This window comes from Pseudopipra pipra, chromosome 5, assembly GCF_036250125.1.
Source record: "Pseudopipra pipra isolate bDixPip1 chromosome 5, bDixPip1.hap1, whole genome shotgun sequence".
Classification (NCBI taxonomy): Eukaryota; Metazoa; Chordata; class Aves; order Passeriformes; family Pipridae; genus Pseudopipra; species Pseudopipra pipra.
This window is the reverse complement of record NC_087553.1, coordinates 2543009-2767732: the sequence shown is the minus strand read 5'-3', so window position 1 is coordinate 2767732 and position 224724 is coordinate 2543009. Positions and strand designations below refer to the sequence as shown.

General features: G+C 41.0%; 1 protein-coding gene across 4 annotated transcripts; it reads right to left on the bottom strand.

Annotated features, from left to right (window-relative positions):
* Positions 1–615: 615 nt before the first annotated feature.
* SCUBE1 (signal peptide, CUB domain and EGF like domain containing 1) lies at positions 616–175884 on the bottom strand. 4 transcript variants are annotated; one of them, XM_064654100.1, is made up of 23 exons: positions 175653–175802; positions 172856–172978; positions 148324–148452; positions 131408–131542; positions 87429–87554; positions 81047–81163; positions 78470–78559; positions 65260–65376; positions 46490–46612; positions 27100–27216; positions 24616–24738; positions 21422–21541; positions 20219–20311; positions 18206–18322; positions 16443–16601; positions 14443–14646; positions 12892–13053; positions 10741–10908; positions 9750–9911; positions 8152–8349; positions 7058–7210; positions 6484–6563; positions 616–5775 (listed from the first exon to the last, which is right to left on the bottom strand). In XM_064654100.1, the coding sequence occupies exons 1-23, from the start codon at positions 175738–175740 to the stop codon at positions 5623–5625; spliced, it is 3057 nt and encodes a 1018-aa protein (XP_064510170.1). In that variant the 5' UTR covers positions 175741–175802; the 3' UTR covers positions 616–5622. The 4 variants fall into 4 exon arrangements, with proteins under 4 accessions (XP_064510170.1, XP_064510172.1, XP_064510171.1 ...); XM_064654102.1 differs by lacking the exon at positions 14443–14646 and having other exon boundaries at positions 175653–175884; XM_064654101.1 differs by lacking the exon at positions 78470–78559 and having other exon boundaries at positions 175653–175884.
* Between the last annotated feature and the right edge of the window lie 48840 nt (positions 175885–224724).

Here is a 224724-nt window from a genome sequence, read left to right as displayed (position 1 = left end):
CTTGCTTTGTAATCTCAGACTGCCCAAGGGTACAACCATAGTAAAATTCAGCAGCAAATACACTTTTTCTACAGGAGAGCTGGAGGGGGAACTCACACTTTTCATCTCTTCAAATCACTGTTCTGGGTGCAAGGGTAGTTTCCTCTCATTCTAGTCCTCAGTAGGACAAGCAGCAGCTGTGTTTGGAGACACAGGTCTCCTTGGCAGCTTGTGGTGGGAACAGCCCATCAGGCCACCAGTGGAAGAGAATTTCCTTCCTCTTTTTTTGAGACTGCTTCTCAATAGAGGCATGTGGGAAAGGGCATCTGCATGGTAACATCAGAGTTAAAGAAACAGTTAAAGGTCTTGGAGGGATGTTGGTGATGTGGTGCTTCGCTGTGGCCAGGATTTCTTCTTGCTCTGAAAAACTCTCCTTGAAGCCTGTTTGGAAGGAAATTAATTCAGTGGCCCAGCACCCACAAACTCCAGCTGTTTGATGAGAAAGAAAAGGCTCTCTGTTGCTTAGGGATGAAAACTAGACCAAGATACGTAAATGCTATCAAAAAAGGGAAGTTCTTTTCTGATTCTTGTCCACATTACACTTGTCCATGTACACAAATAAACAGCAGGCAGGGGTTATCCATTCCATTTTATGTTTATTATGAAAGTGATTTTAACAAAAGTTTTATTACATGCTTCATTTTGAGCTCTGACGTAGCAAATCAAAGCTATTAATATACAGAGGCAAAAGGAAATGTATTTTCTTATAAGGTACATTTACAACAACATCTTCTACTATAAATCTGACAGAATTGTTAAAATATTGGTAAAGCTCAGCACTGTATTTTATTTTCTAAGTATCAAATTTTGTACAGTTATTCGCTATCCTTGCTCTAAACTATTATCGTACATTTCATATGGAAATACTGTTTGTACACAATTTACATTGGTAATAAAGCTTAGAAGTCCCAGCAGCATCTACAACGGTTTAGTTCAAAATGTCACCCTTGTGCAGTGATTTACAAGGAGCAAATTGGGGCAGAAACTAATATTACACTCCGTGTGTTTTGCCCCAAAATCTATTCTACCAGAAATTCCCGCTTAAACTGGTGATGGACATGATGATAATGAGCTTTTTGCCTAAAAAATGCTCTATGAGCTGATCCAATATGAGGTTTTATCTCTTCCAGTAGGAGCAAAGAGATAACTTCCCTTGTCTTTTTACTATACTTGGGTGTCATCTATTGAATTCCCTTTTATTTTATTTCTGAGCTTTGTGTAGCACTAGCTTTAAAACACATATTCTTTATATATTATGAAAATGGTAAACACTTCAGAATGACACTTGATAGTCAGTTCTGTGGAACTGAACACGTTAAATTGCCCCAGAAAACTCTTCCTATGATGCCAGTGAGACTGAAGGAATAACAGGATCTATAATCTGGAAGGATAACCACCCCAGTCTCCTAAAGTACCTTTATAATCATCATGTTGAGTCTCTGCTGCTTTCAATGCAAATTAATGGCCTTTCTAAGTTATAAAACATAGAAAACAATATTTACAAAATAATTTTAATTAAAAAAAAGTAACAAAAACAAACTCTAAAAAAAGATATTTTCACAATCATTAAAATAAAGTTTAATTATCAAAGCCACTTCTTTTTCTAGATATTGAGAAGTTCAGCTAAAATTGAATTGCAATTGTTGGTATAACTTGTTATCTCCACTTTCTGAATACAGATGGTTTAAATTATTACATCTAAAGGTACTTCTGTACATTTTACTCTTGTATATTACATATTAATTTTATAGATTAAAAGCTTTATGATGAAACAGAATAAATAAATGAAACAACAAACTGGAATTGTATATATTCAGATACTTAGAGAACAGTTTTTTGACACTGTTTATTTCCCAGTCTGTTTCTGTTCAGATGAGAGATGTTCTGATAAAACCTGAGACTTGTCTCTGAACCCAAGTCTCACTCTGAGTTGAATAAGCCCATAGTACCTTACAGAAATTTCACTTCTTCCATAAATTCTTATGGAAGACAAAAGTATTTTTTTTCCCAAGTGCTTACAACAGTCTCTCGTTCTAGAAACCTATTTCATTAAAGTCTCAAAGTATTGAGAGTCTACAAGAAACTCCTCCAGTTACTACCATTCCTGTCAATCAGTGGTTTTAAACTAGGAAAAAATGCAACTAGGTGAACTCATGACACAGATCCAGGGAACTGCGTGTGTCACTCATTCCCATCATCAGAAAATCACCGAGACCCCTAAGGTGGCTGACAAATTTGGCTTCAGCTGCTGAAGATTTCACTCCAGCTTCTTTTTGAAGAGCCCCAAAGGTATTTAGAGTCCCAGACATGGGAACTGTCACAGAGCAGGGAGGTTTTGCTGTCAAAGACCTGTCAGCAGATCCTGCAGAACAATCATCCCCCTGCTTTTTGCTCCTGAAGTTCCCAGCCTGTTTTCTGCAAGATGAAAACTGGGTTGTTTATCGTTAAGACTGACCTGAGAAATCTGAATCTGTTGGACAGGCTTACAAAGGGCCGTGGGGTGGGGTTTGACTGTCCTTTTTGAATGCTGAACACACATAAAGGATGTTTCTTGTTCGTGTGGCGTCATCCTCGTGTTCTGCTCACAGACAGAGGGCCACAGGTGAGCTCTGCTCTTTCCAAACCAGCTGACAGCTCAAGAATGTGGGCTCTGAAAATGTTGTGACCAGTCCAGTATTTATTTAAGCTAGTCTAAAACTAAACTAAACCTGGCTTTTTAAAGCTAGTTTTAAGGAAGCTTACTTACTTTTAAGTGAGCTTACCCTGGAATGAAGCCGATGTGTAGGAAAGATTAGTCTAACTCTTAAGTAGTCCTAACTTTATTCTGTGTGGGAGGCACAAAGAGGAAATAAATTCCTTTTGAAAAATCTGTCTTTAGGTCAAAATCTGATGTGTGATGGAGCTGAACGAAGACTTCAGCAGTTTTAAATCCACTTACAGGGAGCTAAATCTTCAGGCAGAATAAATCTTGCTATTGCAGGCAAGACGCAGGTGGCAACGTATTGAACACCAAATCCTGATGTTCCCTGCACTCAAATGACACACACAGACCTTGCCCTAAGTGCTTTCAAGGCACGACTCTGGCCTTGATTAGCAACCTCGGATTGTTGCAGGCTCCTGGACTGTGGCAGGAGGTGATTTGGTGGCCTGTGAGAATGTTTAGGGATGATTCACCACCACCTCACTAGAAATAAGTGCAGTGTTTAAAGCAGAGGAGGCTTAAAATGGTAAGTGCTGCGGGTGCAGCTTTTAAGCACACAAGGCATTTGCAAATGGAAAACAAGGAGCTCTGTTTGTGCCACAGAATTGGGCAATCACAAATGGGCACTTGTCCAGCCTTCCTGCAATAACACAAAAACATGTTGTTGCACCTCTCCTGCATACAGTGTGTAATTCCATAAGAGCAGATGCAGGGCTGTATTTATTATGTTTAAATGCTCAAATTCTGTGCTGCACTGATTCTATCATTTCACAAAGCTGGTTTTCTTAAAGGCAGCCACATTTCTCCTCGTGTGGTTTTTGATTCCCAAATGTTCCTAAGTCTTCTCCATAGAAGACTTTCCTTGTTGTTGTACTGCTGTTGTGTGACAATGAAGGCATCCTACACCAATGCTAACAAATGAAGAGCTGAACTCACCTTCTATTTGGTGACTGCCAGTCTCTGTAACTGTAAATCTACTATGGAATTCAAAGCATTTTTAACTTTATATACCACTTGTCATTACTTTTTTCACTAGAAATTGGCACATCCAGGAGCATTTCTAAGTAGAGCCGCAAACATTCAAACCTGACTCATTTTTCTAATTATGTCCAAACATGTTGGTCATTGAGCTTTAAAAAGTTTTAGGAAGTATTTTACTAAACTCACCGTACAGCAACAGGTTCCAGAGTTTGCTCACTGGAGTCTGAAATTCTAAAGGCCACTGTAAATAATTCATCAAATGAGGGAGTTAATTTTCTCCATATTTTTCGTATTTTTCCTTCATATCTTTCTGTAGAATGGCTGCAATCCTGACCCATTCTAATGTATATCTTGATAATACTCTGAATAACCTGTCAGCCTTTGAAGCACTGATTGGCTAAAGTAGTTTTTTTAGCTATACACTCCTACATAATTCGAGTACCTAAAAACTTTTTGCTTTTTATTTTTTTTTTTCCCTAAAAATAATTACTGAGAAGGGAAAAAATACACGAAACTTTTTTTCTTGTTGTTCCAGACACACAGTGAATGTAGGGCTGATAAGAATGTCTTCTTGGAAAGTCCCCTTTTCGTAACTCGGGGTGAATAATAAATAAAAGTAGTTACAACATCCTCACAAAAAGTTTAGGTTTAACAGCCTTTAACAAAGGATTTTTATGGAGAAATTATATTTGGAAATGAGGGTTAATGTAGGTATTAAAGAGAAAGCCCATCAAAGACCTAAGATCCACGAGTGGAAAGAAATGAGTTGTCAGACCCTAAGTTCAGGCTGTCTCTGAAGACTCCAACTCCTCTGCATACTGAAAGAGATTGTCCCAGAGGAAACCATTATCCAGTATTATAAAACTCCAAAAGGCTTCAGGTCGGTGTCAATAGAAGTGACAAGCACTTGGAGAAGTCATTTAATCATCTACACAAAGTTACATATAGATATGAGTAAATAGGGTGTGTGGGAGTAAAGATTTAAGCATGAATAATATTTACAGTAACTAGAGATAACATTACTAATGTACCCACAAATAGAAGTATATATTTATATATTTATATATTGTACTTAATTAGATGCTCTCTTAATGGAAAGAAAAACAAGACTGCTAGCGTGGTTGCTGTTCATTTCTCACATATCCTATTGTAAATGCCTTTAAAGGGACCAACTGGTGCATGGAAATCCAGAGCTAAATCTGTTTCAATCAAATAACTGACAGTGGCAAACCTCTGAAGAAGATTAGAAGAGGACAGATAAAAACATTAGGACATTAGGGCATGGGACTCAATCTCATGTAGTTCATAAAACAAAATTATACATATGTTTCTTTTTTTTTTTCTCTTTTTTTCCCTTTTTGATTCCTACTTGGACAGAGGTTCCACCAAGCCACAACTGAGAAATAACAAAATTTAGATTTTTTTTTTTGTTTTCATCTAAAGATTCAAATATAAACTTCAAGTGCAATTCAAAAATCCAAATATTATTTATACTACATACTTCTCTCTACAACAGAACTTATCTGCAGGTAGTTTAATCACATTTGAATAGATTCCTCCTTTCTTTGACAAAAGTTATTGTTGATGGAAAAATAAAAAGCTCGAAAGAATATTTTCTACATCATGAAATTTCAGATGGGGAGTGAGGATACACTAGTGCAGACACAAATTCAGATCTTCAACAAGATGCACTCAGGGATGCACTTTTTTTTTTTTGGTAGTAAAAATCCCATTCAAAACACTGACTTTTAACAATTATAAAACATTGTAGGCGTTCTTCCATATACAACTGAGAACAAAGACTGCAAAAAAGAGCCTTCAAGTTAGCAAATGCTTCTACTGTGGAGGAAAGACGATATTTGACAGGAATGCAAAGTAACCAAAAATTGAGTACCACTGGACTACTTGTATGGTCGTAGAAATCTGGACACTTTGGATCGCAGCAGCTTTATAAATGATCTTGGGAACATTTCTTTTGACTCCTGTGCTGTGTACTTGAAATAGTTTTGTGGGTGTGCCAGTACATCAAAGAGAGCTTTAATCAGTTTCTTGTCCTGTGGAAGACAAAATATATATATATATGTATTAGGTAAAAGCAGAGTTTGGATTTAGTGTCTACACAGGTTTCAAAACTAAAGAACAACAATCAGATTTATCTTGCAACACTTGAGTCTGGGTGAAGCAGAGTAAGGAAACTGCTCCATGTTGGTTTTGTGTTTTATACTGATTAGTCTGTCTACCATTAGCCTTCCTGGCAGGTCTTGTATCAAGAGAGACAAAGTTAATCACAACCTTGCTGCAGTACCTTTGGAAAGCTGGACAGCTCGCAATGCTCCATATTATGTCTTGTTGAGGCAGGACAGGGATTTAGGTAAACACATTTTTTAATGCATGGAAAACTTAATGACTCATTTCAACATTTAAATGCCAGGCTGAGGCTGGCAAAGGCTCTTCAAACGATGGGCTCTTCATTCCTGGCTGACTAATTTTTCTAACATACAATCTTATTAATCACATTAGCACACATTTAATTCAGTTCCCGATTCCACAAAGGACTGAGCTGAGCTACTGGTTTTGTGCTGCTTCAAATACCAGCATAAACCTCAGAAGACAGAGAATTGAATTTGGGGTCACACTTCAGCTTTAAATATAATGACCCTCTCAATGTAATAAGACCCTATCGAGGTAATAAGGACTATTTTGGGAAAATACTCAGTGGAAGGAATTATTGGTTGGCCTCAGATAAAGCAGAAATTTCTCACCTTTAGAATTTCCTGATGATTTTCTGACGCATATAATCGGCCGTCTCGAACAATGTCTTCTATTAGTTGTTGGTAATCCTCTGGAAAATAAAGATCACTTGAATGACTGTTTGGGACATCCTTTGGGAGGATAATAGCCAGAAATTAGACCTCCTCTTGAAGACAGTGCTGAGAAATTTCATATCTAGTAAATTATTCACTGTCTCTCAGGTTGCTTTAGTCTAAATTAAAAAAAAAAACCTTAAAATTCTCTACTGCTTTAGAACAGTAATTTTGAATTATTCCTATAAATACTAACATCCTCAAAATCCTACTCCATCCCGATAATTATCTGTATTCTGGAGATGAAGAAACAGGACCAGGGATAAAAAATAACTGACAAAGGTTATATATAATAATACATATATTATTTCAGTAAGTCTTTGCGACTAGAAGTAATTAAATGGACTAAAAATGAGTTACATCAAGTTCTTCCTCATTCTTCTCTCCCTGTAAGCAGTGTAAGAAGGATTCTTGAGGACAATTTTCTGTAATTCAGATGTAACAAAAAGATGGAAAACAATTCCATTCTCACCATCATAAGTCACATAGGGGACCTGAAATCCTTTGCCACTGTTTCCTTCATTTGACTTGAACTGAATCCAGAGCTTCCTTGATCTTGAGGTAAATGCAATAGGTCTCTCATAAGTCTGACATGTTTCATATGTGGTAATTGAAGTAGGAGAAGCTGGAAATAAATGATGTTCTTTATAAAATGATTTTTTTTTGCACCCTTCCTCATCTAGGGGGCAGAAATGTCAAACTGACAGGACACTTCTCAAGCTGACAAGTTTTTTGTGATAGAATGGGTGTAGTCTTTATCTGCCTATAAGGAGAAGTAGGTTTTTCCACAAAGGTAATGGGAGTCCCACAGCAAGAAGCTTAAGTAGATGGTTAGGGATAATTTCTGACATTTATAAAGTTACTATGGATATTAGTTATTTTGTTTACTACTCTAGCATTGAATTCCAGAGCTCCCATATGCTTGTCCCAGACAGGTAAGAACAAGTGTGCTGCACACAGACACACAAGGATAAAAAGTTATGAAAACATCATTTTAGTGAGTAAAATACACTGCTTTGAACAAAGCTCCATAGAAACAATTGCCACTGAGGTTTGGTGCTTCTTGCAGATTCAGCAACAGATCACCAGAAGGAAGCCTGCATCCTCCATGTGAAAGAGGAGAGAATCTCACTGGTGTCTTAACTCCACATAAAACTGAGAAAACTTTGGATTTCTTGAGGGTGTCAGTGGTACCAAGCCACCGCCTGGATTTAGCAATAACTTCAGTGTATGTGTATTTACAGAGGGTGAGAGGACAAGCTGTACAGATTACAGAAGATGGCTCTCCCAGTATAACTTAGCATGGCTTTGTTGGCTTCTGGAGGGGCAGGGATTTACCCCTTGTGATAACTGGGCCAGACAGAAGCCCATTACCTGCTCTGTGATTCAGACAAGAAACCTGAATAATTAGTATCAATCACTCTGTTAACTGTTACTGGTGGTGTTCTGTTCTAACTTGCTGTGCCCCTTCATTCCACAATCCTACATGAAGACAGTCACCCTTTCAAATATGAACTTTCCACTCCAATCAGGTGCAATAAATACAACCCATGTCTGGCAACTCACCACTTTTCCTCATTACTAAAACATCACCACATTCATCTTCGATTGGGAGGAATATCTCAGGTACTACAATGAGTATCCTCCTCTTTGGAGGTGGGTTTATATTCCAAATGCATTCGACATTAGCTGGGTAGTCTCCAGGATAATTGGGTGATTCAATGTAGCCAGTATAGTCCCCAAGTTCTCCTCCACAGTGCTGGTCTGTGGAGAAACAGAAATAATCAGCATTTGTGTTAGCTCATCAGCTAATTTGAGGTGTTTTTCTAGATCTGTCAAGAGCAAGTCTAAACTCCTCCTTGTGGCTTTAGAAAGACGGGAGGAAAAGCCTTTAGGGAAGGCCTGTAAAGGATTTCTAATTGATTTGCAAAAGCTTAGGTGCATAAGCTGATTTAATAGTTCATTCAGGCTGCTTTAATAGTTCATTCAGGCTGCTTTAGCATTTCATTGAGAAGCACAGGTAGGTAACCATGATCCAGCTGTGGAGTTACTCACACAGTGGTCACCATGGAGACTGTGCTGACATGCACCTGGTTTAACTTCACTTCTTTTTTAACCTGATTTAGCTGAATGAGCGTGACCTTGATCACAGATGTGCCTTGTTTCATCTCAGATTAAACCAGTCAATAAAGAAACTCCATTAATGGATCAGTTTTTCTTCCTAAGTTTTCAAAACTCCTCTTGAATTTGGCACAAGTCACTTAAGATTGATCTCTCCAGGCCTACTCATCCACATAAAACTAGATATATGTTTAAATATTTTGCTTAATCCAACCCTCAAAGATTATGCAAGGTCAGAAACCAGCTTGAAAACAGGGAGTATCTAAGACAGCAAAGTAACAAGGATGGTTTTATTTTACAGGAGAATCATCAAACTTCTTCAAATTTCTTACAAATATATAATTTACTCCAATTTCATTAGGAATTATGAAGGGTTAGACACATCTCACATATTCAGAATAAAAACATAATAGATTTGTACATGAACAGTTAGTTTAGATGACATTGCTTAATTATTATAGAGACATTGTCTTAAAATTAGCATGGTAGAGATGGAAACAAAAGCTTGCCTAAAAGAATCAGTCATTCACAAAAGAGCAAATAAAACTGCACTGAAATCCTTGGGGAGATTTAAAATGGTAATTGAAGGTAGGAGGCCGAGTACTGCAAAAAGGCCTGCAGGATCTCACAGTCATAAGTGATTACCTGGCAGCTGCAGTATGCAGGACCATCTCTGCTAATATTTTATAATTATTATAAAATGGCAGTAACTCTGAGAGAAGATCTTGTGCTCTGCAGTCACACAGAAATATGCATCACTGGTAGACAACCTCCAGGATCGGGGAAACTAAAGGCTCTGTAGGTTTAACTTGTAGCTGGCACTCTGTGAAATCACATTAAACCTAAAGCACTCCCATGGATCAAAGGGTACTTTTCCTATTTTTTTCTCCTCGTTTTCCCAATTCTTACTATTCCCTCTGGCAGTAGATACATGCTAACTAGGAAATACAGAATTGAAGTCCAGCCTGTGAGATGGAGCCTTCAAGCTGCAGTTCAGAGCCAAAGCCATGCTTTATGTCACAACCAATATCCATGTGACTTACTTTTGCAGTGTGTAACATTAGTGGAGCCATCAAAATCCGTGCTGGTGTTCCCAGGGCAGGTGATGCAGTAGTTCTGCCCAAACTCAGGCTGGTAGGTCCCCGCAGGGCATCGGATGCATCTGTGTGTGGTGGAGTTGTAGTAGTGCCCAGGAGAACAGTGAACTGCAGGGTAGGAGGTGTATTATTTTCAGAAAGGAGCAATTTCAGTGCAAAGAGAACTTTCTACCCTGGACATACCTCAGGATCCCTGTTCTGCAATATTTATTAGGCTGTAAAAGGCAGAAGAGACATCAGCTCCCTGCACTTTCCAGTACAAAGGATCTTCCAACTACAATCCCAAGACTAGAGCTAAGCCCTGATGAACTAGTAGTGTGTGCTACACATCTCTCACTGTTTCCTATGAATTTATAATAAATGGAAGCTGATGCAGACCCACCTCAACAAGAAAAATGACTTTCACAGTAGCAGGAGAGAGGTTTCCATTTGTGTCTGCATGTCATTCCAGTAACTAAACCAAAATGCATTTGGGCAGATTCCTCCTTTAGCAGTGGCACTGGAAGTTGACATTATAGAACACAGAACGTGTTGCACCTTCACAGTTTCTGCCTGGCCCATTAATAACCAATCCTTAACTTCATATAACTTCTGTAGTGTTTAGTTTTTCTGATAAAAATATACAAGATATGGAAGCTAAAGCATTGTCTAATGCAAGTTTATTTCTTGCCATACAGTGGGGCTGATTCACTTAGCAGTTTCAGTGCTGACCCTGCACCTGCCTGTGGTAAATCCCAAAGAAAACCATAAAGCCTGCTCAGCCTGTGCAGTCTCAGGAGATCACTCCTACTTTACAGATTTCTTGATTTAATTTAGTCATATGCCCGTGCAGCGACAATGTTTGTTCTGGAGCCTTCAAAAACCCCTTGGCACTGAAGATTATAAACCAGAGGGCAAGAAAGGGAGAACATGAATTGTGGAAAAAACTTAAATTCACCTTTGGTTTCACAGTCTTGGAAGGAAACAGCACCTTCATATTTGGTCACAAGCCCACCGCCACATGGAAAGCAGAGGGTCCTCCCTGGCTCAGGCTGGTAGGTACCCAGAGGACACACTGTGCAAGGTTTAAAACCATCTGAGGAGTAGTGCCCAGGAGAACACTGCCCTAGAAAGTGAAAATGGACACCTGTATTAGTGTGTTGACTTTTCTGGACAAAGTATAAAACCCACTAGCAGTCAGCAAGGCTTCCTTCAACTTAAACATGTGACATCAAGGCAGCTGCACATTAAATTCTAATCTTACCTGCTGGTTTTGTATTGTTCCTGTAACTGCTTCCTAAAAACACCACCAGGAAACACAATTAGCTTCTTAATATGCTTTTTGGCAAATATGTCTCTGTTTGGTTTTGTTTTGTTTTTTTTTTTTAAATTAAGATTTTGTTAGAATACGTAGTACTTTCACCAGGTCTTTTGTCTGAGTATTTCAAAGCACTTTGTCAGCTGTTGTGACACAGACCTCAGAGAAATATCATGATGTTACCAGTTTGAAGACAATTTTCCTGTTGTTTTTAGGAGCAAAACTGATCTACGTGCTCTGGTCCAGCTGATTACTGGACTTTAACATGAAGGCAGATAAAGAAGAGTGGATTTGGATCTGGATTTTGGTCTGAAAATTAAGTACTTGTGAAGGCTTACAGACATCTTGTAAAAGAAGAGGTACAGTTTGACTTTAATAGTGCTTTCAGCACCAATACATCTCACTCCTTACCTGTATCTAAGAATGAAGTAACTTGCATTGAAATTCTGGATTGAAATTGCCAGCAAAACAGATCCGAGGTGATTTCCCCGAGGAATGCCCCAAAATGACTAGGTTGACTAAATCATGTTTTGGCCTCATATCTACACGGATCTCATGAAAATTAAGTATCACAACGTGTGTACTGGGTTTGAGTGGCCAGGATTTGGTAGCAAGGGGGCTACAGGGTGGCTTCTGTGAGAAGGTGCCAGCCTTCTTTTTGTTGTGCAGAACAATAATTCAAATGCAAGCCTTGAAACAAAAGTCTTTTTCCTCTAGTCGTTGTGCTGCTTTTGTCAGTATTCTATAATCAACCTTTATAAATTCAGATTTTGATAAGTTATTCTTGTGGGATTTTGGATAAATACATATCAACAGAGCAAAAATGCAGAGGCATTTCAAGATTTTTCCTTTGATAGTTCCTTCATACAGTAAATCAGCAAAATCCATCATATGTTTGGACTGGAGACACCAGTTATTTTTTATTCAGTAGGAAAACCCAGCAGTTTCTCAAGTGACATTCATCATGTGTTCACTTTAGATATCCTGGGAGAAAGCATTAATGTAAATTACATGGATGAGTTTTAAAGTAGCAGATAGGACAGATTCATTTCAAAGTCAGATAACGTATCTGCTATAAACTAGATTTTGCTCATCTGTAATGAAATAAGGTAAAGAAAATAAATTAACAGTCGTGTCTTAAAACCTTATGTTGAACAAGTTACAGTAGGAGCACCAGGTATTAGCATCATTGTAATTTAGTTTATATCTCATGAAGTTGAGTCAGAGATGCTACATCACTTGCCAAAAGCTGCAGTGCCTTCAAGCAGCGCTGAAACTTTGCAGTCATGAGTTCTGAGTCTGGGTCACAGATCCCTGCAGCACAACTATCTCAAAATTGTAACTGCTGCTAATTAGAGCAGGTAAACTGCATCTCATGTAAAACAGCAGGTTCATTAGACTCACCAATACCAGTCCAAAGCAATCCATCCCTTTGGCTCCCAATAGACCTGACGAGTCCTTACAAGCTGAGGTATGTCCAGATTCCATACCTGACTCTAAGCAAAGTGCCCTGCTTGGGCATTGCTCATTTCCATACCACAGATCCATACCACCCTTGGCTTGCTCACTTCCATACCACAGCTCACACTGCTGTGGCAGGTCCCATCTTCTTGTCAGCAATGTCAGAGGACGGAACAAGCCCAAACATTCTTTGCAGTGCTTGTAAGTGCACAGAGGTGTCTTCTGTTACCTTCACAAGACAGGAGCGTGGAAGGCTCCCCCCTCGTTTAGCCCCCACGCCTCAAGGAGCTGTGGCAACACCTAATCCCTTTAGAATCAAATGAAACTTGCCTCCACATTCTGACACATTCCGGGCTCCTGCTACTCCCTGTCCATCGTTACTTGGGCAAGGCTCACAGGTGAGTTGACCTTCTGTGTCCTGGTAAGTTCCTGGGGAGCAGGGAACGCACTGATTGTGTTCTCCGCTATAAAAGGTGCCCGTGCTGCAGGTAACTGAGGAGACAAAAGGGGGATCTACATAAGGACTTTCATTGTCATCACATTACTTGCCTTTATATCAAAACATTTTAGAGAAGACAGATCTCTTTGGCCCAAGTATTATAGTGGGGTATGTTCTGCATATGTTAGTGCAGGATGCTCACTTAGTGCAAGCAGACCCATCCCCACTGGGGTCGATTTACATCAGGACAAGGTCCTTCTTCTGCTGTTTAAACTATTAAATGGCACTGTGCTGCCCTGAAGTGTTCATCACACAGATGTTAATAAAGCTGATGCAGTCTTAAAACAGTATATTGCAGTTTATTAAAACAGTTGCACAATGTGTGGGAAGCAATTTTGTTTTTTTTACTTTTACTTTACACCAGGTGCATTTATGTGCTGGTTTTATGTCTCCTGAGATCAGTTCTAGAGATTTCTCCTAGGGCAATGTATCCCATGTAATAATTTATGTCTCTTGACACTCAAATACCCCAACTGTAAAGTGTTTTAGACACAGATATGAACACAGATGCTTTTCTTGCTGCAACAGGGCACATAACTGCATGACACATTTTGCTCTGCTGGACAGAGGTGGTTGAAATGCAGGGGTTTCTAGACACTAACAGCAACAGTCTTTCAAATACAGCTTCTAAATCACTGTTCCCATATGATGAAAACAACCTCACTGGCAGCACCTATCAGATCTTCACTTCTTTCTGCCTATAAATCACTTGGTGATTTAAAAAGCTGGAAAAAGAGATATGCTGATAAAAAGCTGGAAAAATATATATGCTGATTTTGAAAAGATGTCTGTAAGTGATTAGAAAGCCTGCAGTGCTGAGAACTGCCCTTAGTAAGTTTGCACTAGCACACTGCCCCCAGCAAAGCACTAGAGCCTGGTAACATGGGAAAAGGCTTAAAGACATCAGGTACTGTATGTAAAGTTAAAACAGGTTTCTATAGTTTATTTTTTAATGGACCTCTTGGGCATTAAATATAAATATATCCATGGGTCACGGATTATTTGGTGGTGAGGAGAGAGAGGAGATATAAAAGTAAATAAATAGCACCTAGGCAAACACCATCTTATTGTTTTACAGCATTGTAATTGTGTTTTCATAAGATGCTGGGAGCAACTGGGAACTAACTGCCAACACTGCCTTGTGGCAGGTTTTGATACCTGCCATGGGAATGTATCCATATATATGCTTTTGTTTTCCTGCAACCCTCCAATGAATTCCCTTCAAAGCCTTATGAACCATCAGTGGTCCATGCACATATGCTGAGTTAGATTGATCTAAATCGTTATCTCAGAGATTTCCCCCCTGCTTCACCATGGAAAAGGTAATTTTGGGTGGCTTGTTTTGGGGGATATGGCTGAATATTCGAGTTGTCTGCACTTACCACATTTTCCATCCTGCAGTACTTGCCCTGTACTGCAAGCCTCGTGCCCCTCAGTAGCTTTAGCTGGCTTCTGAGCCACTTCATACTCTGTCCCAGAAAACTGAATGTAAAATTGCTGTTTATTAATAGATTTCCTCAATGTTTTGATTGCAGTTTGCAGCTTCTGCTCCATCCTTTTCCGAACACAGTCAATGTTACAGGTGTCTAGATGGGAAATGATAACAAAACTAGAAGCAATTGAGATTCATGTTTAAAAGAGGTGCTTAACAAAGAGCTCAGCCTGCGTTGCACTGGGACACCTCTGTCTGCTTCACTGTCTTCTCCATATAAACTGAAGCAGCAGCTCACTGGATTCAAGATCAGGCCTCTCAGAGGGACAAGGCAGTGCACTGAGGTCCATCACACAGTTTCATGACCTGCCAAGTGCACTCTGAGTGCTCATAGCTTGTCTCTAGCATTGAGGTTATACTGAGTGCACAGGGAGAGGGCTGCAGGAAGCATTCAGACCCCCCTGAGAATTCTGGTGCAGTCCAGGATTCCAGTTTGCTTCTAAGTTTGTGTTCCATCATTACTAATGACATAAAGCAGTTTGTAACGTTTGCAAGCACTATTTTACTTTCCAAAAACCTTCCTTGGTAAAGGTTAATTAAGATGTCTGGTAGAGTTAAGCATACATAAAACACACTTACTTAAATACACATATGAACACAACACAGAGGATACATGGAGTTACACAGTCCCCAGGGCTTGAACATGCTTGAACCAGATGCTATAACAAGATGCCATTAACATGCTCAGCTGACCCTTCCAGCCCACACCTCCCCTCAGCACTGCTTTGCCACCATCCTATCTATGAATTCAGCAAGGCTGCCACTGGTAATTTACTTCCCAACCTGGTAATTTACTTTCCAACCTGCTCTTGTTTTGCTGGTTTGGCCACAGCTTTGTCTCCCAGCCATGATACTGGCTGTCCCTGAGCTCCTGATAAGTTGAAGATAATAAAACACATGTGATGGCAAGCCAAGTGGGAGGACGAGGAGCATCAGAAGAGATGCAGATTAAAGCTGGGTGTGAATAATTCAGTAGGCATTTGAAGAAGAAATCAGAGCAAGACTTCTACTATCAATACAGAAGTGTTTGCTCCTCCAGTGCTGGCCTTCCTTCAAACTTCCCTTCTGCAAACACTGCAGGAAGCTTCCTGCCAGTGATCCCTCACCTTCTGCCTCCTGTGGACTTTGCCCATGGGGGCAAATTTGCAACCCCACTGTGTTGTACTTCCAGTCTGCCACCACTAATGTTTCTGAATTTTCTCTGCCCATGCTTTCCTTAGTTGAACAGGAGTTCTTGCCACTTCCCTGACCAAAATACCTCAGTGGCAAAAAGAAAGGTGCTTTCAGGCACATTTACTGCTTGAATCACTTTGGCTAGTGAGGTGCCCCCTCAAGGCTGAGGAATCTGCCTTTGAGGGCTGACATATTTACAGAATTCAGTCCACATTTTCTTTGGCTGGAATTTGTAACATAATATTCCATCTCAGTAACGTGAAACAATTATTTTTCTTCCTGAAGATTGTTATGAAAACATGATTTTTCCAGCGGTGTGATAGAAGTGTTTGAACCTCAGACTGAAGTTTCAGCAACTTACATTTTGGAGGATATTTTTATCATGGTTGTTGCAGAACTTCTACCTAATCTTTACATTCCCTGTGCATCCATTAGCACTTCTGCTGTTCAAGGAAATCAGACTGAATTAAAGTACACGACTTGACTCAAGGCTTTGAAGGAATTTTGCTGCAGGTTTAATCTTTGTTCCTTTGGCTTAATTTCATACCTGATTCTTTTCAATTAAATCTCTGAACCTCTGAGTTAGGAAAGGCTGTGGAATGAGCCCTGTGCTGAAAGATTTGCACGGAAGCTTGGTGAAACAGCATCAAAGAGATTTTAACAACATGCTGAGGAACTCAATACTGATTTCTCTCCACAGAGAGATCTTTCACAAACCTGAGACTTCTTCTGACTTCATCTCCACTTCAAACTCTGCAGTGATGTGGGACACTTCTTTGGACGGGGACTTGCGGCCTCGGCGTTTTTTCTTGGAGGAATCGCACTTGAGGTTCACAAAGGTCACCTGGCAGTTGTCTGTGCAAGGGAATTGGCCTCCTTTGCAGGAGAGAAGCAACACAGAGAAGAAATCAAGTGGCAAAGCAGCAAGTGACAGGCTAGCAAGCAATATCTGGGTTATCATGAATGTAGTGATTTCACACGTGTGGTGAGACCCCTCCTCCTCTGTGCAGAATGAAAGGTTATGAAAATATATTGGAAGGTTTCATCTGAGCAGCAATCACAGATTGTTGTAGGTGATGGACCTTCCAGGTCAGGGAGGAATCTGCAGTGCTCAAGCCACCAGAAGGAATTCATTCCCAGAGTGTGGCTGTATGATACCATCTTCCTCTTACACCCTGAAGTTCAGGTGACATAACAAACACAAGGCAAAGCAAGCAAATGCATCCAAGAAATCCATTCCCGTGGTGACTGTATGGACCAAAAAAACCCAACTTCTGTGACTTCAAACATGAGTCTGGTAATCACATCTTATGAAGAGAAAGGAACACATAAAGACAGCATAATACATAAGCATCTTGATGACTGAGACTTTTTTTAAGTCAATACTTGCAAAATTAGGGACATAAGTGTCTGGATTTCAGGGTAAAGAGAAAATGAGTCTAAATTTTAAAAGTAAAATATTTAAACCATTGACTTTGTTTTAAATAGCTATTTTTTCTCTGTTCGTGGCTCATATATGACTGCTCACTGACTGGCAAAAGTGGTGGTAAGCCAAATTCACAACAGAAAATATATCACCAACAGGTGTTTGGTGTAAGCTGCTAAGTTGCTTTAACAATATAAGCTGTTGCAATTACACAAATATAATGTATTAAAATCCAAAAAACATTCAGCATTAATATTAAATTTAAATGAACTCCAAACACTTGAAGCTGTGGAAATGCACAGCAATGACACCCAAACACTCTTTATTTGTCCCTGTCATGGCATCAATGGGATGTAGGGCAAGAAGTAAATGTCTCAAGGATCTGTTAAATATATAACTTCTAAAACCTCTTTTTTTTCCCACCTTAAAGTGCTGTTCAATAAAACACATACCTAGTCAGACAAGTTTTGAAAACATTTGATTACTTGGATTCATTGTGACACAAACTTCTTAAATGTCACATTTTTTTATAATTGCACCTAAATCTTCTAAATATTTTTCTAACATCATAAGTACTCAATGCATCACAACAAAAGATTAAGGCTGTGTAACATCAGATTCTGGTAGTAATTTTCCTGCTTAGGGGTTATCTTTGCTGCTACAATAGGACACTATCCAGCATAGAGCAAATAAATAATAGCTTTTGTTTCATTTTAGAAACTTCATTTGGGAAAACTAAATCACACCAAACTCACATTGTTTCATGTAATTTTGCATTAGTTATAGCTTTTTGTCTCAGGATATTTGTGCCACTATCAAGGCCAGAAGAAGGATCAGCTCAATTCCAAACTCGTGGACTTCTGAACAAAGATTTTTCAGAGCAATTGGTGATGTTTTCAGCACTGTTAGATCCAAACCCAAGGCACTGAGAATCTTGGCCTGAGCTTAAAAATTCAGATCCAAATATGAAAACCATTCCTTTTTTTTCTGTCACAGAGTGAAAACAAAATATGCAAACAAACAAAAAGATTTACATGTTGAAGAAACCACACACCTGAAACAGGCTGCTTCCCAGAATCTTTTGGTTTTTCTTTGCTGCGAGGCCGTAAATGGCATTTTGCATCTTTGATTTTAAAACGAGCTTTCTGCTTGATTGGAGGGGCTAATGAATCTGTTGATGTAAAGTGGAAAAAAAAAAAAAGCTATCATTTGGGATGCAGAGGAAATGAAGTCTGGAACTTGCTTTTAAAAACAGGCTCAAAAGCCTTCCTGTGACATGGAAAAGAGACAGCCCAAGAGTTACACACCTTGTACAAAGGGATGCATCTCCACAAGTTCATTTTTTCACAGAAGCACATACCCTTAAGCCCAGAGAGATCAAGGAATCTGCTGGTATCACACATGCTCTGAACATACACCTCCCCTCCAGCAGGCCTGCACAGCTTGTTGGATTTTGAGTGAATTTATTTTACTGTGAAAAAGATTAATTCCTACCTTCCCAACTCTCTGTCTGTGACTTGCCATGTCACTTGGCTGCAGTTCTGTTAATGCCAACCAGGAATAAGATTAATTTAGTGGCAGTTGAAAACCATCCAAAGGAAACACCTTTATCTGACTGCAGTCTATGGCTTGCAACCTTGATTTTTCAGCTTTAAATCCAAGCCTTGTTTTAAAGGCTGTTAGAACCAGGACTGTAGAGGCAGCCTGCCCCTGTGCCACATGTTACCTCCCTCTACAGTATTGTACCTCCTAACACATTCCAAATACTTGGTTAGAGAACTGGCAGAATTGGAGAGAAGCACAGCAGGTATATATGTAAAGTGGGCTGACACTTCCCACTGCTGGATGTTGTTTCAGCTGCTTCTAATTTTGCCAGACTTCAACTTTTTTTTCTTTAAAATGCTGAGTATCAGCTTTCATAAACAATTTGAGATCACAGAGTGGAATATGCTGAGTTGGAAGGGACCTCCAAGGAATCATCGAGGCCAACTCTTAGGCCTGCACAGGACCATCCCAAATGTCTCTGCAAAAATAATCCTGCCATTTCTGAGGAAAAGATGAATGAAACACAGTGTTTTGTCATACAAGTCTCATAACCTTTTTATTGGTAATCCCTAGCAGGAGGATCTGTGGTCCTATGGAAGGGCTTTGCAGGTGAGGGACAGGACCCACCCTGGCCTTCTGCTCTTGAGCTCCTGATGGGTCCCTCTGGCTCACTTCCCAGTGAAGAAATCCCATTTTGATATGCTTGCTGTTGCCTGGCTGGACTATGGAAAGCCAATGATTCTAAATATTTCTCCTTACTGGATATATCTCAAACCTCCACCACTCCTACACTGCCCTCCCAACACAACACTGCACTGGAGGGCACCTCAGCACCCTCCAGCCCTCAGGGAGAGCTGCAGAAAAGTGAGTGTGTGCTCACTGATATTGTGGCAGTTTTGGTCACCACAGTATAAAAAGGATATTAAACTCTCAGAGAGTGTCCAAAGGAGGGCAGTGAAGATGGGGAAGGGCCTTGATGGGAAGCTGTGTGAGGACACTGAGGGCACTTGGTGTGTTCAGCTGGAGCAGAGGAGGCTGAGGGGAGACCTCAGTGCAGTTCCAACTGCCTGGGCAGGGGCAGAGGAGGGGCAGGGACTGAGCTCTGCTCTGGGGGGACCAGGGACAGCAGCCAGGGAATAGCTGGAGCTGTGTCAGGGCAGGCTCAGGTTGGATCTCAGGAAAAGGTTCTTCCCCCAGAGGGTGGTTGGCACTGCCCAGGCTCCCCAGGGCAGTGGGCACAGCCCCAAGGCTGCCAGAGCTCCAGGAGGGTTTGAAATATACTCGGGGCACAGGGTGGAACTCCTGGGAATGGTCCTGTGCAGGGCTGAGGGTCGGACTGGATGATCCTTGTGGGTCCCTTCCAACTCGGAATATTCTGTGATTCTGTGATGAAACACCAGCCACCTTAATCCTGGCCTTGTGTAAGTGAGAGCTCTATGTCCTGCAACTCCCAAGCGGTCTGGGGGACATCCATCACCTTCCTCTGAGGCTCCAAGGCCCAGGAGAGCAGGACAGCACCTACCTGGGCAGCTGGGCAGGGTGGTGTTGCGCTTTGGCTGAGCCTTGCCTTGCTGGACGGGGACTCCACAGCTCAGGGTGTAGCTGTTCTCCGAGTCTGAGGGGCAGAACACACAGTCAGCACAGGGGGCAACAGCCTCACAGAGCATCCTCTCCTATTAACATTTAGTGCCTGAAAAAACTTCCCAATGCCACCAAATGAAGAGACATTTTAAGTGCTGAACTCGGATTTTGAAAGGCTGAAATAATTTGCCAAAGGCTGCTGCTTCACAGCGTTGACTGCAAGTTTTGCTTCTTCCAGCACTGAAATGTTACGTTTTATAAATGATTTGGCACGAGGTTAACTGTACATAATTCCACAGTGCACAAGTAGAAAATATGTCGTGTTTGTCCATGGCAGAGTCTTTCTGCTTTGATCATCCCTATAATTTAGAAAATAAACCACGTATTTTCACAATAATTTTAGCTTCAGGCTCTGACAGAATTTATTGGCAGAAACAAAAATAATACACTTAGAACCATAATAGGGTTTACATATTGCACAGATCAAACTGTGTACTGCTGCTTACAAATTAGATGAATGCACAGCTCCAGTAATCTCTGCTAAACTGTAAATAAAGAGTGAACAGCTCTACTGCATATCATGCCAGGACTAACATGAAAAGTAGAGACATTCAAAAATAATCCTGTGCCAGAATATCTATGAAAAAGCAATAGCAACACCCCCCACCCCTCCTGCCCTGCTCTAAAAAACTGTGTAGATGCAAACTACCTGTAGCAAATGATTAAAAAAAAGAAAATGGGGGGGGAAGACTCTATTCAAGTTGAAAAATACGGTACTAAAATGCAGCAGGAATTCACTGAAATCCATTTTTTCCTTCCCTTTTGACATAGGAATTCAATATGTTGCAATTTTTCGTGTGCAGCATCCTGGTTAAGGTGGATGTGTCTCTCAGGTTTTTGTTAGAAATTTCCCACCCCCGCAAATGACACCTCAAGTTAAACAATGAAGGACCAAACCTCTAATGGAACTGACAATCAGCTCTTCTTGTATTTACTGATGTGCGTATCTGGCCCAATTTAATTTATAATGATGTTTTGCTTATTTACTAACAAAAACTGAATGCAAGAATCATGAATGCAATAACAGAGAAAAATCATCAGGTCGCAATTCTAGACTCAAAGAGGACAAATGCTTTGTACAAACCTGGAACAAAAAGAGTGTTGGATGGGCATGACAGGAAGCAGCTCTCTATGCCTCCTGTCTTACTACACACCAGCTGAGCCTTGGGAGCTGGTTTGGCATTTGGGAGACATTTCACCATCTCTGAGGAGAAAAAAATAAAGAGAAATATAAAAAAAAAAAAATCAGACACTGCCCAACCCAGAACCTCGTGCTTACACTTGGTTACAGTGGTGAGGAAAGGCAGAAGTGCTAAAAAACCCCAAATGACAGGTTCAGGCATTTCTGAAATAAGAAAATATTAGGGAGAGAGGATCTGGATTTGGATCTCGAGCTTGTACTTGCAAGTGAAACTCCTCCACGTTTTTAGACCTGAACTTTAGATCAGTCTTTCCCTCCTGCCCTCTGCTTTGGGACCACCCAACCACGGCTCCAGGTCTCACTCTGGAAGGCAGGAGTCTGTGAGCACAGTTCTGTGTGCACATCTTGATCTCAGAAGCAACAGGCAACACTGATGACCTGAGATGTCCTCTCCCCCCTTTTGGAGGCACAGGCCAACTACCACACCATCACAAAGATTTATTTATTTAGATGAACCACTAAAATCGTATTTTTCACTTCTTAAACTCTCACAGACTTTTCAACTTTAGCCCAATGCTCTAGCTTCTGGAACTAGAAAAGACAGCCAAGCAGAGGAGATGCTGGGATGGAGATGGACAGTCCCACTGGTCCTTTCAGCCACTGCTGACATGCCCCAAGCAGTGCTAGAAGGGACAGTGTGACACACAGAGAGATCTCAGCCATTTCTCATCTGTGCCCACCACATGGGGCACGTTGCAGCTCACATGAAGGAAATACAGAGCTTCTCCTCTTGGCTCCATGGCAGGATGAAGACAAAGAGTATCTTGCAGGTCTCACAAGCTACTCCTCACGTTTGGGTAAGGGACTGTTTGTGTTGTAGCTGAAAACACATAAAGTTGTTATGAATCGTTGCAGCAGTCTCTGAGCTTCACACCCTGAGGTGATGACACTGATAATCACAAGCCTGCACTCACTTTAATTTATCGCTTTTTTGGACTGAAGTATTGCTTAAGTACATCCTTTTTCACACGCAAATGACAAGGTTCATTCCCGGCTGCAGCCGGCAGGTGCCATCACTGAGGCAGCTTCACTGCTTCCCTCCTTTTTCCCAGAGATTTCACCTCTGCACAGAGTGCAGCTGGGCACCTCTTCAAGCATCAGCTGGTTAAATCTCAGCCAGGTGTCTGCTTCAGCCCCACAAAAATGCTGTTTCAGGGACGTGATTCTTCTCCAGCTGCTTCTTGCTACTTCTTCCAACCACGCTCCCCTTACAAGGTGGGCTTGGCTGACTCTTTGTTCTCTCATGGCTCACTGGGCTACTGCAAATGTCATTTTTCCTCCCTGAACAACACCAAGGCAGGCATTGCTTCTGAGATCAGACTGGTTTGGCTCTACCAGGGTTTGGGAAAAGTCCAGTAAAGCTGGCATGATACAGAGCAATTCAAATGCTGGAGCTGGCTTGGCCTGAGTGCAGAGAAGGGTCCCAGCAGCCACCAGCTGGTTCATATTCCTGGCCTCACTGCTCGTTAAATATAAATACATACAAGTCCCATAAACATGCCTGATGTTCACATCTCAAGCATGGGAATAATCATCCTCCACTTATCTCCCTCCTAAGGTCTTTCATATTGCTCTGGTGATGTCTTTAAAGACACTGTTTCTTTGGACTGAGGAGACAACAAAGCACAGAGTGCCACTGCTGAGCAAAAGAGGGTTTTATTACTGCAAATGGCTCCAAATTGTGGCATTCAGGATCACTGAATATAATTCACCTGCTTTTTATTGTGCTTTTATAACAATGTAGAATGTAGTTTCCTCTCAACAATGTTGGGAATAAAGGCAGGCGATCAACAGGGAGATGACACTCATTTTAAGCCTCATTAAAGTAATCAAGCACAATGGTGTGTATCAATAGAGAAGGGTGTTCTATTTTCCATCTTCCAGCAGAGTATTACAAATAATGAGGAGAAATTTACAACAAGGAAAATGTTCTCAATGGGAAATGGGAACAGCATTCTTAGGAGGTTGAGAGGAAATATGGCACAAAACTTCTGCAGTCTGACTTTATACCACACCTCCAAAAATTTGAGTCCCTGCTGCTAATTTACAAACTCCTTTCCAGAGGAATAACTGGCACATTGCAAGGGAGAACTGGTGAGTAACTAAGGAACAGAGTTATCTATTTCTCATTGTTACAACACTTAGCCCTCTATACAGCAGGGAAGGCATATGTAAAGGTAAGCAATATATAATTCTCTGAAGTAAGGTCCCCCCCTTTCTTGTTCTGTCTTGCTCCCAGTGAGGTATTAGGCATCAGCCCCAAATGTATCTGTGAGAAGTTATTTGTGGTTAAAACAAAACCAACCAAAACCAAAACAAGCAAACAAAACCCTCGGAACCAAAATTTGCCTGTGACAAACCTAAGCTATGCCCTTCCCATTAAAAATGGACAAAGAGCATTAAAATCCCACAGAAAATACTCTGAATGGCTGCAGCCATGACCAAGATTTGCTGTGCTTCAAATAATATCTCAGGATAAAAGTAATCTATTTAAAAAGGATACAGAAATTCAGGTCAAGGGCCATAATTTTAGTGGTCTCAGGATTTGTGCTCATTGTGATTAATACTTTTGACACAGCTTGTGTCAGTACTTTATATTAGGCAGGATACCTTTGGAGATAACTTGAAACACTGGGGTATGGTGCTGTGAATGTAGATATTAATCTTAATATCTACCTGTTCTACTTGTAAACAGGTAAATATTTTGAATATTCTAAATTCGTCTTAAAGGGAAATAGAGTTATAGCTGACATTATAGAGATGGAAAAAGGACAAATTAAGGACAGAAGTATAAAACACAGAAGATAATAATAATAAGCCTACTTAGATTTCTGTGAATGGACTTGTAACCTTAAAAAAAATCCACACAAATAAAATCCAACATACTGTCCTTTCTCTAAACCATCTGCAGTTTTATCCTAGCCCACGGACCCCCATAGGGCCAGGTATTATCTGAGTTTATAAAATTAATTTGGGGCTCTATGCTGTGAAAATGCAGCATCTCTCAGACGAAACCAAGGGCTTTTCCACTCTCTTGAGAACAGGAGCATCACCACAGTTCAAGCTTCCCCACTTACCAACACAGTCCTTTTTATTCCAGTGCAGTTTCTTTCCAGGTGGGCAGACACACTCATAGCTCCCCATGGTATTAAGACACCCATAGTCACAGCTACCATTGCTGATGCTGCATTCATCAATATCTGAAAATATAAACAAAGTTGCAAGGAGTGTTAACCATATGTGCAAACATACACTGTGCATTGAGATAAAATGTGCATAAGGAAACCTCTTTCTACCACATCTTTCATATCTGAGTCTCTGTCAACACGGATAAAGGCAGGCAATGCTCATGCCAACCAACTTTAATGCATATTGCATGTCTTTGTCATGTATAGCTCCTACTCTCTCAGGGATTTATGCATAGGATCCAATTTACTTGCCAGGAGTAGTTACACTGAAATTCTTAGAAGTACTCACAAGATACAAAACATGCTCCAAAGTCTCTGCAGCATCTGGACAAAAATGCATATTGCATTATAGAGAAAAATGTCAGAGGCACAAACATCTGTGAGATTAGGTCACTTCTGCAAAACAGGGAGATAAATTCTCCAGTGATTCCCAGATTTTGCTTTTATGATTCAGGTGAAGGAGGAAATGATGTATTCAATAAAAACCTAGCAGCTCCAGTGTAGTTTAGACTTCTACTCTCTGAATAAAAATAAAAGGTAAAAGCTTGGAAGAAGGCAAAGAAGTTACTGTATATGTCATCACTGATCTCCCACATAAAATCTTTCAACTTTTGGTGCTTCAGGAAAGTATCCAGCCAGTATGAGGTGTATCCTTTTAAAGTCTATTCATTCAGCATTTATATACTCGTGCCAACAAGGCAAATCTCTCCTCTGGTGAGAGGAGGTTAATCACACCAAGGTTGTGGGTTCAATCCCCATATGGACCATTAAGGGTTGGACTTGATGATCCCTGTGGAATCCAGAACTTCTGATGCAAGATTTTAGCCTGTGTGATTAAGCAAAAATCTAGAAAACATGGACTACACGCATTGAAGGAACTGGGAAAGACACCTTCATACAACAGGAATGTTTCTAGACAACATTATGATTTTTAAGTCAGAGTCTGGAGGTCCTGGGTCAGCAGTCCCAAAAACTGACAAGTCCCAGAAAAAATCCTTACTTAAACAGGTAGTGGAAGCACCAGCATTGCCCTTCTAAAAAAACCCCCTTATGACACACAATTTCTGTTACAAGAGATACCATGAGAAGAGTTTTAGAGAGAGCAACAAGAGCTGCCCTTCAGCATTACAGGCCCAGAACAAGGACATTTCCATGTGGCTTATTAATTTCTACTAGAGGGGAAGCAAGATGGAGAGAAAACTTAGGAAGAGGTGAGCTTGCACCACATCCTTTGGAAGGTTCTCATTTTTTCTCCCTGGTTTTCACTTCTGCTCAGTGCCAAGGGGAAGTTATTTGTTCCACTGTAAACACCTCTCTCAAGGGGCTGACTAAAAGTAATGACAGGCCTGAGTGGCACAGCTCAGGGTCTGCACAAGTCTGGATTCTGAGCTGTGATTTTGGATTTGCTCATTATGGAAAAAAGCAGGAGGTTTGGATCTCGTTATGTTTTTGCCTGAAGTTCAGCACTGAGTATTTCCAGTTAAGAGTTCTGGTCCTATTTCAATCTTATTTAAAAGGCTGAAGCTGAACTGAGGCTGAAGGTACTTAAAGACTGAGGCCAAACCCCAAACTTTGAGGCTTTCCCTGAGTTATGACACCAAGGAATTAACAGTGAAACTGCAGACCAGTCTCTCCACACCACACACAGCACAGGTCCCCAAACTTTCACACTGTTTTTGCTTTCAGAACTGCCCTCAAGTGGAGTCTTTTCCCAAACTGTTTCCTTAGATGGACTCCTATTTCTCTTCCTACCTGCCTCTACTATACAGTGAATTCATTGGATACTTACATCTCCTATGCCTTTCTCCCAAAAAAGCAGCAGCCAGGCAGAGACATCATTAGCAGTGGCCTCAATAAATGGCTTTTCTGGATTTAAAGCCAGGGCTTTGTTAACAGTATGATGTAAGCTTTACTTAGATTGTATATCGAATAATTTGAATAATTAACTAATTATCTATTAACCACTGTTAAACTAAACTAAACCTTTTAGTTTTACATTTAAAAATAGCATGGAGACCCTTTTGGGAAATGTGTAATTTAGATTCAGGGATTTCAGGTTTTATTACAGTTTTCTCTTTTCACCTTTGTTTGTGTAATGCTGACCTGATTGGTTAAAATCCACAATTTGGACTTGATACACTTAACAAATCCCTCAAAAAACCCCTTTGGTCTCCTCTGACCAGTGTGTTGAACACAATCAAAACCTGCCTCAGCAAATTTTAGTCATGCCCAGCTCATGCTCTTTTAGCTCTATTTTAACTTTATTGCTTTATCATCTTGGGTTCTAAAACCTTGACCTGAAAGAACTTGTGGTTCAGTAAACATTCACAGAGCAAACAAACACACACATGAGCAAAACTCAAGTTTCCAAACCTCCACAGTGTGTCAGTCCATACAGGGTGTAGCCTTTGTGGCAGAGACACTCAAAGCTTCCAGGGTAGTTGATACAGGTGTGATCACAGGTCCTCTCAAATGAACACTCATCTATATCTGAATTAACAGAAAAAGCAGCAAGAAATTAGACTTTAGTTAAACATACAGTTGCAACACCTTGTTACTGATAAAGTAGCAAGGTATTACCTTACTCCCATGTCAAACCTGAATAAAATAATTCCTTTAGTGCCTGATAAAGAAAATACTTACAGGTACAGGGAGAAAGAAAAGAAAAGACAGTTTGGGAGAACCCCACGCAGACTGTTTTATGTATGTTCACCATTAGATGGCAACCTTTAACTTCTGATCGTACTGACCGGCAGGGCTGGGGGACTGGTAAAGTTTTGGGGGGTTAGTGGCACAATGGGAAAAAGTTTTGGGTTGAATCGAGTCATTCCCTCTTCCACTGACCATTCCTCTGACACCTGGGCCACCAGGAACGGGAGTTGCTCCCAGACTTCTGCTCTGCCTACACAAGACTGGACAGACTTGCAACAGCTACAGAGGTTTATCTGACAGCAGTCATGACAGAACAGACTTACTGAAAATGGCTAAATTAAACAGCAATCTGCGCAAAATAACACTTTGGAGTTAATTTTATCCTTAAACAATTGGGTTTTTTTTTAAAAAATTCTCTTCAGTGTTTAATTTTCCTGTGTTTAAGCCAGAGAAATTAATACAATGGCATTATTTGAAAGTGGTAGTTTCAACAGATCTCATTCCTCCAGTGTTCCTGAGATATAAATGAATGGAATAATATTCCTATAACACTTTACACACTTTCTAGAGTTACTTATTAAGAGCATAACCTGAGCAACACCATTACAATATATGACTTGGACTTTCATATTGTACATGCTTGGAAAGCTGTGGGTGCCTGTAAAAACTCGACAACTCACCATATTCCTATATCCAAGTATTATTTACACAGTTTTGATGTTTAATGAAACATTCTGGGTCTCATCTTGCTATTATAAATGCAGACACTTAACTCCAAGAACTATAAAACCAAGATTTTCTGTATGTGTACACAAACCCAAAATCTGTGTGAGAGCTTATAGGCACAAATTTAGAATGTCATAAACAGCTCTATTTTTATACAATCTCCAATTTTAAATGTTTCAAAACATTCACACAAAAGATAATTCACAACGTGGGAAGCAACTGTTTAGGCAAATGCATAACACAAAATAAAATAAACATGATGAACAAAAATCTGTCCTACCCAGTTTTATGTGTACATCACAATCACTTGCTATAATCAAGTCAGAAAAACGACAACTGAGATTTTCTCCTTCTTTCATCCATTTAATTTTTAATGCATTTTCCTATGCCTTTTAAAATATCATTACTTGAGTTCTGAAAGCAATTTCTTTTTAAGGTTTCCTTTATAGTCTTGGTAATGCTCAGCTTTTGAATACACATAAATGGCAAACTGTTTCAGTTTTCTCTAAATAAATACACCAAGTAAAATCATGGGGGAATGAACAGTGCAGTTATAAAGGATTTTTAATGCCTAAGAAGCCAAATCATACATCATGGTTTCATTCATGTGTGACCTCGGGAAATTCACAACAGCAGTTCATTTTCTGGCCTCTGACTTACCTCGGAAGGGCTCTTTTTCAAAAATACAATTTCATACTTCTCAGTAGTGACCTTGCCCTGGGCTAGTTCAGTCCATGGGGTTTACGAGCTGCTTTCACACACACGGCACTTTGTGCTGCTGCACGTTGTGGCTCAGGCCCTTTTTTTTATTTCACATTAAGAAGGATGCAAATCCCTCTGCCCAATAACATGACCAGTCAGTCATCTGCCTGCTGAGGAACAGGCACTCAGGATGGACAAATGCATTTCTATGACAAAGATGTAGCAGAAAAAAAAGGGTGAAAAGCCTTTTAAAGCCCTCATCCCACCTCTGCTGAATTCAGCACCTTGCTCCGGCTGATGGAACGTGGGAAGGCTCCATGAAGATTTCCCTTGCTGGCCCCCAGCTCCTTCTCCTCCTGGCTGTGGAAGGCAGGGCTGGGCACTGCCCGAGGGTCCCAGCAGAGGTCTGCACAATCACCAGTCCCCTGAGGAATTCAGCACTTGGCATAGAAAAGGGAAAAATATGCACCACGTACTCCTCACTACAAGAAACCGGTGCTGTGATACAGGATGCTGAAACCCTGGAAATCCTCTTTTTTTTTTTAAATTTTCTTTTTACACTCTGATATCTGTGCTCTGGACGCTGTTATCCCCTGGCTCCCAGAAACTTTGAAGCTGGCCCTCACACCTCTGCGGTGCTTCATAATACTTCTCCAAACTGAGCCTGAAGGGATGTGCTTGTTTCCCACCACCCTCGTGATACCCTTATCATGAGGTGCTAATGACACCAGTTGTGGGTTTGATCCCTGTATGGGTCACTCACTTCAGAGTGGACTGGATGATCCTTGTGGGTCCCTTCCAACTCAGAATATTCTGTATATCTCTTAAGATATACAGGAAGGCAGGGATTATCCCTTCACAGCCCCTGCTTACCACACCAACTGGGAACAAATGTAGGGATCTAAACCCTGTCTCCTTTGTGCAAACAACACTACAAAATCTGGTAGCCTCACCTACTGAAGAGGAGTCAAAAAAAGCCAAAAGCAGAGATGTGGCAGGTTACAGCTGGAGCACTGAGAACAAAAAATTTATCTTTCAGCTTTCTGGTCAAATCAGCCCCCCTCCCCTCCATGAACACACATATTTTTGTATTGTGTTGCTCTGAATTTCCCCCCTCCCACAAACCAGAATAAATACTAATAAATTATCTTTCTGGGTCTGAGGGGCTCTTAAAACAACTTAAAGTTATTTAAATGAAAGTTTTTTAACTGTTTTAACACTAAAAGTCAAAGTGTTGTGTTTTCAAGGAACTAAGGGGGAAAAGTTCAACTTGAGTTTGAAGTTTGTATTCTATTTTTAGTTGAATTTGGCATAAATTCAGAAACAGTCCAAGCTCTGTCAGAACATTTCAGATTTGCTAATGCACTTATCTGACATCAAGTCAAAAATTCCTATCACACTCACCACTGCAGGTGAATTCATATCACACCCATCACTGCACAGGCCCTTGTGCCATTCCAGCACATAAAGAAACGTCTTCACAGCTTTGCTGCCTGAAGTTTACAGGGACCATGGGGCTAAGTTCATTGCTTCTAGTACATGATTAGTTTCCTGCCAGCTTTTTTTTTTTTAGGATTACTAATGGTACATATAAAATCTAAGAGCAGGACCTCCCTGTTTCACAGCAGATGGCCAAGTTCAGGGCTTGGAGCAGATGAGTTCCAAAGGTCCCTTCCAAGCTCCACCACTGATCCATGGGCAATCCCAGACCTCTCCCCATGGTGTCCTGTGCTGCTGACAGCCCAGCTTCCAGCCCCTGTTTCCATGACATCAAGGCATCATCTCAGGCTGAATAAAGTCCAACATCTCTTCTAGCAATCCCCCTTCCCATCTCCAAAGAGAATGTCTGAACAGTGGAAGCACTCTTTGGTTTTTGCACAGAAGGGATTCAACTTGAAGAGATTGTTCAATGGTTTAATAAAAGAGCAGGATTTCCCTGGGTTTTTGAGGGAAGCAATTTTTGGCAACACTGGCCATGCTTGATAATATTAGTTTGGCTGGGTTCCTATTATTTCAAGTCAGCATTTGGATTTTATCGTTGGTTTTTCAATCATACTTAGCTTCTTTTTTCCCCTGCTTTCACATGTTAAACGATCCCTTAATGATCTTTATTTTTCTTGAATGCAAAGTTAGTAAGTGGGTGTCAGGTTGTCAGTACTGGAAAGTCAAGTCTTCTATCTCCAGAAGGGAGCTACCACAGATCAAATTTCTTCTACAGTTTCCTCACACAGATGTGTCTCAAAGGTGACCTGAGGGAGCAGGGAATAAAGCAGCTTATTTTCCATGCCCATTCAAGTCCCTTATTTTCCATGCTCATTCAAGTCCCTTCCCTTTCCACTGGCCCTGCCCCTGGACATTTCCATAAAGCACTGGCATTACAAGCAAGCAGCTCAACACCCAACATGTGCACGTGAGACTGGAAAACAGTGGCTGATTTAGAGATGGCTTTAGAAACTCCAAACTGGTGTAGGAACCTCTATGACAGAACCCTGGCAGAACATACACGTGCAAAACCCACTCACACAGAGGTGTGATGTGGGGGTTGTGGTTACAGAACTGAACAACCCAACACCCAGTTTGCCCAATTTCACCTTAAAAATCTACTGCAGAAATAAGGGTTGTCCCCTCTCTTTCTTCCTCAATGTAATTTTGTTTGTTCATATTAAGAACATTTGTTTTCAGAAAACCAATGATCATCTCAACAGCTTTTCTCTGACACATACATTAAGTAACTAGGTCAATTTAGGAAACTGGGAACCTCCTCCCAAAACACAGGCCACATATCGTGACTGAATAAGAGTTTGGTCTTGCTGTTTGGAGTACTTTTCCTGTGATTTGAAAATAAACGTGGCAAGGAGAGATCCCTGTTATTTGACGGCGCTATTTGTGCTACAGAGAACGAGACAGGAGGGGCTCAAAGACAATCAATAAAAGCTATAAAAGGGATTTGTGATTGTAATGATATATTTGATTTGTGTGACACATACTTGATTTATCTGTGTCTGGTGAGGCAAGACAAGAAGTATGCACTAGATTGCTGCATATATGCAAAATACATAAATTTAAATATACTATTTCAAATAGAAGTGAAATAGAAAAATTAATATTTTTTACTAAGAAATGGAATGTAGAACAAAAAGAAAAGGAAATCTCTGTCTCTGCTAGCAACTCCTTCATCAGCAAAAGTGACTCATGACACATCATGGTCAAGATATTACAGCAATACTTCGAGGTGCTGTTACAGTCATGACTCCACACACTCCCAATACATAGTTCTGTTTTGTCCATCTCACGCAGCCCTGGTTTATTTTTAACCCCCAGGCCAAATGTGGACTCATTTGTCCCCCGGATCATGCACACAAGCCAAGCTCAAGGTTAGTCAGAACGTTTCGCGTTCACCTTTCTCGGCTTCCAAGTTATCGGCTCCTCTGAGAAACAGAGCCTTTCCTTGTTCCCATTCATTAAGCACACATACATAGAAACTCTAAAGAAGTGTTACATGATGTTTTTAAAATAAACACTAATGCTTTTTTGTATGTATTTTGGCTGAAAGTTATATTCTGTCTTCTCATCCCCCCCCCTCCAATTTCTGCAGGGAACTGATACCACCCATGTAATGTTGTTCACCTCAGAGCCCCGCCAGCCTGCTTTCCAACAATATTTGACAGACATGAGGGAAACCACATATCTTAATCTGAGTGGTTGCTGGGCCATAGGGAGTCATGATTCGAGCTCTGTTCTCCAACAAATGGTGGTTTAATCTCAGTGTTGGGAAAGGCATTATTTTGCCCTGTGATGGGGTTTCCACCACATCTCACGTTTTTTGATCCTCAGTGACCTGCCCCTGTTCACAGTTAGTAAAAATGCATCCTCCATCTGAGAGCTCTCTAATACACATCCAACCCTGACCAGAAGGAATGGCTTATAGCTGACTTCTCCTTATGTTTCAAAGTCTACAATAATAAAACCAATGAAAAGGAAGCATGGAAAGATGTAGTAATGTACAAATCCTCTACTTCATTACCTTCCCACTGAGTGCTTCTGGAGCAGGCTAACACAAAGAGAAAGAAAAAAAAAAAAGCCATAACCCCAAGCCTTTAAAAGTAATTGAAAACCCACACCCATTTAGACTTCCCACTGCATTACTGACTTGCAATCAAGGCAACTTGTTGCTGAGACTTAATTGTTAATAACATACTAATGACCTGCAGGAAAAAAACAGATCTGGCATTAATGGCTATACTTTTAATGTGAATGTAAGTGCCTAAGTAGCACAGTCCCATCTTGTATTTCAGAAATTTAAGTGGGAAACTGTCCATTATGGCTAAGGTTGACTTGGACCAGAGCATTTATTTATTTAAGAACTTTATTGCTCACAGTTAACTATGTGATTAGTGAAGACCAAATGTAACCCACTAATCAGGGACTGAAAGACTTCTGAAGGAAATGGATTCTGCTTGCAAGGAAATGTGCTTTTTATTAGAGATGATTTGTTAGAATGCAAGGAGGTAGTAAAACAAATAAATGTATATAAACAGCAAAAAGAAACCTGCAAAATATACTTGAGACAGAGGCAATAAATAATTAGAAACCTGTGACTTATTCTGCAAGCATCCCACTGAGGAGATATTTCAAGGGTTTAGCAGTGCACAACGAAATGACTATTGCTCAGCTTCAGGGACAGGCACACAGCAGCAGAGAGGGACAAGTCCAAGGCCATGTCCTTCTGTCTTCATAGAGTACTAAATGCAATATTAACACTCTGTATAGCTCTGCTGCAAGTGCAGTTTAGGGAGCCACAGTAGTCTGTTGTTTTGTCATTTTGGTCTGATCACTTCAGATACTCTGATTTGCTCTATGGAGTACCTGGGCATCCCTGATTTCTCCTTTTACTGTGTGTTCTCACATGTCTGAAATGGAATAATGTCTTCCAAGACATAATCCACAAACTGGATATTTATTCTGATAGAATGACTGTATTTTAATACCAACAGGATGACCATACTCATTTAGTTTGACCCCCTGCACTTCAGCAGCCTCTGGCATTTTGCTTGGTTAACCTCCAAAAACATCCCTGCTCCAGAAAGGGTTCTCTAGATGTTTGCCTGGACTGACCCCTTGGTCTTTTCCATCAGTTTAATTTTTAAGAGTTCAAACTGGTCTGCTCCTTTTTAATTGCTACATTTGGTAGAGGCTGAATATTTTCTCTTAAGAGTGTAGTGCACACCTCATCCTTTCAGCAATCAGCAGGTACCTCTTGGCAGATGCTGTTTCCTCGGGTCTGAGGTTACACACAAGAAAGCAGGATTCCAAATAAGTATTTCCCTGGCTGCCCCCATTAATTCCCATCAGCTCACCTCAATTCAAAAGACACTGATCTTTCACTGGCCCCTTCAGTGGCTGGAGGAACTGCAGCAGTAGATGCTGAGCACCAAGGGGACAACTCTTCACCCAGCAAACTCATCCCCCCCATCAACATCAGAGCAACTGTTTACCCAGCAGTTACAGCAAAGGGAACTGCCCTTGGGAAGAACAAGGCAGTACATTTGGGAGAGTCTTTAAAGGCAAATGGCAGCTTGTTTTCTTTATCTCTGGTATCAGACCTTATCAAAAGAGACCAGTTGCACTTTCTGTGAACCACTCTGCTATCTCTGGGGCCTGAAAACAGAAGGAAAGCAGGTTAAAAAATGAGACTTGGCAATAAAATTGTAGGCCTAAATTGTTTGCTCCCTCTCCAGAGTAAATACAATCTTTTCTTCAGGAACTCTTCCAAGGGAGTTTTATGTGATCTCACGTATCAACAAATTAATTTTCCTTTCTCTTTTCATTTTTTTTTTTTTTCAAAAATTCCATATTTAGTTTTTCTTCCACACGGAGTCCACAAGCATATTCTCTTCCACAAACCTCCCTCAGGGCTTCCCCTGAGTCTACAGAAACGGGGCTGGGGGAACATCTTACTGCAGTAAAGGCCTATTCCCTGGGTGTTCCCCTTGTGACCCCCACACATCCCTCCTCCTGTCAGCACTGCAGGGCCAGCTCTGCTCCCAGTCACTCTGGGTTTGTTCTGCCTCGTGCACCAGCCATGCAATTATTGGCTCGCTTTTGGGTCACCGAAGGCTTTGCCCAAGGGGGCTGGGAAGATTTATGGTTTGGGATGGAAAAACTGCAGGATTTGGCAACTTCAGCCGGGCAAAAATTGGCAGTGAACTTTGGGGTCTTTGGGAGGTTTCTTTGACTGTAGATGGTGGGGTTTGGTCCAAGGCTTTTTTACATTTCTATAATGAAATACATCAAAATTATCACCACCATTATTACTGCATTATTATTTCTCTGCTGTTGGGTGGATTTCTGATATTTTTCCCTGCAGCAGCATGAAAGACCCCACCACCCACTTTTTTTTTTTTGTATGCAGCACCAAACTAAAAAACAATAATGGTAGAGGATTACCTGATAAATGCCAATTTGGCAGACAATAATCTCTTCTAGTATTTCAAACATGGTTGTGCAAAACTGCTTGCTAAATCTCAGTACTGCAAGGGGAGTTAAGCTTAGCCAACCTGATGTTCAATTTAAGGACCAGCAGCACAGGATGCTGGAGCTTCTGGAGGCAGGGACAGACCACAGCCTTGTGCTGCAGCTGAGCACAGGTCACCTCCTGTGAGACTGCACCCCAAGGTGCCTGTACATCTGGCCATGAGTCACTCTCTGTACAGACACACTCCAGGGACCCTCAGACTGACAATTCACATCCTCCAAGATAAGAAACTTCAGGGTTCACCCACCTGCTGAAGGGGGAGAGAGGGCAGAAGAACCCTCAGCTAAGGTAGTCTCTCTCCCCAGAGGCTTTGCAGAGAGACCCCAATCACCAGAGACAGTTCTGTGGAGACTTTCAAACAGAGGAGTTAAAAAAAGAAAGGGATTTTTTTTTTTTTTTGCAGGTAAGAAAGTTTGCCTGGTCTCTTATGGAACAGGGAAAAAAACCTACTAATAACTAGACACAATGGTATAAAATTAGTGAGCCTGCCCAAGGTCACAGGCACAAAGTGAGCCAGGGGAGGTGTTCTATTAAGGCATTTGGAAAGGAAGATTTCAAGTTGTTATTGGTTTTCTCTGTCGAGCGTATCACATTTAACCTCACCATAAGCTCATGGCAGCTCTCTCATCCTTACTGTTATCTGTGTGAATAACAATTTTTAAAGGGATTTCTAAAGGATTTAAAAAATATATATACAAAAAAATAAAATACATATATAAAAATATAAAATCTATAAAAATGCACTATAGGGATCTAAACCTGAGTAAAGCACCATTATCTTCTAAATACAACCAAAGCTAATAGTATCAATAACAGTATAAAATATGCTCTGGTACATTTAACAGTATTGTTCACTTTTATAACCTATTTCAAATCAATACAAAGTGAGTTAAGCCAAGCACGAGAGCTGCAAAATCTACCCACTCTGGGATCAGGTTGGGATGGAACAGCTTGGTGAAAGGCCAAAGAAAGTCCAAGTACATTTGCAACTTTTCAGTGATGGCAAATCAGAGAAAGGTGAAGAGAGCTGCCACAAATGACCCTGACTTAAAACTGTACCTCCGAATGTTTAGCCTGGGGATTGAAATGGCAGCTACAGCCAGTGGTGTTTGGGATGGGACCAACACCTTCAGTGCATCTCTGACACTGAATTTATTTGCTTCACAGCTTCCCCACATTACCTACAGCTTGTCTCTGACGTGAAATTCTGAAACAAAATTATTTATGGTGTGAAAATAAAGACCCTCCTGAGCCAGTTTGTTTGCTGTATGTGACAACTGGACACAGTCACCACCCAGCTGCACAAGGGCTTCCAGGGCTGAATCTGCTGTGACATGAGGGGAAGGACAAAGAGAGATGGTGACAAGAAAGGCAAAAGGCTAAGTTTCTGTGTGAGGAACATCTTGAAATCGGAGACAAAGCTGTGTTTATGCTTAGACTTCCCTTGCTCTTGGGCCTAGGCTTACCTGTCCCAGACCTTCCCCACCCCTTCCCCATGACATGAGGGCTTTGTTGTGCTCAGGTTCCCCTGCTAATCTGAGGAACCCAGCAGGAGGCAGCTGGCTTTGGCTCCTATTACGTTTGTGCTCTCACCATTGTTCTGCCAGGGCAATCTAAAATGCAATTAAATGCTATTTCCAATGGTTTTTTTAAAGAAAACAAAGTACTTTCATCAAAACATTGCCAAGATTTTATAAGCAAACATGTATCATTTTCCAATATCAATCATTTCCCAAGGCAAAGGCAAGCTGAGTTATCTACTGCTATTACAGCAATAAACTGTGCTACTACTTCAAGGGCTTGGGGTAGGAGAAGCCATATATCAAGAGAAGTGCATTAAAAAAAACTTCAGGCACATTAAAAGAAACTTTATTTGTTTTCCTACAAACATAAACATGTTTACTAGTCTGCACTCTGCTCAAGCCACTATTTACACAGCAACTCTGTAAGAGCAGCTTAACAGCCTGATGAGACAACATAATAAAGGCTTCACCCTCTCTGTGCCAAGGAAGGAATATTCCCTCTATCCTGCAATACACTGGATTTCTGAAAAGAGGAAACTGTTCTCTTTGCTAAGGTGCTTGTCTCCATCACCCTTCAGCAGGAGCTGCTAGTGAGACTTCTTGAAGGAGCAGGGGACTAGTGTGGGTGAAAACGTGCCTGGTGTTATTTGACGGTGCTGAAAGAGCAAGTACAACAACACAGTTTCAGTTTTCAGCTGAGAACTCAAACACAGCACTTCCCTTCACCTCCCGTGGACCTCACCGTGAATTCCCAGCTCCCTTGCTCCTGCTGAAGTCAGTGACCACTGAATATACACAGGAATTGCTGTTTTCTGCTTCAAAAGCTTGCTTAAAAACTCTGCCCAGAAAGGCAGGTATCCCTCCAAAAACACTAACACTGTGCTTTGCAAAATGCATCAAAACCCCCCCACCCAGCAAAATCCCAGGAGACACTCCCCCCATTCCACTGACTGTTAATATTTGAGCTTAGATTTTTGGTTTTATCTCACCTGTCCTGACTAAGGCCTCATCTCCAAGTGAGCAAAACAAAGAGTAGCAGTTTGTAACGTGGCTACTGGAAGAAAATCACATCCCTTCGTTTCAATGAGTTTGGCTTTTATTCTCATCAGAACAAAATAAACAAACCAGGGCACTTTTAAAAGGCTCAGGAGTGGAGCTGCAAGCACAAGAAAATGAATATTTGGGACAGAGTTGTCATTTTAATGCAATTCTGTATAGCAGAAGGCTATCTGACCTTAATCAATGTGATTATATCTATACATATAGTCTTTCTCTGATTCCCTTTAAAAACAATTCCTATTGAATTACAGCTTTCAGCATTATTTATCAACAGATTATTGTTTGTGGAAGAATGCTACCTTCCTGCTCTGACTATTCCAAGGCTGACTCATATCCTGGTAATTCATTAATACATAACATGATTCTAGTCCAGTGAAGTCATTTCTGCACTATACACATCATAAATCCTACAGCATCAACTGAAAATTGTATCTCAAATTCTCTTTCTAAACACTAATGGAACGTTTTGCTTGGCTTCCCACACACATCAGCAAGGAGAGGGGGCCAGGCAGAGCTGTAAAAAGCAATTTGATAGCAGTATACTTTTATAGAGTTTAAGAGTGTAAGAGCTACCATACTGAACGAGACCTGAGGTCAAACTAATCTACTGTCTTACTTCCAACAGTAGCCTGTGTCAGGAGCTTCATGGGAAAATGGAAGTGGAATAATCTGTCCCATCTGCCCTCCCCACATTAGGTCTCATCCCATTAGAAACTGATTTAAAGCCTAGATTGTGAGGTTTAATATTCCTTCCAAAGAACATTCCCCTTTAACTTATGAAAACACTGTGCTGCAGAGGGGAGAGCTGGAGGTGGGGGGGGATGTATTTGTTTTCATGTTTCAGCAGACTTAATTGCTACAACCAGCACGGCAGATACTATCACTTGGCAAACAAAACTTGTACTGGCTAGAGCTGTTTTTACTTCATGCCTGGGGCATTTATTGTTTCTGGGTATGATCCTGCAACCCTTTTTTTCTCACAGAGGCAGAAAACGCACCACTATTCACAGTCTCACTGACACCAAGTGTAACAGAGAGGATTTTGAAAAGTATTCCTTTCATTGACAGTGTAACATGTTGCTTCCCAGCAGAGTATTTTTTTAATCTGATGCAAGGAGCAATATGGTGCTTGTCAGAAGCACGATATTTTTGCAAGGCTCAGTGGCACAGAATGCCTTAGAGAAAATCTGCACGGGGAGAGAACATCATCAGTGACAGGGAAATCATCCTGAATTTTCTTTCTGTGAAGCCAGTCTGGTTTCCATAAGCAGCTCCCAGTATCTCCTCCAGCACACCACTGATTCTCACTGGTTTTTGAGCTACATTAGCAACTGAACCAGCACTGCTGTTCATACACCAAGAGTCCACACAATTAAATACCCTGGGTCAGACTCAGCTGGACTGGGTGAAAATCAGCCTCTGTCAAGTCAATGTATTTTATAACTGAGAGCACAGCCATCTGGTCACAGAATCACAGAATATGCCCAGTTGGAAGGGACCCACAAGGATCATCCAGTCCAACCCTCAGCCCTGCACAGGACCATTCCCAGAGTCACACCCTGTGCCCCAGAGGATCATCCAAACCCTCCCGGAGCTCTGGCAGCCTTGGGGCTGTGCCCACTGCCCTGGGGAGCCTGGTCAGTGCCCAACCAGCCTCTGGGGGAAGAACCTTTCCCTGAGATCCAACCTGAGCCTGCCCTGACACAGCTCCAGCCATTCCCTGGGTGCTGTGGATGAGTGGATGAGTGCATCAAGGCAAAATCACTCTCCCTCACGTGTATTACACAAAGGAGTGTTGACAGGGGAATGGCTTGAGTCTCCTCATCCCTCTCTCCCATTAATCACCCCCACAGTGGCACTGACACCCCATTCAAGTGGTGCAAGGCAATAAGGACCAGCAGGTTCCTTTACTGTGGTAGCACTGCAGCTCTGCTGAGTACAACAGCCTTCTCCTTGATATAAACGAGAGCAAAATGAGTTCTGCATGTTTTTTCTGACTGCTGAAGACCTCAAACTTACAGCACATGCACATGAAGACTCGGGCAAAAGTCCATGAGGGGACTTTAAAGTCTGCTTGCTCCTCACCCCAGACAGCAAACGTGCTCTCTGGGATCCACTTCCCTCACAAGGACACAGGCAGCAGCAGCCTCATGGCCTTATAATGCTCTCCACACTCTACAGTTCAGTCCTGACCATGAAGGTGACAACCTCAGCGAGAGATTTGTGTGGGTTCAGCTAAAAATGTATTTTAAATATTAAGACAAAAACCCACACCAGGCAGTAAAATTTCTGCTGGTGCCCATCTCATCTGGCTGTGAAACTGTATGTTACTGCCCCTCCAGAAGGGAGAGGAAGGCTAAATAATGTTATTTTTATTAAACATTTGCGTTCTTTTCCATATATTTAATGGAAGGAGAAAAGGGAAGAGAGGGGGTAGACCAACAATGAAACTTTCCAAAACTCTTCCCTGGAAAGTTGGCCAAACTGCACTGAATTTGAGGGGCCCATTGTCTTTTAAAATGACTCATGTGAAAGCTCAGTTCTAGCACTGATCTGGATTAGCTGGAGTCTTGAATCAGCTCCTTCCCATTTAATGTTCCTCACAGCCTCTGGGATGGCACCAGGGCACACTCAGCTACAACTCAGGGCAAGAAGAGCTGGGGCAACAGAAGTGAGGTCAAAATATAGCTTGGCTTGGCTGGCAGAACGATGACATAAAAGTCCTCTGTCCTGCCATTCCTAGCAAGTTCCTCAGGATTTTAAAGCTGAATACTCCTGTCCTTCGTTTCCACAGTGCAGATGCTCCAGCTCTGACCTCTGTGCATGTGTTTTGTTAAGTCATCTTGGATGGGTGGCTGTGTCTTACACAAATCAAAGCAAGGGGTGTATCCTTATCCTGAGACCTCCATCAGGTTCTGTGACTGGGACCAGGCCAGTTGCTTCACTGGGTTACATGATCAAATGTGAGTGGCAGGTCACTGTCATGTAGCCCAAGGTGCAAACCTCTTTCCCATTTTTCCTTTTTAATTTGGTTACTCTGTGTCAAAGATGTCTAGTGATTCAGTGCTGCCAGTGTGGATGCACTGATTTATTTGGGATTAGACTGGTCCTATACATCCATATTTACCATCAATGGTTCCATACAGAAGAGTATAGTGAGATCTTTGTAGCTAATCTTTATATGGGCTTCTGGAGGCCAAAAATAATTCCCACAAACACTTTCTATCTGTCCCTCCCTGTATGATTAATCCCTCATTTCATACCCATTTTCAAAATGGAGATACCATGCTGGGAGATTCAAATCTTACCCCTGGAAGGCTAATAGGGCATATTTCACACAAATAAGTGAAAAGGTGGATGTTATGGCACTGTTTCAAGACCAGGCCTGCAGGATCCTTGGATCATAGAGAGTTACTGTGTTTTTCAAGGTGCTGTGTTTCTTTCTCTCATTCTGGAATGAAATAAGGCTTCTCTTGACAATTATGCATTGGGAGCCCTATGTAAAGCATCCCTCTACCAACAGATCAATCATAGAGTCAGCTAGGTCTAATCACCTCAAATTCCCTGGAACTAAGGGCTATTTGGCAGTAAAGAATGGCCAGTCTCTCATTTAACAGTGTTATTTTAGGACTGAATGGATTACAGTTCTGTAGTGCAGCAGGTTAACACAGAAGGCCTGAGGCTGGGTTTGAATAATATTCCACATCATAAGTGAAAACCAGGTGTGGATGGCTAGAGATAATAAGTATATCCTGTAACCTGTCTCTTGTAATTAGAGAGAAAAACACCTCAAATCAGCTGTACCTGGACTTCTACTGGATACCTTTGTAGTATTAAATAACAGAATGTGCCCACAGAAAATCACTGGAGGGAAAATTCAATATCCACAAAGCAAGGGGGCAAATGCTCTTTGGGATTTCCTGCTCTACAAACATGCATCACTGAATTTCCCTTGGGCAGGCACCAGCACTACCCAGAGCAGACTGTGAGACCCTGTGTTCCAGTGCCTACCTACAGAAGAGTCAATGCATTTGTTTAAAATCTGGTAGGAAGGGAACAAAGAATAACCAACAGTCAAACAGGCAATACCTCAAAGCATATAAAAAACGTCTCCTGTGGCCTTAGGGAAGCCCCAAAAATGCCATGCAGGTATTCCACATGCCCCAGAGGACAGTCATGTCCTTTTATTACAGTGTCTGTATCAATTCAAATGGTTGGTGAAAAGGCTCCTTCGTGTCTGAACATCACGTCTGGGAGCTCTTGCAATCACCAAGCCCCACTTCAGCCTTCTGTGGAAGCTGTAAGTGGACTAGAATGATTCAAAAAATGCCTTGAACTGCCCCCTGCAAAAGTTTAAACTCCTCAGTGTAGAAGGATTTGTCTCTGTTTTGGACAGAGGTGGTGAGAGGCAGAGGGTGAGTGTGGGCTGAGCAGACTCAAGCATTACATGTTGATCACTGGATGTTCCCACTAAAAGGACACTTTTTTTCCCTCAAGGTAATACATCTTTCCATCTCTACCACTCCCTGGAGAAATTTATGACAAATGTGTGTGCTGTCTGTCACTGTCTTGCTTTGCAAAAAGCAATTCCTAGAGCAGGAAGAGAAAATTATTTATGATAGAATTTCACACATTTTTCTGGGTGCTTAATGAAGCTTGAACTTGAGTGGAGCAGAGAGGCTGCTTATTGTTGATCTTTTTTCGAGATCACTGCACAACAAACAGGAACTGAATAAGCAATTAAGTTAACTGGCTTTAAAACTCATATTGGCTGAGGATTAAGGTAATTATGTCTGAGCTTACACACATTCATTGCAGCTTCATTTCACTGCAGCGAGTCTCGCCTGTTTGCTTGTTGCTGATGTCATTCTAAAAGTGATCTGAGTTGTTGTCCTTCTATTAATTACCAAAAAGGTTACAAAGACAAGTTCTCCTTGCTATAAATGTAGCTATGTTATTTTTATTACTTGTTCAAAGGAGAGGCAGACCAGTTTTGCTAAGTTTATATAAACAGATCCAACTATTTCTTCCTGCGTCCTAGAATTTACAATACCTTAGACTTAAGGGATCAATTAAAATAAAGCTGCATTGTCATATGGTGATTTCACTGTCAAAAGAGGAAAAAAAAAATCTATTTTTAAGTCTAGGTTAAAAAAGAGACTCTGGGAAAGCAGCATCAGTCTCCACAATATTACTGGCAGGGCAATGTGGATTCTTCACCTTCTGGGTTAGAAATAAGTTTCCTTTTAAATGGCTGGAATGCAGGGGAGGGGAAAGGAAGGGAACCCCCCACATTCTCCTTGTCTAACAAGGAGCCACAGCGTGAGAACCACTCCCTAGTGGGAGTGATCTGTGATTGACAATGGTTTTCTTTGCAGCCAGGGCTAAAAATGGTTTGGCTGTAAACAGACAAATGCAGGACATTTTAAGGCCCTTTGCAAAAGCAAGGGCTTCTTACACAAGCACTCTACATTCAGGGTGGCACCAAGTAAGCAGAGTTCCTGAAAAATCAGTGGATTTTCATATAGGGATATGAGCAACAACAGAAAAGAAAAAAAAAAAACACCTTCTAATGGGCAAATTCACAGAAGGCAGATTCACAAAACCTGGAGGTTTCTTCCCCGGGCAGCCCAGGCACTCACACGTGTGATCTTAGGCAAGCTGCTATATTTGGCTTCACCCTTCCTGCCTAAAAACCGAGAGAGAAATACCTTCCTCTTCACAGAGAGGATGAATGTGTGTAAGGCATTTGGTATGATGGGGTGGGGGCTCTGCAAACAACCAGAACAAAGTCTGAGACTGATACAATTTCCCTGTAACCTCCAAGTCAGCTCTGAGGTCTACAATGAAAGGACATCAAGGAAATTAGGTGAGGTGGGACAACTTCAGAATTTCACAGGGTGTATGGAGGAGCTTTTTTACTGAAACATGTAAAATTGCCTTGTGCTGAAGTTAATAATGATGATACAAATAAAGTCATGCAGCAACAGCTTGCTTGTATTTTCCAACATACTGTTTGAAAAATGTTGCTAACGTGAACTATATCTCTGTGGCTTTGCTCTTCACTGATTACTTCCTGTGAATAATGTTCAAAGCCTTATCCAGGGGTTCTGCAGGTTGTAAAAGGGTAAGCTTACCAGCTGTTTCCATGGGCATTTTGCCTGAGGTTAGTAGAATCTGTTCCTTGCTGTTAATATTGAGCACATTTGGAGATGAATGTTCTATACACAAGAGGGACCATCTGAACTAAAGAGGACTCAGTCCCCAACAATGCACACTTCTACAGTCCTAAGTGACTGTTTTGTAAACATGTTGATTAGTAACGGAAAGAAATCTTTATTTAAAAAAAAAAAAAGAAAAAGAAAACCAGAGGAGAAAGGCAATGTAGACAGAAAGACCATAAATCATAGAAAATCTATTATGAATCAAAACAACAGATGTAACATGAACAACAGCATCTTTTATAAACACAAATTAGACTTTTCTATTTCAAGCACTGGAAAGGCTAATATGCCTAAAATAAATTTCCCTGAATCTCTCATTAATGTTCTATGGTCAGTGTTGACTGGCTGTTAAAAAAACCCGTGCATGATTTATATCCCAAAAGAGTCACTAACCCCAAAACACAGTTTTCCGTCAGACCTGTCATTAATAACCACAACCACTTCCCCTAACTATACTCTTTTTGCAGCAGAAGCAGCAAAGTACAGGTGATTCACACATCAGTGATTTCTTGCTCTATATTCACTTCCCTTCTCTCTTTATTAGCACTGACTGCATGAGTCACCAATTATCACCTTAAGCACCACGCAGGAACTGAATTATCACAGTGCTCCCTCCACAAAGCAGGCATCACACCATGGCTGCTGTAATCAGTCTCTGGGGCCCAAATACCTCAGACTTCAAACAGGAAACGACTTTGTCCTCCCCTGTGAAGAACCAGCCTTTCTGGGACTGGAAGAACTTGCCCAGCCCCAAAATTCTCTGGGCTTGCACTAATCTGTTACAGCAACAGATAAACTGCAGTTTACCAATCAGTCAGAGTATCATGTAGAGGCCAGACAGAGTGCCTGCCCTTCCTCATGGACAACGGGAACAGCAGGATGGCCAGACCATGTTGATACTTCCATGTCTGATCACATGAGGGAGAGAAGAAGACCAGCCACTGCTTTAGTCCTTGCAGGGTATTTGTTGTTCCAAGAGACTCACTCATTCCGTAGCCCAGGCACAGGAGGAAACAAAACTCACTGGAACAACATTTACAGAGCTGCTTCCAGATTTCCATTGTCATGACAGAAACCTGCTTGTTTACAGGGAGCTTTCAAAGCCTATTACTACTAACTTTTCTCTTTGAGTTTTTCACTGGTGTAATTGCAACTAGTTCAGTGGTGAAACCTCCGACTGACACCACAGTGAGAGCATGTCACGACACGTGAAATTCATGGACCAGAAGGTATTCCTGACTATCTCTAAATACATCAAGAAGTTTCTTTTTAACATTTTGTTCCCCTTTTTAGCAGGTAAAACAAAACCTGACAACTTACCCTTGTCTGACATGATCCTACCATGTTATTTTTCTGCCCAACCTGTGCTACTCTGAGCTCTTCCCATCCTGTCCAGCTTGAAATCAACCTTTCCCTGACTCCTTTGTGCCTAATCCCACAGCCAGGGTGGAGAAGCATTCCCAGATGGTGGATGGAAGTACCAATGAAAAGCAATGGAAAAATTTCTGAATGGCATATGTATCTTCAGACCTTGGTTTCTCTTTTGTGGATGAACAAAGAAACTCTAAAATACTAACGCTGTTTTGGACTTCTGCATGTTCAAAACCCCCTGCAAATAATCATGGATTAATAAAATTTTAATTGAATATATCCTGCTTCCTCTTCTCTCTCTGTTGATGCTCATCTTCATAGCCTTTTCCAGGGTTTTTTTAAAGAGCTCAAATGCTTCAAGCATCATTACTCCAAAGGTACATGGTTAGTACCTGGAAATAGTTGTGCACTTAATTAGTCATAGAATAAATAACATCATATTACTTAGATAACAAATCACGACACGCACAGCAGAGGATATAAGCCACACTTCATTTGAATTCCCACAAAACACCACCATTATCCCCCCACAAACAGTTTCTGCTCTAATTTGTGAGCTCACAAATTAGACTCTTTTTTTTTCAGTTTAAACCTTGCAAATGCTCTATTCCAGTTTGTTACTCTAAACAACTCTGGTCTAAGTAAGATAAGCCTCTGTCCCATTAAGATCATAGCAAATTAGAGGATTTGAACATAAGGCTCTTTGCCTGAGGCTATTCCATGATGCCACTTGGATTTTTACACTTCAACAGGACACTGGCATTTCTGCTACTAAAAACATTGAAACAAGACACTTCCAGCAATCTTCTAATCCCACCTCAGAAAATGGAAATCTCGTAGGTCTTTCCTAACCCTACTTCCTGTGACAGCATCATGAAAACCTATAGTACAAATGAATTAATTACAAAAAAAAGAAATCCACTGGAAACGACATCCTCATTACACAAAGAGCAAAGTAAATGAAGCATTACCTTGGCAGGTCCTTTCGTCTGTGAGCAGTTTGTAGCCTTTCTGGCAGCTGCACTCGAAGCTGCCAACTGTGTTTCTGCAGAAATGGTCACAGCCCCCGTTGTTCACCAAGCACTCATCGATATCTGCCAAGAACCAACAGCAAAAATTCAGCTCTCGACAGCAATCCAGGGCAGGAGTACAGGGATTTACTCAGATCCCCAAAGAGGCTGTCCCTGTTAGGAACCAGGCTGGTCAGGTGTGTCCCTTCCCAAACCTGTCTCACAAGGCTCACAGGAGAGCCACGAGCTGAGTTGTTCAGGAGACACAGGTATGTCCCCCAGAGCTGAAACTCAACAAAGTTGAGGTATTTTGATGTTAAGGAGCTTTCAGAGAAGCTCCTTTGCAGATGTAGTGGGTCTGCCTGACAGAAGACTTCAACCTGTGTACGACATATAAGTCCTTTACTTTCTCCAGGAACTATCAAAACCCAAGAACACAAGGAAAAAAACTGAAATAATAACAAACACAAAATAAGCCATATTTGAATTTTGAAAAAATGCCTACATAAACAAATGTAAGGATTTTTTCAGAATTAGCATTATGTGCTAGTTTGTCCATTATTCAGTGACACCCATTTTTGTGTGTCTAACTTTTCTCACTTGGTATAACAGAAGAGCAACTAACATGTCAAATGTTGCTTCTGAAGGCAGAGCACCTACTGCCTTTATTTGAAAGCCACATATATATATATAAATATACATATATTTATATGTATGAAGGACAGGATCAATGGCTCTGACTTTAAATAATGATTATGAAGTGCACTGATGACCTTGAAAAGACCTTTGTTCTTAATTTCATATGGGCAATTCTACTTCTTGCACCTTTTAACTTCTCCCAAAGGTGCTGAAGAACTGGAATGATCAGACCCTTTTCCAACCCATAAAAGGTTGTGCAGTAAGAATATGAGAGGCCACAAAACCTCATTTGAAATACAGAGCATCTTTCCAATCACAAAGCCATGGATTCATGTTTATTTGAAAAAGAAAAAAGGTACTCTTATTTTTTTTTTTCAAGAGAAGAACAGTGCCAAAAAATAGCTCTTTTGATGAATGCATACAATGAAGAAGTAACAAGACATCAAGCCTTGGCTGCCTACTTCTGGAAGTGAAAACAAGATGTGGAGAGTGATGTTTCCTCTGGAAAAGCCTCTTGCTGTAAGAGCTTTGAAATTTTCAGGTAACAGCTGGCCGTCTAAAAAGCCAATCTTGCAAAGTGCAAATCTAGATGCCAAAAGATCCAATATGTGGAGGTGGAAATTTATCAAAACCAGCATGATGATGGTGAATGAAGGGCGTGTTTTAAAAATTATTTGAATTCAGGGCGACTCTTAGTGGAAGTCGTTAGCTAATTATTGGAAACACATGATTACCAACATGGGAGAATGGCATGGCTCTTATCACCTCCCTGCACGTAAAATATAAACAGCAGCAAGAGGAGTGGGGTTGTAAGCCTGAAAATTCTAACAGCAAATCCAGAGAGGCAAATTCAGCCCACAATTCTGAAGAGCCCTTTGCTGCAAGCACATTGACACAAATATGCTCAGCACTCAGACAAGCAAGAACAACTGTATGTTGTTATAAAGGTTTTCTTAAAAGAGTTGCATTTGTGGTGAAGAGGAAACTTGCTCTGAGACCCTCTGAACTGATACTGCTGCTTATTACTTTTGTGTCTGCTTGTGCAGAGGAGAGGGTTTGGCACTGAATCCTGTTAAAAGAATGAGTGTAAATTGTAGGCAGCAGCTGTGGGGATATCACACCCTGAGAGCTTTGCACAAGCCTGACCAGATCTTTATGTCTCAGGCAACAAAGTTCTCAAAGTGATCAGACATCAGGAGTCATGTTTGTTGTCTGTGGTCCTCCAGCTTTGGGGATTCGGTCAGCCAAGAACAGACAGCCCTGGGCTCCCAACCTGATACATCTGCAAAGAACAGGCTGAGGGTGTCTCTACATAATCCTGTGAGACTGGAGGCAGAAACCCACTTGTTTTCAGCTGTGATCACCTGCACAGCTCAAGATCAGCAGTGAAAAAGCACTGAAACCAGGACTTTTTGGCCCAATTCCTGCACGTTGGCATTTCCACTTGTAGGAGTGATTTGAAAGGAGCTCCAGCTTGTGCAACTTGGGACTGTGTTGAGGGTCTTATGATGGATTACCACAAAAGGTCCCATCCTTTTGCACAGCACAGGTGTAACCTAACCACAGTTTAGCTTGCCCTGACAAAACTGTTGGACAAATGGAATTGTGAATTAAAATTACTAATATGTTATGCATCATATGCACACAGAGCAGTCATCCATCATGAAGAAGATATCTTTTACCCTGTGATAAGAACAACATGACCTTTGGGCTACTCTGCTGCCTGAGCCTGCTTGAAGCAGAAATTACTTGCAGCCTGTCAAACATCATTCTGGAGTAACGACTGATGTTTTAAATGATGGCCCCTGCATTTCACATGTTAAATTCCAAATTCCAGTCTCACTGACTTTCTTTTCAGGGTCTCTGAAGACCAGAAGGGGCAAAAATGAAACCCTGCTGGCATGAGAGGGTAGATTTTAGGCTGCTAATAATTGTAATTCCACTGACAATGCAGCATATCAGTTCTACACCAGCAAGTCTTCAGAGTAATTCAGAACCAGGACCTGGGTAAAACCTGGGAGAGTCCACAGGAAAAGAAAGTATTTATACATTTCTTCTAACTGGAAAACATGACGTGACCTTTTGAAACCAGGACCATCAAAACAGAATAGAGGTCAAAACTGTTAGCTGCAAAAACATTCTAAATAACATAAACAGTGCCAACGTCTCTGCTTTCACTGTATTTCTTTCCACGACCATAGCGAGACTGACAAGGCATGTAAAAATTATTTCACTCTGTGGAGAGCAGTGCATGGCTGCATTTCACTTGGAAGAGAGCAGTATCATGTCTAACTGGTTCACAGGAATTGCACCACGTCTATATCCCCACTATTTTTCTTTCCACAGCTATAAATAATTTGGGTTATGAGCCATGTGAAAATAAATGATTCCACTGCGTGAGAAGGTGAGGCCCCATTTATCTTTAAACTCACTGGTACCCAACTTTGTCAAGTGCCTCTCTGAACTGCACGGAGAGCAAAGCATGTCTGCCTGTCCTGTAGGGAGAAAAAACACAGTGGAAACCCACTGTGGTATCTCTACCAACTCTGACATTATTTAGTCAACTATCCCCATACTATTATTGGGACTGGAGAGGAGTCATAAACCTGGAGTCTCCCAACACAGTTCTCAAGTGGCTCCCTTTCAACTGATGATCCAGGTTGCAGAAGAATGGCTCCAACTTCCCACAGTGCTCTTCTGCTCCTCTTTATCCTCAGGAATGCAAAAGAACATAAAGAACTGTATTTCTCCATGGGGGCTGTGCACAAAATGTCCTGATGGTCAATGATCAGACACTGTGTGGGTCACGTCAGACCAGGACGTTTGATGGGCTTTCATCTGGCAACGAAATCCCACAGGATTTCTCCTGTGAATATTGTTAAATGATATCTTGCTCACAACAAGCTCTTGATCTGCTGCAAACACCAAGTGATGCAGCCAGCACAAATGTCCATATTCTTCTGGACAGCTGATTTCAGCAGAATGGAAGGGGCAGTGATTTTAGAAGGATGAAGGAGGGCTGAACAAAATACTTACAGAGCAATTGATGATCCTGAAGTTTTCTGAGGATCTCAAAATACGAGGGAGGCAGCGGAATCAGCTTTAAATAGAACTTTTCAGCTTTAAATAAAGGCACAGGAACTCAGATGCTCTGTGATAAGCTGCACAGTCAGGATTTGACTCGGGTTAACAGGCAGACCATTATTTTTCTTTTCATGACCTCGTGAAGATTAATGGGGATGGCTGCTCCTTTTCCACTTAAAGCTTTGCTCAGTGTAATTCATATTTGGAAGGACCTGGTTCTGATCAGGGTGCATTTATGCACTCGTGTGTGCATATGAACTCCCAAAGATTTGCCTTGCTGAATACAAGTCAGGGAACAAATTAAAAACTAGGGATTTTGGGTGACTTGGAACTTTCACATAAGCTGCTTAAAGGCAACTGAAAGGGTAATCAACATGCAATCTTCACTTAGCTCTTGAACAATGATGGATATGGAGATTTCCAAAGCCTCATCAGAGCCGGAAGTGAGGATTCTCCTTTCAATGGCTGGACAAATATTTGAACTGATTGTGTCTGTCTAATCCTTTGCAGATTTAAAATGCTACCCAGCTCCAGGAAAATCATACACTCCCAGATCAGCCTGAAATAATTACAGAAACTTAATAACCTTCTTGTTTTTAATAATGACATGTTAGGGCTAATAATGCTATTACCAGTACTAAGCACATATTAATATAAATGTATTTTCTGCGAGTTGTTCTTATTCCCTAATTTCACAATCTTCCTTTGCTTTTCTGTCCTTCTCTTTTCTCATGCTTTTACAAATCACCACTGTCCCCTAAACCTCCTAACTAGTGTTGCCCTGTTGACACAGATATAAGTTCCTTGATGCACACAGACCACAAAGTACTTCATAAAGCAGCCACAAAACTTTTTAACCCCGTGTCAGAGGCAGGGAAATAGAGGAACAGAAAAACAAACTAACTCATCCACACTTGAATCCAAGCCCAGTGCACAACTCAACGGGCTCCCTTGGTGTTGCCAATCAGCACTGGCTTCCACAAAACACATGTTGTTCCACCTTTCAAATATTACAGAGCCCCCAATGCTCAGACTGCAATTGTTTTGATATCTGCCTGTCACTTTGCAATAAAACTTGAAAGGCATTAGCTCGGGATTAAGGTGGGCATAAGATATCAGGCTACACTTGCAATACTCAAAATATTCCGTAGCATCTTAAATAATGCACACCAGGGATATCTTGTTAAGGTAGAAAGATAATTTCATATCCTCAGACTCACTGGATTCGGTGCCGCTGTGAGAAAATCTAAATCAAAGCAGAACATAGGTTCTGCTGTTCCCTCCAGAAAACATCCAGCCAGCTTCTGTGGGGTTTATTTACATGGAGTTAGTCCTAGTTCCAGTTTTACAATGGGTTTATCCAGCAGTTTGGGAAGGGTGTGACACTTCTCAGCTTTCCTTCATCTGTAGAACAGGGTATTGGTAATTATCACTTGATGTTTTATGGACCAATACTTTAAAATGGACTATTCTAACTGAACAAAGCATTATGGATCGAAGTAATTAGTAATTTCAGAGGAATTACAGTTGTTTAGCTCCTGATTTGGGCTTGTGAATGGTTTGATACAGCAGCTGGTAGCGTTTTGCCCTGAAAGATTTTGTGAGTGTCTGCAGAACTGTGATGGCCACCTTTACTTCAGGAATCACAAGTGCTGTCCCACCACTCTCCCTGTGACTGCACAGCTCAGGGAGCTTCCCAGCAGGCTCTGCATGTTCCAGCCAGGAATAATTCTATTTATGCAGTGTCTTCTGCTTGAGGATTTCAAAGGCCAGCAGCTTATGAGCTTCATCACATTAAACCTGCACAACACTTCTGCAGGAGAGATTCATTTAATTAACTCTCCTTTCACAAACCTGATCCTGAGGCAGGTAGGGTAGTGTGTGACTTCCCTGCATCAGATAGCTGCAAAATGAAATAAGGCATATATTGCAGCACCTCTAATTTGAGTTCTGAGCTTCAACAACATCCTCATTTTCCCTCCCACAGTGCTAATTAACTGTAATGTATGATAATCATTACTGAACTGCAGTTCCACTAAGTAGCAAATGAAGATTCTCTGTTTAATTAGCTTTATGGTTAGGTTGTGGGGCAAGGCATTTTCCTAATTAACAGGATTAAATCTAGACTGGGCAGACAGGAATGAGTGTAATTAAAATTTAATCTCCCTCATCCTGAAAACAAGCTGCCCACAAAACAGAGAGCTTTGTGTAAATGCTCTCAGAGCATGGAAAGGTTGAGGCAGGTTTCAACACATTTCCCTCATGTCACTTTCTCAATTTTCACCTGTTATCTTTGCATTTTCACGAAGAAACCTGTCTTCCAACACAGATGGTAATCTGTCACATATGGATTTAGGTGTCAGCTATTCTCCTCCAGGACATATCCACTCTGACATTATCCACCAACCAATCAATAAAAGAGTCTGCCAGGCTGCCAAGAGATCAATCACCTTGTAAAACAAACATTATGTCCTATTATTTTCTTATTACAGTTAATTAGATTTATAAAACACAAAAACCTTCGAAAGTGGAAAAACTCAGGAAAGCTGTCAGAATAGGTTAGGGCCAGAGTTCTCAGCTGTAAAAGGGAAGGGGATTTACTAAATCTAATGTGAAAAGAAAGGATTTTCATTTAAATTTTTTTGCTGAACACTGAATTCTTTTCTCAACCTAAAAACATGTTAGTGCAATGCTATGAACCCAAACAGTGTGAGCTGTCTTAGGCTGTGACACCAGAATGTGAAGTGGACTGGAGACATAAAGGAACAGACTGATGGTCTTTTACTGTCTAGGCTGAGCTAAATGCTAAAACCACCCCTGCACCTCCATCCCACCCCCCTCAAAAAAAAAACCAAACCCAAAACCATAGGAATCCCAGAAAATAAAACTAGTTTTCCTCCTACTGTAATGGTTTGAGCAACCAAAATGCTTTTTATAAAACACAGGAAAGGGAGAAAGAAATAAGTGTGCAGATCTGGGGGCTGTGGTTAAAATGGTGGTAAAGAATTGTGCGAATACCTTGGGCTGCCTACTTATCTACCTTGATTATTCACACAGCCACCATGACCATAATAGTTGTAGGTGTATTTTATGCAGGAAGAGCTGAGGCAGAAGAACTCTGTGGGTTGCTGAAGATTACACACAACAGTAAAAGGAGTTAATTCACTGTTTCTTAAGGAATAAACCAGACAAAACTCGAGGAACTGATATCCCTGGGCATTTTCTCTGCACTAGATCTCACTAAAAAAACCCCAAGGCCTTGCTCTTTATTTAATTTTGCTGTGTAATCTCAATGCAGAGCACAGGAGCAAGTGAGCTGTGCACTGCTGGACTACAAGACACAAGAATCCCCAGATTTAGTGCATTAAGTCACTTTACATTTATTCATATTTGTCTTCATTTACCTTCTTGGAATCCTTACCTGCTCGGGAAAGCCGTGTGCTTATTTCCAAGGACCTCAGTTTGCTTCTAAAAACGTGTTTGTCTTAATTAAAATAAAATTTAAAAATAAAATTGGTATTGAAGACAGTTGTAGGTAGTGATGCTCCCTCTAAAGTGCCAGTGAAACTGTGCCAGCTTTCCTGTGATAAAGCTACTCCTGCTGAAAGGGGCAGTTGAATACAATTAGCCCACGATAATTCAGATGCCTCATGGCTCTTAATGAATCAAAGAAATTTGGCTGCTGACCAAAAATTAACCCTCCAAAACTTTTTGAAGGCACTGCTTCAGCCAACCAGGGATCTGTTCTGTACCAGGGAAGGCAGATACATCACTGAGAGGGTTGATGATCATATTAAAAATCATATAAAATCTTTATTTTATGGGGAAAAAGGCAGAGATAAAAGAATGACAAAATACTGTAAGTTTTGAATACTGGTAGCTTTGATTATGTGAGCAGTCAAGTAACATTATGTGAGTCCCAAGTAACAGAAAGCACAGCCCACTTTTCCAAAATGCACTGTGGTTGTTGATCCTCAGGGGGCTTTATATTGCTGAATAAATGCAAGGTCTTTTCAACAACTGAAATGCAAAATATGACCCTCTGAAGCATTAATTTAAAGGATTTGGCATTTTCAAAGGGGAGGTTCACAAAGACAAATAACAACTGCAAGTTTCTAGGGAACAGGGATATTGCCTAGTCATGAAAAAAAATCCCTAACTTAGTACACATGAATTTATTTTGTGGGGATAGATGGAACCCTTGGGAGGGACTGAAACTCAACGAGTTACATGGCAGCTGACCCAAGACTGCAATTTTTTAATGGAAGATAATTTGTTATATTATATTTGTCTGTCATGAACAAGTCTACAGCAGACAAATGAATTGTATGTCTTTAAGCCAAAAAAAAACCCCAACCAAAACTAAAAGGCAATTCCCTCAAAAATAAGGAGGGGGCAGTGAAAGTTTCCCACATATTCTGGATTAAATAAATTTGCAGCAACAAGAAGGATTCTGCTTTCCATTCTCTTTTTTTTTTGGTCTTCCCTTTTCTTCTTTCTGACAAATTTCAACCGTGTTGGTAGCTAAAATCTGCATTTATTTCTTTTTTTTATAAATTGATTTTTTGTCACGGTGGTCTGGAACTTTAAGTGTCTCTTAGAAAGTCTGAATCAAATTATGCCTATAAATCTAAAAATTCAGTCAACATCCCACCAGTGAGTGTCCAACTGCTCATTTTTCTGATCCCCTCACCAGGCTTCTGACCATCAGGAGTTTTCTACCTCTTCCTCCCCCAGGCCCCATTCATTCACTCATTTTCTGCTGCTCACCAGCATCTTCCTATCTCTCCAACATCTCCACTATTTATGGTTTCACCCCAAACTTGGCTGAGCCTTCTCCTCTTTCTGTACTCCCCTCTGCCCAGACGCTTTATCAGCTTAGGGTGCACCAACAACACTCCACTCCCTGTTTCCTTTAAAAAAAGCAGGGAAAAATTAGAAATCTAAATTCCCAGTCTTAGGAGGGCTTGAACCAGCTGTTTCCAGGGCAGCAGATGATTGTGGCTCCCTCACTGGACACGACACAGAGCTTCCTACTGAGCTGCTGCAGCTGCCTGCTGGATGCTGCTCCTGTTTTCCTCAGGCTGGATTGATCTTGTATGTTCTTTGTCTTGAGACCTGGATAAAATCAATGTAACAGCATAAAATGACTGCAGCCTCAGCAATAAGGCTGCTGCAGACAGGCCTTAATGTTTGCTTCTTTAATCCACGTTTGATTAAAGAAGCAAAGATTAAAAACATTGAAGGTGTTTTTGCAGCTACCTGGGAGCTCGTGCTCTGGTCCAATTTTCTGGTCCTGTCCATCTCTTCTGAAACAAGGAGCTCTTGTGATAAATTGAACTTGACTACTGCCCTTCCATCAGTCACTCAAGTTTTCCCTCTTTCAATCCTGATCTTTATGAGGTTTTTTTTTTTTTTTGGACAGACATGGTCTCACATCTTGCTTAGAGTCCTGTCAAACCAAAAATAACCCCCAAACTGCCTCTGTAATTTAATATTCCCTCTTGGCTTTAGTCTTTCCTTTGTCATTCCTGTCGAATCGATTCTCTTTGTGTCCTCTTTCACCAACTACAAGTCTACCTGTTATCTCTGCAACATGCACAGGGTTGATTCATATGCCAAAAAATTCCCTGTGGAAGCATCTAGTGGGTCACACTATAACTACAGGAGGTCTTCTCAGGGCTTTCCCAAAGAGGTCACAAAAGTGTGTGTCCTCAGAAAGTCTTGCCATTGAACATGACCACTGTTTTCATGACAAAATTCCCAATTTTCCTCTCATTTAATGCTGCTTTTCTTACCTTTTCCTTTGGTTAGGCAGCCACATCTATTGTTTCACAGTGTTAAATCACTGCCTTTGGCTGCCTGTTTGGCACAAATGCCTCTATTTTCTTAATCATATGGGTTTTGTCAAAAAAAGAGGAGTATTTTTGCTGTTGCAAAATCTTCCCAGAAAACCTGTTGGTTGCTGTAAAGCAGCTGAGGAGATTCACACAAATCAGCCTTTACCAAGAAGGCTTCCTTGCTTGCTTCCTAAAAGAAGAATGGGATCCCAAAACTCTTCAACTATGCAAAAGCACTGGAGAATGGTCAGAACTTGTTTGTCAGAAGGCAATTTAAAGAAAGCTCAGCCATTTTAATTGAACATTTAATTGCACATTTAATCTGTGCATCATACATATTTAGCAAATTACTGGTTTTGTCCCTTATATTTATTTTTTATTTTGTTTTTAGGATAAAAGACAGACCTCAGCCACAAGATTTGTACTTGCCTTTTGCTCAGCATGGAGAGGGTAAAGGTATTTTTTGTTTTGCTACATGGCTCTAGTGGCTTGTGATTTCATCTGATCTCTTCTATTTTCTGATAGCTCTTTGCTTACATGTGCAGAGAAGCAAACTCAAATGGTGTTTATATTTGAACATGCACTTATTTCTAGTTACAAACACTGGGAGGGTAAGTTGTAGCTTGAAAGCAGAATCATGTAAGGAGTCTGATGGAAGCAGAGTTGCTTGTAATGAATTATGAAAACTAGATCTTGATTTGACTATTGGGAAGTTTACTCTTGGCTTAAGTTGATGAGAAGCAGGGAGAAAACCATCAGGGACAAAGAATGGCTCAGAATAAACCACTTCAGTAAACACTTAAGAGTTGTTAAAAGACAAAACACACTTTAATAACTAACTTCTACAATTCTATCCCCTGGCTCTGGACACTTGTGGACTGGCTCTGACAGATAGGCTATGGCCTGCTGATGATAAAAACTCAGGGAAGTCTGATTCCTCTGGAGTAGAGTGCTTTTCAGAGTGAGGGACACAGGAGGGAGAAGAAAACCAGAGAGGGACTGAGATTTTGTCCTGCATTGACTTTCACACGTGAGTGGAGAACAGAGGCCTCTTTGCACCACTGTAGTAACATCCATCTTATTCCTTATATTTTGTTTCTCTTACTGAGCTCAAGAAGAGTCACTTTGCTCCTCACTGGTTAGACTCCGAAGGGAAGTGGGAAGGATAAGCCAGTTCAGGGATATTTTCCAGGCAGGTAAAGTGGATACCCTGTAGGTTGGGATTAGACTATTTCCATGTCCTTATTGTGATAAGATATGAGTTCAAAGGGTGCCAGCTGCTCCATGTTATTTCCCAGTGCACATATCTTTAAGCTTGTACAAATAGCTCAGCCATATGATGTAAGACCTCTAATCCCATCAGGAATTAACAAAGGATGCTGTGCTTATTTTTTCCTTGGGCTCACCTATTCTTCTGACTATATTCTACAACATAGCTCACTGAGGGATTCCTGAGAGAAGTAAAAGGCCCCAAATCAAATTTAATGCCCACTGAGAGCTGATGCACAGGAGAGAGGACGGACATTCTTGTTAGGTATCCACAGCAGGGACAATATGGGGATCAAATGAATAGTCACAGAAGGTGTGGTCTGTACAAAGGCCTGAGGATGACAACCTCTATTTAAAAATGAGATTTTAAATGCCTTTTTTACTGAGGCTCTTGGCTTGAAATCCCATGAGCATTCAGTTTTCTGAGAACTGAAAATTCATTCCACGTCTGAGAAATCTCCCCCTAAAAGGTCTGCAGTGTATCTGGCCTGTCACCTAAAAACCTTGTACTACCTGCCACTCCCAAGAATCATGGTTAACATGGTCTATCTGCTCAGGTCAGCTTCTCCACAGAGGGTGTGTTTCAATTTGCAAACTTTGGCAGGTTTTTTCCAGCAGAGATACCAGAAAAGTGAGTTAAAGTCTGCTGAGAGCTGTACTTCCCTTAGTTTCTTTCGAGAGACTCTGAGCAACATGCATCCTACTGCTCCAGGATATCCCAGAGAGCTTTATTTATGCACAGCAAGCAAAGAGAAGCTACTCATTAGCTTAAATGAAAAGCTGCTCTCACTGGTCATCACTGCACCTTTGACTTAGGGAAGGCTGAGGCACCACTTCCCATGTGCTGCTTTCCAAACCAAACTCTGGATAAAAGGCACCATATCAGCAGAATGTTAATCTAGTGTGCTGTACACCAAATTTCTCTGGCATTGAGCAGCAGCATTGTGAACCACTACTGAAAGTAGAACCTCTCAACAGTCAATCTCTCAACTACCTAAATTATCTTAAAGGGATGACATAAGAGTGGATGGCCATGGTGCAGTTATCGAGGGAAATGTAACCAGAAGAAAAAGGGAATAAAGACAAGCAGGTCTCTGCCCTTCCTGGCTTAGCCAGAAATCCTCTTCAAAAACCCACTGCTGCTTGTAATGTTGAAATTTATGTAATTCTGACATTCTTAAGTTTCTGCAATTTTGACATTTAGGCTGACATTTGCTGGTACCACAGCACTCTGACTGCAGTGGAGGTGACGACTGCCAGCAATGTAATTTCACTTGAGTTTATCCTTTCACACCATTTCCATGTATGTTTTTTCCCTTTTTTTTTAGACACCATATGTGTCTAATGTGCAGGGAGCTAAACCTTTTCATAAGTGTTAAAAAAAAAAAAATCTTGATGTTGCTAGAGAAAGGTGAGCTGGAAAAAAAGCTCTTTTTGCATGTCCCAGGAGTGCTCTGGGACATCTCACACAATACTTAATTTCACTAATGCCCTGCAAAAGGTAGAGCAGGATACCTGCTTTCAGTGAGGTCTCTTTACAGCTAAGGAAGAAAACTAGAACAGTGCCCAAACAAAACAGAACAAAACTATAAAAAAGTTCATTCCCATGAAATAATTTGGACCTCTCTTGCACTTTTCTCTTAGGTCAGGTATATCTTATTTCAGAACTGCTCCAGACTTATAGTCTTGATTCTAAAGGCATTGGGACACTTTTATGTTGTGAAAAGTGTGGTCGTATGTGCCACTGAAGTTTTACCTCCTTGATGTAAACTTGACTGATGCATATATTTTACAGAGGTTATATTGTACAGGGATATATTTTACTGTCAAATTTTTACTCACATGTAAAAAAAAAAATATGTCAGGTTGATCAGGGATATTAACCAAACAAAACCTGAGTTTATCACAGGTAATTGCTCCTACTGCAAAACATTGCATTTAGACAACCAGTGAAAAAAAAATTATATCACCCTGAGACTTATTTAATCAATCAAAGTCAAAGGAAGGTATCATCATAACTCTGGCAAGCTAATAGCTGATGTACCAGATTAACAACTGCATCTTACAAATAACAGACAATAAAAATAACCTGTGCTCCTTCTGGTGCTCCTTTTTTAAAAAGAGAGGAAACAGTGTCATATGAATTGATTGGGACTGACAAGATGCAATTCTAAAAGCTTTAGTCAATTTAATCCAATTTAGAGAGAAAAAAAAACTAAAACAAATTTTAAGTAATTTCGATTAATGGAATGATGGAGGAAATCATAACTGTTCACAGATACTCTGCAGCCAGGAAATGAAGCCAAATTGGCCAGCTAAACTGCTCACTGTGAGCTTTTCACTCAGTGTTAGTGTGTTCTGAATTAAAAGAGAGGAAAGCCTTCAACATCTGAGTCATACTCTTGTACCAAACTCATGTCAAGCATTAATTTTGAACATTTAAACATTTAACTTAATTAAACGTTTCAGTTCATATTTAACAAAACATGACATACTTTGCTTCATTAAAACTCATTCTGTAACTCTTTCCTCAGAGAAACAACTCCAGCTTAAAGACTTAATTCACTTTCAGGAGCTCATTTTGTGTGTGTGTGTGTATCCAAAACTAATTTAAAATGTATTTTTCTGCTGTAATAGGCCTCAATTAGGAAAGATGAAAAAAAGTGATCACTATGTCAATCTAGTACAGGCAATGCAAAATCTCCCTTTTATTTCAAATTAACTCTGAAACACTTCTTGGACTGAAATTTTTCATTAGTCCCTATCTTCTTTTCTAGATTGCTGAATGATAAGGGAGCTTACATAGCTGAGTTAGAGGCCTTTGATTCAACACTCAGGCATTTCTGATGCTCCCACTGCAGCACAGTCAAGTATTTAAGCATGTAAGTGCCACATTTCTTTGCTGCATCTGAATGCTGAAGGCTGGGGGGCTGTTTCAAGGATGTGGAGAGCACATTGCTGGGTCACCATGACAATGAGACAGCAGGAAGGAGAAATGTTTGCCATCCAGCCACATAACCCCAGCATAACACTGCTCTAGTTAAACAATATGCCAGAGGGCTAAGAAGGGCTTACTCAGTGTTGCACAGTAAATAAAATGCACCATCTCTGGGTGGAGATGGGAAGGGAACTTTCTGCCTCCTAAATACACGTCTGTGGCATCACCTGGGCTTCACAAAGACCTATCTGGGCACATGAATTAATCCTGCTGCAGATTATAACCTCATACTGCTGCTAAACCCACCAACATTCTAGCCCAGCCTTCCCAAAATCCCACTGTCAAGTCCCTTCCCCTTGAGGGTGGATTGTCAGAGGATGCAAATGAAATGATGAAATGATGCAAAAAAAAAAAACCCAAAAACATTCTGCTACCACAAACCATCTAAGGGGCGTTGCAAAGTTAGGCAGCACTTTATGGATGTTTATGTAAAAGTCATATTTGACAGGTGGCTTTTGCTCCATGACCCTCAGAAATCCAGTTATGCTTCTCTTCTCCTGCTTAAAGACTTTACTTGCTCTGCTGTTTGACTCGAGGAGTTCAGCAAGTGCTGCCCCCTGCACAGGGCCTCTGTGTGCAGGGCTGGGAAGCTGCATCAGTCTGGGCACAGGAGTCCCCTGGGGGTACAGTTTCTTTTTCAAGTCCTGAGGCAGAAATGCAGCATATCAGACATATGGTCCTACATTTTATAGCATGCTAGAAGCTCGTGGCCCTTCCTCTTACTCTAATTCACTTAGAGAACCCTGAGAGTCCCTGTCTCTCTTGGACATCATGTTTTGCCATCATTCCCAGCCCTTCTCTGCTGTAAGTCCTGGGAGAAGAATGCTCCCTTGATCAGCTTGTCTCCCATCCTTCTGTAGCTGCCCTTTATTGTTTGATCCAGTTTATCAGATGGATTTAAACAACCTTCAGAAATCTGTGCTAAGTCTACCCTAGTCTGACTTCACTCCTCTCGAACCCCACAAGTTTTTTTTGCAAATGAACCTCCTGCTTTATCAGCTACTTTGGTTGTATTTAATAGAATTGAAATGCTGGACTGATGAATCTTCTCACTGAGGGAAGATTCCAGCTGGATCCATGAAAAGGGTTCTCAGCAGGAAGGATGCACAGAAACCAACAAACAAGGGGGTCTGGGACCACAGAACCCCTGATATGCACAACACAGGGGATATTAAAAAGTGGGGAGGAGGCAATGAGCAACAAGCACCCTGGGCTACTGTGCCTTTTAATCCCCTGGCTCCCCTTCTGGCTGAATTAGCTGAATTCTGTGGGATAACCTGGTAGGCATTTAAGGAAACAAACTACACTGTTTCATCCTATGTAGCCCAATAATGGGCAGCATCAAATGAACTGAGCATCAAGCTGGGATCACCCAGTTACAATGGCAGGAGAAATTAAATAGTGTTAATTAGAGGGAGAATATGGAACTCTTTCTGCCTGGAATGTCTCTTCTCTTAGCTGTCAAAAGCCTCCATGGCTTGGCTTATTAAAAGCCAAGTTGACAGGAAAGCTGAAGGGAATAAAGGAGCATTCTCCATTGTGTGCCAAGCCAGCTGAGGGAAGACTTGAGTTCCAGACTGACTTCTAAAGAACAGCAAAAGGTTAATGAACTTTAATCCCAGCCACCATTTATACATCTGAAGGTCCCTCTAACCAGACCACAGACACTTCTGCTCTTCTTATACTACACAATCAGGGAAGGGGGAAAGAATCAGAGATAAAAAAGATTTTTTCAGTCTCCAGAAACCAAAGAAACCTTCTGTGACAGCAGTTTTCCTACTGGCTGTGCAGATACCTGTTCATATTCCATGTTAAAACTATATCCACAACAAATTTTCCCCCTGTCTTACTGATATTTGGTATAAGCCAGACTGTAATCTGCATTAACAAAAGGAGCTTGATTCTTTGAGATGCAATGAACTCTCATTTCCCACTGAGCCTGTGGAAGAGGTCAACATCCAAACCCACTGAAGGTTTGTATTGCTTGGAAAACGCTTCCCTGCACCTTCCATCCTCTGATAAATTGGGAAAGGGCCAGGAGAAATACCAGAGTTTCGGTTCTTTACTCTGTATTTTAAATTGATGCCAGCTTTTCTGGCAGAACTACAGAATGGGAAATATGATATTGCAAATGAAGCATAGAACAATTAGTTACATTTAATAAGGTTTATTTGCCACCTTTTGGCAATCAAGCATGTTTGCATATACTCTTCTTTAAGAACTTGTCTTTCCTCTTCTTTTATATCTACTTGCCTTTTTTCTATACTAAACAATTAATGTAATTCCAAACTACCAAACAAAAATCTGTGGGCATTTTAGACAGTAAATCTTTTCCCCATTACATGTCTGTACAATGTCTAAGCCAGATTAGTCCTGATTTTTGAACAGAACTATCTAAAAATTTTCTTTATTTAGAAAAATAGCATTTTTATTTATTTAATTTTTTTAATTTAACTGATTCCCTTGTAAAAAATAAGGAAGAAAAGTGTCCACAGATTTCTATAAAATGCCATTATGGCAAAAGGACACTGTTGAGGAAGTCACCTACAAGTGAGCTGGAATTACAGATTAATAGATTACACAATGTCCACCCTGCAGTGCTCAAAAGTTCAGATGTTTCTTTGAGTCTTTGAATCCAAGCAACACCATAATGTAAAATGTCTTAGAGAGGAAGATGCCAAAACTGACTGAAAAGTCACAGACTTTCCAATGAAAACATTATTTTTGGTCAACATTATTTGCTAAATTAAACCTAAACACATCAATCATTTTGCTTAACCCACAAGTGCATTTTGCAGTTAATATATCAATTTTCCCTCCAGTTCCTCTCAGCTTTACTTACATGCTCTGTACCTCTACCTTCCTTTAAGAGGCAATGGCACATCTTTTTCCATATTTAGAAACATAACCTCTCTTAAAATGATGCTTCTGTGAAAAAGCTCACTTGGACATGCTGTGACACTTGATGGACTCGGAAACTGTGCCCAGGAAAGACAGGATGTGACATGACCCCTGAAGGTGCTTTTAAGGGAAAAAACTTTACTGCTCAGTTTAAGTGCAGGATCCTTTGAGCACAGGTTTAAATGGGAATTTACTTCAGCTTCAGGAAAGCAGAATCTTAGCCCAGAAATCTCACATTAGATAAACGTGATTAATTACAAATAAATTAAATTAAAAACATATATTTTACCTTTTTATGAGGAAGACTATTTCCTAAAATGTTAAAGGTTAAAAAGAAATGGCTTAGTTGGTTAATTAAACCATGTAAGTTATTTTCCAGGTGCTGCTTATTTTAGGAAAGTAAAAAAGAATCTGCAGCATCATAATTCTGTTTCTTGTATTTTCTACTGATAAAAACAGGGGAAAAGCAAAAAGTGAAAGAGCTTGGAGCTAAAGTATTTGGTTCGAGGATCAGTTGAATATTTCATTTTGTCTACAGGACTAACTATAGACTTGATTATTATATAAATATTGTTCCATGGTAGCTCTCTGGCCAAGTGTCTAAATTTAGAATTAATCTTTTTTTTATGACACAGTTTCAATAATAAACATTATGATCAAGCCTAGGTGTATGTTACATTATTAAAATGCCTCCTTTTTAAGCACTTGGTGGAATCACTGTTACTGTTCTGCTGGCAAAAATGAAGATTTATTTTTATGTGGCTTGAACTCAGATGACTGAGTTTTGATGTGAGCTCACCCTTAACTATTAACATTGTGTGCAATGGCAGCTTAAATGTTTTATTTTCAAATAAACAGGCAAATGGACTGTTATTTCTATAAATACTAACAGGATCATGCCCAAGCACTGGGATTTTTCAGCCTGGAGCAAGAGGAAACCACACATTTTCTGTTTATTTTTGTGGGGTTTACTATTTTAAGTAACATCAAGCCCTGGACTGAAGATATTCTGACATTTCTGGGTATTTTGAAGGCAAAAAGAGTCATAATAATTTCTTAGCAAGTTGGGTCAGCTTATGCTAAGTCACTGAGTGATAAAAAGGGTTCTCTGTGACAAGAATATATGCAATGTCCTCCTGGATGTCCATCACTGAGTCCTTGGCAGGGAGCTCAAAAGGAAGATGGGACAATGGTGGATGGATGGCCTGGTCCTACTAACATGTACCCAAATCTACACACATGCCATTAAAGTGTGATTTTGGGGGGATATTTGAGAACTGTCCCTGCCTCCTTAACTGGGAACAGACGCTGACAGTGATCTCAGATGCTCTTTTCTGTCCCCTCTTCCCTGACCTCGGTATTAACACACCCACCAAGGACAAAAACCACCGAGGTTCTTGTGCTGCCTTTGGAACAGTAAAACCTGAGCACCAGCCACGTGGTTCAGACCTGGGCATTTGTAAATGTTATTTTGGTTTTCCTTTGTTGTTACCTATTGTTTGAAGGTGCACAAACGGACAAGTGTCTGGGTTTTTTTCCTGAGCAATACCTGTCTTCCCTTGGTAACAACCAGCTGATTATCTGCAGGTAACAAAGTATTGGTTGAGAATCTCAACTTGCTTTTTCAATAGACAAATTCAGACATTTCTAGATGACTGCAGTTTTACAAGAATATCCTTTGAAACGAAAGGATTTTTGCAGCCCAGAGTTGTTCCTCTGAACCTCTGCTCAGCTCAAAACAGCTTGACCTCTGCATCTCATTTCTTTGCAGTAATAAAACCTTCTGATACACAGAAAGAAAAATAACTGAAATCACAGAATATTTTGACCTGGGAGGGACACACAGAAAAATAAGGGGTGAGAAAACGAATGAACTCAACTTCAATCCCTACACCAGCACTGCCTCAACTTGAAAGTATTGATTAAATAACTTGATATTTACATCTTCTACTGGAAGCACTGAAGGCAAATGATGCATTGCAAAGCAAACAGAGGCTGACCTTTGCACGTTTTCCCATCAGGCTGCAGGGTAAATCCAACTGGGCAACTGCAGCGGACCCCTGTCGCCGTGTCCTTGCACGTCCGATCGCAGCCTCCGTTATTGACAGCACATGTTTCTGCAGGACGAGAGAGAAAGGGAGAGAGGGAGAGGGAGAGAGGGAGTGTAATGAGATGTTCTGGGGGAGGGGAGAGGCACTGGCTCTTTGGGATATCACTGCATCACAACATATTTGGGGTATTACAGCGTCACAATACACTGGAAGCAATGTAAGTTTAAGCGAGGCAACCGCGAGGTCGTCAGGGCCCACGTACTGCTCTGGGCTGGGAAATCATTCCCACAGGTCATCATTTCTTTCTCTCTCCCAGGAGAGATTTGCCTTATTATATTTACTTTTCAACCGCCTTAGACAACAGGATGGGTTATTACGCACGGAATAAGTTTAAAAAGAGGGGGAAAAAAAAAGTGACTGCCTCTAAAAGCAGAACCAAACCTTCTGCCTGTTTTGTATCAGTCAATGTCTAGCTGAGGCATTTCGGGCTTCACTTTTAAATGATGTCGTAGGCATAATGAACTCTAAAAACAGTAGAAAGCAAAGCAGCGTGCTAGGCTTGGAACTGAGAATTTGAAAATCCTTAGTTGAGAAAGAGTTAATGGAAAATGAACTACATATATCACTTTGACAAGAATCTACATGCCCAATCTGTTCTTACTGAACTACAAGCAAAAGGCATCTGGGTTTTGTCCACTTAAAGCTTTTTGCAAATTGAAAGGAGTTTGGAGTGGGTGGGAGGGCATAATTGAGGTCACTGAACCCATTCCAAGCTGTGTCATTGAAATTTCCCAGTGCTTGTAGTATGTAGAAGGGTGGCTGGGCAAACACAGGCAAGGGAAAGTTGCAATACTTCTGAGCTTTTACTACAGTGGGCAGTGACTGTGAGGTACCACTACATTAAAAAAAAAAATAAATCTTCAACTTCATTAGAAAAAAAGCAAAACCCCTCCCTCATTGCCATTATTTCCACTCACGTATGCACATGCACACACATTACACATGCACAGGCTCACACATCACACTCACAAACACATCCATAAAATAGATAAAAGGCAAGTGAAATGATTAACTTTGCTTTGATCCACAGAATAGAGTGGATGTAAGGATGCCAATTTAGCACGTCAGTTTGAACTGGGCATTTATCTGAAAAGTATTTACTTCAGAGAGCAAGTCCTTTTAATAGTATCTTTTTCAGTTGCTCTGGCTTTGATTAAATTAAAATACCCCACTGCCCCCCAAGATTTCCATTATTCTACTCAGCTCACCTCCTTCCCTAAAGAGGCTTTGTCATTACTTACTCAGATTTACAGACTCCTATTGCTGAATATTCACAGCCTGTGTCACAATTGTACCCTGTGGACAGGGTCTGACAATAAGCTATAGGATATGCTAATTGGGAATTGCCTTAGAACAGTACATTGATCAAAAATTATTTACACAGAACAGAACAGGCTTTATCTTTTAATTGACTAGTACTAAAAGATTTTTTTATTTTAAAGCAGCCTCCGCTTTGTCCTCAAGGTGAACTCAGACTGGCCCTTTGGAGGGACTTCACTGCTTTAAAATAGGAAAAAAAAAAGTGTAACGGGTTTCTTTTTGAGTTTTTTAGTTGTTTGGTTTGTTTTTTTTTTTTGCACTGGCACAGGCCTCTCTCTACATCAGTTGTGGAATGAGCTCCTGGCACTCACAAAAAAACCTGAAAGCCAGGGGTTGCATTACCAGCATGGGACAAAACTCTGAGTCCAGACACACTCACACATGCTCCTCTGGATAGGTTTTAGATTTTTATGCAATGTTTGCTATATAATAATATTAATTAGAAAGGGCAACTAGTACCCAAATAGATTTGCATATAACTGCCAGGAGGCACAGCTAACAAATGTTTCTCTTGTAATGGAGCTGAGGCTGCAATTCCTTATTTTCAGGCAGAGTTCTTTTCACCTTAGGCACAACCTGCAGGACCTGAACCAAACTGTTTAAGTAATATAGTTCTGAATTTCATTTACTCCTTAAGAGGTTAAAACTACTGCTTGAAGAATTCTTCTGCTGGCATTTCCACTTGTTTGTGTGTGTGCACGTGTAGGCCAACATATCAAATAATTTTATCTTTCAGAGAAGGGAAAACCTTTCAGGTAATTTCAAATTTTTTACAGTTTAAGGGTGGGATGATTTGCCAGGAGTAAAGAGTTAAGGTTAAAAGCCAGGCAAAGGCACTGGAGATGAGGTTTGGCATGGCACTGCAAAGAGCAGTAAATCTTATGTTAGCAGATTAACTCTGGCATATGAAGACCCCTTTATTGTAGTTCATCAGCACAAGATGAACATAAGCAGTAATATTTCTGCTTTCTGGATGACATCCAGTGAAAATGAAGAGACACAACAATTTTTTTTTTTCCCATGGCATGGATGACTGGATCTGTAGGGTAAGGGTCATTCAGTGAACAAGAGTTATTTCTACATATAAATAGAAGGAATCAAGCCAGCTTTTCTTATTTTCACACAGATTTAGTAAAACAAACCGAAAGGGATAAATACCCTTCAACTTTCCTAGCGACTCTGACTTTCATACATGACAAACTCTTTAACAGTGAAGACCCAAGTGAGCAGGAGGACATGTGACAGCACCTCTAACATTTTGGATTATTGGAGAGATGTACTGATGAAATTCCCTAAACTCAAGGTCGCGAGAAGACATTGGGAAAAGAAAGCAAACATGAATAGCAGAATGTGGGAAAGAGGTCCTGGGAGCCACATCAAAGAGAAGAGCTGAGGCCTATACACAACACAAACCCAAATGCTTGACCACCTGTGCTTCTGGTGGAAGGACTTCAGCTCCTTCTTCACCTCAAACTTTATATTTGAAAAGCAAATACAACTTTTAGGCCTCAAACAAGAGCAGAAGCAAAAATTACTTCTTATTTTCATTTTATCACACTGGGGAAGGGAAAAAAATGGATGTTAAAAATTGGATCAGGCCTTAACGGTGATATTGATCCTACAGACCATCTTCTCTGGTTTTTTTTTTCCCTCTGGGAAAGACAACCTCAGCATTTTAGCATTTTCTGTTTGTTTGTTCCAAACCTTTTCACACATTTCTGGGTTGTTTGTTTTTGTTTTTTTTTATTCTGATGAGGGAGCAGAAGAAGAACTGGAAGGCACAAGTAAAGCAGTGTCACGGAACTGACATTTAGATTCCCTCTGAATTATGATAAAGCTCATAATTCAAAACATTTAGACTTTGCTGTTAATTTAAAGTGATGTTTGTAGCCCCATCTACATCCTTATTGAATTCCTACCAGAATATTCAGACAGAAAAAGGGATCTAAAGAACAGGACATCTATTTACATAAGGCAGTCTGGGAGAAATTACATTGTGTTTTTCCAGTGCAAACTCTTAATTCTGGAACAATCTGCTCAGTGGATCCATAGACAAGAAATAACTAAAACCATTACCAATATGTTTTGCCTAAGGTTTACTCCATTAGGATATTTACTGCTCTAACCATGATATGTATATATATATAAGAAAAAAACAGTAACTATGGGATATTGCAATATGGGATATGGCTTGAGAACATTTCTGAAAGCCTGATTTTCAGCTTCTTTTATTAAACAAGTAAACATCTGAGTTGTTGTTGTTGTTTTTTTTTTGAAGTAGCCAATTATTTAATAAAGCCAATTTTTGTGACTTCAATTTATCTCATGAACAAAAGAACATGATGTGATTTTAAGGGTATTGGTCAAAATCAAGCAAATCTGTCCTACTCATTTTTGGCAGCCTGGTTCAACCTGAACTAAGATCCAAACCAGTTTTACAGGAACTGAGATATGGTGCAAAGCAGAACAAAATTATACAGGTCTGTGAGACCAGACAAGGTAAACCCGATCTTTTCTGTTACCCAGCATGGCAAATTGAAGCCAATAGGATCCAGAAAACCCTATTTGCTTTCTAATTCTTGATCATAACACAGTGACTGGAAAGAGCAGATAACAACAAGAGAGCAGATGCCATCTCTGAATTAAGAGTGGAAGGTTGGACTGAGTTCCTGTCCTAAGGCAGAGGAAAAGGATTTTTTGCAGCAACAGGTAGGCTGCAAATAAAAGAGATGGCAGCCCCCCAAAACAAAGAATATTCTCTAAGTTTGCCAGATTTCTGACATGGTGAGCAGAAAGTACAGCCAAAAGGAAGACGTGGAAGTGGAAAAATGCTATTCCCCCCTGCTTAGTTCCCAGGATTGCCCAAGTGCTAACACTGACCACGGGGCAAGTTAAAGCAAACCAGCAATTCAAAAGGCCTTTATTTGGAATTCATTTGCAGTAGCCTAAAGCTCAGTGATCTGTGCCATCCTAGAGCAGCTCATTTCGAGTCAACTTTTCTGCCAGCCAAAGAGGAATTCCTGATGGAGGAGCCTGAATCCAGAGGAGCTATCAGGTCCTGTCGAGTAGGTCACAGTCCAAGCAAAGTTATGAGTAACAGTACTCAGAGTGTAACCCTATCTCCTCCTGCACCTGGTCTGAATTTGGCACATGAACACAGTGTATTATGCTCAGATAACTGTCTGAAATTCAGGGGTCAGACACACGAAGGAGTCAATCCTGATGTAACCGAAGGCTAAATGTTGCAAGAGGAATATCAGCTTTAGTGCACTCACTGCTTCAGCCAGTGAAAGCATGAGGTGTATGGATTACCTCAGACCAGTTTTTCCTAAAGAGGTGCCTCTGAGGTAATACTGCCTGGAAACTGGAGTGGCAAGAAGGGTTTCTCAGCAGCTGTGCTGTAACTAAAGCTGTTGTAAACTGCTGCTGTGCCCCTACCAAGGGATAACCTGTTTACCTATGCTAAGCACATAAAAATGTGTTTATTTCTGTGCATCTAATTCACAAACTTTGAACAAGTGAGGAAAGATTAAGGATATCTGTTAAAGAAAGCCAAATATATGGCTTTGGGACTTTTGAGAAGATCTGATCTGAAACCATGAATTGCCATTGTCTGTAATCATCCTTTGCATCACTGCAGCATTTTAAGGCCCTCATAAGGACCTACACCAGGATTCCACTGGGTTTTCACAGTCCCCTCCACCTCTTAACTTTTATGTTATACAGAGAATCATACAGAAGCAATTTGAACCACTAGTGGCATCACTGCTGTGTGCAGGTGAACTGCAGGACTGGATAAAAGTCCTAACTGAATAAAGACCCACACTCTGGAACCCCCTCAAATTCTGACCAAAAATACACAAATTCTGAAAGCCTGAGACTTGGAAGAGATTAAAACTCCACTCAGGCAATTAAAAAAAATAGTAGTCTGTGGATTATAAATTGAGCTTGCCTTGAAGTAAGAGGGAATATTCAGTAAGAGTAAGAAAGCCATGAGACAGGGAGCACACAGTAAGGCTGCTGCTGCCATCCATAAAGGCAATTTTACTGCAAGTGGCAGTACATGCTCTGTGTGCCACGGGATCAGGGAACAAGCAGGGATCCAAAGGACAAACAAGCTCAGGAACGAAACTAAACACACCACTAAAATATTTCAATTTTCAGTTAAGGGAGAACGATGCTATTCTCATGCAAATTCTGCTCTGTGATGCTGAAAGGGGAGAGAAAGAGCATTCACAGGAGTATAATGAACGAAACAAATAGCTGTGAACAGATGAAGGAGGAAATGAAAGAGCTTCATATTCAGGGAATGAAAAAGGTGAGACAGAAAGGGTAACTTGCAGGATGTGGAATTCTTCCCTTCGTTATGCTTGTCTCCTCACTTCCTTGCAATTTCATGATTGGTAGAATTTTATTTGCATGAAAATAGGATGAGAATTCTGCACTGCCACATAGGGAATGTGTGAAGATCGATTCCTCTTCAGGGAATGTGACATACTTAGGGAACATCACTTGATAGATTGGATCAGGTGTTTTATAAGCACCCTGTGAGTCCAGTCTGGTCCCTTAAAATTAGCACTAGGAGCTGTGGTGTGTATTCTGCCCAGAGAAGCTGCATTTAAGCAAAACTGAAATACTCTGAATATTGCCAAGGAGCATTATCTCCTGACCTTGGACAAATCCTTTCATTTAAAATGGAGAAGCAAAACAATGGAAGGTATTGCCAGGAATTCTGGATAAGGTCAGAGTCTTTATCATCAGCAAAGAAATGAAGAAAAGGGATTTTTACAGGAAATAGCACACCATTCACAAACCCAGTGAATAAAAGTGACGATAACTCGAGATGAAAGGACCTGCCCTTGGGAGAGAGAGAATGCATGAATGACCTCGGGGATTCCTTCCCCCTGTTTGCTATGATTTCATACAGCAAAGTAGAACTGACAGAAGGAGTTAAAGCAAGGTCTTGGTTTCACAGTCAGTAACTGAGTCAGGGAGCCTCCCAGCAATATGCCTGTTAGTTATATGCTTTAAATTCTTTATTGATTAAAGCACAAAGAGGTTTGGGATGCACACAGAGCCACACGCTCGGTCTGCTGTCAGTGAGCAGTTCTAAGTCAGGGAAAAGCCATTCAGAAAAATAAAGACGTATTTTAAGTAACTGGAAAGAGTCCCGGGAGGCAGCACAACAAAGCCAGGTACTAAAGTACAGACTGAAAAGGTGCTCTTGGCTTAAACTGACCCTTGGCAAGCTGTAACTATGATAGAAGTGAACTGCTCTGAAAGAACACTTGAAAACAAACACCAGCTTGTCCACCTCCCTCCTCTTTGAGACAGAAAACTGGGAGTAGTATCACCTGGAAACTCTTCAAAATTCCACTTTGAAAGAAACCAAAAATGAAGCTTGCAGAGTCTGTTTCTAACTCACACTGGAATCAAACAACCTAAGACTTGTGGAAATCCTCCAGTGGCAAACCAGAGCTCGTAACACCCTGCACTCCAATGCTTGGTAGTCAGGGCATGTTAGAAAACCACATTTTCTATGCTTTTATGTTTATTGAAACTGAAGAATGCCAAGCCTTTATCAGGCTATTGGTTGTCAATACTGGCCCAAGGGTGGAACACCTTCATAAGGCAATAACGAGTTAGTCTGACTTTACAGACCAACATTTCCCTTGAACAGGGGTGGCAAAGCACAGAGAAAGGGCCTTCAAGTATCATTTCCTCACTTTTCAAATGAATGTCCTAACGAGACTCCTGTGCACATCCTGTCTCCCTATTTCTGAAGAACATTCCAAGCAAAAGCACTGTGAAAACCTGAGTCTTCCCACAAAACTTACTTTCACAAAAAAAGGGCTTTTGACAGAAAACTCTCATCAGGTGAAAAGATTTTTTTTTTTAGGTTAAGAATGCATGGCTTCAGTAAGTTCTACTGTTCTACAGCTCCTTTTCCTGAGCTGAAAAGAAGCTAAATATGGCTCTACCATACAGGCCTGAAATGCAGAAAATGGTGGATTTCCATAAGAACTACAGAATCACCGTGTGGTTTATACAGTATTTCAAGAGAGAGGTATGATTTTGGAGAAGTTATTCACACTGAATCACCGCAGGAGAGATCCTTGGATGCCTGAAAGGATATACGAGGAAGGTTTCCATATTGATATGCCATCATTTTAAACGTGTCAGGAGAAAATAAATTTAATTATGAGACTCTGGTAATTCTAGTTAACTTTGTGGATTCTGTTTTCCTGTAATGGAGTAAGAGCTGTATGTCTCTGCTGAAGAGAAAACAGTGATTCAATGAAATTAAGTCCTGAAATTCCTAGCAAACAAAACACCAGGCAGGAAGCAACAGCTTAGGTCAGACAGACATAACTGACTAGAAAATTCACAAGTTACCCTATGATTTTAAAATCCAGAAGCCATAACACCCCCTTGCTGCTCTGCCAAGCTTATGGTCTTCAGTAGAAAAGATTAACCCCCTCAAGGTGCCATATGGAGAGGTGGAAGGAAAAAGAAGCCTGCACACCAGAGAAATTAGAAGTTTTTTATCTGCTGTTCATGTGCATGTTCACACAGGGCATAGATCCTTGCAAGTTAAGACCTGGGATTTTTTTAGCCTTAAGACCACACAGTCCCACACCATCAGTTCTTCTGAGGTCTGGAATCCCAGGAATTTCCAGATGGACTAAGAGAAAGAAGGGGAGAAGGGTGGCTGATGGTGTGGATGTGCACAGGGACAAGACATCTCCAATAAGTGACCTTGCTTTCTACTCCCACCATGATCAGTATGAAGTTCACACACTGGGTGTGTGCCCTCTGCAATCCCTACTTTATGTGAGATACTTGGAGGAGGATCTTAATTCATTGGAAACAGGGAATGTGGAGGAATGCTCTGGGAATGCTGCATGAAATCTGGGAGCCTCTATGAGGGGCAAGTGCAGAAGGAAGGATGGTGCTTCAGATGGCCCTTCTGTCCTCAGCTCCTGGGGAGTGTGCTCAGCTCACATCAGATGGCTCCACCTCTGCTCACACAACCTGTCACCTGCAGAGGTAATTTGGTGTGGAAAAGAGCCATAACCAGGTACCTTTCTGCCACTGAGGCAATCAGGTGCTCCAGACAAAAGCATGCTTGGTGTCCAGGATGAATAGGGTGGCCTAATCCTTAGATAACTGTGGTGTAGGAAAAGATACCACATGTCTGATTATTAAGCTCAGGTGACTCAAGATACATGAAGCTGAGTGCTTTTTTTGGTTCAAATGGGTAAACCTAAGCTCTGAAGTTGTAAATCTCTCTGCCTCCTTGATGTAACAGATGCTGAAATGTTTACCTTTGCTGCAAATGCTGTAGGGCACGATGACAAGCTCAAATTGTGGGTTTTTTCTTAATATGATATGAGCAGCTCCTTAAAATCCTTTGTAGGTACTGGGCTAAAAATCTGAAATCAAACCAGCTTTGGCCAGGACAGGATGAACACAGTTACCCTGGCTGATGTTTCCAGGTACCTCCAGGAGGCACGAGACCGGATGAAAGAGCTGATCAAGTGACATTAGATAATCTGCAGGGATCTTGGGAGACAGCTTCAAGGGAAGAGAACTGCATCACTGTTTCTGATGCAGGTTGCAAATAACCTCATTGATGACCCCAGAAGTCAGTGTTCACTGGAAAAATCTTAAGCTGCCCTGGCACAAAATGAGCCGAACATGTCTCATGAAGGAGTGAATTTCTGGGTAGAGTTTGGCCTTCTGAAGACATGGGTAGCAATGGCATTACTGTTATTTGCACCATCACACTTCTCCTAAACATGCCAGGGAAATTATTGTGCTCCCTTAACTTCAAATGGTCTCAGTGTCCTGTTGCTCTTTGCTACACCCAAAAGAACTTTGTAAAACTCTCTTTGTGTGACAAGAAGGAACCAACCTCACAACCAGAGCAAGAACATTCTATTGCCAACGTGAGTTCTTGTAACAGTGATCTCTGGAAAGAATGGAAAAGGTGGATTGAAGGTGAGGAAGATGAACAAAGCCCTGGCAGTTGTTCTGAAGTCACCTGAGGTCGAGCCCAAATGAACCTGATCATCTGAGTGTTAAAGAGAACAGGAAGGAAAATGAAACACAGTGAGAAATGGGTCTAAAGAAATACATCCTAAAATTATTTGGTTCTAAGAGTTGATGTAAAGAGTAGCCAAAGAGCAAAGCATTATCTCCTTAACACCAGACAGTTTTACAGCTCTGCTTCCTCAGAGAGGAAGTTTTGAGCTGCCTGTCACACCTTTGTAAGCAGCTGATTTATTTGTAATGAGGCAGCCCAATGGCATAACTGGTGCTACAAACTCTACTTTTGTGTCCAGTAACATCATGTTCTGTGTACAAGAAAGCTTCAGACAACAGCTCTATAAAATCCCTGAAGCCTTTCTGAGAGAAAGACAGTGGCCAAGAAGGATGTTAAACCCAAGAGACTTGATAAATTTACAATTTATTTAATGATAAGGAGCTGGACTGCAGGATGACTCATCTTTACAGTTGTACACTGTGGGGCTGTTTGACTTAGGAGTTCTATCCAGGGCTGCAACAGAAAAAAGAGATATGGAAACATGAATAAAAGCAACCTCCATTGCTGAAGGTGTGACACAGGACTAGATATTTTGGGGATATGCATATCAGTAGGGCTGAGCAGAAATTTAGTGCTTCTAAAGCTGTGTGCCCACACTAGAATGGTTTCCAGACAGGTAGGCAGGGCAGGATACACTGTGTTTCAAACTCATGCTAGATTTAGGCTCCTTTAACCAGGTAGGGCAGTCTCATGCTACGATGCTGTGACGGGAAAACAGTCGTGGCAAAGAGGTTCCCAAGGAAAAAGAAGGGAAAACAGAGAAGGTCAAAGAGAATATTTTCAGAAAAAAAAAAAAGTGTTGTACCGCACAAAACAGAGATTTGAACATAATTTTAAGAGCTGAAGGCAGTGCTCAACTAAGTGCAAGATAGATATACCAGATTTTTAAGAAGACCTGAAGACATTGGTCGTGCCCTACTGGTTAATAGCAAGTGCAAGGTGCTCTGCAACAAGGGGGGGTGTAAATGGACCTTACAGATAATGGTACAGCCCTGGCTTTAAATGCCTGGGGGTGTGTGAACTTCTGCAGGGTGAATGTCCTTCCTAACCCACAGACTCTTTCCAAACGTTATGAAAAAAGTTGGATGAAAATTCCTGGGAATCACTGGATGGTTCCAAAGGAAAGTTTCTCGTAGGTCATGAGAGAAGACCAGTTTCTTGTCTGCCTCACAAGACCTAGGCAAAAATGCATCTAACAGGGAGGAAGAAAGTGTATTTATTACTTTGCTCTGTTTAAGATTTAGCCCCAGGTAACAGAACCACACCATGACTGGGACACAGCCCCTGTAACAATCAGCCCAAGACACAGAGGTGGCCAGTCTTGGTGTAGCAAAATGACAGCAAAATGTTCTCCTCAAATCATCTTGTGCGAGCTTATTCTTTATAATTATTCATAATAAATAAGAATATTTAATAATCTTATTATTATTAATAATACCTTGGCTGATATTAAGGGTTATACAGATCATACTCATTTTAATAGTGTGCAGCAAATGACAGGGGACTAGAAATTACCAGCTCAGGACTTGCAACTGAAAGCACCTTTCATTAGACTACTAAAATTACATAAAGTCATCTACTTTTCCTGCTCTCCCAAGACTGCCTGCAGGAGGGCCAAAAATCACAGTCCATTTAGAAAAGCTGGGAAAAAAAAAGTTTCCTGAGGAGCCTTCCAGTACCTGCTAAACCAGCTGTTTAGAAAACATCTGAAGACACCTGGAATTTCATGGAAATGCCACTACACTTCTGAAATGAGTAAGATCCATTAAAAAAAAATCAATTGTAAGCATTAGAAATCAGAAGAAATAAATAAGTAGAGAAGTCTCTAAGTAATAAGCCCTCCACTCAGATTTCACTCACTAACTGAATTTCTTTTCTGCTCTAGTTAATGTTTTACTAAGGAATCACTCTCAGCTCTTGGGTGATACCTGCTAATGAAGAGCTAAACGATGTATTTTGCAAACTGGATTTTAAACTATCTCCCTAAACCTATTTCCATAGTCTGTGTTAAGCTTGGAACTTGCAGAGCTGGTGTAATTAAGAAGGCTGTTGCTAATCTTTTTAATGCTAAACTTTTTAATGCCATTTTCCTGGACTCCTGTAAGCAGTGTGAGCTTACTTTCAGGTTGGATAATTACTTTTACGAGAGGATGAGGCATCAACACAGTGCATTATGTTGCTCAGTACCTCTACACTGTACTGTATATACCATTTTTGACTGGGCAAACTCACCATTTACACCTATAGGGCTGCATTTTCAGCAGTCCAGAGGCCTTTGGGCACATTTTTTTCCCCCTGACTTCTTGTGAGACTGTGGGTCTTCTCGAAATTATAGCTAAAAGTGCTAACAGCACATTTCCAAAGCAAGATGAGCAGCCTCACAGCTCCTGTTAGCTCAAATGACTTGAAATAGTGTATCATGAAACAATAAATTGATGTGGCTCACTTGCTAGGTCTGCAAGCTAACTGCAAATTAACCATCATGGATAAGCTAAAAATAAAGGGACATATGCCCCCCAGGTTGTCACATGAGGGAAAGTATTCGCCCTCAATATTGTCATCTATTACCATCACAGAGTTATAACACTGTGCCATTTCCAACACAGGGGTTGTCCTGCTGGTGAGGGGATGGTTTGTCATGGGTGGCAAGACACAAGTGATATGGAAACTTCATAAATGCTGTCACCTACTGCAATTATTAGCCCAGCAATCAGTTAAATATTCAAAGTGAATATTCTGCTCTCCTGGAGGTGGTCACTCCAGGTAGGTGTGGGCACTCACAGCCAGAGCTGAGCTTGTCAGAGGCCAGCAGGACCCTCTCCAAAGGACTCAGTGGTTTTAAGAAATGAAATAGTAACCCAGAGGGAACAGGGCAGAATCCTGTCCTGCCAGAAGCTCTCCTGTGGGTGGGGAATGCCTGAATGGGTTAACCGGGAGCAGAAGCTAAAGAATTATCCTCATTGTTCAGTGCACTTCGTATTCCCTTCCACTCTCGGGCTCCAACAACACAGAGGAACAAGCCATGCTTCAGTCTTGAAAGAAGAACATACTAGAAGCTCACTAGTCACTAGGGAAAGATCTTTCAGTGGTTACTGAAACAGCTGTGCAAAGGAAATAAATGAATTTCCAGTCATAACATTTACACTTCAATCAAAAGCACAGGAAATTTTAATTAGGCAAATACAGTTGTTCATTTAACGCCACATATGTAATAGAACATTGGTTTATATCATCATCATCATCATCACTGACTTTTAAGTCAACAGGCAGGTCTGCAACAGGAGGTTTTTTAGGAATCCTACAGCAACACATACACACAAACACACAAACCACACGTAAAAAAGTAGCTTGCAAAAGGTAAGTAAGGTTAATGGCAAAAGCTTCTTTCTATGCAGAGGAAACTGAACATTAAAAGCTGCAGCGTTAGAAAAAAAAAAAAAAAGGAAGTTTAAAAACAAGAAATGAAGTTGTACAACAGATGAGAACTTAACAAAATTGGTGACCTTTCCACACAGATGAAGTCGGGTTAAAAAAAAAAACAAAAAAAACAACAAGCCAAACCAAAACCAAAGGAGACCAAAACCAAATGAGACCAAAAGAGAACCTCCCCCCCACACACATACAGACAAAAGTGAGAGCACAACAAAGGAAGTGGAAGAAAAGTGTTACCCATAAGTAGCCGCCGTTTCACCCGCTTGTCCACATCAGCTACTGACGTGGCATTGTACTCAGAACTCTCAATTGCAGCCTCATCCTTCTCTAAAACACAAGTAAGGGACAAACATGGAGCAGTTGGTTAATCACAAGCCCAATTTTCCGCTGCCTAAGACAGTTTCTTGGCATGGCACAGCCAAAGCCAAGAAGCAAGGCATGAAAGCACTAAATCCCCGTTAGAGAGTTAATTCCCTTTGAGACCCCAGGAAAAAATTACAGGGTGTTCAGGGAGAGGAGGAAGGAAGAGGGTGAGAAGGGAGAATGGTCGACTGTGAAGTAATTAACGACACACAGGAAGCTGGATTCCTACTGGAGAAGAAGACAACTAACCATGAGTGCCCCAGAGAGGTGTTAGTGATGAAAATTAAAATTCAGGAAGGCTAGTTAAACAAACTACCAAACTGTGGTTCAGGCTGATGGTGGCACCAAGATCTGAAGGTGGCAGGCAGAAGACTAAGACTAAGACTAAGACTAAGACAGACAGAGAGAGCAAGAAGAGTCCGGTGATGGATGCACCATAGTCTTGTACACACTGACACATCAGAGAAGGAGAAACCAAACACCAGCATGCAAATTAAACAAAAAACAACACCAAAAAATAAACAAACAACAAACCAAACAAACACAAAAAAAGATCAATTTGGGCAGTGCTGGTTGCCTGCTTGTCTATGAAACACTACTAGCTAAACATTCAATGCTAGGAAAGATGTTGCAAGAAGAGGGTTTAGTAATTTTAGAAGCATGCAGTGAGCGAGAAGATGGCATCAAAGATCATTTGACAAGGTGGTCTCTGATATCCTACATGTAAGAGTTTCATACAGCATGATGAGGACTTTGGTTATGCTTCATTAGAAATACACAGAAACAGTCACGAGTGTGGGAAGAGATGATCAGTAGGTGAAATAAAATTAAAGATTTCTGATACAGGAGAGCGATGAAGAAGCAGCAGCTGGGTAAATAAAATGATTTCTAGGAAGAGGGAAATGCTGATTAGGAAAACTAAAACGAAAAATGCAAGTGGGGACTTTCACATGCAGCAAACGTAAAAAAAAAAAAGATAAAAGGTTAAGTCAAGCAAACGAAGACAAAATATGTTAGACAAAGGGTCAACAAGTATTTATCTGGCATTGCAGAAGTTTGCATTCTTGCAGTGATGCCTGGAAAATATACACCACTGAAGACAGCAAACACTGGAATCACTGAGGTGAGGAGGAGGAGGAGGCTGGCAGGTTTTGTTTGTGGCAACACTACATGGTTGAGTGGTAACAAGAAGTTGTTTTGTTTTGTTTTTAACAAGTTCTAGATGGGATCAGGCTGCAATAGAGGCTTTTGTTTGAGTTTTTGTTTTGCCTTTTTTTTTTTTTCTCTGTAAATAATTAATAAACGTCAGTTATCAGACAAGACAGGCAATCAGGAACCATCACCAGAAAGCAGGAATAAAAATGTAAAAAAAAAAGAAATAAAAAAATTAAAAGTATTCTAAGAGAAAGAACTATTTAGAGGGACGAAAATCAGCACAGGCAGTAATATGTGACTTACATCACAAGACCAAGGAATGTAACATGGAGTTGTATGTATTACATTACAAAAATGGGAAAAAAAAAGTAAAAAACAGGTGCAGTGTACACAGCTTTTCAAATCATTTTTTACATGCTGGACAAAATAAAACATCAATCCAAGGGTATTAGTGAACGATAATAAACAGAAGATCAATTATCCATTCAATAAAACCTGCTCTCAAAGCCCTCACCAGTGGGAAAACCATTATGGATTTTAGATTCTGATCCGTCACCAAGAATTTTCAAATGTTAACTTGCACTATGCAAAAATATCCTTTTTTCTTTTCTTTTTTTTTTTTTCTTTTAAAGCAGAGTGGAAAGAAATGACGTTAAGCAAATAATACATTTTCTAACCATAAATGTTTGCACGGCATCTCCCCAGATGCTCCATCTCTTGAACAGCTTTTTTCCTAATAATATTCTGAATGAAAACTTACTCACTACAGGTATTATAATTTTTACAATCATAAATCATACAACAGGGAAGAAGGCACATCCTGATGACTAATTTTCCCTGATAACAGCTTAGAAAAGAAGATCGTTTTCCTAACCTTGCTTTGTGCAAGGAAGTCTTGACTCATGGAAGCGAAGGGAAGCGCTGAACTTTCATTGGAAATTATGTTCTACACCTTTTTACTTAAAACATTATGTTCTACACCTTTTGACTTCAAAAATTACGTTCTGCACCTTTTAACTTGCACAATTAATAGAGTTATGAAGAGAAACAAAAGTTGCACGTGAGTAACAAAGGGGATACTTCATTAACACACGTTTTGACAGAACACGCACAAAATGCTTCTCTCTCTGCCCAGCGTGACCTCAGCCACAGCAGGAACTTCTCTCAGCAGTGGTGCTGAACCCCTGTGAGGTACAAACACACCCACACTCACTCATATACACACACACACACAGGTGTAGACATGAGTATTCTGTGAGGAGCACGAAATCAAAGGCGCTGCAGAGCAGGACTTACCGATGCAGGTTCGGCCGTCGGAGTGCAGGGCGTACTTCTGGTGACAACCACACACAGGCCCAGTATCTGTGTCATCACAGGTGTGCTGGCAGCCTCCATTCCCATAGTTACAGGTTACTAGTTAAGCCCCAAATGAATGTGTATATATGTATATATAAATAAAACGACAATGAAACCAATTAGTCTGGAGGGCCTTGTGGAACACGGAAGAGCAGTAACATACCAAGACATGAGGCAACATCACATTTTGTGTTTGCAGTTATTTTGTGCTTCTTCTGCTTTTTGCCCCCCCTCCCTTACGTCTGTCTCCTGTCCTAACCTCAATCTGTGCAGTGGAGAGAGAAAAATCACAGCATGTGCTATATTTTCCCCAGTCTATCTGTATTAATAATTTTAGTAGGGGTGGGTACCCAGTTCCACCTCTTCCTAAAATTCATGTCCAATACACATGTATATTTTCAAGTCTGTAGACAGCATCCCTTGTTTGCTCCCCCTTCATCTCCTCGTTTTGAAATGTTACAGTAATTTAAATGCTGACTCCTGCTTTCAGAAGGAACCTACTCACATTGGTCTTAGCAGAATTTTCCTTCTAGCTTAAGAAAATTTAGAGAAGCCAATTTCAAGATACACTAAAACCAAGATAATGGTTAACAGGGTTTGAAAATCATGTATCTGTCTCTAAACTGAGGTTCTATCTAATGCAAGAGGGCTGAGCTCATCTGTTTTCCCACTGAACTCAGTGACCCTGCTTTAATCCCACCTTCTGAAAATGGAGTAGACCGGAATTTTCAGTCACAGTGCCTAGAAATGAGATTTCCCCCCTCTGGTGTGAGCACCTCAGTGCTGAGCTGTCGTGTCCCTCTCAGTAACCACTGAAATACTGAGCTTAAAATGGAACAGTTCTAAGAAAAGCAACTGAGGGAGACCCACCCCAGCACACCCAACAGAATTCCCGTTCAAGCCTCCTGCCGGTGGGGGAACTACGAGTTTACAACTTCAGTCCTTGAAGTCTGGCAAAGATTCCAACAGGAATTGTCCATCTCTCAGGTGAGCACAGACCTGAGGCCACTACGGGTGCATCCCTGGTCCTTCCCACTGAACAGTGGGAATAAAATCCTTGTGCTGTTCAGGGACAGAGAGGGAACAGCCTTGGTGCCCAGGGCTAAGAACAATCTCTGAGAGAGCCTGCCTGGATTCCCACCTCACTTTCCAGGAATATCTATCCAATTGCAAGGAATGCCAGTGTGAAAGGTGGAGAGCAGCCTGATCCATGTTCCCTTACTGGAGCTTGACAGTTTGTGCACTAGACTGGGAAATGGGAACTGTGGGTTCAGTCCCACCAGATGGAGGAGGGAACTGAACTCACATACCCCCAAGTTGTAAGAATCCTAAACTTCCAAGGAATTACATTAAAAAATCCCCCTAAGCAACAGCCACCCTCAGGCATTCTTTCTCCTCTTCCACTTTTACAGGTTAACTAATCATTTATTTTTGTGGAAAAAAACCCAAACAAACCACCTGAAACAAACAATTCTGCAACATTTCTTTCCCTTCACTACACAACAGCATTTTAGCTTCTATTTTTGATGCAAACCAAACAAAATTTTATGTCAATTCTCTGTTCTTAAACCTCCCATCTTTGATTTGTGCTAATCCAAGGTAAAGTGATTTCTCTCTACCTTTCCTCCCCTTATGCCTGATCCCACGTGCCTCTAGGACTATATGGAGGTTCATTCCATGTTTCTATGCCATCACTAATTAACTTAAAGGTCTTGTTTATGCCACAAGTTTGAATACATTTCAGTATTTTTACTGAGATTTTTAAAGTGCAATCAGCAACAAAGCCCATATTTTAAAAAACTTGACTGCAGTGGTTATTTTTGGCATTCCCTGCTGAAAGCCTCTGCTGGCAGGGATGAAAATATCTGATGTAAATATGAGGAACTTTTCCTTACTATATTTGTCTGTGAAAAAAAATCCAGACTGATGGCATTTATAGTAAACCCTGCAGAATCACACACTTCTTTTATAGTTTCCCTGTATATTAAAGTTACTGGGTCCTGTTCTACCCAGTCAGGGAACACAGATGTAGGTCAGTTCCTTTTCCTGTCTCCTACAAACATTAGTAAATCACGTTTTTGAAGGATTTGAATTTCTGTCTAGACTACAATTTATTTATTTATTTATTTTAAGCAACTTGAGCCAAAATTCTGGAGCTTGACAGCCCCGCAGGTGAAATTGGTACAAAATCCAGTGGTTGTAAAATATGTCATTTCGCTTTTCTTCCAGCCCTAATTCCGTGGCAGTGACACGGTGAGAAGTTTCTCTTGCTTAGAGGAAGAAAATAGTAATTATTTAAAAGCAAATGGACATCCAGATCTACTCCATTTTTGTCAGAAAGAATTAAAGCAGTGTTACTGAGAATTCCCCAAAGTGTTTTTTTAAAAATTATTTCTGATTAATCTGGACTCTGCAGCCATGCAAAGGGCTGTGTGCTCATTCAGAGCCTATGAAATCCAAGAGGCAAACAAAAAGAGGCAAAATGGTAAATTCTGACAGACACACATCACCTTAAAATATTATAAATCATGTCACAATAAAAGAGATGGAAAATAGTATTTTTTTTTTAAACCAAAGGAGAATATACACCTATCTGTTAGAACTCAGACATATTTATTCCCACACAGCAGATTTAAAACCAGAGTAGTACCATTGCTTTAGACACCAGAGCCTACATCCATAGAAATATATATGGACTAGTCTAGAAATGACATTTTGATGATGAAAGACAAGAAACAACTGTCTGGATTAATGTACATATTCCACCTGATAATGATATTGATGGTTAAACTCCCCAGAAGACAGAAAATACCAGAATTCTCACTCTAAACCCTAAATCCTCTTTTCAGTGCTTCTCTGAGGTTTCAGAGAATCCTTTTTTTTGTTTGTTTCTTCCATCTCACACGCCCATGACAAGGAGTATTTGAAAACACGTGGCCAATTATTAAATCCAGCATTTAGTATCCAGTAACTCAAAAAATCCCCCAGGATAACAATGTCCTGATCTTGCCCTGAGAGATATCCCTATGGCTCAGATGCCACAGAATTTGTCACAAGCCAGGTCTTATGGTTTTGTAGAATGGATCTCTGCAACAATTCAAACATTGTCATTCCAGATAAATTAAGAACTGCACTGCTTTTTAACTAAATTGGCCATTAAATACATAATTTACCTTAATATATGGGCTTCTCTTTTTTATGTGATTGAGCTGTGCATGCAACATTGCTTACATTATTTATTCTAGTATAGCTTCAGATTTTTAACATTCTGAAGGTCTTTTACTTGTTTATAACTCTTTTAGGTTGCAACTTGCAGGCATGTGTATCTGCTGTAGGTTCCCTCTTACTTTTTGAACTTCCAGCTAATAAAGAGATGAACACAAAATGTCCTGGTTTGCTCACATTTGGGGGGGAAAAATCTTCAGTTTATCAAAAATTTCTAATGTAATCATGCTCAGGAGCAGGATCCTAAAATCTCTCATGGACACAGATGCAGAAAGAGGAGGTAAATTCTCATATTTTCTCAATATAATCTGGAACCAAATTCACTACTCCGAAGTATCTTCTTTCTGCTGCCAACAATTATCTATGAGAATCACTGACAAAACATAATATTCTTCTAATAAAGCCATTAAAGCAGTTTCTACAGAAATATCAGTAAACTACCAGAAGCTGAAGTTTACTGAAGTTTTGGATCTAAAGGATGCAGCTCCTCTGAGGAATTATGTATGGATCTTGGTGTTTTTCTGGATGACCTCTTGAGGTCCCTTTAGTCCCACTGTTTTCTCAGCATGCTGGGCAACTGAAAAATGGCATCCTTCAAATTTACACCAAGAAACCACTAAGGCTGCAATCTTAAGCACTCAGAAGCTGCAAAATCCCAGACTTCCTGTCCACAGATCCCTTTTATCATGATCTCTCTCCTTACTGACAAATGCAGAAAACACTCCTGTGTCATTCAGTGCACAGGGAAGCTGGGGAAGGTCAGGGCTGTGGAAACAGCTGGGCATCTTTTCCCATTTGCTGCAGAGTGAGGAGCAAATCAGAGGTGGACTGTCAAGAAAGAATGGTCTTGTTCAGACAGAGCCCTAAAAACTCTGATCTACTTCTGCCTTCGCCGTGGAATTCCTACTTAGGGCTTGGCAAGTCACCTGGATCCCTTCTAGTCCAGGTTACTGATACTATATTCCTTTCTCCATGGCATTTGCAGCTACAGCTGGAGCCACCAGGAGCTCGGCTGGGATCACATCACAGTGCTGTAAATGCTGAGCTGGGTTCTGTGTGTTTCTTGTTCATCTCCTATCACTCCTAAATGGCTTTGACATCACCATCTTTATATTCATTTCCCCTCTGTAAGACAGGCAAAGCAGCACTCTGTAACTTGACAAGAATGTTCTGAAAACACACTGCCAACGCCTACAAAGCACTTTGATATTACACTAATGAGTATCATGGGAAAACCCACGAGGAAATTAAAAATTTCAGGTTCACAGCAGGGTTTAAATGCGGTGCAGCAGGAGAGGCATGACACTAAATTATGGAGAGGAGGACGTTGAACACAAGCCTGTTCAATGAGCACTGACCATCATGTACAGTGAATAAAGCATGACACCAAGAGTGCCTTCCTTATCAGCATGAGGTGATAAATGATCAGATGCTGATTATGTAATTAGAATTTAATGACAATCTTGTCACTTGCAAAACTCCACCTCAAGGTTTAAGCCAATCCTGCTCAAATGGTCAGCTGTGAAAAAGTTTTTTTAAAAGTCAGTATTTGGTTTCAGAACTAGACCTTTATAAAGAGCCTGCTGTAATCTCACAATTATTGTCCCAGGCTATGTGGCTATTTTGTGTTTGTGAGGGCCAGAAGCAGTTGTTTTAAATGAAACTCTGCAACATGCCTGCAGAATGTGTTGTGGCTTTAGGGGCTGGTGCACTCCAAAGTAAGGTCTGCAGCCTTGAAAAACTCAACATCCTCACTCAGAGGTCTGTCAGCAGAAGTTCATTATACTTCCAGCTACAATGTGAACACCACAGGGGCACAGAATAAATCGAGGTTTTTCACTCTATTAAACCTTGAGGCATTTAGAAATAATGTTCTGGAAAAGGCTTTCATACTCCTGCCACCATCTCAGTATGAAAAGGGATACTGAAATTCCTAAAGATACACAGTTTGAGGAAACAAATAACAAACAGCATAAATAAACATCCTCTCCCACTTCACCAATGTAGCTGATGCTGCACTGCAATTACCAGCACGCAATGTTCACTTCTGATAAACACTGGGAATGGAAATTACCATAAATGCAATTTTTCTCTGTGCTTTTGCCTTTGGCCCTGTGTAACCTCTTAATACCCTGCAGAAATCAGGCTGTATGATATCCTGTGGCATTCCTTGGTGATAATCAAAGGTGATTCTTTTGACTTTGTACTTGGGAACTGATACCATCTCACCTCATGCTTATACAGTGGAGATCTCAGGAAGACAAAACCAGAAGTGTAAGAAAGACTGCCTCAAAAATACTGGCCCTGTGCAAAGCACCAAACATTTTTCACACTGTTTCATTAAACTTCCTTCTTTTTTGGTCTCTCACAAAGCTACCAAGAAGCTACTGGAGTCAGATCTAACACTCACTGAAGCCACCAGAAAGACTCAATCCTGAAGTTTTCAGGTAATGATGCTGAGGTCAATTATTTCAACCTGAACAGGGAGATTTCTAATTTTGTGTGCTAATGAAGATCTGTATCTTCAGCATCCCAGCTTCAAGAATATGTCACTGGGGGCTTTTCTTTGAAGAACAGTACATATGATACAGCTGCATGTTTTCCAAGTAATAAAAGGAAAGCTAGACTGTGTGCAGTGGAATCAGGACTAGAGCAATCATTTCCATCCTTCCAAAAAGAGGAAGTCACACTCTTAATTTGATAGTCTGGTGGCTTTATCATTAAATCCATTAGCAGACTTATCAATGCATCTGTCACTGTGGTCTTCCCAAATATTGCAAGCCAGAACCCACTATGCTTTATTTGTGTTGCTTTCCAAGGAAAGTCTCCATTAAACTGATCCTTCACTTTTCTGCATCCATAAGGAGGTAGAAAAATTGTTACTATTTTGTCAAGAGAGCCACTGTCAAGATTTCAACATTCCATCATTCAATCCCTCTTACCCATCCCCAAATACCCCTTCCACAGCAAAAATCCCACATCGCTAACATTACAAATCATCTCTGGCCAAAACAAAGTTAACTCCTTCTGGAACACAACAACAACGAAGAAAACAAGACATTTTGGGGCATTTGAAATTTAATCTTCATCTACCTACATTTGCAGTCCTTCTGGTTTTTGGCAAGCTCAAAGCCAGGCCTACATTCACAGGCAACCCCACCTTTGGGTGTCTCCCGGCAGATGTGTGCACACCCATGATCTTTGTTCATACAGTTCATACCCTCTGGGAATAAAAAAAAAAAAAAGAGAGAGAAAAATGGAAATTATTAGTATTGAAGTAAAATTACAAAATGATTATACATACCCAGTCCTTCAGCAACTTTAACTTTCATTTTTGCTTGTTCCACGAGACAAGAGGACAGAGTTGAAAAGAGATTTATAATCAACAAAACAGTGTAATACAAGTCAAAGTTCCTCCTGGGCAAATGCTGCTGTGGACTATAGGGTGTCTCTGTTGCATGTGGAAACTCAGAACTTGTGACTTACTTATTCTGTATCTATATTTTAATCTTCCATGAAAATGTCATGGATTTAAAGGATACTCCAGCAATGTCCCACTGGTGATTATCAGAGTTCAGCAACTGAACTCACTGTCATTTTTTTCCCTGTATAAATTTAATGGCTGTTACTGTCTGGTGCATTTTTATTTGCCTGTAAATGTGTTTTATATTTTCTAACACACAAAATCCATCAAATACTATAACTAAGTGGATCTGTTTCTTTTCTGCTGTTTGTTATGCACCTCAATTATCTGTCACCTCCAACAAACCTACCACCACTTTTCCCTTTGACTCTATGAAACAAAACACACAAATATCCAAGTGCCGTGGGTGGATTCCTGATAATGTTTGTGCCAGGGAACAGTGTAAATCAGCTTTCTTTGAACCATCACAGTGCCAATTTTAGCTTTCTAAACCATGTAAGTGATTTAGATACTGAATGCACCTTATGCTCTTAGAGCCTTTCACTGCTGTGTTAATTCAAACCCCACATATTCACAGAAATCTTGAACTCAGCTCTTATGGGTCAGCATCTAACATTCCTTGTGGGAACGAAGGTTAGCCACATTTGCATTACAAAGCCTTCCCAGACTTCCCCTTGGATATCTGACTGGAAAGGAGAGACAAATTCTCTCAGAGTACACCGACAGAGAATTCACAGTGTAACTCAGCTTGCTGCCCCAAAACAGCATTTATTCCCCAAAACACTGGTGTGAGCAACAACAGTGTGGACTCAAGAAGGCACTTGACACTTTGCAACACCTACTCCTATCTGTTCTAGGCTAATTTTTCAAAATAACTCCAGTGTAAAATGTTCAGCTTAAATCTACTGTAAGCAAATGGGAGTTTTTTGTACAAATTTTTGAGGAGGAAATGCTACAGAAAGCCAGAGATTCCCTCAGGTTGTCAGAAGTTAACAGCTTCAAGAAGTTTTCTCTCTCCTCAGTTTTACCTCTGAAAGGTTTATATCAGCAGAGGAATGAAAAACACACATCACCAGTCCTACAGAAGATATCAGGATCTTAAACCTCATCACCTGTAACAACCCACATTATAGACAGCAGATATATTTATTACTTCTGAATTCCCCTCTGTGTTGTCCTTGATGAGTCTTAAAACTTGCCAAAACACAAAATAAGTTATTCTTTGTAAACTTTGCAGCCTGGACAACAGATGCTATTGTGAGATACAATACATCCTATAAGCCATAATACCATCCTACACATCAAAGTGAGGTATGAAGGTTTTGTTTGGCTGAACAGACACAAGAAACCTGGGAATGGCCTTAGTGAAGGTTTTGAGGCATTTTATAATCTCTTTCTCTCCACTTCTCCCAACAAAGGATTTCAGACACAATGTGTTTGTCAAACTGCATTCCTGTGCACTCCAGCTCTGCCCAGAAAAGGATCTGGGAAAGATAACACATGGCTGATTGAGTCACACTGCTGAGGCAATGAGGAGAGGGAATTACATAGATGAAAGAAGATATTTAAGGGCCCAGGAGTGTAATGAAGCAAGTGATTTTTCACTGGTTACTTACAGATAGTGAATATCTGCCATTGTTAAAATCACTTGGGAAGACAACACAAAATACTGGGGGAAATCGAAGCTCAAAATCATTACACTGTGAAACAAAAGTGAGACAAGAGTAGAATTTTATCCTGCTATTTGTGTGTAAGACCACAATATTTCAGTTACTGTATTAATTATTTTAGCTATTGTATGAATCAGGTAGTCAGAGTTGTAGAAAAACTATTTCAGTTCCATGTTTAGCTGGAGATCAGCACAGAAATCTCCTAAGCCTGAAATTCATTATTTTAGATAATGCTAAGTTTTTTCCTAGTGAAATGAAAGGCTATTATTTTTCAGTCAAGAGCAGGAACTCGGGCACAATGAAAATTCTCATTTTTATTTCAGCATTTTTCAAAATCCCTAAAAATTAAATTACAAAAAACTGCTAAGCAAAACTTTTCTAGCCTGAAGAAATATATTGAAAGAAGAATGCAGCAAATTTTACCTTGCTAAAAAAAAGGTGATCTAAACCAAATTTGTCTTAATTGGCAAATAGTTCTAATAATTCCAAATTTAAATTTTTCAGCAAATACAGTATTTGGTCAGATGTCTTCTGTATCAATCAACATACACAAGTAATTTATGAATCATTGTTGATAAATAAAGTTTACCTTTTTTGCAAGCTGACTCTTCAGACAATATTGAATCTTTAATGATACAGCATATAAATCACACTAAAAATTTACAAAAATATGCTAAACACCTTCCTAGTAATAATTTTTGTTGCTATAGAAATGCATATAAATGGGAGAGAAAAATATTCCTAAAATGACTTTGTTCAGTATTCTTGTCAACATCTGCATCACTCAGGTTTGAACACCAGGAGCTGTTCCCAGCTGGGATTTTTGCAGGGATCTGCATGTCCCAGCTTCTAGAACTGATGATAATTTGGGTCAAGTGAAAAACCACAGTTCTCAAATGTAGGGAGAGTCTAAATGTTGGTAAAAGAGAAGTCTGTACATCAAAAAAAAAAAATCATTATTTTATCGTCACGACACTAAAATGCCCAATATTGAAAAGTCTTACATATTAACTGTTAATAAAAGCAGCATCTTAATTCCATGTGCTGTTACTCAAGGTAATCTCTAAAGGCAGCACAAGAGTGGGTGCGTGTTCCCTTTGGCAGTGCTGGCAGACAGCAAAATAAACTTTTGGAACACAGACACATTCTCAGCAAATTCACCTTACAGACAGCAAAACAGAATCCACTGGAAAATATAAACAGGAAGAGAAATGCCACTTGAGAAAGGAAAACACTAATCTAATTAAAACTAAATCCTCTCTCAGCATTCTAGATACGACTTGAGAAACTCTCTCCTGTTGCATTCTTGGGTTTTTTTCCGACTTTGAGTTACAAAAGGTTGTTCATGGGAGTGTGTCAGACATTGTCCTGTGCACCCACAACCCACAGGCAGTTTTGTTCCTGGCCTAGGAGAGCTTTGGGTGTGAGTCTGCCCCATTAATCCAGTCTGCCACCTGGTTATCACAGATCTCCTAATAGTGCTGTTCTGCAAAATGTTCAGTCTGATACAATGACCCCCCCATTGTATTATGCTCTAAAAATGTTTTCAGCTCAATGGCTCTGAAAGTGCTTAAATCAGCCTCACTGTGACAACTAAGGTACTGATCAGCCTTTATTTTTCATTAACACTGCCTGTTCTCATCTTAATTAACACTTCTAGCAATTATTTCACCCCGTGGCTCATCATATATGCTCAGATTGTCCTCTGTGTTGTCATCATTTCACTTACTCTGTGTTTACATTGCTGCTGTTTTTATAACTTTCAAATAAACAAGCTGATTCCAAACACAATCCAAAAAAAGACTATTTAAATTGCACCAAAGACAAAACACAGGAATAACTTTTAGAGTGCTGTCAGACTACATGGACTTGAATGTGGTAAGAAAATACAAGAGATCTTGAACTTAACCTGTATATACACACTGGCATGCACAGTAGCATGTGCACTATTTACACTCAGTCCTCAAAGCTACAGAATCACATTCTTTTTTCTGTTGATAAGTTAATTTTAGCACCAGGTACACAGTGAAATCTCTTATTAGAGTTGCAACATGAGATACCAAAAAAAAGTGTCTTATAAAAAATAATTTCAAAAGTTGTAGACATGATTTATGAAATTAATACATCACACATAATTTAAATGATTCTGTTCCAGTAACTCCTAGAAGAGCTAAAAAGACACTAAAAATAAGTTATATTCAAGTCATTGAATTGATGGATTTGGAGAAGCCACAGTGCTTAACTATTTCTGAACTGTTTTAAACACTTTTCTGAACATAACCCACGAGTAAAGTAAAGCATAAACCTTTATATTATTACAAACAACATGCAATTGTTGTGGTGAGTGTCTCTCCATCAATATTAGTTATAGGGGATAATTACTTCTGCTTGGGTACAGGATCCATGTGGTGCCACAAAACTGCTACTGGGGATATTCAGGGATTTCAGGACTTTTTTCTTTTGGAGAACTGCTAATTTAAGGAATGGTAGAGTTCAACTGCAACAGGATCAGTTGATACAGTTCATAGCAAAATCTCATAGCAAAATATAACAATACCAACTATGTTGTAATTGTAATAACTATAAAGAAAGAAAGAGAATGTGGTGTGAAATATAATGTTTTTAGATGATGTGATTGTCACTTATGGTCCTTCTTCCATGCCTGGTGCTGGGAAGAGGGGAATATATTTACAGCAGCAGAGAGAGGAAAGAATGCAAGAGGAAAACAAGCATTCCCATTTTAGTTGTTTACTAAACTATTAACGTAATGGGATATTTTTTTTGTTTACTTTTTAAAAATTGTGTGAGAAACTACAGCACTTACAAAAACCCCCCAGTGGTCAATGACCAAGCAACTTAGAAAATTGACAAAGACAACTCCTCTCCCAGGGTTCTTACTCTGTGAGGAATGGAATCCAACCAGAAGACACGAAGTTTCTGATGGAGATGGGAACACGATGGTAGTGAAAATGTGAGATGGCTGTTTTAATGTAGCCAAATGCTACATTATTCATGCAAATTTTTGTCATATAAAAAACACACTGCTAACTTCTTTTTTGTGTGGCTTTGTGGAAAGCAGTTCCCCATCCCCACCTGTGAGTGTCCCTGCTTTGGCCTTCTAACTCCAACATCTCATGTGCATCTCAAGAGTGATGAAAATCAGCATTTGGCTGAACAACCCCATTACAGCCAACAAATCCATATGGTCAGATCTCAGGCCCATTAAAGCAGAAGGACTGTTTTCCAACAGCCTGGAATGCTGCACAGTTGCTTCAGATCTTCTGGACATTTCTGGCTCACTAATAAGAGCCTGATTCTGGGATGTGAAGAATGTCTGGGTGAGCTTGGCCGCCCAGGGAGAGCTTAAGTTGGCTTCATCTCCAAACAGAATGTCCTTACTCAAGGATAAAACCCCTCTCAAGATTTGCTCTCTTCAGCAAGGAAATGGAGGATGAAATAAATTGATTGAGCTGATCACAACATGATGGGTACAAAGCATCCATGTAAGAACAGACCTGCAGAGCCAAGTGAGAAACCTGGCATTGGGTAAACTGGGAATGCAACAATCTGAGTCATGGGCTAATGTTTTCTGTATTCACTGAAAGAACAACAAACTTCCTATCTTCATTCCTTGGTTCTGCCTAAAGCTTTAGGAAAATGTAGTTGTTTCAGTGACTGCAACTCACCCCAACACAGGTTAAAAAGCAAACAAATAAAGCAGGCAAGCTGACCCCCAAGGAAACAGAATCCTACACTATTAAGTAGTGAAAAGTAGAGAAATCCTGGACATCATACAAGGAAACAGCTGCTGGTACCTTATAAAATAAACAAATTCAAGTTTGTTTAGCAATGACATGTGTTTTCAGTTTGGACCTAAAACGTGCTCAGGGACAGCATCTTCAGCAGCCTGGTGGCTGGCAAGATGTTCCTGCTCTGAGTGGCAGCCAGAAAAGCACATGTGTCATCCAGCCATGGAGAGGGATTTGGTCTTAAGGTTTAGAAAGAGTGTCAGAAATAAAACTCCATTCTGTCAATGAGGGCAAAGCTTTGCAATTCTGCAAAGGTGCTGTGAATTCAGAAGAGAGGAGAGAAGGATTAAGCGGGTGATGAGAATGAACGGACCAAGTTTAAATCAGCAGAAAAACCATGGAAGTAGGGAAAGGAGACGGGATCAAAAACTGCCAGAAAATGTCAGCAATTCCCCTGGGATCAAGAGGAGGATAAAAAAGACTGGCTGAAATCCATATCAGCTTGGTTGTGACCAATCTGTGTTGGCTTTCTGGTGGAACACATGAAAGAAGTTCTGCAATCTCAGTCTGCTTCCCACATTGCAGAGCTACCAAGAGAAGCTGATGCTCACTGAGAACCCTTTCCAATAGTCTCTGTTACCTTCTCACACATAGATATGGATCATCTCAAATAAAAATTCAGCAAGACAGCCCACAGAACGTGTGTTGCTGCTGCTCTGGCAGAATTAAGAGTGTTGGTCTCTGCCAGTGGCACCTGATATTAACCACTGATTTCACACAAAGGGAAACAAAGGGAAATAAATGGCAAGGGGAGAGAGAGATAAGGACAAGAAAGTGAAATAAAACACACTCAACACTACAGTTTTCATCTTTAAATAGCAATTCCTTAAACAGTAAAGCAAAGCAAAAGAGAAGGTTGGTTTTCAGGGAGACACTGCCACGCCACGACCTCCAAACACTCATTCACAGCAGTAGGAGTTCAGTAAACACAAAGAAACTCTGAGTTGTCACAAGAATAAGAAACTCCCACATTATTTTTTTTAAATATTTTGGGCCTCTCAGTACGCTAGAGCTACGAAAACCTGTCTCACCTCTTTTCTGAAAGTCTCTAGAGACAAAAAGTACCTGTTTACAACATAGTAAAATTGTAGAACATTAGACAGACAATGGCAAGGAAATGTTTTTTCCCCTCCCTGATCACAGGAAAAGTCAGTATTTAATCAAACATTCACCACCTCTACCAAGTGAAACTTCTCACAAAGATGGAGCAAAGATTTTTAGATCTCCAATGAAGACTTAAAATAATCTCAGAAAGAGATTTGCACAAATATAAATAAATAATTTAATTGAAAAGGTGGCTTTTCATTAGTGAGAAGGTTTTGAACCAGGTCTAAGCAAAAATTAAATCATTATAGTATCATTTTTGTAAAGATAGGGCAAGAGATGGGATGAGAGGATTAAAAAAAAGAATATTAAGATCGCAATTTTTTTCCTCCTTCTGAAATCTGCACAACTGACACGAGACAGACTTGGCTTCCAGAAATATTCCTAATAAAATGTTTTAAAGATAAATATTTCTAGGGCACTTTTTCAAACACACAGAGTATATTCAAATAGATGGAACAACAGTAAATATTTCAACACCGCTTTTCTTTGCAGGAACTCCCTCACATCGAAATTTCATAACTTCTTGCAAAATCCTGTAATTAAACATAAAATGAACATGTGCTCGATCAGCCCCCTGGGAAGCCAGAAGTAGGTTGACTTACTGACTCTGCCCTTTAGGAAAGCTGTGTAGTAAATAAAATCCTGCAAAGCAGGAGGAAGAAACAGATTCTTCTTCTGGGCTCCTCTTGAGCTTCAACTCCAACACTTTTTCCTCGTGGAACCAGCTGATGATGAAGGGCCCTGGATGTGTGTGAGGGTTTCCTTTCGAGCTCCAAGTGGAAGAATGACCTCAGCAATGCCTGTTCTGCACTGGGAATATTCTCACAACTCTCCAATTCTTTTTCAGGAAAGCGAGAGCCTCCTGTGGCCTTGACTTACAGCAAGGCATAAAACACTCCAAATCAGACAACACTGTCTGAAGAAATCTGATACTAATTTTGCTGTTCCAGAAAGATTATTTTATTACCATGAACACAACATGTAAAGGCATTTCTAGGTGTTGATGGCTGGAAAAAGTTTCGCACAAACACTACAATTTTTCCTATTTTCTTTTTTACATCAACAGAAAATGCAGTGTAAGATTAATTATCAAAATGATTCAGGACACTACAGTGTATGTACCTACAGATACTATGTACTATTATTAACATATGTTGTGATCTATATATATTTATGTAATATTTAATATAAAATAATAATTTTATATAATGACTATTCATAAGTATATCTAATACTATATTTACTAGCACATCTACAACCTATTTAAACCCAAGAATATGCTGTGCAAGAAGTGAAGGCTGCTCTCTGTTCTACAGGTAAATATGGAGCACAGATGGAATGATTATCTTAGACCAGAATTATCATTTTTGTAGGGCTAAACATGACCTGTTACTTTGTTCCTCACAAAATAAAACACTGACCAGGATGTCAAGGAATTCCTAGACTTGCCCCTTGCAGAAAGGACCATGTAGCACAAAGGTAGTCAAAGATAAGGGATAAAGAAATAATTTCCAGCCTCCTGCTCAGTTTTTTGGGTCACCTCAGCTCTAGAAAGCTGCATGTGAAGGAACATCCATATGTAGCTGGGCTATAGTCCCCAGAGCTCCACATTTCCATCAACATTCTGAGAGGAGAAGAATCCAGTGGTCAAAGTTGTTGTCCAAATAACCAAACTGCTGATTTCTACCAGCTGTGCTGACTTCCAGAAAAATCATGTGCAACTCAGAACCAAAATCCTAACAGTGTATTTCGAGTTAACTACATATCCTCTCAAAAACTGATATATTTAAGTAGCATTTTTACACATTACACAAGTCCTTTTTAGGTGCCAGGTGTTCACGTGCTCAAGGTTTGTCCAGCCCACTTCCAAGCACCATTGATGTGCAGGACACAGTCTGGCCTGCGGGGAAGTGAGTCAAGAAGGTGCACACCAGGGTGCCAGAGTGGAGAATGGATTTCAAACTTGGTTCAAATTGCAATAAATTCCCTTTTTTCTTTTTTTTTTTTTTAATAAAAACACGTATTTCATTGGTGAGCATCAGAGAAATAAAGGAATCCAATCCAGAACTGGAACAGAGGCAAGAAAGAATAAAATTACACTGTGCCTTAGAAAATGCTACAGCTTCTAAAATGTTAATATTAGCAAGACTTTACATACCTGAGGAGAATGGAAAACTGAATATGAAAGCCAATATATGTTTATAAACTGCCTTGTGAAGCAGCAATTGGATTTCCTATCAAAATGTGCTAAGATGTGTGCAGTGTCTGGGGTAAAAGTAATGTTATCTGGAGTGTTGTCATAACTAAATAACTAATAAGCTCAGGGTGTTTGGCTCCTCCATTCCCCTCTGTCTCTTGACTGATTATTCAGCGAGTCTGGTGCTAGAGTTCACAAATTTCAAAATTCTTTCAAGTATTTTTTTGTCTATCTGATCAAAGAAATGTTTATGTATCCTTCCCATACTGTGTCCCTTTAAACCATTGGCTTTTTCAAAGTGGGTTTTTTTTTTTTTTAACACCATAATGTGATGTACACAGAGAGGTAAATGATGTCAGAATCCTTTCTGCCCCAAACCAGTCTGTAAATCTTCAGAAAAGCAAAGTTCATGGGTGCATTTAAAAGGGGCACAATCTGTTTGTGCTTAAAAGAAAGTCCCCGTTTTTTTGTGTGTGCAGAATAACAATGCCAGAATGAATTATTCCAAAGAACTGTTGCCATGGTGATGCCATCAATAACATCATTTTCTGCATCCTTGTCCTTTAAACACATAAGGAACGCAACAAGCATTGGTAAATGTGAAAAAAGAACAATTACCTTTTCTCTCTCAACAGCAGAGGAAGCCTTTTTTTTCACCTCATCAATAGAAAATTATGTAGAAAGGAATAATAAAGACTGTTACAAGAAGCACCAAGAAGCCTATTAGTGACAAAGGCTTTTTTTTCTCTTTCCATGAATAATTACAGCTCTTCAAGAAGAAATCAGCCCAGGCTAAGGACCCTTTGCAAGCTTTAGATGGTAAAACAAACATTTGACTATACAAGGATTTCCCTTTCATGTACCTTTCCAAGGAAAAACAACTAAAATCCAGAGTGAAATGAGAGAGAGAAAACCCAGAGAAACATCTGCTGCAATTAAATTTGCAGAACCCTGCACATTCACCTTAAAGACTCATAACAAAAGCAACTAGATTAGTGACAGAATCAATATAAATTTCAAGTTGTCTGTAGTGGGAAACTCGGGCTTTTTAAGTTGTATAATAACAGGAAGCTGCTCTCATTCTGTACAAATGGGGGAAACAGGATTTCAACACTGGATGTTGGAAAACACTGTTCAATTTAAAATCTCAATGGCCAAAGCAAAATGGTAGAGATGTACTTACTACACAAAGTCAGTTCATAAATAATGGAACCTTCACCACAAGATGTGACTGCAGGGACTTTTAAGGGTCACATAATTAGGAAGCCCTTCTGAAACATTACACTTTTGTCCTGACTGTGATGGCAAATGGGAGCCCTGAACATGCTGCTCAGTGTTTCCTGCAGACAGTAAAGCTCAATGTTCTGTGCATTGGCTTGTTTACATTTTTTGGACCTTTCTCTACATACCCATACTAAGGCCAGAGGCTGAAGATGGTGAAGGGAAAATCTCCTGCTTCCTTCTTGCCTACAGGTAGTAAAAGGAACATAAGTGAGAGGAAAGAGTGTAGGAAAGGAGCAATGCTGAAGATGAGGAACTGGTAAGCTCAGACATGTAGGTCCCACAGAGTAAGACCAAAGGGCCATTAGGATTAATGACAGCAGAAAACTAATCAGGTTTAAAGCAGTAAAATTAATAGATGATGCAGTTCCAAACTTTTCAGCTGAATGAGAGTGGTCTGTGAGAAAAAGACAATAAGTTAATCACGTGGCAGCAAAGTCTGAGCTAGTTAGGAAAGGGAACTCGAGAGGTTTGGATCTTTTCCTGCACACGTTATTGTCTTACACTGCCCTGTGATTCCTCACTGCTTGTCTGCCTCTAACGTGAGAGAATGCTTGCTCACTTTGGATAGCTCCTTCAGCTCTCCACTTGTTACTGCGCAAATCCTACAGGAATTGTGAGCCAGTGAGGATGAACAACATATGGAGATGGCAGGAGCCAATTCTCTTCCTTTCTGGTTTAGAGCTTGTGCGGTGTTTCAAAGTGTGCCGGTTCAAATGCTAACACTGTTCTCCTTAATGGAAAAAAAAAGGTTTCAAAACTCTTTCTAGATTTCAACACATTTAGGAATTGTTTAGAAAGCTCCATGGAAAGGTTTTAATAGAGCAGCTGATGGCCTAACTCAGCTTATCTGAGGGGCTCTTCACCAAATTCCCCAGAAAAGAGCAATTAGTGACATCTACTTCTCAGTATTCAAACATCACCCTTCAACTCTGAAGCTGAAGGAATAAAAGACAAATCAGAAGAAGAAGGGAATGATGGTTCCCTTCCATTTGCATTTGCCTCAGACTTCGAAAAAAAAAAAAGTCTACTTCTGTAATTTCCTAGCTGGACTCGACAGGCTGAAAGCTGGATGGCAATTCCCAGTTTCCTGGTCCCTCAGATCAACACTCCTGCCTGGCTGTCAACAAACCAAACCAATTGTTTTGATGAACTGGTGAGAGGCTCCTGAACTCCTCTGAGATACTTTCAAGGCCAGTGGAAGTTTATATGCTTAATTTATGGGGTAAGTATTAAAAGTGTACATGTGTTTTATTAAGCAACAGTTTCTTAACTCTGCTGAACTCTGTGGCTCAAAGGACACTCAGTAATTTTAACTGCCTGTAGGTTACCTCAGAATGCATAAGGGTCACTACAATGTGAACACATTCTTACACAGATCTTTGATAAAAATTTCCTTTAATTTTTATCCTGAAGAGAGAAAAAAGCTTGTGAGATGAGACATCTCAAGAAGATACGCCACTAGTTACAATATTATTCTCCTTCATCAGTAATTAAAAAAGAAATTAAATTCCTTACATTAATCAGGCATTAGCTAAATCATTCTCTTTTTGTGTCCCCTGAATCCTCAAATGGAATTTCCTCCATTGGATCATGTAAAACTGTACCACTTTTAATAGGAAAGCAGAAGGAATGATGTAAAAAATTAAACTCCCCTATGCTAACATATTCTAAATGCTAATGGTGCTTCTCAGGAGAGAAAGATCTTTCCATTTTAGGTATGTTTTCAGAATGGAAACCTGAAGATGAACCCTAAAATGCACCTTTGTGACTATTTAGAATTAATAAAATTTTCACTGTGGCTGGACTACCACAAAAAAAGCAAACTACATCGTGCCATATTCTGATTAAAACTCCAGTTGTTTTCATGGCCTCTCCAACAATTCATCCACCTCTACACGACCACCATTTCTACCTGAATGGGTGTATTTCCCCTACACTTAAATTACAAAAGTATTTTTAAAATGTCCTCAAACATAGCACTGAAAACTTTAATGACATATTTTCTGGCCACAACCTGCCCAACAAAAGTGCATCTTACAGCTGCTCTTTTATCACCAGGGAGGTAACAGGGGAGACTTTTTGTGACACATCTTTGCCAGATCCTTGGCTGAGAGAAAAACGAAAGCTCTAAGTGCATGGGCATTGCTGAGATGGAGAAATCAAGGAGAGATGGGTCCAGGGAAGAGGAAAAATAAGGAGATGAAGGGACAGTCAGTCTGTGTCCGTAGAGAACATGGCTAATAATGCTGGCACACAGCATATAAACCATCAGCAGAGAAGGTCTGGGTCACAGTCCCACTCTGGAGAAGGAAAGGCAAGTCCCACGAAGGGAAGGAAAGGAAAGCTGTCTTTGATGAAGTGCTGGAAGTGGTCTGCTGTGGATATGGAACAGGGGAGGCGGCGTGCTGAGCACACCAGCAAGTTACATTCTCTGGACCTAGAAAGGCAGGAAAGAAATCCAAAAGAAAACACTGAAAAAGTGGGATAATGGAGAAATAAATGGAAAGGCTGGCAGACAGAAGGAGTCATTGTCTACAGCCTTCAGGCTTACCAGGAAAAGTTGTGCCACTCAGTTTTACTCCATGTTCCTCAATGACAACTACTTACATGTCACTAAAGCTGTTGGCTGGACAAGATGTATGTTTTTCAGGATCTCTAACAGAGTTTTGTGGGAAGGCTTGATTTTCATCCCCTATGTTCTCACCACAGCTCTGTGTACCCAGGCTGCCTGTGGGGTGACATCAGCCCGAAGGAACACTTGGGAGCATTCCTTCTGTGCCACTGGCATAAGGGCCATCATTATCAATATGCAGCAAAGCAGAACACTGGAAACTCTGCATGTTCAGAAGCAAACAATCTGTGATGCAAACACGAGCTTTTAAGTCTGCAGGTGCTACACTGGGTGAGTTTAGCATTCTTGAGTGTTTATGAAGTCAAGTTCTTTGTGTGTTTAACAATGTGTTTCTAATTAGCTGTGTTATTGCCGTAATTTAGAATAATGTGCAGACCTGGAAAGTCCCCACAGGGTGTGGGTTGTGTGCCATTCTAATAGATGTTGTATGTTGGTTTTGGGTATCAGAATCACAGAATATTCTGGAAGGGACCCACAAGGATCACAGAGTCCAACTCATAAGTGAATGGCTCATATGGGTATCACTGATGGGCTTTTTTTCTGTACTCATTGAAACAGTGAAAGAGGCAAAGAACACGCACTTGGGCCCAACTCTGAATTCAAAAATCTAATTTGATGGTAATCCACATCCTTACAAATTACAGGGTACCATAATCTGAGTTGAACACAACATATGCACAGCAAACTCCAGCTACCTCACTTGGCCAGCCAAGGGAGAGAACACAAGGCTGCTTCAGGATGTGTGTGCTGACCAGATGGGAAGTGCCAAAAGCAAAGAAGAAGATGGGCCAAGTGGTGGGTGCCAGCAAGCAAAACTGGGACTGCACCCCCAAAGCCCCTCAGAGGTGCTACAGGAAGCCTCTCTTCTCCCCCCATGGCTGCAGTTCTTCTGGGAAACTGCTTTTATGGCCCCTCCTTCACAGCTCAGACACACAAATGCATAGGTCTGGCACACCTAACTAGGATATGCACTACCCAATCCAACACCACTTCCCAGCAATAGGAAGCTGGTTTATATTATTTACAGCATTCTGCTCCACAGTGATGGCACTGAGCGTCCATCCTCATCTTCCTGGTGTGAGCAAAAGGACAGAGTTCTCCTTCCATCTCCTGTTATGAAACCCTACTGGCAGCCACCCTACTCTTCCCCTCCATTATGGAAATTGCCAGATTTCATAAGTACTGAGAGGGTTGCTACGTTACTTTTGACCCTGACTCTTGTCTTCCAGGTCTTCCCTCTCGCATGCAAGTTTTATTAATGTCAATGGCTTAAGAAATAATAAGGAATCACAGTAATGTTAGGTAAAACCACATAATCTTTTAAATAAATAGTACTTTATAAGAGGCTTTGCATTAATGTGTTTTTATAAGATGACATTTGCACATACATTCCTACAAAATAGGGGTTTTTAATGAAATGTTGAGCAAGCTTAGACTGATAATTTAGAAGTCATTGCTCTTTGCATGGAATTTATGATGTTGCAAGAGCCTTCAGATCCAAAAGCGACAGCACAATGCAATAATCACTGGCAATCTTTTTACTCAGCACAGAACCACCACTTTATTTCCACAGGAGTGGAAAGATCTGTTATCAGTGGAAAGTATTATAATTTAATATTGATTTGGTTCTATAACAACTTTTCAGTTTAAAAGTGAAGAAGTTAAGTAATTTCTCACCCTCGAGTAAGGATGAAATGCTGTGCATTCCTATGCCATGCAGTGACATGAGGAATCAATGCTGTAGGAAGAGTGTCAAAGACAAAATCCAAAATGGGAAACATACCTAATTTAGCCAGAGTTGTCTAGCATTATTGAGACTGCTTACTGATTGATGATTGACTGTGAAAGACAACAAAAAGTGCTTTTATAAATACATCAACAACAAAAGGAGAGCCGAGGAAGATGTTGTTTAACAGGCAGGAACTGATGCCCAGGAAGTTCCACCTGTACATGAGGAAGAACTTCTTTGCTGTGCAGTGACTGAGCACTGAACAGGCTGACCAGAGAGGGTGTGGAGTCTCCCTCACTGGAGACATTCCAGAACTGTCTGTTGTGTGCCATGTGCTCTGGGATGGCCCTGCTTCAGCAGGGAAGTGGGACCAGAAGAGCCACTGTGGTCCCTCCAGCCTGATCCATTCTGTGATTCTAAAGATAACAAAGTTGTTTGAAGAAAATTAAATAGCATTGTTCTCATAGTTAGGCCAGTTAACTCGGTGATTTTAAATGCTACTTCTCACAGCAAAAAGACTGCTTTCCCAGAACTCTCTAAACCAACTGCATCTCACATGAACAAACTAAACCCACATTTGAGACTGCCTGGATTACAGCAGCAACTCCAAAGAAACTAAGGGATGTGAAAGTGGGAAGTCTGTATTTTTACAATCCATCTCAAATAGTTTCTGTCTGAAGTAAGAGTCCAGTCTCTCTGTTCTCCCTGCATGGTTAAGGGAGAGAAAAAAACTCCCCTAGAAGTCAGAAACTCTCCTGGTGTGACATTAAATGCAGAGACAATGTCTGCATCCCTCAATTCCCTCAACCTCCCAAAGGAAGTTTGTTAGTGAACTACAGCTTTGCCAACATAACATCAGATAAATGTTTTTTGAAAGATGGTTAAATACATTCATGTTCCCAGGGATGGGGCATCCACCACCTCTTTGGGCAATCTGTGCCAGTGTTTCACCACCCTCATTGCAAAAAATGTCTACCTTATATCTAGTCTGAATCTGCAAGTATCAAACCATTACCCCTTGTCCCATTGCAACAGGCCCTGCTAAAAAGTTTGTCCCCATCTTTCTTATAGCCCCCCTTTAGGTACTGAAAGGCTGTAATGAGGTCTCACAAAAGCCTTTTCTTCTCCAGGCTGAACAACCCCAACTCTCTCTGCCTGTCTCCATAGGAGAGTTGTTCCATCCCTCTGATCCTTTCTGTGGCCCTCCTCTGGACCTGCTCCAACTGCTCCGTGTCACCCAAGGCTCTTCTAACAACACAAATAGGAAAAAAAACCTTGGACATAATTCTGAGAAAATATGACTGAACAGTCCTGTGACTAAGACCAGAAAAAGAGTGCATTGGATCTGCATGCCTGTGTCTGACCAAGACAACAGACGAGCACACACAACCAAAGAAAACATCGTTTCTTTCAAAGGAATATAGTTGCAGTTTTTTAAACCAACCAACTAAACAGCTGTACAGCATCTGGAGTTAAACCATGATGTTCTTGCCCTGTGCAATGTGTAACACTGAAGGAAAAAGGCTCGTTAGCCAAAGACTTCACACCCAGACCCACAAGTTACAAAATACAGCAGAAAAGCTGACAAATCTGCTTCACTCACAAAGTGCAACAACATCTACATCTGGTGAACCTACCAGCGTTTTCTCCTAAACTTTAAAGTACTTTCAGCCTACTATTCTTGGTCTTCCCTGCCACCAGCATCACTGGGGACAAATTCTGCCACGGTTGTGCCTCATCTTTATGTGTTCACATCAGTCTACGCAAGTACCAAGAAATACAGGCATCAATCATCTCTTAGAGCTGCTGCCTTTCTTTTTGGAGGTATGTAGAACCTTCCTTCAGCTGTTAGCCACCACAATTTGTCAGGACAAGTAGGTTTTCCTCCTGAGTTGCCCTGTAGACACTTAACAATGGAACTGGAAGTGCTGAGGGTGTCGGGTTTGCTGGCTCAGCTGCTGCCCACAGGGACTGCAAAGCAGGAGCACAGGACACCCGAGAAAACAGAGGGATTAAAACTACCTGCATCCTGAAGGAAGTGGAGGACGGGGAAGATGGATGGCATGGAAGGTTTCTGACCCTTCCTTGAGGACACTCCCGTGTGAGAAGCTGAGCCCTCCCTTTGGGCAGCTGCACTAGGGGTGCAATGGGAAACACGAGCTGAAAGCTCCACAAATAAAAGAAATATGGTTGAAAAACAGCGACAAAACCCAATGGTAATACTTTACACTGAGAGGATGAGGAGAGTTCTGCAGTGTGTTTGACTTATGTGGTAACTCCACCAGCAAATATCACAGGTAGGGCTCCACAATAATTACACATGTTTGCAGCTCACCTGATAATTAAACTCCACTGGATCCTGCAGTATTTACCATATAACTGCTCTGTGGTTTAGAAGATGAGATAGTCATGTAATTTGATGGTATTTCCCAGGGCTAGACCCTGCCATTACATGGTGCAGTGCTCACCACAAATCACCACCAGTCTGGTCTGCACAGAGCTGGGTTCTCAGCAACAATATCCCCTACCATTGAAGACCTGAGCTAGAAATGCAAGAGATACTCTTAAAAATGCCTTCAATGCCCAGGGTACATCTGAATTTTAAAATAAATGTTGCATTCCCTTTTTAGGGAATTTTCCAATGAATTTTACTCAGCTAATTTGCTGGCAAAAGCACCTGCTGAAACAGCAAATTTTAAGCTGGAATTGCACATTATTTATGAAAAGAACTATTTCGAGTCTATGTGACTAAGAATTCACACCTAAGTTCCAATTTTCAGAAGTGCATTTGCCCACTCATGGAAATGTTATTTCTTGCATGATCTGTGCTTTTAATCAGAAATCCACTTAAAATATAAAGAAATTGTGAATAGCTGCCAACAAAACAAAAAAAAAACAAAAAAAACCAAAACAAAACACCTGGAGAAGAAGTATTCAGGATAAAGTTGTGACCACAGGTATACAACTCAGGGAGCCTCACCTCTTTGTTTCAGATCAATTCCCTTCCAGGACCCATCATCTATAACTAGGGAAAGAATTCCTGCCAGTGAGTTTAGGAAAAATGATTAAAAACATCCACTTAACCTTTTTTTTTGAAGAATAACAACATATTTTGGTCTAAATGCAAATTTTTCTTGCAACCATTTAAAAATATCTGCCTACCAGGAATGAAGTTGCTTTTAGAATATGGCAGTGCTTCTTGTAGCCTGGAGACAGTATTTTGAAGCAAAAATCTTGGAAATTTGAAGGCTGTTTATTGTTTGTTTATGCACCCAGTGCTCAACATGGACACAGCAGAGTGAGTCCAGTGAAGAGCTATGAATATAATTAATTATTTATGGGTTGGAGCATCTAAGCTATGAGGAGAAGCTAAGACAGCTGGAATTATTTAGCCCCAAGAACAGAAAATTCAGGGGGATCTTATCCATGTGTATAAACACCTGATGGTAAAGGGGAAGTAAAGAAGGTGGAGCCAGACTCTACTCAGTGGTCTTTATGATGGGATAAGAGGCAATGAGCACAAACTAAAAGGCAAGAAATTCCACTGGAATACATAAAATTCCATTTTTCCTGTGGGGATGACTGGCACAGGTTGTCCAGTCAGGATATGGAGCCTTCATCCATTCAGAACCTGGCTGGACACAGCCCTGTGCAGCCCACTCTGGCTGATCCTGCTCTGAGCACAGGGGCTGGAGGAGATCAACTCCAGAACTTCCTTTCAACCTCAGTTCCTCTGTGATCCTGTGAAAAATATTAGGAGGTTCTATTGCCACGAGGAGCTCATGGATCTCATGCTTTACTGACGTGTGCAAGCTTTGCTGAAACACAAATTCAAATTATAAACATTTTGATTGAAGGTCTTTAAAAAAAAAAACTTCTGAAGGTGGACCTGGAATGAACATATTTCATGTCATGATCAAGTGAAAAAAACACTGTACATAAAGCTGCACTACAGACTGAATGTATCTATACATCTATATGCATTCTTGTGTAAGATGTACAGTATATTTTCCTCTTTCCCAGTAAGATGTTGTCACAGTATGACATACTTGTAACATTCCAACCTCTCAGCTGAGACTGGAAAGGCTAGAAAAGGGTTATGACTCCCTGGATTTAAGGGTGACAGGAATGGTTCCCTGGCATGCAGCACCTAAGGCACAGGCTGTGCAGCCTCCAAAAAGAAAAGGCAGCTGTGGAGAGTTTTAAAACAATTTGTATGATATTTTAGAATTTGCATTGCAATTGAAATAAAATTACTGAAAGGGAATAGTACCCTAGTGAATCTAAACAATTTCTCTAAAGGTTTTGACATCTTTTTTCTCTCCCCAGCTCAGTGCTGGACAAAAAGAGACAAACATGGACTGAGAGGTACAGCATATTAATTTTTTTTGAGGTACTCTAGGGTTACGATTGCAATAAAAATCACTATAAACACTCTTCTAGCCCAACCATTTTCCACACCTCTCTACCTGCATCCTCATCATAAGAACACCAATTACAGTAAGTCTTGCTGTCCTAAAATAATTGAGTAACACAGACTGGAAGGCTCCTTGAAAGATCATTTATTCAAAACTTCAGAGTTACGCTGGATCTTGCATTGCTGGATTTTGTTTTCTTAAAAATACCTATTTCTCAGCACAGCAATTATTAACCATGTGATGTTTGGTGAAATGTCTTTCACAAACATTTGAAAATTAGTTCAAAAAAGTCCTCAAAAGAGGACTTCTCTAATAAAATTCTCAGTCATTTGCTATGCAGTTACTGATCAGTTCATGCTGGTGACATTTGTCACTTGTACTTTTGCCACCTTGGATATGTGCTTTTATTTAAAAAAAATTAAGAAGCAAAATACACCAAATTATCTGCATGGAGGAGATACTGAAACAGCATCACCTGAAGAACAATTATCACCACTCCTCTTTTCTCTCATGACATTATTATCCTTTTTTCCCCTGCTCACTACAGCCAGTGTTTCCCTCAGTGCATCCAGTCAAACATGGAACAATTGTGCTCAGTTCATATTTATTTTTCAACATTTCTGTTTCTATTCCAGACCTGAAGATCTTACACACTCAAAGCTTGCCAGGTTTTCCATGTCTATCAAGTAAGTCTGAAAAAATACTGTCCCTTCTGACAATCCCCATGCTTCTTATGCCATCAGATTATCCAAAATCATCTCTATTGTTTATGTGGTGGAATAATATTTTAAAAAAAGACACTATTTCTCTGTACACATGTGTCTGGTATTTGGGTATATACAGAACTGGCTCACTGGGAACCTTTTCCTTTATGACCACATAAATCTTTTTCATTAAAAGCAGAGTTATTTATGCCCAGGACTACCTGTGCTTGCACCAGACCTGGTGGGCCAGAAGAAAACGCTGCCAAGACCACAAACTAACCCGGCTCTCCAGGGATTCCCAGTTTGCCATAAGGAGTGGCTTAAGAAAGCAGTTTTTTGAAGTCAGGTTACGAGTCCCTGTGGGCCTCCTGCCTATTTTATGAAGGAAAAATTCATGCTACCTCTTTACCAAATAATCCAACATCCATAGACAAGAGGAAAGGCTTTGGGGAATTTAGGAAACTTATCTGTGAGAACTGCAGAATCCTGTGCACCTTGCTAACGCTGCCGCACGTCCCCTGAAGAAAGAGACAACTCCCTAATATTTTGTCCTGAAGGGTATCGTTCTAGGGATGAAATGTTAACAGCAGACCCTGAAAATACAACATTCATAAACCCCTGAGCAAATATTTGTGCTAATGAAGGTTAAGGAGTTGGCAGTTCTGAAAACTGTAGTCCCTCTATTTATCGACAGCCTGATTTCCATGCAGGCTGCTGGAGTGGAAGCTTCCCTACACTGCCCTGCCAATGCTTTCAACCCTGACCTAAAGAGACCCTCTCTAGAAGCAAGAAATAATTAATTCTTTATGCTTGTTTGGCCCTGGATTTATTTCAAGCAGAGGCTGCCAATTCCACTGAATCTGTATACAGTGGTTTTATAATACGGGCTGCAGTCGACTGGGATCTGAACTGAGACCACCTAAGTCATTCCATTAAAACAACACACTGCAGTAGGAACAGAGTGCTGGGAGCAAAAGGCCAGAGCTGTTACACACTTCAGCTTATTTTTGTAATTGGAAGGCGGTTGCAAAGGAAGGGAAAGCAAGTTGAGTCACACCTAATAGCCTTGAAAATGACATAATAAAAATTAGGAGGAAAAGTCAGAGAGCGCTAGAAAGTGGTTTGGACCTTTATATACTTCCATCATCTACTCTTCTAAACAGAAACATTCCCTGTTCCTTCTGTGAAATGAAGTGAATTCTTCCTGATGTAAGGAATTCACTTGCATGTTGAGTCTGATGCAGCATCCATTAGTAATGAGACGTATTTCCACTGACTGGGACAGTGACTTATCAGCTCCTTTTTTAGTCAGGCCAGCTTTCAGGAATGGATGTGGCAGTATTTCAGGATCTGACTTCTGGTTTCTGCTTAAGGAGTACAATTTGCAGAAATCAGTAAGCCAGTTTAATGTCAGACTGAACCCAGCCAGACTTACAGGCACACCTGTCACTGCTGAAGATCAGGAATTCAAATGACTCCAATGAAGCCCCATCGGTCTTAATTTATTAATCAGTTTTAATTTATTCTTTCTTAGGTATGTATAGAAACAGAATTTTTCCTGTGCTTGAAAGGATGAATCTGCATTATTCCCATGCTGTCTGCTTTAGGAACACACCTGCCACTCCAAAACATCAGCTGAGAATGTAACTCTTTCATGAGACTCGTTCCTCCTGGAGCCAGAAGGTATTTTCACTACTGAATTTCTGAAGCACAGGTTCCTTTCATGATATGAGTAAAAGGAGGAAGAATTCAAGCAGTACAAAGAAAAATGAGTTATTTGCAAAAAACTGTTTATCTACATCATTTGTGACACCTATTGCTGGCATATAATCTTATAACAGCTCATCACAACCATTACACCTACTAGACCATATGACAGGAATTTGTAAAATGAGCAATGCAGAATTACATAAACAGAAAAACTCTTAAAAGCTAAACAATAAACTCAGTGGTTATGTATTTAATCCTGCTGAATTCAACATAAGGATGTAATGCTAGCACTAGTGTTGGATCAATCCCACAACTGGTTTTTATTTGCTCAGAAACACACAGTTCAGATGCGATTCTTAAAAAAAAAATTAAGAAAATTTCAAATATTATTTTCAGTTTTCAGTTCACTTCTGTAGTTCCTTTCCTCAGAACTGATTAGGGCCATGACAGAGGCCATAATACTCTCTGTAACACGAGCTACTGCTATCTGCAGAGCACAGCTCCATTAATCTTCCTTTCTATTATTTGGTTTCATAGATAGACATCCCTGCTAACTTTGACCTTATTCTTATTATCAAAGAATCTTATTGATACCACATTAAATTATCTTTAGGGAGCAAAAGTAACTTCTAAAAGTTTGCAAGACAAGACCTAAACCGCAAAAGGCTAACTGAAATTTATTTCTCTAATTCAAAAAAGGAGGGATCAACACCCCAAGGTGGCATTTTTAACAACATATTTCCAGCCTTGTTACTCAGATATCCTGACACAGTTAACAAGTTTGCTACTTGTTTTTTCCTCCTCATGGCAGAGCTGAAGCTTTAGTAGTGAGCCTTGACTGCTTCCTCCTGCCTCACCCCACACCTGCATCCACTTACTGCCTCAGGAAAGCAACGGAGCTGCAGGGTACAGTGCAGAAAATGGTGAACCTATATTGAAAATAAGACCATAATATCACTTTTTGTGCAAGAGAAGTAATTCCTCTTAATAGTAACCCACCTACATGAAATAGAACTTCATGTCTATTTGGAGAGAGGGCAAGGTAGTAACAGAATTGTTTTTCAGCTTACACTCATTATTTACTTCGAAGCGTATTTGATGCTTTTACTAAACAAGTCCTGTTTTAATTATTCAGAAATCTCTCTTATGCTTCATACTTTGTGTGTGTTTCCCTTACTGCATTTTCAAACACGTAATTCCACGTAATCTTCAAGCAAGCAAACTCCCACTGCTTCTCAGGGCTCTGTGATGCACATCAACATCAGAGATTCAACAAAACTGTGAAGAGGCATCCACCTTCACTCCTTATAATAAATCTGGGCTGGCTTATAAACGCTGCAAAGTTTAAACTATAGACAGAAAAATAAATTCAACTACTGAAACAAAAAAAGAAGCACCCAATGGGCCTCGGCTTCCCTTCCTTACATGGACCCCTTACTCCAAACCCTCGGTGGGCAGCAGGTAAATAAGCAGTAAATCACTCATTGGGAACAAGAGGCCACCAAAGGAAGGGAGCAGGAGCCAGGATGAGACAAACAGGAGGTGGCAGCTCTTCAGACAAGAGGCAGGAGGCCTGCAGGGCTCCTTTCAAAGTGCCTGCACGCATTCAGGGGTAGACAAGAAGAGGAGACCTAAGAGAGATCCACTGATGGCTACAAAGCAGCCAAACCAGGCTTGGGAAATCCCTCAGAGCTGGGAACAGGGCAAGGAAGTATCACATGGGCAAGGAAGTATCACATGGGCAAGGAAGTATCACATGTGCCTGCCCTGCTTTTCCTCTTCCCCAGGTACTTCAGGCTATTACTGGAGACAGCTATTACAGCGAGGCACACATGTACTCTGAGCAAGCACCACTGTTCTTATTATCTAAGAAGAGTCCCTCCAGCATGCTCCCTGTGGCCTACATACTCTGCTTTTCCCCCCATTATTAACAGATTATTCCATGCCACACTTTTCCTGGATAACAAAGGAATTATTTTACTCATACGGCAGATGAGACGGTTTTTAAGTGCTTTTCTTTTTAGCTTTTCTGCTGCTAATTCCACACAAATAAACATAATAACATAAATACAATAGTAAAATATATTTATAAATATAAGTATATATTATAAACATAAACATAAATAAGCACCCACTCTCACACTCACACATTTTAATCCCCTTTACTTTCCCCCAACAGCTTTCTGATTGATAACAAACCACTTCTCTAGATCATTAAGTGTGGACTAGCCTGGCAACACAGAATGCAAAGTTAAGTATGTATATTTGAAAATACCAGCAAATACTTCTTTATAAAAGGCTAATTTGCAAGGGTTTTAAATAACTTTAAACCGATTTTCACCGTTTGAAATAAAAATTGGGGTGCAATGGAGTTTTATTTCATAATCTAAAAGGGAAATTCATTTTCAGTTTACTTAGTGGGGGTTTAATTGCCACTGAGACAAACGTGTCCTGCTCCTTGCTGCCTTTGTAGACCTATAATAGGATTTAAGTGGCTTCTTTTTCAAGTAGAAGTAAATTTATCTTCACAGCTCTCGACATCACACTGCAGTTCTGAATTTCACATCAAATTCAAAGGCAGAAAAAAGGATGTGTTTCCATCATGAAATTTAGGCAACTAATACCAGTGGTTCCTGGGGCCTTCTGATGTGCTGAACTCAAGTGCTCTGAACCAAAGCTTCATTAGTGTTCATATCACTCCTATTAATGTTGAATGAATGTTCTCTAGAGAACCTCTTCCCACCACATCCACATGGGGGGAAGGCTGGAACACTTTTGGTTTTCCACTTCATTTAGGTTCAGTGGATATTTTTCGCCAAAATGAAGCATCAACGATTTCATTTAGAGACAATCACAGTAACTATTTTCTAACCTGCAGCTATTTCAGTTATTTTAACCCCTTTCCCCCCAAAGTCTAATAGAAATGTATGTGTAACTCAAAATACTGGTTCTCTGATTCTTCTGTGAATTTACTTATTGTTCCAGGTTATATAAACGAGATTTTTTAGCTAATGAACAGGTTGTGAGTTTTTGCCTGGCACAGGTAGTGAAGGCTACAAATCCAGTGCGCAGGGTTCTTCTCTCTCAGCTGAAAACCACATTTCCCTGCCTGTAAAAGCTGGGATACACATCTTTTGTCTCTCTGAGTGGCAAGGGAGAGTCTCAACCCCTCAGCCTCTCTCTCTGGACAGCCTTTAGAGCAGTTGACACAAGAGCTCCAGACCTAAAAGCTACTGTAATACAAATTAATATCAGTTTTCCACAAGCTGCCTAAATATACGTTTTGGCCACAAAACAAACGCATTGCACCAGAGATTTTCACCACTTGTACTGCAATTCCCAAAGTGAAGTAACTTTTTTTTTTTTTTTTTTTTAGATCTCAGTGGTATAAAAAGAAAATAGCATCATCTTGTTCAATGCCAGCTCCTCTGCTAAAATATTCATCACCTAAGTGATACTTATGTGCTTTTGCAAAGTGTAAAATGCACAAGCTTTGCCACTGGCAGGCTATGTTCTTACTATGTTTAAACCTGTGTAGAGCAGCCATAATTACCTAGAATGGATGGCAAAAAATGACAGTAATTTTTAAGAGACTCCATGTTTTTATTCAAGCTGTGTATAGAATTTGTTTAAAAGGAAATGAAGAAAACCTCATAACTGAAAAATGCAAGCCTGGGCATCTGAGCTTTCCAAGTGGCTGCTACTTTAAAATAAAATGCAGTCATAATTAGCAAAAAATGAAGTGATATTTATCTTTATTACTTGTTACTGTTGGTACCATTTGTTGTTATTATTCAATTGGTATTTGTTGTCATCGCTGTTTATATGGAAATTATGCTCCTGCAACTGTGCTGCCTCTCCACCTCTCAGTCCTTCCAGTCAGTTTTGAATCCACTGGGAATCCCAAAAGCCTTCCACTGACCATGAGACAACAAGTCCTAAACCACAGTTAATTTCTGCCTCCTGAGTCATTTTTCTAGATAACAAATCCATAACCAAATTTCTTTATGGTCATAACCCCAGCAGTTCTACATAAGAAATCTGCAGAACTAAAATCAAAGGGCTTCACCAGATGGGCCTGTGGATCAAGCCAAAAGTTAAGGCAACTTCTGGAAAAAAAGAGAAATAAAAAAAAGTTGATGAGCAGAACTTGGGGGTATTTGGTAAAATAATTTATTTCAAATAAAGTCTTCTGCTGCATCCTCCTGTCATTCAACACAGGAGGTACAATTTGTCTTACCAGAATGACTCAGCTTTTGGTATTTCTATTTACTCTAAAGCCTGTCAAGTGCTCTGCCACTTCCAGTGATGCAGCAGTTAAGGGGTTCAAATGCCACCCCAGATGCCCCACACAAACCCAGATACAGCCCAGGAGATTAAATTCCTGAGCAATTTCCCCTTGAAAGGGCACTGATTTAATCTGCTGCCATTTGTGCTCCTGCCAGGAAATCCTGCTCATTTCAGGCCAATGCTCTGGAGATTCCCAGAGCAAAAACCTTGTGGCTCCAAGATACAATATCAAGTATTGCATGAGATCCATGAGATCCAAATGACTGCAAAACTGCCTCAGCTCCTCTCTGCTCAGAATCCCACTGTCTGCCCTTGCTTCCAGGGCTTCTCCAAGGTTTGATGTGTAAAACTCTTGGCTTTGCCTGGATGTGTAGGAGTGAGACAGAGCTCATGGTTTGGTAAGACAGAAGATGAAGAATACTTAGACAGAGTAGGTTTTATTGCTCTTACAACACCTGTTTGTGTATTTCTACACTCCCTGCATATTCTGACCATGAGATTTAGGAACAAGAGGAATTCTTATTTTAAGTCAGCTCCACAGCAACCTTTCTGAACCTGCTTTTACAACTGCACACAGAACACCAGGGTTATCTGGGAACATCACTCCAGTTCCCCATGACTTCAAGGATTTAGGGACCTGGCAATGGCCTGGATTTTTTCTTTTTTAATTACTATAGTAAATTAAAGTTGTGGGTTTTGGGGTTCTACTGAAAGTTTTGAGTTTGTTTTGCTGACAACCATTTTGTGGTATTTAGTTGCATCTGGAATACATGTTCTCTGAACCCTTTTGGGCCATATATCTCTTGCAACTGACTTCAGCTGATGGCCCTGGTGGGCTTTTCTAGCCATATATTGCTATATTTCTGTTATTTGCTGACTGAGCTTGCCCAGACACCCATTCAGTGAGGGGTTCATGCAAGAAAAGTCCCTGCAATAAAAAAAAAATTAAAAAAAAAATCTAAAAGCTTTGCAAGAATAATATAATCATTATGTGCATTAAAAAATCTCTAAATGGCAACTACAACTGTAGCTAAACACAATTAACTAATTTAGTCATTAAAAACACAGTATTTCTTTTTGCAAGCAGATTTTTCCTTTCAAATTTTCTAATCAGTCAATCAATACAGAAACTACATGAGATTGCATTTGTGCTAAAAAAACAACCCAGAGCCTTCATTTGAATTAAATTTTAGGTCTGTGGGATTTTTATTTTATTTCAAAGTATCTTGCTCTGAGACCTATTAAGACACTCATTGTTTCAAGGCACAATATTTGATGTTTGTAAAGCGTATTAGGCACTTACATGCTTTATATTAAAAAGGCAATGATTGGCTTCACAAAGCACCATACAAATACCTTTTTAATTGAAATCTTTCCATCTCCCCTGCTTTCAAGTCCCCAAAGGTACCAAGCTATGAATTTCAATGAGGGCTTTGCAAAACAGTATTTAATTAGTGCTTTTCTGTCAGCCTTTCTTCCATCACCCACCTAACCATTCTTGTTTCTACAGAGACATGTAACAGCAATTTAATATCATACAAAAGGAGCAACAGATAAGAGTCTAAACCGTATCAGTTCAACCTAATTTTGGTAAGGCTGTTTTCCAAACCCACATGGAATAGTGTCTGTTTTTACTGTGGAGGCAGCAGACCTTTAGTCATTAAAAAGAAGGAGAAAAAATAAAAAAGAAAAAAATAAAAAAGGAACTTCTTTATAGAGGTGTAATTTTGAGGTGAAGTTAAGTTTATGGCAGAGACACATCTTTCCTGGAGGTGAATGGAAGAAGGGGAAATGAATCGTGAGATCCTGTGCACGTATCATGTGGAAAACATGAAAACACAAACAAGACAAATGCAACAGAAATAATTTCTATTGGTGATGCAGAGTAATATTGCAGTGCTTATGGATGAAGGTGATTAGGATGCAGTAAAATGTCTGGAATGGAGTAGCATCACAGCAGACTGATGCTGCTTGAACTACACTGGAAACCTGAAGTTCAGCTCTTGAACTGAACCACTCAGGTGAATGTTTCCACATGGAGACTTCATACTTACTTCAGCATGACTAACAATTCTTGCTCCAACAAGGGGTCACTACTAAGGGAGTAAAAGGGATGCTACCACCAAATAAGAATGAGGAATTTTGAAAGATGTGATGAAAGGTGCTTATTCATACCATGCCTGTCTTTCATAATACTCCTTCTTTCAATTACGTTCTTAACACGACACTAAATACATTCAGAAACCATTTTTCCAATTCTGATGTCAGGCAGAATTGGAAAAGGATGTGGTAATATCCAGAAATAAGGATAAGAGCCACAAGGAAAGCTGGTGGTATCCCAGGAATTGCTCATTGTGGTACACCCTGCTGCCCTCAGCCTCGGCTACAACCTGTGAGTCAGTACCAAGACACTAAATTTGGTAAAGACACAGCAGAGAAGAAAATGAAAGTAAGCAGTAAAAGCCACAAGACACCACAGGAGGGTGCTACACACAGCCACTGTACTCCTCTAGCAGGAAGAGTTTCAAAGGCAGCATGACTGTGTTTTCCATAGTTTGAAAGCAGGAGTGTCCTTTTCCCTCAGAGCATCTCGGAATGAATCCATTTACTTACAACCAGAGACTCAGAACCGAAGGGCACCGGTTGTGTCAGCCTGGGATCTGTGCTGGTTGTACAGATACTGTCACCTGATGCTCACTGCTGACACTATGAGGAGTAAGAATCTGATCAAACGACCCATCCAATGCAGAGACTTTGATGATTATATAAGTATTTTACTGTGCTTACACTGTGTCAGAGAGCAGCTCCTCTCTACCCCAAAACATCAGCAGCTGTTCTTTACAAGCTTTAATACCAGCACATCTTCAGAAACCTGCAGGAGTCTTAGAATGAAACTGCTGTGTGAAGGGATATACACTTTTATGAATCAGCATGTGACAATACATTTTTTGTAAGTATATTTTGCTGTGCCCAGAAATGTTTTCTTTCACACTTCCCACTTACTTTTCAGCAGCTAACCAAACCTAGAGCACTGTACTGTACACAATACAACACATTTACCACTAATTACTTTTTACTGAGGCTCTTTACAGCAATTTCGAAGAAAAAGTTTGAACTACTCATCCCCCTCCTCTCTCAACAAATCAAAGTCAGGTTGCTATGCAGAGGCTGATGAACATAACAGGGGCAGAAAGGATCCCAAAAGGTTGATGCTAAGTGCCTTCTATATCCCAGTGAAGGTAGGAGAGCTCACCACAGTAATCTCATACGTCTTGCAGGTCCCTGGAAATAGAAAAATTCTCTATACTTTCTTTAAAGTACCTTCCAGTGCAAGGAAGGCTCTGTTGTCCAGCTGCCCAAGTAAGTCCAACATACCCTGCCCAGAACCTGTGTCTTCATTGCCCCACCTCAGTGGGGCTTCTGTTCAGAGCCCCTGGGTACAGAATAAAGGACACGCACCCACCCACAGGGTTAGCAGTGGAACCAGTGGCCTCCTCTCAGGTAGGAAAAAGGAAGATAATGTAAGGGAGACTTTCAAGCAAGGATCTGGAATTCTTCCTTTCCACACCCCTATTTCTTTAACATCACTCATCCTGTTCTTTTCTGTCGTTCTCTGATTCCAACTGAGTTATATCTTCCTGAGGTGTTCTTCCTCTTTGTGTTGGGTTTTGATAACTCCCTTAATCACAGAATCATAACTTATCTCTATTTGTAAGGGACCCCTCAGGATCACTGTGTCCAACTCCCAAATTCATGTAATTCTTGTTGGCCAACAGTTACTACACTGCCAGATTTCTTCTGTCACAATATCCCTTGCTAAAAGTTACCACTCCAGTCTTCCTCTCTTTACCTCCACAGCAGCTACCACAACTTTGCTTTCTCTACAAACCAGTGTTCATCACTAATGTGAATATTACAGTTTGTTTCCAGTAAAACCCATGTATGTACATCCCACAGTGTCCCTATCTTCCAGCATCTCTGTCCAGAGGTGATGGGCTAATGTAATGTCCTAGGACCACGTCCCTAAAGCACCCTGGGATACTTCAGGATGAAAGGTGCTCTACTAAAAAACAGGTAACTACCTTGGAAGCAGCACTGTGAGAAAACAATACCTACCAATGCCTTAAAATAACTTCTGGTCTACTAGTCCACACAGGAATGAAAAGTCCACACAGGAAATGCAACCAAATGCTGCAGGACAGAAAAAGGCCCAGAATGCCACGAAATAGTGTGCAGAAACATGTGTTTCCCCAATACAAATGCCACTGTCAAAACTTCATTCCCAAGGAGAAAACTGCCAAAGGGATGCACGACTACTCTCCCACCCTCCAAGCTGGAAGCACAGAATTAGGCAAATGTTTTCAGAGAAAGCTTCTGTCAGCCTGCACCAAATACCTGTTGCCACTATCACTAGAATTGTTTGGCAGCTAAGTTTTGTTTCCAACACCGTCTGGGACACACCACGAGGAAAACCTATTCATACAATGCTACTTTCACAGGAGATAAGGAAGTATGGCAACAGTGGCCACCACAGACACTTTTTCTGTAGGGAACAGAGTTTGGCTGGGAAGAAAAGGGCAAGATCATCTTTCAGAAGGTGATGCAGAAACACTGACTATTGAGAAGACAAACCATTTTTTGACATACAATTTCAAAAATAAAGAAAACAGGCTGCTGGTCACCTTATATCCTGTACAAACACTGGAAATGCAAACTTGTCTGGAAAGCAGAAATAGAATGCTATACCCTGGTATGTGCACTAATTCACTAACTGCTCTGTGGCTCCAATCCAGCAAAACACTTAAGCACATGAATAGTCCCAACAACAAAGGTCTGAAAGACTGCCCATACATTAAAGTAAATTGCAATGTAGGCACAAGCCTCTCCCTTGCTTTCATTAAAACCAGCAAAACCCAGAGAACAAAATCAATGCTGCATCCCTTGGGTATAGGAAGCAAGGAGTGGGGTCACAGCAGCCACATTCAAGGACAGCTTAGGAAAGCGTATTTAAAACGTGAATTTGTATTTGTACACACAAATTTTAAATATACATACACTGGTGGGATAACATATTGATTTCTGAGCAAAAAAAACCTCACAAACCCCACCCAGGTTTGACCCCCAAGGGGCCATTTAGCCATGAAAAAACTTCCCAACTTATTACTGGGGTTGCTTTTATGGTCAGACAGCTTGCCACTCTGTGGAAAGGAAACACACTGCTGTGTTTTCCCTGAGTTTCCTTCAGAGGATGAATCTGAATAAAATGTCAGCCTGAGTCATGCAGCAACCCTGGCTTACACAAATCAAATGTCAGGGTTCAGGAGAGTGTGATGATAACACTTGGTGGGAGCACAAGGGAGAGAGATGAGTGATTCCCAGTCTGGGAGGTGACCTGGCAGGGTCCAGGCCAGGGAAAACTGAGAGGTGCTCGGAAAGGATGGATTAGAATGGAGATGATGAATATACTGCCATTTGAGAAAAGTTACCTGCTATCAAGGTTTGCTCAGACAGCACCATCAGGGCATTCAAAAAACAATTTCCCGTTACCTCAGGCAACAAAGTCCTTTATTATCAGAGCAAGAATTTTACCAAAAGGATCATTTTAAAGCACAGTTATAATTTCTGCTTTGACTGTCACTAGTGTTTGCATTCCTCCTCTGGCCTCTCTGTTCAAATGCTAAAACCAGCACCTAGCACAGACACACAGTGAGCACATGCAGGCAAACACATCTCCCACAAAGCAGCAAATCTGATCCCATTCCTGTCACAAACAGTTAATTTTTTTTTTTCTGGGGCACTCAGCATCAGATTTCACGTGGAGGCACCTGAAATAGCAGCCCTATGTTATTAGGCATTTAAGACCAAATGCTATCACCAACACAATGAGTGGAAGTCTAATCTGCAAGCTGTACTTCAGAAATGAATGAAATGTTTACAGGGCAGTAGTGGTGTGAAAGTGGAAGAACCTGCTTCTCTCAGAGGTCTAAATGCTCTGCTGGCACATTCAGGGTGAGAAACATCCAGTGTGTACACAAACCACACTGTTGCTGTCATATCAGTGCTCTTTTTCTGTACAGTGAGGCTTATTTGGCATTGCAGAATAGTTTCTTCACCCTAAAATTGGCAGGCTCTCTTCTGTGCCCAAGTGATTATCTCAGCACCTGTTTTACAGCTCTGCTTCAGTGCTACCTACCTCTTCTTACCACAACAATCATATGGGAGCAGCAGGCTTTGTAATTGCCCTGCAAGCATATCCTTCACTACTAAATTGGCTTTAATCCACTTATATATTGGTTTCTTGCTGGCAGTTTCTTTTCACCCTCTCAAAGTTCTGTGTGGGGCCTGGAGATGCTTCTCTCCTACAGTTTAGTGAAGTGACTTGCCAGTGTCTTCCACAGAAAGTGAAAATTTACCTACCACTGTAGCACAGTTATTCACGATTTCCTCTACCTGCACAGTGGTGCAACCCCAAAGAAATCATCATGATTTGCTTCACCTTCTGATCCAATCTCTGTTGTTGGCAGATGTTCAGAGTCTCATGATGCCAGCTCAAACTCTACTGAGACTGCTGGGAGTTGGTGGATGCCTGAACCGGTCTGATGAGGCAGGAACCTCATCTCCACTTCAGAGGGAACACTACAGCAGGGACTGGAGCAGCCTTTAGGCCTCCACAGATTCCATGGGCTAACAGTGCTGCAGTATTTCATCCCAGTCACCACGTGTACACCTGTGTATTCCACTTTCTAAAAGGAGCAAGGAGATGAAGGGTCTGGATGAGCAAAGATGGTGATACATCGGAAATATGGGAATAAGCACAGCAGCGTATCTGGCTTGTAGCCATTTCTGGCTTTAATGATCTAAGAAAAGAAAGGTGGAGAAAATCCTTTGGAATCTATGGGCTGTTTGCAAGAGGTCAACAGAAGACTAAATAGAGTGTAGTCAATATTGCTGTGCATGGGGGAACATGGAAAAACAGAATTCTTCTTGGTAAGCGGCTGTATTTGATTTCTACACTGTGATGAAAAGCATCAGCTAAACAGTGAACATGGATTTTAATTTCTACACTTTGATGAAAAGCATCAGCTAAACACTGAACATGGATTTTAATTTCTACACTTTGATGAAAAGCATCAGCTAAACACTGAACATGGATTTTAATTTGGGCAGCGTTCATCAGTGGTCAAGGCAAGCAGGAAAAAAATGGCAACGTTTTTCTGGATCTCATGCAAGGAAATCCTGTTTCTACCTGTAAACAGGACTTGTGGAAGCCCAAAGAGAGAATAAATATGAAACAGGGAAAATGGGATGTCATTCAACACAGCCACACTCCTGACCACAATGTTGCTTTTGAGACAGGTCAGCTTTGTATAGCTCAGCACAGAAGTATCTCCACGAAGTGAGTCATAACAAACACTAAGAGGGAAATGGAGGGCTCTGCAGGTGTTTTTAGAGGAAACAAAAGAAACAAAACAATCCTATAAAACATTTAACCAAAGGACATATAAATAAACTTGGAGTGCTTGGAGATATATTTATTTATATTCTGGGTTTGGGCACTTGATAGCTAAGAGCGAGAAGGGACTTTGATGGACATTCAGAAGTGGAACCATTCACACTCAGAGCTGCCTTAAAATACATATCCACAGTCTGGACAACAGGAAAATTCCTTTAGTCATCTAATGCCCCCCTTGCATGAAGTTAACAGGAACAACACAAAACCCACAGAGCACTCCTGCTCCCACCAGGGAGGATCCTTTAGATCCTTTTAAAGGATCTAACTACTGAGTATTTCAGCCTGTGTTCTTCGGATTTTATCATTTTTCTGGCTTTTTGCTCTATCATGGGGTTGTTCCATGGAGCATTTCAGTGAGCTCCTGCCAGGGAATCCACCAGATTAATTCAGAGTTCATTTGGCCAGGATGTGGTCAGCTTCTCTGAGAGAGGGCACAGGAATGACAGCTCCCTATCTCTTTCTGGGAATTCTCAGAAGATTGAGCAGCACAAGGTATTTTCAACTAATGCCAAACGCTCCAAAGTCATGTTTAGATCTACACAGAAAGCCTTTTCAAAACAAATCTCCAGGTAAACATACTACTCAGGACTCAAGAGCGAGACACAGATTAGGAAAGTACAAATCCTGCTTTAAAACAGCTCATTACAGGTTGGGTGTATTTTTTTTTAATGATCTGTTTTTCAGACTCCTATTAGAGCAGAGTAACTAAATACCCATTAAGTAAGCACTTAAGCCAAATGATAGCTTTTCCTGGGAAGCTTAGAGGGCCTTCTGAAAGCATTTTGCCCAGAGAGATGAGCAGAAACACAGTCCTGGAGAAGAGCAGGCAGACAGAGCTTGAATGCTGTCCTTTGGCAGAGCTGGCAGCCCCCCCTCCCCTTTTTTTTTAATTTAGCTTGGCCTTTTCCTGCAAAGCTCCCCCAACTCTGAAATATTTCACCTGGGAAGGGAAAGGGGTTATTCAGAGACACTCCCAGGAAGACACTCCTTCACCCAGAAAATCAGGGTTCATGTCTGAGCTATTTCTTGCTCTCCTCCTGCTATTGGGGTTCATGGATATTTGTGCTGCAGAGCAACACAACAGCCACCCATGGAGGCACAAGGGGCTGCCTAACCACCACTTCCATGGAATGCCAAGGGCAATACCTCCAGGTCTAGATGTTTCAGAGGTTTTTTTTCCTATGATTTTTTTCTAAAAAAAAAATATAATTATTATTTTCCCAAGAAAATCAGCTACTCCGGAGAACTAAATTTGGTTTAGTGGAAGAAAAATCTTCTGTCAAAAATAACCTTGGAAACATTGTTCAGGTGGTTGGATTCCACCTCACTTTTCAGAACCTCCCCATTTCCAGTGTCAGTCTGGCTGCCCTTCCCAGCACAAAGGCACGGTGCAGAGTCCCATCAGGCATCCTGAATCTCAGTAAGAAGTCAAGCTGCCTGGCACCATCAGAAATTGTTCAATTTACAACACTGAGCCAACAGAGAACAAAAAGAACAAAAAGTGTGGGAAGGAAAGGCGGGAGAGAACAGGATTTGCAAAATGCACCGTTACCCACCCGGCTCCCTGTGCTACACTTTGACCTCTAAACATGTACATCAATCACTGATGTTAAAGTGCACCAGGGATGAAAGAAGGGAATTAAATAACAGCCCAAAAGAATGGGGGCTCAGGGTATCTGCATTCTGTTCCTAGTAGGAGCACACAGAAAAAACAGGTCCCCAGCTTAACAAAACAGATTTGGTGAGATCAACACATTAAACTGCATGCTCTGTCAAATGAGCCCTTCACAGCTCTTCTGGAAAGTTCTTGTGATTTCTGCAGCCTTCCTGTGTAACTCTAGGCAAATTATTTAACTTTTCTGCCTCCCATATTTATAAGTCAGAGTACATGGAATAAAAGCTCCTGTTTCAGAGGGGGTTTATACTCCTGAGGTAGTTTTTGGAGACTCCTGCGACATCCTCTAGCGAATTAGTGATCAGAAAAGCAAATAACTAGGAGCTCACTTCTGAAGCAGGCAGAATGAGAAACACACAGCAGAAGAACAGTTCCCATCCCTGCTTCCCCATCTTGGCATTCGTAGCCTCGCAAAGAAATGTCACTTTAAATAACCAGTTCTCATTACGCTAAATACTGAAACGCCAACCCCGATCATGTGGATCTCTGTCAAAAATTAATGTTTTAGCAAGGAGGCTCTTACTTTTGGCCTGTCTGGTACTTTGCAGTTTGATATGGATTGAAGATAGCAGCTATTATATTATCCTCAGCCCATGTTAACTGTAGGCAGAAAATCTGCCAGCTCTGGTAAATCACCGATGTAACACCACGCTTGCAGCAAAAGTGGATACTCTGGGCTCACATTGCATGTGCAGTGATTTAGTGAGCTATAAACACAGAGAAGAACTTTTAAAGGAGGTGCTCCATATCAAAGGGGGCCAAAAGTGCTGTTGCTTTTACTCAGAGGTGAATGCTTTATGTTGGAACAAGAGAAGAAAGCTTTATCTGCAGCTTCTCAGCGCTGATAAGTCAGGCACAGCCCTTTGAAAATGATCGGTCCCACTACAGCATCGTGCACAAAATGCAGGTTAATTGATTTGCTGCAGAGCTCAGTGCTCTTATCAATGGTGAACACAGTTCAGAGAGTAACTCCAACAGCACACAAAGCTCTCTGTTACACTTAACACCTCTGTTTCTGCATTTTTTGGCTCCTGGGAGAATTGAAGAGCTGAACCCTTGCAGGGGTGTCACCCTGATGACCTGTGCATGATTGCAGGGCGACACTGCAATCTCAGTACCTGATCCATTCCACTGAGAGGAGAAAATAAGATTCCAAAGACATTGCTACTATGACTATACTGTGGTTTATACAGGAAAGAAGTTACCCAAGTGAAAAGGAAACTCTAAGGGAGCAGATACTGAAAAGAAATGTCATGAGTGAGCCATGGAATTAAGGAGAGAGAAGGATGGATTTTTGCCTCATGCTGCTTCTCACCTTTCTTTTCATTTTCAATCTGTTCTTTTGCACTTCACCTCATTCTCACTTGGCTGGCTGGTTCTCGTCCTCCTTTTTTCTGTTTACCTGACATACCTTTATCTCATTCCCTTCTCCCTTTGTGCCCCCTCTTAAAAATATCTCATGGTGGTACCACAAAGTTCCTGCCATGAATGCATTCACAGTGACTTCTAAGATATGAAGCTTAACAAAGCATGTAAGTATTCTTAGGCTCAAAATATGTACAGCTATTAAATACAAGCAGCTTCCTTCTCATTGCCTTTAACTCCTAAATTATTTCAGAGTAGCTCAGAGCAACCTCAAACATAATTACATGGAACTGAATAATTAACAGAACTCATGAAATGCACACCATATACAGGAGGCTAACAGTATAAATGAACAGGTATTTGGTACTCATATCTTCAATTTCTGCTGGTTTATAACCAAAAACACATCATGGTATCAGTCTATAGAGCTCCTGCTGGATCACGTGTCTGCAAAAGAAAAGCAGAAAAGAGGAACAGGGCCTGCAACGTGGTCTGTGCCTGATTTCTCTGCAGAGCAAAAAATACAATAAAAATACATGGAGAGACCCACAATGACTACAGAAGATGCTGAGCATCCTTACACAGTATTCAGAGCAGGCCCTGAATTCAGAGAGAGACACACCATGACAAATACACCACATTTACTTAAATGTATTACTTAAAACAGAGTCCATTTGTTGTGTGCATCTGTGAATGCAAGCTTTTTCTCCAGTACACTCTGGCTTAATATTCTTCCCAGATCTTTCTCACCTGATGTTTCAGAGAACTGGATGCTGGAGAGGCCTTTAAAAAACACGTCAGTTCTTTTATTTGCTATAATCTTGCTATATCCAGAGCAGACAGTATGAACAGAACATTGGTTCCCTTCCAATGCTGTTGAAGGATTGAGTGTGAAAGACCTCTTTGCGTATTTTCTCTTTCTATTTTTTTTTTTTTAATGTACTGCTTTCCAGTGTGTTTTCCCACTGGTGTGTGTAGCTTCTCCATCTTGTCAGCACTTCCAGTGGAGCTGCTGAGCTCCAGACTGGTCACTGCCCTTTCTGTCACACAGTGTGGAGAGATTTTTGGTCTGACTCACAAACCCCCTGCTCCCCCTGACAAGCTGCCTGGCTGTCAGGCTGCAGCAGCTCTTTCCAAGACATACTTCCTTGCATCTCCAGCTTCATTTTCCCCCTTTAGCTTCATCCTTTCCATAGCAAAAGGCATTAGCAATGGAGCCATGCAGAAACAACAGCCATTAAAGTATTTCAGATTCTTGCTTGTTGAGAAATTACCTGCATGTCCTAGTTTGTCACTTAGTCATGTTCCACTTTTATTACTGTTCAAGCACTATATGCATGTGACTTCTAGATTACCTACCAGGTGATGTTTCCTGGTACATCTAGGCTTTAGTTTTTTTACTATTATTGTATGTTCTGTTTTCTTTTCAAAATATTAAATCTGGTATCTGTTACAGGACAGCTTCTGCACAACACTCCTGGAATTCAATCCCAGATTTCTTGGCAAAAATCTGGCAATCTGCTGCTGTTCCTGAGTGTTGGGAAATTTCTCCTTTGAGTTTCAATGAACTCCCCACTGTTGTGCCCTGCTGACTGGTTTGGTTTACTGCTACATTCAATCCCAGATGAAGCAAAGCAACAACAGGTATTGGCTACTCAACGAAATTTGGTTTTCCTTCTGAATTAAAACTAATTCGAAGTCCCAGAAACTTTTCAAACACAAGATTTTTCTTTCAGAAGGCAAGTGAGCTACGAAACTAAGGTAAGAGTGTTTAGATGATTCATCACATTTTGCTGAGTGTAACTGTGATATGGGGCTGAATTGGTCCCTAGGAACTCAACTGAGGCCAGCAACCAACTTTACTGGGCTGTATTTAAACTCTGCAACTTGGGATATACTGAAACTCTCTCTTCATTTCATCACGTAACATTTCCTCACATCCTGGTTTCCACCTGGGCTGCTCTGAGCAACAGGAGTGCAGCTACAGGGAATCTGTCCTGCAGTCCCAACACAGTCTTAGAAAACACTGTCATATTTACACCTCAGTTTTCTCACCTACAAAAGAAAGATTGCAGCCTCAGGTCTCAGATGCATTTAGAATTTTTGTGAGCCAAAAGTGACATGCCACTGCCTCCAATTCTGTGCCAGCCTAAGCAGTCACCATTTAAGCTGACATTTATTGAAGGCCTTAAAGAGAAAAGCTGAGGGGAAAAAAACCAACAAGAACAAAAAAGCCAAACCAAACCAAAACCAAACAAAAAAACCCCCTGAAAACAAAACCAAAAAAAACCCAAACCCAAAAAACTTACTGACAATTTTGATACTTAAAACTCTGCTTTTGCAGTTTAATTTGGATAGACTCAGTTTTATTTGACTAGTGCTTAGAGAGTGGCCACAAAGAAGATGGAAGTAGAGAAAAGATAAAGGGCAATGGGTACAAGTTGCACTGGTAGAGGTTTTATCTTGACATTAAGAAAGGTGAAATGTTACAATGAGAACAACCTTTCAGTGTAACAACATCCTCAGGGGCATAGTAGGGTCCCCAATGATGGTGGTTTTCAAGATGTGACCAGAAGAGCACTTGATATTCTCACCTAGGCTCCCTTTCCCACAGAAGGTTGGAAGTCCTTTCCAACCTGGGCTGTTCTATGACTCCATCAGACTATTTGATCTCATATCTAGCCCTAAACTAATAATGTTGTTATGATTCTATGATCATTACTGCTTCCCCTCACAGCTGAACCCAAGACTGATGACACTGCAAATAGTTTTGCACCAGTGTAACTTTACTAGTCCTAGTCCTGGCAAGTAATTCACAAACAAGGGGAGGGAGCTCAGGTCGAACAGAAATTACTTTTTACTTAAATGAGGTATTTTCATCTGTTGCATCTTCCCTCCAGGCAAATTAAAACCTCCTCCCATTCCAGAGGAACGAAGAAAGATAACTGAGGTGTCTTCACACAGGCTGCTGGAGTGAGTAAGAATCCCAGAAACCGAAATACAGCAATTTTTCTGGGTTATACAGAGTTTTAAAAGGTTATAAATTTCTAACAGGGCACAGTGAGACTTAAAATAGTGTGCATATATATATATATGTATCATATATTCTGTGAAAGATAATAAATTGAACTTTTTATTCTAAATGTACTATGAGAATGTATAAACAGACAAGTTTCTATTACACTTAGGTCATACTGTGTGTAGGTTTAGGAAAAAGCTTCCAAGATCACAGTATGTTTGTCCAGATAAAACTTATGCAGCCTGAAAGGTTTTCTTATTACATTATCTAAAAGCACGTGGATTGATTTCCTTAAAATTTGCTTTACATATATTCCTCTCCTTTACAATCACATTAGGACTCCAATTAGAAAAGACAAATAGGATTTTTCTGTGGGATGCCTGTACTCAGGGTACCTATGGTGATGTATGTTCAAGTAATGGAGTAATTCAACTGGTTACATCATTATGAAAGAGCTTTCATAGTTGAGATGAGAAACCTTGTACTTCATAAAGTCTGGAATAGTGCTGGCAACACTTAATTATTTAAAGTCACCCTTCCACATGGATCTAAATGTGAATAGATTATTATGCTTTCTGTAGAAAATACACCTCTGTCCTCTAAAGTGCTTTGCAGAAGTTCTGAGTCACAATAACCTTCTTGCCCAGAGTCTCACAGGGGATCAGCACCAGAGATGGGAATAAAGAATCCCAGAATTCCAGCTCTAACCCTTCCTGCACTGACTGGGGACCATGATTCCTCCCAGTGAGTCCCAACACATTACTGTGCCACCACAAAAATCACACTGCACTAAGAAGACAGGTAAAGAACAAAAATAAATCACGGAAAATAGGCAGGAAAAAAAATGAACAAAGGTGGCTTTATAATACCCAGGACCAGAAGAAACCCTGTAGTTTGAGGTTAGCTGACCAAAGGATTCGTGTGCTACTACTGTAAAATTAACAAGGGTTTAACACATAATCAAGTTTAACAAGCCTCTGTGCATCAGCACAAGCAAGGTAACCCATTTCAGAATGCCCCTTAGCCCATGACAAATGCCAGGCAATGTGCTTTAGCATGTTCCCCTTTCCTCTGGGATTACACTGACACACTTTTAGTGGCAGAAAAGAGACAAGCTGGTTTTGAGACTCTGTTTGCAGCACAGTGATTTGCTAAGTTGTGGTAAAATTCGACTGTATGTCAAATTCCCTAACTCTGCTAGGAACAGAGGGCTAATGGGATAAGGGAAAGTGAAAAAGCATTTCCTTGCCAAATGGGTCTTTAACAGGCTTGAAAATGACAGTGACAACTGTGTAAAGGGCTTTTCCACCACTGGATGAGTCCATCTTAATTCGAGCCTTACAACCCAGCACTTCTCCACCTCTTCTCACCACTCAGAATTGCACCTTCCTGTCCAGTTTGGTACCAGTTGTATAAAAACACTGGCAGTGAATGATGAGCAGATACAATATACCTTATGCTTGAGGTGGACATTCAGGGCATGGAATGTGAAGTGACAGAGGTCTTCCCAGCCACAGAACTCCAGAAGGATGTGATCACTCTGAACCTCAGTGGAGATACAGACATAGAGCTAAACTCTATCTATTTTGCTATTCCTTAAGCCCAATTCAGATTTTTAAGCAACTTTGCTAACATTAGGAAGTTAAGGATGTGCCCTGAGGCTTTGCTGAATTAGGGCTTTTGGCTTATCATCAAATTAAGGGAAAATGTGCTGTAACCCACTCACCTGACTCAGTCACAGCTGTAGTGCAGGATCCTAATCTCCACATTTATTAAACACATGCTCCCTCTGGAGCTGGAGATGATACAGTAACAGCTGTTTTATTCTGCTTTCTTTCTAAGTCACATGGAAAACACAACCCTGTCTCTGGTATAATTCACAGTGTTCACACCTAGTATTGCAATTAAGATGTACAAAGATAAACAACTGTCAAATTCTCCATATCTTTCACAATCTATTCAACCTCCCAGTCTCTCTCCCTGGTGTTGCCATCATTACTGTGAGTAAACTCTGACTCAGCAAAGGGAAATTAAGTTTTATGCAAAAATAAATGAGGCAAGTTGTACTGGGCACAGCATCCTCCCCAAAGGTACTGAGACTAAACATAGGAAATCAGTAGAAAGACAGTGAAACAAAGCAAAAGCTGGGACATCAGGGTTTGCTCTGACTTTAATGTCAGCCTGGCCTGCCACTGGTATAAAATTAGTATTTCTCTGTGGATCATTAATCCTTTTTGTCCACAATGTCCTATCATGAACCCCAACGTGGCTTTTAACCACAGCTGTGGGTGGGAGCACCCCACAAGACACCCCAAAACCCATGGGGCACAGGGCGTCTCTGGGGGCTGAGAAAATTCACACAGCAGCCACCAATTTTAGGGAGGGCACCTCATATCAGAAGACACCATTCTTTTGCCTGGTCAGTGCAAAAAGGGACGTGTTCCTCCCTCAGACTCGCTGAAGGGCCTTGGCAGGTCGAGGCCTTTGTGTGTGGACTGCAGTGCTGGCTGTGTGCTCTGCCTCTGTCCACTCCAGCCTTGTCCACCAACAGAGGTACAAGCACAACTAAACATGTTGATCTGTATTTTTGTGTTCCAACAGCTTCTGCAGCAGCATTTACAAGTGAGACATACAAAAATAAGCAAACACGGATACGAAAAAAGCCACTTGCTTTCTCACCGTGTCTGTTTACTATTTGCAGTTCAGTCACCTCTGACAAGTGAAGGAGATCATTTCATCTCAGTTCCTGCCTCCAGCACACCCACCTGATGTATTGCTGGGGGGGATCACTACAGGGCAATGTTTGCTGTCACTGTAAATTGACACTTTACTTCTGAAAAGCTACAAGCCATTTGTTCATAAAACACTTTGCAATCCCCACTAGTCTGCTTGGTAGTTTCCTTGGGGTTTTTTTTCAGATCTAAAATAACTTCAAGGTGTTGCTTCAAATTAAACATCCATGCCTTACATGACATTTTCTTCGTAAACGAGTTAGCACAAATATATTTTCCCATGCATATTTATTATGTGCACACAGCAGTCAGCCTTCAAATCCACTCTTCCAGTCCCTGGGGCAAACCAGGAATCCTCCTTGCCATAAAAACTTACCCTTTTCCCTCAATAAAGAATAAACTTTTGCCTTTAGAGTCTCATTTTTCATTTATTTAATTAGTTTCCATCTCAGATAACTAAATTCTTTTTTACTACAGCTGGGAATTTTTATAATGTGCAAATTGAAATAATGATTGTATCACAATACTCTTCAACTGGTTTTCATTAAGCCCCCAGCTACTATTCCTTGCTTTGTTGGCTATCTTTGTGTCGGGGTTACTTTACACTGGACAGAAATTTATGTTGAAAAGAATGACTAAAAGCCTATTAGATAACAACCCTTAAAATGCCCTGGTTGATGGAGCTTAATTGCATATTCTTATCATAAGCAAAACACCTCGATTGCTTAAAACTTAATAATCATGCTAAAAAGTGGACTTGTGAGTGTATCCCAGGGATTCACAATTCTGAACATCCAAATTACTACCTGTCCTTGCAATTCTGTGCAAGCAGACACGCAGTGCCAGAAATACATTTACATTTCTGAGATTTCTTGTCAACAGAGTGACTAAATTCATACCCTCTGTTCAAGTAGGGTTTTCTGGTTCATTTTAGTCCCTTGAAACAGCTCAGAACCGTTTGTGTGGCTTGCTGGAATTTACAGCATGCTTACATTGTTGATCACCAGTCTCATCTCGCTACTTTGTCATCCTGTATTGCCTACTGGGAAATGAGTTTGCTGGAATATATTCCCATTGCTGCCAGGGTCACAGAAGTCTGAATGAACACAGAAGGAGTCCACTTAATTGCAAAGATTTATAGCTATGTTGTTTTCTTTTCTCCCTTTCCACTCAAACTTGTCTTCCATGTCTGACATCTATAGAAAAGGGAGAGCTGCTTGTTCTGGTCAAAACCAGCAGCAGACAAGGATCCCAGTTTTGCAGGGATTCCTTATTTCTCCCACTAGTGCACAGGCAACAGAGAAACAGTTTTCTAACCCACCCTAGGCCAGGGTACTGAACCAAAGAAAAGTGCTGTGTCAATACAAGATCAGCCATGACCTGTTTGCAATGAAGCAACGAGTTACACAACTGGCAAAAAACCCCCACATAACCTTTATCATTTCCAGAAGTTTCATTTGGATTTAGGATGCCATGCTTTCCCAGCTGAAAGACAGGTGAACTGCTACGCAAACAGAGGAGAGATTTTTAACTCCTGGAAATTTGAACATCTGTCTCTGCCTGCCCAAAGAGTCTGCTGTGCAAATCAAGCATAATTTCTGTGTCAAACTAAAGCCTTTTCCATCGTCTTATTTATGGCTCTGCTACAAGCTTGAGTAGCAGAGGAATCAATCAATCCAGCCAACCAGGAGAGTGATTTTGGGAGCTCTGGGGATTAAAAAAACAGAACCAAACCAACAGAACTCAAACTGTTTTAGCATTTCTGACTGAACACGGAGTTTACACACCGAGAACTTACCAATGGAGCGATGGATGCAGGTGTGCTGGTTATCACTCAGAAAAAAGCCCTCTTTGCACTGACATTCATAGCTGCCCATGGTATTTACACAGATCTGCTGGCACCCTCCATTGTTATCCAGACACTCGTCAACATCTAGAAGAGAGAAGGAAAAAGAAACTCAAGATAACCTACAGATTCAGAATATACACCTGGAGGAGCAAGGAAGCCATAAAAAGGCTAATGGAAACTACCCAAATGCCATCACTTAATCCAAATTATTCCACATAATTATTTTTCCTGCATCCCAGGCTTAAAGTCAACATAAAAAACCAAACAGTGGGGAGGGGAGTCCAGCTACATCTCCATGTATTCCGAGCTGCAAATTGATTTCCAATGCACAACGAACATTAAGGTCCTAAAAAGGCTGTGACCCCATCTGCCAAGTGTGGTGTTGCACTCTGTCATTCCCACTCCACTTGGAAAGACATACTTCAGGACTACAGTAATTTTTAGCAGGGGTAGCAGGCAAACACAAAGGGCATTACTGGGTGAAAAGAGTCTTTATAGAGTCCTGTTCTTGAAGAGAACAGCATGTTTCAATTACTGGAGTCATAACCCCCTACTTTGTCAGTTTGTTTAATGTTGTTTAATGAAAAGAAGGCTGCTTAAATCTAAATGTTCCATGTCTGTATTGTCCTTTTAATAGGCAAATATATAAAACCACAAAGGCAGCATTAGCTACTGGCTGTTTTGAGGGTCTCTGCCTATCCCCCATCACTTCTCTTTGGCATAACAGTTTTTATGGTGGTGTGCTGAACAGAGACATGTGTTCCAGCATTGGAAAACCACTGCCACTAAGAGATACCTGACCCACATTCAACCTTGCAACTCTCCTGTTTTGCTCATAACAGTGAATTATATCTGTTTTCTGGGGGTTTTTTGTTCATTTGTTTTTTCTTGTTTGTTCATTTGTTTGGTTTTGTTTGGTTTTTTGGTTTGGTTTTTGTTTTGGTTTTTTTTTTTTGATAGGAGCAACTTGCCACTCAAAAATTTCATGTTCTCCTTTTTTTTTTTTTTTGAAATGAGGACTCTTCAGCCAGTTAGTTATTTCACAGTATGTGCCAACATGCCAGCAATTGAGCTGGTGTGTGTTTTGCTTTCATTTTGTTTTTTGGAGGGGGCAAAAAACCCACAACAAAGGTAAATGATTCACGACACCCAAAACCTCAAAAGAGCTGGCACAGCTGCAGCAGAAATTAATTCCTCCAGGACTGGCCACAACACACTAAGGTAAAACCAAGCTGGCTTGCTGGTACTTTTGCAGGCAGGGCCAGGAAGCTCTGAAAGGCTGCAAAAAGTCTGCCAGCAACTAATGCAGGAACGCCAGTGAGTTCCAGCCCCTTGCCTGTTATTTGTGCTGGGGTGCTGCCTGCACTTCATGTGACACAAATCAGAGCTCTTTCTCACAGAGAAAAAAAGCTCCAGGGTAATTACAGTACCCAGGGAAACCAGGCAGGCTCCTTCTGTCTTGAACTACAATGCAAGTGTGTAGACAGTCCTCGTTTTTTTACTGACCAGGAAACGTTAAGCACTATTGCCTCACATTTTCTGTATCAAAATCCCCCCTGCCCTCAGTTCTCACTATTTTCCAGAAGTGAATGTTTTCATAACCCCCATCAGAGAGCTTGGGAGTGCACAGGAAAAGGAGAAGTGAAGACTTTCCTTGCCTACTGCTGCACAAGAAGGAAAGATAACTAAGTGATCCCAGTTAGAGCCTTCCTCTGCCTTCCCAGCCCTGCTGCCCTCTTAGTGCCACTCCTCCCTTCAAAACAGCACACTGGCATCTGGATTCTCCTCTCTGGAAGATCAGCTGAACACTTACTGGAGGAAAAAGTCTCAGCTGGTACATGTACAAACCCCCAAATTACGCTACAAAGTACGAGGCCTTCCCAGAGCTCTGTTTATAATATCACAAATAACTTGAACAATTGCCTTCCAGCTCTAATGAATAATCTGAAACAAATGCAATGATTTATAAACATTTTTTTTTCTGCTCTTGATAGCAAATGCTGGTGGATTTACCACTTCCATAAAGAGATAGCTCAATTTACCACCAAGCCCCAAATCCATATGCTGGAATAAAATTATTACAATTGAAACTCTTTTAAAAAGTTTTACTATGAGGAATTTTTGCCAATTGTTTTCAATTACTTGACTCAAAATTATTTTAATATGCATTTTTGAAGAGAAGGACTTGAAGAAAAGGCACAGCTGGATTTAGGACTACTATATCCCTATCTCCATACTACATGCCTTCCAGTGGATCTTGGCTTGACAGTGCAGGATTTCTCTTCTCAGACCTCAGTTCTTCTAGGTCAGGCTTTTTGGAGCACTTTTTATTACTACAGTTCTTAAAAGGTGCTAAGTATCCACCATACCAAGCAATCTACTGGACATCAATGCCTGGAAAATATTTATTGAATTATTTATTGCTAAACTGTCTTTCCAATGAAGTCACTTTATGATCAGTTTATTAGTAACTCAATTTAGTGAATAGGGTGAAATGGTTTTCTGAAGCTAGAAGAGAGAACTCCATCAACTCCAAGAAGCTCAAGCTTTGGTAGATCTGTAGAAATAATTCCTTCATGTTTCTGATTTTTTTCAAAGCTCACAGAAGAAATAGCTGCCAAAGTGGTTTTTCCTTTCTTTTATTGTGCAATTTCACTCAAGTCAGATCAAGTTACCCAACTGAACCTGTAAACATCAATAGTGCATTGAATTTTGGACCAGATTTTCTAGAGATTAAGTTCCACACAAGCACCAAAATAAGTAGCCAGGTTTTCAATAAAGCTCTTCTAGATCCAGTTTTGGTGGTTCTACATGTCAAACATGGCTGTTGAGTGTTTTGAAAAAACTGAGGTTGGATTCTTAGGAGCTTTGATTGTTGCCACCCTGGTTGACACTTTACACCTGCTGGAGACCTGCACTCCAGGGCCTAACTCTGGACACATGAAAAAAGTAATTTATGGGATAAAATCCCTTCGCTCAAACAAGTGAATCTACTTCAAGCCCCAACTAAACCTACTTTAAAAACCCATTTTAAAAACCTTTAAACCTTTAAAAACTTTAAACTGATTGAGCACAAATACAAAGCTCACTTGCTCTATTACTCTACTCATAACAAAAAGGATTCTTTTTTTTTTTTTTTCCCTAGAACAAACAGTGTGTCTTCTTTCATAACCTTTTGCACAAAATCAGCTACCACTGACCATTCAGGACCAGACTGTCTCCCCGAGGATGGCAGCCTCAAGGCAGCAGGGGCAGGGCTCCAGTCCTTTAAACTGGTGTATGGAAAGTCAAATCCATTCCCTAGGCTACTTATCTGACAAAAGGTTCAGCTTGGCTTCACCCCCAAGTGTGATTCCTACAGTACATCATCCACTGCTTACAGGAGAGCTGAGTCTCAAAATCCTCCTGATGATCCCATGGCGGGAGATTTCAACAAACCTTCAGAATCCAGACTCACAAGGATGGAAAAAGATTCTCACCTAAGCAGAGCTCAGGTGGTTATTCCACATGGCTGCTCTAACCCTCATCCTCAAAAAGAGGATGAAAAACTAGGAGAAAGCGAATAAATGTCCTCAAGCCATTCCCTGCAATGCCCATCACAAAGGGCTGCCTGCCCTGTGATTACCTTTGCCAAAGACAATCCTCCAGAAATCACTCATTTCCCACAGCTCTGAATTAGAAATAAATAGCTCAGATGACACCCAGCACAAGAATCAGAACTGCTTATACAGAATTTAGACCACAGTGACAAATCTATGTTTCCAGGGAGGTGAGGGCCTGGATTCAGAGTGGCCAAGCATCACCCAGGACAAAGAGGAACAGAGGAAGAGCCAGCTCAGGGAGAGGCTGGGAAAGGAGAAGTATCTTTCAAAGGAGACAGATAATGGATGTATATATGCATAAATACATAGCTAGATCCGTAGATCAGAAGCATTATGCAAATTAATGCAGATCTGAATTTGCATAAGACCTCTAGCTTTTTGGCCCACTGCCCTCACCTAATCAAACCTGTGCTCTGTACCCGGGTGAGATCCTCTAGATCAGTATCAAAGGGTAGGAAATATCACAGCTGATAAAGAAGAATGAGTCATTTAATAAATAAACAAATGTTTTCAGTTTCTCATTTCATTTATCTGATGAACTTTCCAAACCAGCTTCACTGGTGTTTCACCCTGGTGTGGAGCAGAGCTCCCCACAGCATTTGGCCTGAAGAAGCTCCTGTGACAGTGTCCTGCCTGGACACCACGGAGGGGGAAAGGTCTGCTGAGGGGACCTGAAACCAAAACCACCAGCAGGAAGACACAGAAAAGGAAACCCTACAGAGAGCCAATGCCAAGAACAGTCTGTCTGTTCACTTCCTCCCAGGTTCTTCTCTTCCTTCCTGCTGACACTTTCCTTCCATGTCAGCATCTTCAGCAACACTTAAGCCCCTGAGAAATCTGAGTCTCACCTTCAAAGTCTCCAAAGCATCTGGGAATCAGAGCACAATGTATTTACTGCAGAATCAAGACTTCTAAAAACAGGACTTTGACTCATGATCCAGGGAGCTGATCCTGCTATTTTTTTCCCTCTAAGCTACTCTTTGACACTTTTGGAAGAGCTCTCTAAGATGCCTATTTTACCAGTGCAGAACACCACGACTGAGAGATGAACCACTGATAGCAGCACTACAGACTTTCCCTCAAATGTTAGCAACAAAACACCACTTGGGATATTTTGCATTTGTAGGGGAAATGACTAGCAACTACAAACTCAGACAATATAAGTGCCTGATTCTGGGATTTTAAACCATTATATTCTGAATATTTCGAGTCAGAAAGCTGGCTGAAAATCTCATTAAAAAAAAAAATCACATTCCTGGATTTCCTACAATCATAGTTATACCACAATAACATGTAGCCCAGCATCTTTGACACTGTCCTGTAGCTGATACTCAAGAGAAGACTGTGGAGATGGGACAGAACCATTGCAGACATGCTCTCCCAGGTTTCAGCAATCACATACCTATGAACTTCCCTAAATCACTTGCCAGACCATTGCCCTGCTGGACCTTTCCTGGGTGAACTTCTCTAGTCTCTAATGAACCCAACATGATGGGGCAATGACTTCTGCAATTTAATTATGAGTTATATCAAGAAGACATGCTTTTGGTTATTTCAAACATGCTGCTCCACAGTCTGAGTGAAGGCCCCCAAACTCCATTATTGTGAGAAACAGTAAATATTCATTCACTACTTGCCTTTTCTGCATCTTTCTTGATCTTACAAATCCCCCTCAGCCTCATACTGTCTCTCTCATCTACTCTGAGCCCTGAAGCCCAGCAGTACACAAACAAGATAATCACAGAAACAATTCCAATGACCTCAACACGTCACGCTTAAAACAAAAAGTGCTCTTTTCTAGGAGTTAACCTTCAATGACAGCAACATTTGGAACACATTCTTTTCACTCTTCTAGTCCTCCAAGTACCATGATGCTCTGTTGGAGTGGGTGTCTTGGAAGATGTGATCTCATGATAGCCATGGAAGCCCAAGGAGTAAATCTGGCATGTAGGAGGAGAGCAAGTGGTATCAGATTAGAGGCTGCAGGCAGGTGCTCCTGCTGGAATGCTCACACAAGTGCTGACATGCTGGGAAGGCAGGGAAGGACTGAGGGGGTCATGGAAACAAGAATCATTGCTAATTGAACTGCTAAACCATCTCTTGTAGCCGAACTTCACATGAGCACACAGAGAGGAACACCAGAAGAGAGAGACATCACTACCTGTGTGCACAGTATTTCTATTCTCCAGCAGATCTGAAAGCAGCCTTCACCCAAAATTTAAAAGCTGGGCCCCAATTTTCTACTATTTGCACTACTTGAGGTTAGAATTCTACATTCTTGCCCCTCCTTCAAGAAACTGAAAAATCTGGTGAAGAAACAGAAAAAGAACAGCCTTGAATCCAATGCTTCACTCATTACCACAGCTGCAGAAATATTCATTAGAGCCTCTGCTGAGAAAAGCTCCACTTGCAAAGAACACATCCTACAGTAATGAATGTTTACTGAACCAGACATTTAAAAGAACCCCCAAAACAGCAAAAACCCCCCAAAGGGTGAAAAATTACCTTTCCCCAAAAAACGAAGCATATTTTACAGAAGGGAAACATCTTGGGTGATGAATACTGAAATAATTCTAAAATGATCAATGAATTGACCCCTAGAACCACTGTTTTCTTATCTACAAGGATCCAACACCTAAAATGATGGCCATGATCTGCCCTGGAGAATAATTTTGTCTTTTAATGGGCTTTGCAAACCCCCACCACCTCAACATCCACCGACTGGGCTTCTTGTTTGCCTGAAAAGGATGCTTCAAATCACTTCTGCAGCTATTTTGTGACACACAGAGGAATTCCTTACCTTTCACACTACACAAACACAGTGCAAATGTGGCTGGTAAAGGACTTTTTTTTTTGCTGTGTAGGGCATAGGAAATATGCATTTAATGCAATAGCTTAACTCTGCTGCATGTGCTACACCGAGTTCAAGTCTCTTGACAATATTTGTTTATTCCTTCCTTAAACAACTGGGCACCACTCTCTGCCCTTCCAAGCCACCAAAACCTTTTTTTCACAGCTTTTGGCACTTCCAAAATAAAAGCCCAAGAAGTCCCTTAACGTGACATCTTCTATCCTCTCATTCCAAGTGGCAAATGTTGGATCAACAATACTCCATGAACTACTGGAGGGGAGTTAATTACAGATACAAACAAGCAGCAGTCTCGATCAACTGAAGGAAAAATTTGAGACAAGTTAAGTAAATTATGCAGTTTATTATCATCATGTCTCTTGCTTTGTCTTATCCCTGGACATCATCACCTGCTGCAGGCTCAACTGAAGCAATACTCTCTATCCTTCTTCCAGGTTAATTATTGCTTAGGCCTGCTTCCTTTTACATCTACTTATAGACCCTGCCAGGATTAGGAAAATTCGATTTGGGTTAACTCAAAACTGCCTTTTAAAAAATTTTATTTATTGTTATTGTGGGGGTTTTTTCCTTGCAAAAATGAAAAAAAAAATTATTTTGCCGCGGGTCAAGCAAAATATAAAATTTGACATGAAAAGTGAAACAGTATTTTCACCTCAGGTTGGGAATATTTTCCAGGTCTATGCAACATGAAGCACTTTATTCTGAGCACTGGTAATAAAAGCCAAGAAAATGGCTGGATTAATGATTTTCTTTCCTATCTACCAGTAACACAGGTAGGGGACTCTCAGATTCTCACTCTCCATATGGTGAATACTTGAAGTATTCACTCTAACACTTGAAGTCCATTAAAACTGGAAGAAATGGGAGAGTCTGAAGCACAACCTTCAACACACTGAAATGAGAATTACAGCAGAAGTTGAAAAATATTGGCTCATTCAGGTACATTGACTTACACACATATCTACTCATTAAACTTTTGGGGAGCAGAAAAGTGCTGCAAATGTTTTGCAAGTGATAAAATTATTCCTGTAGGTCATATCAAAACAATTTTCCTGAAAGCACCTCCACTGGTGGAAAGGATTTTATAAACACAGCCTCAGTTCCTGAATAGTTTCAGTGAACGAAGGGTTCATTTGGCACAAAATGTTTGGGCAAATGGTCGTATTATGAAACAAGTTCAGCATTTCCACTCTCCTGAACACGAGCAACACAAACACCAGTATTTAGAACAAATATTTCCTCTGATTTCTCTGGACAGAAATGCCTGAAAACAAACTTAAGTGCCGGGAATTATAATCAAACAACAACAGCAGTCAAAAACCCTGACTTCAGGAACATCATAATTATGTAAAGCAGGAATGAATTTAATAAGTTTGGGGTTGGCTTGGTAGTGCAAAGCCAACACAAACAAAGAACCCAAAATAAATCAAAACAAACAACCACCTTAACTCCACCTTCCCTATAAAATTCACCAGAGCCGTACATTCTTTTCCCCAGCACTTGGGAACACATAAATGGACATGTAGCCTGTGTGAAGGGACAAACTGGGCATTTGTTGGAATCTTTCTAATTGAAGCTCAGCTTTCTAGAGTTCTTCTTTGAGTTCTGACTTCAAATTGAAATAATCAAAGCAAAAGTCAGTTCATATCTGGGATATTCATGTCATTCCAGAGCACAAGAATGAGTTTTCATTTTCTTTCGAAGCACCCAAGCCAGTGGTTCACTCAGAATTTATAGCTCACAGGAGTTCATGCAGTTATTTTTAATAAGTGAGTAAAATCAAGCCTCTCAGACTTGCTTAAGATGCTCACAGAGGGAGTTTCAAAGATTTCTGTAAGTACTAAATAACACTTGGTGACATACAGACAATCTCAGGCCTACTAAAGCACAGGCAGCAAATATTGTGACTGATATCTGGTGTGAGCACAGAAGTTTTGGTGCACTGGGACCAGAGTGCTCAGCATCTTGAACAACAAGCCCTAAATGACGGGTCACCCCCCAAAAATCTAATCCCACTAAATCACTATCGGGTCCAGAAACCATTCACTGCTGTCATACTAGTAATTTTTATGGAGTTTCTGCCTAATTTCAGACGCAGTTTCTTGCTTATGTCTTCCAAATAAACAACAGAAATAATTAAATAAATGAAGTTTCTCAACTTTTTCAAACAATTCTGCTCTGTCCTACAGCACAATCCTGTATGTCTACTCCAGTCTTATTTATTTAACAAAGTATATTTTAAATACAGAACCAGAAAACAGATGGGATTGGCAGGGACCTCTGGAGATCATCCAGTCCAACCCCCTGCTCAAGCAGGGTCACCTGGAGCAGGTTGCACAGGACTGTGACCAGAAAATCATTCTTGTAGATATGCCCAGTGACTTTTTAATGAGTACTTATTATTGCTATTATTATTTTGATGCCAGCTACAGTCATCAAAAAAGTCATATTAAAACATACTACCATCAACTAGTCCATGTCCCTTCCTGCCCCTCTTTTATGCAAAACTACATCTTATGCTCTGATACAACTCCAGTAAGGAAGGTGCACACAGGGAGTATTTTGAGATGTCAGAGAAGGAACTGGATTGAAGTCTGAAGGTAGTGGAAAAACAATCCTCTACCTTGGTCTTGTAGTTTGACACATACTTTCAAGTTTGCACATTGTGCACCGAAGTCAAAGGGATAATGTCAATATGCAGAAATCCATGGAAAGTGGGAGACAGCAAAGGCAGGGCTCTGTGGAAAGTTGAGAACCCTAAAATCTACTCAACAAGGAAATTTACTCTGAACTTTTCATCTCGTACTCATTCATGCTGGAAAAGAGTTAGGTTTCATCTTGTAACACACTGAGCAACTATGTAGCAGAGAGTCTTTTTGATGGCTGTTTCTTGACTGTATAAATCATAATATTTACCATAAATCAGCCCTGCCAAGAACTGGCTGCATTCTAAGCACAGCACAACGACAGTGACTCTCTTAGAAATCAGAGACTTTGCTGCTCTCCACTTTAATGTCTTCTTGTAATCCATGTGAATTCAGTGTTTTCACTGATCTTTGCAATTTCTAGCATGGGAAAAGACATCACTCCTTAGGGAAGGCTTGAATGGCACACACATCTGACTGGGAAACACACCTATTATAGGCTGAAATCCTGCACTCTCAGGTGAACACACATCCTCCCTTTTTTTAAAGTGCTAAACACAATGTGGCTCCCAAAGCTTTGGTTATTTTCAATGTATTTTACAGGTTTTCCTCTCAATATAGGGCAGACTGGTTAGAAATTTGCTATTACGAGAAAGTTAAGATGAATTAACAAAAGATACAAAACTGACACAGAAAAGATGAAGCAGTAAGGACACAATATAAAACTCTCAGCTTTCTGAACCAAGACACTGCAGGCTTATCAGACCAACTGACAGAGCATCTGTATGGGATTTAACTGATTTAACTTACACATATAAACTTCACACTCTAAGCTGACCATTCTTTACTTTCCTGAGTGTTCCACATAGAGAAATCTTTACTGTGATTGATTACCTCCTCCGGGGAGTTAAGTATTAAAAAAAAAAAAGGCTCAGACAACAAGAAGACTTGCAGAAACAAGAGACTGAGATTGATGCTGCTGTCACACAGCTCCCAGTTTCTTAATTTATTATGACAGTCTGAGAATCTACCTTCATAGTTGACAGAGACCAAGATTTATTCCACGCTTCTGATTATTTCCCCATACCTAAGAAAAAACCCTGGGCCCGTGCTGATTTATACTCTCACTTGTTTCGGTACTTCTCAGATCACACTGGCTTAAGAAAGCAAACATATGGCAAATTAACATGTAAAGAAAGTTATATCTCATTTAAACTCCAGAGATTAATGTGAGGTGACCAAACATTAGAGTACTTTTAAAAGGGAGAAACTTTCGGATGCAGGAATAGAAGCAGCAGGCTCAGAAAAGCCCCGTGTTCAGATTCCAGCCTCAGAGAGGGCTGGATATCAGAAACCTTCCCACTAACCACAGAGAGAATTCCGGATTTTTATTGGAGTTTGGAAGATCATCAGAACTAACATATAAACCCATCTTGAAAGAGAGATTTAATTGAGTTCTGGGATCTCCTGTTACCATTTGCACCATGAAGACTTTCACAAGATCCAGGCAATCGAGTAAGAGAAGCAGGCATATATGCAGACGTTGCATGTAAACATCTAATAAAGAATTGTCTATGGAACATTTACCTCCCAGCTATTCATATTTCCTCAGCACCCAGCCATCAGTCAGAAGAACAGTAGTACATGTTCTAAAATACCAAAAAGACTGGATACTTTAAATTGCTGTGATGAATCACAACTGCTATTATTAATCTAATGTACAGACCAAACGACTGATAAAAGATCTGAAACCAGAAATACAGTAAAAATCACTTGGCTGAAGAAATATGTCAGAAATAACTAACTTTCTCTTGCATCTGAAAAATAAAGAACTTTAAAAAACACATTTTAAGTTTTTCATGCTGAAAGAAGGCATTTGTCACTAAAATTCAGTTTGTTGTGCTATTTGCAGCGTGGATTTTTGGGAACGCACTCACTGCAGCTTGACTGGGGGAGGTTCAGCAGCTAAATACCTCTGGGCTCCTATTTGCAGGGCACCCCTCATCCCAAAGTTCTTACTCTGCTCCAAGCACCTCATCACTGCAGGAATACAGAACTCATGAAGGTGTAAAACATACACATACATCTATTGTTAAACCTTGCATTTCAACAGTTTTCATCTAGTCTGTAAACAGATATTTACATCATATACATATAAATACATAGATATTTATATTATATACATTCCCTTTCCCATCTGGGAATCTGGCCTGGGCCCCTCACAGTTAGAGCAGCTCCCACCCAACTCGACCACTGAGCCCTGATCTGAGAGTCTGACCTGCCTCTCTTAAGGCATAAAACAACTGCCAAGTCCTGAAATTCTGCTCATTTCTAGCGATTCCAGCGAGAAAGAGCTTCAAGATTTACATAATTAACCTTCTCTACAAAAATACCATCATTTTACACGAGTTCTAATAAAAATGAGGAGTTCTGAAAAGAAGAGTATTGGGTGTATTCAACCTTCCTCCATCTGCCAAGGAGCTTGAGATTACCAACCACGAAAATCTGGAAGGGAATTTATGACTGATAATATTATTAGAGGCCCTGCTGACGTGCTGGAGGAAGACAACACTTAACTGTCAGCTCATCTTTCTGGAACTGGGAAAGAAGGGCGAGGAAAACTGGAGAAGAAGGCCAAAGAAATGGACACTTTTTCAGCTTCTCTTTAAAAGATTTTTTTTAAAATTAAACTAAAAATAACTTTCCAAAAGCTGTTTAGTTTTTTATTAAAAATGTTCACATTTTTAAAAAAAAAATCGATTTGATCTGTTGGGAAACATAAAGAAAAATAAACATCAGTAACAGAAGCATTTGTTTGGAGTTTCAGCAAGCAACACATTGTGCACAGCTGTCTGGAAAAGAAAAATCCAGCTAAATTAAAAGGAAGACACTGGTCTCTTTAATCATAGCAGTGATTATGCAATGCTGAGTTATGTACCACTACTTGACATTACACATCTGGGAGCTCTAGAAAGGATTTCTCATCCATTTGCAGCTCTCCTCCCACTTCATGTAGGACTGTCAGATCAGGCCACAATCCCACATCCCAGTGTGAACATTCAAACAGCAGGGTAGGAACGGGCAGATTTTGATTTCCAACTGGTTTGGCTTTATTTTGAAATAAAAACATGGAGCACTGGAACATTCACTGAAAGATGATGAGCAGTATGAGGGGATATACATATATTTAAAGGATGATCTGAAGGCTGAACTCAGAGGTCTTTCCCAACCTAAATAATTCTGTGATTCTCTGCGTGTGTATTCTAATGTTAGTTTTGCCACCTGAGTCAGACTGCAGATTTGTACCACCCAGGCAGGAGTTAAGCCAACATGCCAGGGGTTAAAACCTCTTCTCTCCTAAAATAAGCCAACAGATATTAAAGGAGCACTGCAACACAGGCACTCGGGTTTAGATCTTAAGCTCAGACCTCAGAAGAAATGAAATTGTGGGATTTCAAACATGAAGTTTTATACAGATTCAGGATCCCAAGGTCCATTCTATAACAGGCACCTCGAGGCCTGTGACTCATCTGCCCCTGGTTTGCCTCAGAAGTTTCTCCTTTAGCTGCAGGCTCCCAAATGCTGCAGCTGCTGCTTTGCTTCCCCCACCACAGCTGGCCAAGCAACACCACTCCTGGAGCAGGTTCCCTTGCTCCAGGGAAAGAGCCACCACCTCTCCTTCCCCACAGGGGTTTCCACGTGACTTAGTCGCTCTGTCAAGAAATGCAAAGCAGCATCTGAGAACAGAAATATAAAAAACCTGATGTCCATCACTGAGGCTGGAAAATGAGGCCTTCTGCCCCAAGCACACCTCCAAGGCTGTGGACATAGCCAGGACTTTGATATTCCCTTCCCAGCTGACACTGTGCTTGTGTCCACCACACTGAGCATCCATGAAACCCGTAATGCACACTGGTAACTGCATTTCTGGCTGGGTTTATAACCAGAAGTTCACTCAGCTTCCCAGGATTCTTCTCGATCAGACACAGGATTAGCTGCTGAAGAACCATGAACTAGGCTGGACCATCAAAACCTAATTCTATAGTTTATCTGCAGGAGGTCTGACACACAACAGAATCAACTGAGACGACGTATTATAGATGTCAAAATTAAGTAATTGCTATTTTTCTGTAAGAGAAATTACAGTTGCACAGAATATTTGAAATAAGAGTGTGTATGTAAGCAGGGATGCAGAAGGGTAAGGATTCTATTTTTGGTGCAGACATTGAGATGCCTCAATCATCCTGTGTGAAGATTGAGAAGTAACTTCATCTGTTTGCCCTAGTTACTCACCTATAAATCAATTAAAATTATACTTTTCCTTACAGGACTTTCTGAGGACAAATCTATTAGTATTTGCAAGGTATTCATGTATGTTCCTACATTACAGCAATTAATACCACAGAAAAACCTATAAATAAAATAGTCTCTGAATACATTATAATAGATTTTTTTTCTCTATGCTGCTTTGTATCTTTTTAGATACTTTCTAAGAACTTTCTTTTGCAACCACCTTGAGCACACTTACTAATGAGAGAAACATAAAAATCAGAGGACTTCGTGGAACCTGTCCTTATCCTTAGGAAAAAAGAAGAGTTAAGATGAGTGCAGCCTGGAAGCAAGAAAAAGCGAAGCTTATTCCCTATTAAAAAAGCAACTACCACGAATCAGAGCAAAGGATAAAATAATATAAAACAACTTACAGTTTAGGAAGAACTTCCTCACAAAACAGTCTGCCTCCAGGAGAAAAGGAGACAAGAGAAGAATTTGGAGGAGCTGCTACGTAGTTTTCTCAAATAAGAACCAACAACCATCAGCTTTTGTTTCTACATGTTTTTCTTGCACACTCTTCATTCCCCATTTTTTTCCCATTCTGACCAGAGATAGGTGAATTTCAGAAGGCTTGGAACAGCTGGAGTATCAGCTGAGCCCTCTGGCAAGGAAATTCGGGGAAGCAAAGCTCTCTGCTCTCTGATCTGAACAGTCCTGGCACTCTCTTCCACCCTCTATTTGCAGATGCTGAATAAATTTGGGAGACTCAGTCAGGAATATCAGCAAGAACTGCTTTCAGCAAGGTTTCTAGCAAGCTAAACCCCAAGGTTTAGAAATCCATGATAAAATTCAGAACTCCCTCCTTTGGTGATGCCTCAGACCAACACAGCACATAACATCTCCCAGGAAGTTTATTTTTTTATATAGTAGGGGAAACATTAATGTGAGATAATGAGAGACTTTCAGGAGAAAGGAAGAATAATTCAATGCTCTTTCTGAATTTCCCAGAGGGAGTAACAAACAATTGCACTGCCTCATTCACTTCTGCAGAGATACAAAACCAAACCAGTAAAAATCGAATTCTTGATGACCATTTAATCTTCTTTTTCGTCTTCCCTTCCCTGGAAGAAAACTAGTCCTTTTCTTTTATCTTATCCATTGATATTCCAGTACAGATTTTACCAGATACCTGAGAACAGACTCCAAATTACTACATAGATGGGCAAAGTGTTTGGCAATAACAGGAAGAAGGCTCAGTTATGCCATAATTCTTCCTGAAGGCAAGAGGGAAAATGAAAAGGGACAGCATGACCCAACATATGAAAGACACAAAGGAAGAAAAACCAATTTAGCTCATGGAGAGAAAAATTATCAAGTAAGAAAGAATATCTGGACCAGTGAACTAATTGCTTATAAAAAAACCCCAGATGGGTATTTCATATAAGACGAGGGAAAACATATTTCTTGACTGGTTTCAAACCTATTGCATGAGACCAAATCTCAATCTGGCATCCACTGAGCAGATCTTAAAGCAATTTTTGAGAAAGAACTACTTCCATTTCAAGTGATTGCAGTGCTAAAATAAATGATTTTTAGCCAGACAAGGATCTCATCCTATTTGAATACCCTGTGGGGACATTTCATGCTATATTTGAGAAGTTCCTCAATAAAAACACCAAATAAGCCAGGTTCCTGTGAGGACAGCTGGGGGAATTTTCCAGTACAAATTTTAGCCATGAATTCTTAACCAAATTATCTCTTCCCAACAAATAAATGAAGGAAGGAAGGAAGGATGGAAGGAGAAAGGACATTGCTACTAATCCTCTGCAGCATTCTTTGTCTCCTTAAAATTCATAAAAAATAAGGGGTTTGTCAAAAAGCAGGAACAGGTGGAAAAAAGTGGGCTCCTCAAAACTTTAATTCCTTCCAATGCCTAATTTCATCATGGTGAAAGAAAACATTTCTGGAAGAAGCAAACCAATTTCCAAAATTTTACAGAAATCCTAATTTAAATGTGTATGTTTTGGTTTTGATTTGAGATCTCACTGCAACCTCCTAAATCCAGCCAACTGCATTTACATATTTCTGGTTTCAAAAAAAACCCAAACCAAAACCCAAGTAGCTGAGTAGGACTTAATGAAAATATAATTATAAATTTGACTTCTTTGTAGATTTAACCTCTGTGTTTCATGACCAGAGAGCAACAACACAGACAGCAGGTCCAAAAAAACCCCACAGATCTCCTGAATGGCTCATCCTTTACCAGGTCACTCCTTTTGCTGATCATTGTTCAAAAGGTTTTTTCCCTACTACAATGGAAGTAATTTGGAATTAGAATAAATAAGAGGGGTTTTTTTTTATTTTTAAAATTAATGCGTGGCTGCTCTTTGTATAAGAAATACCTCTGGCACAATTAATCATCTGACCACCTCAGACTGAGGCAAATAAATCTATTTAGTTCATTCTATAACACATGAAATTTGGAAGTTTGAGTCAAAAGCCTGTCAGTGGTCAGGATATATAATTCATATGAACAAATACTACTCGGTTTAAAAAGGAACACAGTAGGAAATACACCTACTGAAAGGGTAACCAAATCCTTATTCTGACATTCCAGTTGCTCCACAGCTTCAAGTTCGTGCAGGCTGGGGATACTGGACTTCAGTATTTCTGGTTCACTGCCTCATTTCTTGATTTTTGTTGCAAATATCTCATTTTTTCCCAAGGTAAAGCTGCTGCCTGACACAGAAAAATATCCCTTTTGCACACTGTTTTATAAACATCACCTTGAAATTAATTTAGGACTGTACCAAAATACTGGTCATTGCATTTATATTAGAGACAGAAAGTCTCTAAGCACTGGTATTTAACTAAAAAATGACCACCAAGTAAGCAGGTATAGGAAACTGGCCATAGCAATAAAGGTTCATTTCCAGGTAATTGGTGTGAAGAAATTTTATGACAAAACATATACTTATTTAGCTTATAGGATAAACTCAACCTGTTTTAAAACAGAGCAATGGACATGAATAAAAAATACAGATCCCAAAATCTTCACATATTCTTTAATTTATGTTTATACACCATATCCTAGGAAGAGAAAAAAGGGGAGGGGAAGCTCTAAAGATATGACTGGAATTACAAAACCGGAAGAAACAGCCCAAATATATTTCAGTATATTTAATATATTTACCAGATTACTTTTCTTATAAAAAGAAGGCCAAACATCCAGCACGGGCTTTGGTGGTCAGGGTTTTCCTCAGCAATGGGATATTAAAGACTTGTTTTGATGTGCTGGGATTGAGAGTGACAGCTTTAAGGGTTTGGTCTGAACCAAACTGGGGTCAACAGAGATTTAAACTCAGTGTGATCTGGATCAGGTCTTTCCCTGAAAACACACCAGATGACAAAATGCAGCAAACAGGTGAGGCCAGAGCCGTGAAATTGGATTTTTTTTGGCCAGAATTCAGTACTCACCAAGGCAGTTGTGGCCATCATGGGCCAACATGAACCCGTCATAGCACGTGCACCTGTAGTTGCCTGGGATGTTGATGCACTCGTGGACACAACCCCCGTTGTAAAAGTCATTCTCACACTCATCAATGTCTGAAACACAAGGGGAGGGAAAAAAACAGCTTTTTTAAAAAAAAGAGTGCTAAGAATACAGGAAAATTTCCCCCTTTTTTTTTTTTTTGGATATGTGCACATTCCTAATCTGCATCCAACACATGGTCAGGGAATCTGAATATATACAACTGAAAGATATATACTGAATATATATATTACATACATATATTTTTTTTGAATATACACAACTGAAAAACAGCAAGTCAATGTATGGAACACTCCTTCCCAAAATAACTGGAGTATCATCACAGTAAACAACGATACGCTGTCAAAAATTAAAAACAAACACCTGATTTTGGTACACTTGTTGTAGTTAAAAGGTAGGGGGGTATTTTTTTACTTTAAAGTAAGCAGACAATGAGTTCAAACATTGGTTTTGTTGTAACAAACAACCATCTGAAACATGCTGTTAATATGGCATGAGAAAAAGTGTGCCTTTTATAACAAAAGATTGTCTTCCCAAAATAAAAAATAAGCCCAATTATAATTTTCTGTATTAATCCACATACAGGAAGAACCACAAAAAATCCAGTGTTTTAGAAGATATAATAGAATTTTTTATTTTTTTTTTATTGCAATCTGGCCTGTATCTGAAAGAGTATCAAGAGTGATGAGAGATGCATTCTGCCTTAGCTACAAATCCTATTATCAAACCCCAAAACCACTTCTTCACTCATTCTAGAAAACACAACACTTTCTTCTTTTCACAGACTGTATTCTGGCTTACACCTGGAACATCAGCATCACAGTCACTGCTGTGAATCATTCAGTGGTGCACATCAACCAACTAAAAATACATAAATAATTAAAGATGACCTCACGGCTTGATGACTATCAGGCCTAAATTTGTGGTGTGCTACACCAAAAACCCCAGCTACTCTCCCTAATTTAGGCAGTCAATGATAAACAGATAAAATGATCTTTTTAGCAACTCACTGGTTAGTATTATCAGAACATTTCAAATGTGTCTTCCATTGCAGAGGTGCTTGACATACTTCTGAATTAGGTTTGTGGTTTTTTTCCCAAGCCTTCCCCCTCACGTTGGTCCCTCCCAGAAATCCACCTTAAACTCAGAGTAGCCCAGGTCTCCATCCACTTCCCTCCAGCAGCTCTGAAGCCCCCCTTTTACAATCTCCAAGCAGCCTGAAATTACAAATTTGGCTTTATCTGCAAAACCAATCAGCTACTTCATAACTCAGCATTCAGTACTGCAGAAATACTGGAAATAAGAAGCTGGAGGAAGGATCTTCCCCCAAAAATTACCTAAAGGTAAACCTCCTAGTCTTTCAACCACTGTTCTGTTTCAGAAAGTTCTCATCCTTTACTAACAATTTCCATTCATCTATTAATTGCCTTTTTTCAAACAATGAATCAAATAGGACTGTTTAAATAAGCAATGGGAGAGCCTTCAGAAGGGGCAATAAAAGTAAAATCAAAGAAATGTGAAACCTTTTGAATGTCTGCCCCTTATATAATTCTTATTTCTAAAAAGCCGCACTGTGATTTGGAGCACAGGGTGACCAGGTAATATAAATACTTATAATATAAATACTCAAGTTACAGAAAAGGCAATGTAAGAGATAAATAAACCACAAAAGTAACAAAAGGAGCAGATTCTTTTCATCTCTTTCTCAGGAGTTTGAGTCACAATAAATTTTGCAAAAGGATTAGAAAATTATTTCTCCCTTTTGTACCCCAATAGCTGTACAGAACTAGAGGTGGAACCAAACATCCTAACTCTTTTTTAGAGCCATGCTGTGGGTTTTTTCATGTTTCTTCCCCCTTCAAAACCATACTGCTGTATAAGAGACTTTCACCTGGCAGGCTGATGGAATTTCTATCTCCACTATTGCTAACAAAGCAACAAGGGGGTAAGAATGGTGAATTTAACCCTTCTTAAAAAAATCGAAACAAAACAGCCCCAAAAAAACAAAACCACAAAAAACTTCCCCACTTCCCTCTAAAAAAAGCAGATAAGAAAACCTCACGAAAAACATTCACAAAGCCTTTGAAGTCCAAATGTTGAACTTTTTTCAAGCCCCTGCTGCCAAGAGAAGAGCAAACAATGTGACCACCACCCCACCTTCTCTTCTCACATACCTGGAGGAAGGTGCATCTTTATTTTTAAAGAATGCCTCAGTGAAAGTGTGGATCAACTATAATTTATGGACAGAATACTACACCTGACGTGCCAGGATAAGGCTTCCTTAGAAAGCTTAATACAGAGTAAAAGCAGCAGGGGTACATAACACATAAAACCTGCAAGCTTGCTCTTAATTTTGACTATTGTAAAACTCAAAATTTCCTTTTGGGGAGGTCATATCCTCTTATTCTTTTTTTCCTCTAATTCACAGAATTGGGTGTATCAATCTGGACTCCAAACACCTCTAACTCAGAAAGCAATCTCTCCTTCTGAAATCTGTAGCTTCAACTACATATCCTTAACATTTTTAGCAGGTGATCACTTAATAATTGTCTTTAACTGTGAAGGCGTTACCATAACAAGAGAAAAATAAAGAAATGTTGCCATCCAACTATGAAATTGTCTCAAAGGGAAACCTAAAGTTTTATCCGCGCTGGCAAAACACTTCCATAATTTTCAATCCAGTAAATTCTGGTCGTTCAGACAGGGAACTTGGGATGTTTAGTGAAGAAATCACCTTAAAATTGAGAAATCACCTTAAGTTGCAAATGTATTGGAATCTCTAAGAGGAATTAATTTCTTTTGCTATTGGCAGGAATGACAGGAGTCCTGGAGAAGAATTAAATGCACCAAAATTATTAAGGAGGTGTAGAGCCACTTAAAATAATGTCAATATTCTGCCGAGAACCTACCTGGGCTTAGTGTGCTCTTAGTGCTTAATTTACAATTCCTGTATGTTGAAATACAGGGATTTTGTTTTGAATTTTTCTTTAAGGGACACAGTTCTTTTTCAGCCCGGTGGGATGTGTATGTACCTTACCCATACTGGGGTTGGCTCTTCTTTCATTATGAGAGGTGACTCTGACACTCCCCCAGAAATTGGTTTAATTTGTGGTTTTTTGCAACAAAGAGATGGCACTCTCAGAAGTTCTCCCAAGGTCACCCTGCAGAGAAGCAGCTCTTCCAGGGGCACACACAACTTGGCTAAGAAATGTTCAAAATAAAAACAAGAATCAAACTCTTCTGCTTCCAGTGTCAGAGTACTTCCTCTGTTTCAGCAGAGAACAGAAGACACATCAGCACGCAATAAGTAATGTCCAAAACACAAACCAACACCAATCAGTGAGGGAAATGCTGATTCCCACTTTGCCTGAACATTTTCAGCAGTGCCACAAAATTTACTGTGTGCTAATCATCTCTTCCAAGCAGCAACAAGCTTCGCTTAGAAGGTGGCACAGAATTTATGCCGAGAAAGTAAAAAGTCCACCTCCAGCAAAATTCATCCCCACAGTTGCAATTCATTAAGTTCCTGCATGTCCCAAAATCATTACAACACACGGAACAAAATTTGTCAGCGCAGCCACAGATGATTGTGGGCAGAGCTACCGAAATCAAAGCAAATGTCTGCAGGAGCTGATGAATTTTGGAGGAGTGTCACAGCTCAAGTGTCACAGAAGCCTTATGGCATCGACATGCAAAATAAAGAATGGCTGAGGCCTGGAAGTCCATGAGCCAAATCCAGCTTTTAGTGTTGAATTCCACAGATTTCCACAGAAAATGGGAAAGTGTGCATTGGCACGATTTTTATCTTGGCATCTGTCAAGGCCACAGATCCCAACACTCACAATGCAAGAGAAGATGTTCAAAGGGGGGGGTGGGATTGAGTAAAATCTGAGCCCATTTTAAAGTATTTCTTGACTAGTAATACAAGGGAGAGATCTGGAGCTAATTTACTAAACAAAAACTTCAACTGACTTTGAAAGGAGTAATTGATGTGCTTGGACATTTTACAATAAATAGCCAAAGAAAGCTGTCTGCCCACATCAGTTGCTTCTAATTTAGAGAACCACAAACAAAAGTTAGCACACAGGTATATTCTGCAGATGTGGAATATCTCCTGAAGAAGCTGGATCCACTAAACAGCCAGAAAAATAAATAATAAAATCTTTGTAAGTTCATCCTGATGGATAAATTCACATATTTCTCCAGCATCTGAAGAAAAAAATATTTTGGTGTTCATCCTTATCTAGAAAATACAGTGAAAGAGGGACTATGGAGACATTAAATCAGAAATTAAGTTACATGCACACTGACAAAAATACAGACAAGTTTAAGTCCTGGATCCCAATCAGATCAGCATCTTATTCTTCTTAATGACTGGATTTGGGGACTGTAAAAGCCATTAAAATAGGTAAAAATCACATGGGGATCTTTGTATTTACTGTTTCTTTGGCAGATTCCACATTTTACTTCCAGCAGATATACAACACACACTGGACAACTTGAACCCCTGGCATTTGCATTTCTCATATCAAGTTGCACTTTCCTTAAGAAGGGAACCAGTTCCAGACCTAAAGGCCAGGATTAAAGCCCATTCTGGTTATGTGCAGGCCAAATTTGCCAGCAGTTCAGCTCTCTGGGAAACACTCAACCCAAGCAAGGTGACACTCCAATGATCAGATTCTCAAGAAGGGTTTAGCACCAGCACATTTCCAAATGTTCACAAGTATTTGAAGTCCACTCAGCTCAACCCTTAAAATTTGAAAGAACTGACTCAGCCTGATGGATGGAGGATCAGGTGGGAAAGTGATATTCCTGCTGAAACACCACCTCTCTCTGAGTTCTGTGATATCAGAATTCAGCTTTTACTCCCAGTCCACATTTTATGAAGAAAATGCTGACATATCAAGACTCATTCAATTTTTCTACTCCAAACAAAACCTCCATCTCAGAGTAAAGCCCATTTCTGAAAACTCCCTTTCCATGAAAAGCTTCTTAAATTAAAATCTATCATTTGTTACACCAGGTTCTTCCTGAGGTACTTTTCTGACTCATAAATGTTCACATCTTTATTCTTTAGATGCTGTGACCTTGGGAACGTTACGCTCTAATGAATCAGAGGAACACAGAGTGCAGTTTTTACAGCTTTCCAGTTGCCATGATGTTTTCAAGACCCTTGTGCCAAAGAAAACTGTAAAATTTGATAGCCATTAGGACTAGTCTAAGAGGCAAGGTCAAGGGTGGGCAGGCTGGGAACAGGGGAAAATCAGAACAAGCAGCCTGATGTTTCTCAGTGGAGGAAGAAAAAGAACAGGTCCAATACGTTGTTTAGCACGAGTTTTTTATTCAGTATAAATCCCTCCAGAGCCTTTCCACCACGGGCACTGCCTCTCCCACGTTTTTCCCATTAGTGCATCCACAAAGAAGAAGAACAACAACAAAAAATCAATTTTACAACTTCCTTCAAAAATGTCACAAACCCCTGTTTTCCAGCATTAAACCAGCACTAAAATGAAAATGCCATGGCAGCTCAGTGGAGATGATCTGGATGCAATCTGTGGTATTGTTGTGCTGTTTTTCTGGAAGCCATTTCATACAGTTTCCAGAAAAGCTCAAGTTCTCTGTAGCAGCTTTATTTGTTTCCTTTTCTTCTGTGGTGGCTAAGCACAAAGTTCATCATGCTTTGTACCTTGTTAAAGTACTTGTCTGGAAAAAGGAGGGGGAAATGGAATACAAACCAAGCTATGGAGAGGTTTGTGCAGCTGGTTAAACAGCACACACATTTTTAAAGCATGAACAGTACTATATTCAGAACTATCTTGCCTAAAAGCATTTAGGATACACTTCAAAGGCAAATGAGACATCATCTCATTTATCACTGGCTGTAGAATATGACTTTACTATTAGTATTTTAATATTAAGTTTAATATTTGTGCTCTAACCCCAATTACTAATTCATAATTTCAGAGAAAGCACAGAGACACCCACTGTTGGTCCCTATTTTGCCCTGTGTCTGAATTTTTTGCCTATTATTACACTGAGCATGGGAAACATGAATCAAATTTTCAAGTCCCACAGAGGAAGGGTGGCCTTCAAGAGCCACCTTCACTGCTTGGAAAAAAACCCAAACAACAAACAGACAAGTTTTTAGACACAGAAATCCTTCTCTAAGGAGGCAATGAAGTGCAGGAACTGAGTTTATCAGCTGCAGAAAACACAGGTGTGTTTAGCACTTGTTATTTTCCAAGTTTTAGTTAATGATCTTCAAGTATTGTGTAGCAGACAGAGAGAATTAAAGAATCACATTAAAGAGCCACATTTAAAGATTCCAGACACATCAAGCAGCCAGTGCTGTGAGCTGAATTCAGCTGCCTCAGCTCACACAGTGTTAAACGAGGCAATAGATAATGAAAATCTAAGCTGAATGGCTCTATTTTACAGTTTTGGTGAATGACCTTCACATTCTTCATCCACTGATAAGAAATATGGTCTCTAGAGACTCTCTTCCTTATATTTTTCTAAAATTCATCTTCCCTTCCTCAGTTTCCTGTCTCTGTTCTCTTCCCTATGCATTTCCCTCCTCACTTAAACTCCTAGTGCAAAGAATTAGAAGAACATTTTTAATGGCTGGACACTGATGAGCTCATCAAACTGACAAAAGACAAAGGAATGTACCCCTTTATTCATCCTCAGGTACTCCTGATAATTTCGCCAATGGAAAGTTATCACTGAAGAATAGGAGAATAAACATATATATATATAAATATATATTAAAAATAACATACAAACTGAAAGCTGAGATTTGGTACCCTTTGCCAGCCACCTAAATACTCTATACAGTCATACATAACACTCCAGGGGCAGGAATGGAGAGAAGATCAAATAAATTACAGAATCATACCACAGAATATTGTAAGTTGGGAAGGACACACAAAGATCATGGAGTCCAACACCTGACATGGAACACTTCACTCAGGATCTTACTTTATGGAGGTTTGGACAAGTCTTCCCACTGTATTAACATTAGGTATAAACATTAGGTTTATACAGTGGAAGGTTTTTTTGGGTGTCTAAAACCTTTGGATAGCTTGAATCATTTATGGGAAAAAAAATAATTAAGCAGAGTTCTTTCCCTAGGGAACAATATATTTTCTGTTCATGTATCTGAGTATTATCCCTATGTGCCATTTGCCATCTCAGCCAGCAAAATGCAATCTTATAATTCATAGCAAATATTTTTCCAGACAAATCCCAAATTATTGTTATCCTGCATTTATCATCTTGAACCCTTGATTGGAGTTTGCTGCGGTTTGACATTTGTCTTAATTGATATTTAAACAGATTGGCTGCAAGTTCTTTGAACTGCAAGTGAGATACCCAAATAAAGATGGATACCTGCAGAGCCCAGAGCAGTTTTAGAGTCTGTCTTTATTTAGTAGCTGCCATGCCTGACAAGCTCAAGCAGAGAGATTTCCTGTTCACAAGCTGTTCTCAATGTGAAACATGACATTTGACAGCATTTTTCCCACCACTTCTAAATCACAGCCATTTCCACCCCAATTCCCCTCTTTTAATATAATGGGAAATGTTTGATTACACATCTAATCTTCAAAGTTCTTGGGTATCTAATGGGGGAGTATTTTTGTGCACCTTACTGCCTCCTAATGATAATCATTTCAGTAAGTCCTGGCAGGAGGTTGTTCCTGGATCTTTTAGTTGAAAAATGCACCTATAAATTTGGAGGCAGAGGTTTAAAGGAGTGAAATTAGCTCACTGATACAGACATAATTCCACTACTTTTTTTTCCAGACTCTGCAGGCACCTCATTCTCAGATTCTGCAACCTCCCTTTGCATTTAATTTTTAAATGTCTGTCCACTGACAAAGGGAAACAATCCCAAGCTTCGATTCTGAAGTAAACCTCCTTATTACCTGTCAGCAAATGAGTATTAACTTATTTTTTGTGGCCCTTGATGTGGGGGAACAGAAGGTTTGTAAAATAAAGGGCTTCCTGTCATCCTGTATCACTTGGTCAAACTTCCTGCTTTGTCAGGGACACGTAGCAGATATTAAGTTCACCAGCTCACCTGTTCAGGGCTGCCTTTCATTTCAACATTTACTGAAGTCATGCAGCTACTTCTAAACATAACACACAGGGAAACCATGAATTTGTGTCCCCTGACAATGCCAGACCAACACTTACGAAGCCCAAGAAACCAACTCTGCTTATTATTTTCTCACTTGCTCCCTGAATGCAGACAAATTCACAGCATCCCTCAACAGCATCTTTCACGAAGTGAAGGCCTCCCAGCATTTTGGGTTTGCATAACTATGTTTATTTTTGCTGTAAATAGTTTTTCTAACTACAGAAATGTTTATTTGCACTAGGAAGGTCTACGTGATGGTGAAAAAGCTAAAACACACACAGAATGCACTGAAAAATGGTCAAAAACTCAGTGAAACAGAAGTTCCCTCACACTTCATGGAAATTAAAACTCAGAGCACCCTTGGCAAGAGGAATGGACTAATATCAGCATGTTTCCCAACTTCCAACATTAATCATTTCACATTACACTTTTCTTATCCAAGAGATAGTCCTGGGGATTCTTATTTTCCTTCTCTCTTCTGTGGTGTGGACTGATAGTAGGTCTTCTTAAAAAAATATTTCAGTGTTCCAGCCTAGATGCTCCAGATGCATTATAGTTAGTATACACATATATATATATAAAAATATATATATATTATGTTTTCAGGAGTGGCAAGTATTGCTTTTTCTCATGAGTCCCTTGCAGGACTGTGGGTACTTACCATTTTTAAGAAACAAACTGTAAAATTAATTGAGATGGCCCTACATTAAACCATACGAGCTTGATACATTCACTTCAAAAAGATCTGAGAACATTAACTTGAATAGAAATCAGATCAAAGATTTACTTTTTTTTTTTTAATCTGACACAGGCTTACAAAAACCTCAAATCCATTTTTGTCCATCATCCTCTAGCTCTCTGCATCATATAAAAGGTGACAAGGTTACTAGGCTACAGATTCTGTTACCATTCCAGAGTTTGGGATGATCAAGTCACATTTTGCTCCTGTAATGACAAATTGAACTTGTTACAGGTTTGTGTTTCAGAATACCCCCTCTCAGTAAGTGAAACCTCACCAAACCTGTGATGATAACGACCATGCCCTAATTATGAGCACACACGAGCACTGCCCCAAACAGCTCCCAGCTCTAAGAGCTGCCTCTGCCAGAAGTCAGGGAATTGGGGCGCTGCACAATCAGGAAACGTGGAGCTATTTTCAGGATGCCAAAACACTTGGCAGGCTCAGAATTCTGGCACAGCCTCTCAGCTCCTTAACAACGATTCTGTCCCTACAATGTGCAAAGTACCTGCCCTGCAGTTTGCTTGGGTGTGCAGATTGAATGCTTTCCATGTTTTGAAAGCCTGGCCCTGGCCAGTATCAACAAGAAGCCCTGGCTGTTGTTGTAGCAGATCAATGCAAAAGGGTTTTATTTGCAAACAAATTCTACTCTGATGTAATTTTTGGATTCCAGCTATTTCATTCCTGGAACAAAGAACCCCGTCCTACTGATACATGCTGACAGTTATCAAATTTTAATCACAGGGAGAGTCCATCAGTTTAGGATGCAGGGTCTCCTCAGTCTTCTAAAAGGCCATGCAGAAATCAGTCTTGTGAGCCAGAGCTCTATTTATCACCAGAGACAAACAATCACAGAGAAAATCTAACCAACAGTGGTAAGCATCCTAAGGTTTTGACCTTTGGATGTGTACCCACTGCCCAGCGAGGACAGAGATGTAGAGACAGTGAATATTAATGCAACCCACTGGCTTTTCCTACATCATAACCTTTTACAGACTCTCAAAACATTGCATGGAGTCTCTGACCACTAGAGAAGAAAGCAATGGCAGAGCCTCTCTGAACAGGAATTTATGAATTTACGCACTTATCTTGTGAGGGTTAGATGAAGCCAGGCCGTACAAACATCTACTTCCCAGTGAGGAAAATCCAGGATAAGTGGTGAGGATGAAATTTAAAATTGAAAAACACAATTGCTGACCTGTGAATCATCAAATATTTTCATTTACAAGCTGTGCTTACATCTGATGTTTGGACAAGAAAGGAAGATAAAGCAAACAGATGCAATTTTGGCTTTGCCAAGAAAAATTAGACATTTCTGCTCCAGTGTTCAAATATCCTGTACTAGAAAGTACACACAGCTTCCATTAATGCTCTCAGTGGAAAAAGAGTGCAAGTGCAGATATGGAAACAGTAATGGGGGCATTTGCTGCAAATTGAAGAGCGTCCATATTCATAGCCTGGAAATTTTCCTGTGGTAATTTTTTGTTATTATATATGTTTGTTACATTGGGGAGAACTTTAGATAGAAAGAACCAAAAGAACACCTACAAATCCTGTGCACTATTCAAATAACACTTTTTGAATATTATTCACAGAACGCACCATAAAAAGCCAAGCAGTGTACAACTCCAATAGATCTCCTCCCCAACAGCAGAGGGATGAAGTGGGTAAGTTTATATAAATATTTCTTTAGTCCTGGAAACTTATTCCCAATACTCTCATTTAGACAGTTTCTCATGAGAAGCCTTTCACAACAAAGCTATTTTATTATGCACAGATAAGCAAATTGCAGCAATATCTTGCCTAAAGACTTGATTAACAACCCAGTAAAAAAAAAAAAAAAGCCAACCCAAACTGTTTAATTGGACAGTACAGCCAATATAAGACTAGAGATGAGAGATGTCACTTTTTGAAATGTTCTTGATGTCACCCCATGCTTCTTCCTCCCTCCCCTCTTTCTAGACAATCCCTCTTTTAGAAATACAATGAATATACCCCAGCATAGTCCTAAGATACATAAACAGAAGTCCAGGAGAGAGCACACTACAACATCCTTGCTTATCCATTAAAAACAGGGTGTCAAGGCCTGATTATTTAACTCACCCATGAATAACACAGGACTTCACCCTCAGCAAAAGACTCAAAAATGAAATAATGGGATTATGGGTGTTTAGCCACGGCACCTGGTTTAACACTGTAGCCATCTAAAGTCAGCTTAAACACCCAGGTCAAGCTTTTCCAAGTACCCATTAATATTTCACAAATGACTTGAGAGTCCTTGAGAACTGACATTCAAGAAGTTCTGTCCACCTCCATGACTGGCACAAGTGACTTTTTACAGAATTTACTTCCAAGTGCACATAAAGGTCTAACAGACTTGGTGTAAAGGATTTTTAATTTGTGCTTGGTTTATGGCAGCAGGCAATGCAGCTGCTGGAATTAAAAGCAATGTGAATTAAATAAAGGTATGAACACACAGTTCAGCAGAGCTTCCTGGACAGGATGCACTAAGAAAAATCTCAAGTCTGAGTTCTAAGAAAACAGAGTTCAAAAAATCAGCTCTCTCCTAAAACAAAGTTGTGGGAGGTTGATTTTTTTTTTTTTTTGGTTTAACTATATGCCTGTGATGGAGAGGTAGGGGTCCATTTTAAATTAAAGAACAGAAATGTAAAACTGGGACTGGGAGGATGAATTTCACATGGCAGCTTAAAAATCCCCTGTCCTGGTTAAATTCACAAGCACAGAATCTTTTTCACTAATTTTTAATGGACTTTGAACCTCCCAGCTGCAGGTTCCTTGGCCCAGGTACACCTCACCCAGCTTTACACATCTTCCCTGGAGAGCTCCCCATCTGTGTCAGAGACTCTTTATTTTCAGGACACGACTTATCCAACCTTTTTTTTGCCTCCAGTGACACAAGGCAAACTGCATTAAGGAAATTTCTCTCCGTCAACTATAAAGGGAAAATAAAGCAATTTAAGTGTAGTGATCTGTACTACAGAGTCCCATCTTGGCAGAGATGAAATCCATCCTCTGTCCTCTTCAGATACCCTTGAAATGAAGAGAAACTCTGTCCCTACCCCAAATGCTCAACACACAGAGCCAGGACCTGCCTCCCTCCCAATATAATAGACTTTATTTTTACTGAAAGTTAGGTCTCTGAAAGGAGTGCAATGACCAAAACCAACTGTCTGACCACAGCTTGGATGTTAAAATAAATTAATTATGAGGGCATGTTATTAATGGCTGTAAGTGCCTGATAAACATTAGTTTGTATTGATTCACATATTAATTTTGTAACTTTTGACCCCAGAAAACTTTTAAAACAAAGGGCAGCAACGAGTTTTCAAATTACCCCAGGAAAAGTAAAGTAATCCCACCCCCTACCAGTCCAACAATTTTACAGCCAGCAGACTGCACAAAACCACATGGAGGAGATATTTTTAATTAAGTGCAGTATAAGGAGAATAATGGTTACCCGGATTCAGTCCAAACAATTATTATCAAAAGGGCCTTAGCATTTTAAAATAAGCCATTTAAGAAAGGCTCAGTGTTTTAAACATAGGCTGTTTCCGATTATAAAGTAGAGCTTTTAATTAAGATTAGTAAGGCCTAATTCAAGCTATAATTTGGTTCCTTTAGTTAGCAAATGTCTATTAAAACTGAGCAATTAAGGTTAAATGGGTTGAAGCATTTAAAGCACTCCCTCCTGCTTCAAATACTATAATAGAAAAGACTATGTCAGTGACTAATTCAGACCAGAAGACATGTATTTCCCCTCAAGTTTTTTACTTCCTTGCTGATCATAAAGTTTGCTAAAGAAGAAACCCTTGGTGAACTAGATTTTCAATGGAACAAAAATATATGTTTGTATGTTACAGCTTATTGTCCACAATTTAACCATAAAATACAATTTCTGTGATTTTATATAGTATAAAGTTTGCTCCTATTATGTTTTTCCCCTTAATTTTATACAGTTTAGTAATAAAAATAAGCAGTAAACTTGCCAGTAGCATATTTCTCTCTGTGTTCATACCTGGCATAATGGTCTTCAGCAGCTGTGTGTGTACTTGACAGGTAAAGGTAGAATTATACTATGATTTGTATTCCTGACATAAATGGCCTTTTAAAGCATTCCCACCTCCACTTCCATTTCCCATTTTCGCAGCTTTTTCAAAGACTGAAACTCTTCATGCTTGGTGTCGTCTTTAAGATCAAGCCCAGACTCCTGCTCACTCAGGCAACTATATCATGGAATCCTACTCAGGATAAAGGTTGATGTTGCCTTACCATTGAGGAACAGGCCACAGCAACTACCACCAAAATACCTGCCTTAGAAACAGCTAAAATTTATGACTAGTACATAAGTCATAATATTAATGGTCATCACTAAGAGCCCTTCAGGATAAGCAGTACAGGAACACATTCCAGTAACTTCTTTTTGTGCAACAAAATCCAGTGAAAGCAGTTCTGTATTAACTCAAATTATGTCACTGAGCTATTATAGAAAATTAATGCAATTGCTGCTGTCCTGAAGATATTTCTGTGTATTCCCTATTCAGAATAAATGCTAAAGCTTTTAGGTTTCCCTTCATAAGACCACAACGTGATGCAGTCAACTGGTGTTTCTTTTATAATGCACTTCTTGCACTTCCCTCAAGAAAAAGATTTTTAAAAAGTATTTCAGAACAGGCAGTGAAAGGATGCAAAGTGCCAGAGGGATAAAGAAGAGAAATATACTTTTTATATGCCTTTAGAAGTGACTGTTTACAGAAACCTTGAGTGACAACACCTTAGATTTTACCCATAGCACAAAAGAAGTATTTTCCTAGTCAACAATTATAGTATAAACAATTTGATGGAGTTGTTTCCATCGTTAAAGTTTTTGAGAGAACTGTAATATGAAAGTTCTTCCATTCTGAAGCCATAATTTCCTTAAATGTACAACTGTACATAGAATAAACTGCTGCCATTTTCACACAGTGAAAACAGATAATAAAACAGCTTATATCCAACCAAAGTATTTTAGTCTTTAGGTTTTTATGTCAGGCCAACAGGCTATCCCTCTGTTGTATCCCTTCCCTGCTCACTCTTACAAGCCAAAACAGTCACAGGGCAGGGAAATCCTGGCAAGCCCTCGTTTGTTCCTTGCTCTCTGAATACATCTACACACTCCAGCCTCAATAGAGGTAAAACCACTCTCCAAGGAATTCAAGCCAAGCAAAAGCCACGGGGTTCCACTTGTGTCTGCCCTCTGGTAGCCAAATAATGCAGGCTGGGCTCCCTCCTGGCTGTGGGTCAGGCTGCAGCACAGCTCCAGCCAGGCTGCATTTCCCCAGCACAAAGCCCTTGGGAAAATCCCACTGCAGTCAGGAATCAGGAGCAATCCCTCTGGAGCACCTGCCTTTGCAGGGTGCGGGACACCAAGACTGAAGGTCAGATGAACTGGACCACTGGGCAAGCAATGACTGGGCTGGTTTAAGGGGAAAGTGGCGTGTGGGGGGGAAGGACGTGGGAAGAGGAGCTTTGATCACGTTCATCTTCAGGCAGGTTGGAACGCACCAGGAAAAAAAATAAAAGGGAATTTCTAAATGAAGTTGAACTTTGGTGCTTTGTAGGTAGAGAGATTCATTGGTATGTCTCCAAGTCACGGTTTTCACGGACTCCTTTTCCAAGGAATTTCTGCAAACAGGAAAGTGCAAAAAGAAGAAAGGCACAACCCTACCCAGCAGAGACTGAGATCTCTAGAGGCAAAAAGTCAGATACCAAATTCCTCCCGTGCATGTGCTGCCAAACAACTGAGATATGCATTACCTGCACTCCCTGCTCAGCAAAGCAAATACCCACTCACTTCATCCCCTTTTCCCACTGCAACAGGGAGACTGGAAGTTTAGAATGTGACCTCTGCTTCCAGATAATGAAATCAGAACAAAGGCACTTCGGAGCAGCTTCCCCTCTTACAACAGCAAGAACCAGAATGCACAGCAGTTATGTCCTGTAGGATTTTCAGCAATATGTCCAACAAACACCTACTCCTGTAGAGGTTCCCATGCTCTGAAGCACATTCTGCACCAACACCATTCCCTCCAGTAATCCCAAAATTGGTATCATGCATTGCTCTTTTTTCCCTCCCCCCCCGTTAACCTTTTGATGTTCTGTGACCATGATGCCTTATTAAAGGTAAGGACTGACAGTGGTTCATGCAGCCTAAGGCATGGGAATGGTGGGATGCAGCTCAGCAACCTCAAGCTGAGAAGAAATGAAAATCAGCTTCCATATTCTAACAGCTCATCTGCTTAACTAATTGATTATAGGAATCAGAACAATCTGAAAATTGCTTGATCTATTTAATATCTCTGATTCTTTGGCGACTGAACTGTAAAACATCATCAGTAGTTGTGAAAGCATGGTCTTGAATTTGATATGTGTTGTCTATGGGGCCTACAGCACCAAACTAACTGCTCGTGTATTAAGCATTAAGTTCAGGTCTAAAGCAAGATCAAGGTCTTATATCAGCTTGTTAAGTGATCCAGATTTTTTTTTTTAATTCATTGGTCAATGAAGGAAAAACTGTGGCCTTCTACAGGCTCCAGGGAAGCAGCACTGTAAAGTAAAATAATATCTTCAATTTAACAAAGTACTTACACAGAATTAAAGGGTAACAGCTTCTTAAGTACCTGAGTACTTTGATGATTCAAGGTATTTGAACAAAACAATTCTTCAAACTAATGTAAGTGTATTCCTTTTGCTCAGCACCTTAAATGTGTAAAAAAGTCTTGAAATTTAAGGGGGTCTGTCACACCCTCCCTTCAGTTTCTCACAACTCTGACAAATATTTATGTATGAACTATGTTCTTTCATGCAAGGTATCTGCTTTAAAGCAGGTCTGCTTTTTTCAGCTGAAATTTTAAACAAATATATACATACTAAAACAAACAAAGAAAAAAAAAAAAAACAAGAAGTTGTTTTTTTTTTTTCCTGAAGTGATTATACGGAAAATTCACTGCTTTGCTACGTCGAAAAAAATCTCCCCCCTTACTTGGACAGATTAAATGCTCTCAGATTTTGTTTCTTACAAGGAGTCGACGAGTTCCCTTTCAGGAGACTTCTCAAGACAAAAAAAAAAAAAAAAAAGATGGTCAAATTACAGCTGAAAATTCACCAAACAAAAACCAGCCACTTAAAAAAATCATTACAGAAAAACCCAAACAACATAATAAACTCAAAGCTCAACAACAGGCACCTGCTGAAATTTATGCAGCTAAAGTTTCCCAAACAACCTTCTTTGTAGGTGTGTTTTTTTTTTCCCCAGCCTTTGACAACACAATGGCTCCAGAAATCGAACCAGATTAGGAAATCTATTCACCTTATTCACCACCACCTTCTCCCTGCCATGTGCCCCAGCCTCTACATCCCAGTTCATTGCCTTTTCAGTGTAGAACTGCTTACAGGGCCAGCATTACACAATCCTTTGTGTTTTCTTCCACTTTTAGGGGCGTTATTTCAGGGATATTCTTCACAGAATAGCCCCACATCTATTGCACCTGTGCAAAAAAACCAGGATCGGGAAAAAGGAATTGCCTAAATCACTGCAGAGGGAGAATTCCTGCTTTTGGGACCAGAATTTACACCCATTTGCCCTACAGCTTCCTGCCACACATCCTCCATCCCAGGACTGCCTGAGCTTTGGTCAGACTTGTAGTTCAAGCTCACAGCTATCCTGGGTACACAGACTGTATCCACCATCCCCTTCAGTCTGTATCCAACATCCATGATTCCCATGACCTTCAGAGTGTCCTAACAGCATGGGTGCTAAGAGAGTGGATGCTACCTGCCTCAGGTGCAGAGGAGACAAAATCCACGTGAGTGGAGTTGATTTGGGCAAGGGAGCAGCAGAAGGTCCCATTCCCTAAATCCTCTGCCACCATATAACCAGAGGCTCCATGACCTTGTCGTCCACCAGCCTCAGAATGTGTATTTTAGGAGCCCCCATAATCAAATGGGAGGTAACAAATGATGGCAAACTGCCATGCAAAGAGGTTTTTCCAGCCAGCCACTGAGGAAAGAGCCATGGGAACTGCAGGGAATGTGCTGAGGGACAGGTGAGCTCTGAGCTGGGGATGGGGCCAGGAAAGAGGTGGAGAAAAAGGAAGGCAAAGGGAAATCTGAGAGCTGGTTTGACTTGAAGACAGAACTCAAATGAAAGGAGCAGTAAAGGGTATTCAGAGCTCACAGCTGCCAGTTCTCCAGTCCCAGAAGTCTTGCTGGGTAACTCTCCCCAAGAGAGAGGACGGGGGAAGGAAAATTGAATAAAATAATAGAAAATCCACGAGGAGAGGACAAAAGAGAAGTAGTATTTGCAGTAAGGAAGTGACAAGGTTAAAAGAGAGCTGAGGAACAGAATATACAAGACAACACAGTGAAGACTGCAAGGAAGAGGGATTGCACCAGAAGGTGACAGGTGGGAAAACGAGGAAAAATACACAGTGTCTAGCAGATAGATAAAGAATGAAGACAGAAGAAGGACAGATTCTTACCTATTGAACTTAGTGCATTTTATTTATGCCCCTTCAGCTTACTATCATTTTCCTGGTAGATAACTCACACTTTATATCTGGGGGAATGCAGAAGTTCCTCCTAAATACAGCAGAAGTACCTAAATCACCACAGGAGGCCACCCTGGGTTCTGCAGCTCAGCAACTGTTGAGACTGATGAAATTTTATGATATTTATAAGTTCCCAGAGTACCCACAGACCATCCAGCAGGCAGGGAGCTTATCAACTATTTAGAGAAGTGTCCTTGGAAAAAAACCATATTTTTTCCAGAGTGGGAATCACACGTAATGCTGTTGAAGAATGGGGCCGTATCTCTAGTGCTGTGGACTTGTTTATGCAAAATACAGTGATATTTCTATCTGAGAAGCATTTCTGGGGAGAAAAAAAAAAATAAAATCGGAGTGGATGGTCTTTTTCTAAGTCAAAATGGAAGATTTCCAAAGTGGACCACCGGGGGAGCTGTTCACTGAACCAGCATTATGGGCTGGCAGAAAGTAAGAGGTAGGACAGAGTAGGGGAGAAAAGGGAGAGGATAAAACAAAAGGGTGTGTGACACATGGGGACTGATGGCCCTGTGAGAAGATAAATGGGTCATGTCAGCCCAGCTAAGGGATATTCTGCTTTTATGGGATAAACTACTGAACAAAGTTGGAAAACTAAAGCAATTGGAATAAACAAATAAAATCAAGGCTCAACTCTGACCAAAACAAAAGCTCTATTCACTGAAAAAGCATGAAGGAGAAAAAAAGAAAAAGTTATCATAAGCTGTTAATTCACTTAGGCTGTAATAAAATTCTGCTTTAATAGAGAATGTTCTCAGGAGTATTTTCTTACTTCTTCTCGGCTTCTCCATCCCCTAAGAAAGCTCATTCCCTGAAGCAAATTAGAAAACTGGCAAGTTGGAATTGAGTATTAAATGGTACCAGACAATTTAAAAAGAAAAAAAGCACAGACATAGAAGACCTCAGAATTTAATTCTGGGAAACACTAAACCAAAAATTATGCATCAAGCTACCCTACGTGTAAGTAGGACCTAAACCAGCATCACAGACTTGTAGCAACAGGTCTCATCCAGCCATGAGGGAGGGTGACATGAAGTACAATATCTGATATTAATACCATTTGTTAAGGTGTTGTAGCTCTAGAAGGCAGCTCCAGTGCCTAACACCCACCACAGACCTCATTCAGGGAAATCAAGGGTGTCCATGAAAGAATTAATTCACCTTCAACTGTAATTATAAGAATGATCAATCAGGAAGGAGTCACTTAAGCTGCCTTGTTCAGTGGCATTGCTGTCACTCTACAGAGACAGACAGAACAAGCCTCAGCTCCCCTGAGCTGTGCAAGCATCAGGATGCCCAAATTCCAGAAACCAAAGGACACCCAACTCTCATATGACATCGGTGATGAAGATGGTCCACCTCAGAATGAACTGCTGAGAGTGGATTGATGGGACAGCACAGAGCTCTCAAAAGAAATGGGATCACTGCTCCATTTAAAAGACATCCAGAAGCCCCTTACTCACTCATCCCTGCAGACGAGAGGGGGCTTTAGTGGGAGATACAGGATCAGGAGCTGGGAAATGAGAAGTCTCAGATGCCCTGTGCTGGTTCCAGGCTGATTGATTCAGAGAGCAGCCCTCTCACAATATTTGGGTTCATTTTTGAAGGGCACGAGAAGAACAGAGCAGGTATTTCAAACACTGTAGTAAAACAAAAATCCAATGTGTCAGACCATGAATGACCTCCCAAGAAAATGAAAGATTTTCTGAATTCAAAATTACTGAAGATGGTAACAACTGGTTTATCTATCCAGTTTCTGATTCAAGTGCAATGAGCTATCATTTTAAACTTCAGTATATTGCTCTAAGCACTGTGAGTAGTTTAAATTTTGGCTTAGGGATGCTACTGCACCTGCAGCATGAAGATAATCCTTGTGGGTCCCTTCCAACCCAGCACATTCTGTGAATTCCGTGTGACAGATTCGAGAGTCTCAAATTTGGCAAAGTAAGAAATTCACCATCCTGCCATTTCCACAAAATTAGAATTCCTGGTTCAGAAAAGGGCTTTCAGTTGGCAGTTTAGAGGTGATCTGTGCAGAACTCTGTGCTTTTCTGTCTGCAGCAACAGGGCATGTACGAGACAAAGGCATCACAGAGCATCAATGGAAGTAACAAAATCCAGGGATATCAATGCAAGGGTTTTTCCAGACACAGCATTGAGTTTTTCTCATCCACTGTACACAGAGAAATATTAGGAACTATGGCAAAATCTAGGAGACTAGGAGATGCCTTGCTAAATTGGTTGGACATCTTCCAAAAACTTCCTTCAGCTCAGCAGCCTTTAAATGAGAACTGGGCGTCAGAAAGGACAATTGGTGTGTGTTTCCAAACGGGCATATGAGGAATACAACCTGCTGTGAGGCTGGATATATCTGTGATTGAGGCAGGAATGGTTTATCTTATTTTGAGATCATGTTTAAAGCCAGTGAGGTGCCATCCGTGGGGTAACCAGGAATAACAGCCCTCATTGCAGGTTACCATGACCACCTGTTTATCTGGAATGACTATTTACATTAGGAAAAGGACTGCAAATACATCAACACGTGACAAACTTGCATCACTAGAACTGCACAGGCCCACTGAGCCAGCAGACAAGCAGAGCTGCTGCTGATACAGCACAAATTTCCCACGTGAGCAGGAATGTGAAGATCACCCTCTCAGGGCAGACTCGACCTAGACACTTTGCCATGGTATGTGTATGTGGCCCTCAGCAAGAAGTCCATCAAAAAAAATTATGAAGCTTCACAGTAGGAAAAATAACTAAAACAAAAAGCACAGCTAAAAACTGTGAGCATTTCTGTACAAAAAGTGACACGGTAACACCTGCGTGTGATCAATTATTAAAAGAACTGAAGGAGAGTCATGCAAATACTATGAAAGACAGAAGGAAAAACACACTCCTGGAGGAAAATCACAGTCAATAAGGGAAATCTCAGAGTAGAGTTTTGCAATCCAGAAGCAACAGGTCCCAGTGAACGTGTCTTAAGAAAAAATCCCGTCCACCCACTCACATTCTCTACACACTGTAGAGAAAGGGTCCTACGTGTAAGGTATAATCCAAGAGAAAAAAAAACACCTATAGCTAGAGCAACTCACTGGAATTACAGTCACACTGAGGATAAAGAGTAGGGTAAGGAAAAAAACCCAACATTTAAAATGATGTTAATGCAGTAACTGGATATAAAACGGGCACAGATGAACATCAATGAAAAATTACACAGAGTATTTCAACCATTAATGAGGTGAGGGTTTGGACTAGCCAGAGAAGCAGCACTGGCAAAAAAAACTTCCTAAAAGCTAGGTTTAAGAGCTAAACCTCTTCATAAACTGCTCAGTGACAGAGTACCCACAACACCTGACACACTTTGCATTGCAGACAGAGAAGGGCCACCAAGGCACAAGGAACGCCAGGACTTGGAATCCTTTTGAACCCTCTGGAATTTCCACTGCTTTGACACTGTTTTCCAGCTCATGATTTTACTCAGACACCAGCCTGTGGGGAAGCCAAAAGTCAGTGCAGAGAAGGTAAGGACAAAGACCTAAGGAGCATGAAGATGACTGCATTTGAGATACTGAATAAAATCACAATAGGGAAGATTTCCTAGCCAAGTGAATCGACTAATTATCAATTAATGGATTTTATATATTGAATAGAAACAGAGACTTGAAAGTAATTATTTTTTTAAAGATCACCTGGGCTGGACACCTCATTCTGTCCTATGAAAAGGCCAGGCAGAGAATTTGTTTTCAAAGGATATTGAACACGAATATTATGTGATATGGGAAAACATCACGGCAATGCTGACCATAAGGCTTTACAAAGCACAGGGAAAAGAAAGAAAAAAGCTATAAACTGAAATCTACAGAGGGAAGCAGGAGACAGGCCACAGGAAGAATGAGGAACTCTTTGGAGAAACAACTGTGCTCTGTGGAAAGAAAACAGGTCAGCTGGTTCAGGCAACAAGGCTCACCAGAAAATAAAATAAAGAAAAAACGTAAGGTAGATCTGTCTGACAAGTCATCCACAATCCTCAGAATCTCTGGAGAAACCCAAAAAGACATTTTGAGAGAAAAGCAAAGTTCGGAAAGAAATTCCCTGCTAAAGGAATTTAACAGCTTGTCAAGAAAATGTTTCATTTCCATATAATTTCTGGTAGAGCGTTCCACGGGTCTTTAAAGAAATGGGTTTGTCTCATGTATTTCTCCCAACCCTTTAGCTCACAGCAGCAAAACACACAAAATCCTGCCCAAGTGGCTGGGCTCCACATTTATTGCATTGACCTGAAGATCCCACTCTTCAGAGAAACTATAAATAAATACACAAGAGCACACAAATACATATTCACATGCTGGACACGTTTCCACAAGTACGTGCTCCGTTGCTTTTCTAAAACCTAAGACTCATCAAAAAAAATGTTATTTCCCATACTCTATTCCCTTTCTCCAAAAATGGATTTCAAGTGAACAAAAGCAATATTTAAGACTGATGTTTAAAATAAACAAACATGGACACATTTCTAAATTAATTGCAGTGCCTCAGTGTAACCTCAACTAAAATTTATCAGAATTAATTTGACCATGTAGTATAATTTCTTTAAGCTCACTATACTGCATAAATTGCAATTCTGCTTGTTTAGTAAAATCTGGTTGCATGGGAGAGCCTGGAGTATAAGTGAGTTAGTTATGCTATATATAATGTTCTTCAGACATGAAGCAATACAGGTAGATTGCTACAGACATAGCTAAAGAAACACATCATCTCTAAAAATGTTATCTTTTTCTCACAGGTAACTAGTTTCAGTGATCAAAAGGCTTATTTAGAAAAGCCCAGTTACAAACTTTGAGAATCATTTAATGACCCAGCTTTGGTTTTGGCACCATAAAGACCATCCAGTGGATTTCATTTTTGTTAATGAAATAATATGAAATAAATTACCTTTATCTTAAACAAATTACCTTTATCTTAAAAGGTAATTTTTAATGGCTGCTCACTGAAGTTGTGACAGAACACTAAATATCCATCCATGAAGTTAGCCTGTTTATTTCTGTAGGTTTTGAATACTTAACCTCAAGAGGGAAAATAAACCCATCCTCCATGTACAGCAGGTCTGAGGCAGATCTCAGATCTGCCACTGACTTGTGTGACCTTTCCTTTTAATTATGAGCTTACTCACTTATGAAAAGGACATAATGATACCTGCCCTACACTGAATGCACATAACTTCAGTCATTTCGTGCTTCAAAGTACTTTGGGATCAAATTAACAGGTACTACACAACTAATTTAAAACAAGCTCCAGATAGGAAGCATTCAAAAACACTTCAAGCTTTCCACTTATCCAAAAGTGTGATATTTATTACAAACTTGAGACACACAGCTGATGCAAAATCTTTAGAACTGGTACCATAACATTGTAAAAAGGGTTATATATCATGCAGAGTGATACCTGGTTCAGACAGCTTGTGTTCATTTACCTGACTAATGCTGAATATCCATGCAGAATATGTTGCAGCCTGCCCCAGTTCACTTTACTTATCAGGCTTGTCAGACACTGATTCCATTAGATATGAGTTTGATATCAAGACACAGAATTTTCATTATTCTATACATCACTGCAAAGAGGAATCTTGGTTTTTACTACTTACTGAGCTCTCTTTTTTAATTTTTACAAAGCCAAGGTAAGCCAGGCAAAGAGAAATACGTATATTAAATAAGCATAAAACATATATATTAAATAAGCATAAGCAGTGTCTACCATTAAACAGAGCTTAACAACTAAAACATGAATAGTTAAAGCTTAAGGAAACTCTTGATGTGCAAAACCAACACAAGCACCAAAGCTGAGAGCGCTGTAACTTCACAGCTGGGGCCTTGAGTTTCCTCAGAGTTCTGTAGCTCTTTCCCTGGAAGGGATGAGGAGAGGAAGAAGGGGTGCTGAATGATTATCCTGTTTGCAAGGAAGATAATCTGGTTTCCAAATGAACAGCAGCTCAGAGCAGCAAGAGGTGGACAGTAGGAATTTGTCTCTGTCATTTTAAGCCCAAGACAGAGAAATATGACAACCACAAAAATGCTTCATGAGGGCACTTGAACAAACACTTTGGAAGTCCATGGAGAATAATATGTGGTTTCAGATTTTTGTAGACTTCAGCAAAGTCATTTCTAGGTCTTTAATCTTTTTAATGGACTGGCTATAAACATTTTTTTAAAAGTTTCATTCTGTCAAAGAAAGAGAAGGACTTGGAAGGAAAATTCTTATACCTGCTAAGCACCTACAAGTAAGAAAAAATAATATTCTTGCATCTTTTATTTGTAGGGCTGTGATTATAATATTCATTCTCTTGACCAGAGAATCTCTCTGCTAAGATTCAACAGACAAGATGGGGGACAAAATCTGAAATATGAATGTACACAGTGCCTAATAAAACATGCTAGGTCTTTCTCAATTACAAGAGGGCGTATAAAAGCAAAACAACTTTTTTTTTTTAAGTCTGTATAAGCACAATAATCTGAAATACTTCCTTTTAAAACAGTGTACCGCAGATTAGAAACGTATGATCATGACACATTCATAGACTCAAAGAGAAGCAAGTTCCAAGGTCCTGGTCGAGGAGATGCAGGAAAGCACCTACTGTAATTGCCCGGGGAGAACAGCGGCCAGTCCAGGGGGTGATCCAGGGGCCCATCCCATCCCATCCCATCCCATCCCGCGGCCGCACCTCCCTTTTTTAATTTTATTTTTCAAAGTAGGCTGGCGGGCATGACGTTTGCGGTGCCGGACAATTAGCAAGAGCAGCAGGGGGATGCTTGCCAATAAACACCCAGATTTGAGGTTAAGCAGCTGTAAATCTGCATTAATCGTTTCAGGAATTCAGCTATTTACAAAAGCTTTTAAAGAGCAAACAAATAAGAGGAGGGAGGGGAGGAGAGATAGGAGAGGAGCCGATCTGTCCGTACCTTCACACTGCTTCCCTTCCCCTTTATAGCCCGGCTTGCAGATGCATTTGTAGGATTTCGGTGTGTTCTGACAGATGGCATCGATGTGACAGTCATCCGTGGCTTCCGCGCACTCGTCAACATCTGGAAGCACAGAACGAACCCCGAGGGGACAGATCAGGAGGGAGACCTGAGACACACAACACCAGGGACAGAAACTCTCCTTGGAACTGTTTGCCTGCCTGCCTGGCTTCCCAGTGTCATCCTGGAAATGGGAACATCTGAGGTTAAATAACTGAACCTGCCAACGTGATGTTCTCCTCAGGTCGTTTGTAGGCACTGCTCCACCGAGCCACAGGGACTGGCTCTCACATTCCCACATTAGGGAATCCTTAGACACTAAAAATTAGCTTCTGCTGTATAGGTCTGGTACTGGAGACCCTTAGTAAAAAACCCAGTGTTTAAATGACCTATAAGAGGAGAGAAAAAGACCATTTGCGTGTTCTAGCAAAGAGATTTTCCCAATTTATAAAGATAGACTCTAGTTTAAATAAACTCTGCTGGTTGGGGAATGAGAAAAAGAAATATTTGAACACCAAAACCCCATTAGTACTTTTTACTTAGAGGCAAAAAAAAAAAAAATAAACGGCAGACCATATGAAACTTGGTAAGTCAGTGCGAGGAAAGCAACCTGCAATAACATCATCTACTTGGACTAAAACTCATTTAGGAGGAAGAAACTCCCAGCAGTCTCCCCGGCCCCTGAACTGGAAGGGGGGCAGCCAGACCGCTTGTTTTCAGGGTAGGAAGCCTTTACAAACATTTCAGTGACGGGCATTCGGATTTAAAGAGGATGGGGAGGGAGGAGGATGAGTGAGAGACTCGGTAGTCGTGGGAATGTTAATGAAGTGAACATAGGAGGGGAAAAAAAAAAAAAAAAAGGGAAAAAGCAGCAGCTCCGACCTATTCAGGGATGGGGTGTGCTGCTAACAGGGGAACATTTAAAGCCCTGCCTAACCTGCCCTGCCCCCGCAGTCCCCCCAGACGGTCCCCGACCACCGCCGGGGAGGCGGTGCCGCCCCCGCCCCGGGGACACCGGGCGGGCAGGGTCGTGTCAGAGCTCACCTCACGGGGATTTCCTCCCCATTTCACGCCAGAGCCACACCTGGGGCTCCCGGGAGCAGACAGGCGGGCAGGGCAGCGCGCTGCCCGGGGGATGGAGCGGAGCACAGCCTCCCCTTTATGCCCGGGAAGGACCGAGGGCAGCGGGGGAGCCGCGGAGGGACGTCCAGCGAGAGACATGTGCAGCTGGTTCCACGCCAGCGAGATTAACAGATCCTCCGAAAAGGTGCACTAAAGTGAAAACAGCTTCGCTGTCAGCTTGAAATCCTAACGCTAATTGTTTCAGAAGTGCTCACTCAGCCATCTCCAGTGATCCTTCAAAGTCACCGGGGACAGGAGGGGGGTGTTTGGAGAGGGGAGGATAAGCAGACACTGTGGCATGGCACACAGCAGAGAACTTGTCTGGGAGGTGCAGACCGGGGCGGCCCCGCGGGGCACCTCTGGGATCCCAGCAAGAGAATTCCCTGGACTCCGTATTGTTGTGGGGGATTTTTTGTCTTTTTTTCTTTCCTTTTTTTTTTTTTTTTTTTTTTAAGAAAGAGGGGAACAGCGCAATAAGCGCCGTGATTTTAAGGAGAAACGCAGGGCTGCTGTAATCTGTTCCCTTCTTTCTTGTCCATTCGTTTATTTTAACCACCGAGCCGGTTCAGATCTAGCCGTGATTTACGTGAATTAGCTTAGGGGGTCCGAGGGTGTTGCCTAGATCAGGCAGAGATTCAGTCAAGCACAAAAAGAAAAGAAGTTGTTTTTTTTTTGGGGGGGGGGGTGTTGGTTTTTGTTTTTCTTCTTTTTTTTTTTTTTAAATGCTTTGGTTCATACTTTTGAGTCATTAAACCGGCACCCATCTCCCATCAAGATCAGCAAGAGTGACAGCTGGACTCTTTATAATGCCGTCAAAAATTCAAACTGCATTGAGCCAAGGGGGACATTTCACAGCAACCAGAGGATGCCTGGGAGTCAGGCGTGAATGCCAATGAGTCAAATGAAAGGGCAAAACCAAATATGAGCCCTTGCTCAGCTCCACATCTCACATTGCGTTTCTCGGACTTTAGGAACTTCTACGCTGACTTCGTTCATTTTGCTGCATTCAGACTCCTCTGTCTGAGGGATTTTTACACGCATCCCCCTCCCAACCCCTCCCCGCTCGTACTTCACCTTAAAGGATTACTTCTAGCACAACTTCAGAGACTGCATACACATCTTTCAAGAAATCACTTTGGGCTCACAAACATTCCTAGACAGACAGGGCTAGGAGGAGGGTGTTTGATTTTTCGGGGTGGTTTTGTGTTGGGGTTTTTTTTAAAGTAAAGATTTAGTATCATTGCTGCTATTAAACAGAGAGTAAGAAACGCCAGGTCTTCGGGTTAATGCGCAGACAGGGAAAACCTGTGAAGATATCCCAGGGCTCAGCACAGACTTATCTCGCAGGCACTTAAGCAAAGTAACTTTTTCTTCCCCATCTCTCCCCTGCACAAGTCCCTCGGCTCCGGCTGTGTCAGACACGCGAGAAAACGCCTCCCCACCGCAACTTCCAACACCCCCGGGTGTTCGGAAACGACCCTCCCCTCGGCACCTTACAGCGGGGCGAGAGCGGCGCGCAGAGACAGACAGACGGACAGACACGGTTCCCCCCCGGGGGCCGCCGCGGCGGAGCTCCCCCTTCGCCTCCCCCCCCTCCCTCCCCGCTTCTCCTTACCTGCGCCCCCGCTGCCTCCCGCCAACCTGCCGGCCCAGGCGAGGGCGAAAAGCAAACAGCAGCGGCGCGCAAAGCAAACAGTGCCCATGATAACGATGCGCTGGCGGCGCGGGAGCGCGATAAGGGACGCGCCGGGGCGGCCGCGGAGCCGGCGGCGCTGACGCCCGCACAGCGCCCCGCTGATTCGCCGCGGAGCCGCCGCGGGGCGGGGACGGGCGGGACGGCGCGGGCAGGGCCGCCCACGGGGAGGGAGCGCTGCGGGACAGCGGCCGGCCCGCGGCACGGGGGATGCCCGCCGAGGGGCCGGGAACGGCGGGGGACGCGCCGGGAACGGGACGCGCGCGGAGCGGTCCCCGCGGAGGGAGGGAGGGAGTGCGGGGACGGGGAGAGAGGGAGGGGTGGGTGAGGAGGTGGACAGAAGGATGGGTGGATGGAGGGATGGGTGGATGGAGGGATGGACGGACAGAGGGAGGGATGAAGGGATGGACGGACAGAGGGAGGGATGAAGGGATGGACGGACAGAAGGAGGGATGAAGGGATGGACGGACAGAAGGAGGGATGAAGGGATGGACGGACAGGAGGAGGGATGGAGGGTTGGGTGGGTGCAGGGATGGGTGGATGGATGAGTGGATGAAGGGATGGATAGATGGACGGAGGGATGGGTGGGTAGAGGGATGGAAGGATGGGTGGACAGAGGAATGGAGAGATGGGTGGGTGGATAGATGGAGGGATAGGTGAAGGGATGGAAGTATGGGTGGACAGAGGAATGGAGGGTTGGGCAGGTGGATGGATGAAGGGATGGAAGGATGGACAGACAGAGGAATGGAGGGTTGGGCAGGTGGATGGATGGAGGGATGAATGGACAGAGGGATGGAAGGATGGGTGGACAGAGGAATGGAAGAATGGGTGGGTGGATAGATGGAGGGGTGGGTGAAGGGATGGACAGGTGGATGGAGGGAGGGAGGCATTAAGGGATGGATGGGTGAGCGGATGGGTGGATGAAAGGACAGAGCGATGAGTGGACGGAGGGACAGGTTGTCAGATGGAGAGATAGATGGGTGGGTGGATGAACAGAGGGGTGGATGGGTGGGTGAGTAGAGGGATGGAGGGGTGAGTGGAGGGATGGATGGGGTGAAGGAATGGATGAACAGAGGGAGGGATGGGTGGCCCCACACCGCGGGCTGTGAGGGCAGGCTGGCAGACATGGCTACCCATCTCCTCGGCAACTGCAGGCAGGGATCCTTCCCCCTTCCCAGGCTCAGGCTAAAACACAACTTTGTTTTGGTCACCCCTGCCTCCCTCCCAACTTCACCTAACTCCATCCCCACCTGCCACCAGCCACTGGCCTCCTCCAGGGCTATGCCGTGGAGACAATTGCCCCTTTCCAGCCCTTCCCCCCATCTCACTCCTCCAAGTCCTGCTCTGGACCCAGCCAGGGCTCTGCAGGTGACCCGTGTGGTCCTGGCCCTGCCTGGGTGGCACGCCCTCCCCAAAATCATCAGGGAAGCTGCACTGCCTCTGCTGCAGACAGACACGTGAGTGCCATTGTCACCAGCACCCTGGAGGAGAAAATCCATCACTTAAACCCAAACATCAGAAATGTGCCCCCTCAGAGGCAAACTCCGGGACCCTGAAGTCTTCCAGGCTGTTTTTAAAGGACTGGAACAGCTTGCAAACGTCCCCTGTGATGTGCCCCCCTATTTGCTTTACACCTTTCTCTCACAGACACTCCCCCTGCCGAAATGCTTTGCTACTTTAGGTTGTTTCAACTCCTCCTAATTCCCCAGCGAGGCTGTTGTGTGCGACATCCACTTGTCATCCGGAAAATAAATACACCCCGGCACAGCCTTGGATGCCTCTTTTTTTACAAGTTCCTCCCAAATGCGTGCGTGTTTCAGTACGGTTCTCCCAGAAAACAGCACTCTTTAAGTACCTTTAAGCCTGAAGAGACGGGAAGGAAATGTAAGAAAAGTTGCTCAGCCCGTAGTAAAAGCACAAACCACCGTCCTTATCCTTCATAAAACCGAACTCCCGCTGCACGGTGCCAGAGCTGTTTGCTCTCCGCATGTTTACACCTCGACTTTGGGCATTCCCGGCCTTAATCCTTCAGGGCTGGGGCAGCGGTTATTGCTATTTTAAATCCGGTCCCTTATTTTTTTTTTTTTTTTGTGTGACTACGCGGAGGTGCAGCGGTGAATTCCATGCCCCAGCCTTCCATGGATACGCGGAGCGTTCCTGGCGCGGAGGTCCCCAGAGGGATCACCTGGAGCCTTGGAGTGCCACCTAGTGACCTACTTATGGAATGTTGCAGCGGAGCGACCCAAAAGCTTTTCCAAGACTTTGGAAGTATGAGTTTTGTCCTAGGTAAAAAGCAAGGCTAAATCTTCTTTCCCCCCCCCTCCTTTTTTTTTTTTTTTTTTTTAAATATTTCATAACTGGCTTTGTCATTCTGTTTCATGAAATCACGCTAAAATTTATCACGGGACAAATTGTCCAGAATGTTTATCTTTCATGAAGGAATTAACTGTCTAAAAAATGAACTCTCTCAACTTTTTAAAAAGCCACGGTGCAACAGAGCAGTTTGATAAAGCAACAAAACACTCCCAGCTGCCTCGATGTTCTCTACCACATATTATATGTATACATGATATTTCTACCCTGAATATATAATTATATGCATTTATAGTCTATACAGTACTTCCCCACCTGTACAGCACTCAGGAAAGGGAGTCACCTTGATCCAAATATTACATTATGGGAAGCACCACCCATGTTTAAGCTCTCTACCAAAGTACTTGAGCTCTGCCTAAGAACCTTTGGGCAGCCTGCAGCAGCAGCTTGCATGTTAATTGGCTTCTAATGTTCTTCCATACCAAGGAAGGAACTATTCCAATAAAATAATAACAAAAATTAATAATGAAAGAGGTGTGTTTTATCAGGACCCATCTCTTTATAGAAGGTCCATGAAGAGCTGAATGTCAGGAAAGGGCATAAATAGAAGAGTGGCTGCAGAGCAGCAGCCTTGCCTTCAGAACACCTCCTCCCACAGACACAAACCATCCCAAAAATGCTTTGAGAAGACAGAAGAGCATCTGCAGAATTATCTGGTTTCCTGGTTTGCTATTTATGAACACCTGTATATTGGGGCCAATGCTGCCTCAGGAGGCAACACGAGCTATAGATAGGGCTGTGAATCACAGCAGAGACTGAATAGCCTGTGCAAACCTGAGACAGTGGCTGTACCTCTGTGTTTCTGTTTCTCTTCCTTCCTTCTGTCCATCCTGTCCATTTACAGGGAGAGCCCATTGCAGCAGGGCCTGTCTTTCACTGTGTTAACACAGCACCTTTCAAAATAACACACTAAACTTACTTTGTCTGTCTCCCCAGTTAGGGCTTTTATGAGGCCAGTGAGACACATCTCTGACCCCTTTAACTTCAGTTCTCTTTCCCAGAACTGTACTTTGAAGAACTGAGAGAAGCCTGGCACCCTCAGATGAGGGGACAAGGAGTCCGTGTGCCAGAATTTGTGCAGGGAGCAGCTATACTTTGAACCCTGAATCATACATCTCCAAGCTTTATTTAAATATTTCCTATTAGGAAGAAAGGAACAATGTAAAACCAGCTCTTCAAAGCATATTTTGCATTTCTACAGGTACTTAGGGGAAGCTTTTGAAACTAGAGGCAATGGACATGAACAGCACCACATGCTCAATGCTGTATTACTTCTTTCCAGGAAAATACAGCATCTAAGTGAGATTACAATCAATTTTATCTCGCTCTCTTATCAGTGAGACAATGTGTGAAACCTTGTGGAAGTAGTGGTAAATTTGGATATTCTGGAAAAAAAGAAAAGGTGTGAGCCAGTGCCAAACTTTGAAGAGATACATCAAGTCATGGTCTAGGACAGCTACTCTCCTATTTCTACTGTGCTGTTACCTTCCTCCAAAACATGTCACCTGCTTCATCCAACTGACCCTCCCCTTTCACTGTTACTGGGAAGAGCAATGGAGTTGGTTTTTTATTTCCTGCTTGAATCATAACCACCAAGAGGGAAAGATGATGATACTAATGAAGAGATGGAACATACCACCATCACCACAAAGGGTAAAGCAGAGTAAATCTTCCATTACTGGTACTCACTCCATCCTAGTTTTATCAAGATGAAGATTAATCTCAAGCAGGTGAATAAGGACTTGATGCAGGAAGAGCTGGATAAAACTTTATAACCTTCATTTTACAGGAGGTTGGTTACAGCAGTCTCTCCTAAAATGAATAAGGAACCCTTAAAAACCTGCAAGAGAAATTGCACTGAACAAGGTTTTATGTACAACCTGCTCTGAGATCCCACCAACAGGTGGAAGAGGATGACAAGGACCTGTGGAAACATGCAGCTGAAAAGGACACCTCTGAAAGTCCTGTTGGAGAACTCTGTTGCCAAAATCGTGGTGGTGGTGTGTCTTTGTGCTCACAAGGAGATGGGCAGCAGCAGTCTGAAATGGTTTGCTTCTAGGAAGTTAAGGCACAAGGGAGCCAGAAGGGAAATATCAAGGGGAAAAAAAAGGGTCCCGTTGCTCTTTGCCCATCCCCTAACTTCAGACCCGAGCAGGATCAGAATTTTTACTCATTGACTCCTCCAGCAAAGTCTTTAAACCCATGACTTGGTGGTCCTGGCTCCTGATCTGCTACAGATTCCCTCCCATTGTATCTTAGCCTGGGCAGTTCAGTTACTCTCAAAATGAATTTCACTGATTATTGTGCTTGCAAAGAAGTTATTGTATTGCAGCTGTTTTAAAATGCCACTCTCTTGAACACCACAGTCTAAAAAGGCCAAGCAACTCAGAGGAAAGTACTGTCTTGGGTATTTTGGGCTTTATCACAGCAATTTGAAATCTTTAATCCTGGATAGCCATTAACTGCTCTGGACTGCACAGGACAGCAACCCAAATTCTAGCAACACAACAGATGAGAGAGCTTTTGGGTTGTTTTGGAAGGCATTTTATGAGCTCTCTTTTTAAAGTGAACTTTTCCTCAAAAATGGCTCCAGGTGGACCTGATTTCTTCTTCAAAGCACTTGAGGTACTTCCTGTTGTTCCCTTTCTTGCTGTTACCCATGATCTGTGGCCAGTTATCAGTTCACCTTCCCTGTCTAAGGAAGGCCCTGAACATGCCAGGAACACTGGAGCATGTACATATTTATCAGCAGGACCACTCCTTCCTGTAGACTTCTGCAAAGACTGTCTCAGCAGGTTGGGAATTGTGCAGTGCAAGATGGAGAGAAGAGGCCACGGCCTCTCCTCACAGTGCCTTTATCCTTCAGCACAGCTCAAACCCAAAAACCAGCACAAACCAAAAGCACTCCCAGGAGCTCCAAGACTTTCCAGAGGCTGCAGATTTCAAGAGCAGCCTGGCAGAGCAGCTGCAGAGGGGGGGGAGTTGGCAGCACATCTTGCCAAATCATGGTAAGATCCTGTAAGACTCCTGCAACAGTTCTTTTGGACCTTTCCTGAGGCAAAAAATGTCTCATTTTAAACATTAACGGCAGCGACAAGACTCTTCGGAAAATTCCATCAGAAGTTCTTTAATCGAAATTATTCCTGACGCCACAATTCCACAAACAATTCAGGGTTATTTCTCAGGACACCTTCTTGCAGACAGGAGAGAAAAATAGCTGTAGTGCAGCCAGCTCCTGCAGTTTCCCTCCCTCCCCGCCCAGCCAGCCACTGGGAGCTCCAGTGAGATTTGTGTACTAATTTGGAATTCTGCATTCTTCAGGGAGGCCCACAGGACCACAGTTCCTCTCAAGACTTTCTCTTTAATTTGCTGTAATGTGAAGAAAGTCCAGTGCTGTTGGAACTCAGCTAATTGTGTATTGCAGCATCTGCTCAGTTTACTGCAGGGAGCAAAACTCTTCCATCAAAAACATCTGGAAGGCTGAGCAGCAGGTCAGAGCATCAAGCCCTTTCCCAATCCCAGTCCAAGCTTGCTGTGGAGTGGTGGAGATTTGCACACGGATTTCCTAAAATCCAAGTGCTTGTTTTGGTGCCAGTGTATATATGTTCTCATCCCCTTGTTTAGCTGCAGTCTGTACTGCACATGGCCCACAGTCTAAGAGCCCATTGCCATATAAGCTTAATCTTAAACAAGAACCATGTTGCTAAAGAGAGGGTTTGGTTCAAGCCCTGACTTTATCCAGTAAGCTTGGTCTATTACCAATATATTTTATCTTAGGCAAAACCTGTATAGACCAGGTAAAGGTTTATTCCAAAGTAGGTACCTGTATTGAAATATAAATAAGTGTAATTCTTTGTCCTGTAATTAAGTGCATTTTAATTCAGTTACTCTGGAGAGAAGGGAGAAGGTGATTTTTCCTCAGATCTTTCCTTTTAAGAAAGAAGGAAAAATCTTGCAACAGGATCTTTAAAATACTTGGATGAAGCATCTTGAAAGTTAAACAATATTCTGGTAGTTAAAGAAGACTAAGTAGATTATTTTATGGAAGGATAAGCTGTGTTACCCCCTTTTAGGTAGTCAAGTGCTTCAAATGTTGATGCTGAGCACTACTGTGAGCATCACCACCAGTGAAAATGAGCATGTTTTAGTCTGAAAGAGTAGCCAAAGTAAATGAAAAATGAAAGCTAGATCTAAGGATACAGCTGTGTGCTTGGGGTTTTAATGGGCACAACACAAGAGTAAAATTCAGTTCCCACAGAACTATTCAGCAATAGCCAAGGACCATGTTGTGTGTAGAATCCTGCTGCACTTCCCAACACACCAGGCAAATCCAATGGAACCAAGAAAACCATGATTGTGGTTTAAGAGAAACTTCCAACAGAGGAGATATTGCAGAAAACACCCAAGCTCAAATCTTTCCCTCAGACTTTCCCAGCACACCAAACAATGTCTCTCTCTCCTTAAAAAAAAAAAGCCTACACATCCATGGGTGTTGATCTTTGCAGTTCCAACCTGAGTTTGAGGAGAGTTTATCCAAACAAGAGGTCAGCAAATCTTCAGTCCTTCTAGGACATTTTTCCCAAGTGCCAGGATTACATTTCAGAGCCCTGCTCTGACTGCAGGGGCAATTCCAGCTGCTCTGAGGGAGCCCAGGGCTCACAGCCCGTGTTCCTACAGACATCAGCCCTGTTTCCCAGCACTTGGCAGTGATCCCTCTCCAGCACGAAAAGGGAACCTCCCTCCCCAGACCCCTAATACTGAAACCTTGCTGCTTCTCTGTGGTACAGCATGTTTCTTGCATGTTTTCCCAGTAATCATCTTTAAAAGGACCAGGAATCAAGGCATCCTGGTTGCTTCATCCTTAAAAGCACACCCTGCTTGGTTACACACTTGCAGAGGCCTTGAAAATACGTGATCCTATGCAAACATACAGCAGTGATTCCACTTGGAAAACCCAATTATAATTTCCTACTAAATGAGTTCTTCTCCCTGAGGACTCTCTAGAGGAGCCAATGCTTTAGTGCACTAAGCTACCTATGAGATCACTGAAGCTCAGACTAACTCAATTCCTAACAGGCAGCTGCAGTTTCAGCTGGTGTGAAATGGCAAATAAAAGAGAAGATTATCAAATAGAATTAAATGCAGCATCCTCAGGAGGCCTGGATATAGAAAGGGTAAAATTCCTCTCACCTTAATCCTGCATATTATTCTGTTCAACTGAATGACCATAGCTGTATGAAAAAAGACAGCAGGATTTGCTCTCATATGTTCATTGCTTCTCTTCTCAAATTATATGAAATATAATATACACTATACAAAGTGTAGACCCCTTATTAATGTTGCAGCTTGTTAGCATTATGACATTAAAGGTGCATTGGATTAGCACAGGTACACTAAATTACAGTGAGGGTAGCTTACAGAAGACAATAGGACAGTAAGACTGGTTCACAAAGGTGTGCTCAGAGAGCTGATGAAATCAGGAAAAATATGTACTATTCCTGAGTGAAAATACAGGAAGCAGAAGCTACTGACTGCTTGGAAGCTCCCAGGTAAACTCCCATCATACTGCAGCTGCTCATACTTAAGTTACGCATCTAAAACGATGTGAAAATAATTTTAATCCAATACCTCCAGTAGAATTATAAAAAAAGCAAAATCAATACTTGTGCCACCAGTTTCCAAATGAATGTAAAGGACCCTTGGCCACCAAAGAGGCCAGTTCAGTTGTATGGAGATAAGTACATGTATAAAGACCAAGACTGCAGATAGCACAGGGAAGATCTTGCTGATATTCAGACCCTGCTTTAAACAACACCCCAAGTTTCTTTTGATGTAAAAACAGACAACTTAACCTACATATGCTTATTGACCTGTCACTGAACGTGGTGGTATCTGCCTTCTACAGCTTTCCCTGCTTGTCAGCCTGCATCCCCTGTTATGGGAAGAAAGTACCACAGGAACTTTGTCTTTAGGTACCAAAGTTACACAAATGCTGCTCCACTGGCAGGACACAGCTCCAGAATGACTCCTATATCAAGCCACAGAAACTCCAGCAAGTCTCCAGTTTGCAATTTCAAAAATTATTTGTGATGAGGCCACTATTGAACAACTCTCTCCTGCACAAAACACTGATAAATATTCATGAGTTAGGTCTCATAACACAGAAAAGGGGAGTATTATTCTCCCCCAGTAAAGATAAGGGGAAGAGCAGACCAAGGGGTTAAATTACTTTCTCAGGTTCACACGGGAAGTTTGGAAACCCAGAAATAGAATCAGAGGTTGAGACCTTTGAAGGAATTTCAGGTGTCTCCTTTACACATCTCAGAGTGGCTGAACACAACTCCATGCAGGTATGAAATCAGGCCACTCAAGAGGGTCCACAATTAGGCAACTTCTACTAATGACCTTGGCAAAACTTAGTCCCTGCTCTTGACTCCTGCTCCACAGCCTTCAGCACTGCCAAGCACAGTGTGCTGCCCTACCAAAATACACTGGGAGCTCATTGAAGGCTCTGACTTATCCTCAGCCACCCAAAAATCAAAGCTCCACGTTCATTAAGCACTGATTTGTTTTCCAATCAGTTCAACAGAGCTTAAATATTTCCTTTTTGTACTAGAAATTTGGGATAAGTCCTGGGTATTGGAGAAAAGTTATGCTCCAAGAAATCCTTTCCCTCAAAAATAGATGATTACAACAGTTTCTATAAATATAAATTGTTTTACAGCCAAAGACAGACATTACAGTTTGTTCTAGTTTTCACTGAAATTAAGCCAGCAAATCTCTCATGCCAGTACTATAACAATAATCATGCTGATAGTGTTATTGCAGTTTACCAAAGCCAGAATCCAACATGCTACAAATTAGATCAAGCACCAAATAAAATTAAGCAAAAGATAAGCAATGCAAAAGGTAATGAATGCTATTTTAAAAAATTAAATGTTTGCATTTGTTTGCTGGGTTCAACCTACACAAATATCTTATGTTGAACTACAGCTTTATTTCCCTCTGTTATCATTCCCCCCTCTTTTTGTTTGTGGTTTTTTTTTTAGGTTTAACATCACATTATGCAGATAAAGATCTTATGAGAGAGCACACTTCAGTTGTGAGGATACTGGTTTTAGGACAGGGGAAGGAAGGCAGGGCTCAGACCAATTAAAAGCTTTAGAGAAGAAAGGCAAATCAATTAAAAATGCCAGAGGGCACACATTGCTTAGGAAGAGACTTTGATAAATTTGAAGCAGCCTTGTTCTACGAGGTCCATAATGCAAAGGAAAATAAGTTGCATTCAGACCCACAAATATTCATGGGAGAATAAGGCATCTGCTACAGCAGGGATAACACAGATCTGTGCTCTCACAGGCTGAATAAACAAGCCACATGACTGAGTTAGTGTTTGGTGGGCACTTTGAAGATGAAAAGCAATGTATGAAATGTGAGGTGTTGTTCTTAAGGCACCCAAGCAGGCAGCCTTCAAACTCAGCTGCTGAATTATTAGTCTTATTGATCTGGCACTGCATTATTTTTGCCCCACAAAACCCGTGAGTTTTCAATAGAACCCAGGCACTGGAAAGACAATAGTTCATAAAAAGATTTGCAGTTTGGAACTTTAAGGAAATTATATTCCAAATTTGGCAACTTACTAGGAATAAGAACCCAAACTGCCATTGCTGAATGTATCCTTTGACTGTAACTATAATTTAAAAGCATTGTCTGATGTAATTTCTCCTTTTTTCACACAGTGATTCCAGGCCAATTATTTATCCCCCCCCTCCCCCATAAGAATAGTGTTTTGAAGTCAGCCAATGAAACATGTTTTATTTAAGGACTATATTCCTAGAGCAATGGAATGGATTCTTTGGAGACCTAAAGGTTGCAGAGCACTTCATTAGTTCCACATAATGAAAGAATGGTGCAATTGAAGGAGGTCTCTAAGGGAGAGTGGTGTGAAAATTAGAGACTCGTCTGCTCACTCGCACAAAAAAAAAAAAGAAAGAAGAAAAAAAGAAAGAAAAAGGAAAGGAAAAATTGATAAAAAGGAAAAAAGAGGGGGAAAAAAAGGGAGGGGAAAAGGAGAAAAACAAGAAAAGGAAAAAAAATTGTGGATTTTCTAAATAAAGCACACTGTCTCCATTCAGCCCGTGGAGAAAGGGTGCCTACTCAATCCTCTTACCATTGACAATATAATAAAACCAGAGGAACTTTTTTGAAGTAGATCTGCACATTCCACATTTGGATTGAGGGGCAATGGACTGTTTAAATTGCTATTTACATTTCCAGCTGTTTTACCAGTGATTTGCCCAACTTAATAGCTCTTTAAGCTTTTAAACAAGAAAATAGCTATTCTCACGACTCAAAGAAGAAACCATGGTTATTTCAGTCTGCCTCTATTGTAAAAGGCTTAGACCCCTCTGTCTTTATAGATGCCCTTCCCTTTATAGTACTTCCCTTTTCCATCTCCTCCTACTTTCTAAATCTTCTTCCATTTTTTAGCTCAGTTTTTGCATTATATGCTTTTAGCAACACAATGTATCTTTGCTCATGCTGCTGCTTCAAGGAAAATGTTTGCAGGTAGTCACTGAGGTTCCCAAGAGAGACTTAAGTTAGCCAGAAAATTAGATTTGCATGTATAATATTCTGCTAGTTATTGGGGAGTTGGTCCATGTTAAACAAATGCTCTTGCAACTACTGAAAAATGTATATTTATTTATCCACTTTCCTTTGGGGAGGTATTAAAAAAAAACCTGTAAGTGTGTACACACATAATGTAAACTGTATTTTCTGCTTATTTTTCAGGCAAAGTGGGAGAAGAGGGCAAAGGGGCAGTCCACAGATAAGAATGAGACTGAGATGAAAGGTTAAAAAGGGGAGGGGGGTTATTTCATAGTGGCTCTATAAAAAACTGGAATTATTTAGTCATAATTTGAACCTATTAGCTTGTTTGAGTTGCTGCTAATAAACTAAGATCACGGAGCAGAAATTCAAAAACAAAACCCACCTCCTGCTCTTCCCCCGATCAAAGCGTCAGTGTTTCCCTTTTATTATCTCTAAATGTCCCCTGTGTTTACAGATGATTGCAACACTCATCAGATAGTGGAGCAAACAACCAAATCTAAACCTTGAAGAAAGTGGTGGCAGCAACCCTGATTCAAATTTCTGAAATTAATGCAGTTCAGTAAAGAAAATTTTAGCAGTGGCTGGAAAACCATAAGTCCTTTTCTTTTTAAGATTGTACCCTAACTTAAATATTTTGAGAGAAAGGAATTGCAACTGGTATAAACACTAAAACGTCTGTGATTTTCTCTTGAAAGGTAACACTTTGTATTTAACAATCAATATATCTTAAGCTAAAATTCCCAGGTTTTGGTAAGGCGTGTAAAAGTCAGTTTGTGATCCCCAAAATAGGAATATTGGGGAGCAAATGTTTGTCCTGGTGTCATGCACTGGCACATCACTGACAACATGAGTTTCACCAGGCAAGACAGGACCAGAAGTCACTGTTTATTTGAATTACTGTGGTTATAAGAAAATTGGCTTGTAACCTGACCACCTGTTCCCTTCCAAAAGGAAGGGAGAAAACCTGCACACCTGAGTCACTGAAAGGTGACAAAGTTCTGTGGCAAGCAGGTTTAAGGGTAAAGCAGGTGCTATCTTTCCTTGCAAAGAAAAAAAAAACCCCAAACCATTCTCAAACAGCGCAAAAACAAAGGTCCAGTAGGAACTGCAGAAAGTTGGGAAAACATACAAAAATTCTAAGCACAGTTAGGCTTTACTAACTTTGTTAGTGAAAAGAAATGCCATTGTCTTTTAGCACTCTGCAGGAGGGTTCAAAACAAGCAGGATTTGGCAGATTTTTTTTCTGAAAAACTCTTTAGTCAGATTTTAAAAATTCTGAGGCAGCTCTGCTATTAACAGCAAGAAGAAAGCAAATACACAAGGGGGGGACACGGGATGGACAGGGGAGAGAGATTTTGTAAACCTCTAATGTGGCATATCCAGCCCTGCTTAGGAGTATTGGTGAAAAACCAGCACTCTGCCTAAATATATGGAATAAAAATACTAAAAAAAAGTTTGAAAGGAAGTGCCTCAGAGCAGACATTCATCTCATGGCACTCAGCTCTAAGAAACTTGATGCTTTCCCACCCTACACAAGACAGATTTTTGGTTATTCATAAAATATCTCCTGTTCCTATTGTGTTTCTGTTATTGTTGTGCAGCAGGGAGGCTGCAGATCAGAATCTGTTCTGTGCCAAGGAGCTGCTTTCTGAATTTGGGTACACGAGGTATATTCCCCTAGCCTTGGTTTCAACAACTAAAAAACAGCACTAAAATCCATCTTCACCGAAGCTCCTGACGAAATAAGAGGAGAAAAGCTACTGTGTAGAATGTGGAAAGAATTCACTTATGGACCAAAGTCTATTAACAGCCAACAAACCTGTGCCATTGAGTAGCTACAGAAAGTCACCCTGAGTAAAAAAAATGTTTGAAAGTAAAACTTCCCAGCATTGGGCAAGTTTAAAAGGGATGAGCAGCTCCACTAAAAATAATTGTTTACAGTAATGAAAGGATCAGGAGCCATTCCTGAGCTGCAGGAGCCCTGTGTTAGAGAACTCATTTGGATTAAATCATTTTTGTCTCAAAGATGGAAGTTTTACTGCCAAAGGAACCACAGTGAGAGGTCAGTGGCTCAACCTGAGCATTCTGCAGCATATGAAGAGTTGCACATTTTCTGCAACATTCAGCTGCCACAGATCTCAGTAATATCTCCTGGCAAATCTCCTTAGGCTTCTTCTTGCTCCACTAAAATCACTGGAGTTTAGGGAAGAAGGACCAAATGTGTGTTATGTGTTGCTGCAGACCCCCAGGTATAGGCTTTATATTTACCTATTTACTAACACAGGTAGGATTATTTAGCCCAGTGATTCCTATTTCTCTAAAAATCTGAATAATATAGATAGTTCTTAATGCCCACAGGGTAGAAATTAATCTGATACAGGCACGTTGCAAATGTGGAATAACACACAGCAACTCAGAAACCAAGGAAAAGACTGGCAGGTTACCTTCACCTCTGATCTCCTCTTCCAATTCACAGTCTGCCTTCACCATTCAGAGCCATTTTTCAGTAAAAAAAGAAAGAACAAAACAAAAAAACCCACTCTCAGGGATAACCAGAGCACAGTAAGCTCTACATCCTCCTCCCAGCAAGTCTGCTTTGCAACCTCTTGCAGAGGTCCTAAGTATTTGCAGCTGGGTGTTAATACTTGGGGTGTGGTTGGTGCCAATCACCTTCCCAGGTGAGCACAGACACCCTGGTGCACCCGGGAGCCCTCTCAGAGGTCCTGCAGGTGACTGGGGTGTGGGGGTGCACAAATGCAGCAGCACAGCTGAAGGCCATCAGAAACTACTGATTATCTAATGTAGATACTCCCAGCTTGCAACTTCTTGGTATTGTCTTCCCCAAGTGACAGCTGTGAGCCCAGAAAGGCGTTTACAGCTCCAGAAATGGTGTGGCAAGAAGCAAAGTTTAGAAACAAAGGAGTTTCACTCTAATCTTTACTGCAGGTTGTTGTGTTTCCAAAGCCTCTCAGGTGACTGGGAGAGCATTTAGAGATGAGGGATTGTTTGGTGAGGCAAACCCAGTTAGCCATGATCTCATGAAGTCTGAGCAAACCCAGGAGAGGAGTCTCAGTCCAACCCTGGGCCACTGCAAGGCTCCCCAGGGAGGAGTTGGTCTCTAGGCACGGCCGATTTCCAATGCTCCAGAGGAACTGAGCAAACACTAACCCAGAGTACATCTGGCTAACAGTATAGTGAGAGAGAAAAAAAAATAAATCTTTCTTGGCCCCAGTGGTTACTCAGCTAAACCCCTGAAGCACAGGCTTTTATTACAACCATTATCTTTATGCAAATGATGATCATGCCGAGGACTTATTCTGCCTGTTACATACGAAGGAAAAGAGCTGAATGACTGCTACATCTTCTGGACAGATTCCTTGGCCAGAAGTGACCATTCATGCCAAAGCCAGTTTGAAAGAATATCTTTTAGAAAGATATCCAACCTGCCTCTTACAGACTCCAAGTGATGTCAATCATGCTGTCCCCTTCAGCTATTGTTGTAATGTTCAGTTACCCTCACTGCCAGGGCACTTTCAGAAATCAACATAAAATTTCTCTAGCACGAGCTCTTCCCCATCAGATCAGTGTCTGCAAGCCTGAAAAGCAGTGATAAACTGCTTGGTTGCATTGCTCTGTTAACATGTTACTGATGGCAGTTTTATGAAGAGCTCTGCTAGCCTTGAACTGCTCCATTTCAGGCTTCAGTGGGATTCACAAGGTATCAGGGAAATTCTCTCTCGGATGTCATAAGTTCTGCAAGGGAACTAGGCAAAAACTTGGTTTTTTGTTTGTTTGTTTTTTTTTCTTCTTCTTCTTCTTTTTCTTGCATGGAAAAACCAGATGGACATAACAGAGGCAAAATGAAAACTGACTCCAGTCTACAAGCTATGGCACAGAGCGTGGCTGCAGGGCACACTCTTTTATCCTTACTCTGTCCATTCCAGGAATATACACTGGCCACACACAAAAAGCCTGTGTGATCTCAACCTACCAAAAGGGATCCTAGGAGAAAGCACAGGCAGGGAAAGAAAAAACAATTAGTGGGATTTTAGACAGCAGAACGCCTCATGCAGCTATTGCTACAAAGTCAGCGTGGTGGCTCAGAGCTCTGAGCACTAGAAAGGCACAGATCATTACTCTGATTTTAATGGGTAAAACATGGGCTCTTGCCAGCTGGAGATACTGCAGTCAGATAGAGCAGAGGCCATCTTAGCCTATGTTTTCTTATTACAGAAGCATCCAGAGCAGAGCAGTCACACACATCACCCAGCATTATGTAAAAACAGCTCCCCAGCAGCTCTGGGATGTGCTCAATCAATAGCTGGAAAACACTATTTGGTTGAACATTGAGTAGTAGCAGGTGCACCTACTCCAGAGCTATTAAAATGCCTGTTCCCCCAATCGATTCCTCACAGGATACTCCTTGGGTTACAGAGCTTTCAAAAGCTCTCTCACTTAAGGCTTCTCTTGCCTGGCTCTGTTGCCACCACCACAGCAGGGGCACGAGCAATACCTGTGTGAGGTGATCACTGTGCTTGCTGCTGGATGACAAACATACAGATGCTGTGTCTGCTGCCCTTCTGTGCTCATTTACCTCTGTTCTTTACTTGCTTCAGTTTGAACGGGTGTGGTTTTGGTGGCAGGTGCACTTTTAACTGTAAATAGCCTGGTAGCCAACAAAAAATTGACTGAAAACTCTTTCTATCCCTGCTTCCTTGCTGGGGTATCACTTGTGTGTTGAAGTCAGTCTAAGCACAGTACATATAAGCTGAAAAATCTTTTAGTCCCTAAGGCCAGAAGTACAGTCAAATTTATTTGAGTTCCCTTACATCAGCCCACTCAACAGCACTGCTGAAAGTCCTGTGCTGAGAGTCCAAAATAAGAGCATATATAGAAATCATCTCCCCCATAATTCTTTTTGGAAAGTTCAGAACATTGGCTGAATAAAGATGCAAGGCAAAGTGAAGGCTTCAGACTCTTATTGTGGATCACACTGCATAATACCATTCTGAGCAGTTTTCCTGAGCTTCTTTTTTAGAGCATGAACTTCAGTCACTGAAGCTGCACAATGATTCTGCATGAACAGCTTAACTTGCCTTCAAATGCTCTGTGCCTTAATAAGCCTCGTGCCTGCTTGTGAAAGTCTTTCACAGTCTGATTCCCAGACTGTGAGTTCTGGCCATTTTTAAGTACATAAAAATGATCAAAAAATACAGAAACAAGTAAAAATGCTCAAGATCAGAGCCCTGAAACACTGCATTATGTGAATGTAAATACAGCTTAAGAGCTGGACTCCATGATCCTTGTGGGTCCCTTCCAGCTTGGAATGTTCTGTGACTCTGGTGCTCTGCAGGGACAAATCCTAAATTTGCTGCACTCAAAGAACCTCAACCTCAGAAGCCAAATTTGCATAACCAAACTATTGGTTTTCCCTCTGAGGGGAAGCAGCACAAGCAGCTGTGAGGCTGAGAACCAAGAGGGGTGGCAGAGCTTGCCCGGCACACGTGTGTCGCTGTTCGCCTGCACCCAGGCACACGTGTGCTGCGGTTCTGCAGAGAAACCAGCAAGAAAAGTTTGTTCTCTGCCAGAATCTCTCTTAGCAGAGTCACTACAGCACATTTCCAAGGCAGAACAGCTTCTCTGGGGCCTGGTATTATAATTTTGGCAGACAGTCCTTCGCGCCGTTTGAGAGCGCTTGTGATGCGAGGCTGCCGTACGTACGTGGTATATGTGGCACAGAGATTTCTCATCCCTACTTTGCCTTCTGGTAGGAAGTTAACACAGGCTATTGCTCAGCAAAGGGCAATGTTGCATTGTGGATCCCTGATTTAAAACAATAACAAATGTCTCCTGCATAGAAAACTAATAGGCCCTGTCCCCAGATGGTGTAAATTAGCGTGGCACCACTAATGTCTGATTTATAACAACTGAAGACCCAATACACCACATGATTAAACGTGCACTTTGCTAGCCTGGAAATGTCTTGAGGGCCATGTAATTGTGTGGTAATGAACTAAACTTTTAATTAAGTTCTCATTTTGAATTAGAATCAATAAGTCAATAAATAGCCTTCATTTGATTTAGATGATAAATATGCACAGCTGAGACTGCACTCTGTGTCCTCCCCGGTTTTCAGGCTCTCCTTTCTCCTCCATATGTCAGAATCTAATGAAGGAGCTCTGAAGTATGGTCCTAATATATTATTGTCACACATGGTGATAATACTGGGAGAGTTAGGAGACTGCCAGGTTTCTATTATAAATCCTGTTCCCAAGGTTTTATAGCATGTGTGCTTCAAACTGCAGTCAGCAAAGTTGTTTTTACAAGGAGCTGTCAGCCCCAGTGTGAATTTTTGTCAAAATAAAATTAAAAATGGATTTGATAGATTCAATCTGTCAATTTTTCAGGATTTCTGGAGCTATTTTTGCTAACCTCTGCCATAATATGCCTATGATTTGAAAAATGCAGTTTCATAGCAAGCTTTTCAACAAGACTTAATAGCTGATTTTTGTTGGAAGGAGAGAAAGGGCAAATAGGTTTGTATGATGGCTATGACTTATTTTAAGAGTAGACAAGACCTCTCTGACCATCTAGTCTGACCCTTTGAATAGTTAGGTCACAGAGTTTCACCCAGTAATTAACACATCTGTCCCAGTAACTTCCAGGTTGAATTAGAGCAGTTCTTCAGAAAGCTGTTTCTTCTCACTGTAGGGAATGTTGCAGACAAACTATATAATCCAGCACTTGGAATGGCAGAGCTGTAGTTATCACTCCAGACTTGTACTCTTCACTCTGATTCTGACTCACTGTGTGGTCTGAGGAAAATAACTTAATTTTTCTGATTTCTCCATTTTTTCCATCTTCCGCAACGAGGAAAATAATATTTAAAAGCCTCAGAGAGGAGGTGGTGAGATGTGGTAAATTATTTGAGGAATGCTTTGAACTACTCAGATAAAAGATGCTATTCTGTAAAAGTGAAGAAAGACACCACCATGTATTCAAATTTCAAAACTGATTACTTTTCAAAATGTGTTCTTTCTCTGCATTTGTGTCAAGCTACTGGGGAACAGATCAGGTTAGGTGAAGAACTGAATCTCACAGTCCATTGTTTTCAGTATTTTAGAAAGAAACAACATAGTTGGTATGGATATTTTCACTCTACTTGTAATACTCTTCTCTAATACAAAGGGTGGTTTTCATTACAGCCAGATTTTGTCCTCATTTCCACTGGATAAAGCACCTTTATCCAGTGGGACTCTCCCAGGGTTACAGTAACTGTTCCTTTCTTGACTGTCCAAATATCTGGTAGATAATTGGGTCCTGGAGAGCAACTGAAATTAATGGGGCAATTTGAACTCTGGACTCCCACAGTGGTTGGACATCCAAAAAAATAGAGGGTTACATCTTCAAGACCCTGATAATAATGCTTGGCACTGGCATAAAGAATAATTCAGACCATCATGGCTTAGAAAATACCCAGCATCGTTCAGCTGGAATATCCAGGACCTTTTTCAGAGTGACTTTTACAATGAAGTTCCAATAATAATCCTTACCATTTGGGGGCTGTATTTACCCTGAAAAACACATTTGCTGCAGACAGTGACTTTCTTGCAAGACACAAGGTGTAGGTGGAAGACTCCCAAAATAATGATAAAAGCTGGTCTTAACTCGTTTTCCAAGGTCTGAACAGCCAAGTTATTTAGAAATATAATTTCCATGGTACAAACCTGTGTTTTTCCAGCTCAGTTGCATTAGAAATTCAACACCAGTTGAGAGTTCTCAAAGCCTTTGTAGGCTCAAGAGAAATTTCTGTGATGGTTTGGGAGGTCTCAGGCTCTGGATCCTGGTCACAGAGAAGAATGCATGTTTGTGTGAAACCCAGCAGGACACATTTTGGTTGGCCTTGTGAGCTTCAACTACACAAAAATAACAGATAATCTGTTGTTGCTCACACAGACTTTCAGTGTCTTTTAGTAGTTTAAAGGGGGACCAAAAAACAGTGGAAACCAGAAAAAGAGTTGGAAACAACTTCTCAAGAGTGCACATTAGCGAGTAAAAGTTCTTGAGCTGGGGACAGTTTAGATTCAGGACTATTGAACAACCTACACACCACGATTTCAGCAACCCCTTAGACATGATTGACCAAATTCATTCCTGATTTATAGTGTTACAGTGGGACTGGACCGAGCAGTGGATTTAACATGCTGACACTGCTCAGGGAGAGATGCACAGGTGTACAAACAAACATCACAAAGGCACTTACAATGTCATTTCTCAGGATGCTTTCCTGTCCCTTCAGGCACCAGAGGTGACCAGAAGCACATTGGAGCAGAGCTGGTCAGCAAAGCCTACAAGTATAAAAGTACTGAGGAGTAAGAAGTAAAAGCCATTTCTCTAAGTGAACAACACTGTTCTGTCATGACTATGTTTGAGTATTTACAACCCAGCTTAGTCCTGAGTGTAAAAACTTACCAGGAGCACGTTCCTCTGTGGGTTGAAGCTCACCTTTGCCACAGGTAACTGCAGAGTATAAATTGCCAGGTGATACTCCAGGCTGACCTGGAGCCCCCTCTCTTGCTCTATGGCAGACACTATTCCTGTAAACACCAGACCAAGGAGTTTTGCTTTCCCTGTCAGGATCTGAGGTAAGTCAATAGCTCCTGTGCTGGCAAAACCACAATTTGCCTAGGTAGGGAACAACACTACTTAGCAGTCACAGCTTGGCCAGCACAGATGCAGAATGGAAAACTTAATTTTACTCTCTTCTGAGCTACAAATTTATTGCTGCTATCTTCATTCCACTGGCCTTCATACTGAAACTAGTACACTAACATGTTACTGTGCAAGGAGATTCACATCACAGTAAGATTCTTTGCTGTATTAACATTAAATAACACATAGAAACCATAGCAAACCAAATTGCTGGCTGCTGATGGGATTTATTTAATATTTGTTTTATATATTCAGGCTTGTGGGTAGGTGTCCCAAACAGCTTGGTGCTAATACTAGTTCCTTTTCCATGAGGAATAGGTCCTTTTTCTCATTTAGATGCCCAGAAGAACGTGGCAATCTTCAGGGCAGCTGCATGGGACCAGACACAAGGAAATACAAGGAGGCAACTGGACAGCTAACAAAACATGACAAAATTAACAGTATTTATTCCACTGTGACATTAGTGCTACTAATCTCACCAGAACTGAAAGCTCCAGAGCACTTTGTCACTGATGTGTGGCACGGATCTCTTGACCCTGACAGTCAGCTTCCCACCAGTGTGAACCACCCATGGAGAGCAGCCCACCACGAACACACAGGGGGTTTGCAGGGCTTGGCCTGTCATGCAGATTAGGTCTGAGGTGGAGCAGCCAATGGTTTTGATCCCCTGGCAGCATGCAGGGCAGATGGAATATTAATCTTCTGAAACATCATACCATGCAATTTATAATAAATCAAAGGACTGATGAGAAAAATGCAGGACGATATTGTGGAAAATGGGCCATTTTAATAATCTGGTTTTGGCAGCATTAGAGAAATGGGCAAGAGATTCCAGACATATTTGAAGACTTTGAAGGCACCAAGGAAATAATCCATTTAATTCAATAAAAGTCCAGTCTGGAGTTGCCTCATTTGCAGCTCACTTGACATTTGCTGAAGTTTTTGGTGCCAGTACAATAAAATTGCTCTCTCAGTATAATTGAAGCTCTCACTAACCCATTATTGAGTGAGACATTCGGTGTCTGCCGAAACCTTTTGTCTCAAAACCAAGAACATAAAATATTTTATCCTAAATGGGACATGACAATTGACTGGTGACATTTGAATGCAGGGGCTGGCCTGGGCTCTGTCTCCAGAGAGACTCTACTGTTGCAGAGATGACTCCTGCCAGGCTCTGAACTTTCTCAAAAACACACTTTAAAAATATTCTGATTTTGGCTGGGATAGAGTTAATTTTCTTCATAGGAGCTGGTACAGTGCTGTGTGTTGGATTTAGGATGAGAACAATTCTGACAGCACACTGATGCTTTAGTTGTTGCTGAGCAGAGCTTACAATAAGTCAAGGATTTTTCAGCTTCTCATACTGCCCTGCCAGCAAACCAGGCTGGGGGTGCCCAAGAAGCTGGGAGGGTACAGAGCCAGGACAGCTGATCCCAACTGGCCAAAGGGATGTTCCAGACCATTATGCTGAACAATAAAACTGGGGGGAGATGGCTCGAGGTTGGAACCTGCTGCTCAGGGACTGGCTGAGCATCAGTCAGGAGGTAGGAGCAAAAGAAATGATGCATCTCTTCTCTGTCCTACTAAACTCTCTTTATCTCAGTTTTACCTTTTTTTCCTGATTCCCTGCACCATCACAGTGGGGGAATAAGCAAACAGCTGTATGGTGTTTAGCTGCCTGCTGGATTAAACAATAAAAAAACCTTGAATTCACAGTGGTTTTTGGTTGGTTTGTTTTTCTTTCACGTGGACCACTATTGACACACTGTGATACTTCTATCCACGATGGAAGCTCGTTAGCTCCATTATAAATCACATCCCCACAGGAGCAGATGGCCTCTGGGTGCATGTCACTGAGCACAGGCTGCAGCTCCCTGGGCAGTGGCTTCAGGGCTGAGCCATAACCCAACACTAAACCATGAAACCACTATTTATGACATTATTTGTCTTCCCAGACCAATGGGTATAAGCCCAACCTCGTGCTGAACGACTCCTCTGACTGGACACTGGAAGGCAATGACATCCATCTGCTTCAACAGTCCCTGCCTGTAAAAGCCTCACAAACACTAGGAAAGGAGTCATGGCCCACAGGCAACAAAGGTCAAGAGCTTTGCATCCAACACAAGCACCAAGACAAATGGGATACTCCTCTCTCACCTGTCCGAGGCACCAGAGGCTGCCAGGGCCCTGCAGCTTGTCCATGAACTGACATCCTGGTTGGATGGTGTCGTACAGAACAGGGACTGCACAGAGTAACTGGCCTGGTTTTGTGCAAGGTAAAGCCCTCACAGCTGTTTCCCAGGCCACTTGCTTGCAAATTGGTCTCTTGCTTCACCAGTGAAAGACAAATCAAGATTAGTAAGGAAAGTGCTGAACCTGCAAAGCGTAACATCAGGGCTATTTGGCACTTCTGATAAAATGAATACATTGAATAAAGGTTGAATAATAACTGATTGAGGAACAAAGATGACAGCAAATTATACTGACCATTTTATTTGCCTGAAAGTGCTCCTGACAGAGGATGGATGGATTCACTTTTACTCAGAAACACCATCCAATTCTCAAAATGCCAACAGAAAACAATTCGGGAACTACAAATGTGGTCCAATGTCCAACAAAAGATGCAATTTCAAGTCACAAAACAACAGCTTTCAGGGGAATGACACATCCCTCAATTGGTCTGCAGATTGCACCACACAGCTAAAACCAACTTTGTGGGTGGCAGCACAAAGGAGGCACAGAAACTCTCTGGTTATATTACAACATTATGGTAAAATTCTGTTTATTAAGTCAATCTTCCATTCTCTGCTTTAAAACATCTACAGTTATATTCCCCCTCTCCCATTCTCCTCCAATTCAGTTGTACAAGTGGATTATTTGCACCAGTCTGCCCCAGGCCACCACAGCAGCACCAAGGCTGAAGCTCAGCTCTTCGCTGGGGACACTGTGTGGCTGCAGCACTTGTCCCCTCCTCTATCTGGTCTGCTTTGGTAGCAGGGCACCTAGAGAATTCACCCCTCCCAGGAAGAAGGGAGGGGCATAGGAAGGGGTTTTGAGATTTGGGTTTATTTCTCATTATCCTGATTCGATTGGTAATAAATTCAATTGATTTCCACAAGTGGAGTCTGCTTTGCCCATGACAGTAACTGGTGAGTGACCCCTCCCTGCCCTTATCTACACCCACAAAAGCCTCACATTGTATTTTCCCTCACCTGCCCAGTTGAGGAGGGCAGTGGTGGAGCAGCTTTGCTGGGCACCAGCCTTCCAGTCAGGGCCAACCCACCACACCTCCCTGCCAGGAGACTGCAGGGCTCCAGGGAAGTACCTTAGCACAGGAGGGCTAAGCTACCCACTGGGATATTCCACTCCTGCTGGCTTCCAGCTGCTCCCATGCAAGGAAAACTGAGGGTTTACTGGGAGCCTTACCAAGCTCTCATGGTTTGTGTCTCTGGGATTGCTTCTGGCAGCAGAAGGAAGGAGGCTGGCAAAGAGCTTGTTAACAGGAAGCCACCTGAGCAAAACATCATCCTGCAGGAGCAACTCCTCACTACAGGAATTGTAGCCCCTTAGACATCCTCTTCCATAGATAAGAGCAGTGACACTTTTCTTTTTTTTGTCCTGTCTTTTTCCTTCTTGCATCCTCCCAGGTGTTGTTTGTAACTTCAACTCATACCCCAGAGCATTCCACAGAGGCATCACTCACTGCCTTTCAGCATACATTCACTGAAGTCACCAATCATGAGGGTTTTTTTCTCTTTTGGAATATTTTTGCAGTCACCCATAACTCACACAAGGTTTGTGCAGAGTTTTTTTTTTTTTCTTTTGGTCATAATTCTCACAGGAAAATGAAACAATTTAAAAGCAGAGTATAGAACTCTGGTGATTACAGTAGGTTGCTGACCTGCTGTGGGGTAATTGCTCAGTAATTAGAGCAAAAATGCCATCCTATACTTGTCTGTGCTTCACTAACACAGCATTGCTTTCTGCTCCAACACTGATGCAGAGGTGATAATTATTTGCAAGGCTGCTCTTTAACTATCCAGACAAGATGTGCTGGTTAAAAAAAAAAAGGTACATCTCAAGCACCGTCCTTATCTTAGAAAGTGAATAAAAGAATCATCAAAATACATATCACCATCTGGATCGAGTCAGGATCATTTTTGCTTTGTATAACATGCCAGAGAATTGCTGGGCTATAAACACAACTGAATCTAAATTGGCTATCCTAAGGAAAGGCAAGGGAAAAAACAAACACTTTAGGCAGATGTGCTCCTACAGTCCTGATCTTTATGCTGCCAATACAGATAAAAATAATTAAAGCAGAGATGGCTGTACTTGGCAGTCCCTGATATTTAGGATCAATAGAGCAATAAGGAATGCATAATGCAACTTTGGGTTAATTGCTCTGCTTGGTGTGGCCAGAAGTCCTGTCCTTCTGTAAACACCATAATTCTCTTGTTGGTTGCTTAAGTCCAGGACGTGCCTGCCTAAATCTACATCTAACACTGATATATCTGAGAGAATCACAGGATAATACTAAAAAAACCTACCTGGTTGTTACTCATTCTGTCAACATCTGACAGCTCTGTGTCAGCCTCGGGAGACCCCCGAGTCCACATGGCACGTTGCAGTGGATTATCTGGGGCTCAGCTGCAGGGCTGGGGAGCCTTTCTGGTTTCAGCCAGGACACAATAGCTCCGTGGGAGATGGGGATATGGTCCTTCCAGGAGGAGCGAGGAAATTACATTCTCTGTCTCGCTTTAGTTTTTAAACCCATGGTAGAAAAAACCTGATGTTGTTTTTGGACCAAGCCATGTGGAACACTCCAAAAGGCAAAGGCCCAACTCAGTAAGCACTTGATCAGGCTGCAGATTTTTGCTGCTGAACTTAAAGTCATTCAGTCACTGTCATCCCTTCCTCTCCCACCCAAAAAGGGCAGTTATTATACCAAATTAGCAGGACAGAGTAGAACAGAGGGTAGGGAGTGAAAAAAAACCCAATCCTTTGCACCCCAGTAAGATAATCTCATTATGATCTTCAGTTAGGACTGGTGATCTCACAACACTGGGCAGTCTCAAGGGGGTAATATACAAACCCACATGGAGTAAAACAGAAATTGAGAAAGAGCTTTCAAATATTTTGAATTGTCACGTCATCCAGCTTCTTAAGACTATTTGTGGAGATGCCAGTACATGCAACCTTGGTCCTGCAGCTAACTTAGTGACAAGATTTCACTTCTTCCCCGTGTTGTCTCATTGAGGCTGCTTAAGTTGATATTTTTTCCATGGCTACTTGAACATTGTCATGAATAATGTGGTCCACTTTGTATTAATTTGACACCCTGCAAGTTGCAGGTATTAAAATGCAAGGAAATTGCCTTAATCAATTAATTAAGGGGTGTCTTTCAGCTGAAAACAAATCTAGGACTGGTCTCAATCTCTGAAAGTTCCCAGCAGTCCCAAACTCACAGAAAGTGCAGGCCAGCAGAAAGCAGCAGAGCACAGCAGTAAATCTGCAAAGCTATTAGTCTTGTAGACAGCTGTTACAAATGCAGCAGAAACTTATGGATCTACATAATCTCAAATGTAAAAAGTCATACCTTTCATTCAGAGGAGTGCTTTACAACCATTAATTAAACCTCATGACACTGCAGGGAGTTGGTAAAATGCTAATGCCAGTTTGGCAGATGTGTAAATTAGCCTATTTATCACTTCATATTTGAATGTACTTGATCACATCCAGGGGAAACTGAACTGGAACCTTGTAGCCATTGATTTTCCTATGCTAGAAGATATGTACAGCATCTCAAGAGATTTGGAGAAGGAACATTCCATTTTAAAATAAAATTACTTGGATTAGTAAAGACTCTAATCTCTTACCCTTCCCCAACAAGATTTAAAATAAATATTCTCCCTCTACTGTCCCTAACACCTCAGAAAAAAAAAATAATTCAAGTTTAGAAAAGTGTGAAATAAGTTACTGTTTCTCTATTGTATTCACCTACTAAACATTTTTGAGAGTCCCTTTTCCTGTAGAGATAATTAGAGATAAGTGTGACTAAATTATCAACCTACTTTCAAGTCAACCCATCCCAAGAAGCAAGTAAGTAACATTAGGGCACAACAACATATGAGTTACGATTTCCAGGGAGGAGGGAAAGGCAGGTGAGAAGTAAATAAACTCTTGATTTTCAAATAATTTAGAAAACCCCAGGTCTGTTTGCTCCGAATGCCAAGCTCAGTTAACACTGTAAGCTCTCAAAAGATGAGGCACAAGGAAAGAATAGATGGAATAAAATATTTGGTGTTGTGAAGCCTCAGTGCCACACTCAGTGAAGGGTAATGTAAGATGTCTGGCCTCTGAAGTTAATAGACACTTGAAAGGACTGGTGGTATCTCTAGCATATGGCACTTTTCAGAAGCGTTAAGCAAGGCCTGACCTTGTAATTTAGTGGGCAGGAAAGCAGCTGAAGCTGAGGGGTCCTAAGGCTTTCAGCTCTCTGCCCACTCCCCATCTGTTTCAAAACTCAGGGCCCAGCAGAGAATACATTGCAGAATAATCCCATAACTGGTCACATAAAATCACTGGTGCCTCCCCAGTGAGCTGCACCCTGTTTGGGTCGTAAAGGCTTTGGGAAGCCATAGCAGGTGCAGAACAGGTACACTGAAAGGGACAATGTAAAGATCTGGCAAAGCTGTAGAAGGCTGAATATGATTGCTATTAACATTAGAGCTGCAGAACTTCCTAAGCCAGGGGTAACCAGATCCCCTCCCCCGGGCAGAAAGCTGAGTCCTGCCCCACGAGGAGATCCCTGCCTCCCTTCTCTCCAGCTTTAGTCAGTCATGCTCTGGCTACGTAAACTCAGCCAACTTCCTTTGAAGCATCATGTCCTGACAGCTGCTGGGAACAGGATATCTGACCTGGTAGGTGTAGCAAACCCTAAATTCCTGGAAAGGCCCCCTTTGAGTATTTCCTTTCCTATGGAAATGGGCAGAACTGTCAGGCTCCTTGGAAACCACGGTTAATCCAGGGTGAGGAGCTCATTGCTGCAAGGAAGATGCAGACAAAATTATTTCTTCTTCCCAGCACGTCTACTATTCTGGTCAAGCCATACAGAGTAGGTTCAGCTTTGAGCTTGAAGCCAGGAAGTGCTCCAGAGCTGTGCTCCTGACAGTGATGCCTCCTATAAAGTGCTGCGCTAAATAAATATCTGACATGTACCCGGGACTTATTCCCTGGAAGGATCCCAAAGTGTTCTGCCTGCTATATATAGGAATCACTTCATCTGCCACCAAAATGTGGTTACATCTGAAGTGAAAGGGAGGGCAGAGAACAGGAACACTGCGGCTATGATGTGAAAAATAGATCAGCTAATTTTAAAGGCAGATGAATTCCTTGAGCCTGAATCAGAGCCTTTGAATGCCACTCACTTAACAGAAAACGTCACAAAAATCTTCATTGATGCCCTAATGTCAGGTTCTTCCCCATTACTGCTGAAACACGGTGGTCATGCACAGCAGCTCTGAGGTGCATTTGCCCTTCAGCCATAACATGATCATTTAAAATATCATTGGGAATACCAGGAGGACTTGTCACAATGACACCAACTCTGAACACTGGAGATAAAGCAGCAAAGAAGGGAGGACTGGTAATAAATGACCTGACAAGAGCCATCCCTGTGGTTCACAGGAACAGTGACCAATGCAGTCACCCTCACAGCTATCCTGGGAAGTGAAGATCAGCAGAGGAGGAACCAAAGGCTCAGACAGGCTCACATCCTCCACACCCAGCAGCCATTCTCCCAGTTAGATCACAGTGTCAGCCTCACCAAAACCTCTAGCAGAGGCTGAGGGTTGTCCCCTCTCTCCTCAGGGACTGGACAAGCTCCACTAGGGTTTGGGGTCTAAATCTCTCCCAGGCTCATGGAATAGAACTGACAAAGCACAGTTTGGTGGCTTCTTCCACCAAAGAAGTGAGTTCTAGGGCATCTTCCTAACTATTGCTGGGTCATGCCTGATTTGCTGTTTCCATTTATTATTGACCATAGAGCTGGAGCTCTCTTTTGGCTCTTCTGATACCACACAATCCACCTCACCCTAGGGCATCCAACCCTGCCCTTCAGCTCATTGTAAGAGCTCACACTGGGAACGAAGCATTTCCAAAGCAGCAAGATCAATGCTAGTGTTGGAGAAGGAACCCAGTGCCTCACACTACCAGTTCTTCAAATTATACCTCACTACCTGTCCCCTGTTTCACCAGAAAAAGGTTTAATTAAAAAAAAAATAAATCTGAAAACTTTTCACACAGATCAATTTTAGAATTGTAGCGTTGAAAAGCATGTAAAGAAAATGTCTGCATGTGATAAAAATGCACTAAGGCTCTTACTTTCAGCAGAATTTTATGAAGGACAGAAACATAAAATATTCCTCTTTGGCTTTTCCCAAGTGGACAAGAGTTGCACAAAGCAAATCTAGCACTGTTGCAAAGAAATTACCACAAAGGGAGCAAGATCCAGTCTCCTGGAGATAGCTGAGAAAGATGTTAAGTCAGTAAACATGTGAAAATAGTCTAAGCACCCCAGTCTTACCAGAAACATAAGATTTTCCAGACTGGATCAGTTAATAGAGTCCTCTTGAGATGGGTATTTTTGCAAATACACGGTGCTACAAAGGAGGTGAGAAAGCTTATTTGGAATTTCTCCTGTGAAGTGAGGTTCAGAGGCAGACTGATTCAGAAAAAGGGAAAAAGCAGAGAGCTTTTAGCCCCTGTGGTTGCAAATAAAGATTTTCAAAAAAACCAAGATCATAAAGCCTCAGAAGGTAGAAGACAAACAAAAGAATATATGTGTATTATTTTAAAACTATCAATTTTTTTAAGTCAATTACATAATTTGTGGGGTGGAATGGATGTCTGCTCCATGAGATTTGAATGCCTGGTTTGGAAATGCTGGACTTTATAGTATTATTTCCTACTTATTTTATATTTATAGTATTGAGGCCAAAAATCCAAAGTTTCAGTGGACTAGAATGCTTTCTTCTCCCGAGGTGATAAATCCCTGAAAATAATGGAAATACTGAAAGAACTGTAACTACGCCGTCTCAAATGAATCACCATGATTTTTAGTTTCCAATTAAAAGCATATTTCTGTCAAAATCGGCTCTTATATAACTTGTAAATCATTTTGGTGGCAGCTCAGAGGGAAAATAAGGGGAATGTTGATCTTGGCAAGCTCGATCTTGGCAAGAAAAAAAAAAGAATTTTCGTCTGAACTTAAAATTCTTAAAACCCCTTAATCCAAACAATATATGTACTGGGTAAAAGAACTCTTTAAAAAGAAGGTTAAAAAAAAAAAAAAGGGGCATCAGCCAGTTTAAACTCGCAAACAAATTGACAGGTATTCTGCTGCCTCCCTGTGGAGACTGGGATGCCTTAGCTGGAATTTCTATTGAAACCAGAATCAAGGGCAAGAGCATTTTTAGTTCGAACCAACTTGCAAGAGTATTTCTAATTATCTGCTACGTTTAAAAATGCAAAGAATGCACTGGAGCTGTAGGAAGTACATCGGTGGGTCAGTCCACAGGGGGAATTACCACTAAGGTGCTGCACAGTCCCTGAACCTGGTGCTGGACTTGGAGTGATCAAGGAACTGCTGTGGCACCCTGCTACACATTCCCGCTATTCCTATACTAAGCTTAAGAAAAAAAAAAAAAGTCAGTTTTCTGTTGTTTTAGCCCCAAACCTGCTCTGTAGTTAGTGCAGGTAAGGAAGCAGCAAACTGGCAGCAGCACTGAATTAGATGGGTTCAAGTGCTGTGTAAATGGAACTTCCACTTCGGGTCTCCCTTATCCCTGTGGAGCACAACAACATGTGTTTCTATTCCCTGCCACTCCTGAGGAAAAACTTAGAGAGGGAAATAATCCTGACCCTCTGTTAAAGGGGGAAGGCAACGCTCATTTTACAGAAGATAGGAGCAAATCAAAAGGTTCTGCAGAAGCCTTTTGTAGGGAGTGAAGGGTGGGGTTGCCCTGGAGGCACAGAGCAAAGAAGAAGACGGGGAACCAGTTGCAGTTCTTGGTTAGCACTGGAGAAGACACAAGCCAGTGCTGACTCAGCAAGCACTGCCTGCCAAAATAAAGGCATGTCAGGGGCAGCACTGTCCTGCCTGCCCTTCTTTGGCACTGAAAGGACCAGTCAGATCTTTGTTGTTCCTATTCTCATATTTCTACTTCCCAAACCTCTTCAGCACCTGGCACTCTCACTGCTGTGAGATACAGATTCAGTGGAGCCTTCGCTGGGATTTCTATTGGGGAAGAAGGATGGTGGTGGGATTCCACCTCATCTGAGCCACCTGAGCGAGCTAAACCATCCTCTGGAGTTGCACTGCTCCTTAATTAAGAGCTGAACTATCATAAGGGGTGGGGGGGACCTTCCTCTCAGGAAGCTCAGGAGAGCTTCTTGTTTTATGTGCTTGGAATTATGCAGGATTAACAACAACTGGATAAGCAAGGAGTGGGGGTACAGCCTACCAATCACCAAACACACCCAAGACAAGGTACCACTGATATATGAGGTTCTCTGTGGCACTTTCCCACAAATCATAAGACAAGTCCACCAGGATGCAGGTTCAGTGGGGAGTCACACCATTTGTTCTCTGCAAAGTCAGCTCTCCAGGCTCAGGCCAGCACAGACTGGGACATTATTGCCTCCCACCTGACTCCTCCAAAAGATCTCCATGAAGCCACCAGAACTGCAGAAGGCCATAACACGTGTCCTGCCAGCAGTTAATGAAATGGCATTAAGAATAGGGATTCCCAGGAATAATTTCCCATAGAAATTTTCTGTCACAGCTTTCTCATATGGCTTTAAAACACAACAGGACATGCCTAGTCCATGGAGTAATAACACAGAGCAGGACAGCACTTACCTTGGAAATTGCTTAAGGAGAGATCTGAGCAATCCACCTGTAGAAGTAACTTAATCTTCAAATAATCACAATATTTTATTAGCATTAAATGTCGCAGCAGGCTGAAAAATTATCAACTCCTAAAAATATAACATTGCCTTTTTGGCACAAAGAGCCTCAATCTGTGCTTAATGCTGTCATATCTCTGACCACACGGATGTGCAAACATTAATTCCTGTTTTGCTTCTCCCTTCCCCTGATCTTTTCTTTCATTCCTGTGAAGGTGGTACATTCTCAAAGGGAGCCACTTGTTCTGTCTAGGATGGGCTGGACAGTCCTGGAGCAGAGGCTTTACCTAGAAATCACAGCCCCATTGAGATGTTAATTACAGGAAGGGCAAGAAGGACGTGGGATCTCACCTGATTTACATCCTACATGTCAATTATGTGAATTTTCTCACCCAGACCAGATGTCAGTCGAGCAAGAAACAGCAGCACCAGCAATGGCTCTATTCTCCACTTCATGTAACTATGGAGGCTGGTTGGCAGGATTTAATTTTTTTTTCCTGTCAAATTTCTCACTTTTTTTTTTCAACAGCCTCTGTTGAAACCCTGAAAGAAAATTTCAGTTTTCAGATTTTGACTTAAAAAAGTGAAAACTTCCACAAAACAGCAGACACTTCAGGGAAGGGGAAAGTTATTTGAAACTCTAAGAAAAACACTATAATAGAATTCCTAGTGCCATTTTTAAAAGAACACACTTCTAGTGCTATTTGCTATCTTGCATCTGTCTTTATCACAGGAAGAAATATTGGGGGAAAAAAAATAGGAATTTTGGAGGGATTTATTTCAGTTCTGTGCTCTCTAAACCCCTTCTTCTCAATGAAAAGGGCACAGAACTCAAAATAAGAGTGTGTGGGAAGATATGTTCTGCAACTATCTTTCTTTTTCCATGGAATAAAAAGGAAAACATGAAGTGAGTAAAGAGCAAGAAGCCCTCTCATGTACTTACTTCTCATCCATTCTCCATTTAAAAAAAAAAGCAAACACATTTCAAGCAAAATAAGGCAGGCAAATTCCTTTCCTAAAGAAAAATACAAATGATAAAGAAAAAAAAAATTAGTTTGGTGCTTTCTGTTGGTGATGCACTTTTTCACCTGTGGGTAAGGAAAAAGAATGGGAAAGTTTTACAACAGCAGGAATTCTGATCCCTTTGCCAAATAAAAGAATGTGACTATTTTTAATGAGTCAAATGTTAGGGGTTTTATCTGTCTACCTACCTACTTATCACCTGAGTACTGCCTGGACACAGGTGTTCATTCAGCCTGTGGATGTCAGATCAGACTTATCATTTCCAACTAAATATTAAAAACAGAGGGCATAAGGATTGAGAGCTTGGTAGAGATGAACTACTACAAATGTGTGTGGTGTGGTCTTCAGCAGAAATACTTCAGTGTGTGTTTAAGGCTTCCAGGGCTCTCCACCCTCTCCAAACTATGATATAGTTACCTAAAGAGACAGAGAAATGCATGAATTTCCTTTCTCTGGGAAGAAGGCAAGCTCCTGCAGGACTTCTCACAAGACCCCGCTCCCATGGAGGGCAACCTGTTGGATCCCAGTTGTGACAGCTGAGCACAGAGCCCCTAGTTTAGGCAAACAACTGGCCACACATCTGTGGGAAAACATCTGAAGCGGGCAGGTTTTCCAGTTAGGCTGAAAGAAAAACGAAGGGACATGTTTGGACTGCAGCCTGTGTGTCATACAGTTCATTTATCCCTTTTCACATCTCTTGGGAAGGGAAGAAAACAGCTCAGTTTCTTCTTTCACCGTTGTGTGTGATCTACTTGGGGAACTTATTGCAGTCTACACCTTTCCGGGGCAGAGGAGGGGCAGGGACTGAGCTCTGCTCTGGGGGGACCAGGGACAGCAGCCAGGGAATGGCTGGAGCTGTGTCAGGGCAGGCTCAGGTTGGATCTCAGGGAAAGGTTCTTCCCCCAGAGGGTGGTTGGGCACTGACCAGGCTCCCCAGGGCAGTGGGCACAGCCCCAAGGCTGCCAGAGCTCCAGGAGGGTTTGGATGATCCTCTGGGGCACAGGGGGTGACTCCTGGAGGACGGTCCTGTGCAGGGCTGAGGGTTGGACTCGATCCTTGTGGTTCCCTTCCTTGTGGGTATATTCCGTGATTCTTTAAATCACGTCCCTTACCACCACACCTCCACACTTCTTAGAACGCTCTCAGGGATGGCGGCTCAGACACTTCCCGGGGCAGCCCGTCCCAGCGCTTTTCGGTGCGGAAACATTCCCGGGGATCCCTGAAAACCTCCTCTGGCACAACTTGCCACGCGAGGGCGCCGCCGCCCGCCGCTCACCCCGCCCGCTGCCCCGGGGGTTTGGGGTCACTTCGGGGGGATTTGGGGTCACTTCGGGGGGATTTGGGGTCACTTCGGGGCGGGCTTTTCCCCAAAAAAATCCTTTATTCCAGGCGGGACGGGGCGGGAGGGGGGAGGCTCTACCGCCTCCGGAGCTCCTCCTGCCTCTTGCCCCGCGGCTGCCCGGGGAGATGCTCCCTAAAACCAGGTGAGCTGCTCCCTAAAACCAGGCGAGCTGCTCCCTAAAACCAGGCGAGCTGCTCCCTAAAACCAGGCGAGCTGCTCCCTAAAACCAGGTGAGCCCCATCGGATGCCACCGGCGGTGGGAGCTGGGAATTGCCAGGTTTTGGAGTTATGGATGGCAGTAAAAGCACATAATTTTCAGTACCTCGCAGGACATGCCTTCCAATGTGTGTGTCCCCCCCCCGCTTCTCCCGACAAAATGTTTTGAAGAGCCTGTTAAAATAAATAATAAAAAATAAGTTGGGAGGGGGAATGTCTTAACTAAACACGCTTTAGAAAATATTAGAATACTTTCTAAAAAATATTCTACTATGCTAAATAAAAATATTCTAAATGAGAAAGAAAATATTAGAATATTTTCTAAATATTTTAAGTTATATAATATATATATTTTCTAAATATTCTAATATATCTGTATTCTAAATATTATACATGCCTATTTTCAAATATTCTAATTACATGTATAAAATATTATATATTAATATTATATATGCATATACATATATATGCTATCATATATAATATATATTAATGTATATTATATATAAAATATAATAATATATTATATATTAATATATAGCAATATATAGCCGATATTAAATATGCTATTTTCTAGTTTTGAAATAGTCTACATATATTTTTTCTAAATATTATTATTATATAGAATAGATATGTTTTCCAAATATGCTATTTTCTATATTCGAAATATTCTACATATTTTTCTAAATATTCTGTATTCAAAATATAACATATTTTTCTAAGTATTCCAATATGTTCTATATTCAAAATATTACATATCTTTTTCTAAATATTCCAATATATTCTATATTCTAAATATTATATATATAATTTTCTGAATATTCTAAAATACATAGAAAATATTTTTCTCACTTTTACCTCCATCCCAGGTATTAAGAAGGATGCTTGATGTTAACAGTTGTCACCATGGTACAGGAGAACTTATCTTTTACTTCAAAAATAACAACAAGCAGCTATTTCTGAGTTCTGACTGCAACAGCTTCTTGGTTACACTTTAATGAAAAAATCTGACATTTTGACACTAAAAAAAAGAGAGGATATCTATGAGTACCACTGGTTTGTTTTGAAGTAACAGGACTAATATACAAAGAAATGGAAAGGCTGACAAATGAACCCTGTGAAGCAGAGCCTTGATTTTTTTTTTAATTCAAAAGTGAAAAAGATCATTTCACTCATTAAGTATTGATTTAAATGAAATGGATTAGATTTTAATGAACAAAATTAGATTTTTTTTTTTTAAGTAATTCTTAAACAGCAAATTTCTGGCCAGCTCTGTCAGTTCTGCTGTATCTGTGACAGCCTGGAAATTTCTCAGTTTCAGGGACTTTTCCTTTATTTCACGTGTTCTCAGCCACACCACAGAGAAGAATCACTAAATTTTACCTGAAATTGTTTGGGGTTTCGTATTCCTTTTCTGAAATAAAAAATAAGAGGAAAAAAATGTTGCCAGGAAAAAAAAAAAAAAAATCATTGAACGCACAGATTTTTTCAGCACAATCCTAAAGAAGCCTCTAAGACATTAAAACTACTGAGCTGAGTGAGTTTCTTATCTTCCCTTTTTCCTTTTAAATAAACACATACCTAAAACAAAAGACTACCTGCCTAAAGAAATATTAAAGGAAAAAAAAAGAAAAAAAAAAAAAGCCTGTTTTTTTAAACTCGTCTTTGATTTCCAAACCTTTTGAATTCCTGTGTTCAAACTGTTCCCTGCAATCACAAAAGCTGGAACACTCAGCCGTTTTTGAGGGGGGTATAATAGTGATTCCAGCCAGGAAAATGCTACTTGTTGTGATGAATTCCAAGAAGGAATTCCCTGTGAAGGGATGCTCAGATGGTGGGGAATAGCAGCAAACGCTTCACTGCCAGTGCCAAAGGGGCAAAAATCAAGGAAAACCCGAGGGACACAGAACTGTGTCCACAGAGAATCCCTGCATAAAGTGCCCCAAAAAGCCTTTTGCTTCTTGGCTGCTGTTTGCTAAACCACCCCCCCTTCCTCAAACTTTGCAGGTATTTACAAGAACCACTGTTTTCAATCTGGGGACCTCTGTTCGCGAGAAATTAATACATTATTTAATTTGCAAAGCATATTAAATTCCTTTTTTAGTTCATTACACTTCACTCCCCAGTGAAAGCAGCTCTGTCATTACAAGTAAGATTGCTTTGATATTTACCTGAGCTCAAAAAAATGCCATTTCTCAATCTTACTAAAGATGACAAGTAATAATTAGGAGGGGGAACACTGTCTGAGGAATAAAAGATAATAACAAAGGCAGCATTGCATCTGTTGTTAAAATACTGAAATAAAATAAGACTAGGCATGTACCATCCCATTTTCTTTTACAAATGCTACGGGTTTAGGGCTGATTAATATCTTGTATGGCATTATCACCAGTTTTTTAAAATTAATGTTCTTGCCAGGTCAGGTTTGGGAGGTGAAAGGGATATATTTATTTTTAAATTTCTGTCACAACAGAAGTTAAAATAACACGTGTGCACCCTTCTAGTGAATCACGTACCACACTCAGCTAATTAAGGATCCACATCCAGTCAGGATCAGGGGAGGCAGCAGAGCAGAACCCAAGCACTGGATTTATGTTCCAGGTATGGGCCAAACACAGGGGTAACTCCTCTGTGGATCTGATCACTCCTCATCATTTTCCATAAGCATTTTATCCTAAACTCTTTGGATGCAGAGGCTGTTCCTCCCCACGAGTACACAGAGTGCCCAGAATGGTGGAGTCTCAATATCAGCCCAGGCTTCTGTGCTCTGCTCTAATGCAAATAATAAATGAAAAGCTTATTGTGCCTTCATGCTGAAGACAGTGCCTCAAACACAATCATGATAAATGCAAAACAATCTTTCTCATTTTATCCAGGTCTCTTTTTGTTCTGCCAAACCCACAAACAAAGCAGGGAAGAAAAAGAAGGTAAAAATAGCACATTTAGTCTTGCATTCCTGGTAGGGCTTTGATGACAGCCACACACAGTGGATTATATATACTTCACTTTCCTGCTAATAACACCAACTATTCATTCCTTTCCAAAAGACCACACATTCCAAAAATATTTCATGTATGTTTAATATACTGATTATTTCCTCCTTCATGCTACTAAAGGCAAATTAAATATACCTAATGATCCCCTCCAGTTCTATGGTCCCTTTCATCCAAAGGTCCTAAAGCCCACTACAGTTGTTAATTTGCCATGAAAAACACCCTGCCATAGAGCTGTGTGAATAAATGATTTTGGTAGCTGATTCTAATATACATTTGGCTTCACTATGACCCACAGTTACACTTCTAGCTTTAAGGAAAGGAAAAACATTCCTTTTCAAGTGAAAGGAAACATTCTGTTTGACCTGGAGTGTTTTATTTCTGAAAAATCAAGATTTGGAAAGACGTGGCTGGAGTTACAAGGAAAGTTGTTCAAACAAAGTGGAGGTTATTATTTGGACTACTTGGGTAGTTTAATGGATAGGAGAAAAAGGAAAAAAACTGGGAGAAAAAGGGAAATACGAAAGGGGATTTGAAGATAAGTCTATTCCAGAAAATTACCTTCTCTTTAGTTAAGGTTTTTCCAGGAAAGCAGAGAATCCATGAACCTCCCAAGAGCCAGGCATCAAAGATGTGAACTCAGATTTGCCCCACAGGTATTTTAGGTACAAAACAAAGTTTAAAGACACACATAAGAACATTGCTCAGAAATCCTTGGTGTAGCAACTCACTCGATTTCTCTCTTAAATATATTTTCTCCCATTTCAGTAGTTTGTTTACTCCTCTTCTTCATCCTTCCCGTAGAACTGTTTTTTCCTATGGAAAAAAAATTCATTCCATTCTATTCTATTCTTCATTCAGTCCCATTTTAGTCAAAGCAAACCAAGGCCTAAGATTTCATGACTCAAAGCAAGCCACTGAACTCGGTGTGAGTTTTAACATTAACACCAGTGAAAGTTGGGTGGAATGAACTTAAGAATCACTTAGACCTGAGACTAGACCAGGGAATCCTGCCTTGTGGTGACCTTGCTACAGCACAGATGCCTTAGCACAGCTGCAGAATTAACAGGTTTGAGGAGGTTTTTTTTGTACTTTCATTTGGATATTGATAAGTACTGTTCACTTCGTGGATGTTCTCCTATGTGGTTTAACATTACAGGAAGCAATGAAACAAAATTAAGGATAGTAATTAGGAAAAATGTCAACAAATAACAAATTAAGGAAGCTGGAAATTGTTGCCTAATACCCCTGCAGAATGTAACAGGAATTTTGTATACAAAGTGCCCAACTTTGCAAAATATTCTGACTAAGCATCACCTTAGTGGATTTAATTTTAATACGTTTGCAGCATGTTTTCCTCTCAGTTACTATTTCTCTGTGATTTGAGTGTCTTGAAAATTAATTTACCTTCTATTCTATTGCTCCACACCCATCATTAGGGTCCTTCTATTAACCTGGGCTTGGTGGAAAAGCTGAGAAACAATCAGACCCTGTCCCATGGAGTTCACAGGGACACTGTAACTCCATCTTCTTGTTTTCTTCTTAAACCCAAATTTTAAACCCCTCTCTTGTTATTGTTCACATTTAGACAGTTAGCTCTGTAATTCATAATGTTCACAGTAAAATCCAAACATGAGGGTTACAATGGGTGCACAGACCTCATTTTACAGTGTCCTGTTACAAGTCATGCTTTCTTAGTGTAATTCCACTTCAGCTAAAGCCCAAACACACTCAGATATCAAAAAGATGTTTTTATGTCACTGCCATTTCATCCACTTTAGATAAAAGTCTTTTTACCTGCTCCAGCACGCTGAGTTCTTTTCTTTGAGAGGATTTGCATCATTGAAATTAAATGGAGATTCTTCCAGTTTCCAGACCTATTTCAACAGCTACCTGTTGTACTGCCCTGCACCTCTGTTGCTCTGTGGTTTGAATAACATCCAAATTTTCAGGTCTCAAGTGGGATTTTTGGTGGTTGGGGTTTTTTTTGTTCATTTGTTTGTTTTAAATTTCTTTTTGTTTAGTCTTGCTTTTATAAAAGTACCCAACATTGTTGTCAGGTTGATTCAGACTGTGTGAGCCCTTAACAGAGTGCCCAAGTTCTGTGTTTGGGCATGTTTTTTAAAGCAGCCCTATTTGCAAATTGTATCAGTGACTGTGTTGAGTGCTTGCCACTGTACAAAATGCAGATACAGATGTGACCTCTGCCACCAGAGCTCTTTGCTGTTCCAACAAAAGCAATAAAACTGAGGAAAGAAATATCCAACTTCTCCCTTTGCACGCATTGGTACAGAACTATTTTTTTCAGTTGCCTTGTGGCAAGGTACAACACCCTCAAATCTACAAACTTGTAGAACTTCTTGAAAGCAGTTTTCACATACATAATTTTACATGTTCAAAGGATACATACCACTAGTTTCTTGGCAGACCTATTTTGGCAGGTGATGATCTGAACTACAACTGGAAAGAGAGGGAAACCTGATGCCACCTATAATCCTCTAGCCATGCAAACTTTAGAGAGTGGTAGTATTATACCCAATAAAAGTTGTAGAAGGTGAGGCAAAATTGTCAGGAATTACAGTGTAAGAGGTCTGCAACAATAAAGCAGCTTGAGATTAAGATCATGATTGACAATAATAACACTAAAATCTTATTTCTGGGGGTTTTTCTCAGTTCTCAGTATGCACATGCACATCTATCCCTCCCAGGTACCTCTACAAATCATTAAGAGGTATTAAGAGTATTTAACCAAATTTGTCAGACAGCAAAGGTTGCAGACTAACCAAATTCTTCAAGCATTAATGAATTCAAGTGACCAGAAACCTGACAATTACTTCTGCTGAGGAAATGAGTGTTATTTAGGTATTTTTAGATCTCAAGCATTCACTTGTGCAAGAGTGACCACACAAACATCTCAACCATGAAAACATTTTCAGTCAGGGGTTGTTCTCCCCTAGACACCAAAACAAATGATGAGATGTGCATCCCCATGAAGAACCAGCTCAGTTTTGATAAACAGGGAATGGATTGCTTCTTTTGGACATTTAATATCGTTAGTGGCAGAATTCAGAAGAATGAAGAGATCCCTGCAGGGCAGGTGAGGGGGTGACTGAGGGTAAGTGAGGCTGCAGGGCACAACACCCAGCACAGCGTTCTGGGCACACGTTAAAACAAATATTTACCAAACCAAACATGGGGTTGGGTAAAGGAAGGATAGCAGGGAAGGAAGATGGTCCACACCAGTTTGTAGGAGCAGGGTGTTTGCTGGGCTCAAGCCGATGAAGTGCCACTGGACAGGCATTGAGTGCTGAAAGATAATTAAAAGACTTTCTGCTTGGTGTGAAAAGCAACAATTTAAAGCGGGGAGGGGAAGAAAGGCTGAGCTATGAGACTAACATCCAAGGACTGTGGCTTCTAAAGGCTTGGCCTGTGTAACTAAGGTTGCTGTTACAAAGCCAAAGGAGAACAGCTTGTAGCATCTCTGACACGAGACACAGTATGGCAAGGACCCCTATTTTAGCAAGAGAAGAAACCAAAGTCATGTTTTGAAGAAATATTTGGCAGAGTGGGGAGGAAAAGGAGTGAGGTGTCAGACCATGCTTCTCAAGTTGTGAACCCTTTAGACTAGTTTGGCTTCAGTTTGCTTGTTATCCTCTCTCTGCATATAATATCACCTTTCACATGATTAGCAAAAGCAGCTACGTCACCTCTGCTTGAAGGGGGGAAAGTCAAGCATATGGCATCCCTCCCAGAAACAGGAAGGCACTTAAGGATTAATTAATCACCCAGAAATGTTACCAAGCCCACCTTTGCTAAGGGGTAAAAAGGCTGTTGGATATTTTAGTTACTGCTCTGCTGAAATGTCCGTACTGGCTTTTGACCAACAGTGTAGAAAAGACAAAGCTGCTCAGAAAACACATAAAATGGGTTGAAAAAGATGAGACTGGAGGAATCATCTGCTTTGAGAAGGCAAATTTGTGCAGAGAAAAATGAAAGGGCAAAAGTTAAAAATGTAAAGGGCATATATTTAAATTAGATATTCAGGGTGAAATTTCAAATAAACAACTGCTGATCTCGAACAGATTGCAGGGAAATGCCAGGGAACATAGGTACAGGAATACACAGTGACAGTCTCAGTTGTGTGGATGTACAGGAAATGGGCACATTGGAAAAGTAACAGGGGAAACACCAAAGGTGGCAGGCAGCCACCACAGGGAGAAGAGGATATGGAAAGAACAGTCATTTAAGTTCAGTAGCATGAAGACCACCTCAGTCAGAGGCAGCTCTTGGAGAGCTGGAGGCTTTTAAATATTGCAACAAAATGTGGAATTAACACAAAGCAGCCCAACTTCCACTTGGACTTGAGTATGTGCAGCAGAGGAGATGGATGTGGTATTGCACAGGTACCAGACAGGGACAAAAAAAGCAGCTTAGAAGGAGCAGATTGGAGAACTGAGACCCTTGGGATCATCCAGCAGATTTAAAGTGGCCAGGGTTAAAGATAAGAAAAATGAAAAGGGTTGAGTTCACTTGTTCTATCACCTGGGGGAGAGGGGTAACAAAATTAACATCGAGGCAGAAAAAGGCAAAAAATATTCTTCCCTTAAATCAAGAGCAGCACAAAATGAAGTAAAAAGGTGAAGCTGAGGAGATTAAAGCAATGCACGAAGCAGAAAGGGGACAGATATTTCAGGGTCAGCAAGAAAAGACATCTTATGGTCTCATTCTGAGGGATAACTTGTGAAGGGGAGATGGTGAGTACCTGGTGTGAGAGAAGTTTAAGCAAAGTAACAAGAGCCAAACAAACTTTTCAGTGTATCTTCATCAACACAAGTAGGGTCACCACTCAGTCTAATTCTTCTTTGTTGAAGCCATTCTTTTAAGAAATGGTATTCTCACACCTGCCTGAGCACTGAATGTGTGGTATTTTCTGTCAGAAGAAATGGTTTTCAAGAGTGCAAGAGCGAGTTAGCATTCTCCCTGGTAATACCACAGAAATCAGGTTAGTTTACCAGCCCACACATAGTACATTTAACATGTTCAAGACAAATTGACTCAATAAATTCTCCTGTCACAGAAAATAGCGAGAACAACACGGTGATGACATTGAAAGAGTAAAAGATTGTATTCTAAATGTTCCAACATCTTTGACGCATTGTTTCTAAGGTTCTAACATCAGTGGCATGAGATTCCTATTTTCCAACCTTAATAGTATCATCTTTCATGCTTTTTCTTGGCACCATGAACAAAAAAGTTCCTACTGTGGGATTTCCTCTGTTCTTGTCCCTATTCCTTAACTTCAGTGTGAAAGATCCACCTCTCTCTGTGCCAGCATTTGTTTTTATCCCCTACTGCCCATTTGCAAACAAGATGAGGCTGGATCCTCCCTTTTTCATACACACAGGATTCCCACTGAAGACTCTGTGCCTGTGAATTCCTGAAGAGCTTTCTGTGTCTTTGATTCTGAATAGTGAGGTTTGTTTGGATTGAAATCTCCATCACTTCTGCTGCAGTATTTTTTTACAAGGAAGCTTTATAGCTTCCTATGGCTTTCCAGAATTAGGATCAGATTCAAGGTTCAGCTTCACTGCACAGAAAGTTGACACCTATATTTCAAAAGGCAATAAAAGTAGAAGAGCCCTTAAAGAAGATTCAATACAAATTACATAACTTTAAGCAGCTGTATCCTATTCATTTGTTGTTTCCAATCCAATTGTACCTCGTTGCATTGGTCTTCAGAGGTTTCCTATTCACTGCCCAGATTTCCTTCAGGTTTCTTGGAGGGACTCCTGACAACAGGCTCCTGAGCAGTGTCAGCTGTAGGAGCAGAAATTGGTGCCTGAGGCACCCCACACATTGTGTCCAGGTGTTCTCCTCACTGAAACAGCCTTTGCCATTTTAAGATTGAAATTATTGAAAGTATTCTCTCAATCTTAACTCTGAAAATTCTCTCAGTTGGACACGGCAATTTATTTCCAGGACTGAACCCCAAATTATTTTCAATGACACTGCTTGCATTCACATCAGTCCTATGCAGGGCCCTATCCAAGGATTACCCAGTTTAAGTTTTCCAATCAGATTTGGCTCAAAAGCAAGATTTGCAGTTCAATGGAAATTTGAGGGGGCTTTTCAGACTTGATTTCAGTCCAAATCAAATCTAAGTGAGATATTTTCAGGAATTCTTCTGAACTGGAAGTTCCCCAAAGCACTCAGCTGCTCAGTGATTATCACAGATAAAATGAGCATTGACTTCACAAAGCAGTGATAGGGACTCAAACTCCCAGTTCCAAGTAGTTCCATCTGTGATGTGTTCTGTGGGGAGGACATGATAATCTCCAAAGTTTGCCAGAAACTCAGGAACTATCTTAGATCCAGTGAAATCAAACAGGGCTTAAGATGCTTCTGACAAATCCTCCCTGTGTCGGGGATGGCACTGCTGCCATTGAAAAGGAGTCCTCTCTGGCACACCCAGATCCTGATCTCTCCAGCTGAGCAACTCCTTTGAATCTCCCCATGAAGATTAAGATGTAAAGGGCTGGTGTACTCTGGGTCTTGTCCCAGCACAGCACCCACATCCAAGAGCAAGGAATAACTCCTGGCTCACACACGAGGAGCATCAGTAGCAGGTAGTCCCATTCATCAGAGGTTATCTTTAAACAGATTCTGCAAGTCTAGAACACTTCAGTTTTTGTTCCTTTGGAATTAAGGGCTTCTAAGTGACCTAAACAATTGTTTCTCCACAGGAACTCCAGGTTGAAGATGTCCCAAAGTCTCCAGCCCCAAAGCCAGAGTGAGGAGCACTAGACTACACTCCTCCAAGGTCAAAAGGGATACAGAATGCTAATTTCTTGTTGATAAGAAAGCCAGCAAAACTACTCTGAATTCCTCCACTGCCTCATCAGAAGTTGGTACACTGAGATGGTAGATACTTAATATATTTTTTATAGTCTCTCAATGTATAGAAACACTTTTGATTCAAAATTTTTTCCCTGACCTGCATAGGCCCACTCCAAATTTTCAAAATCTAGTTTGCTACACAGCCTGCTCTACTTGGTATCTGTAAGGAAGCAGGCTGGGCAGGGCTGTTCCCTAGGGAAGGGGAGCCAAGGGAATGCTGGGGTCACCCAAGGCAGGGCCCATCCCACAGAGCCCAGACAAACCCAGAGGTGGTGGCCAGGTCCAACCAAGGACCCAGATCTTAAGACAATACCATGATGATGAGGCAGGTCTCAGGCCAAGCCAGGACATAATCCCATGGATTCAGATCCAGATCAGGAGGCTGCACAGCACAGCTCTGGCTCAGAACCTCTCCAGCAAATCTCAGGGAGAGAAGGAAAGGCTGGGCTGAGCTTAAATAGAGTTCCTGGGCCTGTGAACATGATGAGCCTCAGGTGAGGCTGGTCAGGGAGATTAAGACTTATTAGTGCACTCAGGACTCACCTGACAGTGCCTTCCCAGGTGATCTTTGTGCCATTTTGGGAACTACTGCCAAATGCCCAAGCAAATAATAAATATTAGCCCTTACTCAAAAATATCAGGAAGATCTGCTCAGCAAAATCCTGCTCGACAGAGGCTTTCCCTGTATCTCAACAGTTCTTAGAAAGTTCTTCTCAGAAACATCTATTTTGTAACTCATGCAAAGGAAATCATACCACTTTATACCACCTCAAATATCCAGCAGTTTTAAATGATGGCATTACACCACAGCCTTCTTTTTCAATATATCTAGAGCCAGATAATAAAGTTTATAATCTACTACTTCCTTCCCATCTTTTATGCAGAACTTGGTCTTAAACTCTGAGCCATTCCACTGTGAACAGAGTTTTCACTGAGGTGCACTAAGGGACAGATTATATTCCAAGGACAGCTGTTCCAAATAACACAGCACTCTGGTATTAGATTCTCTCTGTGGGAATCACTTGGTTTCCTGGGAATCCCAGGAGCAACTGTTCCACTGGATTTGCAGTTCTGCAAAACACAGGAAGGGAGGAAACAATCACCTCCTCCCAAACATGCTCATTCCCCTGAATGATGAATTCTTTGCTCCTTCAATCCCACAAGGAAGTTATTTGGACAAAACATCAATAGCAGTCCATGTCAAGCCTGAGCCCAGGCTTTTGGGTTACTACAAAACCAGAGCAGCACAGTTATTTCAGTCTGAGGTTGAAACCCTCTGGTTTTGAATCCGAAGAACCACTGCCTGGTCTGTTCCCATCACAAACCTCTTCCCATACAAGTAGCTGTGAACATGGTCTGTAGTTTTAATCACTTGCAGAGCACAAGATAAATTTTCCCGTGAGAGTTTAGCCTTTGACTCTCAATAAACTGCCATCCTCTCAAGTAATTTTAATTCCTCTATCAATACCCAGTCCATAAACACCAGCATCTGTGTCTAATTGAAAATGAGGTTTGAAGCCCTGGTCAGTTAACAGGGAAGAAGTCAAAAGAACCATTTCATCTCTGAATACTAAAATCACACACTGACCATTGAATAACATTCTTTTCCTCCCGTTCTATGCAAATATTATGTATTGTTGTGAAACACAGAAATAAACCTCCTCTGGTAGCATTAAAGTCCCCCAAAACTGCACATCTGGAAGCCTCTGGGGAGCTGGCTGATGGTCAAATATCTTAAGAGTAGAATTCCCCTCCCCACTGTTCTGTGTGCCAGACCTAAACTGATTCTTTTTAACACAATTCCTATTGCTTTGGGTGGAGTTTCAGGCCAGCAGCCCTGGGCTGGTCCCAGCTTATTTGTAAATACATCTAATTTTGTTCAAAGAGACCACCATGTGCCCAGGGTATTATCTAGGTGCAGGGAAGAAGCCAGGAGTAGTTCTGGACCAAAGCCTCCTCTAGCAGTCCCTCAAATGTGGCTGCCCACTCTGACAATCAAAGGCCATCACATTGAAATGCTGCAAACCTCACTTGCAAGAAAAGAATTTTTTCCCCCTCATTTTTAGGGCCAATTTCTATTGCCAATCCTCACTTAATATTCAGTCTGAAAATCAGATTAAATTTTTACAGAGTCTTGGGAATCATCTACTCGTGGTAACTCAGAGCAAGCCTTTTAAAGTGTTCAAGGTAGTTTCTACACAGCAACCAAATCTGCCATGGTTTTTTTTTTCCTAACAAGAATTATGGTTGACACACAAGAACAGCTGAAGGCTCAGTTGTGCTCTTCTGATGTGCTTTTTCCACGTATTTTGTGGCATCTTCTTTCTTTGCTTGATGGCAAAAACAGATGAGGTGGGTGTTTGATGTGCTGTTTCTCCCTCTGAGGGTCTGGAGCTGGCTTGGAACACTGCAGCCTTGATGTTTGCTGAATCAAGGAGAAAATCATGACATTTACCCAAAAGGTCTTTTGGGCCATTTTGCAACTGCCTGTTTAAAGCAACAGCACTACAGCAGATCAAATCTAACAGAAACCTTTGACACATCTTTAGTGCTTCTCCTATACACTATTCATTTACTCCAGTGGCTTTATGTTTTTATTTTACATGCCTCTCTTTTTTCCTTTCTGCTGTTCACTACACTTTAGCCACATTATCACACATGTAGAACCTCGCTCCTGCTCCAGATCTACAAAAAAATGTAACACAGAACATCCTGCTCTAAACTTTGTCTAAAAGCTAAAGTGGAAGATTATCATCATGCTGATCTGTCTTTGGTGCTGCAGGACAATTTGTTCACAGTTGTAAATCACTTACTCCACAGAAGTTAGTTATTTCCAGTACTTACTGAACAGTCCTTCAGAGAATTTGGCACAGGCTGGATTTATAAGGTACCACCTGTCAGCTAACAGTCATTATTAGTCACCAAAATTGCACAAGCAGACAGACTCACTTAGAGTCTGCTTACCCAGGCTGGCCTAAAAATTGTCATGCTTGAAGTTGTGTCTGCTTTGGCTGGGGAGGGCCCTGGCTTTTCCATGCCTTCCATATTGAGGATGGTGTCCCATGTTTCTGAGTAGCTGTCTAATACTCTTTATTTTCTTCTGACTGCATCTAGTCAAGCTATTTCTTTGCATTACTGCAAAATTGCTTTGTCCTGTAAGGCAGGTTTGCTGACCTCAGAGCTGTGCTTACAGAGCTCGTGGCAGGCAGTTCTCAGCCTCCTCAGGAGCCCTTGCTTCCTATCCCAGAGCACAGCCGCAAGAAATGACAGGTTTGTGGGTAAATTCCAGTAGTTTCTTCACTCACCTTCATCCAGGGGAATGTATATATATTCATCTCCTGACAATTAGTCTGCTTCAGAAATGTTCAGTGGTACCTGTGCGTTCTACAAACCTCTGCAAGCGAGGTGAGGGCTCTGGTTCCTCCCTCTTCCTGACTCCTGGCTATCCTCTAACCCCTACAGGCTTCAAAGCACAGGCTCAGACCTTCCTCAAAGATCAGGATAGTGCCACCCCTTTCCAGTGGATCAGGTGGGCAGTGCTGTTCAAACCGTACACTCTGACCCCTCCTTTCTGTTCCTTACCCAGCCGGCCCCTGCCAGGGGATCATTTGAAGGAGAAGCTAATTATTCCCTTTATGCCTAAAGCAAAGGTGCAAGAGAGGAGGAAACACTGGAGGCCTTTCAGCAGGCTGTGACAGGGTGGTTACTCACGTGTTGGCCTCATCATTTTGCTGGAGGTCAGGCAGTGCCGGGAAAGGAGAGGAACACTCGACTGGTGTTTTTCACAGAGTGGTAGATCCACACTTCCCTTACCTCTGAATTTCCTCGTCATGATGGGTTTATTTGACTCCATTGTGTGCCTCTGTGATTTAATTGTTATGTTATTAGGGTGAGTAAAATAAAGCTGCAGCTTTTCTTTTGCTGTATTAGTGCAGTTTAATTACATTTGGGAAAGGCGAAAAGGAGAGTGGGAGCTTGCCAACATTAATGCTGTCTGTCATTCACAGCCCATTGATGACAAGGAGTTGAAAGCTTGGCAGTTACTCTGGTAATCAGCAACCTGGCTGATGACGAATGGAAAAGATTATGTGAAATTTCCTGAAAGGGGAAAAAAAAAAAAAAGAGTTCTCCAAAGAAATAAAACACAAAACAAGAACAAAGGGCAAAAAGAAAACCACCAAAAAACCCAAACCCCAACTTCTAAATCAAACACTAAATCCTTTTTGTAATGTTTACATGAAAGACACTACGTGAAGCAGTTGTAATAAATGAAAATTTTCCACTAGTAAACCGTGTTTAATGCCTATAAAAGGGATGTGTTCTTAAAATAGGAGCACAAACATGTCCACTTGATTGTTGCAATGGACTTTTCCCCCTGAGCTCAAGGATAAATATCACTGATTAAAAAAAAACAAAACAAACCCCCTTTTATCGCTATAGATGGCCTCCCAGTTACATTTTTAAATTCATAGCACTGAGAAGCAGCTCATCTTTAGAGCTGTTCCAAATACATAATTCCAGAGCTTTCAAAATACAAATAGTGCGTTTTCTTTTTTATCCACTCTACTTAATTTCCTCTATTTAATACAGGAGGATGCAGATATTTCATCTTACTATTAGTAACATAAGTAGCTGCTATTCAGGCTTTAGAGTTATTTGTAGCGTTCCAGCCTCTGACACAGCAGCAAACTTCAAGGAAAACTCAAGTTAAATGAAACTGGGAATTACATCAGTGTTTAAGAAGGAGAAATTCTACGTTCTACACGACCTGTAAAATGGATGATTTGTGACTTTTCTCATTTGTCTTAATTAAAAGCTGAATATCATCCCAAAGCCATTTTTGGCATCTTTGGGATGAAACAATGAGGGCTTGTCTGAGGTTTTGTCCTGTCATTTTTTTCTGTGGCTGCTGGGTATACCTCCTCAGTTTCACAGTTCACAGAATGGTGCTTTGGTATTCAGGACTTCAGCTTTTCATTTCGCTCACAATGGGCAAATGAAAAGGTCCTGTGGCATCTATGGTATTATTAGACCATATTTTTAAGCATAAGAAAAACCCCATGCAATTGGACAACGTACAATTGTTTGCTGGGCGTGCAAGGGATGGTGAGACTTTTGTCCCCTCTGTTTTGTCAAACACAACATAACACAAGGGAGAAACAAATGGCTTTTAGTCGTGACATTAAGCAACTCGGGCAATTTAAAGTTTACCAGCAGGCAAAGTTGACTGTGCAGGGCTGTGAATAGGGAATTTCTCTTTCACACTGTTGAACAGATACATCATTATGTGGCTTCAGGCTCTTTCCCCACAGGCAGAGCACTGCAGTTCCATATTTTATGAGGAGTTGGAGGGAACACCTCACCACAGCTGAAAGAAAACCACCGAGGTTTACTGGGAAACAACATGAGACTGATTTGGTTGATCTGTTTAGTGTTAAGAACAATGTATTTATTAGATTAAAGATATCACACATGTTAGAGACCTCCTCCCCACCAAAGAAAGGGGCTATTAGTCATTCATCAGACCCATCTTCGAATTTCTGTGGAAAGGATGTAAAATTTAGCAAAAAACCCTGTGAAACTTTTATTTTTGCTCGAGTAACAGGTCTTTCCATTCTGGACAATACATCATTCTCTCCATGTGATAATTATGCCCAGGCACAACCTGATGTTCCTCTGTGTTTGTCCAGGTTTCATGGACATACAGCAGTGCATCATGTACCCCTAGTTGGACTTGCCTGCTCTATATTCAGGTGTCCTGGCAAAGAACACATGGAATGTATCAGTTCAGCTGCTACTTGCACTAAATCTGATCCTTCAGGAAAGCATCATAAGCAAGTCAGACAAGTTTAGG

Excerpts from the sequence above, each read along its gene's own strand:
- SCUBE1 (XM_064654100.1), bottom strand. The coding sequence starts at position 175,740 with ATGGGCACTGTTTGCTTTGCGCGCCGCTGCTGTTTGCTTTTCGCCCTC. Across the intron at positions 18,323-20,218 it reads CACCCTGCCCAGCTGCCCAG|ATTCATTAGCCCCTCCAATC; the intron begins GTAGGTGCTGTC and ends TTACATCAACAG. Across the intron at positions 7,211-8,151 it reads TTTAGTAATGAGGAAAAGTG|CTTCTCCTACTTCAATTACC; the intron begins GTGAGTTGCCAG and ends ATTTATTTCCAG.